At 39.2% G+C, this 288,358-nt stretch overlaps 12 protein-coding genes across 21 annotated transcripts; 8 read left to right on the top strand and 4 right to left on the bottom strand.

The window, feature by feature from the left end:
* Positions 1-771: 771 nt before the first annotated feature.
* LOC132117752 (L-rhamnose-binding lectin CSL3-like) lies at positions 772-2,221 on the top strand. The gene is made up of 5 exons (XM_059527064.1): positions 772-904; positions 1,404-1,427; positions 1,545-1,601; positions 1,770-1,905; positions 2,046-2,221. Exons 1-5 carry the CDS (start codon positions 874-876, stop codon positions 2,149-2,151), a joined length of 354 nt encoding a protein of 117 aa, XP_059383047.1. The 5' UTR covers positions 772-873; the 3' UTR covers positions 2,152-2,221.
* A 3,485-nt stretch (positions 2,222-5,706) lies between these two features.
* Positions 5,707-7,156, top strand: LOC132117751 (L-rhamnose-binding lectin CSL3-like). The gene is made up of 5 exons (XM_059527063.1): positions 5,707-5,839; positions 6,339-6,362; positions 6,480-6,536; positions 6,705-6,840; positions 6,981-7,156. The coding sequence occupies exons 1-5, from the start codon at positions 5,809-5,811 to the stop codon at positions 7,084-7,086; spliced, it is 354 nt and encodes a 117-aa protein (XP_059383046.1). The 5' UTR covers positions 5,707-5,808; the 3' UTR covers positions 7,087-7,156.
* A 40,021-nt stretch (positions 7,157-47,177) lies between these two features.
* On the top strand, positions 47,178-49,858 carry LOC132117750 (L-rhamnose-binding lectin CSL2-like). The gene is made up of 9 exons (XM_059527062.1): positions 47,178-47,324; positions 47,422-47,445; positions 47,569-47,643; positions 48,049-48,184; positions 48,294-48,403; positions 48,517-48,561; positions 49,126-49,246; positions 49,347-49,456; positions 49,688-49,858. Coding segments are annotated over exons 1-9 (669 nt in total). The 5' UTR covers positions 47,178-47,278; the 3' UTR covers positions 49,690-49,858.
* Positions 49,859-52,015: 2,157 nt separating this feature from the next.
* Positions 52,016-55,866, bottom strand: LOC132118373 (L-rhamnose-binding lectin CSL3-like). Its single transcript, XM_059528185.1, has 9 exons — positions 55,719-55,866; positions 55,606-55,629; positions 55,416-55,490; positions 55,212-55,347; positions 55,008-55,117; positions 54,850-54,894; positions 52,570-52,690; positions 52,373-52,483; positions 52,016-52,163 (listed from the first exon to the last, which is right to left on the bottom strand). The coding sequence occupies exons 1-8, from the start codon at positions 55,762-55,764 to the stop codon at positions 52,378-52,380; spliced, it is 663 nt and encodes a 220-aa protein (XP_059384168.1). The 5' UTR covers positions 55,765-55,866; the 3' UTR covers positions 52,016-52,163; positions 52,373-52,377.
* Positions 55,867-106,529: 50,663 nt separating this feature from the next.
* Positions 106,530-169,940, bottom strand: LOC132118371 (L-rhamnose-binding lectin CSL3-like). Of its 8 annotated transcripts, none has more exons than XM_059528184.1 (9): positions 169,902-169,940; positions 159,314-159,337; positions 123,750-123,824; positions 122,434-122,569; positions 107,687-107,796; positions 107,529-107,573; positions 107,070-107,190; positions 106,868-106,978; positions 106,530-106,672 (listed from the first exon to the last, which is right to left on the bottom strand). In XM_059528184.1, exons 1-8 carry the CDS (start codon positions 169,930-169,932, stop codon positions 106,873-106,875), a joined length of 648 nt encoding a protein of 215 aa, XP_059384167.1. In that variant the 5' UTR covers positions 169,933-169,940; the 3' UTR covers positions 106,530-106,672; positions 106,868-106,872. The 8 variants fall into 8 exon arrangements, with proteins under 8 accessions (XP_059384167.1, XP_059384163.1, XP_059384166.1 ...); XM_059528180.1 differs by lacking the exon at positions 169,902-169,940 and adding an exon at positions 159,426-159,486; XM_059528183.1 differs by lacking the exons at positions 122,434-122,569; positions 169,902-169,940 and adding exons at positions 107,892-108,027; positions 159,426-159,486.
* LOC132118370 (diacylglycerol kinase alpha-like) lies at positions 153,151-262,308 on the top strand. 2 transcript variants are annotated; one of them, XM_059528176.1, is made up of 24 exons: positions 153,151-153,166; positions 244,853-244,952; positions 249,273-249,349; positions 251,152-251,281; positions 251,914-251,988; positions 252,074-252,123; positions 252,248-252,322; positions 252,641-252,757; positions 255,379-255,496; positions 255,756-255,844; positions 256,231-256,350; positions 256,478-256,576; positions 256,860-256,946; positions 257,037-257,110; positions 257,232-257,306; positions 257,553-257,638; positions 257,753-257,842; positions 257,925-258,085; positions 258,263-258,327; positions 259,410-259,500; positions 259,883-260,060; positions 260,138-260,255; positions 260,597-260,657; positions 261,287-262,308. In XM_059528176.1, the coding sequence occupies exons 2-24, from the start codon at positions 244,877-244,879 to the stop codon at positions 261,362-261,364; spliced, it is 2,190 nt and encodes a 729-aa protein (XP_059384159.1). In that variant the 5' UTR covers positions 153,151-153,166; positions 244,853-244,876; the 3' UTR covers positions 261,365-262,308. The 2 variants fall into 2 exon arrangements, with proteins under 2 accessions (XP_059384159.1, XP_059384158.1); XM_059528175.1 differs by lacking the exon at positions 153,151-153,166 and adding an exon at positions 233,877-234,106 and having other exon boundaries at positions 244,854-244,952.
* LOC132118368 (protein pitchfork-like) lies at positions 174,845-176,708 on the top strand. The gene is made up of 6 exons (XM_059528172.1): positions 174,845-174,976; positions 175,055-175,191; positions 175,276-175,374; positions 175,455-175,585; positions 176,243-176,360; positions 176,511-176,708. The coding sequence occupies exons 1-6, from the start codon at positions 174,853-174,855 to the stop codon at positions 176,574-176,576; spliced, it is 675 nt and encodes a 224-aa protein (XP_059384155.1). The 5' UTR covers positions 174,845-174,852; the 3' UTR covers positions 176,577-176,708.
* Positions 176,760-182,285, bottom strand: LOC132118369 (transcription initiation factor TFIID subunit 8-like). Its single transcript, XM_059528173.1, has 8 exons — positions 182,084-182,285; positions 181,366-181,525; positions 179,014-179,112; positions 178,816-178,878; positions 178,602-178,726; positions 178,350-178,497; positions 178,117-178,259; positions 176,760-177,353 (listed from the first exon to the last, which is right to left on the bottom strand). The coding sequence occupies exons 1-8, from the start codon at positions 182,129-182,131 to the stop codon at positions 177,213-177,215; spliced, it is 927 nt and encodes a 308-aa protein (XP_059384156.1). The 5' UTR covers positions 182,132-182,285; the 3' UTR covers positions 176,760-177,212.
* Positions 183,108-206,159, top strand: LOC132118367 (serine/threonine-protein phosphatase 6 regulatory ankyrin repeat subunit C). Its single transcript, XM_059528171.1, has 28 exons — positions 183,108-183,305; positions 183,951-184,034; positions 184,242-184,320; positions 185,007-185,077; positions 185,180-185,380; positions 186,317-186,404; positions 186,545-186,687; positions 187,280-187,492; positions 187,636-187,714; positions 187,790-187,904; positions 189,145-189,227; positions 189,426-189,543; positions 189,715-189,783; positions 190,114-190,254; positions 190,358-190,420; positions 191,021-191,132; positions 191,235-191,306; positions 191,466-191,667; positions 191,753-191,840; positions 192,917-193,034; positions 193,114-193,333; positions 193,413-193,500; positions 197,454-197,540; positions 197,666-197,811; positions 197,925-198,007; positions 198,104-198,186; positions 198,409-198,500; positions 203,711-206,159. The coding sequence occupies exons 1-28, from the start codon at positions 183,279-183,281 to the stop codon at positions 203,959-203,961; spliced, it is 3,216 nt and encodes a 1,071-aa protein (XP_059384154.1). The 5' UTR covers positions 183,108-183,278; the 3' UTR covers positions 203,962-206,159.
* LOC132118365 (zinc transporter ZIP5-like) lies at positions 214,727-220,273 on the bottom strand. The gene is made up of 11 exons (XM_059528168.1): positions 220,079-220,273; positions 219,443-219,666; positions 219,062-219,206; positions 217,459-217,636; positions 217,190-217,359; positions 216,971-217,090; positions 216,811-216,868; positions 216,581-216,727; positions 215,636-215,716; positions 215,366-215,556; positions 214,727-215,239 (listed from the first exon to the last, which is right to left on the bottom strand). Exons 1-11 carry the CDS (start codon positions 220,241-220,243, stop codon positions 215,090-215,092), a joined length of 1,629 nt encoding a protein of 542 aa, XP_059384151.1. The 5' UTR covers positions 220,244-220,273; the 3' UTR covers positions 214,727-215,089.
* LOC132118366 (E3 ubiquitin-protein ligase NRDP1) lies at positions 222,509-231,017 on the top strand. 2 transcript variants are annotated; one of them, XM_059528169.1, is made up of 7 exons: positions 222,509-222,687; positions 224,758-224,857; positions 226,805-226,920; positions 227,782-228,053; positions 228,285-228,420; positions 228,548-228,651; positions 228,754-231,017. In XM_059528169.1, exons 3-7 carry the CDS (start codon positions 226,831-226,833, stop codon positions 229,106-229,108), a joined length of 957 nt encoding a protein of 318 aa, XP_059384152.1. In that variant the 5' UTR covers positions 222,509-222,687; positions 224,758-224,857; positions 226,805-226,830; the 3' UTR covers positions 229,109-231,017. The 2 variants fall into 2 exon arrangements, with proteins under 2 accessions (XP_059384152.1, XP_059384153.1); XM_059528170.1 differs by having other exon boundaries at positions 222,510-222,669.
* Positions 262,309-263,423: 1,115 nt separating the features above from the next.
* On the top strand, positions 263,424-277,225 carry LOC132118362 (general receptor for phosphoinositides 1-associated scaffold protein-like). Its single transcript, XM_059528163.1, has 8 exons — positions 263,424-263,828; positions 267,284-267,336; positions 268,213-268,267; positions 271,169-271,271; positions 273,020-273,113; positions 273,739-273,805; positions 275,341-275,407; positions 276,148-277,225. The coding sequence occupies exons 1-8, from the start codon at positions 263,616-263,618 to the stop codon at positions 276,657-276,659; spliced, it is 1,164 nt and encodes a 387-aa protein (XP_059384146.1). The 5' UTR covers positions 263,424-263,615; the 3' UTR covers positions 276,660-277,225.
* The last annotated feature ends 11,133 nt before the right edge of the window (positions 277,226-288,358 follow it).

The raw sequence follows: 288,358 nt of genomic DNA, 5'->3' as shown, positions 1-288,358 counted from the left end.
GATAAAACAGCCTGGAAGAGCAGAAGCAGCACATCATATTTACTTTAGCATGCTATTTCTGTCTCTATTTTCTTTAAAGCTGCTTTGGAACTGTTTTTGAAAAAAACTAAAAAAACTTTATATAATTTTTCAGTTGAAATTAAATCTGCCTTCCCTCCTTCACACACACTGATGTCTTGGAACAATCATATAACATGGCACAGCTTATTACAGTAGCATTTAATGGGTTGAAAAAAATCTATAAATAAATATATTATTGATTAGAACTATTTGAAACAGATGGCCAGTTATATGTTTTATAGGAAAAGAATATGTACAGTAAATAAAACACTAATAGAAGCTCATATTTTCTTCTCAGTTGTAATTTGGGCAGTTCATTGATCTTATCAGATGCAGGAGGCGTTTTTATCATTGTATTTCTAATCATGCCAAAATGGTAAAAGTCCAATGTATGGTCAAAGCATGCAGATAAATAACCAAGAATGCTCAGTGCTCAAGAACAGTATATAAATGCCATAGTATTTGAGATTTCCTGGTTAAAAAAACAAACACTTATGACCAACCAAAGATCACAAAATTTTATCTACTGATAAAAAGGCCCAGTATAAGGAAGTAACATTTATTATTACAACTTTCCTGGAAAATGTCTCTGTCTCAGTTGAGTCTTAAAGGTGACTAAACATATGATCAATAAACAGTAAAACTGGATAATATCGAATCATAAAACATTTGCAATGTACAATCAACCAAATCAACAAGATTTGTTATCTGTTATTTTCAGATGATAATGGATTTGTGTGTATTATAAATACAATGTGCACATGTGTTTTCTTATGAGAATACTATAGTTTTCCTTCTGTTCACACATTCAACATGTTGGTGCTAAAGCTAATCTGGATCATTTGTAAGTATTCGTTTAGAATTTAAAGATTGCTCCACTTACTGAATTAAAATTTCTTGATAATTTACTTACCAGCATGTCATTCAAGATATTCATGTTTTTCTTTTTCTTTTCAGTCACAAATAAAAAAAAATTCGTGGAAAACATTCCATGATTTTTTTCCATACAGTGGACTGCAATGGCACTTAATTGACTCAAAGTTAAAAATGCAGTTTCAATGCAGCTTCAAAAGGATTGTTTCATTAAATAAGAACCTTATTCCTCGCTGGAATCGTGTAGAGCCCTTTGAAGCGGCACTGAAACTCCATTTTTAACCTTCAGTCTGTTGAGCACCAAAGTCCACTATATGGACCAAAAAACTTAATTTCTTCTTTCATCTTGGATGAAAGTGAGTAAATTATCAGGAAATTTTCATTCTGGAAGTGGAGTAGTATTTTAACTTCAATGATTTCAAATGTTCAGTTCAGTGTTTCAATTGGTCTCTTGTGATTTTGACTTTCAGTGCTGCTCTTTCTGTGTCGGCAAGGTAAGAATGCTAGTTGACTATAGATATAGGGTACAAAGTCAGTAAATAAAAAAGATTTTCAAGTACAGAATAAAATTAAATAATTGTATTATCTTCTTGCATGTTTCCTCCCTGCAGGAGTAGAAGCAAAAAGAGTAGTGGTCTGTGAAGGAGGGTTTATGCACCTCCGCTGTCGTGAGTAATTCAGTCATTTCTAATTTATATTTTTGGCCTTTTGTGCCCAAATAGGACAGTTTGAGAGAGACAGGAAGCAATGGAAGATTTACCACAATTCTCATTATACTTTTAAATTAATAAATTAATTGATTATACATTTTTTGTTGTTGTTTTTACATGAGTCAGTTTCGGGAGTAATAAAGATCAATAAAGCCAACTATGGGCGGACTGATCGCACAACATGCGCTCGGGGGATATTAGATGTTCACACCTCAAATAGGAACTGCTTCCAAAGATCATCCCTCCGTATAATGTCCCATCGGTATGATTAACGAACAGCAGAGAAAAAATAGTTTGTTTGCAATTAAATTTTATGCATAATTTACAAGAGCAAGAAAAACATAATTCTTATGTCAATGGTATATTAAAGATATTCTGAAGTACTTGTTATTGTCTTTCCAGGTGTGATGCAAGAAAGAGATGTTCTGTTCATGCAGTGAACACAGTTTTCTCTGATCCTTGTGCTTGGACTTATAAATACCTGGATGTAGATTATAAATGTGTCTAAAAGGTACATTTTGCAGTTGATTATTAAAATTATTTAGCTTAAGACATGCTATGTAGATGATCACAACTAATAATGACTTATATATAATAATGATTTGACTTTTACCATTTGCTGCATTGCGAAGAAGCCAAATAAGTGCTACTGCCAACTCTGATCCTGGAAGTGATGTATTTGTATAATTTAGTGACTACACTTTCATATAAATGTAATACTCTTTATAAAAGGAAAACAGTCTTTATCATAGATAAAGATATAGATAAAGTTATAAAGGTATAGGTATAGATGTTGCTAATCTTGTTTCTGGTTTGAGAAATCTTGATTTACTCCTGAGTCTATGTAATATATATATATATATATATATATATATATATATATATATATATATATATATATATAATATGTTGCATACAAAAAATACAGAAAACTATATTTTTAAATTTAAGTTATCCTGAAATGGCTTCAAATTCTATGCTTGTAGTATAATTCATTTAATTTAAATTTTAGTTTTTGAGGTGATTTTTGTGAGATTCTCTGTTAGACTATCTGTCTCTCTGTTAGATAAATCTATCAGGCACACTTTTTTGTGTAAATGTATGTGACTATAATGCTGTTGAATATCAAACTGTCAAAAAATAAAAAATAAAAACATAAATAAAACACCATCTACTCTGTAAGAAATATCAGCACCAACAAGCCTCATTAATTGAGAACAATCAAGAGATCTGGAGAGAGAACAACTCAAATTCTTGTAGTAGAATACAAAACACAATAGTTCAATATTTCATTTTTTTATTTCTTTTAAAGCAATTTATTTTGTTACAATCTGTCTTGTAAAAGCAGAAATAAAAATAAGTTATGTACTAAAACAATTCTGTCTGACTTAAGTTTTATTGACAGCCTGGAATCCATTAGTCACAACAACTAATAGATTTCTGAACAAAAAAAATGCATGCACATTTACACCTTGGAGATCATGCTAAAATAAATAATGTTACAGGTTTGCCTGTGCTACACGGTTGGATTGGTTCCACTCATCTGGGCTGGTCATGTAGCTGACAGTCAAACACTCTGAAATCTAGTCTTATCATGTGATACAAATATAATATGCATGACTTTGGCATGGCTCTTAGACCATTTTCCTTTTAAGGCAGGGCTCCAGACATTTTAAAGCAGTGACACCACCGATGAGAAAACTTAAAAATAAAATGACTATTGTTTTCCTTTAATGAGTACATTACTAATAATATTAAATGTATCTTTCGGGATGCACATTTGACAAACACTGAGCTTGTAATGAGGGTTAAGAGGCACAGAGATCCATTTGAAGCTTTATTCAAGAGAAACAGAGATCAGGTTACAACAAAAACAGAAGTGTCAGAGACAAATGCAAAATCATGAAAAGGTTTACCAGGCAGAGGTCAGGGCAGGCAGCAAAGCATCCCAATATTAGTCCAAGGTGGTACACAGGGAATCAGGAGAGAAAACAAGAGGCAAAACAAGACTTTGTACTGACTAAGAGTTTGGATACTGCTTAAATAGGTCACTGAAATGGGAAACACCTGTGCAGGCTATCAGTCTCAGGTGCGGGGTGTATTGTGGGAAATGTAGTTTAAACAAATACTCAGGAGAAGGATCCCTCCAATGGTGTTCAGGAAGGGCCACAGAGACCAGTTCTCTTACGAGAGCTCTCTCGTACTGCGTGTTAGCTAAGACGCTACGGGAAAAGTCTCTTTTCACGAAATACTAAATCAAAAAATTATCCTTAATTTTGTATTTTTGTAAAGCGCATTTGCAGCAGTACAAAGCCATAGGCGAGACGGCTCTTTCACTCATTGGCTTGTTCTGTGGCAACTGCACAGCCTATCGAGCGCAGGCTGATGCAACATCAGACCAATAAGGGCGCTTCGCACCCTTCTTGCCACTTCCCGCCGAAACGGGTGCGGCCCAACCTATAAAAGGAGCTCGAAAAGGCTGACTCACCTGATTTTTCATCTCTTCAGCGAAGCTCACGCATCGCTGGATCACGAAGGAAGCAAGCGTCATCTGAGAAGCATATCAGCGGGACGAGCCATTCTGAAGCTGCTGGCCTTCGCCGCCTACCACTGCCGTTCCTGCTGCGCTGTCAGGCGCCTACATCCTTTCAATTCTGTTATATCCAACTGTTCTTTATGTGTGGGTCTGTGTTCGCCTTGCGACACACACTCGTAAAAGAGCTTGCGTCTTTTTTAAGATGCCTTCCTGCGGCTCGTCAGAGCCCCACTCAGCGAGGGGGTCCGGTACGTCATCTGTGTCTCCTGCCTGGGTGAAGATCATGCAGCGCTCGCGCTCGCTGACGGCGGATGCCCTCACTGCGAGCTGTTGCCATGGTGACTCTGAGCTCAACCGAGCTCGCCGGTTCGCCCTGCTTCACCGGCCTCCCCTGCATCGCTTCCCGATGGGCAGCGCCCGCTGTTTGCCGGCGCGTCGTCCGAGGAAGTCGATCTCAGGGCCGTGTCGGGGGAAGAGGACACGCGCTCTCTGCTAGCTTCGGGCAGTGAGGGCTGGGCGAGCTCCGAGGATCTCGCGCCTTCTGCTCAGAAGCCCAACAGACGAGCTGACATCGAGAAGGAGCCGGGGCGAGTGCTCAAGTTGATAACATATTTTCTCCAAGGGTTGGATTGATTTTCAACAGCTTAATAAAGTTTGTTAATTATATAATTTGGCTAGGAATCTCAATGAAATCTATAATGTTGCAATGTTTGATTTCTGTCTAAATGTCAAAGAGCATGATCTGCATCAGTCGGTGATAAAACAGCCTGGAAGAGCAGAAGCAGCACATCATATTTACTTTAGCATGCTATTTCTGTCTCTATTTTCTTTAAAGCTGCTTTGGAACTGTTTTTGAAAAAAACTAAAAAAACTTTATATAATTTTTCAGTTGAAATTAAATCTGCCTTCCCTCCTTCACACACACTGATGTCTTGGAACAATCATATAACATGGCACAGCTTATTACAGTAGCATTTAATGGGTTGAAAAAAATCTATAAATAAATATATTATTGATTAGAACTATTTGAAACAGATGGCCAGTTATATGTTTTATAGGAAAAGAATATGTACAGTAAATAAAACACTAATAGAAGCTCATATTTTCTTCTCAGTTGTAATTTGGGCAGTTCATTGATCTTATCAGATGCAGGAGGCGTTTTTATCATTGTATTTCTAATCATGCCAAAATGGTAAAAGTCCAATGTATGGTCAAAGCATGCAGATAAATAACCAAGAATGCTCAGTGCTCAAGAACAGTATATAAATGCCATAGTATTTGAGATTTCCTGGTTAAAAAAACAAACACTTATGACCAACCAAAGATCACAAAATTTTATCTACTGATAAAAAGGCCCAGTATAAGGAAGTAACATTTATTATTACAACTTTCCTGGAAAATGTCTCTGTCTCAGTTGAGTCTTAAAGGTGACTAAACATATGATCAATAAACAGTAAAACTGGATAATATCGAATCATAAAACATTTGCAATGTACAATCAACCAAATCAACAAGATTTGTTATCTGTTATTTTCAGATGATAATGGATTTGTGTGTATTATAAATACAATGTGCACATGTGTTTTCTTATGAGAATACTATAGTTTTCCTTCTGTTCACACATTCAACATGTTGGTGCTAAAGCTAATCTGGATCATTTGTAAGTATTCGTTTAGAATTTAAAGATTGCTCCACTTACTGAATTAAAATTTCTTGATAATTTACTTACCAGCATGTCATTCAAGATATTCATGTTTTTCTTTTTCTTTTCAGTCACAAATAAAAAAAAATTCGTGGAAAACATTCCATGATTTTTTTCCATACAGTGGACTGCAATGGCACTTAATTGACTCAAAGTTAAAAATGCAGTTTCAATGCAGCTTCAAAAGGATTGTTTCATTAAATAAGAACCTTATTCCTCGCTGGAATCGTGTAGAGCCCTTTGAAGCGGCACTGAAACTCCATTTTTAACCTTCAGTCTGTTGAGCACCAAAGTCCACTATATGGACCAAAAAACTTAATTTCTTCTTTCATCTTGGATGAAAGTGAGTAAATTATCAGGAAATTTTCATTCTGGAAGTGGAGTAGTATTTTAACTTCAATGATTTCAAATGTTCAGTTCAGTGTTTCAATTGGTCTCTTGTGATTTTGACTTTCAGTGCTGCTCTTTCTGTGTCGGCAAGGTAAGAATGCTAGTTGACTATAGATATAGGGTACAAAGTCAGTAAATAAAAAAGATTTTCAAGTACAGAATAAAATTAAATAATTGTATTATCTTCTTGCATGTTTCCTCCCTGCAGGAGTAGAAGCAAAAAGAGTAGTGGTCTGTGAAGGAGGGTTTATGCACCTCCGCTGTCGTGAGTAATTCAGTCATTTCTAATTTATATTTTTGGCCTTTTGTGCCCAAATAGGACAGTTTGAGAGAGACAGGAAGCAATGGAAGATTTACCACAATTCTCATTATACTTTTAAATTAATAAATTAATTGATTATACATTTTTTGTTGTTGTTTTTACATGAGTCAGTTTCGGGAGTAATAAAGATCAATAAAGCCAACTATGGGCGGACTGATCGCACAACATGCGCTCGGGGGATATTAGATGTTCACACCTCAAATAGGAACTGCTTCCAAAGATCATCCCTCCGTATAATGTCCCATCGGTATGATTAACGAACAGCAGAGAAAAAATAGTTTGTTTGCAATTAAATTTTATGCATAATTTACAAGAGCAAGAAAAACATAATTCTTATGTCAATGGTATATTAAAGATATTCTGAAGTACTTGTTATTGTCTTTCCAGGTGTGATGCAAGAAAGAGATGTTCTGTTCATGCAGTGAACACAGTTTTCTCTGATCCTTGTGCTTGGACTTATAAATACCTGGATGTAGATTATAAATGTGTCTAAAAGGTACATTTTGCAGTTGATTATTAAAATTATTTAGCTTAAGACATGCTATGTAGATGATCACAACTAATAATGACTTATATATAATAATGATTTGACTTTTACCATTTGCTGCATTGCGAAGAAGCCAAATAAGTGCTACTGCCAACTCTGATCCTGGAAGTGATGTATTTGTATAATTTAGTGACTACACTTTCATATAAATGTAATACTCTTTATAAAAGGAAAACAGTCTTTATCATAGATAAAGATATAGATAAAGTTATAAAGGTATAGGTATAGATGTTGCTAATCTTGTTTCTGGTTTGAGAAATCTTGATTTACTCCTGAGTCTATGTAAATATATATATATATATATATATATATATATATATATATATATATATATATATATATAATATGTTGCATACAAAAAATACAGAAAACTATATTTTTAAATTTAAGTTATCCTGAAATGGCTTCAAATTCTATGCTTGTAGTATAATTCATTTAATTTAAATTTTAGTTTTTGAGGTGATTTTTGTGAGATTCTCTGTTAGACTATCTGTCTCTCTGTTAGATAAATCTATCAGGCACACTTTTTTGTGTAAATGTATGTGACTATAATGCTGTTGAATATCAAACTGTCAAAAAATAAAAAATAAAAACATAAATAAAACACCATCTACTCTGTAAGAAATATCAGCACCAACAAGCCTCATTAATTGAGAACAATCAAGAGATCTGGAGAGAGAACAACTCAAATTCTTGTAGTAGAATACAAAACACAATAGTTCAATATTTCATTTTTTTATTTCTTTTAAAGCAATTTATTTTGTTACAATCTGTCTTGTAAAAGCAGAAATAAAAATAAGTTATGTACTAAAACAATTCTGTCTGACTTAAGTTTTATTGACAGCCTGGAATCCATTAGTCACAACAACTAATAGATTTCTGAACAAAAAAAATGCATGCACATTTACACCTTGGAGATCATGCTAAAATAAATAATGTTACAGGTTTGCCTGTGCTACACGGTTGGATTGGTTCCACTCATCTGGGCTGGTCATGTAGCTGACAGTCAAACACTCTGAAATCTAGTCTTATCATGTGATACAAATATAATATGCATGACTTTGGCATGGCTCTTAGACCATTTTCCTTTTAAGGCAGGGCTCCAGACATTTTAAAGCAGTGACACCACCGATGAGAAAACTTAAAAATAAAATGACTATTGTTTTCCTTTAATGAGTACATTACTAATAATATTAAATGTATCTTTCGGGATGCACATTTGACAAACACTGAGCTTGTAATGAGGGTTAAGAGGCACAGAGATCCATTTGAAGCTTTATTCAAGAGAAACAGAGATCAGGTTACAACAAAAACAGAAGTGTCAGAGACAAATGCAAAATCATGAAAAGGTTTACCAGGCAGAGGTCAGGGCAGGCAGCAAAGCATCCCAATATTAGTCCAAGGTGGTACACAGGGAATCAGGAGAGAAAACAAGAGGCAAAACAAGACTTTGCACTGACTAAGAGTTTGGATACTGCTTAAATAGGTCACTGAAATGGGAAACACCTGTGCAGGCTATCAGTCTCAGGTGCGGGGTGTATTGTGGGAAATGTAGTTTAAACAAATACTCAGGAGAAGGATCCCTCCAATGGTGTTCAGGAAGGGCCACAGAGACCAGTTCTCTTACGAGAGCTCTCTCGTACTGCGTGTTAGCTAAGACGCTACGGGAAAAGTCTCTTTTCACGAAATACTAAATCAAAAAATTATCCTTAATTTTGTATTTTTGTAAAGCGCATTTGCAGCAGTACAAAGCCATAGGCGAGACGGCTCTTTCACTCATTGGCTTGTTCTGTGGCAACTGCACAGCCTATCGAGCGCAGGCTGATGCAACATCAGACCAATAAGGGCGCTTCGCACCCTTCTTGCCACTTCCCGCCGAAACGGGTGCGGCCCAACCTATAAAAGGAGCTCGAAAAGGCTGACTCACCTGATTTTTCATCTCTTCAGCGAAGCTCACGCATCGCTGGATCACGAAGGAAGCAAGCGTCATCTGAGAAGCATATCAGCGGGACGAGCCATTCTGAAGCTGCTGGCCTTCGCCGCCTACCACTGCCGTTCCTGCTGCGCTGTCAGGCGCCTACATCCTTTCAATTCTGTTATATCCAACTGTTCTTTATGTGTGGGTCTGTGTTCGCCTTGCGACACACACTCGTAAAAGAGCTTGCGTCTTTTTTAAGATGCCTTCCTGCGGCTCGTCAGAGCCCCACTCAGCGAGGGGGTCCGGTACGTCATCTGTGTCTCCTGCCTGGGTGAAGATCATGCAGCGCTCGCGCTCGCTGACGGCGGATGCCCTCACTGCGAGCTGTTGCCATGGTGACTCTGAGCTCAACCGAGCTCGCCGGTTCGCCCTACTTCACCGGCCTCCCCTGCATCGCTTCCCGATGGGCAGCGCCCGCTGTTTGCCGGCGCGTCGTCCGAGGAAGTCGATCTCAGGGCCGTGTCGGGGGAAGAGGACACGCGCTCTCTGCTAGCTTCGGGCAGTGAGGGCTGGGCGAGCTCCGAGGATCTCGCGCCTTCTGCTCAGAAGCCCAACAGACGAGCTGACATCGAGAAGGAGCCGGGGCGAGTGCTCAAGTTGGCCTCGACGGGTCTCGGCCGCGATTGGTCTGCGCCAGCGCCCCCCCTCTCGTTCCCGGCTGGATGGTATTTTCCTTTTGGATGAGCGTACTTCTCAAAGCCCGCCTCATTTCTTCCTGAGCTTCACGAAGAGGTGGCGAAGGCTTGGAACGCTCCATATTCAGCGCGAACTCGTTCGTCTGTCTCACTAGCATTCTCCACACTGGATGATGCTAAAAACAGGAACTACTAGTCACTTCCGCCGGTGGAACAGGCGATAGCGACGCACCTTTGTCCGTCCTCTGCTGGACGGCGGCAAAAGCGGTGTTGCCATCTAAAGCCTGCTGTGTGATGCTGCGTCTGCACTACTCACGATGGCTGCTTCATCGAAGTGCAGGTGTACGAGTTCCGCTGTGGCCGGGCTCTCACCTAAGCGCGCCGCTGTTTCAGTTCCAGAGATTGTGACTGTTTCAGCGTCTTTTGCAATGCGCAAGCCTGCACAGTTTCCCGCTTGCCTGCACACAAAAACCGTTATCACGGCTACCCAGATATTTCCCGAAAAAGGGTGTAATTTCTGGTTTCCCGGCCACGGCGGATGGTGCTATAAATGTAGCGACGATGCCCACTGCTCAGTGCCCATCTCCACATATAAGCACAGCCCTTCACACAGGGCTCGCGCCTATAAAAGCGACTCAAGTTAATCACGCGCACTACATAGTAAACGTGCCCACTCCTCAGTGCCCACAATCACTATGTCACACGCGTCATGTGGTTTCTGTAAAAACGAAACCCGTGCACGTTCGTCCGGCCACGGCCGATGGTGCTATAAATGTAGTGACGATGCCCACTCCTCAGTGCCCATCTCCACATGTAAGCACAGCCCTGCACACAGGGCCCGCGCCCATAAAAGCGACTCAAGTCGATCACGCGCACTACATAGTAAACGTACCCACTCCTCAGTGCCCACAATCACTATGTCACACGCGTCATGTGGTTTCTGTAAAAACGAAACCCGTGCACGTTCGTCCGGCCACGGCCGATTGTGCTATAAAGGTAGTGACGATGCCCACTCCTCAGTGCCCATCTCCACATGTAAGCACAGCCCTGCACACAGGGCCCGCGCCCATAAAAGCGACTCAAGTCGATCACGCGCACTACATAGTAAACGTGCCCACTCCTCAGTGCCCACAATCACTATGTCACACGCGTCATGTGGTTTCTGTAAAAACGAAACCCGTGCACGTTCGTCCGGCCACGGCCGATGGTGCTATAAATGTAGTGACGATGCCCACTCCCAGGGCCCCATTAAGACTAGAAGGGGCCCCTGGGCTTTAAATCTTGAGGGGCCCTTCCAGGGCTCGACAAAAAGGACTGCCCGATTGCCCGAGGCTAGTGTTAATGACGCTCGGGACAGTAGATGGAACGGTCACTTGCCCGATCTGGCCAGTGCTGTACGGTGTGCGTTATATGTTGTCTATGATATCGTAATTGTTGACTTAACGATCTGACATTATCGAGTATGCATCTCACTTTACAAAAAACAAACAAAAACACACCCATTCTGTGTTAGACTTGTGCACGTGCTTTAGTCTTGATGTCTCAGAATTCAAATATGCCCCTGTATATATTTCCTATTTATATAATTTAATATCTATGTTAACCAATATTACACAAAGAGTGCCATTTTTCTCCAAATATTAGCATGATTACAAATGTGATGATTTTATTCAGAGTACAGTTTAATAAACAAGAACTTAATATCAAGTGACTTACATTTTAGACACCAAATCGTCTGTTTCGCTGTATTTCGCCAACGAAAATGGTTCCAAAGTCCACAGAATTGTTTTGTGTCTCTGAGCAACACTTCCTGAGTGAATCAGCCGCTTGAATGAATCGGTTGAATCTCAATGATTTGCTCATTAACAGTGATTCGCTGCCACCTACTGGCGGGTTTAATTTCAGGTTTAAAGTGGCTTCATTTTTTCAATAATTCCACAGTATTTAACGTTTTATATTTTCAACATTAAAAAATTTTTATGCATCTGTAACTTGCTCTTAATGCTGCACTAACAGCATTAAAAACTTTTTTAAATAAGTTGCTCAAAATTCACTTTCAGTCAGCAGCGAGTGTTGAAAATAACGCAATCCGATCCGATGTGGATTATAATCACATTACAATAAAAAATACAATAATGTTTTTGTTCGGGATATTTAATAAAAATAGAGATTATCATTCATTCTAAATATGTGACGTATAGGCTACTGCGGCTACAAATAAACAGAAACAGACTCGACTGAATAAGCAGGCTATTTTCATAAGCGTAAAAAAAAGAAATAAGTGTATTTCTGTGTGATTAATTTTGAGTCCTGATAAATTAAATCATTATGATCAATGTTGTTCCTAAGAGGCGTGTTAAAGGCGTGTTTTAGCGACGCGAAGCGGAGCTTCAGGCTTGACTGTGGAAACCCTGCGCTATTCTGGCCTCGTGCTACTGGCCCGAGGCTTAGGCTATTAGCCCCACCCGGCCTGTTTTACGCCCTGGCTCGCACTGGCCCGACAGTGGAAATGTGGATATTGAGTGAGAGGGTTTGACTGACACTTCTCGAGCAGGAATTGCAACGCCCGCAAGTGCATTCAAAGAAAAGCGATAAAGCGTAATTTTAAAGGGACAGCCAACGAATTATAAAATCCGATTACAATATTTTCCAGCATCATCGGGGCCCTCCCCCAGCCCGGGGCCCTGGTCTTAAGCCCAGGTAAGCCCGTGCATTAATGCGGCCCAGCCCACTCCTCTGTGCCCATCTCCACATGTAAGCACAGCCCTGCACACAGGGCTCGCGCACATAAGATCGACTCAGATCGGTCACGCGCGCCACATAGTAAACGTGCCCACTCCTCAGTGCCCACATACATTATGTCACACACGGCGCGTGGTTTCTATAAAAGCGAAACCCATGCACGTACGCTCTGCCCAGGCAGACAGCGAGTTCAAAGCCCAGCATCTCTGATGGTATGGGGGTGCATAAGTGCATATGGTATGGGCAGCTTGCATGTTTTGGAAGGCTCTGTGAATGCTGAAAGGTATATAAAGGTTTTAGAGCAACATATGCTTCCCTCCAAACAACGTCTATTTCAGGGAAGGCCTTGTTTATTTCAGCAGGACAATGCAAAACCACATACTGCAGCTATAACAACAGCATGGCTTCGTCGTAGAAGAGTCCGGGTGCTAACCTGGCCTGCCTGCAGTCCAGATCTTTCACCTATAGAGAACATTTGGCGCATCATTAAACGAAAAATACGTCAAAGACGACCACGAACTCTTCAGCAGCTGGAAATCTATATAAGGCAAGAATGGGACCAAATTCCAACAGCAAAACTCCAGCAACTCATAGCCTCAATGCCCAGACGTCTTCAAACTGTTTTGAAAAGAAAAGGAGATGCTACACCATGGCAAACATGCCCCGTCCCAACTATTTTGAGACCTGTAGCAGAAATCAAAATTGAAATGAGCTCATTTTGTGCATAAAATTGTAAACTTTCTCAGTTTAAACATTTGCTATGTTATCTATGTTCTATTGTGAATAAAATATTGGCTCATGTGATTTGAAAGTCTTTTAGTTTTCATTTTATTAAAATTAAAAAAAACGTCCCAACTTTTCCGGAATTCGGGTTGTACATACAAACATTAATTACATTAAAACAAGACACAAGAGAGTCAAACAACTAATCACTCACAGTTCTCAGACCTAATCAAATGCCAAAAGCTTGATTAAATTAATAAGTATTCCTTTTTAGTATTCCTAAATACATCTTCAATTCCTTTTTAAAAATATCCATGCCTGATGACGTTTTTATAGGGATAATGGCAACACATTCAAAAGTGCAGGAGCCGCAAGAGAAAAAGCGCGGTCTCCACTACACCTCAAGCGAGACCGTGGGATGGTTAGGAGCATATTCCAAAAGGAGTGAAGGTGACGTTGAGACTGCTAAGGAATTAACATATATTTTATGTACTCAGGAACTTGATCATGTAGTGCTTTAAAAACAAACATATAGCTAACTAATAGGTAGCCAGTGAAGTGATATCAATAAAGGTGTTATGTGATCCCGTTTTCTAGTATTTGTTATAAATCTCGCTGCAGCATTCTGGACACACTGAAGTCGAGTAACCAGTGATTCACTTATGCCCAGATAAAGAGCATTACAATAGTCCAGCCGGGTTGAAAAAGGCATGCACAACAATCTCCAAGTCCTTGTACGAAAGAATTGGTTTCAGTTTAAACAATTTTCTTAACTGAAAGAAAGATGATTTCACAACGCTGTTAACTTGACGATCAAAGCGTAAGTCAGAATCAAAAAATACTTCAAGGTTTTTTACATAACTTTGCATATTGTTGGACAGTAGTCTATTATTTCCAGCCAGAGCATTGCCAAGCTCCTTGTTCCCAAACATAATAAACTCAGTCTTATCCTCATTTAATTGTAAATAAATATTTGCTAGCCACCCCTTTACCTCAGTCAAGCACTTATAAAAATTAGTAAAAGATGCACAACAATCACACTCCAAAGGAAGGTACAACTGTAAATCATCAGCATACAAGTGATAGTTAATATTATGCTAACATATACAGAGAGAACAGAGTCAGACCAAGGATTGATCCCTGAGGAACCCCCCAAGAAATAGCAACGGATGCAGAGACATAATTTCCAAGTTTAACAGAACATGTCCTGTCATGCAAATAAGAGGAAAGCCACTTAAGGGCTACACCATTGATTCCTACATAATCTCTAAGGCGGTCTATTAAAATTGCATGATCTATAGCAGGGATAGGCAACTCTGGTCCTGGAGGGCCACTATCCTGCAGACTTTAGCTTCAGCCCTCATGAAAACTCACCTGCCTGTATCTATCTAGTAATCCCGAAATCACTGATTGCCTTGTTCAGGTGTGTTTAAATAGGGTTGGAGCTAAACTCTGCAGGACAAAGGCTGCACTTAAATCTAACATCATTAAGACAACACTTTTCCCGGAGTCAATACTTAACAAAATATAATTTGTAACCTTCAATAATGCTGATTATGGGCTATGTCTGGTCCTTAATCCAGACTGAAAAATATCCATTATGTTATTTACAATCAACAAATCTGTAAGTTGATTATGGACAACTTTCTCTAAAATCTTATTCATAAAAGGCAATTTCGAAATAGGTCTGAAATGTTTTAACTCATGTGAATCCAAATTATGTTTTTTTTTAAACGGCTCAATAATAGCATGCTTAAACCCTGAAAGGTACAGTTCCATGATATAAACTGTTGATAATCAATAGTATATTAGGACCAATAGTGTCTACAACCTCTATAAACAATCACGACGGGAGAACGTCATAAAGTGAGGTAGTCAGCTTTAAATGCATTATTATCTTTTCCAACTGAGCTAATGTAATAGATGCAAATTTACTTAAATAACAAAAAGGATTAATTATATCGGCTACAAAATTGCCTACAGGCACAATATTCGAGTGAATAAGAACAACCTTATCAATAAAATATTTTTAAAAAACTATCACACAGATCCTTAGACGGGGAAGGAAAATAATTGATAGATGGACTCAATACTTTATCTATAGTTGAAAATAGTACCTTCGGATTATTTGAATAATGTGATAAAGATAAAGATTCTCTAAGAAAATCATAAGATATCTGCAATTAATCTTTCAGCCACTTACGCTCTGCATGCCGACAAACCCGCCTAAAATTACGCGTTACATCATTTAACCACGGTCGTTTTTTTTACTTTTTGACATCTCATTTTAAAGGTGCAATATTATCCAAGATTTCAGAGCAAACATGATTGAAAGAGTCCACCAATTCATCAGGTCCCACAACTGACATTATGGTAGGCTCAATATGAAGGGCTAATTCAGTAAAAGCAGTTGTAGAAGTAGTGATAACCCTGGACAAGAATGATGGAGGCTAATGACAGTCATTTGTTGTAGAGGTAAAATTAAACCTAATAGGCATATGATCCGAGATGGCCATTTCTTCAACACAAATATTTTCTATCGTTATTCCCAAAGAAAAGACCAAGTCAAGTGTGTGGCCATGATCATGTGTTGGTCCGGAGACACATTGAAATAAGTTTAATGAATCAACCAAATTCAAGAATTTCTTGGTCAAGAATTCATAGGTTTACAAACATGAATATTCAAATCACCCTTAATCAAAATCCTGTCAGCAGATGGAACATCCACAGATAAAAACTCACAAAATTCATCAAGAAAATTCTTATTATAACCAGGAGGTCTATATATCAAGGCACAAATCACTGGCGATGGCAAGTCAATCTTCATTAATTGAACTTTAAAACTCTTTGAACTTTCAACAGGCAGTAACTTGCACTTCATCATGTTATTAAAAATAACAGCCAAGCCTCCACCTCGACGATTACTTCTCGAAGTACTTAAATAGCTACATCCCCTTGGTAAAAGCTCAGCAAGAGGACTCGTATCAGCGTCATTTAACCAAGTTTCAGTGATAAAAAGAAAGTCCAGCCCATACGTTACATAATAGTCATTCAGGATGAAAATTTTGTTGACAACTGAGCGTGCGTTTATCAAAGCCATAAGCACTGTGGTCGACTCAATGGGCTGATTAGAGGAAGAAACAGCACTTAGCTTCATTGCCCCAGATTGTCTCACGGAGCGCAAATTTGAATGCACCACGCCACGTCTCTCTCCATGTAGTCCAACGCAATGATGTTGATGTGGCAGTCAGAACATGTAACAAATAGGAAGGCCGCGACTCCGCTGTTGGTCTAGCTCCACTATTCAGGATCCTCAATTTTTTAAGTTTCACCAAGACTCCAGCCCGTATGCCTCGTCTCCTGCGGCATCTCCTCTTCCAGCACGCACATCCAGTTACCTGACAGACTTTAAAAGGTGGCTGGAACATGCATGGCCGTTCAGCAAACAATTTCAAGTTCAAATCACGGCTGCACATATTCAAGGCTGTAGATCGAAGACTTAGCAATGAAAGGCGATCATAAATCAACTGTGAGCAATCCAAATAATTGATAAAACATAAACTAAAACAAATAAAAATGAAACAGACATTTTATTACCCACCCTGTTTGAACCCCGAAAAAAGCACCATCTGCGTACCTGAAGTCAGCTACTTCGGACACAGACTGACACACGACGGCATCAAACCAGACCAAAAGAAAATTAAAGCCATAAAAGAAATGGAACCACCACATAACAAATCAGAGCTAGAAACCATACTGGGTATAATCAATTATCTGTCCCGATTCGCCCCAAGACTGGCAGAGTTAAACGCATTGTTGCGCCAGATGCTGAAACAAGTCAACGAGTTTACATGGGATGAAACACACAGCGCTGCCTTCCAACAGATCAAAGACTTGATCACTAGAGAGCCAGGGCCTGTACTGGCATACTACAACCCACTGGAGCACTTCAACTGCAGGTAGACACGTCTAAAAACAACTAGGGTGCAGTTCTTTTGCAAAAAGCACAAGCTTTCCAATGCAGTTTCCTTGGGACAGCACCGCCCACAAAAGCACCTGCCAAACACAGAAACAGACACGCAGCTACGTTTGCAACAACATTTTCACCGGAGTAAGAGATAAATGCTTAGAAACATCCATATAGCTAGCATGATGCCTTCTATTTCTAGATGACAAAGACAAAGTTTACCATCTCTACGACACTATGACAAAGGTTACTGGTACTTATCTGAACTAACGTCATGATCACTGCCACTAGATATAAAGAAAACGTTGATTTTTCACTCTGTGCTATTCAAAGGCAGTAAAAAATATATGTGTCGTTATTGTACACTGCTGCTCTTAGACTAGTTCCAGTGCTCATTGCTGCGATGCTAAATGATAGCTACTCACCAGGACACTTCACCAACTCTCCACTCATTCTCCTCGGACCATGCATTTAATTAGCTTTGATGGACATCAGTTCTTGGCAATTCCTCATTTGCCCTCTCACGTCTGGCAGGTTCGAAATTACACTGCTGCGGGCCATCATACATGTTGGCTCTTGCCACCTCTTCCTCATCCCAGTGAGTCGCTATAACGTTAGTTCTGATGCTGCGTTCCGGCAAGGTTTTTGAGCTCGTAATCACTATTTCATACCACGACTAACGACTTTGTACCGTTCCAGGCAAGTTACGCCAAACTTTCTGAGCACAAGGAATTGTAGCTAGATTATTCATTTTATTGCAACGTTACATTGACCTAAAATCATTTTTTCAACGTGTACCACTTGCATAAACATTGCATCCGTAGGCAGTATTATTCGTAGGGGCTGCCATCATTGTTTCACGTGCTGTGTGACCTCGGAACTCGGAGTACATCGATCTAGTACGAGTTCACGGGTGGGAAGTCATAGGTTTGACTGCTGTTCCAGTGCACTTTCACGGGTTTAAGGTTGGAAAAACACGGGTTACGGGTTGCCTGGAATGCAGCATCATACTAGTCTGAGGCTACCTTTCCTCCACTTCTCCCCAACGTGACGTCATCACAGAGTTGCTTAAAAAAAACATTAATACCAGACGTCTTTAAGACCATTTTTGAGACATTTTAAAAATGATATACATATCTTGAGTGATTTATGTACCCATTAATCGAAAGTGGTGGTTAACCTGCAACATGGCCTTTAAGACTGGTAATTCAAGCAGCATGGTCAGAGATGCGGAGAAGCTGCCCACTGCTGGTTATAAAATATTGGAATCACAGGGACGAGCTTTTGTTCGCCGATGGCATTTTGCCAAAAGGTGAAAAAATCTTTGTTCCACGCAGTCTGAAACCTAGCATGCTAGAAAAGATACACACAGGCCACATGGGTGTGGAAAAAAGTAAGCAACGAGCAAGGGATGTCATATTCTGGCCGGGCATGAGCAAACAAATAGAGGAAATTGTACAAAACTGCACCATTTGTCTTGTGCATCGTAACTCGAACCGATGATTGCGCACTAAACTCCAAAGCACCCATGGCAAGCGGTCGCTACCAACATCTTCGCATGGCAGGACAAGAATTACATCATTGCTGCTGACTATTACAGCCATTTCTTCGAGGTAGAAAAACTACATTCGACTTCCACCGCTGCTGTAATTCGAAAGCTCAAAGCAATGTTTGCTCGCCATGCAGTGCCAGAAAAAGTTGTGTCTAATAATGGCCCGCAATACAGTTCAAGGGAGTTTTATGTGTTTAGGAAACAGTGGGACTTTGTACACACAACAACAAGCCCATACTATGCCCAGAGTAATGGACTTGCTGAGAAAATGGGGCAAACAGCAAAGCGGATATTGGCAAAAGCACACGAAGAAGGAAAGGATACATATCTGAGTATCTTGGAGCACAGAAATCCACCCGTCAATGGTTTTAAATCACCAGCTCAGCTTCTCATGAGCAGACGGCTCCACTCAATTATCCCAGTTACGGACAAACTTCTACAACCTCAGACATGCAAACCCACTGCTGTACAACTCTAGAGAGAGCAGTGCCATCGCTGGAACCTCAAACACATAATGGATGTTAAGGGAACAAACATAACCGGGCCACCATCGCCTGTTCCTAACCGTGCCATAATGCAAGTGTGCTATTAGTATACTTCTTTTAAACTAAAAAATAAGAAAGTATACTTTTAGTTTACTTTTCATGTACTTCTCATAAATGCTCTTTATGTAATTTTCAGAAATATACTTAAAATTACGTTTAAGTATACTTGACTTATACTTACAAAAAGTCTAAATATATTTGAGCTATACTCCTAGAATCTGTGTTTTCATTGTTTTATGGTAGAGGGTGCTAGTATGCATCTTCTGTACAAAATCTTCAAAAATACACAAGTGAAGAAGAAAAAGAAACACCACCCAGCAGGCACAGTACATCAATGTGACGTCAGGAAGACGTTGGACTCCAACTAATCCAACGTCAGTCAGACGTCATTTTGGTTGAAAATTAAAGTCGGGTTGACATCTAAACCCAGCTTTGTTTGACGTCAAACTCCGACATCAGAAAGACGTAGAATTTTGGTTGGAATAAGCACCACATTGCAACAATGGGTAAAATGCATGGCAGCACATTAAATATCTCAAGATCTCAGCAGAGGAGGATTAAACAACTTCACAAACAGCATTACCAGCTTCACTTATTACTAACCAGACTGACTTTATTTCTGTCAGACGTCTACAAAAGCTCTTATTGAAAATTAACAGAGGTTTAACTCTAATGTGTTTTATTTCCATAACAGCATAACAGTTAAACACCATAACAGTGATTAGTGTTTCCATTAGTTGGGCTCTTAACACTTATTATATATTTTGGCTTTTGTGGCTGCTGTGACAGTTTGTTTGTCGAGCACATTTGCAGCATCAAAGAAAGCTAAAGTGACATGAGATCAGATGATGGCTGTTACCTGTTAATGGTTTTATAATCATCATGAAATAACCTGATTCACTGATGTTTTTTAATCTAACAACTATGTTGTTCCATTAGTACATTCATATTACAAACCCTGTGTTTCAGCCACATGAGATCCAGCGGTATTATAACAAACAGTTAAAATCTTTTAACAAACATGAGCTAAAAAAACGTAACCTACGCTGTCACACACAGACATCAACAATCAGCGTATGAATCTCAACAATGGTGACATGCTTCATGCAGCAATGCATGCTGGGAGCCATGCGTTTTATACTATCCCAGCATGCATTGCTGCATGAAGCATGTCAACATTGTTGAGATTCATATACTGATTATTGATGTCTATGTGTCTCGAACGCTTTTTCTCCCCAAAAAATTCAGAATGTCTGATCTAAGGGAAGAAAGTATTGTCTCTTGAATATTGTTCATTAATAATAAATAACCACTTTGGGTCAATGACGATAAAACTAATTTTCCTTCATGATGATGAAAACTATATCACCTTATCTTTGTTTATGGCTCCTTTTATAACAAATTATGTGTTTTGTGTTATGTGCCAAATTCAGCATCTGCCCAACGTTGGAGCTTGACGTCAACCCGATTTTCATTTTCAACCAAAATCCAAAGTTTAACCGCTATTATTATGTTTGAGATATCAATCACTGGTCGATGACCATAATGTTTGTATAAACTGTAGGTAACAACTGGTAAAATGTACATCTAGGTCATAAAAACCATAATAATACCTACACTTAAATATTTTCTTCTCAGCCATGTCATCAATTGCTATCAGTAAATCAAGTTCACTTTTATTATAATTGCAGTACAAACTACAAACATAGAGGTAAACTAGTTGTGTACTCAAAGTTTGCTACTGTTATACTTAAAGTATATTTAAAGTATATTTTATATACTAGAAAGGGGGCCGATTTAGTCCGAAGGAGTATTGAAACAGTACACTTACAAGTATACTACTAGAACACTAGAACACTTTGTATACTTGCTACATAAAGTATACTTAAAAGTATACTTGAACTTTACTTAAGTAAACTTAATAAAATAAACTTGAAGTATACTACTTTTTGCTAAAGGTTGGTATCACCGTTATATGTGAAACGTACTCCGTTACTAAACGTAACCTCGGTTCTCTCTAGAAGAGTGAACGAGTACTGCGTCTTAGCTAAGAAGCTACAGGAAAAGTCTCTTTTCACGAAATACTGAAGCAAAAAATTATCCTTAATTTTGTATTTTTGTAAAGCGCATTTGCTGCAGTACACAGCCATAGGCGAGACGTCTCGTTTGCTCATTGGCTTGTTCTGCGGCAACTGCACAGCCTATCGAGCGCAGGCTGATGCAACATCAGACCAATAAGGGTGCTTTGCGCCCTTCTTGCCACTTCCCGCTGAAACGGGTGTGGCCCAACCTATAAAAGGAGCATGAAAAGGCTGACTCACTTGATTTATTTAATCGCCGAAGCGAACCAGAGTGAATCGTACGCACGGCAGAGAACGCAGTACTCGTTCGCTCTTCTAGAGAGAACCGAGGTTACGTTTAGTAACCGAGTACGTTCTCTTACGAGAGCTCTCTCGTACTGCGTCTAGGTTAAAACGCTACGTGAACCCAATGTGAAATGTCGTGCGTGCAGGGATCACACACCAATAAACCTGAAGCAACGCCCAGGATTTACAGTGCACAGTCAAATGAGGGACTCACAGAGAGTCCAGGACAGGAAGGGGGGAAGCCCTCCGTCCCATATCTAGCAGCATCCGTAGATGCGGCAATATGACATCACACAGCCGAGGCAAGGCCTGACCAATGTGGCAATGCGGGTCTTACACAATACTGCCCATATAACAGTCGGCAGCGCATAACGCTCACGAACTCAGAGTTCCCTTCAGGGCCCTGATTCGACTATACCGACAGCAGCCTTGCTTGCAAGGCGGGAACCTCCAGGTTACAGAACCTGATAAATGTAGACGGCGAGGCCCAACCTGCCGTCATACATATATCCTGCAAGGAGATCCCAGTAGACCACGCCCACGACGAGGCGACACCCCTTGTGGAGTGTGCTCTGACGCCCAGTGGCTCTGAAGGCCCCTGGAAGCGTAAGCTAACGCTATAGCGTCAACTATCCATCTGGATAGAGTCTGTCTCGAAACAGCTGCTCAGTCTGTCGAAAGGCAGCAGAGCGAGACACATAAGCTCTTAAAACCCTGACAGGGCAAAGAAGACTCGAGTCTCCATCCTCTCCTGACACCGGCAGGGCAGACAGGGCACTAACCTGAGCCCGAAATGGCGTGTTGAGGGATTTCGGCACATAACCGTGCCTAGGTTCGAGTATGACCTTTGAGTCATTAGGCCCAAACTCCAAGCACAACTGGCTCACCCAGAGCGCGTGCAGATCACCCACACGCTTCACTGAAGTGAGAGCCAACACGAATACTGTCTTGAACGACAGACGCTGAAGGCTAATTGATTGGATAGGCTTAAAGGGGGAACCCTTCATGGCCTCCAAAACCGCCGCGAGGTCCCACATAGGGACTGACGGAGGTCTGGGAGGATTCAGCCTCCTAGCTCCTCTAAGGAAGCGGATGACCAAATCATTCCTTCCTATTGACTGACCAAGCGCTGTTTCAGAAAACGCTGCGATGGCCGCCACATAAACTTTGAGCGTGGATGGGGCTCTGCCCTTATCCAACAGCTCCTGTAGGAAGGAGAGAACCTCCGTCACCTCACAACTAAGGGGTGAACATCCTCGAGCTGTGCACCAGCTGGAGAACACCGACCACTTCGAGGCATACAGACGTCGTGTCGACGGAGCTCTAGCCTGAGTGATGGTATTTAGCACTCCCACTGCGAGATCAGCGGGTAACCGTTGAGCGCCCACACAGGGAGGGACTGCCACTCCGGTTGAGGCTGCCAAATCGAACTCCTGGCCTGCGAGAGGAGGTCCCTCCTCAACGGTACTGGCCACGGGGCGTCATCTGCTAACTGCATCAAATCTGGGAACCATGGTTGGTTCTTCCAAAGAGGTGCTACAAGCAGTATTGAACATCTCGTTTCTCTCACCCGTTCCATCACCTGCGGAAGGAGGGAGACGGGAGGGAAAGCATAAAGCGAGCAGCACGGCCATTTCCGTGACAGCGCGCTTTCGTTCTTGGAAAAGAACGCGGGGCAGTGAGCGTTTTCGTGGGACGCAAAGAGGTCCACCTCTGCCCTGCCAAATCTCTCCCACAACAGCCGGACTGTTTGCGAGTGTAGAGACCATTTGCCCGTAGGAACATTGCCTCTGGACAGCCTGTCTGGACCCAGATTCTGTAGCCTAGGCACATGCACTGCCCTCACCGAACGCAAGTTGCGCTGAGCCCAAACCAGGAGGCGTTCCGCCAGCCTGTACAGATTTCGGCGCCCGAGACCTCCCTGGCGATTTATGTAGGACACCACAGACATGTTGTCCGAACAGACTAAGACGTGGTGGTCCTTGATTTGGGGACAAAAGCGCATCAGCGCGTTCTCCACTGCAAGCATTTCCAGACAGTTGATATGATGGAGCTTTTCCCGTTCTGACCACAGGCCAAAGGACGGTCTGCCCTCGAGCAGCGCTCCCCATCCCGAAGTGGAGGCGTCCGTCGACACCATCTTCACATTCGGGGAAGTCCCCAGGCTTACACCTGATTGGTACCAGCCGTATGCTGTCCAGGGTTTCAGGGCTGTGACACAGCTCTGATTGACCTTGAGACACAGTCGGCCAGACACCCACGCTCTGTGCGGCACCCGCACCTTCAGCCAGAGCTGCAGGGGGCGCATGAGGAGCAGGCCCAGCTGCAGAACCGGAGATGCTGAGGCCATGAGGCCCAGCACCTTCTGACAGTGTTTGAGCGAAACGGTCGCGCCGCAGTGGAAAGAACTCGCTGCGCGCTGAATGCCCAACGCGCGCTGTGGTGACAGCCGCGCCGTCATGGAACACGAGTTCAGAACCATACCCAATAACAGAATCGTCTGACTGAGGTTCAGCGAACTCTTCGCCCAATTGACACTGAGACCGAATTTCTCGAGGTGATCGAGTAAAACGGCCCTGTGCTCCACGAGCTCCGCTCGTGATCGAGCCAGAATCAGCCAGTCGTCCAAATAATTCAGCACTCGCATGCCTCTGAGTCTAAGAGGAGCGAGCGCTGCATTCATGCACCTCGTAAACGTACGAGGAGCCCGGACAAGCCGAACAGCAGGACTGTAAACTGGAAAATACGCGTCCTTCAGATCTATTGACATGAACCAGTCCCCTCTGCGAATCTGCGCGAGGAGCTTCCTGGTCGTAAGCATTCTGAAACTGCGTTTCATCAATGCCTTGTTCAGCTGTCATCCCGGTGCTTAACCGATTGGGGGAGGGCTGAGCGGGTCCCGTGGGACTCGTGATGTCTGCGAGTAACTGTGGGCTGCCAGCGTGCAAATTTACCACTTTCGACTCGCTGTCTGCCTGGGCAGAGCGTACGTGCATGGGTTTCATTTTTACAGAAACCACGCGCCGTGTGTGACATAGTGTATGTGGGCACTGAGGAGTGGGCACGTTTACTATGTGGCGCGCGTGACCGATCTGAGCCGATCTTATGTGCGCGAGCCCTGTGTGCAGGGCTGTGCTTACATGTGGAGATGGGCACTGAGGAGTGGGCATCGTCACTACATTTATAGCACCATCGGCCGTGGCCGGACGAACGTGCACGGGTTTCGTTTTTACAGAAACCACATGACGCGTGTGACATAGTGATTGTGGGCACTGAGGAGTGGGCACGTTTACTATGTAGTGCGCGTGATCGACTTGAGTCGCTTTTATGGGCGCGAGCCCTGCGTGCAGGGCTGTGCTTACATGTGGAGATGGGCACTGAGGAGTGGGCATCGTCACTACATTTATAGTACCATCGGCCGTGGCCGGACGAACGTGCACGGGTTTAATTTTTACAGAAACCACATGACGCGTGTGACATAGTGATTGTGGGCACTGAGGAGTGGGCACGTTTACTATGTAGTGCGCGTGATCGACTTGAGTCGCTTTTATGGGCGCGATCCCTGTGTGAAGGGCTGTGCTTATATGTGGAGATGGGCACTGAGCAGTGGGCATCGTCACTACATTTATAGCACCATCGGCCGTGGCCGGGACACCAGAAATTACACCTTTTTCGGGAAATATCTGGGTAGCCGTGATAACGGTTTTTTGTGTGCAGGCAAGCGGGTAACCGTACAGGCTTGCGCATTGCAAAAGACGCTGAAACAGACACAATCCCTGGAACTGAAACAGCGGCGCGCTTAGGTGAGAGCCCGGCCACAGCGGAACTCGTACACCGGCGCTTCGATGAAGCAGCCATCGTGTGAAGTGCAGACGCAGCGTCATACAGCAGGCATAGATGGCTTTCCTAGGATGGCTTTGGGGCTCCCGGCCTCACCGTAATCCTCTGCCGCGGTCCCCGCGGCGCAGGGCGACGGCCGGTAGAGCTAGAACGGGGGTCTCGAGCTGCGTTGCTGAAGCTGTTGTGATAACTGCTTTTGTGTGCAGGCAAGTGGGCAACTGTGCAGGCTTGCGCGTTGCAGAAAACGCTGAGACAGTCACTATTCCTGGAACTGAAACAGCGGCGCGCTTGGGTGAGAGCTCGGCCACAGCGGAACTCGTACACCTGTAGTGCAGCCGCAGCGTCACACAGCAGGCTTTAGATGGCAACACCGCTTTTGCCGCAGTCCAGCAGAGGGCGGACAAAGGTGCTTTGCTATCGCCTGTTCCACCGGCGGAAGTGACTGGTAGTTCCTGTTTTTAGCATCATCCAGTGTGGAGAATGCTAGTGAGACAGATGAACGAGTTCGCGCTGAATATGCAGCGTTCCAAGCCTTCGCCACCTCTTCGGGAAGCTCAGGAAGAAATGAGGCGGGCTTTGAGAAGTACGCTCATCCGAAAGGAAAATACCATCCAGCCGGGAACGAGAGGGGGGGCGCTGGTGCAGACCACTCGCAGCCGAGACTCGTCGCGGCCAACGTGAGCACTCGCCCCGGCTCCTTCTCGATGTCAGCTCGTCTGCTGGGCTTCTGAGCAGAAGGCGCGAGATCCTCGGAGCTCGCCCAGGCCTCACTGCCCGAAGCTAGCAGAGAGCGCGTGTCCTCTTCCCCCGACGCGGCCCTGAGATCGACTTCCTCGGACGACGCGCCGGCAATCAGCGGGCGCTGCCCACCGGGAAGCGATGCAGGGGGGGCCGGTGAAGCAGGGCGAACCGGCGAGCTCGGTTGAGCTGAAGACGGTTCCGGAATCCGCTGGAAGCGGCGCTTTTACGGCGCCTCAGCGCAGCGGAGAATGCAGGCTCAGAGAAAAAGGCCAGGCGAGTCCTCAGAGTCACCATGGCAACAGCTCGCAGTGAGGGCATCCACCGTCAGCGAGCGCGAGCGCTGCATGATCTTCACCCAGGCAGGAGACACAGATGACGTACCGGTCTCCCTCGCTGAGTGGGGCTCTGACGAGCCGCAGGAAGGCATCTTAAAAAAGACGCGAGCTCTTTTAAGAGTGTGTGTTGCAAGGCGAACACACACACACATAAAAAACTGTTGGATATAACAGAATTGAAAGGATATAGGCGCCGGACAGCGCAGCAGGAACGGCAGTGGAAGGCGGCGAAGGCCAGCAGCTTCAGAATGGCTCGTCCCGCTGATATGGTTCTCAGACGGCGCTTGCTTCCTTCGTGATCCAGCGATGCTTGAGCTTCGCTGAAGAGATGAAAAATCAGGTGAGTCAGCCTTTTCGAGCTCCTTTTATAGGTTGGGCCACACCCGTTTCGGCGGGAAGTGGCAAGAAGGGCGCGGAGCGGACGTGTGGAGAATGTTAATAAAGAGTAAGCCCGCAATGGTTACACATACCGCATGGTGTCTCTGAATTGTGATTGATTTAATAATATTTCATGATAGAGTGAACAAAAAGCATTACAGTAATCTTCAGAATTAAAACAAACAAACAAACAAACAAACAAAAAAACTCTTGTAATATTTCAGTTTTTGTGCAATGATTCTTTAATATAAGAAAGTTAGCTTTTTTGAATTAAATTACAAAAAATAATCATACCCAGGGCTGGAATCTGTATTTGAAAGTCTAATAATTCTTGCAGTAATTATTGAATGGTGCTTTTCCAGGAGTACACAGTTTAGACCAAGTCCAGTCCTGCGGATATTTCTGTTGCTAAGGGTTGGCCATCTATTGAAACATGCGATACATAAAAAAAAGATATGTATATAAAATTTTATTTAAAAAAACTAAATGGTTTTTACTTAGAAATTCATACCTTAATTGGAGGCAGAAAGCGCGGTGCAGTGCACGCTCCTAACACATATCCCTTCTTACTCTCAGGTCTGTGTTGGAGCTCATATATAAGAGTGCCCACCTGGGAACTGCTAAGTTAGGTGAAAGGAATAACACATTCCATAACTCTTAAATTATCAATTGTTGTGCCGTCCTGCATACTCACCGTGACGTGTCGTAATATCCGGGTCCTAGTTCCTTGGAGCTGTAGAGTGCAAGCATTTCATTGCCCATGCGATCAGGTGCAAAAGTGTTGTCATTCCGTGTTGTCATTGCGTCCTGATGTTTACTGGTTACCATGGTATCCAGGTGCAAATGAATGCTGATGAATGCAAGAGCTGTTTAAAAAAAGCCTTGCAGTCACTGATCTGTAATCATCGAGATATATATAAATCAGTGATTGCAGTTCAAGCGAACAATGCATTTCATGAAACGTGAAAATCCATGTAAACGTGATCAATTAATGATTTTTGTTTGGTTTTTGATTTCACAAAAACATTGATACAGTAAGTAATTCATTACATTTTTCATTACAAGTATGCTATACTAAAGAAAATTAGTCCTCAAATATTGTGTTAGGAACAGAGACAGAAAAAGAACCAGTGAGGTAACTTGCCTGTAAGTTAATAATAGGGCCTATTTGCAGTATTTACAGTATTTTTTTATATTTAAAATCTCCAGAAATCATTTGGCAAGTCTGGCCTACAAATCCAAATACATGATCTGGACTCTAAAGATAGTCTTAAAGGGACATTGATCTGGTGTCAATGTGATTTAAATGGATGTCTAAAGTCAGTTTCACATAAGTGTACGCATATCTCAACATTAAATTTTGAATTTTTTTAGTTTTATAATTTAAAACCTAAAGCCTTTTGGGTGAAGTGTGAGTAGCCTATTTCAAACAAACTGCTACATGAAGAAACATCTGAGGTAAGATCTCACCCAGCTTTTAGATTAAGATGCCTGCCAATATTAAAACTTCACATGCACATGATGTAACATATTTTAACATTCACCAGAAGATGACACAACTGCCTTGCACAACCATATATCATGTCAGCACGTGAGAATATGCTGTTCTCCTGCGTGTGGGTTATGAGTAAAAACATTTTTTCTTAGTTTTGATTGACTAATTAGCACAGTAGTAATTATATAAAACACACACACTCACACAACTGTTCTGATACATTTTAACCACTATTTTCTCCAAGGGTTGGATTGATTTTCAACATCTTAATAAAGTTGGTTCATTGTTACGGAGCCCCGCACATGACATGCAAGAAAAAATTTAGTGCGCACGATTTAGCAAATCGAGGGAGCGCAATAGTAATCGCGTGCACGTTTTAGTACAGTGAGGGAACTAATTAATAAATCGTGCACACAATTTATTTATTTTTTCTTGCATTTCATTGGAGGCCTCCGTACATTGTGTACTTTAGCTCAGAATCTCAATAAAATCTATAATGCTGCAATGTTCTGCATGATCTGCATCAGTCGGTGAGGAAACATCCTTTTCTTTAGAACTGCTATTTCTGTTTCTTTTTTCTTTAAAGCTGCTTTGAAAAAACAAAACTAAAATCAACAGCTTTATAAAAATTTGCAGTTGAAATGAAATCTGCCTTCCCTCCTTCACACACACTGATGTAGAGCCCTGCACGGGCCTCAATTCTAGGCCCGAGCCCGGCCCTGGCCCGAGACGCTCAGGCCCTAGCCCGACCCGTGAAAATTGGCCCGAACAATCATATGCGAATATGAATATGTATAATACATACAGAAGTATATAAAACTGATAGAATCTTATATGTTCTTCTAAGTTATAATTCAGTCAGTTCATTGATTTTATCAGAATGCAGCAGGCGTTTTTTTCACTGTATTTTTGTCACGCTGTCTGGTCTCTGTTTCCCTGGGTGTCCACTAGTGGTCTCACTTCCCCATAGGCACCTCACCGTAGGCACTACAATTCCCACTAGCCTTGTCCCTTCATCACAGTAATTGCACTCCTGTTAATTGCACTCAGGTGTCTTCACTTGTTAGTCATTATCCTCCCTATATTAACCAGTCCTTTTCTGTTTGTCTGTATGGAGTCCTTAATTTCCGTAACCTAGTGTCCTCGTGTTCCTAGTCTTCGAGTTCCTGTTCCTGTTCTTGTTTGTTTGTTTGTTTGTTTGTTTCTTTCTGTTTTGGACTGATGATTGATTACGACCCCGGCTTGGTTTGACTCTGATTTTGGATAACCCTATTAAACCTACACTGCACTTGGATCTTCCGTCTCCTCTGTTCTCGTACGTGACAGAAGGACTCCATCATGCCAAGACCCAGCGGTGTGGGATTTCGTATACGTTCCCCAGCCACCATAGAGGAGCGGATGGGGAGACTTTCCAACCTAACCACTCGCCGTCAAAAGGGGATGGAGGTGGGGTGCTTGGCGCAAATGTTCTAATGTTTCTCATCAAAAAACCACAACTAGTTAATTAAAGACCAATCTCGAATCTCCCTTTTCTTTCCAAGATACTAGAAAAGGTGGTATCCTCACAATTATATTCCTTCTTAGAGAAAAATGGTATATGTGAGGATTTCCAGTCAGGATTTAGACCGTATCATAGTACTGAGACTGCTCTCCTTAGAGTTACAAATGATCTGCTCTTATCATCTGATCGTGGGTGTATCTCTCTATTAGTTTTATTGGATCTTAGTGCTGCGTTTGACACAACTGACCACAACATTCTTTTGCATACACTTGAACACTTTGTTGGCATCAGTGGAAGTGCGTTAGCATGGTTTAAATCGTACTTATATGACCGCCATCAGTTCATAGCAGTGAATGAAGATGTATCCTATCGATCACAAGTGCAGTATAGAGTACCTCAAGGCTCAGTACTAGGGCCGCTACTCTTCACGCTTTATATGTTACCCTTGGGAGATATCATCAGGAAACATGGTGTTAGCTTTCACTGTTATGCTGATGATACTCAGCTCTATATTTCTTTGCAGCCCGGTGAAACACACCAATTTGAAAAACTAATGGATTGCATAGTCGATATAAAAAACTGGATGACGAGTAATTTCTTACTGCTAAATTCTGAAAAAACAGAGGTGTTAATTATAGGACCTAAAAACTCCGCGTGTAATAACCTAGAACACTGTCTAAGACTTGATGGTTGCTCTGTCAATTCTTCGTCATCAGTTAGGAACCTAGGTGTGCTATTTGATTGCAATCTTTCCTTAGAAAGCCACGTTTCTAGCATTTGTAAAACTGCATTTTTTCATCTCAAAAATACATCTAAATTACGGCCTATGCTCTCAATGTCAAATGCAGAAATGTTAATCCATGCATTTAGGACCTCAAGGTTAGATTATTGTAATGCTTTATTGGGTGGTTGTTCTGCATGCTTAGTAAACAAACTACAGCTAGTCCAAAATGCAGCAGCAAGAGTTCTTACTAGAACCAGGAAGTATGACCATATTAGCCCGGTCCTGTCAACACTGCACTGCCTCCCTATCAAGCATCGTATAGATTTTAAAATATTGCTTATTACTTATAAAGCCCTGAATGGTTTAGCACCTCAGTATTTGAATGAGCTCCTTTTACATTATAATCCTCTACGTCCGCTACGTTCTCAAAACTCAGGCAATTTTTCATAATACCTAGAATATTAAAATCAACTGCGGGCGGCAGATCCTTTTCCTATTTGGCGCCTAAACTCTGGAATAACCTACCTAACATTGTTCGGGAGGCAGACACACTCTTTTAGTTTAAATCTAGATTAAAGACCCATCTCTTTAACCTGGCATACACATAACATACTAATATGCTTTTAATATCCAAATCCGTTAAAGGATTTTTAGGCTGCATTAATTAGGTAAACTGGAACCAGAAACACTTCCCATAACACCCTATGTACTTGCTACATTATTAGAAGAATGGAATCTACGCTAATATTTGTCTGTTTCTCTCTTGTTCCGAGGTCACCGTGGCCACCAGATCCAGTCTGTGTCACAATCTGACTTTGCTGCAGCCTGGAATTGAAATACTGGTTTCGTCTGGTCAGAGGAGAACTGGCCCCCCAACTGAGCCTGGTTTCTCCCAAGGTTTTTTTCTCCATTCTGTCACCGATGGAGTTTCAGTTACTCGCCACTGTCGCCTTTGGCTTGCTAAGTTGGGGACACTTCATCTACAGCGATATCGTTGACTTGATTGCAAATAAATGCACAGACACTATTGAACTGAACAGAGATGACATAACTGAATCCAATGATGAACTGCCTTTAACTATCATTTTTGCATTATTGACACTGTTTTCCTAATGAAAATGTTGTTCAGTTGCTTTGACGCAATGTGTTTTGTTTAAAGCGCTATATATATAAAGAAACTTTTCTTCCTGAATCCAGTCTAAACTCTGCAGAACTACCAGAGCGTCTCCACTTCTCTGCTGAACTACCAAAGCCTCTCCACGTCTCTGCTGAACTACCAGAGCATCTCCACGTCTCAGCAGAACTCTCTGAGCGCTCGACTGATCCTGTCGTGGCCACGGGGGCCACCCTTAAGTCAAAGTCAAAGTCACCTTTATTTATATAGCGCTTTAAACAAAATACATTGCGTCAAAGCAACGGAACAACATTCATTAGGAAAACAGTGTCAATAATGCAAAAATGATAGTTAAAGGCAGTTCATCATTGGATTCAGTTATGTCATCTCTGTTCAGTTAAATAGTGTCTGTGCATTTATTTGCAATCAAGTCAACATTATCGCTGGTGGGCTCCTGTCTCGACCGCACGGCTGTGGTTGTCTTCTGCGCCGCCCTGGTGGGCTTCTGTCTCGACCGCACGGATGTGGTGGTCCTCTGTGCCACCCTGGTGGGCTTCTGTCTCGACCGCACGGTTGCGGTTGTCTTCTGCGCCGCCCTGGTGGGTTTCTGTCTCGACCGCACGGATGTGGTGGTCTTCTGCGCCGCCCTGGTGGGCTTCTGTCTCGACCGCTCGGTGGTGGTGGTGGTCTTCTGTGCGGCCCTGGTGGGCTTCTGTCTCGACCGCACGGATGTGGTGGTCTTCTGCGACGCCCTGGTGGGCTTCTGTTTCGACCGCACAATTGTGGTGATCTTCTGCACCGCCCTGGTGGACTTCGGTTTCGACCGCACGGATGTGGTGGTCTTCTGCGCCGCCCTGGTGGGTTTCTGACTCAACCGAATGGCTCCAATTCCACCTTGCTCCACCCTAGATTCCTGCCCTGTTTTGTTGTTGTTTTGTTTTTTTGTTTTTTGTTTTTTTGGCCATTCCTGTATCTGTTACCATCTATCATCTCTGTTTCCCCATTTTACCTGGCCCTCCGTCCCTCCCCCTGGTCCTCCGCCGCTCCACCTCCCTCCTGGTCTCTGTATTCCTTGGTCTCTTCTTGGGTTCGGGTGGAGCATCTGGTAGCTGCTCCGTGGAGGAGGGGGTAATGTCACGCTGTCTGCTGTCTGTCACTAGTGGTCTCACTTCCCCATAGGCACCTCACCGTAGGCACTACAATTCCCACTAGCCTTGTCCCTTCATCACAATAATTGCACTACTGTTAATTACACTCAGGTGTCTTCACTTGTTAGTCATTATCCTCATATTAACCAGTCCTTTTCTGTTTGTCTGCATGGAGTCCTTACTTTCCGTCAATTAGTGTCCTCGCGTTCCTAGTCTTCGAGTTCCTGTTCCTGTTCTTGTTTGTTTTTTTGTTTGTTTGTTTCTGTTTTCGACTGATGTTTGATTACAACCCCGCCTTGTTTTGACTCTGATTTTGGATAACCCTATTAAACCTACACTGCACTTGGATCTTCCATCTCCTGTGTTCCCGTACGTGACAATTTTTAATCATGCCAAAATGGTAAGAGTACAATATATGGTCAAAGCATGCAGATATATAACCAAGAATACTTAGTACTCAAGATCAGTATATAAAGGCCATAGTATTTGAGATTTCCTTGTTCAAAAAACACTTTTATGACCAACCAAAGATCACAAAATGATATCTACTGCTAAAATGGCCCAGCATAAGGAAGTACCATTTATTATTACAGCTTTTCTGGTAATTGTCTGTCTCAGTTGTGTCTTAAAGGTGATTGAACATATGATCAATAAACAGTAAAATGGGATAATATCGAATCATAAAACGTTTGCAATTTACAATCAACCAAGTCAACAATCAACAAAATATTTGTTATCTGTTATTTCCAGATGATAATTGATCTGTGTGTATTTTAAATATCATGTGCACATGTGTCTAGAGTTTTTCTTCTGTTCACACATTCAACATGTTTTTGCAAAAGCTAAGCTGGATCATTTGTAAGTATTCGTTTAGAATTTAAAAGACTAATTCACTTCAAGAATAAAAAAATCCTGATAATTTACTCACCCACTGTAAAAAAATAAAGTTTCTGTAGTTTTTACAAAATAAGTTTGGCAGCTGTGGTTTCCAGAATAATTTTGTAAAACAATACATTAAGACTGCAAACACATGTCAGGACAGATAAGGACCCAAGAGTGGATGACGATGAAAATTATTTTTCCCAAAAAACAAAAATAAACACTACTTAGTTCAGAAAAAAATGTCTCAGTCTTTAACTTCCAACTGCATACCGTACAGGTAATGTGCTCAGCTTCCGTAAGCGCCAGGAGAGAAAGGGGATACCAATCCGAGACAGGAGAATAGTCAGTAGGAGAGTAGAAGCAGATGGGGGTCAAGCAATGTGCAGACAGGGCTGAGAATAGCGGGCAGCAACGGGGTCAAAAATAGGCCAGGTCAGAAGAACAGTCCGAGAAACTCTGAGCGCAAAACACACATTACACCAACTGGGCAGAGAAACGATCTAGCGCTCAGACCAGAGAGTGAAAGTGAAAGTGAAAGAAAGGGAAGTGACATTCAGCCAAGTATGGTGACCCATACTCAGAATTTGTGCTCTGCATTTAACCCGTCCGAAATGCACACACACAGAGCAGTGAACACACACACACACTGTGAGCACACACCCGGAGCAGTGGGCAGCCATTTATGCTGCGGCGCCCGGGGAGCAGTTGGGGGTTTGATGCCTTGCTCAAGGGCACCTAAGTCGTGGTATTGAAGGTGGAGAGAGAACTGTACATGCACTCCCCCCACCCACAATTCCTGCCAGCCCAGGACTCGAACTCACAACCTTTCGATTGGGAGTCCGACTCTCTAACCATTAGGCCACGACTTCCCCGGAACCGAACCAGTGTCAACCAGTGTCGGACGGAACCGAAGCTAAAAACACCAAAAATCACAGAACACACTGACAAAGAGTGCTGAAATCTAGCAGAATAAATAGGGTGAGTAATGAGATAGAGAGAACAGGTGCGTCAGACAAGCCACAGCATAGATTGCTAAACGGGATCAGCTAGCGCTAGTGCAAAGGGAAGGAAACCCGGAGAAAATAGATCAAAATAAATAAGAGAGAGAAAAACGGAAACAAAACAAATAAAAGGGTAAAAAATTTAGCTGAAACGAAAAAATAACAATAAACAAAAAGAAAAAAAGAAAGAGAAAAAAGGACAGATCATACCCAAGTCCTGACAGCACACTGTGAGAGAAAATGTTAAATTATTCTAAATTTTACAGTATAAAACTGTAATTTACAAACAAGAAAATTGGAATGTAAACCAGTAAATTGAAAAGAAAAGAAAGCCACATGAAGAATCAAAACTCATGACAAGTAGCTTTGTCACAAGCAGGAGTATATACTAACATGTAGAAGGTGACATATAGAGCCATTCATGCAAACACAAAACACCATCATGGTAACACACAATAATACTTAAATGTGCTGAGAGCTGAGAGCTCTAGTCTGCTGGCTCAACCATTTCTTTAATAAGGATGTTGTAACTTATATTTCCACTTAAAAAAAAAAAAAAAAAAAAAAAAAACATTTTTTTTTGGTGCTAATGATTTGTGGTGAAACAAGAAAGAACTAAAACTGCTTCAAGCCTCAACCCTATGAGCTTTGTGATTTCGCCCTTCCTCTTGTGTGAGTTGAAACGTGGCATTACAATGGGTGAAACAATTACTCCTCAAAATACTCTCTTAGGTAAAGTTTCAGCATTTCCAAGATAAGTTAAATATAATGAAACTAGCCAGAGACAAGAAGGACCTCCTTCAGTACAAAGTAAGGGCTGTGAATAAAGAGGGCTCCTTGAAAGAAGTTCGAGTCCATATTTACCCGGACTTCTCCGCTGGAGTAGTCCAGAGACGCCGAGAATTTAATACTGTGAAGAAAAAGTTCCGTGATCGGGACATTGAATATGGACTGATCTTTCCTTCCACGCTGAGAGTCACCCACGCTGGTAAGAAGCACTTCTTTCATACTCCTGGCGAAGCGGAGAAATTCCTTGATGTAATTTCTTCTATTAACTCCTCCATTGACTCTGATATGGCAGCAGACTGATGGCTGGTGACTTTTGGAACTCTTCTGTTATTCATATCATATGTTTAATCTTGTCGTTGATAGAATCACTGTGCTGGCGACTGCTGCCTTATTTTTGCTTTCTTTCCGGCAAAATTTGTTTATGTGTGATGGCAGCTGCCTTACTATTGTTTGCCGTATAGCATAACACAAGTGTCGTAAAATGGCTTAACAAAAAGATGGGTAATCGAAATTTTTTTGAGTCAATTTTCATACCCAGAGTAAACTGGGTATGATAGAAGCCAAGAAATAATTTGTTTAGAATAATTATTTAATTGCCTACTTTTGGGGTTATGAAGCTAATAAAATTATGAACCATATTATTAGCTTATTTTTGCTTGCTTGTTTTTGGATGACTTCATAAAGGTTCTTTTTTATTAAATTTTTTTATTTTATTTTTTTACTGTTATTAGGTTTGGACCTTTTATCTTGATATGCTCGCATTATGCTGAGCCATGCAGACTGAGTTGTGAATTTAGTTTTTTTTTTTTATTATTACTTATTTGGATAGAGCGGTATGTGCTGGTTCCTATGCCGTATGCACTTTCCTGTCTGGTCTATGTGTGAGTGCGTGTGTGTTTGTGTCTGTTGCTCTCCTTCTGCCTCTCTCTCCACCCATTTCACTTGTTATATACCACAATTTGCGATGATGCTCTGTGTGCATTTTCACTGCCTGATTATACACATAGGCCTACTTATTCAGTTATTTTTTGATGAATTGTGCTAAAGGGATGTATGTTATTCACTTGAACATTAGGAGTTTGCCACCGAAATTGGATTTATTGAGAGCCTGGCTTACCTATAATAAACCCCATGTAATTACTCTATCTGAAACATGGCTAAACAGCAATATTTCTGATGACGAAATCAAACTTGACAATTATGTTGTATTTAGGAACGATAGAGGTTCAAGAGGTGGGGGCCTCTTAACATATATATCATCTAATCTGACTGCAGAACTTGTTCTTCCGAATGAGAATCCCCGACATTTTGAAGGCCTTTTCGTTAAAATTATTTTTCATGAAAATAAACATTTAATCATTGGAAATATTTATAAACCTCCATCTGCACCAGCAGAAACTACTGATTGTATTTTGTCTACCATTAATTCTTTAGATGATAACTGTGAATTGATCATATTAGGTGACTTCAACTCTAATTGGCTTGACCGCTCCTCGCAAAAAGATCGTAATCTCTTTAACAGTATAAATCTAACTCAACTCATAACTGAACCTACTAGAGTCTGTCCTAGTTCCTCATCTTTGCTTGACTGGATTTTAGTCTCCCATCCTGACAGAATTTTACAATCTGGGGTTCTACCTGATTCTTTTAGTGACCACTCTATGGTTTTTTGTTTTTGGAAAATCAAAGTACCTCGTCTTCCTCCTAAATTGATTAAAGTAAGACAATTCAATAAAATTAATCCTGTACTTTTCATACAGGATATATTAAACATAAACTGGGAGAGATTTCAATTAATTCCATTTGTGGAAGATGCTTGGAGTTTTTTTTATTACGAGTTTTTCGAGATTATCAACAAGCATGCTCCTTGTATATCAATTAAGGTCAAGGGTCGACATTTACCTTGGATCAAGGGTGATCTCATATATTTATTCAAACAAAGGGACAAGGCCTGGAAACAATACCGCAACACAAAGGACTCTAATGATTGGAATGCATATAAGGAGTTGAGGAACAAATGTAAAACCAAGACAAGAAATGCTAAAGCAAATTACTAAGGATCACCTATTAACTGATTTTAAGAACCCGAAGAAATTTTGGAAGAGAATTAATGATATTACCAAAAAATCCACAAAAAGCTCTGCTATGCATATTAGAATAAATAATCAAACTGTGAGTGAACCCTTATTAATGGCAGAGGCATTCAGCCAGCACTTTTCTACAATTGGCAGCTCTCTGTCTGGCTACACGAGCGTTGGTCTTAAATCGACTCAGAATAGGTGTGGCGGCTCATTTTGTTTTAAAACGATCTTTCCAGTCGATGTTCAGCGGGTTATTGATAGTCTAAACTCTGGATGCAGTGCTGGTCCAGATGGTCTGGAACTTAAGTTCTTCAAACTTGCCTCTCATGTTTTGTCATTTCCATTGGCTGACTTATTTAATTTATCTTTCGCAACCTGTGAAACACCCAAATCACGGAAAAGTGCTAGACTAATCCCTCTTCATAAAGGAGGAGACACATCAGATACTAATAATTATAGACCAATTTCTATTATCAATAGTATAGCAAAAATATTCGAAAAACTAATATTTAATCAATTATCTACATATCTTATAGATCATAATATATTATCTCCACACCAATCAGGCTTTCGACCCTGCCATTCAACTACTACCGCTCTTTTAAAATTTACTAATGACATACTGTCCGCAGCTGACAGCAATATGCTTACGGGTGCTATTTTTATAGATCTTTCAAAAGCATTTGATATGGTTGATCACTATCTTCTTTTAGATAAAATGTATGCTATTGGTTTTTCCTCCAACTCTCTATTATTTTTTAACTCATTTTTTCATAATAGGAGTCAGTGTGTCTCCATCCTGGGAAGTCAATCAGATTTCAAGATCATTGATAAAGGTGTTCCTCAGGGCTCATCCTTAGGTCCGCTTTTGTTCTCAATCTTCATTAATGATCTTTCTCAAATCTGTTCTGACTGCCAAATTCATTTATATGCGGATGACACTGTATTATACTTTTCCAGTTCTGACATCTCACAAATTCAAAACTCTTTACAATTTGATTTCAATTTGGTTCAAAGATGGTTTTTGTCAAACAAGCTTCTCCTGAATAAGAGAAAATCATATAACATGTTGTTTTGCACTCGACCTGATCCTTCGTTGTTAACTAACTGGTCTATTACCCTTCTTGATGGAACAACTATAGACAAAATTGAAGAACTTAAATATCTAGGCCTCTGGCTTGATTCCCGGCTTTCCTTTAAATATCATATTAATACGATCACTAAGAAAATATCTGGTTGTCTGAAATCACTTTATCGTTCGGCTGATTGTTTTTCACAAGAAGTTCGGAAAAGAATTATAACACAACTAATATTCCCAATATTGGACTATGCTGACGTGATCTATGGTAACACCTCTGAAACTAATCTCAGTCCTCTTAACGTATTATATAATAGTCTATGTAGATTTGTGCTCAGGTGTCCTTATAGAACCCATCACTGTTTAATGTATGAGTCCTTGAACTGGCCTGTACCGAAGTACAGAAGGCAACTCCACTGGTTAACACTCATTTTCAAATGTTTCTATTTTAATTTCCCATCATATCTGAAAGACCATTTAATCCCTCTCAGCTCTCAATACAGCCTCAGGCACATGGGTCAACTGTTTCTAGTTACTCCTAGAATCAGTAAAGAAATTGGTCGTCGTGCTTTTAAATTCAAAGCTCCATCAGATTGGAATAATCTTCCTTCCTCTCTTAGGTCGATTACTTCTTTTCATATTTTCAAATCATCTTTAATTACCCATTTTCAAAAATCCTGTTCTTGTTTCTGAACTGTTTTAAGACTCATATTACTCACGGTCCAGTGTATTGTATATATGTGTGTATTTTTGTATAAATATGTATTGCATATTTTACCTGTGCATGCAAGCTGCTGTATTCATAAGGGGTGTATAGTATGCTTATGTGTACAATTGTCAATTTCTATTTTTCGCAGAGGGATTTATTTTATTTTATTTTGTGTTTTTGTATCTCAGTATTTTTATTATATTTTTTTATCATACCATATCTGTGCAAAGTTTGTGAAATACTGGCTGGGGGCTGGGAGGTGCTAGTTTCGGGGAGCATTGTTGGAGTGTGCGTGGGTATGTGAATGAGTGTGTGTCTTTGTGTTTATGAGTTTGGAATTATCTTTAATACTTACTCTTTATTATTATTTTGTATTGTTTATCATTATTGTTAGGACCCCCTCGAAAATGAGATGGCACATCTCAAGGGGCTATCCTTGAAATAAATAAAGAAAGAAAGAAAGAAATAATGCAAACTTTCATTAAACGACAGAAGATGTAACAAGTATTGCTATGGCTCAAGTGGAAATCTCCAACGTGTCCCGAGCCCTCGAGGCGGGATGATTGGTTTCTCGAGATGGCTCGTGCTTGTTTCCAGTGCCCTATCACGGTGCCTTTTGTCCTGGAAGTGCACGGATGAGCTCACCAGGTTGTGGACGGCACCTTTTACTGCCTCCCCGTGTCTTCACGAAAGTTGTGGAGACAGCTCTAGTTCCCCTCAGAGAGCAGTGTGTTAACATTCTGGACTATCTAGCTGATTGGCTGATACTAGCACAATCTCAGGATCGTGATTGTTATGAGACCGTTATGTGAGCACAGGGACCTGGAGCTCCGGCATGTCAGCCTTTTGGGCCTTGGGGTCAACTAGGAAAAGAGCGAACTCATGCCGACGCAGACGATCTCTTTTCTCGGTGTGGAGTTGGATTCGATCAAACAGACAGCGTGCCTCACACAGAAACTGGTTCCAAGTTACTCCGGCCTGTCGCCAAACCCTAGAACAGATCTCCAGGCATGCTGTGGTTTACACGGAAGCCTCTACCACCAGCTGGGGGACCACGTACAATGGGCATGCAGTCTCAGGGGTTTGGACAGGCCCGCAGCTGCATTGTCACATCAATTGCCTAGAGTTGTTAGCAGTATGACTTGCTCTGAACTGCCTCAAATGTTGCTTACGAGGCAAGCATGTGCTGCTCCGAACGGACAACACAGCGACCATTGCGTACATCAACCGACAAGGTGGTCTTGTCGCAACTCGCCTGCCACCAACTCCTTTGGAGTCGGAAGGTTCTGAGGTCACTTCGTGCTGTTCACATTCCAGGCCTGCACAACCCTACAGCCGACGAGCTGTCTCGAGCAATGCTCCTGGGAGAATGGCAATTCCATAACTGACGGTCCAGCTGATTTGGAGACAGTTTAGAGCCACTCAGATAGACCTGTTTGCTTCTCCAGAGACCTCTCACTGACAGTTGTTCTACTCCTTGACGCAGGGGACACTCGGCATGGACACACTGGCACACAGCTGGCAACAGGGCCTATGCAAATATGCGTTTCCCCTAGTGAGCATTCTTGCACAGACACTGTGCAAAGTCAAGGAAGATGAGGAGCAAGTCTTTCTAGTGGTGCCGTATTGGCCTACTCGGACCTGTTTCCCCCGAACTAGTGCTCCATGCGACAGCCCCTCCTTGGTCGATTCCTCTGAGGAAGGATCTACTGACTCAGAGACGGGGCAAGGTTTGGCACCCGCATCCAGACCTTTGGAAACTTCATGTCTGGTCTATGGACAGGAAGTGGAGGTTCTAGGTGACATACCCCAGGAGGTAGTGAACACCATCACTTCGGCAAGAACACTGTGTATGAGATACGCTTAGACCTTGAAGTGGAACCTGTTCATTGAGTGGTGTTCTTCTCGCCGGGAAGACCCCAGAAGATGCCAGATTGCGGTCGTGCTTTCCTTTCTGCAGCAAGGGCTGGAGCGAAAGCTGTGTCCCTCACCCTCAACGTCCAGGTTGCCGTTATTGCTGCGAACCATGACCCCATGAATGGAAAGTCTTTAGGTAAGCATGACCTCATCATCAAGTTCCTTAGCAGGACCAGGATGTTAAATCCTTCCTGGCCTCCCTCTATACTCTCTTGGGACCTGACTCTACTGCTAAAATCACTACAGCAGGGACCATTCAATCCTTTGCATTCAGTTGAGCTAAAGTTTCTTTCATTGAGAACTCTGCTCCAGCTTGCACTGGCCTCCATCAAGAGGGTGGGGGACCTGCATACATTTTCGGCTGACAATTTTTTGCCTAGTATTTGGGCCGGCTGACTCCCAGGTAATCCTGAGGCCCCGGCCCAGCAACGTGCCCAAGGTTCCCACTACACCCTTCAAAGACCAAGTGTGTACCTGCAAGCACTGCCCCTGGAGGAGGCAGACCCAGCCCTGAGACACGTAGACCGGACACGAAGCTTCAGGATTTCAGACCAGCTCTTTGTCTGTTATGGAGGCCAGCAGAAGGGGAATGGCATCTCTAAGAAGAGGATGGCCCACTGGATTATGGATGCCATAAGCCTGGCTTATCAGGCATAGGGTGAGCCCTGCCTGTTCAGGTTGTGAGCTCACTCAACTAGACCTGTTGCATCCTCCTGGGTGCTGGCTTGTGGCACCTTGCTGACAGATATTTGTAGAGTTGCAGGCTGGGCAACCCCTAACCCCTAACACGTTCGCTAGGTTCTATAGCCTTTGTGTAGAGCCGGTATCCTCCTGTGTTCTCGCCTCAAACGACTAGAAAATTGCTCCAGAATGTCCATACTGTAGACCCTGTTGAGATCCTCCATCACCCTAGGGAGCTGGATGCAGCAGAACATCCGGTGCCAGGGCTTCATGATGAATCCCTGAGAACCGTGGAAAGCTGGGTTCCATATTGAGACCTATGCGGCACTCGTATGTGTATAGTCCACGGTATAGCCTTAGAGCCGTGTTTCTCTGTCAGACTTCTGCCTTCCCAAGAGGGTTTTAATCACCTCAAATTTCTCCATACACACCTAAACGGATGCTATATGTGTATTTGCTTCCGAAAACTCCTTTTGAGAAGGTTTGGGCTTGCGCAGCGTCCCTGTTCCAAGAGAATCGAGTACATTTTCCCAGTGTTATCCAGTCTCACCCAGTGAGGTACTGCTTTGACCATGGTGAGTGGAACTACTTGTTCCGAGCCCCGGCCTACACCTAATAGGGGTGCAGGCAGCTTGCACAGGGCACTGAAAGGGGTATAACCCATGGCGCTTTGGTAGTGATCAGTGGCAGCTGGATGCAATAATTGCATGCCAATTTGCATTGGCTCATTTAGTTTACAGTCAAAGTAGATTGGTCTATCGAAGTGATATTACAATTAGTCGGTTAGCGACATGACATCTACATTACCTCCTTCAGGGAACGAGGGTTACCATACTTAACCAATACGTTATCTGTGGCGCTTTAAACTTTCCTAAACCTCTCTTGGAAGTTAAAAAGTGCTAAACTCTTAGCATTTATGTTCTGAAGGATGATATTACACAGGCTGTTCAACACAAGAACCCAAATGTGAAGGAAGTTTCTTTGACTGAAAATGTAATCTATAATGCATTTAACTACAGACTTGTAATGATCCTTCCATACTGCTCAATTGAAGGAATGCCTGCCTTCACCGAAATCATCCAGATGGTGGTTTTCAAAAAGGAGCTGGTCTTCATTGTTCGAAAACTTGGTTCTTGGTACATGGAACACTTCAGAACCTATTAACTTGAAACCTCACCTTCAAAGTAGATTGAAGTTGTGGAACCAAATTCGTTCAAAATGTGGATTCTTTCAGAAAATAAACATCACTGTGTTGCTCACAGAGGCACAACAATCCTGCTGTGGCTTTATAGGTTATATTTTTTGTTGGAAAAACTGAGAAAAATTGACAATACTGTTTAAAATACAATATTAACTTATTTACTGAACTGTTGTGTAAAATCACATTTGCACTCGAACAGCACTTGTGTGTTGCTCTCTCTGCTGGTGTGATATGTTTTATAATGTGATATAAATATGAGACAAAAACTCATACAGGAGCATTTATGAATTATTTGGAAAAATTTTAATCTTAGGGATTAACTGCATTTATGGATTTATGTCAAATGTAAGGTGACGTACAGGTCTGGGGGCAAGGACAGTTTGTAAAAATATTTTAATTGCATTATTTTTTCATAACTATTACTATTACATAAATAACGCATTAAACTGACAGCCCTAATATATATTCATATTCATTCAGGATTGTCAAAGTGTATTGGATTTGATTAATGATTCTTAAAAAAAATGTATCCCTCTAACATGAATTTTCATTTGTGTAATATAAAGCTATTATTTGTTCATAAGATCCAGTCATCATTCAACTATGAAAAATAATTACTTGGACATTTCTGTTTTCTTGCTCTCTTTTCCTTCTACGCAGAGGATCTCAAAGCATGGTGGGCATCACACGGCTCCTGGTTATTTTAGGAGAGGACAGACGCATCAAGTCGGACCTTCCAAATGGCATCCCATCCTCTGTTGACGAAGTAATCCAGGAAATAAACAACTAACAACTGAAATACGACTTCAATACAACAATGCTGATTTTGGCACTTGGGTTAACTTAACTTCAACCTCAGAACACAAGGACCTTTGCATTTATTATTGCAGTTATTCATGTAGAAACCTCTGTGACTTTATTCTTGGAGCCAGCTGACATGTCTGGATATGGCCAATTTTCTCAAGTATAAAAGTTTTTTTTTTTACTTTCCTGCTGACCTTAATGTCCACTGAAGTACTTAATAGTTTTTTTTTTATGCATAAAGAGTGGCTGATGAAAATTCAGCTTCGAATCACAGAAATAAATGATATTTTACAGTGTACAACCTGAATTTCAGAAATGTTGGGATGTTTTTTTAAATTTGAATTAAATGAAAACTAAAAGAATTTCAAATCACATGAGCCAATATTTTTTTCACAATAAAACGTAGATAATGCATATTTAAACTGAGAAACTTTACAATTTTATGAACAAAATGGGCTCATTTCAAATTTGATGTATGCTACAGATCTCAAAAAAAGTTGGGACGAGGGTATGTTTACCATGGTATAGCATCTCCTCTTCTTTTGAAGTTTGAAGATGTCTGGGCATTGAGGTTATGATTTTGCTAGAGTTTTAGTGTTGGAATTTGGTCCTATTCTTGCCTGATATAGGTTTCCAGCTGCCGAAGAGTTTGTGGTCATCTTTGACATATTTTTTTGGTTTAATGATGCGCCACATGTTCACTAGAGGTGAAAGATCTGGACACAAGGGGAAATTAGATCAAACAGGGAAGACTAACACTATGGGTGTTTTCACACCTACAGTAGTTTGTTTGAGCCCTGCAAACACTTCTTACTGGGAATGTTTTTGGCGACAGTGAAGTTAGTCGTTCACCAACAAGGAAGTTTGCAGGTGTCAGTGGCTGCGGCTCATCAGCCTCATTGTGGACAAAGGTAAGGGGTCTGGAATTCAATTTGGCTTTTACTTTTGTGAAGACTGTAGTCATTTTTTTTTTCAAAAGTGAGCGATGCTCTTCCTAGCACCTTTCTCAGGCATGTCTTTAAAGACCTCACTAGACTCTCCCAAAAATCTGCCCCACCAGGCCACTCGCTATACAATGATCTACAATAAATCTTTTGAAAACAGTACATTTTTACAGGATACTTTTTACAGGTTGTCTACCTCGCAAAATCCAGTGTCTATTTCTGATTTGTACAAGAGTGTTTCGTAGACCAGAATGCATGGTACCTTCATGTTTTAGAATATGCGAAATAATCCAACTGCAACAAAGGAGGTTTTTTTTACTTTACAGTAAAATGCCTTGAAAATGAAGACAGTGATAGTCAGGGTCACTCTGAATACATATCAATTGAAATAATGACCTAACCTATAAAGGGACACTTTGTATTAATGTTAGAAAATGGGACAGTGCAAGTGCTAGACACATTTTGTTATATATGGGGTGATTTTGCTTTTAGCTTTCTCCAAATCTATACATCAAAATGCCTTGAAAATGAATAAAGTGATAGTCAGGGTCACCCTGAATACATATGAATTGAAAGAATGAGCTAACCTATAAAAGGACACTTTTTATGAGTTTCGGAATATGTGGAAATAAGTGCAACAATGGAGTTCCACGTTTTCTCTAAATCTATACAGTAAAATACCTTTGAAAAATTATATAGTAATAGTCAGGATTACTCTGAATGCATATCAATTGCAAGATTGAGCTAATGTCACGTTCGGTTATACAAGAAACACGGAGAGATACAATTGCAGGTAAGATATTTATTAAGGGGCAATCCAAAAGGGTAAACACTCCAGGTAGGGTCAAAACCAGAGAATCCAAATAAACAAGAACAGACAAAACACAAGGCAGGATCAAGACTACGGAATGACAAGACATTAGACAAGGACTCCGTGACATACTCAGACAGACCGGGTATAAATACACAGAAGGTGATGAGGGGACTGGAGACAGGTGGGGAATAATCAATTAACTCAAACAAGGAAGAAGGTGACCAAATAAGGGAACAGACAGTTAATAAGGTGACAGACACCGTGGGAAAGGAAGACATCTAGTGGAAACCCAGGGACACAACCCAGACACTGTGATAGCTAACCTATAAAGGGACATGAGTGTTGGAATATTGGACACAGCGCAAGTGTCAGGACACATTTTGTTGTTTGGGGTGATTTTGATTTTAGTTTTCTCCAAAACTATACAGTAAAATGCCTTGAAAATGCATAGAGTGAAATTCTTTTTACAAGTGTTTGAATATACAGAAATAATCAAAGAGCAACAATGGAGTTTGATGTTTGGGGTGATTTTCCTTTTAGTTTTCTCCAAAACTATTCATTAAAATAGCTTAAAATGAATACAGTGATAGTCTGGGTCACTCTACTGTATCTATTGAAAGAATTGGCTAACCTATAAAGCAAGTAGTAGTAAGTAACAGATCCGCACACCGGAGCTTATTCGGTGTGCGGATCTGTTACTTACTACTACATGGATTATACTTGTGATCCAGCACCCGTAATGAAAATAAGATGTGCGTGATTTACTCCTGTGGATACTAACCTATAAAGCAACACACACACACACACACACATATATATATATATATATATATATATATATATATATATATATATATATATATATATATATATATATATATATATATATATATATTTTATGTAAACATTAAACATATTTGTTAACATTTAACATATATTATAACATTAAATTCAGAAAAATATATATGAATAGTTTTAAGTTTCATCCCAGGTTTAATATCTAATGCAATGATATTCATACATTTTATTCATACATTTAAGTGTTACAGTAGATTCATAAACCACCAATGATATAAATTTGTGCATTTATGTTTGTTTATGTTCTACACATAAAGAAAAATAAATAAATACTGCATAATGAGAACACAGTTTATACAGTTAAAGTGTGATCACTTATAAATAAAATTCAGATTAAGAAATGCTACAAGTTTTTGCCTGAAACAAACTGTTAGAAGAAGGAACATCTGTGGTCAAAGAATGAATGTGTATGATCTCAGCCAATCAGCCGTGGGAACACTTTTATGATAAGATTTAAATCAAGATTATGAAGTGTAACTTTAATTTCCTCTTTTGTTATCAATTGTCAACAGATGGTGATAGATCCGCTGGGTTTGTTATAAATACCATCTGCACATGAATGTAACTTTGAAGACCAGATTTTCTTTCTGTTCACATGTACCAATCTACCATGCTAGTGCAAAAGCTAAGCGGAGTCACTGGTATGTATTGTTTCTTTTTTTCTTTAGTTCAATTTGTTAGTTGTTTTTCTCTGTCTATTTTTTTTTTTTTTCAATTTATTTCTGTTTGATTTTACAGTGCTGCTGTTGCTGTGTCAACATGGTAAGATGCCCCATTAATGTAAAAAGCAGTTAAATCCAAAGAAGCCCCAATTATCAGTAAGGGACACAATTTCATGATTCATTTAAAGTAATTTTACTTTGCTATTTCTTCTCACCTAAACAGCATCTTTCCTCTCTGCAAGTGACATTGCAAAACAATCAGTGACCTGTGAAGGAGACTCTGCATCCCTCAGCTGTGGTGAGTAATTTCTCATATACCGTGTGTTTAAACTTTACAATGATTCTCATGGTCTTCTTATGTGAAGTGACATTCAGCCAAGTATGGTGACCCATACTCAGAATTTGTGCTCTGCATTTAACCCATCCGAAATGCACACACACAGAGCAGTGAACACACACACACACTGTGAGCACACACCCAGAGCAGTGGGCAGCCATTTATGCTGCGGCGCCCGGGGAGCAGTTGGGGGTTCGATGCCTTGCTCAAGGGCACCTAAGTCGTGGTATTGAAGGTGGAGAGAGAACTGTACATGCACTCCCCCCACCCACAATTCCTGCCGGCCCGGGACTCGAACTCACAACCTTTCGATTGGGAGCCCGACTCGAATAACCATTAGGCCACGACTCCCCTTATGTGTGTAAGAATCTGGATACATAAATGTCCTTGGTGCCAACTATGGACGGACTGATGGCAAAACATGTTCTGATGGGAAACCACCTGGGAAGCTCTCAAATTTTAAATGCTCCTCAAAAACAACCCTCAAAAAGATGACAGTTCGGTAAGTAATTAAATGATAGCAGATGTTATTACTTTTCAAGAGTGGGAACAACCGCGATACTTTTGTGTCTTTATTGTAAACTACTTTTGATTGTCTGTCCATGAATCAGGTGTAATGGAAGACAAAGCTGTTCTTTTTCTGCAGTGGACTCAGTTTTCTCTGATCCTTGTAAAGGGACTTATAAATACCTGCAAGTGTCTTATGAGTGTCTCCCAATTAGTAAGTCAATGGATCGATACACATTATTTCCTAATTTCATAATGTGGTAAATCCTTTTGTTGACCCTGATCATTACTGACCCTTGTTCCTATTTTCCACCTAAATAATTCTAGAGAAGCGCATAACTTGTGAAGGTAGCAAGAGTAACATTACCTGTGGTAAGAATAATCAAAAGTTGTTTTTAATTACTTTTTATTAATTGTATTTATACAAATGTTTAATCCTTATGGGTCGAGCTGTGAATGTGGGTGGTCACTCTCGTTAATAATAATAATTATATATATATATATATCCCAAAAGACATTTCACTGACTGTAAGTAACTTTGCAAGTATAAAAAGTAAACATTACTTAGTCAACAGGATATAGAAGGGGCCGTCAAAATAAAGCAAAACCATATGGTTTTGCTTTATTTTGACGGCCCCTTCTATATATTTTCTATTTATTTTCACTGCCACTGCGTTTCCCAAAGGTTATAGAATAATCAAAGCATGTTTTTTAATAAATTAATCTTTGGGAGCAGTAGTGGCAGTGTGCCAAGTCTCATTCATAACCAAACTGTTACAAAAAACAGCAAGTGACACATTTAATGAAATGTGAAACTTTGAAATAGACTGAAAATTATTTTTTTTTCTTTTCTTTTCTTTTTTTTGTACAGCATATTTTTCATGTGATAGTTAGTTACTTGTGAAATTATCATCAATGTCAGTTTTTTTGTTTCAGAGAAGGGTGTTATTTCTGTTCATTATGCCAATTATGGACGGCGGAATCTTGCAACCTGCCCTCATGAATTAGCAACTAACCCAGACTGTTACTTTGATCAGACTGCCCGTTTAAGTTCCAGGTACAGCCGAAACATTATTCAGACTAGAGTCACTTAAAAATCAAACAATGGACATTTTCAAAAAATTAAAGTGCAATAAGATTTTGTTTCTCTTTGTAAGGTGCAATGGAAAAAAGTCTTGTCTTCTAGAGGCTTCAAGTTTGATGTTATCTGATCCGTGTAAAGGCGTCTATAAGTACCTGGAAGTGACCTACTCCTGCAAAATCGCTTGTGAGTAAAAAAGTATTCTTATTATTGATGTTTATTTATTTTTCTATTTAAAAATATGAGTAGTGGGGAATACATTTAACAAACATCAGTTTTTGATTAGTTTTGAATGTTATTTTCTCTGAGGGTTAGATTGATTTTCAGCATCTTCATAAAGTTGGGTCATTGTATACATTGACTCAGAATCTCAATGAAAACTATAATGCTGCAATGCTTGATTTGTCTAAATGTTAGAGCATGATCTGCATCAGTCGGTGAGGAAACAGCCTGTAGGAGCAGAAGCAGCACATCCTTTTCTTTAGCACTGGCATTTCTGTTTCTCTTCTGATTCTCTTTTCTTTAAATCTGCTTTGAAACAGTTTATTTCAAAAAGCTTCATACAAATAAATTGCAGTTGAAATTAAATCTGCCTCCCCTCCTTCACACACACACACACACACACACACTGGTGTCCTTTGAACAATCATATGAGATGGCACAGGTTATCAGAGTAGAATTTATTAAACAAATGTTGCTATAACATATTATGGATTAGAATACGAAATAGATGGCCGGCTATATGTTTTATAGGAAAAGCATACCATGTAAAGAAAACTCTAAAAAAAGGATGGTTCTTTTTTTAATTTTTTTTTATTTATTTAGCACATTTAAACATAGCAAAGCTATCCAAAGAGCTGAACAATGTAAAATAAAATTAAAAGAGAAAAGAAAACTCAGAAAAGAAGCAAACAAGACAGACAATAATACAACAATGAAGTGAAATAAATATACTAAGGAGAAAATATATGTTTAGAGAAAATTGGTTCCTCACATGGGGGGCAGTGACTGAAACAGCTCTGTGACAGAGCTAAGTTTTCAAACGGGAATGAGGGATAGATAAAAGAGACCTGTCAGCGGATCTTAAAAGTCTGGTACATGGCAAAGGGATAATAAGATCTTTAATATAAACTGGAGCTTGATTGTTAATAGCTTTAAAAACAAACAACAGAATCTTAAGCTGAACTCTTAAATGGACCGGAAGTAAGTGAAGTGAAGCTAAAATTGTGTTAATAAAGAGTGACACTGTCATATTTCTTTGCCCCAGTCAGCAGCCTTGCAGCTGCATTTTGTATCAACTGGAGGTGAGAAAGCGATGACTGAGGAAGACGTGAGTACAGTGAATTACAGTAATCTAAACGTGAGGTAATAAAAGTATGAATAACCTTCTCCGAACATGTTTTAATGTCTGTAATAATATCACCACCACATCTGCCTTAATATTCTCTGAGTTTACATGTTCCCTTCCGAAAATTACCATAATTTTACTACGAGTAAAAAAAAACATGGTTCTTGTAGCAATGGTAACTACAAATTAACCATGGCTTTGATACTTCAAATGAAAAAGTGAAAAGTATTCATTTTGTGGTGATTGACATTACATAGGCTATTATTACAAATGCTTGCAAAGGGTGCAAAAGGCCTGGTAGTTGCTGTTGTAAAACTTACAGGATGATCAAATCCTTGTTTAATATTGACCAAACATTTAATTAAAATATCCACTTAATCTTTAGTTTTTGGCCACCTTTTTGCGATAGAAATGCAAGCCTCTATCATTTCTTCAACAAAAACGTGTGGACATCACAACTCTTACAAAAACTAATCCTTGTTTTTAATTGAAGTACATATATTTTTTGTATTAGTAAAATCATAGCCATAGGCATCTGTCTAGCTACAATTGTAATTTTTAAATTTAAAAAAAAATTTTTTTGCATTTGCTGAAATTTTCTTTTTGTCATCGTTTATTCACTCACATGTGGTCCCAAACCTACATTGTATAATTTTTTTGCTGTACACAAAATATTTTGACGAGTCTGGATAACCATACAGTTGCTGGTCCACCACACGGACTTTGAAAGGGGAAAAAATACTCTGGATGTCACTGTGGACCAGCAACTGTTTGGTTTTCAACCTTTCATAATAGGGTTTATATATTTAATATTTATATATAGTGTTCCTGTAGCTCAATTGGTAGAGCATTGCGTCGATTCCCCAGGAACACATGATAGGTAAAAATTGATAGCCTGACTGCACTGTAAGTCGCTTTGGACAAAAGCGTCTGCTGAATACATTTAAGTTTAATATTTAGAAAGAAACTCATTCAGGTTTAAAACTTTTGAGTGGGTACACTAAGGTATAAAAACCAAACAGTAACCCATTTTAATTTTTGGGTGAATTACTCCTTTAATTTTATTAAAACACAGAAGAAAAAAAAAAACTCAATACTCGACCTAAAAAAAAAAAAAAATAAAAAAAAAAGTTGCTTTAAATAACTCAACCCTTGGGTTAAGGCTGACCCAGGATCTGAGTAACACAAAAACTACCCAAACACCGGGTTGTTACATTTGACCCAGGAGCTGGGTAACACACCCTTTGGGTAACTACCCAAAACACTGAAAAAAAAAAAAAAAAAAAAGATTTTTTTTAGTGTAACATTTGTTTAATAAATGCTTCTGTAAGAAGCAGTGCCATGACATGATTTATTCAAAGGTCACCAGTGTTTGAGTGTGAAGGAGGGGAGGCAGATTTAATTTCAACAGCAATTTATTTGTATGAAGCTTTTTGAAAAACCATTTCAAAGCAGATTCGAGAGACACAGAAATAGTGTGCCAAAGAGGATGTGCCGCTTCTGCTCTTCCAGGCAGTTTCCTCACCTTCTGATGCGGATCATGCTCTGTAACATTTAGACAAATCATGCATTGCAGCATTAGTTTTCACTGAGATTCTGAGTCAAAGTATACAATGAACCAATTTTAAAAGGTGCTCAATAGCTTACCCTCGGAGATAGTAAAATAAGGAAACCCCACTAAAATCAAACTGCCATTTAATTTATTCCCCACTACTCTTACTTGAAAATAGGATCCTTTTTTTTTTTTTACTCACAAAACTCATACACAGGAATACGTCACTTCCAGGTACTTATAGACTCCTACACATGGATCGGAGAACTCCGAATTTGAAGCTAGTACATGACAAGACTTCTTTCCATTGCACCTAAAAAATAAAATAAACCCGCACAACTTTATAAATTTTCCATTGTTTGATTTTAAGTGACTTTAGTCTGATTGTTTCGGCTTTACCTGGAACGCATACGGTCAGTCCGATTAGAGTAACAGTGTGTTGTAGTTGCCAATTGATGAGGGCAGGTTTCAAGATTCCGCCGTCCATAATTGGCATAATGAACAGAAATAACACCCTCCTCTGAGAGAGGAGAAAAAAAAAAAAAAAAAAAAAAAAAAGGTTGAGGATTTCACAAGTGAAAGCCAACTAATCACATTGTGAAAAAAAAAGCCCACCATTCAGTCTTCGCATTTCAACGTTTCACATTTTATTAAATGGGTTACTTGCTGGGTTTTTCTTCCTTTGTGAAACTTACTAACCATTTCCAGAGGTGGAAAGTAACGAATTACATTTACTCGCGTTACTGTAATTGAGTAGCTTTTTTGTGTACTAATACTTTTTAAAGTAATTTTTTAAATCTGTAATTTTACTTTTACTTAAGTATATTTTGTTTAAAGTATTGTACTTCGCTACATTTTAAAACAAATTACTGAGAGAAAAAAAAAAAAAAAAAAAAAAGGTCCCTGGAAACTACGTCAGTAAATAATGGGCAGGAGAGCAAACTGGCGCTAAAATCACAAGAAGAAAGATGCAGACGGTCAAAACAGGCGTTAGTGGTGCAGACACCGCTGAAAACGAAACCCCGTCATATTCTGAAGTTGAACTCGAAGGAAATTAAGTGAACCCCTGGCCATGTGTATGCTCGATTATGCAGTGTAAGCTGTACTTGCCTAGGAAGACCAAACTAGCAGCTTATAAAATCTCGACAAGACATCAACCCTTCGCAAGAATGTAGAGGTAAGCTAAATAATTGCATCGTTGCATTGGTGGTTAAAATGAAACTTTGACATTTTAGCAAGAGGTTTTGCACAAATTAGCCAAACAGACAGTGGTGAGGAGTGTGCTATATATATCATCTGCGATAATATCATGTTTTTTGTTTTAATGATGTGCGCGCGCATTTATAGTGCGTTCTTTCACTGTGTGATTCAGTCTCCTAAAATGCATTTAGCATGATCACAAAATTGAAGATATAGGGGCAGAAAATTCACATATTTATATAATTTCATATATTAAATCAAAATCACACAAAGGCCGTCTTTTCCTCCAAAAATCATGAATATATACATGCATACATATATATATAACAGTTCAGTAAACAAGTTAATTAAGAGACTTGCGTTTTAGACATTATATTGCCTTTTTTAGCTCTATTTCTACAACAGAAAATAATTCCAAACACAGCCACCAAAGCACAGTTTTGCGTCTCTGAGCAACGTGACAGTGTTTCGTTCCTGAATGAATCAACCGTTTAAATGATTCGGTTCAATCGCAATGACTCACTTATTAACAGTGACTTGCTGACACATACTGGCCATTTTTATTTCACATTTAAAGTACGGTATCTTTTGATTATTTTTAAAATAATGAATTTCTTATCATTTCAAATGAGTATTCAACATTTTATGTCTTGTATATCAAAACATTATTCATGCATTTGTAACTGCAGGTTAACTGCATTCTTGTCCTGCACTACACAGTGTAATACATCTAAATGCCACTTCCAATGAATCTTCTGCATTTCCTCTGCATTAAAAGATGAGTTTGTTGACACTGATTTGCCTGGTAACAGCCCAAATGTTTTATTATTCTAAATAACTGATTCCTTTAATTAAAAACAACTAGTTTGAGATTAATAGGCCTATCCCAGGGGTGTCAAACTCAGTTCCTGGAGGGCCGTAGCCCTGCAGAGTTTAGTTTTAACCCTGCTCCAGCACACATATCATGTAGTTTTCAAATAAACCTAAATGATTAGATTAGCTGGATCAGGTGTGTTTAATTAGGGTTATATCTAAACTGTGCAGGACTGTGGCCCTCCAGGAACTGAGTTTGACACCCTTGGCCTGTCCCATTTTTGACTCCCTCCCACTGTTAAAATGTAACTAAGTAATTTTTACTCTGAGTAAATTTTAAATGAGCTACTTTTTACTTTTACTTGAGTTGATTTTTAGACTGGTACTTTTACTTAAGTAAAATTTCATTAATGTAATGGTACTTTTACTTGAGTAGAATATTTTTGTACTCTTTCCACCACTGCCCATTTCCAAGTGAAAGTGATCGGTTTTTGCCACTGCCACTCCAAAAGATTTATAAAAAACAAAAACCCACGACACCACATAGGCTACACATCTCTTACACTTGACAACATCCACAGCTCAACCCCTAAGGATTAAACATTTGTAGATTTAAAAAAAAAAAAAAAAAAAAAAAACCCAACCCACACAGCTAATAAATCTTACCACAGGTAATGTCACCTCTGAAACCTTCGCAAGTAATGTGCTGCTCTAGAATTTAGGTGGAAAATAGGAACAAGGGTCAATAATGGCAAAAAGCATTGAAATTATGAAGCATTGAAACACATGAAATTAAAAGATTTGGGATCAAGCCATTGACTTACTAGATTGGAGACACTCATAAGATACTTCCAGGTATTTATAAGTCCCAAAACAGGGATCATTGAAAACGGAGTTCACCGCTTGAACAGAACAGCTTTCTCTTCCATTACACCTGATGGACAGTCACAGTTACTTAAAATACAGACACAAGTATCACAGTTGTTCCCACTCTTGCAAAGTAATAAAATCTGCCATCAATTAATTACCGAGTAGCCATCGTTTGGAGGGATGTTTCTGAGGAGCAGTGCACATTTGAGAGCTGCCCAGGTGGTTTCCCAGCAGAGCAAGTTTCGCCATCAGTCCGTCCATAGTTGGCACAAAGGACATTTATGAATCCAGAGCCTTGCACACATAAGAAAACCATGAGAATCATTGTAAAGTTTAAACGCAGTATATGAGAAATTACTCACAACAACTGAGGGATGCAGAGTCTCCTTCACAGGTCACTGATTCTTTTTCATTGTCCCATGCAGAGAGAAAACATGCTGTTTGGGAGAGAAAAGAAAGAAATAGCCAAGTAAAATTACTTTAAACAAATCATGACATTTTGTCCGTTACTAGGAATTGGGACTTCTTTGTACATTAACGGGGGCATCTTACCATGTTGACACAGCAACAGCAGCACTGTAAAATCAAACAGAAACAATTTTAAAAAAAAAAAGAAAAAAAAAAATCAACAACTTGAATTAAAGAGAAATAAAAGAGAACAATACATGTGACTCCACTTAGCTTTTGCACCAGCATGGTAGATTGGAACATTCAAACAAAAACAAATCTGGACTTATAAGTTTCATTCATGCGCAGACATGCTGTGCGTTATTTAATGTGCATCTCGTCAAGAAGGCAGGTTCTGTAATCAGCGGTAAATCTCAATCACCTGGGCGTTTCACATGCTTGTCAGTGACATTGGCTCTGTGTGCAGCTCCATGTGAAAGTGCCCAGGTGATGGAGATTTACCTCTGATTACAGAAGCTAACTTTTTTACAAAATATGCTTTACAAAAAAGAAAACAAATACAGTTTCAGTCTTTGTCTTTGTATTTCAAAGTTTCACATTTCATTAACGTGTTACTTGCTGTTTCTTTTTTATTATTTGTGAACCTTACTATTGTGACTTTACCCATTTAATCCCAAAATTTTCAAATATCAAAATGATGTGTCATTAATGACCCCTGGAATTAATCAATAAATGTTTTTTATTAGTTTTTTGGGGGTTTTTTTATGGAAAAGTGTGTGTTTTATGGCTGGTCGCAATTGTGACCAGAGAGATAGTGTATACTGAAGTTAAATTATTTCTGAAGTTAAATTATTTCTATATATGTGTCCATGTGTCCACACTCAACAAAACAGAGTAATTTTGACTTTCATATATTAATACTAGACGCCTTAAAAATAATTTATATTTGTTATATATTTGTATATATTGTAATATATTTGTTAACATTAACTAGGCTTCTGTTTTGGAGCTTTGAATCAGCCATCATCTTCTCATGGTGCAAACAGAAAATTAACTGCTCTGGTCATGTGACAATTTGCAACAACCATTCCACGTTCAAAGTCAATTAAAGCCCCTTTCTTCTCCATTCTGATGCTTGGGTTGAACTTCAGCAAGTCGTCTTCACCACATCTAGATGCCTAAATGCATTGAGTTGTTGCCATGTGATTGGCTGATTAGCAATTTGTGTTACCAAGCAATTGAACAGGTTAAAGTGGCTGGTGTGTTTATACATTGGGTACGGAAATTATACAGACCCCCTTAAATTTTTCACTCTTTGTTATATTGCAGCCATTTGCTAAAATCATTTGTTCATTTTTTTTCCCCTCATCAATGTACACACAGAACCCCATATTGACAGAAAAACACAGAATTATTGACATTTTTGCACAATTATTAAAAAAGAAAAACTGAAATAATCACATGGTCCTAAGTAGGGGTGATGCCCAAATATAGCCTCTTCGATTCGAGGAGTCTGATTCTACTACCAATTTCACAGTCGAATATTCGCGCGCTGTTATGATTATGCCATGATTATGTGTGTGTGTGTGTGTGTGTGTGTGTGTGTGTGTGTGTGTGTGTGTGTGATATAATTCCTACTAGTCTAATTAGTAAATCAATAATAAGAATAAATGTTTTTACTCATAAACCCACATGCAGGACAACAGCATTTTCTCACGTGCTGACATGATATATGGATGTGAAAGGCAGTTTTGTCATCTTCTGGTGAATGTTAAAATATGATATAACATGTTTATGTGAAAATTTAAGATTGGCAGACATCTTAATCTGAAAACTGGGTGAGATCTTACCTCAGATGTTTCTTCACGTAGAGGTTTGTTTCAGATAAAGTTATTTCTATAAGTTTTAGTTTATACGTTTTTTTTAAATGATAAAACTTTTCATTTTTCAAAATTAAGTCAATTGACAAGATCATGTATTTGGATTTATAGGTATGTTGTTACTTAATGAAATTACTTTCATTCATTTGAAGAGTGACTTACCAAATGATTTCTGGAGATTGTAAATAAACTTAAGATACTTAATGAAATTACTTTCATTCATTTTATGAGTGACAAGTGACTTGCCAAATTATTTCTGGAGAGTGTAAATACAATAAATACTGTAAATACTGCAAATAGGCCCTATTATTACAGGCATGTTACCTTGTTGGTTCTTTTTCTGTCACTGTTCCTGACACACTATTTATGAGGCATCGTTTTCTTTACTATAGCCTAACGTACTAACTGTATTAATGTTTTAGTAAAAATTTAGGATAAACAAACAGAAAAATAAACATTAATTGATCACTTTTACTTTTGCTTGATCGAACCGAGATGCTTTTTACACAGCTCCTGCATACACTGGAATTCCATCTGATCCACATCATCAGCATTCGTTTGCTCCTGGATACCATGGTAACCAGTAAACATCAGGTTATCCATTACCAGGCAAACTGCATTGTTTTTTAGCATTTGTTTTATACATTTTCTAGCTCCACAGGTCGCGTTCGGTAGCTGCCAGAAACATCTGATGTTTCCTACACATTTTGCGCCTGATCACATGGGCAATGTTACGACAACCACATGGGACATTCTAAAACGCTTAACATGGTTTAATGTACTAATACATGTTTTTATAGACGGCCACCCCTTCACCACATAAATACCAGCAGGACTGGACTTGGTCTAAAGTGTGTCCTCCTGGAAAAGCACCATTCAATAGTACCACTGCAAGAATTAAAAATTCAAATACAGATTCCAGCCCTGGGTATGATTATTTTTAACATTTGACTATAAGTGTATCTGATAATAAATGTGTGTTCTGGGAATGAAAAGCAGCTATTCTAGTAGTTCTCAAACTTTTTGGCTTCAGGGACCGCACTAACAATAATGGAAGACTGGGCTCCTTGATTTTTGCAGTTTGTGTTACTGAACAAAGATGAGAGATTTTGGAGAATATTTCACTCTCATTTTCAACCTGATAAAATATTTTTACAGCTCGGAAAATGTATACTTGGAAAATGTATATTATAAAATGTCTATAAATGTTTTATATTTTATTCATTTGCATTCTCTGACCCCTTGGTTGAGTACAACTCATTTACTCATTTATTTTCCCACATTATTTTTCTAATTATATATTGCACAACTAAAGCAATAAAGAGGAAAAATTGGGTCCAAATTGCTTTTTTGTAATTGTTTTGCATTAAAAAAAAAAAATCATATTACCAGAATAACAATGAAAGCGTAAGCTGAACTGAAAAATCTGCATGAACTACAGAATGTCTAGGTATTTGGATTGTCCATCTTGAAAACACAAAATTGTGTAAAACCTGATGGTTTCACTTGTTAGCATTAGATTAGATTTTGAGAACTAAAACTTCAATTAAATGAATCCCAGATTTTTTACGTGTATCCCTTTTTTTAGTCCAGGGACATATGTTCATGATAACATCCAAAGGAAGAAGGTGTCGTGGCCTTTGAAATTCGGTTCTCCAGACTGGTCAAAAGTGCCATCGCTGGAGATATTCTAATTATATGACCAGCACCTGTATGGTTGTTCAGAGGTTATGTGTGTGTGTAGGAGGGGAGGCAGGTTTCATGTCAACAGCAGTTTATTTGTATGAGTCTTTTTGAAAGAAACCATTTCAAAGCAGATTTGAGAAACAGAAATAGTGTGCCAAAGAAAAAAAAAAGGATGCTGCTTCTGCTCTTCCAGGCCATTTCCACGACCTCCATGCTCTGTAACAGTCAAACAAGTCCTTCATGCTCTGTAACAGTCAAACAAATCCAGCATTATAGTTTTCACTGAGATTTTGAGTCCAAGTATACAATGAACAAACTTTTTTTAGAGGTGCTGAAAAGCTTACGCTCAGATGAAAAAATAAAAACACAAAAAAAAACACACCCTGCCATTTGTTGAATTTATTCCCAACTACTCTTATTTGAAAATAGGGTAAATCTCAAGAAGAATGTTTTACTCACAAACACGTATGCAGGAATACGTTACTTCCAGGTACTTATAGACACCTTCACATGGATCAGAGAACTCCAAATTTGAAGCTAGTACATGACAAGACTTATTTCCATTGCACCTTTAAAAAAAAAAAACTATTGTTTTCTTACTTCATGTAAAATATTAAATGGCTTGATTTAAGTGACCCTAGCCTGAATACATGTTCTGGCTGTACCTGGAACGCATACGGGAAGTCTGATCAGAGTTACAGTGTGTTGAAGTTGTGAATTTATGAGGGCAGGTTGCAAGATTCCGCCGTCCATAATTGGCATCATAAACAGAAATAACACCCTTCCCTGAAACTGAAAAACTGATGTTGATAACTTCAAGTGATAGCCAACCATCACATGGAGAAAAAAAAATTCAGCTTCATATTGCAACAACTTACATGTCATTAAATGGGTTACTTGCTGGGTTTTGTTTAATGAAACTTACTAGCTATTTCCAAGTGAAAATTATCAGTTGTGATTTTTTTTTTTTAAGTGTTCGGTTGCATTCATAACACACGGTTTGATTATTAATGGGAGTTTGCAGACTGCCACTACTGTTCCTAAAGATCAATTTATAAAAAATAAAGGGGGGGGGGTGATTCTTACCACAGGTAATGTCACCTCTGGAACCTTTGCAAGTTACATGCTGCTCTAGAATCATTTAGGTGGAAAATAGGAACAAAAGGTCAGTAATAACAGCAAAAAGCATTGACCAAATTATGAAATTAGAAAATTTTGTGTATCAGTCCATTGACTTACTAGGTTTGAGACATTCATAAGATACTTTCAGGTATTTATAAGTCCTTACACAGGGATCATTGAAAACCGCTTGAACAGAACAGCTTTTTCTTCCATTACACCTGATTCATGGACAGAGTCACAAATACAGACACAAGTATTACAGTTGTTCCCAGTGCCGCCGCTCCCTATACGCAGAGTACGCAGTGTGCGTAGGGCAACAACTCCCAGAGGGGGCACCATCCCAGTTTCTCAAAAAAAAAAAAAAAAAAACCTTGCGCCATTCTCCCATCCGCGCTCGCGACCGCTCGCACCTCATGTTTGCGGCAGAATGTTCATAACTGATGGATGAACATCTGTGCCCATGTTAAAATACATAATGTAGGCAAATACAAAATAAACATTTCATGTACATGTTATTACACATGCCTGCAAAGGGAGCCAAATGCCATGTAATTGCTGCTGTTACACTTACAGGAAATCCTTGTTTAGGCTACTGACCAAACATTTAATTCAAATATCCACTTAATCTTTCATTTTTGGCCACTTTTTTGCTATAGATGACACAGACGTTATAATTTCTTCAACAACAAAAAAAAAACATGCATGTCACAACCCTTACAAAAATAAACCATGCTTTTATCTTAGTAAAACTGCTAATTTTCTTTTGCATGATTTCTGAATGCTTGAGACTATAAAATAAATTAGTCATAATTAAGTTATGGCCATATATAAATGTCGAGAGCTACAATTGTAATTTGTAAATAATACAATTTATTCATTTACTTTTTTATTTGATTAAAGTTCTATTTTCACCACTATAGTAGTTTTTTTTTCCATCATCATATTTGAGGGAGGGGGGCACAACAATACAATCCTGCTTAGGGCACCCATTTGGCCAGGAGCGGCCCTGGTTGTTCCCACTCTTGCAAAGTAATAAAATCTGCCATCAATTAATTACTGAGTAGCCATCGTTTGGAGGGATGTTTCTGAGGAGCAGTGAACATTTGAGAGCTGCCCAGAAGGTTTCCCAGCAGAGCAAGTTTCTGCCATCAGTCCGTCCATATTTGACACAAATAACATTTATGAATCTAGAGCCTGGCACACATAAGAAAACCATGAGAATCATTGTAAAGTTTAAACACACGGTATATGAGAAATACTCACCACAGCTGAGGGGTGCGGAGTCTCCTTCACAGGTCACTGATCGTTTTGCATTGCCACCTGCAGAGAGGAAACATGCTGTTTGGAGGAGAAAAAAAAAAGTTACTTAAAATAGAAAATCACAACATTTTGTCCATTACTGGAAATTGGGGCTTCTTTGTACATTAACAGCACTTCTAAAAGAGTAGAAAAGTAATCGGATCTAGCAGTTTTTAATGCTTTTCTGTAGGATATGTTACTTTCCCGCCAAGCAATACGAAATACCTCTAGTTTTGTTTTCCTCCAGCTGCGCTCCATTTTTCGGGCTGCTCTCTTTAGGGTGCGAGTATGCTCATTATACCATGGTGTCAAATTGTTTTTCTTAACCCTCCTTAAGCGTAAAGGAGCAACTTTATTTAAAGTGCTAGAAAAGAGAGAGTCCATAGTTTCTGTTACATCATCAAGTTGTTCTGAGGTTTTGGATATGCCAAGGAATTTGGTTACATCAGGAAGATAACTTAAAAAGCAGTCTTTTGTGTTAGAAGTGATGGTTCTTCCATACTTGTAACAAGAATTAGGATTTACAATTTTGGCCATATGTAGTTTGCACAGAACTAAATAATGATCTGAGATATCATCACTTGGCTGAATAATTTGACATTGTCCTTGATTACTGCTTAACAGTGGGGAATAGATAATGGCAAGTTGTTGCAGGTTCATCATCATTATATTTATTGCTGTTTACTTAAAAAATCTAATAAATAATATATTATTTTTATTAATAAATCATTTCTTTATAATTTTGTCCATGTTTCATCGGATGGCCTCACAATGTCCTGTCAAAAGGTATAATAGCCATGATGTAAGAATAGAAAAGATTAATCTGTGAAAATAGTCAGATATAAATGTGACTCAGCTCAGTTTGTTGTCCATGATGAGGAGAATACATACATGTAGGTTTTACTGCCCTTCTACCCCCAGGGGCCCAGTAGCACCCCCCCGGAAGAGCCCAAAACTGTACATTTCAAATGGCTGTAAATCAGAGTAAAATTAACCTATCAAAGCGAAAATCAGCAGGATTACTACTTATACTATGCTGATAAAATAATGTTGGGCACAGTTCTCTTACGAGAGTTCTCTCGTACTGCGTCTTAGCTAAGACGCTATGGGAAAAGTCTCTTTTCACGAAATACTGAAGCAAAAAATTATCCTTAGTTTTGAATTATTGTAAAGCGAATTTGCAGCAGCACACAGCCATAGGCGAGAAGGATCGCTCGCTCATTGGCTGCTCTGTGGCAACTGCACAGCCTATCGAGCGCAGGCTGATGCAACATCAGACCAATAAGGGTGCTTCGCGCCCTTCATGCCACTTCCCGCCGAAACGGGTGTAGCCCAACCCTATAAAAGGAGCTTGAAAAGGCTGACTCACCTGATTTTTCATCTCTTCAGCAAAGCTCACGCATCGTTGGATCACGAAGGAAGCAAGCGCCGTCTGATAAGCATCTCAGCGGGACGAGCCACTTCTGAACTCTTGGCCTTCGTCGCCTTCCACTGCCGTTCCTGCTGCGCTCTCCGGCGCATATATCCTTTTATATCTTTATGTGTGTTCGCCCTGCAACGCACACTCGTAAAAGAGCTGCGTCTTTTTAAAGATGCCCTCGTGCGGCTTGTGCAGAGCCCCGCTCAGCGAAGGAGACCGTCAAGTCATCTGTGTCTCCTGCCTGGGTGAGGATCATGCAGCGCTCGCGCTCGCTGACGGCGGCTGCCCTCACTGCGAGCTGCTGCCGATGGTGACTCTGAGGACTCGCCTGGCATTCTTCTCCGAGCCTGCATCCTCCGCTGCGCCGCAGCGCCGTAAAAAGAGCCGCTCCCAGCGTTTACCGGAACCGCCTCCAGCTCAACCGAGTTCGCCGGTTCTCCTGTATCGCTTCCCGATGGTCAGCGCCCGCTGTCTGCTGCCGCGTCCTCCGAGGAAGTGGATCTCAGGGCCGCGTTGGAGGAAGAGGACACGTGCTCTATGCTAGCTTCGGGCAGTGAGGGTTGGGCGAGCTCTGGGGATCTCGCGCCTTCTGCTCAGAGGCCCAGCAGATGGGCTGATATCGAGAAAGTGCTGATGCGAGTGCTCACGCTGGTCGTGCCGAGCCTCTGCCTCGAGTGGTCTGCACCAGCGCCCCCCTCTGAGCTTGGAACGCTCCGTTCTCGGCGAGAACTCGTTTGTCTGTTTCGCCAGCATTCTCCACATTGGACGATGCTAAAAACAGAGGCTACCAGTCACTTCCGCCGGTGGAACAGGCTATAGCAATGCACCTTTGCCCGCCCTCTGCTAGACGGCGGACGAAAGCGGCGTTGCCATCGAGAGCCTGCCGCATGACGTCATCTCTGCTCATACGGATCTTCTCTGCTGCTGGGCAGGCTGCGTCTGCGCTACACACCATGGCCACGCTGCAGATTTTCTAGGGCGATCTCCTCCGCAAGCTGGATGAGATGGGACCTGAAGCGATCTGTCTCGCGGATCTGAGGAGTGCTTCGGATCTCTCCCTCCGTGCTACTAAGTCCGCTGCACAGGCCATGGGACGGGTTATGGCTTCCGCTACGGTGGCTGAGAGACATTTGTGGCTAACGCTTTCGGACGTGGCAGAGTCTGAGCGCGCTGCGTTCCTCGACGCCCCGCTGACTCCTGCTGGCCTCTTCGGATCGTCTGTCAATGAGTTTGTCAAGAGATTCGTCGAGGATCAGAAAGCATCACTAGTGTTTAAGCACTTCTTGCCAAAGCGCACCGGTTCTGCAGGGGGCCGCGCTAGACCGGAAGTCATCCTAGCACTTCTAGGAAAGCGACGGTGTAGGAGTTCCGCTGCGGCCAAGCTCTCACCCAAGCGCGCCGCTGTTGCAGTTCCAAGAATTGTGACTGTCTCAGCGTTTTCTGCAACGCGCAAGCCTGCACAAGTGCCCGCTTGCCTGCACACAAAAGCCGTTGTCACGGCTACCCAGATATTTCCCGAAAAGAATGTTATTTCTGGTGTTCCGGCCACGGCCGATGGTGCTATAAATGTAGTGACGATGCCCACTCCTCAGTGCCCATCTCCACATGTAAGCACAGCCCTGCACACAGGGCTCGCGCCCATAAAATCGATTCAGGTCGATCGCGAGCGCTACATAGTAAACGTGCCCACTCCTCAGTGCCCACAAACACTATGTCACACACGCCGCGTGGTTTCTGTAAAAACGAAACCCGTGCACGTATGCTCTGCCCAGGCAGACAGCAAGTCGAAAGCAGTAAATGTGCACGCTTGCAGCCCACAGTTACTCGCAGACATCACAAGTCCCACGGGACCCGCTCAGCCCTCCACCAATCGGTTAAGCACCGGGACGGGGTCGAGGAGGAGTGATCAAATGCCACAGGCGTAACGCCCATGGTGCAGCACATCGAAGCGCCGCCGTTGCCCAGTCAACAGAGCGCACTTCGCATCCAGCCCTTAGCCATTCATGCAGATGCATGGTCAGCGCTTCCAGGGGTTTCGGATTGGGTGCTAGGCATTATAAAGAGAGGCTACTTGCTACAGTTTTTTCAACGCCCTCTGTGCTTTTTAGCGCGCGTTGAAACTGCGGTCAAAACAGAAGTAGCACACATACTTCGGGCCGAAATATCAAAACTGTTGAGCAAAGGGGCTGTAGAGCCTGTATCTCAAGCTCAAAGCGATAGATACTTTCTAGTGCCCAAGAAAGACGGGGGCCTCAGGCCCATACTGGATCTAAGACAGCTGAACAAGGCATTGGTGAAACACAGTTTCAGAATGCTTACTACCAGGAAACTCCTCGCGCATATTTCGCAGAGGAGACTGGTTCATGTCAATAGATCTGAAGGACGCGTATTTTCAAATACAGATAGCGTCACGTCACAGGCGATATTTGAGATTCGCCTTCGAGGGCCAGACATACCAGTTTACAGTCCTGCCGTTCGGCTTGAGAGCGCGGGTACTGCGCGGAGCCTGGGTATCTGGTCGGCTGCGTCTCAGGGTCAATCAGAGCTGCGTTACAGCCCTGAAACCCTGGACAGCGAACGACTGGTACCAATCAGGTGTAAGCCTGGGGACTTCCTCGAAAGTGAAGATGGTGTCGACGGACGCCTCCACTTCGGGATGGGGAGCGCTGCTCGAGGGCAGACCGTCTTTTGGCCTGTGGTCAGAACGGGAAAAGCTCCAACATATCAACCTTCTGGAAATGCTGGCAGTGGAGAACGCGCTGACGCGCTTTTGTCCCCGAATCAAGGGCCACCACGTCTTAGTCCGTTCGGACAACATGTCTGTGGTGTTCTACATAAATCGCCAGGGCGGTCTCCGGTCCCGAAACCTGTACAGGTTGGCGGAACGCCTCCTGGTTTGGGCTCAGCGCAACTTGCACTCGCTGAGGGCAGTTCATGTTCCTGGGCTACAGAATCTGGGTCCAGACAGGCTGTCCAGAAACAACATTGTCTCTACACCCGCAAACAGTCCGGCTGTTGTGGGAGAGATTTGGCAGGGCGGAGGTGGACCTCTTCTCGTCCCACGAAAACGCTCACTGCCCCGCGTTCTTTTCCAAAAATGAAAGCCCGCTGTCACGGAGATGGCCGTGCTGCCCGCTTTATGCTTTCCCCCCCGTCTCCCTCCTTCCGCAGGTGATAGAACGGGTGAGAGAAACGAGATGTTCAATACTGCTTGTAGCACCATTTTGGAAGAACCAACCATGGTTCCCAGATTTGATGCAGTTAGCAGACACTGCCCCATGGCCAGTGCCGTTGAGGAGGGACCTCCTCTCGCAGGCCAGGGGTTCGATTTGGCACCCTCAACCGGAGTTGTGGTCCCTCCATGTGTGGGCGCTCAACAGTTACCCGCTGATCTCTCAGTGGGAGTGCTAAATACCATCACTCAGGCTAGAGCTCCGTCGACACGACGGCTGTATGCCTCGAAGTGGTCGGTGTTCTCCAGCTGGTGCACAGCTCGGGGATGTTCACCCCTTAATTGTGAGGTGACGGAGGTTCTCTCCTTCCTACAGGAGCTGTTGGATAAGGGCAGAGCCCCATCCACGCTCAAAGTTTATGTGGCGGCCATCGCAGCGTTTTCTGAGACAGCGCTCGGTCAGTCAATAGGAAGGAACGATTTGGTCATCCGCTTCCTTAGAGGAGCTAGGAGGCTGAATCCTCCCAGACCTCCGTCAGTCCCTGTTTGGGACCTCGCGACGGTTTTGGAGGCCATGAAGGGTTCCCCTTTTGAGCCTATCCAAGCGATTAGCCTCCAGCATCTGTCGTTCAAGACAGTGTTCTTGTTGGCTCTCGCTTCAGTGAAGCGTGTGGGTGACCTGCACGCGCTCTCAGTGAGCCAGTCGTGCTTGGAGTTTGGGCCAAATGACTCAAGGGTCATACTCAAACCTAGGCCGAATGTGCCGAAATCCCTCAACACGCCGTTTCGGGCTCAGGTTATTGCCCTGTCGGTGTCAGGAGAGGATGGAGACTCGAGTCTTCTTTGCCCTGTTAGGGCTTTAAGAGCTTATGTGACTCGCTCCACTGTCTTTAGACAGACTGAGCAGCTGTTTGTCTCATTCAGTGGACGTTCCAAGGGAATGGCTGTTTCGAGACAGACTCTATCCAGTTGGATAGTTAATGCCATAGCGTTAGCTTACATTTCCAGGGGCCTTCAGTGCCCACTGGGCGTCAGAGCACACTCCACAAGGGGCGTTGCCTCATCGTGGGCGTGGTCTACAGGGATCTCCTTGCAGGATATATGTATGGCGGCAGGTTGGGCCTCGCCGTCTACATTTATCAGGTTCTATAACCTGGAGGTTCCCGCCTTGCAAGCAAGGCTGCTGTCGGTATAGTCGAATCAGGGCCCTGATTGGAACTCTGAGGTCGCGAGCGTTATGCGCTGCCGACTGTTATATGGGCAGTATTGCGTAAGACCCGCATTGCCACATTGGTCAGGCCTTGCCTCGACTGTGTGATGTCATATTGCCGCATCTACGGATGCTACTAGATATGGGCCCCCCCCCCCCCCCCCCTCCTGTCCTGGACTCTCTGTGAATCCCTCGGGTGACTGTGCACTGTAAATCCTGGGCGTTGCTTCCAGGTTTATTGGTGTGTGATCCCTGCGCGCACGGCGCTTTACATGGGGTTCCCGCTGCGTCTTAGCTAAGACGCAGTACGAGAGAACTCTAGTAAGAGAATGTACTTGGTTACTAACGTAACCTCGGTTCTCTCTAGAAGAGGGAACGAGTACTGCGTTCTCTGCCGTGTGTACGATTCACTCTGGTTCTCTTCGGCGATGAAATAAATCAGGTGAGTCAGCCTTTTCGAGCTCCTTTTATAGGGTTGGGCCACACCCGTTTCGGCCGGAAGTGGCATGAAGGGCACGAAGCGCCCTTATTGGTCTGATGTTGCATTAGCCTGCGCTCGATAGGCTGTGCAGTTGCCGCAGAGCAGCCAATGAGCGAGCGAGCCGTCTCGCCTATGGCTGTGTGCTGCTGCAAATGCGCTTTACAATAATTCAAAATTAAGGATAATTTTTTGCTTCAGTATTTCGTGAAAAGAGACTTTTCCCGTAGCGTCTTAGCTAAGACGCAGTACTCGTTCCCTCTTCTAGAGAGAACCGAGGTTACGTTAGTAACCGAGTACGTTTTCAGAAATAAATGGAAAGGTGGCATAAAGGCATTTTAAATATTGCTCACTCTAAAATACAAAATTTCATCATGCCTCTCAAATATATCATAGATGTTTACACAGCGAACATATTTATGTGTCCAGTTTTCCATTAAATATATTATTCATTTCATTTCGTTAATAAAACGTTTTAAACTACATTACCCACAAGCCTCCGTCGTTCTATCTATGGAAAGGGAAAACCAGGCGCTGTTTTTTGTAGTTCATTTAAGTTATTCTTAGGGTTAGGGTTAGGGTTAGGATCTCACTAAAGAGGTGATTTTCTCAACATAGAAACACTTCATTGTTGACTTAATATATTTCTTATGTAATAATAGCAGCAAAACATTATTTTGTAACATGATGCGCTGTTTAATATGGGTTAAAAGATACTCCAGTTCATTTCAATTTAAAAGATAAGATTTTTTTCTGACCAAAGACAAGAGCATTTACTAATAAAAAGTAAAAAAGTTAAATTATTAAGTTATTAGATTATTCACTTTCTTGTTTCTGTGATTTGCCTTGCTTTACCAATTGATTTCTATAAAAACATAATGAAATAAAGCATAATGAAAGTACATAATTCTGTAAGAATTTTCCAGTATTTATTGATATGTCAAACTCATTTAAAGACAAAGTGCCCATATAACTGCACTTCATCCTCTGTCACCAAGCTTGTTTTTGAGGAATAAAACTATGAAGAATAAAAAGGCAGTTATGTTGTAAACGTTAACTATTTTCAGTATGCAAATACTTTTATTAAAAAACAAAACAGTATAAATACAGTATGTCTTTCAGAGAAAACTGGAAAAAGATACATTTTCTTAAAAAATTATATCGACCAAAAAGTAACACAATGTAAATGTTTCAAACTCACAAAATAACATCATGAAGACATGCATGTCAAGTGTGCAATATCATCTATAAAACTCTATCAGCACAGCATCAAATAAACACTGATTGTCTGATCAATGGGAGAATGATAAAGTTTTCACCTGCTACATAAAAATGCAGAAATATAACTTTGACAATAACATTATTCACTTCATGACTGGAACTAGGGGATGGCTGTGCATGAATATGTCCTTTACTAAAACTCCTGATGAGAACTGATGCTTTTTTATGATAAAAGCACCAGAAGTAAAGGTTACTGTATTAAGCTTGAAAAAGAGAACACAATGCTTTATCAATATGAAAATACTATTTTTAACTATTGTTGTCATCACTGGTTCTATATACAGTACAGTATATGGGTTGCTGGAAGGTCACAATGTATTCATTATAAGCTTAATTAAAACAAAGTTACATCTTCTGCAAAAATCAAACCACTGCAAAGTCTAAAGTCACTGATCCAGAAACCATTTCTGTGTGTGTGTGTGTGGGGGGGGGGGGGGTAAAGAGTTAGAGAGGTGAGTCCTTGTGCATGATCTGCAAGCAATCCTGTAAGACAGAAAGGAAGGAAATATTATTACATTACTGTGTTTTTTTTTAGACCATGAAAGCATCCTCTGCAAAGATGCTGTATGATTAAATGTTAAATGCATCCATTATTAAAAGCAAGTCATTAATAGCAGGCTATATTCATATGAGTTGGTTTAAAAATTAAATCATGATAATAGGACTGTTATCAGTAGTGTAATTGATCTGGTTCTGACAAATTAATCAAAGATTTAATATATATATCACGTGACACATTAAACTAGCATTTCTACTCGTGGAGATCACGTATAGGGGGAACGTGAACTGATGGGGCTTATTTGAAGTAATTTAATGAGAAGCCAATGAACAATATAAACTTTCTGACTGTGTGGGGCAACTGATTTTCCAATATTGTGATAATGTCAGATGAGATTGTCCAGGGTCTTGTACAATATCATAAAAGTGTTAAATTGAATTACTGAATTATTAAGACTTCGATGTGCGACTGTATTTAGGGATCATTTTAAAGACTTTTCCCCTTTTCAAATACCCACACTTGAGGTCTTAGTCACTTGAGAGTGTGTGTACGTGACAGTGCATGCACAAGACTGTCCCCGGTCTTAATAATTCCAAAGTACTCCTTAACACACACTAAACCTCTCCAATACTGCTCCGGAGCGCTATACAACGCTTAGTGTATCCCATCATGCATCATGTTTTGGAATTAATCGTGAGACTTTTTGCAGAGATCTCACAAGAGGTCACGCAAACCTTTCCAATGTAATTGAAATTTTAATAATAATAATTAGATACTGAGAATAATTTGGTAGTATAACAAAGTGTTGCACGTTTTCTTGGTGCACAGAAAAGTATATTAATTTTGTACATCATTTGCAACTGCTTTTTATCACTTAATTAGAAGCACCACAAATTAAATTGTCATCTTTAATAGGGACTATTGAAAAGACATTTAGAAGTTTATTTTAAAATGCAAAGTTGAAACTAACTTTGTCATGTTAAGATCGACACACACTTGTGATCTTCATGCTCACTTGGGCCAAATAAAGGAAATGTGCAAAGATGGCAAGTGTGGGTATTTGGACCGTACAACAGTTTAAGAAACAACAGATGCTGTGCAAATGATAACAGCAGGAATGTTTGATAAAAGGGACAAACTATCACAGTCACAGACCAACCTGCCTCTGCAACTTTCTGTCTTCTCCATTTCTGAAGGAATACCTCTCCACAAACATGACTGGGGTGACTGCTGCCTTTACGTCTTTTCAGCTAAAAAATAAATACAAGGGGAGAGAAAATAAAATAGAATTATATACAGAATGTTATCTGTGAGCAAAATATTTAAGATATAAACTAATATGAATGAACTGCAAGATGGGAAAAAGTTTTTTTTGGGATTTACATTAAAAAGGTTATTACAAGCATGGTACAGTAAATGTGATTACTGTGAAATATGTCATATAAAAGCACATTAAAACACTACCATTACAGTGGTACAACCATAGTTATTTTGGTGATTATTGTGCTATTACTATACCATAGTAAAACTAGTTACTGTGGTAAAAAAAAACATGGTAAATGTCCTGTTTACTGGGTTCCCTTTCATAGGTCACTTCGATGCTGCGGTGACGTCACCACGTATGGGAACACCTTCGATGTGACGAATGTCTGAAGCCCTATACCATCCCGCCAATCTTATTGGCCAAATAGCGCGTGGCACCGCCCAGCATGCGTAAGCATATATATACCTGGTGCCGCGCGCCATTTACCTCAGATTTCATTCCTTCAGTACGAAGCGAATCTTCTGTGCCCTATTATCTCGTGTTCTCAGCGATCATCTACGAGCAGTATACTCCTCTCCGCGGACGCGATGAGTCAACGAAAGGTAGGAGCCGTATGATGGGTTATCACGAGGAGGCACTTATGAGAGGTTCGTTGCAGCCTCTCTACAGGTTCTCTCCTTGATAGCCTATGGCTACAGTAAAATATGCATACACTTCCCCTGTGCACTAACGCCATTAGGAAGTATCCGCGCTCTGGAGTGTATTTCTTAAGTCGCCTCGCGTCTAACCCCCACCGTTTCGCTTCTGCGGTCGCCGAGGCCCCGCACGAGGTGTTGGTTAGGGGCGATATGTGCGGCTTGAATATGAATACAGTGATGCACTGGAGTTCCATGTGCTCGCTCTCCCCCACTCGAGCGCGTTAATCAACAGTTTTGCTCTTCAAATGGTGGATTACGGCTCACACAGCTGCCGCGTTTTCGCTAGCGGCTTGGCCCGATGTTATCTTGTTGGATTGAATCCTGCCGTGGATACGCTTCAGGATTATATACAACGAAACAGAGCGAGTTTGACGCACACGCTTTTCTTCATGTTAATATGCCAGGGACTATGCCCTTCACTGAGAGCGCTGTTAGACTGCTAATGCACATCTACCCTCTCACTGCAGTCCCCATACTCTAACTTTGACTGTCTCGCAGCAAGGGCACCTCGAGGGTCATTGAACTGAGCTATCATTCGCGCGCCCCCTCAGACACTCTGCACAATCCAGTCTTCAGAGTTTGAGGGACGGCGCGGAGGCTGGCAAAGATGGCCAGCGTATGACGGTTCACACAGCCGCCGCGTTCTCGCTAGCGGCGTGGCCCGATGTTTATCTTGTTGGATTAAATCCTGCCGTGGATACGCTTCAGGATTATACACAATGAAACGCAGCGAATGTGACGCATGCGTTTTTCCTTCATGTTTGCTTAGGACTGTGCCCGCCTCCAGAGAGCGCTGTTGGACTGCTAATGCACATCTAAGCCTCTCACTGCAGTTTCCACACTCTAACATTTGACTGTCTCGCAGGAAAGGCTCCTCGAGCGTCATTTAACTGAGCTATCATTCGCGCGCCCCCTCAGACACTCTGCACAATCCAGTCTTCAGAGTTTGAGGGACGGCGCTGAGGCTGGCAAAGATGGCCAGCGTATGACGGTTCACACAGCCGCCGCGTTCTCGCTAGCGGCGTGGCCCGATGTTTATCTTGTTGGATTAAATCCTGCCGTGGATACGCTTCAGGATTATACACAACGAAACGCAGCGAATGTGACGCATGCGTTTTTCCTTCATGTTTTCTTAGGACTGTGCCCTCCTCCAGAGAGCGCTGTTGGACTGCTAATGCACATCTAAGCCTCTCACTGCAGTTTCCACACTCTAACATTTGACTGTCTCGCAGCAAAGGCTCCTCGAGCGTCATTTAACTGAGCTATCATTCGCGCGCCCCCTCAGACACTCTGCACAATCCAGTCTTCAGAGTTTGAGGGACGGCGCGGAGGCTGGCAAAGATGGCCAGTGTATGACGGTTCACACAGCCGCCGCGTTCTCGCTAGCGGCGTGGCCCGATGTTCATCTTGTTGGATTAAATCCTGCCGTGGATACGCTTCAGGATTATACACAATGAAACGCAGCGAGTTTGATGCATGCGTTTCCTTCATGTTCTCTAACATTGACTGTCTCGCAGCAAAGGCACCTCGAGCGTCATTGAACGGAGCTATCATTCGCGCGCCCCCTCAGACACTCTGCACAATCCAGCCTTCAGAGTTTGAGGGACGGCGCGGAGGCTGGCAAAGATGGCCAGTGTATGACAGCTCGCACAGCTGCCGCGTTCTCGCTAGCAGCGTGGCCCAATGTTTATCTTGTTGGATTAAATCCTGCCGTGGATACGCTTCAGGATTATACACAACAAAACGCAGCGAGTTTGATGCATGCGTTTCCTTCATGTTCTCTAACATTGACTGTCTCGCAGCAAAGGCACCTCGAGCGTCATTGAACGGAGCTATCATTCGCGCGCCCCCTCAGACACTCTGCACAATCCAGCCTTCAGAGTTTGAGGGACGGCGCGGAGGCTGGCAAAGATGGCCAGTGTATGACGGCTCGCACAGCTGCCGCGTTCTCGCTAGCAGCGTGGCCCAATGTTTATCTTGTTGGATTAAATCCTGCCGTGGATACGCTTCAGGATTATACACAACGAAACGCAGCGAGTTTGATGCATGCGTTTTCCTTCATGTTCTCTAACATTGACTGTCTCGCAGCAAAGGCACCTCGAGCGTCATTGAACTGAGCTCTCATTCGCGCACCCCCTCAGACACTCTGCACAATCCAACCTTCAGAGTTTGAGGGACGGCGCGGAGGCTGGCAAAGATGGCCAGTGTATGACGGCTCACACAGCTGCCGTGTTCTCGCTAGCAGCGTGGCCCAATGTTTATCTTGTTGGATTAAATCCTGCCGTGGATACGCTTCAGGATTATACACAACGAAATGCAGTGAGTTTGACGCATGCGTTTTCCTTAATGCTTGCCAGGGACTGTGCCCTCCACCAGAGAGTGCTGTTGGATTGCTATGCACATCTAACCCTCTCACTGCAGTCCCCACATTCTACATTGTTTGCCTCGCAGCAAACGGTGCTTCGAGCAGCATTGGATTGAGCTGTAATGCCAAACGTTCCCTCAGACACTCTGCGCAATCCAGCTTTCAGAATTCGAGGGGCGATTCAAGGGTCCTGCACAGACGACCCATTTATGACGGCTCGCACAGCCGCCGTTTTTCGCTAGCGGCAAAGCCCGATGTTCAATCTGTTGGCCTAATTCTAGCCGTGGACACGTTTCAGGATTATACACAACGAGACGCAACGGCTCTTATACATACACTTCCCCTGTGCACGAACGCCACGAGCTTTTCGTGCCCGGATATTTAAACATGTATGACAGCGTTGCAGGAAGCGGAAATTTTGAGACCGCTAGTATGGTCTCGGCCGTGTGTGAACGCTTGCCCGACATTTCTCTATGGGTGTTACGCACGATTTGTCATGGATACACCATTCAGTTTCAATAAGGCCCGCCTCCTTTCCGCAGAATTCTTTCCACGGTGGCGAAGCCGATGGAAATAGCGGTGCTGCGACAGGAGATGTCAACTCTGCTGAGCAAAGGGGCTATAGAGGAAGTACACCCCTCTCAGATGGAGGCGGGGTTTTTTACAGCCGTCATTTTGTGGTAAAAAAAAAAAAAAAAAAAACACTGACGGATTACGACCCATTCTGGGTTTACACCATCTGAATCTTGCACTCAGGAAGTTCCTCAGATTCGCTTTAGAGAGCAAAGCGTATCAGTATTTCTCAAAATGCATGGATGGATCTCTGGCCCCGTTGCGGCACCAGGGCGTTCGTGTTTGAACTATTTTAGGCGATTAGCTGGTGTTTAGCGCAATCGCAGACTCAAGCACACTCTCATGGGGATCTTGTGCTGAATCATTTAACAGCCTGGGCTTACGTATGGAATGTTTCACCCCGTTGTCTCCGCATCGGACGATTCCGGTGACACGGCGATGTGTGATGTCGCTTAAAAATATGTATGTCAACCGAATTCTCCTGACTGAATTCTCCTGACCGGAGTCCGGCTGGGGATTTGCGCTTCCCGAGAGACTGTCACGACGGATGCGTCTTTGACCGACTGGGGAGCTGTTTGTCAAGGGAGTTGGCACATAAACAGGTTGAAATTACTGGCTGTTTTTCTGGCTCTCCAGTATTTCTCGAATCTGCTGATCGGCCGTCATGTACTGCTCAGATCAGACAACACAGCGGTTGTGTCATACCTGAATCATCAGAGAGGATTATTCTCTCGCCCCCTGTGCAGGCTGGCGAAACTTGTTCTTTGTTTTCAGAACTAAATTCTATCGATCCGAGCTGTTCATGTCCCCGGACGTTGGACTTTGGAGCGAATTTGCTATCCAGGCAGACTCTGGAGCAAGCGGAGTGGGGATTGCACCCCCAAACGGTGAGTCTCCTATGGCAGATTTTCGGGGAAGCGAAGTGGAATTGTTTGCGTCAAACACGACTGCGCATTACCCGCTTTGGTTCTCCCTATGCCCTCCAGCACCCCTGGGCTTGGATGCATTAGCCCACAACTGGCCCAGGACCAGTTTGTATGCGTTTTCCCCCAATCTGTACATTATGGCTGCGTTTTCACAGCATAAATTCATGTTTTTACAAGTTGGTCCCATGGACTTTTATTGTATTTTTCGATAGCTTCCGAGTGCCTGACAACTGTGAGGGGGGTGATTTTTTTTTCTAACTCATTAGTTTAGATCGTATTTTATAAAGGTAAATCAGTAGCAAATCTCGAGAGGTTGAAGATCTGAATGTGAGAACTTGTCATATTAATATTTGTATTTGTAAGTTAAAATTTACACTCATGGCTCTGATGTGAAGAGTTGAATCTTTCAATTTGCACACACAGACAATGATAAAAAACACCCGTGTTTTGAATTGGAAGTTGTAGATTAATAGTCACAAATGTGTAGAATGACATTCACACAAAGAAAATGACATATACACACGTTTACGACATATTTACTTTTGCACTTTACTTCAGTTTCGCTGCACAACGTCAAGTCGGCACTTACAACCTCTCAGATCTGGAAGTACAAGTTCAAATCCTAGCGCTCTGACTTTTGCTACTCTTTTTGCGGTATTCTGTTGCAAAACTCACTTGTGCACTTGTATATGCAGATGTGAGAGAGCAGAGCTGGGGGCGGGGCTTTGGTGCGAATGAGAACATTTTATTGGTCGATGCACGACCAATGAACAACGCCAATTGTTTTCACTGAATATCCTTAGCTTTGACAGGATTTTAAGACACTGCATTCATTTTGCCATTCAGGTATTATCTGGTAGACAAATAATGCAACATATTTTATATGTATATCCCACTGCATATCACTCTACTAGAGTTGCAATATAATGCTGTTTTTATTATTTTTATGTTTTGTAAAAATAATTTTAACATCTTCATTGGGTTAAATTCCTAATTTGCTTGTCAGTAATGCACCTTTTTAAATGCAACATTATTATTATTATTTTTTTTATAAAATCGAGTGTCTAAATGTACATTAAACAGCAAAACCTAAAAAATAAGCACTTATGACCAGAAATACTGTTTTGAGCAACTAGTAGAGCTAAATACATGTATTTATTAAACATCAACAAGGCCATCTAGTGTTTAAGCAATGGAATTGCATATGAATATTATCTTTCTGGCCACCAAATGCCTCTAATTTAAAGCGTGCCTCTTTGCACTGGAATTTAAACCTAAATACTACAGTTATTGTAGTTTAAATAATAACCATATTAGAAAATGTTATATTTCAAATGGTCATTCATGAATCATAATTATTGCGCATATTATTTAGTACCATGATCTCTTCAAATTAACTAAACATGACTGAGTTAACATTCAGTACAGTTATTTTATTGGTTAAAAGTTACACTTAATTGTTTAGTCACATTTAACTGCCAAGGAGGAGTATGAGAACATAATGCTGTTCCATTTTCCAGTATAAATTGCTATTATAACACATAGTCATTAGTCAACGCAGTTATCCATGCATAATCAATGCACTTTTTGTGTTACAAATTACTAGAATTCGCTGCAAATATAATAAAACTGCTGTCTGTCCCAATTAATACATTTCAAGCATATTGACAAAACGTTTTGTTTAGTACTATTGATAGCTCCATGAACCACGTGACCGCTGTCAGAAACCAATCAGCAGACTCTGCATCACGATCCACACAACGTTCAATCTCCCCAGAATTCTAATCACCCACACCTGTTCACAATCAGTAACCTCATCAACCAGCTCCATTAAACACTCACACTCACTGCAGTCTAGCGTCAATTTACAGATGCGTCTAAAAATATTGAAAATAGAGTAGGGGTAGCTTATGTAATCCCTGAGATGGGAATAGCAAAGGCAAAAAGGATAAATGATGACCTATCAGTGTATACTGCTGAACTGGTTGCCATATGGTTAGCACTCGTGTGGATAGAGTCTAACAATTGTCTGCAGGCAGTGATTGCCTCTGATTCAAGTTCAGCAATGTTTAGTGTTCAGAATTATCGGTCTGATTCAAGGGAAGATATTTTAATCGAAATTTTACAGCTGGCAAGTGGAATACAAGCATCAGGAAGGAGGGTGACATTCTTATGGGTTCCAGCCCATATAGGAGTAGAGGGTAACGAACTGGCCGATGAGCATGCAAAGAGAGCTACAGACAAAAGCAATATAGATGTAGATGTAAAGTACAGTAAAGCAGAAATAAAAAGTATAGTAAAGGCGAAAACGATTAAAAAGTGGCAGCATATTTGGGATAATGGGTACACAGGAAGACATCTTTATAGGATACAAGGGAAAGTGGGAAAAGACACACAAATAACCAGATCAAGACAGGAAGAAATTATACTAACAAGGATGAGGTTGGGTCATACAAAGTTGAATAGTACAATGTTCTTAATAAAAAAGCATGGAGATGGAAATTGTGAGTATTGCCAGAACAATATACCTGAAACAGTAGAGCATGTAATAATGCACTGTCATAAATACAATGAGGCAAGGCAGAGGCTTGTTAATGAGTTGAAAACAAAGAAAATGTCGTTAGAAATTAAAACACTATTGAAAAGAAGCTCAAGGGAAAATTTTGATTTATTACTTCTTTTTTTGAAAAGTACAGGCCTGTTAAAAAGGATATAAGTGTTTTTTTTTTTTTTATTATTATTATTATTATATTAGTTTAACGTGCTGGTATATTTAGTTTGGGAATAGTTAGTAACTCCCGTGCCTACTTCAGTCCAGTGGTGGCGGTAATGCACAAGAAATAGTTGAAAACCGCCAATCAAAAAGAAGAAGAAGAAGAAGTCTAGCGTCAAGCCTCCAACAGGAACTGACCGTATTTCCTCTGTCTCTGTCTATTAGAGAAAACCTGTTGAATACTCTGTTCACTGAAAATACTCACCTGTGTATCACTAACCTCTGACTCTGTCTGTAATCCTCAGAAGAGCTGCTGTTGATCACCGACGTCCTAGCTTCCAGCACTCATCCAAGGCTCATTGATACCTCGGTTTCTCCCGCTGAACCCTCTCCTTATCCTGTAAGAAGTAAGGCCAGTGTTATCATTCTGGGATTGGATTCACTGAATACATGATTTCAAGAATGTGCATTACCCTGTTGTGGATCCCGCATCTTATGTTCCCTTAAATCCTCTCGTCTGGAAAAGACAATTCACATTCACTGATCTGAAGAGGAATACTCACCCGTGGTGGATTCTGATACCCTTTGTTGAACTATTCTGAAAGATAATTTGAGTCCCTAACCCGTTGAGTGAAAAATTACCCGCTGTGGATCCCGAAATACTATGTTTTGTTGCTCCGGGTTTTTTTCCCCGAATCCCTTACACCTGCTATCCTAAAATTCAATAAAGTTGTGTTATTTAACATCACCTCGATCTCTGAGTCCATCGTATCCTGACAACCGCGTGGCGGTGAGATCAAAGCATGCTTTGGTACAGCGAGTTTACTCTGCAATATGCAGTGGGATATACATATAAAATATGTTGCATTATTTGTCTACTAGATAATACCTGAATGGCAAAATGAATGCAATGTCTTAAAATCCTGTCAAAGCTAAGGATATTCAGTGAAAACAATTGGCGTTGTTCATTGGTCGGGCATCGACCAATAAAATGTTCTCATTCGCACCAAAGCCCCGCCCCCAGCTCTGCTCTCTCACATCTGCATATACAAGTGCACAAGTGAGTTTTGCAACAGAATACCGCAAAAGTCAGAGCGCTAGGATTTGAACTTGTACTTCCAGATCTGAGAGGTTGTAAGTGCCGACTTGACGTTGTGCAGCGAAACTGAAGTAAAGTGCAAAAGTAAATGTCGTAAACATGTGTATATGTCATTTTCTTTGTGTGAATGTAATTCTACACATTTGTAACTATTAATCCACAACTTCCAATTCAAAACACGGGTGTTTTTATCATTGTCTGTGTGTGCAAATTGAAAGATTCAACTCTTCACATCAGAGCTGTGAGTGTAAATTTTAACTTACAAATACAAATATTAATATGACAAGTTCTCACATTCAGATCTTCAACCTCTCAAGTTTAGCTACTGATTTACCTCCATAGTATTTAGATATAAAATATATGACAATAAGGGTGTGGTTAACTTTGAGTGACAGCTTGATTGACAGCTGACAAGGCAGCGCCACGGAGAATGACAACAAGAAGCGCCATTTTTTAATACAGTTGACATATAATACTACTGTTTCTGTATCATGAAATGTAGTTTTAAGAGGTTTTCAGGCGAGAATGTAGTTGTTTAAAGTTTAAATCTGTGGTTTATTTAAAGATTTATGAAAATTTTATCCAGATGATCCAGCGATAACAGCGCTCGCGTTCATGTACCCCACCTGAAGCAGTCTTTCCTCGGCTAGACCTTCTAAAGTTTGCCGTCAATGCCGCGGACTCTGGCGTCTCTGTAGTGGTTAAACATGAGATATAATTCATCTTGTGTATATCTAATGGGCGATTTTTGGTCTCGTAAATCTATAACTTTTTCCCTGGGCAATCATTTTGGCTGAGGGGAAGTTTCATAACTTTATAAGCTATTTAACTTTACCGATGTATGGTTAGACTAGAGCGCTGACTTTGTATGTTTAACTGAATTGTTTGCTTTATTTGTATAGCTTCTTATACCTTTTACTTATACTTTTATAATGGCTAATATTGATAAAACTGAAATTTAACAAAAAGAGACTGGGTTGAGTTTTGTCATTTTAAATTTTAATACAACGGAGATGGTCTGTAATGTTGTTTACTGCTAAATCTGTTGTTTAATACAAATGCACATATTGCCTGGATCATAAAATGTTTAACATTTTTATATTATATTTAAAATGAAAGAGGCAGGTTTGTGTTTTATCATTTGTTTTTTCATAAATAGGCAAACGTTATGTGTTGTTGAATATAATCAATATGCGTTGCCTGAACCACATTTGTGTGGCTATAATGTTTAAGATTTCTTTTAATGAAAACGAAAATAGTTAGTTTGGTGTTTTATAACACATTTCGTTGCCTAAAATATACACAGAGATAACCGAATTTGCAGAGCGAGCTGAGTGAAGCGCGCTGCGTCAGAAGGTGGGCGGGGTTAGGATTTCCCAAGATTTTCCAAGATGGCGCAGCCCATACCCCCCATAAACGGCTTCAAACCCATTCTTCAGAAAGCCTATGGGTGACGTCACAGACGCTTTGTCCATATTTTTTACAGTCTGTGTCTGACATTTTAATGCTTTTATCTGGTCCACTACTTTCATTAACTTCATTACCTATATGTGTGGGTATCCATACAAAATAAATATTTGTTTTGCTTGTATTCTGAACAAACTCTGTAAAATGACTGACAAAATGTCTTGTCTAGTAGAAGCTTCACAACTCTTTTAAACTTGATAGTACTGAAAATGAGTCTGAACATATGACTACTTTAGGTATATTAATGTGTTCAAACCCACTGAAGAGCCATGAAATATGACAATCATTTCTGTAGTATAAACAGACGGATGATTAGATGTTTTTTCTGGTATTCTATACCTAACCCTTGGAGCATATATAGCTGCTGCTGCTGTATGGACTGTTTCAGGATCTTTAGATACATCTATGTATATGAGTTACTTTAAAACTAGGTTAGCCTATATGCTCTTTATTTTTAATCTTAACAAAAGACCTTGATGTTTTATTTTATTTTAATAACCCACTCACACTTACTTTAGTAGCCTTAATCATTGAATATGTCATTTATTTTGTTAATATTAACTTCTGGTACGAAATTCTAGATTCATAAATGTATGTTTTTCAATATTCCACCACGTTTAGTGGCGTTTAAAGAGGAATTTGTGATGTATTTGGAGACGTTAAAAGGAATGAAAAGACCCAAAGCAAGATTTTTGTATTCTTCATTAGAGGACTTTGGTTTCTTAATGTGAAAATCTGTTACTCCCCCCTACATTTTTTTTTATCATTATATTTTTATTTTTTCTTAAGCGTTGTTTTATTTATTTTACATTTATTTTGTTTTATGATGTACAGAGTGTGAACAAAAATTGAGTGTAATCTCAGACCGTATTTGTAAATCTACCAGTAATGTACGTCTTTATGTTTTTAATGTTTAAAGCATCGAATAAAAAATAAAAAACACACACTAACACGTCCCCCACCTCCCTAATGATGTTGGTTGCAAAGGTTTAAATGTATGTTAAAAGAATTAAACAAAGTAATGTTTTTAATAACAACACATCAGTTCTCATTTGATAAAAACATTCTACTTGGTTTTAATATTAGACTGATGTTTTTACTTTAAAATTAGGTTAACCTATACGATTTAATTTTTTCATTTCAACAAAAATTCCTTGTTGGAAAAGAAGTGTTGTTTTATTTAATTTTAATAAGTCTCTCACACATCCGATGTTTTTACTTTAAAATTAGGTTAACCTATACGATTTAATTTTTTCATTTCAACAAAAATTCCTTGTTGGGAAAAAAAGTGTTGTTTTATTTAATTTTAATAAGTCTCTCACACATACTTTAGTAGTCTAAATCCTTGAATACGTCTTTTATGTTGTCAATATTAACTTCTATCATTGCTATATCGTTGCTATATCAATTAAAACATGCGTTTAGGCAAACACAAATATTAAACGGGAATGAATGTGATATGTCAAGATTGGCTTTTCTTGCCAAAGAAACTTTTACAACATTACAGGAAAGGCTAAATATTTCATCTCTAGTAGTGCGTAGAAACGCATCTGGTGTCTTTGTGTTTACTTTTACGACCATGGCAGCGAAGATTGTAAAACATCTAAAGGCTTTTGGGGGTTTGCAACTCAACTGTAATCTAATTAGTTTTCCGGGGTTCTGGTGTTGTAAATGGTGTGCTGCAGGTCAGCTAAAGTAAAAAAAAAAAAATGTCTGTGTATTCAGTGATCAATGGGTGACAATTTCAACTTTATGGCTTAGACCTATATTAGGTCTAAGCCATAAAGTGATGCCTATATTAGATTGCAAATGAGTTGTCATAAGTTTTCTTTGAAACCAAAAGTGTTTGTTGCTACAAATGTCTCACAGAACTTTATACAATAGATTGGACGTACTTTCTCACTTTCCAAATGGTGTTGTTAACCATGATGTTTAAAATAGGTAAAAAAAAGTATTATTTTTTAGCTTTCGTGTAGGATTCATGTCAGTACTCAAATGTTTTTAGCAAGAGTCCAGAGACAGATGAAAATAGATGCGTGAAGAAAAAAATTTAAGAGTTTTTAATGACAGACTAAATGCTTTAGGTTGTTTAAAACAATTGAGTTTATGCATTTCTCTTTGTGTGTACGGTAACCGTTGCATACATGAAGCAGAAGAAATACATAAACGCATTGTGGTTGATGTTAAACAAAAAAAAAATATTATTTATATATCATAACTTACTTTCTTTTCAAAACACAATAAACATTCTTATGACTTTTTTAACTGCGAACAACCGGTTTGGTTGGAAAATAAAAAATAAATAAAAACATATTATGTTTCTTAGTTAGAATGCTTATAGTTTGTAGTAAAATCACATATATAAGCTAAAACATTTTTCTTTCAAGCCACACGGTTTTCACACACACACACACACCTCACAAAACTGCCAACAAGGACCTTAAGTTTTTGTTTTAACGTTTAGCTGTAGCTGTAGCTGAGACCTTGAGACCAGTTTTGGGGAGGTTACTATGAACTTTGTAATAGGTTATAGATCACAAATTACCCTATTTAAAATCTAAAAGGTTGTGCAACTATATCAATTTCTTTAAAAAGTAATGTAACTGATAACATTTTATTACGTGTTTTAAGACTTGTAATGTTTTCAACCGTTAATCTTTTGAAACATGTAAACAGGACAGGTTTAACATTAGAGCACTTGACAACTAATGACCGTCAGACTTTTCAAAATCCTTCATCACTTAAATTAGGATTGTGATCGTGATTTCATTTTAAAGCACAACCACCACGAAATCAGATTTGATTGGAGATTAAATACATATTTAAAAACACAACAAGAAAGTTTAACAGCTATGATACTGTTTTGAAATCAGGTTTTTCCACACCTATGAAGGGAAATGTCAGGAGAAAAAAGGCTGGATTCAGATGCGGGTAAACTCAAGGCTTTATTCACAAAGCGGAGACAGAGAAGATGAGTCACGATTCACAGGTTAACTCGCAGTGACAAGATGAGCAGCAGATGAGTCACGTTTCACATGTTTAACTCGCAGTGACAGGATGAACAGCAGATGAGTCACGTTTCACCGGTTTAACTCGCAGTGACAGGATGAACAGCAGATGAGTCACGTTTCACAGGCTTAACTCGCAGTGACATGATGACAGCTGGAAGCTACTAGGAGCTCTGGGCTTGTAAGAACTAGGGCAGAGAAATCAGCTAAACACACTGGAGCCTGAGGACAAGACACGACAGGGTGAGTACAAAGAGCTGCTAGATGATCGGAGCTATTGGTACGAATAACAACAGTCTGACAATAGACAGAGAAACACAGGGAATAATAAAGGGGAAAAATTATAAGGACATAGAGAACAGGTGGCGAGCAATTAAGGTTAACAACGGGGAAACAAGGGAGGCGGGGAAAACACAAACAGGCAGACCCGGTGAGCTGTCAAACCATCCCAACACCCACACACCCACACCAAAAAGACAGGTGATTAGCCCCGAGACCCGACAGTACCCCCCCTCCCAGGAGCGTCACCTGGCGCTCTCGGAAGGGGCCTACCTCGTTGCCGCTGGAAGTCCTCAATCAACAAGCGGTCCAAAATGTCCCGGGACGGCACCCAACACCTCTCCTCTGGACCATACCCCTCCCAGTCCACAAGATACTGAAACCCCCTGCCGCGGCGCCGCTCATCGAGTAATCTCTTAACCGTATAGATAGGAGATCCATCCACAAGACGAGGGGGTGGGGGGGTGGGTCGACTGCAAGCAGGATTAAGGGGGGAAGAGAACACAGGCTTGACCCTGGAAACATGAAACACCGGGTGAACCTGACCAAGAGTAGGAGGGAGCTTGAGCCTGATCGCCACCGGACTAACCACCTTGGTGATGCGGAATGGCCCAATGAATCTGGGTGCCAGCTTACGAGAAGGCGCCCGGAGAGGCAGATCCTTGGTGGAGAGCCAAACCCGTTGACCACACACATAGGCAGGGGGAGAGGACCGGCGACGATCAGCTGCAGCCTTGGTTCTGCCAGAGGTTTGGACCAAAATCCTCCTGACTTTCTCCCAGGTGCGACGGCAGCGCTGGACGAAAGCCAGGGCGGATGGAACCGCTGCGTCGGGTTCCTGTGATGGGAACAGAGGTGGATTATAACCAACAGCACACTCAAAATGGGACATACCTGACGCGGCCGCAGGAAGGGTGTTATGAGCGTATTCTGCCCAGGAGAGCTGTTGACACCAGGAACTCGGATTGTTGGATGCTAGACAGCGGAGCATTCTTCCTAGATCCTGGTTGGCCCGCTCACACTGCCCATTGGTCTGAGGATGAAAACCAGAAGACAGACCTCACAGGCCCCAATCTGTCTACAAAATTCCCTCCAGAACCGGGAGACGAACTGGGGACCCCTATCTGATACCACATCTACCGGTAACCCATGGAGACGGAAGAGGTGATCCACCACCAGTTGGGAGGTCTCCCGGGCAGAGGGCAGCTTGGGCAGCTTGGGCAGGGGAATAAAATCAACCGCTTTGGAAAAGCGATCCACCACCGTGAGAACTACAGTATTTCCCTTTGACGGAGGAAGCCCAGAGACGAAATCAAGGGCCATGTGTGACCAAGGACGGGAAGGGATAGGGAGAGGATGCAGAAGACCATCAGGAGGGCGATTGACAGGCTTACTCTGGGCACATGTGGGGCAGGCCAACACAAACTGTCTAACATCTGCGGCCATAGTAGGCCACCAAAAATGCTGTCGGATGGCAGACAACCTTCTCCGAATACCTGGATGGCAGACTAACCTGGATGAGTGACCCCACTCAAGGACCTCAGAGCGCAGCGCAGCCGGCACCAGCAACCTGCCCGCCGGGCACTCTCCCGGCACCTGCACCCCTCGACCGGCCTCCTCAACTCGCTGCTCGATACCCCACGAAAGAGCCCCGACCACCACCCCCTCGGGAAGGATGGCCTCGGCCGCAAACTCCCCCCTCGGAGCACCGAACAGGCGAGAGAGGGCATCGGGCTTGGTGTTCTTAGATCCCAGCCGGTACGAGAGGGTGAAGTTGAATCTGGCAAAGAAGAGCGCCCAGCGGGCCGACGCGAGCTCAGCCTCCTGGCCGAATGGATGTATTCTAGGTTCTTGTGATCTGTCCAGACCAAGAAGGGCTGTGCTGACCCCTCCAACCAATGACGCCACTCACCCAAGGCCAATCGCACCGCCAGCAGCTCTCTGTTGCCGATATCATAGTTACATTCTGCAGGGCTGAGACGACGAGAGAAGAATGCACAAGGATGAACCTTCCCATCATGGAGGGAATGCTGAGATAGAACTGCGCCAACCCCAACGTCCGAAGCATCAACCTCGACAATGAACTGGGCCTCCGGATCTGGAACCATCAGAACAGGTGCAGAGACAAAACGGGACTTTAAAATGTCAAAGGCTACCTGCGCTTCCCGGTTCCTCCTGAAGGACACCTTAGTGGAGGTTAAGGCTGTCAGCGGTGCAGCGATCTGACCAAAATTCCGGATGTATCGCCGGTAGAAGTTGGCAAAACCCAGGAAACGTTGCAGAGCCTTCCGGGAGTCAGGGACCGGCCACTGGGCAACAGCTTCAATCTTAGCGGGATCAGGCTTGATCCCCTCCGTAGAAATAATTTGGCCAAGGAACGTAACTGACTCAGCGTGGAATTCGCACTTCTCCGCCTTAACAAACAACTGGTTCTCTAGTAACCACTGGAGAACCCGTCTGACATGCTGGGTGTGTAATTGGAGAGAAGAGGAGAAAATCAAAATATCATCCAAATACACAAAGACAAATTGATTAATCATGTAACCCAACACGCTGTTGACGAGTCCCTGGAAAACGGCTTGAGCATTGGTTAGACCAAACGGAAGAACCAAGTACTCGTAGTGTCCCGAAGGGGTGTTAAATGCCGTATTCCACTCATCCCCCTACCAAATGCGCACCAAGTGGTAGGCGTTGCGCAGGTCTAACTTGGTGAAGACCCGAGCTCCCTGCAATAATTCAAAAGCAGAAGACATTAAAGGTAGGGGGTACCTGTTCTTGATAGTAATGTCATTCAAACCTCTGTAATCAATACAGGGGCGCAGGGAGCCGTCCTTCTTCTGAACAAAGAAAAACCCTGCACCAGCGGGAGAGGAGGAATGGCGGATGAGCCCAGCCTGAAGTGACTCACGTATGTACTTGTCCATGGCCTCTCTTTCAGGACCTGAAAGGGAATATAAACGACCCTTAGGCGGAGAAGAGCCCGGGAGGAGATCAATGGCACAGTCGTAGGGGCGATGCAGAGGTAGCGAGGTGGCCCGGGCCTTACTGAAGACCGCCCAAAGATCACGGTACTCCGCCGGAACACCGGTCAGGTCAGAGGGATCCTCCTGAGGAACACAAGACACAGAGACAGGACGAAAAACAGCACCCAAACATGACACGTGACAAGACTGACTCCAGGCTAAAACAGAATTACCGACCCAATCAATGTGGGGATTGTGCTTGTGCAACCATGGGTGTCCCAGAACTAAAGGAGCCATAGGGGAATCAATAATAAAAAGTTCAATCTGCTCATGATGGCTGCCAGCAATCTGAAGATCTATCTTGGGAGTGACGTGGGTGATTGTGGTAAGGGGACGGCCAGCTAATGACCATGCTGATACGGGACTAACCAAAGGAAGAAGTGGTATTCTCCAACGTTGAGCAGAGGCAGCATCAAGGAAGTTCCCCTCAGCCCCTGAGTCCACAAGGGCGAGTCCAGTGTGTGAATGACTCTGGAAGGAGAGTTGGAACGGCAGCTGAGTGTGTGTTGCAGGAGAGCTTGAGCTGAGAACCGTGCCCACCAGGACTCTCCGCCTCACTGGTGGACCCTGGCCCTTTAACGGGCACTGAAGGGCGAAGTGGCCTCCCTTGCCGCAGTATAGACACGCCCCCGACGACAGACGCTCCTGCTTCTGCCGTGGTGTAAGCCGTAGACAGCCCAACTGCATGGGCTCCTCCTCCGAGGGCTGTCGGCTGGCTGAACTGGCTGAAGAGGACTCTAGGTGGCGCCACGGGGCGGGTGTTTGCCGTTGTTTGCAGCGCCGGCTGAGACGACCCTCAATATGGAGCGCGAGATTAATGAGTTGATCCAATTCCCGCGGGAGCTCTATGGCCGCGAACTCATCAGAAATGGCAAAATCCAACCCTTCAAGAAAACGAGCGCGCAGCGCGCTCTCATTCCAGCCGCATGCTGGAAAAAGTTAAAGTCTGGAACTGGATGGCATAATCAGTGACGGAGCTCCTCCCCTGAGACAGTCGTGATAACTGGGCCGCCGCCTCGTCCCCCTGAGCAGAGCGATCAAACAATTTGGCCATCTCTTGACTGAAATCCGCGAAGGTGGCACAACAGGAAGCCCGCGATCTCCATACGGCGATTCCCCATTCGCGGGCACGGCCCGAGAGGAGTGTAAGGACGTAAGCCACCTTGGTCTCTTCATTTGCGTAACGCAGGGGCTGCAGAGAAAACACCAGCGAGCATTGGGAGAGAAACGCTTGACATGCATTAGGATCGCCATCGTAGACCGGCGGGTTGTTGGCATGGGGCTCTGACTCGTGTGACATACCGGTGTGAGGAACGGGCCCCGGCTCGTTGCCTCTCGCTGAAGATCGTCCACCCGTGTGAGGAGTTCGGAGACTCGGGCACTGAGAACCTCCACATCCAGCGCGGTGGTGTTGAGCTGGGTGGCATGCTGCCCTATCAACACTCCCTGTTAAACGAGAGCCGAGCGAAGTGGATCAGATCCCGCTGAATCCATAATCTGGTCAGACTGTTCTGTCGGGAGAAAACAGGCTGGATTCAGATGCGGGTAAACTCAAGGCTTTATTCACAAAGCGGAGACAGAGAAGATGAGTCACGATACACAGGTTAACTCGCAGTGACAAGATGAGCAGCAGATGAGTCACGTTTCACAGGTTTAACTCGCAGTGACAGGATGAACAGCAGATGAGTCACGTTTCACCGGTTTAACTCGCAGTGACAGGATGAACAGCAGATGAGTCACGTTTCACAGGCTTAACTCGCAGTGACAGGATGACAGCTGGAAGCTACTAGGAGCTTTGGGCTTGTAAGAACTAGGGCAGAGAAATCAGCTAAACACACTGGAGCCTGAGGACAAGACACGACAGGGTGAGTACAAAGAGCTGCTAGATGATCGGAGCTATTGGTATAGAATAACAACAGTCTGACAATAGACAGAGAAACACAGGGAATAATAAAGGGGAAAAATTAGAAGGACACAGAGAACAGGTGGCGAGCAATTAAGGTTAACAACGGGGAAACAAGGGAGGCGGGGAAAACACAAACAGGCAGACGCGGTGAGCTGTTAAACCATCCCAACACCCACACACCCACACCAAAAAGACAGGTGATTAGCCCCGAGACCCGACAGAAATGCCACGGCATCTAACAAGGGGGTTGGTAAAACACTACAATTTAACAAATATATATACATCAGCCAAATAGGAAATTAGCATAGGTCTTTAACTGCTGAAACATCTGACTCATATTTTAAAGTAGTTAAGGTAGTTTATGAAATATATCAATTAAATCTGGTTGTGTATGAAAAAATATTCAGATGTAACATTTTCATAATTAACAGCAATTTAATTATTTTTTTCTCACTGACTGAAACTGATTACATTTATTTTTGTAATCAAAGGATATAATTCAGCTATATGTAACTAGTTGATCCCCCTAACAATGATTAAGTGTTCTAACAATAATAGATGGTGAAAGAGTTCATTACCCTCTTTAACTTTAAAAATGCGGACAGTGTCGCTTAACACTAGTTTGGCAAACAAGGGTTTGCTCTTAAAACAACCCCGACTTGAAAGCACCGTAACAAGCCATTGCAGAAATTTATTATAGAGATTGCAGTAAGATAAACTCTGGATGCACGATTGACCAACTTATGACATGTTTACCATATTATTACAAGGCCCTGCTTACCTAGTTTCATGATGAAACATGTCTGTAAAAATAAACAAACATACACACAATCTCCAGAACGGAGTCTGATGATGGGGGTTCATCACTTCATGATGAAGACAGACTGGATATTCAGACCACAGCAGCAGGACACGATTGTCTTTTTCTAAAGATAAAGACAATTATTTGGTTTCAGGACACACGAATCCTAATGGCTCACAAGATAACATAACAACGGTTGCTCCATTGCTGCATAGCCAACCCTATTTTAGCCTGTTTTAGCACATGTACAGTATAACGTATTATTCTTGAATATAGTCGTTTAGTCTAAATATGTGTTAACAGTAATTTATTGTTATTATATGTATTATATTTTTTTGTTTTACAAAGGGGTTCAATTTAATACGTTTAGCTAATACCTCATTCAAGCTATGTAGATCTTCAGGTCAGGGAACTACAATACCCATCATACACCTTTGCAATGATTTCTACACTGTTTGTGAAGTATACGCTCCTTCCATGTTGTGATGTTACAAATCTCTTTTTTGTGATCTGTTTAAGTGATGCAAAGTCCGATTCACTTCTGAAAAATTATTCATTTGGACAGTTTGGTTCAATGAACCGATTCATAGGGCCCTTAAGTCATTTTCGCAGTTATGTCAGTACACATTTTATTTTCTTCTAACAACTCAAGAGTCATTTTATTTCCGTGAATCATCTAAATAAATGTATTGTGTGAACACATATTGGTGATCATTATCATCTGTTCATTTAAGTTAATGCTGAATCATCTAAATAAAGTTAACTGTGTGAACACATATTGGTGGTTATTGTCTTTTGTTCATTTAAGTTAGTGATGTTTGTGTTCGCAGTTTTAGGCACAGTTCCTCTGTCATTTGTTTAGCTTAAACATCAGTTTTTAGTCAGTTACAAAGGTGTCAGGCATTAAGTATTTGTATTTTTAACTAACCTAATTATGACAGACGTACAGGTTTCAGGTGTTTTTGGTGAGTGTAAGCGGTGAAAACTTAAATGTGACCGTAAATGTGACAGACGAGTGCATTAGCTACTCAAACCGTACACCTCGTCATCTTTTAATAAAATATTCCGGCGAAAAACACTAAGACAAATTGTGTAAGTGTTCATTAAGATGCCGAAATGAAAATAAGCCTACAAATATTCATAATGACAATAAGTACAATATACCGTAACAGCATGATAGAACTGCTAAGTACACCTAAAATTTGCTAGAGGTGAGATATAAACCGCAATGTTTTTCATAGCGTTATACTTTGAAACCAGAAAGAAATGTTTCCATTACTTTGTTAGCTCTTTCCTTATTGCAATGGTTTGGTCTTACGCTTAGGGCCTTATACGATTCCTTTTCTTAGTTTTTGCTCTCGTATTAGTGGGTGTCTTTGTTCATACAAAGCAATATTTCTGTGAATTTGGGTATTAAAATATTGCTTTAAACATCGTCTTCATTCGAGACGTTTACTTAACATCATTATATTATCCTTTATAGATATAAGATATGTTGCTTATTATTATTGAATTGTTAACAAACAAACCAAAACGTTTCTGAACTCAGAGAACAGAATAGCGAGTGAAGTGGATCAATCTTTTATTTCAACACTATATTGTTGAATATACATCGATGTAGTGAAGAAAATGATCAAATTGTCATTAAAAACAAATATGACATTACAGACAATCCCCCATCGTGTACATCATACAAGGGGTTGAGGGTGGGTCCGATCACTAAAACCAACAAAGACTACTACGCTACAGTTGCCTGCTGTGAACAATAAACAATACAATGAATCTATAAACCGGAAATTCATCGTGAATTAAAACACTACATTCGCATTCGACGACAAAGTTCTATATCGATTAGGGCCAAAGTTTATGCCTTGGAAAGAATCGAATTCTGAAAAAGTCGTCTGACGCTGCACAAAGATCCATGGATGAGGTCGAAAAACTGGAGTGCGCCGCGGGAAACAACTGTTTTGTAAAAGACATTATCGACCCTGTTTTTAAACTACAGTACAGAGGACAGATGATCGGTCTGATGCAAAAGATCATCACGGCGGAATGCGACCCAAATCACGATTGTACGGGCGATAGCAAGCGGGGAAAAAATCTCAGTAACCAAATGAAACTTGTAAGAAGACTGAAATATACATCGTATACAATATAAATTCTGGAAGTGATGTCTGAATGTGAAGATGAGATGGACGTTAATGACGTTCTCTATCTGTGTACATCTGTAATAGATCAATGTGTGCTGTTGGCTTCCAAAAATTATGATTCAATGACCTGAGAAATTGTTGCATCGTTGGTTGATTTTATATTGGAGCAAAACATGTTAATCTGCAGAGATTTTCTATTCTGGTTAGATTCCCAGTAATGTCATATTTGTTTTTAATGACAATTTGATTTTTTTCTTCACCACATCGATGTATATTCAACAATATAGTGTTGAAATAAAAGAAATAAAAACTTCACTCGCTATTCTGTTCTCTGAGTTCAGAAACTTTTTGGTTTGTTTGTTAACAATTCAATAATAATAAGCAACATATCTTATATCTATAAAGGATAATATAATGATGTTAAGTAAACGTCTCGAATGAAGACGATGTTTAAAGCAATATTTTAATACCCAAATTCACAGAAATATTGCTTTGTATGAACAAAGACACCCACTAATACGAGAGCAAAAACTAAGAAAAGGAATCGTATAAGGCCCTAAGCGTAAGACCAAACCATTGCAATAAGGAAAGAGCTAACAAAGTCATGGAAACATTTCTTTCTGGTTTCAAAGTATAATGCTATGAAAAACATTGCGGTTTATATCTCACCACTCTAGCAAATTTTAGGTGTACTTAGCAGTTCTATCATGCTGTTAGGGTATATTGTACTTATTGTCATTATGAATATTTGTAGGCTTATTTTCATTTCGGCATCTTAATGAACACTTACACAATTTGTCTTAGCGTTTTTTGCCGGAATATTTTATTAAAAGATGACGAGGTGTACGGTTTGAGTAGCTAATGCACTCGTCTGTCACATTTACGGTCACATTTAAGTTTTCACCGCTTACACTCACCAAAAACACCTGAAACCTGTACCTCTGTCATAATTAGGTTAGTTAAAAATACAAATACTTAATGCCTGACACCTTTGTAACTGACTAAAAACTGATGTTTAAGCTAAACAAATGACAGAGGCACTGTGCCTAAAACTGCGAACACAAACATCACTAACTTAAATGAACAAAAGACAATAACCACCAATATGTGTTCACACAGTTAACTTTATTTAGATGATTCAGTATTAACTTCTGGGCATTGAGGCTATGAGTTGCTGGAGTTTTGCTGTTGGAATTTGGTCCCATTCTTGCCTTATATAGATTTCCAGCTGCTGAAGAGTTCGTGGTCGTCTTTGACGTATTTTTCGTTTAATGATGCGCCAAATGTTCTCTATAGGTGAAAGATCTGGACTGCAGGCAGGCCAGGTTAGCACCCGGACTCTTCTACAACGAAGCCATGCTGTTGTTATAGCTGCAGTATGTGGTTTTGCATTGTCCTGCTGAAATAAACAAGGCCTTCCCTGAAATAGACGTTGTTTGGAGGGAAGCATATGTTGCTCTAAAACCTTTATATACCTTTCAGCATTCACAGAGCCTTCCAAAACATGCAAGCTGCCCATACCGTATGCACTTATGCACCCCCATACCATCAGAGATGCTGGCTTTTGAACTGAACGCTGATAACATGCTGGAAGGTCTCCCTCCTCTTTAGCCCGGAGGACACGGCGTCCGTGATTTCCAACAAGAATGTCATATTTGGACTCGTCTGACCATAAAACACTATTCCACTTTGAAATAGTCCATTTTAAATGAGCCTTGGCCCACAGGACACGACGGCGCTTCTGGACCATGTTCACATATGGCTTCCTTTTTGCATGATAGAGCTTTAGTTGGCATCTGCTGATGGCACGGCGGATTGTGTTTACCGACAGTGGTTTCTGAAAGTATTCCTGGGCCCATTTAGTAATGTCATTGACACAATCATGCCCCTGAGTGATGCAGTGTCGTCTGAGAGCCCGAAGACCACGGGCATCCAATAAAGGTCTCCGGCCTTGTCCCTTACGCACAGAGATTTCTCCAGTTTCTCTGAATCTTTTGATGATGTTATGCACTGTAGATGATGAGATTTGCAAAGCCTTTGCAATTTGACGTTGAGGAACATTGTTTTTAAAGTTTTCCACAATTTTTTTACGCAGTCTTTCACAGATTGGAGAGCCTCTGTCCATATTTACTTCTGAGAGACTCTGCTTCTCTAAGACAAAGCTTTTATAGCTAATCATGTTACAGACCTGATATCAATTAACTTAATCACTAGATGTTCTCCCAGCTGAATCTTTTCAAAACTGCTTGCTTTTTTAGCCATTTGTTGCCCCCGTGCCAACTTTTTTAAAACCTGTAGCAGGCATTAAATTTTAAATGAGCTAATTAAGTGGATAAAAGTGTAAAATTTCTCAGTTTAAACATTTGCTACGTTATCTATGTTCTATTGTGAATAAAATATTGGCTCATGTGATTTGAAATTCCTTTAGTTTTCATTTTATTAAAATTTAAAAAACGTCCCAACTTTTCCGGAATTTGGGTTGTACGTTATACTGTACATGTGCTAAAACAGGCTAAAATAGGGTTGGCTATGCTGTAATGGAGCAACCGTTGTTATGTTATCTTGTGAGCCATTAGGATTCGTGTGTCCTGAAACCAAATAATTGTCTTTATCTTTAGAAAAAGACAATCGTGTCCTGCTGCTGTGGTCTGAATATCCAGTCTGTCTTCATCATGAAGTGATGAACCCCCATCATCAGACTCCGTTCTGGAGATTGTGTGTATGTTTGTTTATTTTTACAGACATGTTTCATCATAAAACTAGGTAAGCAGGGCCTTGTAATAACATGGTAAACATGTCATAAGTCGGTCAATCGTGCATCCAGAGTTTATCTTACTGCATCTCTATAATACATTTCTGCAATGGCTATACTTGTTACGGTGCTTTCAAGTCGGGGTCTGGGGTTGTTTTAAGAGCAAAGACTTGTTTGCCAAACTAGTGTTAAGCGACACTGTCCGCATTTTTAAAGTTAAAGAGGGTAATGAACTCTTTCACCATCTATTATTGTTAGAAAACTTAATCATTGTTAGGGGGATCAACTAGTTACATATAGCTAAATTATATCCTTTGATTACAAAAAAAAAATGTAATCAGTTACAGTCAGTGAGAAAAAATAATTAAATTGCTGTTAATTATGAAAATGTTACATCTGAATATTCTTTTCATACACGACCAGATTTAATTGATATATTTCATAAACTACCTTAACTACTTTAAAATATGAGTCAGATGTTTCAGGAGTTAAAGACCTATGCTAATTTCCTATTTGGCTGATGTATATATATTTGTTAAATTGTAGTGTTTTACCAACCCCCTTGTTAGATGCCGTGGCATTTCCCTTCATAGGTGTGGAAAAACCTGATTTCAAAACAGTATCATAGCTGTTAAACTTTCTTGTTGTGTTTTTAAATATGTATTTAATCTCCAAGCAAATCTGATTTCGTGTTGTTTGTGCTTTAAAATGAAATCACGATCACAATCCTAATTTAAGTGATGAAGGATTTTGAAAAGTCTGACGGTCATTAGTTGTCGAGTGCTCTAATGTTAAACCTGTCCTGTTTACATGTTTCAAAAGATTAACGGTTGAAAACATTACAAGTCTTAAAACACGTAATAAAATGTTATCAGTTACAATACTTTTTTAAAGAAATTGATATAGTTGCACAACCTTTTAGATTTTAAATAGGGTAATTTGTGATCTATAACCTATTACAAAGTTCATAGTAACCTCCCCAAAACTGGTCTTAAGGTCTCAGCTACAGCTAAACGTTAAAACAAAAACTTAAGGTCCTTGTTGGCAGTTTTGTGAGGTGTGTGTGTGTGTGTGTGTGTGTGTGTGTGTGTGTGTGTGTGTGTGTGTGTGAAAACCGTGTGGCTTGAAAGAAAAATGTTTTAGCTTATATATGTGATTTTACTACAAACTATAAGCATTCTAACTAAGAAACATAATATGTTTTTATTTATTTTTTATTTTCCAACCAAACCGGTTGTTCGCAGTTAAAAAAGTCATAAGAATGTTTATTGTGTTTTGAAAAGAAAGTAAGTTATGATATATAAATAATATTTTTTTTTTGTTTAACATCAACCACAATGCGTTTATGTATTTCTTCTGCCTCATGTATGCAACGGTTACCGTACACACAAAGAGAAATGCATAAACTCAATTGTTTTAAACAACCTAAAGCATTTAGTCTCTCATTAAAAACTCTTACATTTTTTTCTTCACGCATCTATTTTCATCTGTCTCTGGACTCTTGCTAAAAACATTTGAGTACTGACATGAATCCTACACGAAAGCTAAAAAATAATACTTTTTTTAAACTATTTTAAACATCATGGTTAACAACACCATTTGGAAAGTGAGAAAGTACGTCTAATCTATTGTATAAAGTTCTGTGAGACATTTGTAGCAACAAACACTTTTGGTTTCAAAGAAAACTTATGACAACTCATTTGCAATCTAATATAGGCATTTTCGTGTTTGTGACCTATTTTTTTTTTTACTTTAGCTGACCTGCAGCACACCATTTACAACACCAGAACCCCGGAAAACTAATTAGATTACAGTTGAGTTGCAAACCCCCAAAAACCTTTAGATGTTTTACAATCTTCGCTGCCATGGTCGTAAAAGTAAACACAAAGACACCAGACACGTTTCTACACACTACTAGAGATGAAATATTTAGCCTTTCCTGTAATGTTGTAAAAGTTTCTTTGGCAAGAAAAGCCAATCTTGACATATCACATTCATTCCTGTTTAATATTTGTGTTTGCCTAAACGCATGTTTTAATTGATATAGCAAAGATATAGCAATGATAGAAGTTAATATTGACAACATAAAAGACGTATTCAAGGATTTAGACTACTAAAGTATGTGTGAGAGACTTATTAAAATTAAATAAAACAACACTTTTTTCCAACAAGGAATTTTTGTTGAGATGAAAAAATTTAATCGTATAGGTTAACCTAATTTTAAAGTAAAAACATCGGTCTAATATTAAAACCAGGTAGAATGTTTTTATCAAATGAGAACTGATGTGTTGTTATTAAAAACATTACTTTGTTTAATTATTTTAACATACATTTAAACCTTTGCGACCAACGTCATTAGGGAGGTGGGGGATGTGTTAGTGTGTGTTTTTTATTTTTTATTCGATGCTTTAAACATTAAAAACATAAAGACGTACATTACTGTTAGATTTACAAATACGGTCTGAGATTACACTCAATTTTTGTTCACACTCTGTACATCATAAAACAAAATAAATGTAAAATAAATGAAACAACGCTTAATAAAAAATAAAAATGTAATGATAAAAAAAAATGTAGGGGGGAGTAACAGATTTTCACATTAAGAAACCAAAGTCCTCTAATGAAGAATACAAAAATCTTGCTTTGGGTCTTTTCATTCCTTTTAACGTCTCCAAATATATCACAAATTCCTCTTTAAACGCCACTAAACGTGGTGGAATATTGAAAAACATACATTTATGAATCTAGAATTTCGTACCAGAAGTTAATATTAACAAAATAAATGACATATTCAATGATTAAGGCTACTAAAGTAAGTGTGAGTGGCTTATTAAAATAAAATAAAACATCAAGGACTTCTGTTTAGATTAAAAATAAAGAGCATATATATATATATATATATATATATATATATATATATATAGAAAATCTTGCTTTGGGCCTTTTCATTCCTTTTAACGTGTCCAAATACATCACAAATTCCTCTTTAAACGCCACTAAACGTGGTGGAATATTGAAAAACATACATTTATGAATCTAGAATTTCGTACCAGAAGTTAATCTTAACAAAATAAATGACATATTCAATGATTAAGGCTACTAAAGTAAGTGTGAGTGGGTTATTAAAATAAAATAAAACATCAAGGTCTTTTGTTTAGATTAAAAATAAAGAGCATATAGGCTAACCTAGTTTTAAAGTAACTCATATACATAGATGTATCTAAAGATCCTGAAACAGTCCATACAGCAGCAGCAGCTATATATGCTCCAAGGGTTAGGTATAGAATACCAGAAAAAACATCTAATCATCCATCTGTTTATACTACAGAAATGATTGTCATATTTTTGGCTCTTCAGTGGGTTTGAACACATTAATGTACCTAAAGTAGTCATATGTTCAGACTCATTTTCAGTACTATCAAGTTTAAAAGAGTTGTGAAGCTTCTACTAGACAAGACATTTTGTCAGTCATTTTACAGAGTTTGTTCAGAATACAAGCAAAACAAATATTTATTTTGTATGGATACCCACACATATAGGTAATGAAGTTAATGAAAGTAGTGGACCAGATAAAAGCATTAAAATGTCAGACATCGTATTTAATACTCCAATGAATAAATTAGAAATAAAAGGTCTAATTAAAAAATAAATAAAAAATAAAAATATACGTGTCAAATTAAATGGGTTGGTTAGAATAAAGGACGGCATTTATATAATATTCAAAGAACATTTGGAAATGAAAGGAGAATTTTTGGGAATAGAAGGGAAGATCTCGCCATAGAATTGGACACATTGCACTTAATCAGTCATTATTTATAAGAGGAAATACATGTGTCTGGACTTTGTGTTAAATGTGATCTTCTGAAACAATTGAACCTATTTTAATAAAATGTAAAAGATATGACAACGAAAGATTACAACTTACAGAAGCACTTAATATAGCAATAAATCAGATCTCAAAACACCCTCTGAAATTAGTTAGTTTCACAATCGAATTACAACCATTTCAAAACCCGTTAGATGTTTTTACAACCGCTTGATGTCTAACTGATATGCACGCGCCAGGAATCACACAGATGCCAGACGCCGGACACATTCGCGTTTCGGTGCTTGAGATGACGTCTGGTTTATTTACTAGATAACACGACACAAGCTTGACAGAAGGAAAGTGTGTTTGTGTGTGTGTGTGTTTATTGACATAGCTTGAGAAATTAAGCTTGACAAAAATAAAAGATCTATCGACGGAGATAGTCTAGATTTAGACTAGGCGTAGATTAAAGTAATTAACTTAATACATTAAAAACAAATAACACTTTTTTCAACTATGTTTTTTTTTTCTTCTTTTTTTTCTTTTCTTTTTTTTAAGACTAGCCTAAAAGTAAATAAAAATCATATAGGCCTACATCATTTAAAAAGTAAAAATTGACCATATGTTTAAACGGATATAAAGTTTTCACTAATTAAGGACTGATGTCTATTTATTAAAAACTACTTAGTTTAATTATTGTAACATTTAAATCTATTTGATGCTGCTATCACGCCTCCTGCCCGGCCCTCTCTAGCGCTGGAGGCGTGGTTTATTTCCGGAGCATTCCCAAGCCTCATTCTAACTGTTCATCGGTGCCGGGAGGTTGTTTTACGGAAGGCTTCGCAACTCTGCCGGAGGATCTTTTTATTTTCTTTCGTTTAACAGTCTAGATTTTAAAAATTGTAGTTAGTGTTAAAGTACAGCATAGTTTTGACAAGTATCTTGTGCTGGTGTTTTAAAGATGGGGTCCGATGTATTTTCTTTGAGATCAGCGTAAATGCCTAAGTTACCTTTTTTTCTTTTGTTTTAAGTTTTCACCCGATGTGACAAACGGATACTTTCTTGGTTTATAACATTGCTTTACATTAGCTTCTTTTTTTTTAGTTTGAGTCGATCTAATGTTACCGGAGACATCGTAACACTTTGCTATGAGATCTTTTTTTTCTTTTGTTTAACTCTTGTCAGTAAAATTTTAGTTAGTGGTAAAGTACAGCATAGTTTTGACAAGTATCTTGTCTGATGTATTTTCTTTGAGATCGGCGTAAATGTCTACCTCTTTTTCTTTTGTTTTAACTTTTCTCTAACATCGTGACAAAACTCCTACTTTTCTGGTTTGTATCGCTGCTTTACATTAGTTTCTTTTTTCAGTTTGAGGTAAGATACAAATGCTAAAACTCTATTACTTAGTTTTCTTTCTTTTCTAGCTGGTAACAAAACACCATTTTTAAATTGTAATGCTACAAGCTCTCACATCTTTTTCACGTATTGCTTAACGAAAACATATCTGATAGTTTCTGACTTGTTTGGTTGGTTGTTTTAGATAAATAACCAGTAACCTAGTTTTATTTCATTTGTAACAACTTTAACAACGTTTTTACCGTTTTCCAACAACGAAAGCGATCATTACATTGTTTCCATTACTGCTATGTGTTTATAACCTTTTTCTTGAAATGCACTGTGTATTTAAAACCTTAATAAAATCTTCCCTTACACCATTTTCATGATTTCGCCCTTTTCAGAGTTTAAAAAAAAGCACATAGCTTCCCAACACTTCTCCCTCCCACCGAAATTCCTTCTTGGGTTCATAAGTTCATATTAAGGTCACTGGCTGTACAGGGAGGGGAGGGGGGTGTACAAACAGGTGTCCAGAACAGATGGCTTTTATGACCCTCATCAATCAAATTTTTGGAGACAACCCGCACTAGATCCTCTCTAATATGTGTTTTTGTCACCAGCAATAGAGTATGTTCCTCAGTTTTGTTACAGTAAATTAAGCTCCGAAAAAAAAAGTTTTTGTGAGTTTCTTCTGTTGTCCTGTGGAAAAATAATAATAAATTAATTAATCAGAAAGTATCGTGCTGTTGTCACGGCCGGGATCCAATGAGGCACGGAGATAGAACCAATTGCGAGTAAGTCCTTTATTAAGGGGTAATCCAAAAAGCATAAACAGTCCAGGCTGGGGTCAATAGGAAACATCCATCCAAAACATAAATTAAACAAGAAGACAAGGCAAGGGCATGAACTGACGGACATGAATAAACAACAACTCCGTGACACATACTAAGACAGACCGGGTTATATACACAAAAGGATAATGGGGAAACAGGAGACAGGTGGGGAACAATCAATTAACTAAACAAGGAGGAAGGTGACCAAATAAGGAGACAGGAAGTGATAATATGATAAACACCGTGGGAACTGAGGACACCTAGTGGAAACCCAGGGAACACAACCCAGACACTGTGACAGTACCCCCCTTCTACGGAGCGGCTCCCAGATGCTCCGAGACAGACACAAAACAGAGACCAGGAGGGATGCGGACAGGTGGAGGCTCAGGGGGAGGGACGGAGGGCCAGACTAACATAAAGGAACAGGGACAGACATTAACACAAAAACAAAAGGAAAAAACAACATGAAGCCCCCCAGGGCGGAGCAGAAGACCACCACACCCTTGTGGTCATGGCCAGAGTCCTCCAGGGCAGAGCGGAAGACCACCACAACCGTGTAGTCAGGGCAAGCGCCCCCCCAGGGCGGAGCAGAAGACCACCATGTCCGTGTGGTAAGAGCGGAAGCCCCCCAGGGCGGAGCAGAAGACCACCATGTCCGTGTGGTTAGAGCGGAAGCCCCCAGGGCGGAGCAGAAGACCACCACAACCTTGTGGTCGAGGCCAGAGTTCCCCAGGGCGGAGCAGAAGACCACCACATCCTTGTGGTCGAGGCTGGTGTTCCCCAGGGCGGAGCAGAAGACCACCACCACCATGTGGTCAGGGCGGAAGGCCCCCAGGACGGAGCAGAAGACCACCACCCCCCTGTGGTCAAAGCGGAAGCCCTCCAGGGCGGAGCAGAAGACCACCACATCCCTGTGGTCGATGCACAAAGCCCCCAGGGCGGATCAGAAGCCCACCACTTCCGTGCGGCCGGATCAACGGGAGGACGAGACTCTGGTAATTCCATGGTGTCTCTACTGGACTCCAGAAGATCGGTGCTGGCCTGACACTGCTCATGAAGATCATTGGTGACTTGCATTTGCTCATGAAGATCAATGGTGACTTGCCCTTGTTCATGAAGATCAGAGGTGACTTGCCTTTGTTCATGAAGATCAGAGGTGACTTGCCTTTGTTCATGAAGATCAGAGGTGACTTGACTCAGTCCTTGAAGGTCAACGGTGAATTGACTCAGTCCTTGAAGGTCAACGGTGACTTGACTCAGTCCTTGAAGGTCAACGGTGACTTGACTCAGTCCTTGAAGGTCAACGGTGACTTGACTCAGTCCTTGAAGGTCAACGGTGACTAGCCCTGACTCTGGAGGGTCAACGGTGACTAACCCTGACTCTGGAGGGTCAACGGTGACTAGCCCTGCCTCTGGAGGGTCATCGGTGACTAGCCCTGCCTCTGGAGGGTCATCGGTGACTAGCCCTGACTCTGGAGAGTTCCCTGGCACCTGACTCGACTCTGGGGAGTTCCCTGGCACCTGACTCGACTCCGGGGAGTTCCCTGGCACCTGACTCGACTCCGGGGAGTTCCCTGGCACCTGACTCGACTCCGGGGAGTTCCCTGGCACCTGACTCGACTCCGGGGAGTTCCCTGGCACCTGACTCGACTCCGGGGAGTTCCCTGGCACCTGACTCGACTCCGGCGAGTTCCCTGGCACCTGACTCGACTCCGGGGAGTTCACAGGCACCTGACTCGACTCCGGGGAGTTCACAGGCACCTGGCTCGACTCCGGGGAGTTCACAGGCACCTGGCTCGACTCCGGGGAGTTCACAGGCACCTGGCTCGACTCCGGGGAGTTCACAGGCACCTGGCTCGACTCCGTGGAGTTCACAGGCACCTGGCTCGACTCCGTGGAGTTCACAGGCACCTGGCTCGACTCCGGGGAGTTCACAGGCACCTGGCTCGACTCCGGGGAGTTCACAGGCACCTGGCTCGACTCCGGGGAGTTCACAGGCACCTGGCTCGACTCCGGGGAGTTCACAGGCACCTGGCTCGACTCCGGGGAGTTCACAGGCACCTGACTCGACTCCGGGGAGTTCACAGGCACCTGACTCGACTCCGGGGAGTTCACAGGCACCTGACTCGACTCCGGGGAGTTCACAGGCACCTGACTCGACTCCGGGGAGTTCACAGGCACCTGACTCGACTCTGGACTCTGGACAGGCGGCCATCTTGTACTGTGGTGCTGCGCTGGCGGCCATCTGGGGTTGTGGCGCTGGACTGGCGGCCATCTTGTACTGTGGCGCTGGACCAGTGGCCAATTTGGGCATTGGCGCTTGGTTAGTGGCCATCTTGTACAGTGGCGCTGGACTGACGGCCATCTTGTGCTGTGGCGCTGGACTGACGGCCATCTTGTGCTGTGGCGCTGGACTGACGGCCATCTGGTGCTGTGGCGCTGGACTGACGGCCATCTGGTGCTGTGGCGCTGGACTGACGGCCATCTGGTGCTGTGGCGCTGGACTGACGGCCATCTGGTGCTGTGGCGCTGGACTGACGGCCATCTGGTGCTGTGGCGCTGAACCGGTGGCCAATTTGGGCATTGGCGCTGGGCTGGCGGCCATCTTGGGCTGTGGCGCTGGAACGGTGGCCAATTTGGGCATTGGCGCTGGGTTAGCGGCCATCTTGTGCCGTGGCGCTTGGCTGGTAGCCATCCTGGGCAGTGGTGCTGGACTGGCAGCCATCTTGGGTTGTGGTGCTTGGCTGGTTGCCATCCTGGGCAGTGGTGCTGGGCTGACGACCACCCCGCCGGAAGAGATAGAAGTGGCTGGGGCATCCCACCAAAGCCGATGCTGCAGGTAGCGCACGAATTCCCAGAATTCCAGTGTCTTTAACTGCGCCATCTCCTCCTGAGACACTGGATCATCCAGCCCGCCATTAAAATAGTCCTTGAGGGCCGCATCGTTGTAGCCCATGTCCTCGGACAGGGACCAGAACACCTGAGCCAGGGCACCCACTTCATTGCCCTCTTGGCGGAGGGCGATCAACCGAAGGTACTTGGTCCGCCGCTCCGCCATCTTGGCTGGGGAACGGAAAAATTACATACCGCTGGTTCCGAGTTCACAGGCACCTGACTCGACTCCGGGGAGTTCACAGGCACCTGACTCGACTCCGGGGAGTTCACAGGCACCTGACTCGACTCCGGGGAGTTCACAGGCACCTGACTCGACTCCGGGGAGTTCACAGGCACCTGACTCGACTCCGGGGAGTTCACAGGCACCTGATTCGACTCTGGACTCTGGACAGGCGGCCATCTTGTACTGTGGTGCTGCGCTGGCGGCCATCTGGGGTTGTGGCGCTGGACTGGCGGCCATCTGGGGTTGTGGCGCTGGACTGGCGGCCATCTTGTACTGTGGCGCTGGACCAGTGGCCAATTTGGGCATTGGCGCTTGGTTAGTGGCCATCTTGTGCAGTGGCGCTGGACTGACGGCCATCTTGTGCTGTGGCGCTGGACTGACGGCCATCTTGTGCTGTGGCGCTGGACTGACGGCCATCTGGTGCTGTGGCGCTGGACTGACGGCCATCTGGTGCTGTGGCGCTGGACTGACGGCCATCTGGTGCTGTGGCGCTGGACTGACGGCCATCTGGTGCTGTGGCGCTGGACTGACAGCCATCTGGTGCTGTGGCGCTGAACCGGTGGCCAATTTGGGCATTGGCGCTGGGCTGGCGGCCATCTTGGGCTGTGGCGCTGGAACGGTGGCCAATTTGGGCATTGGCGCTGGGTTAGCGGCCATCTTGTGCCGTGGCGCTTGGCTGGTAGCCATCCTGGGCAGTGGTGCTGGACTGGCAGCCATCTTGGGTTGTGGTGCTTGGCTGGTTGCCATCCTGGGCAGTGGTGCTGGGCTGACGACCACCCCGCCGGAAGAGATAGAAGTGGCTGGGGCATCCCACCAAAGCCGATGCTGCAGGTAGCGCACGAATTCCCAGAATTCCAGTGTCTTTAACTGCGCCATCTCCTCCTGAGACACTGGATCATCCAGCCCGCCATTAAAATAGTCCTTGAGGGCCGCATCGTTGTAGCCCATGTCCTCGGACAGGGACCAGAACACCTGAGCCAGGGCACCCACTTCATTGCCCTCTTGGCGGAGGGAGATCAACCGAAGGTACTTGGTCCGCCGCTCCGCCATCTTGGCTGGGGAACGGAAAAATTACATACCGCTGGTTCCTAGTGGGACGGAGTCGTTCTGTCACGGCCGGGATCCAATGAGGCACGGAGATAGAACCAATTGCGAGTAAGTCCTTTATTAAGGGGTAATCCAAAAAGCATAAACAGTCCAGGCAGGGGTCAATAGGAAACATCCATCCAAAACATAAATTAAACAAGAAGACAAGGCAAGGGCACGAACTGACGGACATGAATAAACAACGACTCCGTGACACATACTAAGACAGACCGGGTTATATACACAAAAGGATCATGGGGAAACAGGAGACAGGTGGGGAACAATCAATTAACTAAACAAGGAGGAAGGTGACCAAATAAGGAGACAGGAAGTGATAATATGATAAACACCGTGGGAACTGAGGACACCTAGTGGAAACCCAGGGAACACAACCCAGACACTGTGACAGCTGTTGCACGAAAGATGCATCCAATTGAAATGCATTAGTTAAAAAAAAACGTGCTGCAATCACGAAAATAACGAAATAAACGTGTCCCTGCCACTGAATCAATAGATTAAATTACGTGACCAAATCACAAACTGCCGTGAGACTGGGACACGCTAATTGAACGTGAAAAACAAATCATACGATATAGTACGATTTAACCAATACATTAAATTGTGCGAATTCGTACGAATTCGTCTTGATGGGCTTTTATTAAATGCAATGAACAAATTGTACGAATTCATACGACCCAGCTCGTACGATATCGTACGATTTAGCCACTTGGTTAATTTGTACGAATTAGTATCTACGAATCCGCCATGAGAAAGGGTTGGTAAAATCATAGGCATAGGCATCTGTCTAGCTACAATTGTAATCTGTAAATAATAAAATTTAGTTACAAGTTAGTTAGTTAGTTTTATATTTTATTAAAGTCCTATTTTGACCCCTATAATAGGCGTTTTGTTTTTTTAGTTTTTTTACTTCCATAAAATTTGGGGAGGGGTCACAACAATACAATTCTGCTTAGGGCACCCATTTGGCCAACAGCAGCCCTGCATACATTAACATCCCTAGTGTCCCTCTCATGGGACACCACACTTATTTACAAAAGTTTTTTTTTTTTTTTTTTTTTGCATTTGCTTAAATTTTATTTCTGTCATTGTTTATTCACTCACATGTGGTCCCAAACCTACATTATATAAATGTTTTTCTTGTGCTGTACACAAAAGATATTTTGACGAGTCTGGATAACCATGCAGTCCACACTGACTTTGAAAGGGGAAAAATACTCTGGATGTCACTGTGGACCAGCAACCGTTTGGTTTTCAACCTTCTTTCATAGAGTTTATATTTATATATAGTGTTCCTATAGCTCAATTGGTAGAGCATTGCGTCGATTCCCCGGGAACACACGATAGGTAAAAATTGATAGCCTGAATGCACTGTAAGTCGCTTTGGACAAAAGCGTCTGTGTAATACTTTGATTTAATATTTAGCAGAAGGAAACTTTTTCAAGTTTAAAACTTGAGTGGGTACACGAAGGTATAAAAACAAAACCCTAACAGATTTTAATTTTTGGGTAAATTCCTTTAATGTTATTAAAACACAGAGAAAAAAAAAACCTTTAAATAAGTTACTTTAACTCAACCATTGGGTTAAGGCTGACCCAGGATCTGAGTAACACAAACTACCCAAAACACTGAAGAAAAAAAAAAAAAAAAAAAAGGCTCAACCCAGCATGTGTTAAAAAACCCGGATTTTTTTTTATAACATTTGTTTAATAAATGCTTCTGTAATAAGCAGTGCCATGACATGATTTATTCAAAGGACACCAGTGTTTGTGTGTGAAGGAGGGGAGGCAGATTTCATTTCAACAGCAATTTATTTGTATGAAGCTCTTTGAAAAACGATTTCAAAAGCAGATTTGAGAGAGACAGAAATAGTGTGCCAAAGAGGATGTGCCGCTTCTGCTCTTCCAGGCCATTTCCTCACCTTCTGGTGCGGATCATGCTCTGTAACATTTAGACAAATGATTTTTAGGATTTAGATTCTAAGTCAAAGTATACAATGAACCAATTTTAAAAAGGTGCTCAATAGCTTACCCTCAGAGAGAAAGTAGTAAAATAAGGAAACCCCACTAAAATCAAACTGCCATTTAATTCCCCACTACTCAATTGAAAATAGGATCCAATTTTTTTTTACCTCACAAAACTCATACGCAGGAATACGTCACTTCCAGGTACTTATAGACTCCTACACATGGATCAGAGAACTCCGAATTTGAAGCTAGTACATGGCAAGACTTCTTTCCATTGCACCTATTAAAAAAAAAACCCGCACAACTTTGTTTAATAAATACATTTTCCATGGTTTGATTAAGTGACTCTAGTCTGATTGTTTCTGCTTTACCTGGAACGCATACGGTCAGTCCGATTAGAGTAACAGTGTGTTGTAGTTGCCAATTGATGAGGGCAGGTTGCAAGATTCCGCCGTCCATAATTGGCATAATGAACAGAAAGAACACCCTCCTCTGAAAAAAAAAAAAAAAAAAAACCATTCAGTCTTCGTATTTCAACGTCTCATTAAATGGGTTACTTCCGGGGGGGGGGGGGGGGGGGGTTTCCTCCTTTGTGAAACTTACTACCCATTTACAAGTGAAAGTGACCGTTTTTTTTTATAAAGTGTTCAGTTGCATTCACACACAGTTTGGTTGAGTCAGCACACTGCCACTCCCAAAGATTTAAAAAAAAAAAAAAAAAAAACTACACATCTCACACGTGACAACAACAACATTCACAGCTCAACCCCTAAGGATTAAACGTCTGTAGATTAAAAAAAAAACCCAACCCACAGCTAATAAAATCTTACCACAGGTAATGTCACCTCTGAAACCTTCGCAAGTTATGTGCTGCTCTAGAATTAAGGTGGAAAATAGGAACAAGGGTCAGTAATGGCAAAAAGCATTGAAATTATGAAGCATTGAAACACATGAAATTAAAAGATTTGGGATCAAGCCATTGACTTACTAGATTGGAGACACTCATAAGATACTTCCAGGTATTTATAAGTCCCAAAACAGGGATCATTGAAAACAGAGTTCACTGCTTGAACAGAACAGCTTTCTCTTCCATTACACCTGATGGACAGTCACAGTTACTTAAAATACAGACACAAGTATCACAGTTGTTCCCACTCTTGCAAAATAATAAAATCTGCCATCAATTAAATTACCGAGTAGCCATCGCTTGGAGGGATGTTTCTGAGGAGCAGTGCACATTTGAGAGCTGCCCAGGTGGTTTCCCAGCAGAGCAAGTTTCGCCATCAGTCCGTCCATAGTTGGCACAAAGGACATTTATGAATCCAGAGCCTTGCACACATAAGAAAACCATGAGAATCATTGTAAAGTTTAAACGCAGTATATGAGAAATTACTCACAACAACTGAGGGATGCAGAGTCTCCTTCACAGGTCACGGATTCTTTTGCATTGTCCCATGCAGAGAGAAAACATGCTGTTTGGGTGAGAAAAGAAAGAAATAGCCAAGTAAAATTACTTTAAACAAATCATGACATTTTGTCCGTTACTAGGAATTGGGACTTCTTTGTACATTAACGGGGGCATCTTACCATGTTGACACAGCAACAGCAGCACTGTAAAATCAAACAGAAACAATTTAAAAAAAGAAAAAAAAAATCAACAACTTGAATTAAAGAGAAATAAAAGAGAACAATACATGTGACTCCACTTAGCTTTTGCACCAGCATGGTAGATTGGAACATTCAAACAAAAACAAATCTGGACTTATAAGTTTCATTCATGCGCAGACATGATGTGCGATATTTAATGTGCATCTCGTCAAGAAGGCAGGTTCTGTAATCAGCGGTAAATCTCAATCACCTGGGCGTTTCACATGGAGCAGCATTTACTACACAGAGCCGTTGATCAATGCGCAACGTGCGCAAAATATGATAGTGGTTTTGCGCAGCTTGTCAGTGACATTGGCTCTGTGTGCAGCTCCATGTGAAAGTGCCCAGGTGATGGAGATTTACCTCTGATTACAGAAGCTAACTTTTTTACAAAATATGCTTTTCAAAAAAGAAAAAAATACAGTTTCAGTCTTTGTCTTTGTATTTCAAAGTTTCACATTTCATTAACGTGTTACTTGCTGTTTCTTTTTTATTATTTGTGAACCTTACTATTGTGACTTTACCCATTTAATCCCAAAATTTAAAATATCAAATATCAAAATGATGTGTCATTAATGACCCCTGGAATTAATCAATAAATGTTTTTATTAGTTTTTTGTTTTTTTTTTAATGGAAAAGTGTGTGTTTTATGGCTGGTCACAATTGTGACCGGAGAGATAGTGTATACTGAAGTTAAATTATTTCTGAAGTTAAATTATTTCTATATATGTGTCCATGTGTCCACACTCAACAAAACAGAGTAATTTTGACTTTCATATATTAATACTAGATGCCTTAAAAATAATTTGTACCAAAAACCTTTGTCATATATTTGTTAACATTAACTAGGCTTTTGTTTTGGAGCTTTGAATCAGCCATCATCTTCTCATGGTGCAAACAGAAAATTAACTGCTCTGGTCATGTGACAATTTGCAACAACCATTCCACGTTCAAAGTCAATTAAAGCCCCTTTCTTCTCCATTCTGATGCTTGGGTTGAACTTCAGCAAGTCGTCTTCACCACATCTAGATGCCTAAATGTATTGAGTTGTTGCCATGTGATTGGCTGATTAGCAATTTGTGTTACCAAGCAATTGAACAGGTTAAAGTGGCTGGTGTGTTTATACATTGGGTACGGAAATTATACAGACCCCCTTAAATTTTTCACATTTTGTTATATTGAGCCATTTGCTAAAATCATTTGTTCATTTTTTCCCCTCATCAATGTACACACAGAACCCCATATTGACAGAAAAACACCGAATTATTGACATTTTTGCACAATTATTAAAAAAGAAAAACTGAAATAATCACATGGTCCTAAGTAGGGGTGATTGTTTCAGATAAAGTTATTTCTATAAGTTTTAGTTTATACGTTTTTTTTAAATGATAAAACTTTTTTTTCAAATTTTTCAAAATTTAGTCAATTGACAAGATCATGTATTTGGATTTATAGGTATGTTGTTACTTAATGAAATTACTTTCATTCATTTGAAGAGTGACTTACCAAATGATTTCTGGAGATTGTAAATAAACTTAAGATACTTAATGAAATTACTTTCATTCATTTTAATAGTGACTTGCCAAATTATTTCTGGAGAGTGTAAATACTGTAAATACTGCAAATAGGCCCTATTATTACAGGCATGTTACCTTGTTGGTTCTTTTTCTGTCACTGTTCCTGACACACTATTTATGAGGCATCGTTTTCTTTACTATAGCCTAACGTACTAACTGTATTAATGTTTTAGTAAAAATTTAGGATAAACAAACAGAAAAATAAACATTAATTGATCACTTTTACTTTTGCTTGATCGAACCGAGATGCTTTTTACACAGCTCCTGCATACACTGGAATTCCATCTGATCCACATCATCAGCATTCGTTTGCACCTGGATACATGGCTGGACTGGCCATTGAGCATACCGGGCATTTGCCCGGTGGGCCGACGTGCTTTTTGGGCCGATATCTCATACTCATAATTTTTTTTTTTTTTTTTTTAAACGGCCCATAAAATTTGTACATCGGCGGCACATTCGTTTTGTTTTGCTTAATTGGCGGCGCTGGGTTTGTGCCGGTGTAATGCATTGGTCAAAGTCAGTGTTAGTTTTTTTTTCTGACAGACCAGCCCATGAAACACGTAGATCAGCGGCCCATTGGCTCTTTTCTTGATTGACACTGGGCTGGCCCAATCACAACTTTAAACGAGTGAGCGAGCGGCAGCAGTGTCAGTGTGTATCTGTAAAAAAAGATGGAGAAGAAACGCAAGGAATGTGCAGATAAATAGCATGAAAAAATAGAACCAGGCCCTTAAAGCAGACACTGTAAACTGTGTCAAAATATATGTTTTCTGACCTTCATCAGCTCCTGTGGCAGATGATGATAGTGAGGAAGGAGAGAGATGAGAAAGTGTAGAGCCTGCGGTAAGCATAACTACTTTCAAAACACTTAGGCCATGTCATGAGTGTAGATTATTTCCACATCTGCATAGTTGACGATTACCGCAATTCACTAGAAATTTAATAAGAGGCGTTTGTAAACCATGTTTTCCGCCAAAATAAAAGCTTGATGCAGTTTGCGTCAAAATAAAAGATCATGTGCTTATCTCTTTCAAGTATAGAAATTGGTACAACTAATTAAGAAAGTTTCCTTTATTTTTTTGTGCATTTGTTTTACAAAATACTTGAATTAATATTATAACTATTATTATGTATAGGTGTAATGTAAATAGACACTGTAACTAAAAGAGGTTTGAATTTTTCTTTGTTTAATTTGCACACTGAATATGGGTTGGAGCTTTTAATTTTGAGCTCTCAAAGTGCACCAGATTAATGAATTTAACATTAAAATGCACAAAATTTTCTCACGGGGGGCATGCCCCCGAACCCCCCTAGAAGAACCAAGGACACACCACCATAGTTTTAACAAACAAACTGTAAGAAACACTGCTATTGCTATGCCAGAGCCGCTTATAGCTTGTTTTAGGATTCACCGCTGTGGAGTATAGTTCGACTGTATTAATAAATATACAATTTTTACTTATTTCATCTGTTAACTCTCACTCGTTCCTATACTCACTCATTACATGGCATTAGTGGTTTTAATGAATAGGAGTTGGTATGCATATAATTAAGGGCGTCCAAAGATGGGTGTTGTTTATGATCATATAGTGGGCCGGTCTGGGCAAAAATGCCCGGGCCGATTTTTTGTCCCAGTCCAGCCCTACCTGGATACCATGGTAACCAGTAAACATCAGGTTATCCATTACCTGGCAAACTGCATTGTTTTTTTAGCATTTGTTTTATACATTTTCTAGCTCCACAGGTCGCGTTCGGTAGCTGCCAGAAACATCTGATGTTTCCTACACATTTTGCGCCTGATCACATGGGCAATGTTACGACAACCACATGGGACATTCTAAAACGCTTAACATGGTTTAATGTACTAATACATGTTTTTATAGACGGCCACCCCTTCACCACATAAATACCAGCAGGACTGGACTTGGTCTAAAGTATGTCCTCCTGGAAAAGCACCATTCAATAGTACCACTGCAAGAAATTAAAAATTCAAATACAGTTTCCAGCCCTGGGTATGATTATTTTTAACATTTGACTATAAGTGTATCTGATAATAAATGTGTGTTCTGGGAATGAAAAGCAGCTATTCTAGTAGTTCTCAAACTTTTTGGCTGCAGGGACCGCACTAACAATAATGGAAGACTGGGCCCCTTGACTTTTGCAGTTTGTGTTACTGAACAAAGATGAGAGATTTTGGAGAATATTTCACTCTCATTTTCAACCTGATAAAATATTTTTACAGCTCGGAAAATGTATACTTGGAAAATGTATATTATAAAATGTCTATAAATGTTTTATATTTTATTAATTTGCATTCTCTGACCCCTTGGTTGAGTACAACTCATTTACTCATTTATTTTCCCACATTATTTTTCTAATTATATATTGCACAACTAAAGCAATAAAGAGGAAAAAATGGGTCCAAATTGCTTTTTTGTAATTGTTTTGCATTAAAAAAAAAATCATATTTCCAGAATAACAATCAAAGCGTAAGCTGAACTGAAAAATCAGCATGAACTACAGAATGTCTAGGTATTTGGATTGTCCATCTTGAAAACACAAGCTTGTGTAAAACCTGATGGTTTCACTTGTTAGCATTAGATTAGATTTTGAGAACTAAAACTTCAATTAAATGAATCCCAGATTTTTTACGTGTATCCCTTTTTTTAGTCCAGGGACATATGTTCATGATAACATCCAAAGGAAGAAGTTGTCGTGGCCTTTGAAATTCGGTTCTCCAGACTGGTCAAAAGTGCCATCGCTGGAGATATTCTAATTATATGACCAGCACCTGTATGATTGTTCAGAGGTTATGTGTGTGTGTAGGAGGGGAGGCAGGTTTCATGTCAACAGCAGTTTATTTGTATGAGTCTTTTTGAAAGAAACCATTTCAAAGCAGATTTGAGAAACAGAAGTAGTGTGCCAAAGGAAAAAAAAAATGCTGCTTCTGCTCTTCCAGGCCATTTCCACCACCTTCATGCTCTGTAACAGTCAAACAAGTCCTTCATGCTCTGTAACAGTCAAACAAATCCAGCATTATAGTTTTCACTGAGATTTTGAGTCCAAGTATACAATGAACAAACTTTTTTTAGAGGTGCTGAAAAGCTTACGCTCAGATGAAAAAATAAAAATAAAACACACCCTGCCATTTGTTGAATTTATTCCCAACTACTCTTATTTGAAAATAGGGTAAATCTCAAGAAGAATGTTTTACTCACAAACACGTATGCAGGAATACGTTACTTCCAGGTACTTATAGACGCCTTCACATGGATCAGAGAACTCCGAATTTGAAGCTAGTACATGACAAGACTTATTTCCATTGCACCTTTAAAAAAAAAAACTATTGTTTTCTTACTTCATGTAAAATATTAAATGGCTTGATTTAAGTGACCCTAGCCTGAATACATGTTCTGGCTGTACCTGGAACGCATACGGGAAGTCTGATCAGAGTTACAGTGTGTTGAAGTTGTGAATTTATGATGGCAGGTTGCAAGATTCCGCCGTCCATAATTGGCATCATAAACAGAAATAACACCCTTCCCTGAAACAGAAAAACTGACGTTGATAACTTCAAGTGATAGCCAACCATCACATGGAGAAAAAAAAATTCAGCTTCATATTGCAACAACTTACATGTCATTAAATGGGTTACTTGCTGGGTTTTGTTTAATGAAACTTACTAGCTATTTCCAAGTGAAAATTATCAGTTGTGATTTTTTTTTTAAGTGTTCAGTTGCATTCACAACACACGGTTTGATTATTAATGGGAGTTTGCAGACTGCCACTACTGTTCCTAAAGATCAATTTATAAAAAATAAAGGGGGGGGGGGGGGTGATTCTTACCACAGGTAATGTCACCTCTGGAACCTTTGCAAGTTACATGCTGCTCTAGAATCATTTAGGTGGAAAATAGGAACAAAAGGTCAGTAATAACAGCAAAAAGCATTGACCAAATTATGAAATTAGAAAATTGTGTGTATCAGTCCATTGTCTTACTAGGTTTGAGACATTCAGTGTTGGGGAGTAACTAGTTACATGTAACGGCGTTACGTAATTGAATTACAAAATTATTGTAACTGTAATTAGTTACAGTTACTACGAAAAAATTAGTAATTAAATTACAGTTACTTATAAAATTTTTAACGATTACAAAGGGGATTTCATTTGAATATTTACACACATCTGGGATTGTAATACAGATTTAACTGATTTCTTTCCCAAATTGCATTGACTATTCTGAGACACACCTCCCAAATAATTTCCGGGATGCGGAAATACAGTCTGGTTCGTAAAATCCAGTCATAAAAACGGAATGCCTAACGCGGACGGAATATCCCACATTTTGGATGACTAAATCAAAAGTAGGTCAGTACACTTGAATCAAAACATGACATCGACTAGTGTCTGTGAATATAAAGCCCCAAAAATGCAATATATGACTTGCACATTCTGCGTGTCTGTGGAAATCAGGCGCGGACTGGACACCGGGAGAACCGGGACAATTCCCGGTGTCCTGGCAGCCGATTTTGCCCCACTATTTAATATCATTATTGTATAATTGCCTGCCTAATGTACTAAAGTGATCATTTGCGAATCCGCCATTTGATAATTAAATCTCTAATAAGTCATGAAGTGTTAGTTGTGACTCGCGCGCTCTCTGCGCCTCCGCCAAACGGTTTCGATCAGACTCAGAGTAATCAATGCGAGAGAGAGAGAGAGAGAGAGAGAGAGAGAGAGAGAATAGAGTGGACAGCTGGAGCAGAGAAGCAGAACTCCTGTTCAGGGTTTAGGTCAGTTTCATCTGTAAAGATGCTTTTTTGTCTTTGTTTTTTTATTTATTTAATCAAGCAGCAGCACGTTGCTCATCAGTCATCACTCAAAATACTATATAAAGGATATCATTATTATCTGTTTTAATGTTGCAGTAGAAATTCAGATTTTTTATAGGTTTAGGGGGAGCTACGACAGACAACAACACAACCCTTATGAAAATTAACATTTCAATATTTAACTATAAATCCAGAGAAAATGGTTACTATTGTTTAAATAACCAAAATGGTAACCAAAATGTAAAATTATTTTACAAATGTATTTATTCAAAAATAAATACAAATCCATTTGCAAAAAAACAAAAACAAAACAAGGTTATTTTACTTTTATATAGGCTAATAAAAGCAAGGTTAATTTTTGTAAGGGAAAAACATGACTCATGTACAGTATTAGGATTTTTCTATAAAGATATTGTAGTATTGTATTGTAAAGTATAGTTTTGTTCAATCTTGAGTATTAAAGTCATGAGAGAGATGGATAACAGGGCAAAATAAAGAGACTGAAGAGGAAGTGAAGGTGCAGTTCAGGAGAGAACTTTTATTTTGCATGTCCCCAAATTAAAGATTTAAACCTTTTTTTATGTCAGGTCCATACAAAAAAATAGTTTTGTCCATGAATTTGTTTGTATGAGTTAGAATTTTCCAGTCTGAATTTTTTTCCCAGTCCGCCCCTGCTGTAAATTAATGGCAAAGACATAGTTTCATTTACTACACATAGGCCTACTGAAGCTCGCAGTGTTTTCAACCCCTGCCGCCTCATTATAGGAATATACACGAGCACATAAACATAATTTCTAGAACTGCTCTGTGTCACTTCATGTGCATTTTACTTATTTTGAGAAAACTATCATATACAAAGAGACAGCAGTTAAAAAAAAAAAAACACCAATGTTTCAGGAGTTTATTACACAGAATACGTCACATGCTTATTAGATAACTGTATTTAAGTTGATGTATATGCTTTTATTTATTATTCTTTAATTTTCACAAATTTAGAAAAGTAATCAAAAAGTACTCAAAAGTAATTAGTTACATTACTTTAATAAAGTAATTGAAAAAGTTACACTACTATTACATTTTAAACAGGGTAACTTGTAATCTGTAACTGTCACGTAAAAGAACACAAAATCCAATTGCAAGTAAAACAGTTTATTTGCCACAACGCAAACAGCAGGGAACAAGAAAATAGAGCAGGTGAGCTGGTGAATCGGTGAGCTGGAGAGCTGTCCCTGTAACACGGAGACTATGAGGCACTGACCCGAACCAACCCAGAGAATTCTCCTAGGAACAGGCGTGGAAGCACACTGAGCTATCTCCTTGGCAGAGCGCAAGAAGAGTGATCGGAGGACAGAGAGCAAGACCAGCATCGACAAACACAAACAACGATCTGACAACATGCAGTAACAACCACAAGACAGATAAAGACAGGACAGAGCCAGCATCAGGTGCAGCCATGCTGATTAGCTCATCAGCCCAATGATTGCCGGAGCAATGCTGAATGAACAATCAGACAGAAACGAGAAAACAGACATGCAGAATGAACACACAGATCTATGAACCGTGACAGTACCCCTCCTCCTAGGAGCGCCTCCTGGCGCTTCCAGAGGAACCTACCTGGCGATTGTAATCATCAATAAGCGAATGATCCAATATGTCCCTAGCGGGAACCCAACTCCTCTCCTCCGGACCGTAACCCTCCCAGTCCACCAAGTACTGAAATCCGCGTCCCCTCCGCCTCGAGTCCAGAATACGCCTTACCGAATAAGTGAGTTCCCCATCTACGAGTCGCGGCGGTGGGGGAACTGGGACAGGCGGATTAATGGGGGCACGAAAAAAGGGCTTTAATTTGGAGACATGGAAGACGGGATGAATTCTCCAGTACGCAGGAGGAAGTTTGAGGCGGACTGCCACTGGACTAATAATCTTGGTGACAGTAAACAGGCCGATAAATTTGGGAGCAAGCTTCTTACAGACGGAACGGAGAGGAATATCTTTAGATGAAAGCCACACTTTTTGACCAACAACGTAGACGGGTGGCTCAGACCGGTGGCGATCGGCCTGGGCCTTGGTGCGCGCCCCCACCTGGAGGATGGCTTCTCTAGCCCTCCTCCAGGTGCGGTGGCACCTCTGGACAAAGGCGTGAGCAGAGGGGACCGCGACTTCGGATTCCATACTCTGAAAGATAGGTGGCTGGTAACCTATGCTACACTGAAACGGAGATAGGCCCGTGGATGACACTGGTAAAGAATTGTGTGCGTACTCCACCCATGAGAGTTGCTGACTCCAAGAGGATGGGTTTTGAGACACCAAACACCGCAATATCCGTTCCAAATCTTGGTTGGCCCTCTCCGTCTGACCATTACTCTGGGGATGAAACCCAGAAGAAAGACTAACAGTCACCCCTAACAAACGACAAAATTCTTTCCAAAATTTGGAAACAAACTGAGGCCCCCTGTCAGAGACCACGTCTGCCGGGAGGCCATGAATACGAAAGACGTGATCAATGACAGCAACCGCTGTTTCTCTGGCTGAGGGTAATTTGGGCAGAGGAACAAAATGAGTTGCCTTCGAGAACCGGTCCACCACGGTCAAAACTACCGTGTTACCCTGCGATGGCGGGAGTCCCGAAACAAAATCTAGCGAAATGTGGGACCAGGGTCTCGAAGGAACCGACAGCGGCTGAAGGAGTCCAGCAGGGGGTTGATTGGAAACCTTAGAAGTGGCACAGACAGAGCAAGCCAAAACAAAATGACGTATATCCCGGGCCATAGAGTGCCACCAGAACCGCTGTTTGACAAGAAATACTGTACGATTTACCCCTGGATGACAAGCTACTTTGGAACAATGGCCCCAACGGATGACCTCGGACCGTAATTCTGGCACAAATAAACTACTCGGTGGGCATCCAGGCGGAGGCGTTACCCCTTCTAAGGCCTTACGGACCGTCGACTCGATCTCCCAAGTCATACCAAATACCACGATGTCATGTGGCACTATAGACTCGGGAGACAACGGGCGTTCAGATTTATCAAAAATACGGGACAAGGCATCAGGTTTAACGTTCTTAGAACCTGGACGATAAGAAATTGAAAAACGAAACGACTGAAAAATAAGGCCCACCGAGCTTGCCTAGAATTTAACCTTTTAGCAGAACTGATGTATTCAAGGTTCTTATGGTCAGTCCAGACTATAAAGGGTTCCTCCGAACCCTCCAACCAATGTTGCCATTCTTCCAAAGCGAGCTTAACTGCCAGCAACTCTCTATTACCAATGTCATAATTACATTCGGCAGGAGAAAAACGATGAGAATAATATGCGCAAGGGTGAACCTTACCATCCGTGGAAGAACGCTGGGAAAGAACCGCACCAGCCCCGACCTCTGACGCATCGACCTCCACCACGAACTGACGGAAGGGGTCAGGGGCCACCAGAATGGGAGCTGAAACAAAGCAACTCTTTAATTTGCAGAACGTAGCTTCCGCCATGCTAGACCACCTGAACGTCATCTTGGCGGAGGTCAAGGCAGTCAAAGGGGCGGCTAGCTGGCTGTAATTGCGAATAAAACGGCGGTAAAAATTGGCAAAGCCCAGAAACCTCTGCAGGGCCTTGCGGGAATCTGGGGTTGGCCAATCTACCACAGCCTGGACTTTGTTGGGATCCATGCGTAATCCCTCGGATGATATGATGTACCCTAGAAAAGAAACAGATTGTGCGTGAAAAATGCATTTCTCCATGGCCTCCCTCTCCGGTACGGAAAGTGAGTATAACCTGCCTTTAGGCGGAGAAGTACCTGACAATAAATCTATTGCACAATCATAAGGACGATGCGGAAGAAGAGAAGCAGCCCGGGACTTACTGAACACTCCCTTCAGGTCAAGATACTCCGCGGGCACGTTTAACAGATCCACATGTTCATCCTGCAACACAGAAGAGCAAGCGGACAACAAACATGATGCATGACAATATTCACTCCAGGATGAGACTGTGCTTAGTTGCCAGTTTATATTGGGGTTGTGTAACACTAGCCAGGGGTGACCCAAAACCACAGGAGCCAAAGGGGAATCAGTCAAATAAAAAGAAATGGTCTCAGTGTGGTTGCCCGAAGTGATAAGACTCACCGACTCAGTGGCATGAGTGATGGGTGGAAGCGACTGACCACAGAGGGCACTGATTGAGATAGGTGGACTAAGTGGAACTGCACGAATACCCAGCTTAGATGCTGTCCCACAATCCAAAACATTACCCTCTGCACCAGAATCCACCAGTGCTTTACAAGAGAAAATGTCCCGGCCCCTCCATATTTGAACCGAGAGCAGAGTTACCGGGGAGGAGGACTTCTGAGTGGTGACTCCGCCTGTCAGTAGCCTCCTTACTGACGAGCTCTGGTTTTTACCGGGCACTGTGCAGCGATGTGACCTGCGGCACCACAGTATAGGCATAGCCCCAGGTTCCTACGCCTGTCCTTCTCCTCTCGAGAAAGGGGAGCCCTGCTCACCTGCATGGGTTCTGGATCAAAGCGGTGATCAGTTGTCTTCTCCGCCATGGCTGCAAACTGGTCACGCTGATGTAGTCTGGTGTCCACTCGGATGGCCAGATCGATCAATCCGTCGAGTGAAGTGGGTAATTCCAGGGTGTAAATCTCCTTAATGATCCGGTCGGCCAATCCATGCCTAAACATGTCCCACTGCGCTTCTTGGTTCCAGTTGCATTCTGCCGCCAATGTTCGAAACTCAATAGAATAATCCGTAACTGACCGATCTCCTTGGCGTAACTCCGCCAATTCCCTTGCCGTCTCCCTACCAGATGCAGCCCGATCAAAAACCTTCCTGAGCTCCTCAGAAAACAATTGGAATGAAGAACAGCAAGTGTGTCCTTGTTCCCACACCGTTGTTCCCCAGAGAGCCGCTCGTCCAGAAAGTAGAGTTATGATAAAAGCCACTTTGGACTCCTCTGTAGGAAAAGACGAAGGCTGGAGAGCAATGTGAAGAGAGCAAGTGGTCAAAAATGAACGACATAACAGGGGCTCACCGGAATAAACAGTTGGAGGCGGTAGACGAGGCTCAATGCGTCGGTTGGTGATATCCACAGGTGGAAACGTCGGAGGATTAAGCGCAGTGGGTTGTTGGGCAGATTCAGGTTTTAACTGTCTGACCTGAGTGGTGAGATCAGAGACCTGCGTGACGAGTGCCTGCACTGCACGACCAGTAGCCATGATTTGCTCCTCTTGCTGTGCAAAACGACTATTGCTACTGGTAAGAATGTCTCTCAGCTCTGCCATACTTGCTGGATCCATCTTGGTCAGATCGTTCTGTCACGTAAAAGAACACAAAATCCAATTGCAAGTAAAACAGTTTATTTGCCACAACGCAAACAGCAGGGAACAAGAAAATAGAGCAGGTGAATCGGTGAGCTGGAGAGCTGTCCCTGTAACACGGACACTATGAGGCACTGACCCGAACCAACCCAGAGAATTCTCCTAGGAACAGGCGTGGAAGCACACTGAGCTATCTCCTTGGCAGAGCGCAAGAAGAGTGATCTGAGGACAGAGAGCAAGACCAGCATCGACAAACACAAACAACGATCTGACAACATGCAGTAACAACCACAAGACAGATAAAGACAGGACAGAGCCAGCATCAGGTGCAGCCATGCTGATTAGCTCATCAGCCCAATGATTGCCGGAGCAATGCTGAATGAACAATCAGACAGAAACGAGAAAACAGACATGCAGAATGAACACACAGATCTATGAACCGTGACAGTAACCTATTACATTTCCAAAGTAACCTTCCCAACACTGGAGACATTCATAAGATACTTTCAGGTATTTATAAGTCCCAACACAGGGATCATTGAAATCTGAGTTCACCGCTTGAACAGAACAGCTTTTTCTTCCATTACACCTGATTGATGGACAGAGTCACAAATACAGACACAAGTATTACAGTTGTTCCCAGTGCCTCCGCTCCTTATACGCAGAGTATGCAGTGTGCGTAGGGCAACAACTCCCAGAGGGGGCACCATCCCAGTTTCTCAAAAAAAAAAAAAAACCTTGCGCCATTCTCCCATCCGCGCTCGCGACCGCTCGCACCTCATGTTTGCGGCAGAATGTTCATAACTGATGGATGAACATCTATGCCCAGGTAAAGGACATCAGCAAGCTGTAGCAGAGAAAAGAAAACTTAAGAAAGTAAAAAAAAACAACAACAACAACAACGACTTAAAGTTGGCTCGACGTTGGACGTTCGAGAGTCTCAAATTTAGGGATCGTCTCTAAAGTTACATGCGATATTGGTATACACTTATCTAACGTCAGTAGCATTTGAGGAGAATGACTTACAGTCATAAAAACAACTGTAAATGTTCATCTAAGTGTCAGCTATAATGCACAATTGAATTGAATGTTTGATATTTATAAAAACAACTGTAAAACATATGTAAATTATGCTACTTTTTCACATGGGCTCAAACTTAGCATTTGAGGAGAAAGACTTGCAGTCATAAAACAATTGTAATGTGTTCATTTAGGTGTGAGCTACAATGCACACCTTATACATTTTTATATATATATTAAAAATAATTATAAATCATTTAGGTAAAAACAAGGCCCATTTATCACTTTCAGGCACATTCCTGTGAATTATTATTATTATTAATTTCTTTTCAGGTTCCCTTACGAAAATTACCCATGGTTTTAACAATAACACCACAAATCATCGTTCTTGTAGCCATGGTAACTTCAAATTAACCATGGTTTTGTTACTTCAAATAATAATTTAAGATAATAGTGTTCCTGTAGCTCAATTGGTAGAGCATTGTGCTATTAAGCACAAGGTTGGGGGTTCGATTCCCCGGAAGCACATGATAGGTATAAATTGATAGCCTGAATGCACTGGAAGTCGCTTTGGATAAAAGCGTCTTCTAAATGCATAAATTTAATTTAATTCAATATACTGTAAAAAATGTTTGTTGCTATAAAAACAGACCTAAGCCATTAATAGCCTTTAAAAGGACTTAAAACGCATTATATATATAAAAAAAAAACAATGAGGCAATAATGATTGGTTAATAATAACACTGTTAAAATTCATAATGTAGGCAAATACAAAATAAACATTTTATGTACATGTTATTACATATGCCTGCAAAGGGAGCCAAATGCCATGTAATTGCTGCTGTTACACTTACAGGACAATCAAATCCTTGTTTAGGCTACTGACCAAACATTTAATTCAAACATCCACTTATTCTTTCATTTTTTGGCCACTTTTTTGCTATAGATGACACAGACGTTATAATTTCTTCAACAAAAAAAATATGCATATCACAACCCTTACAAAAATAAACCATGCTTTTATCATAGTAAAACTGCTAATTTTCTTTTGCATGATTTCTGAATGCTTGAGACTATAAAATAAATTAGTCATAATTAAGTTATAGCCATATATAAATGTCGAGAGCTACAATTGTAATTTGTAAATAATACAATTTATTCATTTACTTTTTTATTTGATTAAACTTCTATTTTCACTACTATAGTATTTTTTTTTTCCATCATCATATTTGAGGGAGGGGGGCACAACAATACAATCCTGCTTAGGGCACCCATTTGGCCAGCAGCGGCCCTGGTTGTTCCCACTCTTGCAAAGTAATAAAATCTGCCATCAATTAATTACTGAGTAGCCATCGTTTGGAGGGATGTTTCTGAGGAGCAGTGAACATTTGAGAGCTGCCCAGGAGGTTTCCCAGCAGAGCAAGTTCTGCCATCAGTCCGTCCATATTTGGCACAGATAACATTTATGAATCTAGAGCCTGGCACACCAGGGCCAGCCTGCGGCATAGGCGGTATAGGCAAATGCTAAGGGCGCCACTCATCCATAGGGGCACCAGAATGAGTGAATGAGTGAATGTTTTTTTTCATATTTTTTTTTTATAATCGGCTACTATTTAAAAACCATTCATTCGAAATACTACCAAATAAAGCAAAAAAATAAATAAAAAATGTCCGGCTCTTCAATCTTCCCGCGCCCATCGAGTGCTTGAAGTGCGTCAGAAACAGAGCGCGCGCGATCAGTTGTTGGTAATTTGTTGTGTAGCGTGCCCGACGCCGCATCCAATGTAGACAGCACTGCTTTTGTTAACACACAGCTCGTAGAAACGGGCCTGGCAGCTCGCGCCAGTTCTAGACACGGTAAAAGTTTCCTGATTGTGACGGAAGGCCGAATTTACATGACACATTATAAATTAGCATAGTCTGCGATAGATACAGTGCCAAAAAGAAGAGAAGAAAGAGGATAAAGACAGAGGTAAAGAGATGTAGTGAAAGAACAATTTATTGCATAGGAGTAAGATACTATAATTTCATGGCAGTTATTTTTACCTTAAACTTAATGTTAGCAGTTGTTGTGAGTTCTGAGTCCCCAGACTGTGATTTTGTACAATCATGTCAGTTTTAAGACGCATTTTTTATCATCACTTTTTTATTAATGTTTTACTCTACAGTTGTGCAGTTTTGGGGGGATACAGTACAGGCCAAAAGTTTGGAAACATTACTATTTTTAATGTTTTTGAAAGAAGTTTCTTCTGCTCATCAAGCCTGCATTTATTTGATCAATAATACAGAAAAAAAATGTAATATTGTGATATATTATTACAATTTAAAATAATTTGTTTTCAATTTATTATACTTTAAATTATCATTTATTTCTGTGATGCATGATCCTTTAGAAATCATTCTAATATGATGATTTATTATGAGTGTTGGAAACAGTTCTGCTGTAATGTGTGTGTATATATATATATATATATATATATATATATATATGCTAAATCATGAACACAATGACAGGGTGAAATGGGCTGTGATGCATGGGGCGCCAGGTAAAATCTTGCCTAGGGCAGAAAATTGGTCAGGGCCGGCCCTGTGGCACACATAAGAAAACCATGAGAATCATTGTAAAGTTTAAACACACGGTATATGAGAAATACTCACCACAGCTGAGGGATGCGGAGTCTCCTTCACAGGTCACTGATCGTTTTGCATTGCCACCTGCAGAGAGGAAACATGCTGTTTGGAGGAAAAAAAAAAAAAAAAGTTACTTAAAATAGAAAATCACAACATTTTGTCCATTACTGGAAATTGGGGCTTCTTTGTACATTAACAGCACACCTTACCATGTTGACACAACAACAGCAGTACTGTAAAATCAAACAGAAAAAAAAAAGTGACAAAAATGTAACATTGTATTAAAGAAGGAAAAAAATACATACAAGTGATTCCGCTTAGCTTTTGCCCCAGCATGGCAGATTGGAACATTTGAACAAAAACAAATCTGGACTTCTAGGATTCATTCATGTGCAGACATGCTGCACAGCGAATCTTATGCGATATTTAGGCCCCGTTTACACGATGGAAAAATCGCAGATATTTCCTGCGTTTTGGCCTGTCATTTACACGAAAACGCCGTTTTTATCCCTGAAAACAATTATTTCTAAAAACTCCGGCCAAAGTGGAGATTTCTGAAAACACCGGTTATGTGTTGCCGTGTCAACTGGGAGAAACGGGGTTTTAGGTTCTCAAACGTCACATTATGCGCCAGAAAATGCTTAACGTCATGTGAGCGCCCTATGTTTAGAGTTTGTTTGGGTAACGTTACTGTTTGATCGTGGATGCTGTTAAGGTGGTACTCATTTTTACGTTTATGCAAACGCTTTTGGTCTGTTTGCATTTGCAAACACAACTGCTGTATTATATCAAGGAGCAGAGGCGAAGGAGTACACATGTCTGTGTTGTTTTGAAAGGAACAGGAAGTTGCTCGATTTTGAGGATTCTGATTGGCTTGCATGGCTTTATCCTTCTCCCTACACTGCCGCCCATAGGTTTGGCATAGTTATGATGGCGCTCGACGGCGTATTTATGTGGGTTGATGTAAACGACAACTTTTTTGAAAACGATGTTGTGTGCACGATGTTATTTTTGAAAACGGTGGGGGGGAAATATCTGTTTATCTAAATACCCGGCTATGTGTAAATGTGGCCTTAATGTGCATCTCGTCAGTAATACCGGTTCTGTAATCAGCGGTGAATCTCAATCACCTGGGCATTTCACATGGAGCAGCATTTACTACACAGAGCCGTTGATCAATGTGCAAGGTGCGCCAAATATGATAGTGGTTTTGCGCAGCTTGTCAGTGAACAACGGCTCTGTGTGCCGCTCCATGTGAAAGTGCCCAGGTGATGGAGGTTTACCTCTGATTACAGAACCGACTTTACTGATGAGATGCACATGGGTGGATTATAATGTGGGAAACTTTTAGCCATTTTGACTTGTGCATCATATTTCCATATGAAGCCTAAATGATACATCAAAATGTTATATCATTATGAAATCCCCAAGATGTTCTCTATCTAAATCAGAAGACATTTTTTAGAAATTGTAATTAAAAGGTAAATGGCACATTAGTGCTCCTTGTGCCGAATCGTTTAAGAATTTGTGGACTTTCTAGTGTGGGACAGCTCATGCTCAAATCTGGGACACTATGTTTTGGCTTATAAATAGTAAAAAAAAATTTTTACAAAGTCAACTTCAGATTTTACACTCCTGGTTAAATGAGCATACCCATGTTTGCTTAATTAATTTAGTAGGCCTACAGTGTGTTTGTTGTCTTCAGAAGTCAAAAAAAAAAAGTAACCAATATGTTCATTTATGGAATGTTAATATAATGTTAATCTTATATAATTTAAAATAATTCATTATTTTATTATTTAACAATAATAATAGGTAACCATGTAATGAAGTCAGAAATGTAAAACTGAACTTAATAAAGCTAGCAAAATAATTTAATAAACAATTTTTGTAAAGATGTAAAATTTGCAACATCACACTAAAAAAATGTTGGGTTAAAAATAACCCAACCTGTAACCCAACTATGGGTTGGTATAGCACCTTTCCATCTGTGGGTTATTTCAACCCAACCCCTTGGGTTAAAATCCTTTTGGGTTAAAAGTTACCCAACAGTTTTTAATGACACTCCAGATGTCACAAAATTCACCCTCTGGGAAGCACTAAAGGCATTCATTAGAGGCCAGGTAATTTCATGGAAAAGCCTGAAAAACAAGCAACAAAGGGAAAAAGAAACTCAACTAAAAAAAGAAATAACAGAAACGGATAGACAACATTCATCTAGTCCCTCAATAACTCTACATAAGAAAAAGCTGGCTTTGCAGACAGAACTGGAATTAGTATACACTTCAAGAACAGTTAAAATGTTGACCAAAGCAAGGCATAGATATTATGAACAAGGGGAAAGAATGGGCAAGATTTTGGCTCAACAAATTAAAAAACAAACTGCATCAAGGATGATTACGGAAATCCGCACGGATTCAGGCCAAGTTACAAGAGACCTACAGGGGATAAATGATACATTTAAAGGTTTCTATAAAAAACTATATACTTCAGAATCCAAGAAAAACCCCACACTCATAGATATGTTTTTTGATAAAATGTCTATTCCAACAATTAGTTTAGAAAATCTAGAACAACTGGAAAAACCCATAACAAAGCAAGAAATTGAACAAGCTATAAATAGTATGCAAAATTCTAAAGCGCCTGGTCCAGACGGCTACACTTCAGAATTTTATAAAGCCTTTAAAGAGCAGATCTCGATATTGCTGTTAGATGTATTTAATGAAGCCTTACATAGGGGCTCTCTACCTCCAACATTTTACCATGCAAGCATTTCTCTTATTCACAAAAAAGACAAGGACCCCTTAGACCCCGCGTCTTATAGACCGGTGAGCTTACTCAACGTGGACAATAAAATACTTGCAAAAATTGTAGCTACACGACTGGAAACAATCTTACCGACAATCATTTCACAGGACCAAACTGGGTTCATCAAAAACAGACAGTTGTTTTTTAATATTAGAAGATTACTAAATATAATTCACACTCAGGATAAAAAAAATCTACACCCTGAAATTTTACTTTCCTTGGATGCGGAAAAAGCTTTTGACAGGGTCGAGTGGGATTATCTCTTTTCGACCCTGTCAAAGTTCGGATTTGGCCCAAAAATTATATCTTTGGTAAAATTATTATATGCCCAACCCCAAGCATCAGTGCGGACTAACAATATGCATTCAAGTTATTTCCCTCTCAGCCGCTCGACTAGACAGGGCTGCCCGCTCTCGCCATTACTTTTTGCATTAGCCATTGAACCCCTGGCTCTTTTATTACGTGCAACGGAGGAGTTCATTGGGATTAAAAGGGGAAAAATGGATCATAAGGTTTCTTTGTACGCGGACGATCTGTTACTATATATTTCAAACCCTGTTAAATCTGTTCCTGTGATAATGGAAATTTTGAAAGAATTTGGAGCAGTATCAGGTTATAAATTGAACTTATCAAAAAGTGTCTTATTTCCAATTAATTCTAAAGCCCGTATGAATACTAATGTGTTTAATATCTTTCCCTTTTCAATCTCAACTAAATTTAAATATCTTGGGATAAATATTACGCAGGAATATAACGGCCTCTTTAAGCACAACTTTTTGAAATTATATGATCAAACGAAAAAAGATATAGATTCATGGAAAAATCTACCACTTTCATTAGCTGGTCGAATAAATATTATTAGAATGAATGTTCTGCCTAAGTTTCTGTTCTTGTTCCAATGTATTCCTATTTGGATAGCCAAGGCATTTTTTAATAAATTAGATTCCCTCATGTCATATTTTATATGGAACGGAAAAACTCCAAGAATCAAGAAAATGTTCTTGCAAAGACCAACTTGCCAGGGAGGAATGGGATCACCCTGTTTCCGACGTTACTACTGGTCATGTAATATCCGCTCAATGTCGTGTTGGTTGTCCACTCAGGGGGCTGATTGGAGTAGGATGGAAAATGAAAGCTGTTATCCCACTTCGTTAAAAGCATTACTTTATTCGGCTTTGCCTATTTCAAAACAAAAACTTGAGAACCCAGTAGTTTCTCATTCAGTTAAAATCTGGTCCCAGATTAGGATGCATTACGGATGGAGGGGTGCGTCAGCTTTAAGTCAATTGATTAATAATCATACATTTCCTCCATCAGTCTTAAATATGACATTTCTTCAGTGGGAACATAAAGGTATTCAATGTTTAAAAGATTTATTTATTGAAAATACATTTCCCACATTCAAACAATTACAGAGCAAATACAGATTGGAAAGTAAGGATTTCTTTAAATACCTGCAGATCCGAAGTTTTGTTAAGGGCTTATTTCCGTCTTTCCCTAATCAGCCCCTAAACTCTGCAATGGAAACAGTGTTCTTGTCTAATCCATTTCAAAGAGGGCTAATTGCTAAAATCCACAATGTGCTATCACAGGAAGAAACAACACCTACATTGGACCATTTGAAAAGAGCCTGGCAAGATGACCTAGGGGTGTCTATTACAGACAATCAATGGTCAAAAGCCCAAAGAAATGTTCATTCTACCTCTGTTTGTATTAGACATGGTCTTTTGCAGTTCAAGGTGCTACACAGAGTGCATTTATCCAAATTAAAGTTGTCAAAGATGTTTCCTTCCATTAGTCCTTCTTGTGACAGATGTTCACAAGGGCCAGCTTCTCTTGCACATATGTTTTGGAATTGTCCTCACATTACGACCTACTGGAACACTATATTTCAAACCCTTTCCAAGATTTTGAAAAAACAGCTTAAGCCAGATCCAATTTGGGCTCTTTTTGGTGTGAAACCAGTCAATGTACAGCTTTCGGACACCCAAAACAGCATGGTTTGTTTTGTGACCTTGTTAGCACGGAGACTGATTCTCTTGTGTTGGAAACAAAAAATGCCCCCTGCTCACTCAGCCTTAATGAAAGACATAATGGGTCATTTGAAATTGGAGAAAATTAAATACTTGTTAAGGGGGAAGTCTGAAATATTTTATTCAATGTGGCAAACCTTCATGGATTACTTTGGTGAGAATGTTTAATTGATTGGCTTAGCATGGAAATAGAAATGATGCCCTCTGATGTATGTTGTTTGTTATTGTGTTTTTGTCTTTCTGTATTTAATATGTAAAAAACCTCAATAAAGAGAATTAAAAAAAAAAAAAAAAGTTACCCAACAGTTGAGTTAATTATTTATTTTTTATTTATTAATTAACATCAGTATTTTTATTAAAAATTACTTAATACAACCATAATTTGAAACTACTTTTGTTGTAAATTACAGATTTTATTTTAATATGCAAATAACACATTTACAAATATATTTTAAAATATTTTATTTAAATGTACAAGAATGTGTAAAAATACAACTGACATTTTCAAGATGTACAAATGTGTCAATTCATATTCATATCAAAACACACAAATGTGCAAATACAGTTCACAGCTGTGGCCTAATGGTTAGAGAGTTGGACCTGTAACCCGAAAGTCACAGGTTTAAGTCTCGGTGCTGGCAGGAGTTGTAGGTGGGAGGAAGTGAATGAACAGCGCTCTCTTCCACCCTCAATACCCATGGCTGAAGTGCCCGTGAGCAAGGCACTGAACACCCAGTTACTCTCTGGACGCTGGATCTATAACTTCCCACTGATCCGGGTGTGTGTGCACTTGGATGGGTTAAATGCAGAGCACCAATTCTGAGTATGGGTTACCACACTTGGCAAATGTTACGACTTTCAAATAAAATGAACATAATGTATAATAATAAAACTAAAAATAATCATAAAATCAATATACTAGCTGCTGGACCTATGATCAATAAAATAAAAAAGTTTTTTACTGATTACTAAATACAAAGTCAATCAATCAATCAATCAATCATTTATATAGCACATTTAAAATACAAACCAAGGTTGACCAAAGTGCTTCACAAGCAATCAAAGAAACACAGTAGAACAAATAAAACAGATACAGCATGCATATATAATACAAAAAAAGAACAAGCGAGCAGTAATAATATAGCTGAAAATAGCTATATAGTGTTAAAAGCCATGGAGAATAAATGAGTCTTTAGCTGAGTTTTAAAAATGTAGATAGACGGGGCATGCCTAATAAACATCGGAAGGCTATTCCATACCTTCGGGCCTGCGGCAGCAAAAGATCGATCGCCACGTTTTTTTAGTTTTACTTTAGGGACTGTTAGGAGGCCATGGTCACTGGATCTCAGGTTTCTAGATGGTGTATAAGGAACCAAAAGTTCAGTTAAATATTGCGGTGCCAGGTTATTCAAAGCTTTGTAAACAAATAATAAAATTTTAAACTCAATCCTGTACTTGACTGGTAGCCAGTGAAGGGACATTAAAACAGGTGTTATATGGTCAAACTTACGCTTCCCAGCAAGCAATCTAGCGGCTGCGTTCTGAACTAGCTGTAGGCGGGAGATAGATGCCTGAGTACTGCCATAGTACAATGAGTTGCAGTAATCAAGCCTACAGGTAATGAAGGCATGAATGGCTATTTCTAAGTTATTTCTTGAAAGAATGGATTTTACTTTACTGAGAAGGCGAAGTTGGTAAAAACATGACTTGACTACAGCAGAAATCTGTTTATCAAATAAGAAGCCCAAATTCCTAACACACTTTGAGTTATAAGGGGTGAGAGGGCCGAGGTCAAGGTCAAAATCGCAGTTTTCCTTGGGGCCGAACAGAATAAACTCAGTTTTGTTTTCATTTAAATGAAGAAAATTGAGGGAAAGCCATGCCTTAAGATCATTCAGGCAGTCTAACAGTGGCTGAAGAGAAGAATCATTATTGCATTGCAGGGGAAGGTAAAGTTGGGTGTCGTCAGCATATAAATGAAAGGAGACACCATATTTTTTAAAGATAGTGGCCAGAGGAAGTAAATATAGAGAGAATAACACCGGCCCAAGGATTGATCCCTGGGGGACACCACAATTAAGCGGTTTATTAGAGGATGAATATTGACCTAACTGAACAGTAAAACATCTATCTGACAGACAGAGGTGGAAAGTAACGAATTACATTTACTCGCGTTACTGTAATTGAGTAGCTTTTTTGTGTACTAATACTTTTTAAAGTAATTTTTAAAATCTGTAATTTTACTTTTACTTAAGTATATTTTGTTTAAAGTATTGTACTTCGCTAAATTTTAAAACACATTAATTACTGAGTAAAAAAAATAAAAAATAAAAAAAATAAATCGCTCCCTGGAAACTACTGCAGTAAATAATGGGCAGGAGGGCAAACTGGCGCTAAAATCACAAGAAAGATGCAGACGGACAAAACAGGCGTTAGTGGTGCAGACACCGCTGAAAACGAAACCCCGTCATATTCTGAAGTTGAACTCGAAGGAAATGAAGTGAACCCCTGGCCATATGTATGCTCTATTATGCAGTGTAAGCTGTACTTGCCTAGGAAGACCAAACTAGCAGCTTATAAAATCTCGACAAGACATCAACCCTTTGCAAGAATGTAGAGGTAAGCTAAATAATTGCATCGTTGCATTGGTGGTTAAAATGAAGCTTTGACATTTTAGCAAGAGTTTTGCACAAATTAGCCAAAAAGACAGTGGTGAGGAGTGTGCTATATATATCATCTGCGATAATATCATGTTATTTGTTTTAATGATGTGCGCGCGCATTTATAGTGCGTTCTTTCACTGTGTGATTCAGTCTCCTAAAGTGCATTTAGAATGATCACAAAGTTTAAGATATAGGGGCAGAAAATTCACATATTTATATAATTTCATATATTAAATCAAAATCACACAAAGAATGCCGTCTTTTCCACCAAAAATCATCATGAATATATACATACATATATATATAACAGTTCAGTAAACAAGTTAAATAAGTGACTTGCGTTCAGACACCATATTGCCTTTTTTTAGCTCTTTTTCTACAACAGAAAATAATTCCAAACACAGCCACCAAAGCACAGTTTTGCGTCTCTGAGCAACGTGACAGTGTTTCTTTCCTGAATGAATCAACCGTTTAAATGATTCGGTTCAATCGCAATGACTCACTTATTAACAGTGACTTGCTGACACATACTGGCCATTTTAATTTTACATTAAAAGTATCTTTTGATTTTTTTTAATAATTAATTTCTTATAATTTCAAATGAGTATTCAACATTTTATGTCTTGTATATCAAAACATTATTCATGCATTTGTAACTGCAGGTTAAATGATTTCTTGTCCTGCACTAAACAGTGTAATACATCTAAATGCCACTTCCAATGAATCTTCTGCATTTCCTCTGCATTAAAAGATGAGTTTGTTGATACTGATTTGCCTGGTAACAGCCCAAATTTTTCTTTTAATTAAAAACAACTAGTTTGAGATTAATAGACCTATACCAGGTGTGTCAAACTCAGTCCCTGGAGGGCCATAGCCCTGCAGAGTTTAGTTCTAACCCTGCTCCAGCACACATATCATGCGCTGAGTCCCAATTCTACTAGAATTAGAAACTAGAATTAGTACGTCCCAAATCGTAGTATGTTGAAAAGAGTATTCCAAAGATACCCGGATGGTCTACTATTTCCGGTTAGAATTCGATGTGCAGATCAATGCACACTCTAAGGGCTAATATTGCCCACAACCCATTGCGTGCGGGAGGGAGGAGCTTTGCGATGGCTTTGTTACACACACTGCACATGAACGTCAGAATCAGCTGCCTCACAAACGACCTGCGTTTGGTTCTACGACGACGACGCCCTGCTTCTTCACCCCTCAACTTGGTAGAAGAACACATTGTAAAATGTATTGTGAAAACAAAACGATGAGAAAAAAAGATGGGAATAGTAAATAACATTTTATTGGACATACAAGAATGAATGAAACAACAGTTGTGGTGTGCGTAACTAGGCAACCACGTTGTCGTTCACGTTGCATGACGTCATCGAAGTATGTCCCAGAACGTGCATACTCTTTTGCTACACACTCAAAAGTATGTACTTTTTCCTCACAAAAAAAGTACATACTTTTAGGTCGTAGTATAAGTAGGCGAATTGGGACTCAGCAATGTAGTTTTCAAATAAACCTAAATGATTAGATTAGCTGGATCAGGTGTGTTTAATTAGGGTTAAATCTAAACTGTGCAGGACTGTGGCCCTCCAGGAACTGAGTTTGACACCCTTGGCCTGTCCCATTTTTGACTCCCTCCCACTGTTAAAATGTAACTAAGTAATTTTTACTCTGAGTAAATTTTAAATGAGCTACTTTTTACTTTTACTTGAGTTGATTTTTAGACTGGTACTTTTACTTGTACTTAAGTAAAATTTCATTAATGTAATGGTACTTTTACTTGAGTATAATATTTTTGTACTCTTTCCACCTCTGCTGACAGATAAGAGCAAAACCACTGTAAGACAGAACCCCGAAGTCCTACACAAGACTCCAAGCGTGACAGAAGAATGCTGTGGTCTACTAAGTCAAAAGCGGCACTTAGGTCCAAGAGGATCAGAGCCAATGGTTTGCCAGAATCTGTGATAAAATATATGTCATTAAGAACTCTTAAAAGAGCAGACTCAGTGCTATGTAAACCTTTAAAACCAGATTGAAAAACTTCATTAATTGATTTATTTAACAGGAAAGTTTGTAATTGTACCAAAACTGCTTTCTCCATAATCTTTGAAATAAAAGGGAGATTTGAAATGGGTCGAAAACTGGAGAGAGATGATTGATCTAGATTAGGTTTTTTAATATAAGGAGTTATCACAGCCTGTTTGAGGCAGACAGGAACAGTGCCCGTATGTAAGCACTTGTTAATGACTGACAGCAGGCTTGAACCCATAGCACCCACATTTTGTTTTAGGAAATGTGATGGAACAATATCATGTAGGCATGATGTAGGCTTAAGACGATCCACAATTTCCTTACAGGCCTGAAAGCTGAGTGGCTCAAACACAGACCATGTGACGGAATATAGTGGAATCTCTGGCAAATCATGTCCTGTCTGAGACATCTTAGATCTAATAGCCAATACCTTATTAGTGAAAAAGTTTGCGAAACTTTCACAGAGCGAGACAGAAGGCTCAGGAAAAAGATTAACAGGTGGATTTAACACAGAGTCAATAGTGGAAAACAGCACACGCGGGTTATTTCTATTAAGCATAATTAAATCGGAGAAATATTTACTCTTAGCAGTTTTAGCTGCCCTCTGAAATGAGGAAAGAGAGTTTCGCATAATTTCGTATGAAACATGCAATTTGTCTTTTTTCCATCTGCGCTCGGCTTGCCGGCAAGCCTGCCTAAGAGAGCGCACTGAGTCATTAAACCATGGAATTGGCACTGATTTACGAAATTTAAGCTTTAAAGGTGCAATACTGTTCAGAATAGAAGCACAGGTGGAATTAAAATAAGGCCTAAAAAAAATTTGTTTGGTTCCGGTTTCCGACCGACCCTGTCAATTTATGTGCGACCCAAATTTATTTTATGAGACTGGGGAAGAACGGTCTTTCACACATCGTTAATTAAATTACAGTTTCCTTTAAATGCTGTTTTACACTTAAGTAATCCGTTAAAAACCATTAAGTATTGCATCAAAACCCTTTAACTGTCAATTCCTAAAGTGAGCTATAACTTAAGGTTTGGAAATCGTAACATTAAGAGAAACACGGGGGGAGGGGGGAGTCAACAATATATCGCGGAACAGAGAGGGCACTGACAACATGCTGACAGACAGGACATTAACATTACCAGCTTACTTTTAATATGAAACAAAGTCTCATTTGGTTATTTCACCTTTCAAATGTGGTCATTTTTTAAAGAAATGTAAACAATAAATACCGTTTTGTGGCTCTTGAATGTGTCGAACAGATCGCTGTAAGTTAGATCATCAGTTAAAGGAACACTCCGACTTTTTGGGACTTTAGCTTATTCACAGTATCCCCCAGAGTTAGATAAGTCCATACATACCTTTTTTCATTTCTGTATGTTCTGTAAGTGTTATTTGACGCACCCACCGCTAGCCTAGCTTAGCACAAAGACTGGATGTAAATGGATACTGGTAGCATAGTAATCCCAATAAGTGACAAAATAATGCAAACATTTTCCTATTTACATGTTGTGATCTGTATAGTCACAGCGTGTACAAATAACAAGGCTATATGAGACAGAGAGCATTTTTAATCGTATAAATACTGGGAACTATATTCTCACTAGGCGTAGGAGCACAGCTAATGTTACTTGGGTGGAGTGGTTACTTGGGCGGAGTGATTAGCGCAGCACCCGAGACGCGCCGTGGTGAGGAGAAGAGAGTTCGCTCAGAGTTGGAGTAATAGAGTCAGCAATTACTAGATAGTAGATTTATAGTGTACAATCATGGGTGTTCGCTGTATTGTAAATAACTGCGACAATAAACAGGGGAGACCAGGTATTACTATGATGTTTCATAGAATTCCAACCACAAACGCTGACCTGATGAATCGATGGCTACTTGCTCTGGAAATAGATCCAAACACACCTGTAAACACCATCACGAAGTATTTCGTTTGCTCTGAACATTTTACTGTAGACGACTATTTTGAAAAAATGCAAGTTGCCATACGGACCATGAAACGTGTGCTAAAGGATACAGCCATCCCATTGATAATAAAGACAGGACAAATTGGATCACCTGTTGCTGCGGTAAGTGTTCCGTTATGTTTTGAGATTACTAACATTAGCCATACTGTAACAGTGCCATGCTAATGTAATATAACCTTAGTAGTGACACTATTACGTGAATAGGGGCTCCGTGTATCCGTGTATCCCCTTTATTGTTATTATTGTGACACACTGTATGCAATGGCTATACTACAATTTCATTGAACTATGAATGATCATTATAACAAAATCACTTACTTGGTGGACAGCTGACCATTAGGTTCATTCGGCATGGGGCGTTTCTTCCAGTTGATCTTGTCACAATGGGAAAAAAAAGACAACTGCCGGGTGTATTAGGGCAGAGAAATCTTCCGTGGTAGTGACGCAAATATTTTGATTGTCATCAAGCCTTGACATTGATGGAAATACCCGGTCCCATTCATTACAACAAAGGCACTCGGTTTCTGTCGGCATAGGTTGGCATGTTCCACATTTACACCACCAGTCCGTGTTCGTTCTGATTCTCCCTTCGTCTTACAGCTTCCAAAGTTTGTAACTCCTCGTCTGTGTATTCTGGCTCAAAACTATATGGTTCTGGATCTTGGTTTGATACACAGTAAAATTCCTCTGAGTCTGACAATTCCTCAAAGTCAACCATGATCACGAGTCACGTTTGTTTTGTTTACGGTCTCGTGTGCTGCGCTAATCACTCCGCCCAAGTAGCCACTCCGCCCAAGTAACGTTAGCTGTGCTCCTACGCCTAGTGAGAATATAGTTCCCAGTATTTATACGATTAAAAATGCTCTCTGTCTCATATAGCCTTGTTATTTGTACACACTGTGACTATACAGATCACAACATGTAAATAGGAAAATGTTTGCATTATTTTGTCACTTATTGGGATTACTATGCTACCAGTATCCATTTACATCCAGTCTTTGTGCTAAGCTAGGCTAGCGGTGGGTGCGTCAAATAACACTTACAGAACGCACAGAAATGAAAAAGGTATGTATGGACTTATCTAACTCTGGGGGATACTGTGAATAAGCTAAAGTCCCAAAAAGTCGGAGTGTTCCTTTAAAACTAACTGATCGTCTCTTGCTTCTAGTTAATTTATAGCATCAAAATCAAATAAACCACATAAATGAACATAACAAAGAATGTTGTTTGACTACAAAAAGATGTCTGTACACTCCGTTTTTCAAGTTCAAATCCTCCATGTTAATCTACTATGAGATCGCCTGTCAAACTCCCGCGAAGGCTTTTTGTGTGTGTGTGTGTGTGCGTTTTGCGTGTCTATGGCAACAACAGACTTTAAACGGGAATACAGAATCACTGTCGTAAAGGTACCGGTACACACATTTAAAATCAGCGCGCGTGTGTGTGTGTGTGTAAAACTGCCACTGGAGAAAAAATAAAAAATAAAAAAAAATAATAAATCCCTACCGACCAATGACCTCAACTGACAACCAACCGGAACCAAACTTTTTTTTTTTTAGGCCTGACTGAGATGTTCATCCGCATCCAGGTTATGTAGAGTAGATTCAGTTTTAAAAGAAGTCCACACCTCATGAAATGCAGCAATGAACTCCTCACTGGAATGTGCACTGAGGGTACGAGACATACGCCCCATAGACTGAGTTTTTAGTGAATGACCAAAATATGGGACATCAAAAATTACAGGCATATGATCAGAGAAGGTTGCATTGCTAATTGTGATATCGGAGACAGATAGACCATGAGTTAAAATCAAGTCCAAAGTATGACCCTGTTGATGCGTGGGGCCAGAAACCCACTGAACAAAGTCAAAGGATTCAATAAGATTTAAAAACTCCATGGACAAGGTTATAGATGCACAGCAAACATGAATATTAAAATCACCAAGCAGCAGTATTTTATCATAAGCAGTGACAAGGTCTCCGACAAATGCAGCAAATTCATTAATAAATTCTGAGTTATATTTGGGAGGACGATATAACAATGCAATAGTGACAGGATTTGCTAGTAGTATTTGGAATAATTGCACCTCAAAACTGCCGTATGAAGATGCAGATAAAATTTGACAAGAAAACGTGTTTTTAAAAACAGTCACTAACCCCCCACCACGGCCAGAGCAGCGCGGGGTATTTAGAAAGTCACTGTCACGAGGGGGATTCAAGAAACACGGAGAGATCCAAATGCAGGTATGCGGTTTATTTAGGGGCAATCCAAAAAGCATAAACAGTCCAGGCAGGGTCAAAACCAGAATATCCAAACAACATGAAAACAGACAATAACACACGGCAAGGGCAAGACTACGGAAAGCATGAAACATACACAAGGACTCCGTGACACAGACTCAGACAGACCGGGTATAAATACACAAAAGGATGATGGGGAAACAGGAGACAGGTGGGGAACAATCAATTACCTAAACAAGGAGGAAGGTGGAAACCCAGGGACACAACCCAGACACTGTGACAGAACCCCCCCTCTACGGAGCGGCTCCCAGACGCTCCACGACAGACACAAAACAGACCAGGAGGGAGGCGGACAGGTGGAGGCTCAGGGGGAGGGATGGAGGGCCAGAAAAGAAAGACATTGGAAACAGGCACCAGAAAGTAACCACAAAACAGGAAGACCAGGAGGGAGGAGGACTGGAGGAGGTTCAGGGGGAGGGATGGAGGGCCAGACTACAGAGAGGAACAGGGACAGGAGTAAATACAAAAACAACAAACAAAAAACAACATGAAGCCCCCCAGGGCGGGGCAGAAGACCACCACGTCCTTGTGGTCGAGGCCAGAGTCCTCCAGGGCGGGGCAGAAGACCACCACAACCGTGTAGTCAGGGCAAGCGCCCCCCAGGGCGGAGCAGAAGACCACCATGTCCGTGTGGTCAGAGCAGACGCCCCCCAGGGCGGAGCAGAAGACCACCACGTCCTCGTGGTCAGAGCGGACGCCCCCCAGGGCGGAATGGAAGACCACCACGTCCGTGTGGTCAGAACGGAAGCCCCCCAGGGCGGAGCAGAGGACCACCATGTCCTCGTGGTCAGAGCGGAAGCCCCCCAGGGCGGAGCGGAGGACCACCACGTCCTCGTGGTCGACGCCAGAGTCCCCCAGGGCGGAGCGGATGACCACCACCCCCCTGTGGTCGATGCCGGAGTCCAACAGGCCCGAGCAGCAGCCCACCCAGTGACTTGACTTGACTCTGAACGTCCAACGGTGACCCGCCCTGACTCTGGAAGGTCATCAGTGACTGGCCCTGACTCTGGAGAGTCCCCTGGGACCTGACTCGACTCTGGACGGTCAACAGGAACTAGCCCTGACTCTAGACCGGTCTTGGGCACCGAATCGGGAACGGCATCGGGCACCGCCTCGGCCTCGGGAACGGCATCGGGCACCGCCTCGGCCTCCGGAACAGCATCGGGCACCGCCTCGCCCTCCGGAACCGCATCGCCCTCCGGAACAGCATCGGCCTCGGGCACCGCCTCGGCATCGGGCACCGCCTCGGCCTCCGGAACAGCATCGGCATCGGGCACCGCCTCGGCCTCCGGAACAGCATCGGGCACCGCCTCGGCCTCCGGAACAGCATCGGGCACCGCCTCGGCATCGGGCACCGCCTCGGCTTCCGGAACAGTATCGGGCACCGCCTCGGCATCGGGCACCGCCTCGGCCTCCGGAACAGTATCGGGCACCGCCTCGGCATCGGGCACCGCCTCGGCCTCCGGAACAGCATCGGGCACCGCCTCGGCATCGGGCACCGCCTTGGCCTCCGGAACAGCATCGGGCACCGCCTCGGCCTCCGGAACAGCATCGGGCACCGCCTCGGCCTCCGGAACAGCATCGGGCACCGCCTCGGCCTCCGGAACAGCATCGGGCACCGCCTCGGCTTCGGGCACCGCCTCGGCCTCCGGAACAGCATCGGGCACCGCCTCGGTCTCCGGAACAGCATCGGGCACCGCCTCGGCATCGGGCACGGCATCGGGCACCGCCTCGGCCTCCGGAACAGCATCGGGCACCGCCTCGGCATCGGGCACCGCCTCGGCCTCCGGAACAGCATCGGGCACCGCCTCGGCATCGGGCACCGCCTCGGCATCGGGCCCCGCCTCGGCCTCCGGAACAGCATCGGGCCCCGCCTCGGCCTCCGGAACAGTATCGGGCACCGCCTCGGTCTCCGGAACAGCATCGGGCACCGCCTCGGGAACGTTCTCTGGGCCTTGAGGAACGGTAGACGCCTGTCTCCTCCTCCTCCGCCCTCTATGTTGGCGAGCCGGTGACACCTTATCTGGAGACTCAGGCGTTGAGTCGGCCATCTTGTGCTGTGGCCCCAAGCTGGCGGCCACCTTGTGCTGTGGCGCTGGGCTGGCGGCCATCTTGTGCTGTGGCGCTGGGCTGGCGGCCATCTTGTGCTGTGGCGCTGGGCTGGCAGCCATCTTGTGCTGTGGCCCTGGATTGGCGGCCATCTTGAGCAGTGGTGCTGGGCTGGGGACCGCCCCACCGGAAGAGACCGGAGTGGCTGGGGCATTCCACAGAAGCCGATGCTGCACATAGTACACAAACTCCCAGTAGTCCAGTGTCGCTAAATGTACCATCTCCTCCTGAGACACTGGATCATCCAGCCCGCCGTTGAAGTAGTCCTTCAAGGCCGCATCGTTGTATCCCATACCCTCGGCCAGGGACCAGAACACCTGTGCCAGGGCACCCACCTCATTGCCCTCTTGGCGGAGAGCGATCAGCCGGAGATACTTAGCTCTCCGCTCCGCCATCTTGGCTGGGGAACGGGAAAAAGACATACCGCTGGATCTCAGTGAGACGGAGTCCTTCTGTCACGAGGGGGATTCAAGAAACACGGAGAGATCCAAATGCAGGTATGCGGTTTATTTAGGGGCAATCCAAAAAGCATAAACAGTCCAGGCAGGGTCAAAACCAGAATATCCAAACAACATGAAAACAGACAATAACACACGGCAAGGGCAAGACTACGGAAAGCATGAAACATACACAAGGACTCCGTGACACAGACTCAGACAGACCGGGTATAAATACACAAAAGGATGATGGGGAAACAGGAGACAGGTGGGGAACAATCAATTACCTAAACAAGGAGGAAGGTGACCAAATAAGGAGACAGGAAGTGATAAGGTGACAGACACCGTGAGAAAGGAGGACATCTAGTGGAAACCCAGGGACACAACCCAGACACTGTGACAGTCACAACCCTGCGGTAGTAATTCAACCAGCGAGCTGGAATCGCCAGGTTTAAGCCATGTCTCTGTGATACAGAGGAAGTCCAGCGCTTGTGCAGTAAAAAGTTCGTTTAGGATGAAAGATTTATTTATCAAGGATCGTGCATTGATGAGGGCCATCTTTAGTACAGATGAGTCACTATCCGACTGTGTTGTTGCACGACACAGAGGCCGGAGGTTACCTGAATTAACTCCGCCACGGTGAGGATGAAGAGACATCGCATGACGATGCGTGGAAATAATAACTGGGATGCTCGCACATGGCCGCTGGAACTGAGCCTCAGGAAAACACCTTCCTGTGCCACGTCCACAAGCCCGGGCTCCCAACTCGCAGGACGGGTGCTGCGCGGCGATCTCTCGAGCCAACGCAGTTCCCTTTCGAGAGTACTGTCGTACTGCGTAAGCTAGCTTACGCTATGGGAAAAGGTCCCCTTTTCTCGAGAATATGAAGCCAAAAATTATCCTTAATTTTTAAATAATGTAAAACGCAGTGCTGCAGCACAGCAGACCCAAGCGAAGCGGCTCGCGCGCTTATTGGCTGTGCTGCGGCAACTGCAGCAACCTACGGTGAGGCGGCGGAGAGGAACGAATCAATGGGGGCGCTTCGCGCCCATTGGACGTCAGAGCGCGCCAAAATAGGCGTGGCTGGAACTATATAAGCCACCGCTTCACCATAGGGATCAGATTTCATCTCCTTCAGCGATCTCACCTGCACTTCGCTGTCTTCTCCGGAGAAGCCTCTACACGCCGTCGAAAAGCCTCTCAGCGGGATAGCACTGCAACGCAGATCTGAGGACGCCGGCTCGTGCTTCATCTCGACGCCGCCTTCAGCACTCGCTTCCTGCTGCGCCATCCGGCGTGACTATATCCTTTACAAAGCTAGTGTGTTTGCCGCTGCATCACACTTTTTTCCTCCAGAATTCGAGGCGTTGTTTCAAATGCCTCGGGCCTGCGCTTCCTGCCGAGGCCCTCTGCCCAGCGAGGACCGCCACATCATCTGTGTCTCCTGCCTGGGCCGCGAGCATGCTGAGAGCGCACTCTCCAAGCCTTTCTCCAAGCCTTTCTCTCGCCGCGTCCAGTAGTGAGGAATGGTCGGGCTCCATTGCGGACCCCCCCCCCTCTACAGCACCCAGCTGCACCGGACAACGCGCTGATATCGACGCGGAGCTTACTCGCGTGCTTACAAGGGCTGTCAGCGACCTTCAGCTCGACTGGTCTCCTCCAGACGAGCCCGCTAAAAGCAGGCTGGATGAATGGTTCCTGCAGGGGCGCCCTTCGGCCCCTCCGCAAAGAAACGCCCCCTTCTTCCCGGAAGTTCACGATGAACTCACGAAGTCGTGGAAAGCCCCATTCTCCACACGCTTAAAGACTTCTGTCTCGTCAGCGCTCTCCTCTGTCGATGGCGCCCGAGACCACGGTTGCGAGAGCCTCCCCCCTCTCGAGGAGGCTATTGCTGCACACCTCTGCCCGCCCTCAGCCGCAGGATGGCGGTCGAAGCCTGTGCATCCATCCAAGCCGTGCCGCACCACCTCAGCTCTCGCTGGCCGAGCTTACACCTCCGCTGGTCAAGCTGCTTCGGCTCTACACACCATGGCTGTGCTGCAGGTTTTTCAGGCCAGACTTCTCCGTAACCTGGACGAGTCTGCCCCAGATACCTATGACTTTAAAGATCTCCGCAGCGCTACTGATCTAGCCCTGCGTGCGACAAAGACCACAGCACAAGCGATCGGCCGAAGCATGGCAAGCCTCGCTGTTTTAGAGCGACACCTCTGGCTCATGCTCACGGAGATGAAAGACGTCGACAAATCCGCCTTTCTTGACTCTCCTATCTCGCCTTCCGGCCTCTTTGGCCAGTCGGTTAAGGGTTTCGCTGAACGCTTCACTGAGGCTCAGAAAACGTCACAGGCAATGAGACACTTCCTGCCGAAACGCGCTAGCTCTGCTGCGGGACGCCGTAGAAATGCGCCGCCCCCTCAGACCTCGAAGCCATCGCAGCCAGACTTACAGTCTCGCCCAGCGACCAAAACCCAGCACCGCTCTCGCTCTACGAGCCGCAAACCGCCAGAGAGACGGGGACCTCGGCCCAGGATTGTGCTGAACCCCGAGCCTCCGAAGCCCTCCTGACCTTCGGGCGGAAAAGACCGTGGTTAAGTCCCGCTGCGGCCGGACCACCACACAAGAAACCTCACATGCTTCCTCCAATCCCCTCACTAAAGGCGGTTGGAGATGTCTATACTGCAGTAAACGAGCCTGTTACAATGCACGCACGCCTGCACACAAACGCCGTTTTCACGGCGACCTCAATAAAGCACAAAAAGAGCTTTTTCTATGTAGGCAGTGTGCCCACTACACAGTACGCACCCCTACATGTATACACACTCCCCCAAGTGTCACAAAGACACACTCGGGTCTCCTTTCATGCCCACCTTCCCGCTCGCGCCGGAGGTGCTCTAAATGTAGTGCGCGTGCCCACTTCTCAGTGCGCAACCCTACAAATAAGCGCTGTCACCACAGTGTCACAAGCACGGCATACTCGAGCTACTGGTCCCCTCATAACAGGCGGCCAGTGCCCGAAGCACATTCAACCCATAGCCGCACGAGCCGCTGCATGGCAGGCCATCCCCGGCATATCAAATTGGGTTTTGAATATAATAAAACGAGGTTACTCGCTCCAGTTCGCTCGCAGACCGCCGCGCTTTCGCGCCGTGGTCGAAACGAAAGTGAAAAGCGAAATGACACACGTCCTTCGCGCCGAACTGATAAACCTTCTTGCAAAAGGGGCGATAGAAACTGTCCCCCCTGCGCAGCGCGAGTCAGGCTTTTACAGCCGCTACTTCCTCGTACCAAAAAAGGATGGCGGTCTCAGACCCATCCTAGATCTCAGAGGTTTGAACAAAGCGCTTATGACGCGATCGTTCAAAATGTTAACTACCAAGCAAATACTCGCGCAAATTCGCCCGAGGGATTGGTTTTTCTCAGTGGATCTGAAAGACGCTTACTTTCACATTCAAATAGCACCCCATCACAGGCCATTCTTGAGATTCGCCTTCGAGGGGCAGACTTATCAGTACATGGTTCTTCCATTCGGCCTCTCCGTAGCGCCCCGTACGTTTACACGGTGCATGGATGCCGCTCTCGCACCCCTGAGAATGCGGGGAGTGCGAGTATTGAACTACCTCGACGACTGGCTAGTTTTAGCCCATTCCGAGGAACTACTGACGACACACAGATCCTGGATCCTCAGCCATTTAGAATGCCTGGGTCTCACGATCAACACTGTCAAGAGCGCTCTGTCTCCCAGCCAGAGGATTTCCTTTTTGGGGATAGACATAGACTCTGTGACATGTACAGCACGTCTGACGTCACAGCGCGCTCTCACTATTCAGCATCTAGCCGTGTCGTTCAAAGCCGGGTCTCTTTACCCGCTCAAACGATTTCAGGAAATGCTAGGTCTGATGGCATCAGCCTCTGCGGTTCTCAAACTGGGCCTGCTGCGCATGCGCCCACTACAGCGCTGGCTGAGAGACCGTGTTCCAGCGCGCGCCTGGATTTCCGGCCGCGCGCGCATCAGGGTGACCCACGGCTGCATCACAGCTCTGGCCCCTTGGAAAATAGCCAACTGGTATCAGTTAGGCGTAAGCACGGGCGCTGTCTCGAAATGGAAAGTAGTCTCGACAGATGCATCCAACCTCGGTTGGGGCGCCCTGTACGAGGGCAGGTCTGCCTCCGGCCTCTGGTCGAGCCCGGAGCGACTGTTACACATAAACTGTCTGGAGATGATAGCGGTCGAACTATCCCTGAAAGCTTTCCTCCCATTTTTAAAGGGCCACCACGTTCTGGTCAGATCAGACAGCATGTCAGTGGTGGCCTACATAAATCGCCAGGGTGGTGTCAGGTCAGAAACCTTGCACACCCTGACCGAACGTCTTCTGACATGGGCACATTGCAATCTGCGCTCGCTAAAGGCAGCGCATGTACCTGGCATCCTGAACCGGGGCCCGGACATGCTTTCCAGGGCGAATGTTCCCCCTGGGGAGTGGTCTCTTCACCCACAAACGGTTCAGTTGATGTGGAGCATCTTCGGCAGGGCAGAGGTCGACCTCTTCGCCTCAGAAGACAACGCTCATTGCCCAATATATTTTTCAAAGAGCAGGGACGCGCTGGCCCTCGATTGGCCCAGACGCCCGCTTTATGCCTTCCCACCGGTCGCGATGCTACCGCAGGTCATCGATCGGGTCAGGAAGAGCAGATGTGCTATGCTGCTAGTAGCCCCACTCTGGACGACCCAACCTTGGTTCTCCGAGCTGATGCAGCTGTCCAGTACAGCCCCATGGCCAATACCGCTGCGGAAAGATCTCCTCACGCAGCTGAAGGGCGCGCTCTGGCATCCCCACCCCGAACTTTGGGCCCTTCATGTATGGTCCCTCAACGGGTACCCGGGAACCTCCCTGAGGGAGTGTTAAAGACCATTACGGAAGCCAGAGCGCCCTCAACCAGGCACCTGTACGCGCAGAAATGGTCAGTGTTCTCCACCTGGTGCGGGACACGGAACCTAGACCCTCACTTATGTGACGTGACGGAGATACTCTCCTTCCTACAGGAGCGTTTAGATGCGGGCAGATCCCCGTCTACGCTCAAAGTGTATGTGGCAGCCATTGCAGCTTCTCATGCTCCGGTGGCCGGCCTATCACTGGGAAAAAACGAACTGGTCATTCGTTTCCTTAAGGGAGCTCGTCGGATGAACCCTCCCCGACCCCCTTCAATCCCTTCCTGGGACCTGTCTATGGTCCTAGAGGCCTTAAAGGGCCCCCCTTTTGAACCGCTTCAGTCTGTCGATATGAAGCTTCTTTCGTTCAAAACCGCTTTTCTACTGGCTCTGGCCTCAGTCAAGCGAGTGGGGGATTTACATGCGCTATCGGTAAGCGCTGACTGTCTCGAGTTTGGGCCAAATGACTCCAGAGTCATTCTCAGACCAAGACACGGCTATGTCCCCAAGGTGCTCTCAACACCGTTCAGAGCGCAGGTCATCTCGCTGTCAGCCCTTTCCTCGCAAAGCGACGAAAGCAACGCGAGCTTCATCTGCCCCGTCAGGGCTCTCAAAACCTATATTGCGCGCTCCGCCTTATTCAGGAGGTCGGACCAGCTCTTCATATGCTTTGGTGGGCGCACCCGAGGTCTCGCCACCACGAAGCAAAGCCTATCGCGATGGATAGTAGACACTATCTCGCTGGCTTACAAATCTAAAGGCCTTCACTGCCCGTTTGGCATCAGAGCCCATTCCACCCGAGGTATGGCCTCGTCATGGGCGTGGTCCTGCGGGATACCACTGGATGATATCTGTGCGGCGGCAGGCTGGGCCTCTCCGTCCACATTTATTAGATTCTATAATCTGCAAGTCCCTGCCCTGCAGGCCAGGGTACTTTCTATATAGACGTGCTAAGCCTTATCACGTCCCCCTTTTTTCGTTCCCTATATAAAGCTCACTAAGGTTGGCTGTTGGGACTGGGATTTCTCCTGCTATAAAGCCCCGGGCTCTCGCCTCGGGCTGTGACTGGTCGAAGTTCCCGAGCACGCACGGCGTTTTACATTGTGTTCCCATAGCGTAAGCTAGCTTACGCAGTACAAGAGTACTCTCGAAAGGGAACGTACTCGGTTACTAACGTAACCTCGGTTCCCTGAGATGAGGGAACGAGTACTGCGTAACCTGCCGTGCTATGTGCTCGGACCGGGTGATCGCTTCAGATCGCTTCAGGTGAAGCGGTGGCTTATATAGTTCCAGCCACGCCTATTTTGGCGCGCTCTGACGTCCAATGGGCGCGAAGCGCCCCCATTGGTTCGTTCCTCTCCGCCGCCTCACCATAGGTTGCTGCAGTTGCTGCAGCACAGCCAATAAGCGCGCGAGCCGCTTCGCTTGGGTCTGCTGTGCTGCAGCAGTGCGTTTTACATTATTTAAAAATTAAGGATAATTTTTGGCTTCATATTCTCGAGAAAAGGGGACCTTTTCCCATAGCGTAAGCTAGCTTACGCAGTACTCGTTCCCTTATCTCAGGGAACCGAGGTTACGTTAGTAACCGAGTACGTTTTCCGGCAAACAGCGACACCACCCCGTTTGCCGCGCCTCCACCGGTGCCTTCTTCTAGGTAAATCCATAGGACAACTGCACAGGTACATAGGGAGATGGATCGCAAAAGACGATTGGAATGCTCTATGTCCATTAACATCACCATAGGCAGAGTCCATGACCACATTACGAATGTGAAGCAATGTTAAGTGGTCATACACGAGGGTGGAATTGCAATTTGCGATCATAATGGAGATAAGAAAGAGAAAAACGCATGCCAACGGCAGCGACGAAGCGGACAGCAGACGGCCAGCCAACACAGACGCCATCTTCCAAAAGTCTTTAAGGTGGAGACAGTGTGCAGAAGAAACTATTAAAGACCCTGTGTTCCAAAAACTCAAATGGGAGCAGAGGGCTTTAGGTAGTAGATGTCATATACAAAGAAATGTTTGAAACACAGATCGACTGCTTGTAGTATCGTCTCCTGTTCCATCAGCTCCCCGTTTAAAATAATAAAAACTTGGGATTAGTGTTCCTTGTCACCAAGCACCAGGACATGTGGATTCTGGCTTGTCTCATGATTCAAGTACAGCACTATATCAGTGGCAACCTGTTAACCTGCACCAGAACGTCCTCGTCCTCAAAGCCCCCCCCCCACACGCACATGTCAGTGATTATGAATAGATTAAATGAAACAGGACAAATTTAATCTTGACAAACTATGTATCATTATAAAGATCTAAGCCTCAAACATCGACGACAGATCGCTGTTTTTCAATGGAAAGCTTATAAAGACTGTATTTGCTACATTTGTGTAAGCAGTTCACATAAAAAAATAAACATTGAAAACGCTGTACATACCAGATCCGTCGTAATAAGGGGTCATAAACACATCCACAGCTGTAAATCCCGGTTTAGTTAGGAAGGTAAGGGTCAACTGAACGTCATCTCATGAAGCACGTTTAGTCCAATGAAGCAATAACCTTGTAATATGGATCATAATTCCTTTATTTACATTTCATTTCTTCAACGACAGAATTGTTTGCATTTGTTATGGAATAACTCACGGTTGGAAACTGCGTCTTGGTAGTAAAAACACGGCACGGTTTTGCAGCGTACTGTGTGACAAACAGAATGAGGCTATCCACCGGAAAAAAGAATGAATGAAAAATAGGCGGAAAATAGTTTATTTGAATTTGGCGCTCTCTCCTCAGAGCTGGTGACGCGCTCTGACGCACCTGTCAGCTGATGGAGGCGGAACTTACAGCGATCGCAAATTCCTGTCTTTCTTTTAATTTTTTAAAGTTTTTTTTATATGTGAGAGTGTGTTTTATGTTGAATGTGAATGTATCTGCATGATTACCATCTGTTTGAGTGCAAATCAGCCCAAATCAGCTTGCTATTACTGAATGATCACGGCTATCAAAGTGAACGCGTCTATATGAATAGAGAGAGTGGATTATTTACTTTGGCACATTTGTGTTATTACCATCTGTATAAGTGGCCATCAGCACATCAGCACTTATTTGCATCGTAATTCATTGTAAAATATGCATCTCTAGCAATCTCAGGATGTTCTATATTGGCAAACAAAGTTAAATCTTTTTTTAATTTTTCTTATTATTCTTATTTTTCTTACTCAAATTATTCTTATTGTATTTTTCTAGTGCTCAAATAAATCATTTATATGATGTCTAAGTTTCTGTCTAGTGTTTTTAATTGAAAAAAACTATGCAGTGGTATGTTTACTGACTAAATAGTTTGTAGAAGCCTTCAATACTATTGGGAAATATATTTTCTTATATTTGGGGGGTGGGGGGGTGAGAAAAATCTCAGAAAAATATTTGCAGGAGTCTCATTTTTCATGATATTTTATTCAGATTTGAAATAAAAACTAATGAGACATGTGGCTTTCAACCCATTACTTTTCTAGATTGCTCCAGGACTCATTTCATGTATTTTTATATCAAATAAAAAAATATTTAAGAGTGGTAAAAAAAATTCAAGGCACTTCAGTGTCTATAACTTTTAATATTTTTGAGCATTATCAAATCTGGTTGATAAAAAGTGAAGCCCAAAGGGTCTTCTTTCTAAAGACACCACAATTATGTTTGTAACACACTGAAGTAGGAAACTATTACAATTATAAGTTAGTTAGAGCACTTTCAGCTGTGAGTCCCATAATGGGGGGTGCTGGCTAATAGGTTTTAAAAGAATAAAAAAAAAATAAAAAAAAGTTCAGTTAACATGCATTGTGCTGATATTTCATTGATACACTCACTTTACAAATTAGTGAATTTAAATGAGTTAAAAGCTATAGCGAATTTAAAGTGATAATTCACCCAAAAATGACAATTTTGTCTTTTTTTTTTTCAAAATATCTTCTTGGAACGATTTGTATTGTCTTATACAAAATAAATAAAGGTGACTTGAGTCTAGGAGTAACGTTATGTAAATTTGTGGCACTGGTATAAATTTCCACTGAAAGAGCGGATTGCCTCACGACTGCGATCTTTTCTTTCGTCTGGGTTTTGAACTTTTATAACAGAAAATTGCAGGTTCATTCAAACGATTCTCCCGGTGTCTGTTGTCTGTCGCATGACCGATGTGTGAGCTCAGCTCGCTTGAGCAGCTTCATTCACTGGTCCGATCCGATAAATGGTCCGTGCGGCTTTTCTAGCTTAATTCTAATGATTTCGTCAAACTTTCACATTTCACCAGACATTTTTATTAACTTTAAGTAATACTTGTCTGAAAAGTTTTGCAGCTAATCTTTTAATGTACACTGTAAAAAAAAGTCAGTAAAATATACAGCAAAACACCGTCAAATTCCAACGGTAATGGAGCGTAAAATCAAAAACTTCCTTTTACTTTATTAAATAGATTGAATAACCGTTAATTGTGAGACTGGATAAAACTTTGTTTTTTACTGTAATAAAATGTTGAAATTATAAATATTTTCTGTGAAAACAAATAAATATGCATACATTTTACAATTAAATATTGTAATGTTGAAAATGTCTGAAAACCGTAGATTTTACGGTATTATTTGAGTAAAACTATATCTTTTGGGGTTGTGCACATTGGAATTCACAGTATAAATCTGTAGATTTTTAAGCAAACAAAAACATCCATATTTACAGAAGCAAGATGTTAAAAAATAGGGTCCACCGTAATAATACCACCAGTAAATACCGTTTAAAAATAGCAAATATCAGCAATATCTTTCTTTGCCACAAAAACAGCATTTTAAAATACACTGTTACAGCAGCAAGAGAAACTAACACAAGAAGTAACTGGACCAAGATCCCAACTAAACCAAACACTTTCCACCACAATGGTGACTTCAAGTGAATCAAGTATCAAAATTTAAACCTCTGTTAATTCTCAATAAGAGCTTCTCTAGATGTCTGAAAGAAATAAAGTCACAGAACCTTGTAAGGAGGATCTGTGAACGTGTATATCGGACGTACACAAGACATAAAAAACATTAAAAAAAAGACATCATAAAAACATTCTGTCTCCTCAGTGGACATCTGCAAAGACGTAAATTGTGTGTGTGCATGATGGGTTAAATGTAGAGCATGAATTCTCAGTATAAGTCTCCATACTTGGCTGAATGTCACTTAGTCACTGTCACTAAGTTGCCTTATTTTTTTAAGTTGATGCAACTTTTTTTTTTTTACAGTGTATATATTATAACTTTTTTTTACTGCAAATATCCGTTAAAAGCTATGGAAAGTTGCATTTTTTACATAAAATTACTGTATAACTGACAAATATATTTGTTTTTTTCTACCATGATTTTGGTAAAAAAAATATGTTTTCTACTGTAAAATTTAGGGTTACAAAACCAGTATACCGTATTGTCTTTTACAGATTCCACATTTTTTTTTACGGTATATTCCTGGCAACCACAGCTGCCGGTATTTTACCGTAAATTTGACAGTTTTTTTTTTAACAGTGTATTAATGCTGGCGAACAAACAAGAATAGCATTCATTTACAATCGATCTGATTCTCTGGGGGAAACAAACGGACTAAAGGGAATTAAAACTTTTTAACGTATAAATAAATAATAATTAACGTATCAGACACATTACTTAATGTTATAACAGTTATATACATCATACGATTATATTAACAGTTACTTACCCTTCATAATCATGCTGTCAGGGTTCGGGGCTAATCACCTGCCTTTTGGGGTTGTGAATGTGTGTTTGGATCATAGACAGTAAAAGAAATGGACACAGCGACCCCATTGGAACTCAATTGAGACAAGTGAAGCCCGTTTTTAGCTATTTTTAGCACTTCCGTTTCTGACGCGCAGACTCAAACTAAGCTTGATGACGTCAGCAACCTGTCTGACAGATGTAAATCTTCTAGTAGCTGTGCGTGCAAACTGCCATCGTTAATCTTGCAGAGACGGCGAGCTTGAGCGGGGACTTCTTTGGCGTGAGTGAGCAGGAGTAAGTATTCTGATTAATTATTTTGTATAGTATTTTAAAATGTAACGCCAGTATGCCATATTAAGTTAATTGCCTGTGAGCTTCTCCTCCTGTCTGTACGGTAATGCGACAGAGAGTCGAGTGGTTATGACGCAATCGTTAGCCTATTTTTACAAAAACTGTTTCTACTGGGCCATAATGTAACATAGAAGGCAATGGAGCCCTTTATACATTGTCGTGTATCTTTAGAAATAAATAATGGACAAATGTAGTCTTTAAACACCTCAGATGTAAAGTTATTCGCTGTCAAAGTGACGCCAAAATGAATGGGAGGTCAATGGGATGCTAACGCAAGTGAAGTTCTGCTACAAGATGGCGGCACCCGGCCGACTTCAACTTCCGGTCGACTTCCTTGCCGCCTGGTTTGGATGGTTTGACAACTCACTGCGTCTGCCTGTTTGATTTGAGTTTTCCCCGCCCTCCTTGTTTCTCCGTTGTTAACTTTAATTGTTTGCCACCTGTTCTCAATGCTCTTCTAATTTTTTTCCCATTATAATTCCCTGTGTTTCTCTGTTTGTTGCCAGACTGTTGTAACTCTTACCAATAGCTCAAGCTGGTCTGTGTACTTGTCATGTCTTGTCTTTTGCTGTTTTGCTCTGCCTTTTGTTCTCACGAATGCAGTACTCCAAGAAGATTCCAGCTCTCATTTCTCTGGTATTCGGCTGTAGAACGAGCTAAACTGTGGAACGATACTCATCTGCCTTGTCTTATCTGCTTTTAATAAAGCTCAGTGTAACCCACAACTGAATCCAGCCTGTTTCTCCTGACACATGCAGGCTGCCGCTGATGTCCGCTAGTCTCTGACTGGACCGTTAAAATTTGAACTGAGTGAAGTGGGAAACATAGTTAACCCAACAGTTGGGATATAACTAAAAATAACCCAACGAAGAAAAAAAATGACCCAACATTTTAAGATAACCCAACACATTGACCCAATATGTGTAACCCAACGGTTAGGTAAAAAAAACAACCCAACTTTTTTACTGTGATGGAATGCCTTTAAAACTGTCATTAAACTTCTAATATTAAATTTCTTTTTTTTTTTTTCAAAAGCTTGTGTTCATCAAATTATAATGGTAAAAACACATCATAACAAAAATAAGCAGTCCTGGGCAGTCATGGACTCCCATTGTCCTCTATAGTCGCTAAATTGTAAATCTGGATCTTAAAACAAATAATATTGCTGCATTATAATCCCCAAAATTGACAAAATTACATGTATGGCATTTAACCTACTTAATGCGCATTCAGCTGTTCATTCAACTGCTCAGACTTTGATAGTTGGAACATCTTTTTTGTTAAACATACACTACCAGTCAAAAGTTTTTGAACAGCAAAATTTTTAATGTTTTTTTTTTTGTTTTGTTTTTATATTTCACATTTATTTGATCTAAAATACTAACTTTTTACTATTCTAATGTATTTTAAAATGTCATTTGTCCTGTGATTTCAAACAGGATTTTTTTTTAGCATCATTATTCTAATCACATGAATCATCATTCAGAAATCATTCTATTATTCTGATTGGCTGCTCAAAATGCATTATTTCTTTGATGAATGAAAGTTCAGAAAGACAGCATTTATCTGGAATAAAAATCTTTACAAATATTTTGTCTTTATCATTATTTTTGATCAATTTAAAGCATCCTTGTTAAATACAATTAGTGAGTGGTCATTGAAAATTTGTTCTGATAAATGTTCTTAACAGAAAATGAGCCAAGGCCAATGAGTCTGTAGATGTAAAGGTATTCGCTATCAAAGTGACGCCAAAATGAATGGGAGTCAATGGAATGCTAACAGCAGGTGGGGGTCCGCTAGCTAATGGCGTTGCCCAGGGGTGCTTAAAAAAAAAAAACCCTGCCCCCCTGAGTTATACCCACTTGGAACCACAGGCTGCAGTGAGCCCTACTTGTGGTCTTTTGGCATAAGGCTGAATGAAAATGCAAATTTATTCTTTGCCTCTAGGTGCTGGTGCCTGTAAAGTGACTTGTTCGGTTTACTTAGTTTTGTCGTGGCCACGAAATAATAACTCGTTGGAACGTGATAATATGTCGTGAGTCTCGTGACCACAAGATATTAATTTGTGGGAACGTCATATTATGTCGTGGCCATGAGATCATTTTGTCGAGGTATCGACATCCTTATGTCGTGGTCTCGAGATGCTATGTTGAGGGAACAACATCCATTTTTTGTGGATGAGTTTAATGCATAAACAAACCTGCGTGACCATAGCAACCCGGGATTATCAGAGATGGATTCATTAATATTTTATTTTTAATTAAGTAATTATTATATTAACCATATGATTTGGCTACTGGGCTGTATTACATACGGTCGTCAGTATTCAAATGACGTTTATCATAAATAAATATGATATAAAGAGCATAATAAAATATAGAAACTTTTTTTATCCATCCTACAGTCTTGTAAGTCCAATAACTGATAGTATTTCCCATGTAATATGTGTACATTATTATTAGCCTATTATTATTGGTTATATTTTATTATTTCGTTTATATTCATTTATTTTTTGCTTCAATTTCGCGGTCTTTACTTAAAATTCTTGTTACGGGCGCACGGACACCACCCTGAACATCAAGGAGAGACACACACAGATCAACTCGTGTCAAAGGTAGGGGTATGTTTGTTTAATAGAAAGGTTAACAAATGAAAGATATGGTAACACAAAAAAACAACTACAAAAGCGGAACGTTTTCTACAACTGGGTGGACACCAATCATTATAAAGTTAGACAGCACGGCAGTGCATCGGCTCTGTTCTCCGGCTCTCTATGTGTGCACTCAGGTGTGGTTATGGCAGCTCTTTATAGGGCTCTGCACAGGTGTGGATCATCTGTAATTAAGAAAAGGGGAAGAGACACTGCGTTCAAACACATGTATAGGATCAGACAGAGCTGGGGGACGTAACAATTCTGAATACTTTTGTAAATAATAGCACACTATAAATGCCCGACATTAACATAAAATGTCATAAATGCATAAAATGTCAATGCATAAATTTTATATGTATAAATAATATAATAATTTCTTAATTCAAAATAAAATAATGAATCTATCTCTGATAATCCCGGGTTGCTATGGTCACGCAGGTTTGTTTACGCATTAAACTCGTGGCCACGAGAAAAACATGTCGTTCCCTCAACATAAGAAGTCATGGCCACGAGAAATGGATGTTGTTCCCTCAACATAGCATCTCGAGGCCACGACATAAGGATGTCGTTACCTCGACAAAATGAACTCATGGCCATGACATATTATGACGTACCCACGAGTTAATATGATGTTCCCACAAATTAATATCTCGTGGCCACGACATATTATCACGTTCCCACAAGTTCTTTCGTGGCCACGACAAAACTAAGTAAACTGAACAAGTCACTTTACGGGCACCGTAAGATGCTGCTTTTGAAGCGGTAAAAATAGTGTTTTCCCCTGTAATGCTGAGCACAAAGCAGCACTGTCACAAAAGCTGCATTATCAGCAAAGACCCAAAAGTGTCACTCCTATAGTTTTGAATGGGGAAAATCATAGACTGTATAAAACATGGACGAAGTGTATGTGACGTCACCCTTAGGTTTCCGAAAAGCATTTTTTAAACCAAAAGTAGGCGGAGCCGTCCGTCCCAATCTTGGGAGCACTTCAACTTGCATCACTCCCGGGTAATCAAAAATGGGCAAAAAGGTGGGAGCTGTTTGCTGAAATCATGCCCACCTAGCTCTACAGCAGTGACAGCAGCAGCAATCCACTTGTCTGCTGCCAGAACTTTCTTCAGTTAAACAAGGAAAAAACTGAAGTCATTGCATTTGGAAACAAAGATGAAGTGTTCAAGGTGAATGCATACCTTAACTCTAGGGGTAAAACAATTAAAAATCTAGTCAGGAATCTTGGTGTGATTCTGGAGACAGACCTTAGTTTCAATAGTCATGTCAAAGCAGTAACTAAATCAGCATACTATCATTTAAAAAACATTGCAAGAATTAGATCTTTTGTTTCCAGCCAAGACTTGGAGAAACTTGTTCATGCCTTCATCACCAGCAGGGTGGACTATTGTAATGGGCTCCTCACCGGCCTTCCCAAAAAGACCATTAGACAGCTGCAGCTCATCCAGACGCTGCTGCCAGGATTCTGACTAGAACCAGAAAATCTGAGCATATCACACCAGTCCTCAGGTCCTTACACTGGCTTCCAGTTACATTTAGGATTGATTTTAAAGTACTTTTACTCGTATATAAGTCACTAAATGACCTAGGACCGAAATATATTTCAGATATGCTCACTGAATATAAACCTAACAGAGCACTCTGATCATTAGGATCGAGTCAGTTAGAAATACCAGGGTTCACACAAAACAAGGGGAGTCCTCCTTTAGTTACTATGCCACCCGCAGTTGGAATCAGCTTCCAGAAGAGATCAGATGTGCTAAAACACTAGTCACATTTAAATCTAGACTCAAAACTCATCTGTTTAGCTGTGTATTTATTGAATGAGCACTGTGCAATGTCCGAACTGATTGCAATATATATTTTTACCGTTTTTTTTATTTTATTTTATGTAAAATCATTTTCTAACTGTTTTAAATTAATTTTAAATAAATACAATAAATACAAGTTTTAAAATTGCTTGTTTTATTCTTGTTATTATTTTTCTTCATTATTATTTTACTTTCTTTTATGTAAAGCATTTTGAATTACCATTGTGTACGAAATGTGCTATATAAATAAACTTGCCTTTCCTTGCCTTGCCTTGTCACACTTGAAGGCTCACTGTTGTCATGAAGGGTAAAACTAGCTGTATAGACCAAATGCATTTTTTTTTTTTTTACCCCCCATAACCCCCCCCCCCCCACCCCCACCCCCACCAGTGTGTGTGCTCTTGATTTTGTGTCATATCAGGACACAACTCTATATAATGACATGGGGATGACACAGGTATTACAAGGAGAGGGTGACTTATGAGGACATAACCCATGTCCCCATTTTTCAAAACGCTTATAAATCATACAGTATGAGTTTTTTTGAGAAAGTAAAAATGCACAAAGTTTCCTGTTAGGGTTAGGGTTTGGTGTAGGGCCATAAAATATACAGTTTGTACAGTATTAAAACCATTACGCCTATGGAGAGTCCCCACTTTTCACAAAAACAAACAAGTATGTGTGTGTGTGTGTGTGTGTGTGTGTGTGTGTGTGTGTGTGTGTGTGTGTGTGTAAGGAGGGGAGGCAGATTTCATTTCAACTGCCATTTATTTGTCTGAAGCTTTTTGAAATAAACAGTTTCAAAGCAGATTTAGAGGAAAGAGAAACAGAAATAATACTGCTAAAGAAAAGGATGTGCTGCTTCTGCTCTTCCAGGCTGTTTCCTCACCGACTGATGCAGATCATGCTCTGTAACATTTAGACAAATCAAGCATTGCAGCATTATAGTTTTCACTGAGATTTTGAGTCAAAGCATACAATGAACCAACTTTATAAAGGTGCTGAAAATCAATCTAACCCTCAGAGAAAATAACATTCAAAACTAATAAAAAAAACTACCATCTGTTTAATTTATTCCCCACTACTCTTATTTGTAAATAGAAAAATAAGTAAACGTCATTAATAGGAAAAACATTTTTACTCACAAGCGATTTTGCAAGAGTACATCACTTCCAGGTACTTATGGACGTTTTTACATGGATCAACATGGAACTCCGAATTTGAAGCTTCAACATGACAAGACTTCTTTCCGTTGCACCTTACCAAGAAAAAAATTCTTATTACACTTTCATTTCCATTGTTTGATTTTTTAAGTGACTCTAGTCTGAATGTTTCGACTGTACCTGGAACGTATATGGGCAGTCTGATTAGAGTAACATTGTCTTGTAGTTGCTAATTTATGAGGGCAGGTTGCAAGATTCTGCCGTCCATAGTTGGCACGATAAACAGAAATAACACCCTTCTCTGAAACAGAAAAACTGACGTTGATGATAATTTCACAACACTGTAAAACCGAACAGTGAAATTAATCAAACGAAATTAGTTGATTACACTCAAATTATAATGAAAGTTCATTTGACTTAATTTAAATAAGTTATGTAAACTCAAAATTTTGTTGTAGTAAGGTGAACTTAAAATGATTGCGTTTTCTAGTTCCCAGCATGCTTTGCATCAAAAATCAAGGAAAATAAATGTAGAAATTAAGTGTTATTTTGTGTGTTTTTACACAAGATTAACATAGAGGGACATAAGTTAGTACTTAAATGTTGTGTTATATTAGAATTTACCAAGGTTTCTGTTATGTTGGTTTTGTAGTGTTACCGTTGTGGTGAAGAGTAGAGCCTGTGGTTAGGCTGAGGATGGACAGCAAAAGACTAAACCTTTGTGTATTTCCCACATTATAGGAGTTAAAAAGAAGGTCATATTTTGAGTGAATTACTCCCTCATTATAAGTTGAGAAATATCATTGTTTAAGATAACATTGAAATAATTTAAGGCAACTGGAAATTTTATTTTTAATTTTATGTAAACTTAAAACATTTTAAAAAATCACATGTTTTTATGTAATCTGTTATAAAATGTTTTTTGAGTTCTGTGAACTTATTAGGGTTTACAGGGAAGTGATGGCTAACCGTCATGGAAAATATGCTTTACAAAAAAACAACAAAAAAAAAAACCTTTTCAGTCTTTGTATTTCAAAGTTTCACATTTCATTAAACGTGTTACTTGCTGTTTTTTGTAATTATTTGTGAAAATTACTACAATGTATAAAAAAAAATCCCATAAAAAAAAACAGTAAAATTCCGTAAAATAACAGGTTTTTTTTACAGTGTAGCTATTTTCAAGTGAAAATTATCACTACGTTTTTTAGTGTGCTGTTACATTCACACACACAGTTTGGTTATTAATGAGAGTCGGCACACTGCCACTACTGCTCCCAAAGATTAATTTATTAAAAATAAACAAAAAACAATGCTTTGCTTATTTAAATAATCTTTGGGACACTAAGTGGCAATGCGTTGATTCTTGTGTAATTATAGTGAAGTGCTTCATTTGATTGAGCACCTAAAGTTTTTGGATGTGCGCATATATTTTTGGTACATTTTGAACATTGTTGATTAAATAACATTGCATCTACATGCCAACTCATATTAACTCTCTTTAGAGAGTTAGTAGACTGTCTGCATAATATCTGCTAACTCTATTTTGTGATAGTCTCCCGAAAGACATTCTACTTACTGTAAGTAACTTTGCAAGTATACATCAATGTAAACATTACTTAGTCAACAGGATGTTAACGGGGCCATTAAGGTAAAGCAAAATCATATATATATATTTTATATATATATATATATATATATATATATATATATATATTTTTTTTTTTTTTTTTTTTTTTTTTAAGAAAGTGACAACCACATTCACACCCCTAAAGATTCAACATTTGTATAAAGAAGATTTAAAACACACACATTAAAAAAAAAAAAACTTTGAGATGATTCTTACCACAGGTAATGTCACTCTTGCTACCTTCACAAGTTATGTGATTTTCTAGAATTATTTAGGTGGAAAATAACAACAAGGGTCAGTAATGATCAGGGTCAACAAAAGGATTTACCACATTATGAAATTAGGAAATTATGTGTATCGATCCATTGACTTACTAGGTGTGTGACACTCATAAGACACTTGCAGGTATTTATAAGTCCCTTTACAAGGATCAGAGAAAACTGAATTCACTGCAGAAACAGAACAGCTTTGTGTTCCCTGACACCTGATTCATGGACAGACAATCACAAGTAGTTTACAATAAAGACACAAAAGTATTGCTGTTGTTCCCACTCTTGCAAAGTATTAAAATCTGCTATCAATTAATTACCGAACGATCATCGATTTGAGGGATTTTTTTGAGTAGCATTCAACATTTGAGAGCTGCCCAGGTGGTTTCCCAGCAGAGCATGTTTTGCCATCAGTCCGTCCATAGTTGGCACCAAGGACATTTATGTATCCAGATTCTTACACACATAAGAAGACCATGAGAATCATTGTAAAGTTTAAACACACGGTATATGAGAAATTACTCACCACAGCTGAGGGATGCAGAGTCTCCTTCACAGGTCACTGATTGTTTTGCATTGCCACCTGCAGAGAGGAAACAGCAAAATAAAATAAATCATGACATTTTGTCCGTTACTGAAAATTGGGTCTTCTTTGTACATTAACAGGGGCATCTTACCATGTTGACACAGCAACAGCAGCACTGTAAAATCAAACAGAAACAAATTGAAAAAACTAGACAGAAAAAAAACTAACAAATTGAATTAAAGAAAGAAAAGAACAATACATACACGTGACTCCGCTTAGCTTTTGCACTAGCATGGTAGATTGGTACATGTGAACAAAAAGAAAATCTGTTCTTCAAAGATACATTCATGTGCAGGTATTTATAACAAACCCAGCGGATCTATCACCATCTGTTGACAACTGATAACAAAAGAGGAAATTAAAGTTACACTTCATAATCTTGATTTAAATGTTATCATAAAAGTGTTCCCACTTCTCTTTAAAGTACTTGAAAGTGTCTGAAGCTGGTGTTCAGAAAAGAGTGGTAACCAGTCATATGGTTCTACGATATTATGGAAAACAAACTTAACCCATTAACTGCATTACGAACACTACACGGTAAACATCCAGGTGAATAATATTCACTTGATAAACAGCTAATTCTCACATGATCTTACATAATATATGGTTGTGAAAGGCATGTTTCCCTGAGTCGTGTCATCTTTATCAAAATGATAAGCCAATGCCATGTGTAGACCTGTGTGAAATTTTAAGTTTGGCTGGCATCTTCCTCTGAAAGCTTGCTGAGATCATACGCATTCATACTTTGACCACAGATGTTTCTTCTTCTAGTGGTTTGTTTCAGACAAAGTTACTTCTAGCATTTCTTAATCTGAATTTTATGTCTAAGCGATCACACTTTAACTGTTCCAACTTTGCAGTATTTTTTTTTCTTTAGGTGTAGAACATAAACATAAACACACAAATTTGTATCATTGGTGGTTCATGCATCTACAGCCACACTTAAAAGATGTGTGAATATCATTGCATTAGATATTAAACCTGGAATTTAAAGAAATAGGCTATGGCACTTTATAAGCAAACGATTCACAAAAAAACATGTCTTTGTTAGATTTTAATTTATTTATAAAACTATTCATATATATTTTTCAGAATTTCATGTTAGGACATGTATACTTGTGAGGACTTTATACATCCACTAAAATCACCTTGACACCAGACCAAAGTCCCTTTAAGACTATATCTAAAGTCTTCTGACCTGATCATGTATTTGGATTTATATGTTGATATTTTATACAGTAACTTTCATTCATTTGAAGTGTGACTAAACCCATTTAATCCCAAATTTTTCTCAGACATGAAAACATCTAAATTATGTTTTATTAGTAACCCCTGGAAATAATCAATTATTTATTTATTTATTTATTTGTATTATTATTATTTTTTTTATTATTATTTATTTAATTTTTTTATGGAAAAGTGGCAGCCATTGTTTCTTCTGTTGGTATTTTCTTTTTGAATATGATGGGTTTTGTATTTTGATTTTATAATGTTTTTTTTTTTGTCATTTTGTTTTGAAAAGGTTATACATCTATACATTTGGAATGTATTATCATTCCTTATTCTTTTTTATATTTTATTTTTATATTTTTATTGGCAGTTTTTTATTGGTTATTTATTTTTATTATTATTTATTTATTTATTTTTAGTATTATTATTAATATTATTTAATTTTTATTTTTTGCAATATTACTTTGCTGTGATGTCTGTATTTGGAGTGTGAGTGTATTTGTCACAAGGGTTTATTTTGTGTGGTCTTTTATCACTTGGAAAAATATTAAAGATATGGTTAGTCCTAAATCTTTTCTTAGATTTATCAGTGATCTTGGTCTAATTAATTATATCAGTGGTTTCATATTTTAATATTCCAATTGCTATAAAAAATAAGTAGCCTATTGTAAAATGTGTACTCCGTCTTCAAGTTAATTATACAATCACTATTATAAAAAAACTAAATTCTTCAAGAAATCAAATTTTGTGAGTTTTGCACTTTTTTCTTGTATTGAGTAAAAAAAGTCATAAAATGCCTTGAAAAAAATGCAGACTTTTCTTTAATTTGCGACTGTATCACACAAGGCAGATAAAGAATGTTTATATTTTGCCTGGACACATCATCAATTGCAATCACCTGTCTCTCATCACCTCATCAGTCTCCCACTATAAGAATGGCATACACACACTACACACGTCGCCGGTTATTGAATGTTTCATAGTTTCCGTTCTTCTAGTTTCCCTAGTGGTGGGCAGAGTGAGTAGAGGTCTAGATGGTTTAAAAAATTCATACCCGAACCCGAAGAGACCCGTAATTGTGCTACACTGAACCAACCCGGACCCGTCTATTATTTGGAAGTTGGACCCGGCCTGTGCAGAACTGAGAAATATCAAAAATGTATTACCCAGAAACGACGCACACCGTCAGTTATTTGAAAGCTAGACCCGAACCCCGCTGGGAAAACACAAACCGGGTCATAGGTTTCTGCGGGAGACTTCTTGATCATCAGGCCCGACACGGCACTGCAAAGAATTTCCTGGATGTCCAGCCAGGTCACCCTGAGGGGCTTCCTGGTCACCTGGATAGCCCTTCTTGCAGACGCAACGAGAGGGAAGTAGAGGTGACATTTGCAAGAATCTTCTTGTATATGCTGTCTCAGTTAATGCTCCCCTTGACAGAGGTTTGTAAATTTAAACTTGCCTCAAAAACTGTTGTGTTTGTGTGTTTAACTATAATTCCTACTACTCTATTTAGTAAATCAATAATAAGAATAAATGTTTTTACTAATAAACCCACATGCAGGAGAACAGCATTTTCTCACATGCTAATATGATATATGGTTGTGAAAGGCAGTTGTGTCATCTTCTGGTGAATGTTAAAATATGAAATATCATGTGTATGTGAAATTTTAAGATTAGCAGACATCTTAATCTGAAATCTGGGTAAGATCTTACCTCAGATGTTTCTTCATGTAGCGGTTTGTTTCAGACAAAGTTACTTTTAGTTTAAGCAGTTGTCAGTCTGAATTTTATATCTAAGCAATCAGACTTTATTCACACTTTATTTATTCTTTATTTATGCGATCACAAACTCTATTCCCATTTTGCAATATTTTTATCACCGGTTGTTCATGTATCCACAGCTATATACTTAAAAATGTGTAAACCTCACTGCATTATATTAAACCAAGTAGAATTTATTTTAAAGAAACAGGCTAAACACACTTAAACATTTGCCCCCCAAATTATTTTATTTTGTTAGGTTTAAATTAGAAAACAATTAATATTTCAAAATATAATCTTTTGACAAGCTCATGTATTTGGATTTATAGGCCTATTGTTACTTAGTACAATGGCTTTCATTCATTTGAAGAGTGACTTACTAAATGATTTCTGGAGATTGTGAATACTATAAATATATATTTTTTTTTATTTGGAACTAAATAAATGCTTCATGAATTCTTACTAATTGAGACAACATTTTCTTTACTAGCTGTACAAAATTTTTTGTAAAATCAAAAACTAAAAAATTATCATTTATTGATCACTTTTACAATTTCAAGTGAAATGCATTGTTTGCTTGATTTAACCGTAATGCTTTCATCGGAATTTCATTTGATCCACATCATCAGCATTTGTTTATACCTGGATACCATGGTAACCAGTAAACATCAAGATGCAATGATGACACGGGACACAGGTAATTCATCCATAAATGGGCTAAACTGCATTGTTTGGCAAAAAACGTTCAGTCTCTGCCAGAAACTGCTGATATTTCCAATGCATTTTGCACCTGATCTTACAAATGAGCATAATGTTCTATCACCTTTAAGACCCAGCTGAGATTCCTTATAATACCCATAAGCTGTTCCTGTTGTGGGATTTTATTTTACACATTCAGTCTCCCAGAGCTTTCCCAGACCATGTTCTACCCAAGTAAAATGTGTTTCTGATCTGGTTTCTTGAGTTACACCAACACAATTCTGTCATGACAACAAAGAAATTGGCATTGTAATGGATAAGGCAATGGTGATGCATTTGGTCTTGGTAGAATATATCTGCAAGTAGAGACTTGCTACTGCCACTATAGATATAGACATGCTGTTTTCTGCACATGTGAAATGTTAAGATTGGCAGGCATCTTGTTCTGAAAGCTGGCTGAGATCTTCCCTCAGATGGTTTTTTATATAGTCGTTTGTTTCGGAAACTTCTAGTTTTAGCAGTTGTCAGTCAGAATTTAAGTAATCACACTTTAACTGTAGTACAGGCTACAGGCTAATCGCACTTAAACAATTCCCAAAAAATGCATTTGTTAGGTTTTAAATGATAAAACTATTTTTCAAAATTGAATGTTGAGACATGCATACACTGTGAAACTTAAGAAGAACTGCCTTTAAACATCCTTTACAATTACCTTTACACCAGATCAATGTCCCTTTAAGACTAAGTCTTTTGACCAGATCATGTATTTGGATTTATAGGCCTGTTGTTACTTAATACAATAACTTTCATTTGAAGAGTGACTTGGCAAATGATTTCTGGAGTGTAAATACTATAAATACTGCAAATAGGCCCTATTATTATAGGCATGTTACCTTGCTAGTACTTTTTCTGTCTCTATTTCCGTACACACTATGAGGCATCCTTTTCTTTACTATAGCCTACTTACTGTACCAATGTTTTTGTAAAATAAAAAAATAAAAACATTCATTAACAGATCACGTTTACATGGATTTTAAATAAAATGCATTGTTTGCTTGATTGAACCATAATGCTTTTTTACACAGCATCTGGTAGCTGCCAGCTTTTTTTTTTCAATGCATTTTGCACCTGATCCGATGGGCAATTTAAATGCTCACCCTCTACAGCTTCAAGGAACTAGGACCCGGATGTTACAACAACCACACCATGAGTATGCAGAAAGGCACAGCAGTTAATAAGTTATAGAACGTGTTATTCCCCAGGTGGGCACTACTTATTATTATTATTATTGTTATTATTATTATTTATGCATTGCCTGTTTTTATAGACTGCCACCCTTTCACCACAGAAATACCAGCAGGACTGGTCTTGGTCTGAAGTGTGTCCTCCTGGAAAAGCAGCATTTACCACTGCAAGAATTAGACATTCAAATACAGATTCCAGTTCTGGGTATGATTATTTTTAAGATTAGACTATACATGTATCTTGTAATAAATGTGTGTTCTAGTAATGAAAAGCAGCTACTCTAGTAGTTCTTCTTGGCTGCAGGGCCCGCACTAACAATAATTGAAGGCTGGGCCCCTTGACTTTTGCAGTTGTTTGTGTTACTGAATAAAAATTAGGGATAAGGATTTTGAATATTTTACTCATTTTCTACCTGATAAAATATTTTAGAGCTTGGTAAATGTATATTGATTAGAAAAATGTCTATAAAGATTTTATATTTTATTCATTTGCATATTGCTACCATATTTTTCAGATGTGCAGAACAGTCTGTCATTCTACATGACTCAAACATCAGTAACGTGATGGACCACTGTAGCTGTAACTTCAAGGGGCTCAATGTGATTATCACGTGCTAAAAAGTCATCATCCATCCTAATCATCTGATGTAGAAGTAGCCGAGTCAATTTTTCATTTTTTTGCTTCTCACTTTGGGCTTTTTTACTGGCCGAAGGTATGGGTGGGTTGTCAAACCGTATTTTCCTCATTGGCCTTCCCTGTAGGCACAACACCACCAGGCGGCAGCACTACATTCTCCTTATCTGCACTTCGGTCATCCTAAAAAAAAAATAAAAAAAACATTCTATCAAAATGGTCATTATTAAAATAAAATAAAGCACATACACACACATACCCCAACCTATTTCGACCAGTGTGATGACCACATCAGAGAGTGTAGGGGAGCTTCTAGCCGTGTGCTCACAGGTTGCCTTCGCACAACGTCCAACCTCAGTTATATCTATCAAAAGATAATCAAACTCTTGATATAGAAAACGCATACAATGAAACATGTTTGTTCTGTAATCAAAATAAAAACAATTACATAAATATCGCATTTATATAAACACACATACATATATAATAGTATATAACATCTTACAGGTGACTTGCATGAGTTAGGTGAAGGACTTACAGCTCTGCATCTTCTCAGTGAGTGTCTCCATCGCTGCTTTCTCAGCACTCTCGAAGCCACACTCTGTCAGCAGAGAGCTGACCACCACCTGCAGCGTGCGTCTCCGAGCCAGCTGATAGTTCTCTGTAGGACTTGTGCTGGTCTTACTGCTCCCTGAGCGCTGCAATTATTAATCAAAAGAACAGAGTATTAATCATCAGGATGTCCAATAGCAAATGTTTGACTTTCTCAAAACCAAGCTCTGGTTGCTGCTATTTATGGTTCTAATCAAAAGATAATACCAGCATAAATGTTTTGCTGGTCTTCAAGACTGGGAGACCAGTTTAAATCAGCTAAGACCTTTTTCAGGGATAGTGGGTGGCTAATAAGCATTTTTGAACATCGTAAGTGTGTTGCAGCAGCATGATTGGGCATATTATATTTAAAAAGACTCATAATGTTAGTTTTGTTTGGCTAAGCTAGCAGACTGTAGGTAACAGAAATGAAAGGAGATATTTACGATTCCGGAGTTTAAGATCCGCTCCCCATCACTACAGAGTTTGCCATTTTTTAACTCTAGTGCTTTTTGCTCTGGTGTTTAGCACTCACAAATAAACTCATTGTGTGTTCTGCATTGCCCAATAACTGTATTGGGTGATTTTATATTTGGTGAAAATGGAAATGAAAATTCAAGCACTTTTCAATGATTTTAAAGTATTTCACACTATTTTCAGAACTAAAAATTATCCAATGTAAATATTTATTTTAATGGGATGACCAAAATATGCATTGTGATAAATAAAAACTTATTTAAAATGAAAGAAAAAAAACAATAATCAAACTACCCCAGTAGATGGCAGCAGAAGAGCATTTGTTGGCTTATTAATCATAATTTTCACTTATCATGCTTTATATTACCGAGGCAAGAAAAAGGTAGTGGTCCCTTTAAGGGCTGGGCAAGGGATTTTGAAGTTTCCACAATATTGTATAATATAGCATTTGGTCTTGCCCTTTGAGAAGCATTTCAGGAGTTGGGAGAACTGCCTGCCTGTCCTGTATAAGCTGCCGTTTGATATTGTTCTGACAAGTTAAAAATATTGGAAGAACTATCTGCATTCTCAAACGTGCCTCTTAAATTGCCTACCCTTAACCAAAAGAAGCATTCTTCAGGTTTATTTATATTTTAAGTATACTTAAAGGTCAAGTATATTTTTAAGTATACTTTATGGAGTAAGTAAACAAATATCAGTGTACTAGTAGTATACATGTAAGTGCTCTTCAATACTCCTTGAGACTAAATTTGCCCACTTTCTAGTATATAAAAGTACACTTTTAAGTATACTTTATGTATAATGGTAGTAAACTTTGAGTACACAACTATTTTACCTCTATGTTTTTAGTTTGTACTGGAACTATAGTAAAAATGAACTTAAAGGTGTACTGTTAGTTTACTAATTAAAATGCCCCTATTATGGATTTTAAAAAATTACCCTTCATGCAGTGTGTAACACAGCTCTAAGTGAATGAAAACATCCTGCAAAGTTATAAATCTGAAAGTGCATGGTGTATAAAGTTATTCTCTCAAAATAAATATTTGACTCTGAATCATTGAAACGAGTTGTTTTTCACACACATGTTGACATCAACATGAAACATTAGCATATTTCCCGCCCATTTGTTGGTCTTTTGGCATTGGTCTGAATGAAAATGCAAATTCATTCTTCGCCTCTATGTGCCCCTTTTGGAGCAGTAAAAATAGCGGTTTCCCCGTTAACCCTGTACACAGAGCAGCACTGTGCTCATAAAAGCTGCTTTATCAGCAAAGACTATATAATACATCTCGGTTACGTACGTAACCAAGGTTCTCTGAATAGGGAACGAGGTGCTGTGGTGACATCACCGTATGGGAACACCTCTTGGTGTGACGAATGTCTGAAACTCTGTACTCAAACGGATATCCTGATATCCCTCATAACATAAAGGACCCTCAAGAAGTTGCATAAACCAAGAGACCAGGGATGACGGCCCACTGAGACGCCGTCTACATACGCGTGGTTAGCTGATACTTATAACATATACTTTAAGAGTGGCTGGTGTTACTCCCTTTGACACATCTGTCTCGACAGTCTCACAGCAAGAACAGATCATTAGTCGAACTCCTTTCCAAAGAAATTTGGCCGACATCCAGGTCTTTATCATCAGAATACACCTCCGTGTCACCGAAATCGTTCGATGTGGATAACAACTAGGTGAAATCTTTTGGCTTTTCGTCCACCACTGAAATGGACGCATGTGAAGTAAGCCTAGATGGATTACAGGGGACGCTGCTGCCATTAGACCCAAAAGTCTGAGGCACAAACTCACTGTGCAACCTGCTTTGAAATAGTGAAGGCATGACATGAAAGACTGAATGCGCTGGGGAGACAACTGTGTCCTCATCCCACGAGAGTCCAGATCTATCCCTAAAAAGGTTATCTGCTGGGAGGGGATGAAAACATTCTTTGGGGATTTGTTTAAACGCTTGAAAGTAATAAAATTAATAATTTAAAATTAATAAGGTCTAACCAACTCCAAGAAAGAGAACGAAGCTGAGCGCGTTACCCTTTCCATACAGGATTCCATTCAGAAAATGCGCAGAGTCTTGCATGCACACTTACCACTTAAGTGGTTTTTAGAAAGTATGCAAAGTGTTAGGGGCAAGGGCTAAATCGAAGGGAAGTACATGGAATTGATATGCTTTGCCCTCTAAAGTGAATCTGAGGTACTTCCTGTGTCTCTTGATGATCTGAATATGAAAGTATGCATCCTTCAGATCGATCGTGACAAACCAATAGTTTGGTTGAATCTGAGACAGAATAGATTTTACTGTAAACATCTTGAATTTGCCTGTCCTGCAAGATTTAAATGGCGTAAATCCAAACTGGGTCATGAGCCGCCATCTTTTTTTTTTTTTTTTGGCACAGCAAAATATCGGCTGTAAAAAACCTGTCTCCATCTGAGAGGGGTAAACTTCTTAGAGTTGACATTGTAAGTTTATTGATACGTTACATCCAGATATGCTACTCGTTTTTGCTGATCATGCTGATTTGTCCACAGTAAAGTCCAGCCGATGTCTATTCTTTTTATTTATTTGTTTTTGTCTAGTTAAATTTATTTTGGGCTGCCAAAACCTGAAGAATGCCTACCCGAAGGGTTACCAGGGATTTTGAAATTTTGTGAGCCCTGAGGTGTGTTTCCCAAAAGCATTGTTAATAACAACATTGCTTGCGACCATGGGAAACGAGCCCTGTCAATTTTGACTCAGCGATACTTTTGCAACTCTTTTTCACTTAAAGTTTGGTTCATTCATTAAACAAATCTCTTGTATAACTTGGACAACTGTGCCAGTTGTTTTGGCTACTTTTATTATGTGTTTGGTGTGTCTTGATTCGTTTTGAACCTTTGAAAGCAGCATGAAACAACACGGAATCCCATTAATTGTATTCAAATGTATTCAGTTTCAAAGCAGATTTAAAGAAAAGAGAAACAAAAATAATACTGTTTTCTCACCAACTGATGCAGATCATGCTCTGCAACATTTAGACAAATCAAGCATTGCAGCATTATAGTTTTCACTGAGATTCTGAGTCAAAGTATACAATGAACCAACTTTATAAAGGTGCTGAAAATCAATCCAACCCTCAGAGAAAGAAAAACTGTTAAAACTAATCAATGCCACGCCATTTTTTTATTTATTCCCCACTACTCTTATTTGAAAATAGAAAAATAAATAAACATCAGTAATAAGAATACTTTCTTACTCACAAGCGATTTTGCAAGAGTACGTCACTTCCAGGTACTTATAGACACCTACTCACGGATCAGAGAACTCCAAATTTGAAGCTAGTACGACAAGACTTCTTTCCGTTGCACCCTACAAAGAAAAAAAAATTGTTTTCCATTGTTTGATTTTGAAGTGACTGTAGTCTGAATATGTTTCTGCTGTACCTGGAATGCATACGGGCAGTCTGACTAGAGTAACAGTGTGTTGTAGTTGCTAATTTATGAGGGCAGGTTACATGATCCCCTGGCATGATGAACAGAAATAACACCCTTCTCTGAAACAGAAAAACTGACATTGATGATAATTTCACAATTGATAACTAACTAATATGCAAAATATGCTTTCCAAAAAAAAAAAATACAGTTTCAGTCAATGTATTTAAAAGTGTTACATTTCATTAACGTGTTACTTGCTGTTTTGTTTTTTTGTATTATTTGTGAAACTTACTAGCTATTTCAAAGTGAAAATGATCACTAAGTTTTTTAGTGTGCTGTTCAACACACACAGTTTGGTTATTAATGAGAGTCGGCACACTGCCACTACAGCTCCCAAAGATTAATTTATTTTAAAAAACGAGAAAAAAAAAACAATGCTTTGCTTATTTTAATAAATAACCTTTGGGAAACACATGTTTTTGGTAACACGTTTTGATGGATGTAAACATTACTTAGTCAACAGGATGTAGAAGCGGTCATCAAAATAAAGCAAAACCATATATATGGTTATGAAATAACAAACTGAATTAAAGAAAAAAAGAACAATACATACAATTGACTCCGGTTAGATTTTTCACCAGCATGGTAGATTGGAACAAAAAAAAATCTGGGCTTTAAAGTTACATTCAGGGCGGCAGTGGCTCAGTGGTTCATGTAGGTTGTCTACAAACCGGAAGGTTGGTGGTTCAATCCCTGGCTCCACCTGACCAAGTGTTGAGGTGTCCTTGAGCAAGACACCTAACCCCAGCTGCTCCAGATGAGCTGGATGGCGCCTTGAATGGCTGACACCGCTGATGGGTGAATGTGAGGCAAGTTCTTTGGAGGGCCATGGGATCTGTTGAAAGCGCTATATAAATGCAGTGCATTTACCATTCATGTATAGATGGTATTCATAACAAACCCAGCGGATCTATCACCCTCTGTTGACAACTGATTAGAAAAGAGGAAATTAAAGTTACACTTCATAATCTTGATTTAAATGTTATCATAAAAGGGTTCCCACTTCTCTTTAAAGTACTTGAAAGTGTCTGAAGCTGGTGTTCAGAAAAGAGTGGTAACCAGTCATATGGTTCTACGATATTATGGAAAATATTTAACCCTTTAACGGCATTACGAACACTACACGGTAAACATCCAGGTGAATTATATTCACTTGATAAACAGCTAATTCTCACATGATCTTACATAATATATGGTTGTGAAAGGCATGTTTCCCTGAGTCGTGTCATCTTTTGGTGAAGGTTAAAAAATGATAAGCCAATGCCATGTGTAGAAATTTTAAGTTTGGCTGGCATCTTCCTCTGAAAGCTTGCTGAGATCATACGCATTCATGCTTTGACCACAGATGTTTCTTCTTCTAGTGGTTTGTTTCAGACAAAGTTACTTCTAGCTTTCTTAATCTGAATTTTATGTCTAAGCGAGCACACTTTATTTAGTATTTATTTATTTTTTCTTTATGTTTAGAACACAAACACTTTTTGTAAAAATTTGTATCATTGGTGGTTCATGCATCTACAGCCACAATTAAAAGATGTGTGAATATCATTGCATTAGATATTAAACCTGGAATTTAAAGAAATATGCTATGGCACTTTATTAACAAATGATTTTCAAAAAAAAATTGCTGTTAGATTTTAATTTATTTATACAAATATTCATATATATTTTTCAGAATTTCATGTTAGGACATGTATACTTGTGAGGACTTTATACATCCACTAAAATCACCTTGACACCAGACCAAAGTCCCTTTAAGACTATATCTAAAGTCTTCTGACCTGATCATGTATTTGGATTTATATGTTGATATTTGATAAAATAACTTTCATTCACATGAAGTGTGACTTAACCCATTTAAACCCAAACCTTTGAAAACATAAAAATAATGTGTCATTAGTAACCCCTGGAATTAATCAATAGTTAATTTTTTTTTTTTTTTTTTTTATGGAAAAGTGTGTTTTATGGCTGGTCATAAGTGTATAGTGATAGTGTAGAGATAGTGAGAGAGATAGTGTATACTGAACTTAAATTATTTCTGCAGTCGTCAAAAATTCTTATATATAAAAGATACACACATATATACATATATATATATATATATATATATATATATATATAACACACACACACAGACACACACACACATTAAGATACAAAAAAAGTGTTATCCCACGTGTCTCTATTGTTGCCATCAACATGTTTACTTATTCTGTGTCCACACTCAACAAAACAGAATAATTGTGAATTAATATATTAATACTAGGCACCTTAAAAATAATATGTACCAAAAATCTTTGTCATATATTTATGTTAACATACATTACTATTCTTTTGTTTTGGAGCTTTGAAGCAGCCATCATCTTCTCATGGTGCAAACAGGAAATTAACTGCACGTGACAATTTGCAACAACCATTCCAAATTCAAAGTCACTTAAAGCCTCTTTCTTCTCTATTCTGATGCTTGGGTTGAACTTCAGTAAGTCATCTTCTTCTTCTACTACTAACTTTTTATGGCGGATGGCAAACCAACTTTTGGTGCATTTACCGCCACCGACTGGACTGGAGTGTGAAGCACTGACAGGCAGATGACAAAAAAAAAAAAATTAAATTAAATTCTATTAATTATTCCTATTTCTTTAATGTATTTTATAATAATACCATATATTCGTCTTTGTTCTGTGTTATCGTTCAAAAGTCTTATCATATTGAATGATTCAACACCCATGTTTTTAACTTCATTAATGAATTTTTACCTTTCTTTTCCATATTTTTTACATTTCATTAATACATGTTCTATAGTTTCGGGCTGATTACAATAAATACATTTACCTGATTCATTTATTTTTTCCTATTTTAAACAATGAATGATTTAATCTAGTATGCCCTATTCAGATGCGTGAAATAATTGTATCTTCTTTCCTGTTCTTAAAAACATTTCTTCCATTTCCATTTACTTTCTGTTGAATATTATACATAAACCTGCCCTTGTTATCACAGTTCTTTACCTCTTGCCATTTGTTATTCATGAATTCTTTTATTTTCCCTTTAACTTCATTTTTGCTCAGAGTCACTTGAATATCTATTTCTGTATGTTTAAGAGCTTGCTTAGCAAGCTTATCAACCACTTCATTAGCCTCCACTCCCACATGAACAGGAACACACAAAAATTTTATCAAGCTTACTTTACTTACTCTTAACAAACTTGCAAGAATCTCATATATAATGTCTTGCCTTGATGATTTTAATCCACTTGCAAGACTAGATAATGCTGCGTAAGAGTCAGAACAGATTACAACTAAGCTTGGTTTTACCTCCTCTACCCACTGAAGGGCTACCACCATAGCAATTAATTCAGTTGCATAGACGGATACATGATCAGTTATTCTTTTCCTAATGCTAATTTGAAATTGTGGAATGTATACTGCAGCAGCAGTTCTACCAGAGATAGGTTCTTTAGAACCATCAGTGTATATATTTAACCATGATGAATAAATCTGATCCAAATAATGCTGGACAATAATGTTCTTAGGGGTAGCTTTCTCATTCTTCATTTTTATTTGTATCTGAAAATCTACAATAGGCATAGGAAAAAAAACATGGTGAAATTCTGGATACTATCACAGTTGGACTAACATCACAATCAGCAATACCAACTTCTCCTGCTTCCCTTTCAGCAATCCACCCAAAGCTTTTAATATTTTTATTTCCATGCTCCCAGCATTCTTAAATCACCCCCTTTACTGGATGACATTCTTTATGTCCTTTTAAATTAATCCAATAATTCATTCTCATTGAATATCTACGAAGGTGTAAAGGAGCTTCCCCAACGTCTACCTGCATGGCTGCAATGGGAGATGTTTTAACGCACCGCAACATATTCTTAAAGCTTGACTCTGCATTGTTTCAATCTTTTTCAGAGTAGTTTCAGCTGAAAAACCAAAAATAATGCTTCCATAATCTAAACTTGGTCTGATTAATGTACAATAAATTCTTTTCAAAGACAATCTACAAGCTCCCCATTCTATCCCAGATAAACATTTTAAAATATTTACTCCTGTTTTACATTTATTGATCAGCTTTTTAGCATGCATTGCAAACGTCAATCTGGATTCCATCCATATACCGAGATATTTAACTACTGAGACTTGCTCCAGCTCCTGGTTATACAACTTTAACTTGACCTCTGGTACTTGTTTCCCTTTTATAAAACATATAACTTGGGTTTTAGCCACAGATAATCTAAAACTCCATTTGCCCATAGGCTACTTCCACTTTATCTACAGCTTTTTGGGACACACATGCAATATTACGTCCTCTTTTCCATATTGCCCCATCATCAGCAAAAAATGCCCTTCCAATATCACCCTTAAAATTACTAAAAATATCATTGATCATAATATTAAAAAATACTGGGCTACATACACTTCCTTGTGGAGTTCCATTATCTATCGTGTAAGTCTCAGAATACTCGACTTCTAAAAGGAAATCCATAATCCAGTTGTATAACTTTCCTCCAATTCCCATGCATTTAAGCTTAATTAAAAGTCCCTCTTTCCAAAGCATATCATATGCTTTCTCAATATCAAATAAAACCCCTACCAAAACTTCTTTATTTGCCTGAGCTTTCATCGCCTTCTAAACTTAAAACAGCGTCCATATTATTCCGACTTGCCTTAAATCCACTCTGATATGGTGATATTTATAAATGTTTTTACTCATAAACCCACATGCAGGAGAACAGCATTTTCTCACATGCTGACATGATATATGGATGTGAAAGCCAGTTGTGTCATCTTCTGGTGAATGTTAATATGTGATATATCATGTGTATGTGAAATTTTAAGATTGGCAGACATCTTAATCTGAAAGCTGAAAGCTACCTCAGATGTTTCTTCATGTAGTGGTTTGTTTCAGACAAAGTTATTTCTATAGTTTTAGCAGTTGTCAGTCTGAATTTTATATCATAGCAATCACACTTTAACTGTACAAAACTGTATTCCCATTTTGCAATATATATTTTATATCATTGGTTGTTCATGTATCTACTGTACAGCCATATACTTAAAAATGTGTGAACATTGAAAACCAAGTAGAATTTCTTTTAAAGAAATAGGCTCGTCACACAAACAATTAGCCTTCAAAAAATGTTTTTGTTAGGTTTAAATGATAAAACTATAAATTTTTCAAAATGTCATGTATTTTCAAATACAGATCATGTATTTGGATTTATAGTCCTGTTGTTACTTAATACAATGACTTTCATTCATTTGAAGAGTGACTTACCAAATGATTTTGGAGATTGTAAATATATTGTAAAACCCATAGGCCCTGCTATATAGGCATGTTACCTCGCTAACGTTAGTTATTTTTCTGTCTCTGTTCCCGACACATTATTTATGAGGCATCGTTTTCTTTACTAAACTTACTGTACCAATGTTTCGGTAAAATTAAAAACAAACATAATCATTAATTGATCACTTTTACATTGCATTGTTTGAACCGCGATGCTTCTTACACCGCTTCTGCACACATCGGAATTCCATTTGATCCACATCATCAGCATTCGTTTGCACCTGGATACCACGGTAACCAGTAAACATCAGGACGCAATGACGACACGGGGCGCAGGTAAATTATCCAGAACCGGGATAAACTGCATCGTTTGCCTGAAAATGAATTTTATAATTTGTTTTATCAAATTTCCAGCTCCACGGGTCGCGTTCGGTAGCTGCCGGAAACGTATGATGTTTCCAACACATTTTGCACCTGATCGCATGGGCAATGAAATGCTCGCGCTCTGCGGCTCCCAGGAACTAGGACCCGGTTGTTACGACAACCACACGGTGAGTATGCAGGAAGGCACAACAGTTAATAACTTAAAAGTTATGGAACGTGTTATTCCTTTCACCTAACTTATTAGTTCCCAGGTGGGCACTCTTGCATATGAGCTCCAACACAGACCTGAGAGTAAGAAGGGATATGTGTTAGGAGCGCGCACTGCACCGCGCTTTCTGCCTCCAATTAAGGTATGAATTTCTAAGTAACAACAATTTAGTTTGTTTTAATTAAATTGTATATTTTTTTTATGTATCGCATGTTTTTATAGACGGTCACCCCTTCACCACAGAAATACCAGCAGGACTGGACTTGGTCTAAAGTGTGTCCTCCTGGAAAAGCACCATTCAATAGTACCACTGCAAGAATTATTAGATATTCAAATACAGATTCCAGCCCTGGGTATGACTATTTTTAAGATTTGACTATAAGTGTATTTGATAATAAATGTGTGTTCTGGTAATGAAAAGCAGCTACTCTAGTAGTTCTCAAACAGTAATTGAAGGCTGGCCCCCTTGACTTTTGCAGTTGTTTGTGTTACTGAAGGGATTTTGAAGAATATTTCACTCTCATTTTCAACCTGATAAAATATTTTAGAGCTTGGTAAATGTATACTTGGAAAATGTATATTAATTATAAAAATAATTAATAAAATTATTAAGGTTTTATAAAACCTTTTTTATATTTTATTAATTTGCGTTCCCTGAGCCCTTGGTTGAGTACCACTCATCTAGAATTTATGTTCCCACATTATTTTTCTAATTATATACTGGGTTGAGGCAAAGCACAACTAAAGCAATAAAGAGAAATATGAGGTCCAACATGATTTTTTGTAATTGTTTTGCATTAAAAAAAATCATATTACCAGAATAACAATCAAAGTGTAAACTGAACTGAAAAATCAGCATGAATTTCAGAATGTCTAGGTATTTGGATTGTCCATCTTGAAAACACAAGATTGTGTAAAACCTGATGGTCTCACTTGTTAGCATGATTTGAGAACTAAAAAAAAGAAGCTTAAAAGAATTCCAGATTTTTAAAGTATATCCTTTTTTTTAGTCCAGGGGCATATGTTCATGATAACATCCAAAGCAGGAAGGTGTCATGGCCTATGAAATTCGGCTCTCCAGATTGGTCAAAAGTGCCATCGCTGGAGAGAAGAGCACTGCGTACAGAGGTACAGATATATCTTACATTCTTCTTCAGATTATAATTGAAAGAAACAAACAAAACAAAAAAGTATATACACATCAGCCTGTTTGTTGAGTGTGAATGAAATGTATTTTTTCCCCCCATTTTTAACTTGATGTGTTTTGTATCCATGCAGCTCTACCATGACAAAGAGTTTAGGAAACAGAAGAACAGGGTGGCATATCTAAGCTTGTTTTACTGAGGACACTAAAATGCTACCACTAAAATTTCAGTGTGATTGTCAATGCATACAAACATTAAAACTTTATAAAATAAGTTTTCCTATTTTATTACATGTCCAGTGTGAAACCTTATTTTTGAGGTTCATTACTTAACATTAAACTAATGCAGTACTCAGTAGAGTAACAGAACACTAGACACATGCTCATAATGGAGATGTTTCCACATTCTGGTTTAATTTTTAACTTCTCCTTTTAAAACGATGCCTTAAAATGAACAATGATAGACATTTATTACCATCACTCACAAATGAGTAACACAAATCAAAGTGCACACAAATCAAAAGAGAATGTTATGTTTCTGGTGTGTTGTTTAGAACTGTAAAAACTAAATGATATCTCAAGGGAAGGCTTATCAAAACAAACTACCAAAAAACAACTGTAAGCTCTGTTACACTTTAGAGAAGTTGCCTGCTTGAATTCCATCTAATATTTTTCAGATGTACAGAACAGTCTGTCCTTCTACATGAATCAAACATCAGTAACGTGATGGACCACTGTAACTATAACTTCAAGGGGCACAATGTGATTAGTGCGTTCTAAGTTATCATCCATCCTAATCAGCTGATGTAGAAGTAGCCGAGTCAATATACCAATTTTCATTTTTTCCTTCTCACTTTGGGCTTTTTGACTGGCCGAAGATATGGGTTGTCTATCATGTTTTCCTCATTGGCCTTCCCTGTAGGCACAACACCACCAGGCGGCAGCACTATGTTCTCCTTATCTGCACTTTGATCATCCTAGGAAAAAAAAAAGAAAGAAAGAAAAAAACTTAATTATGATTATTAAAATAATAATAATCATCATAATAAGTAATTATATTAAAAAGGTCATTATTAAAATAAAATAATTAAAACAAAATACAAAATGTAGTTACTGCACACAAACACACATACATATACATACATACATTATATATATAGAGAGAGAGAGAGAGAGAGAGAGAGAGTGTGGGGGGGCAGTATTTCAAATACATGCATTTGAAATACAAAATACTTTTTGAATTTAAATACATTAAATATTAGTATTTTTGTAGTTTCAAAAAACAATACTTTTTGCCCATCAACATTTTTATTAGACATAAATTTTAAGACATGCATATTTTCTGTATCAACATGTATACAAAAAAACTAAAAAATTACTAAGATTAAATGTATTTAAATACAAAATGCATTTGACTTTTTCCAAAGGTATTTAAATACAAAATAGCATTTCAAATACTTGAAATACTGTCCATCCCTGCAGGAAAATAGCAGTCTAATAAGGTAGTTGATACCTTATGAATTTAAAAAATACAAAAATACTCTGAAAAATGAAAAATACATTAGATTTTTTCAAAGGTATTGAAATACAAAATAGTATTTTGTACTTCAAATACATACACACACACACGTGTTAACCTACAGGAAAAAAATAATTGAAAAAACAACAGACATGTTTTTTGACAGACAGTTCATGTTTTTGCTTAAACATTTTGACAAGAAAAAAATGCTTCATGCTTGCCTGACTGACGTTACTGGAGTTGTTCTCAGTGTCTGTCTGGTCGTCCTGCTCGGATGAATCTGTCTCCTCCAGTGTCTGAAGCTCTAGTTCAGAGGGCAGCAGGGCACTCATGTAAGGGATGGCGCTCGGCTTAGCTGCGATCACTTGTTACACACAGACAGATGAAGAATAAACACCAGAAAGTCAAAGTATAATAGGACACTGGCGGTGGTCTCTGGGGCAGAAAATCTCACAAGGGAATGCACTGATGTCATCCTTAAAAAGGCTTTGCGTCTCTCCTGTCTTGGCCATGAAGCGTGTGAGTGCACGTTCCACATCTCTCCTCTGTGATGCCGCCTTCTCTCTCACCACCTGATAATCTGACACAGGCTCTCGAAAGGTCTAAAACACAGAAATGCAAGATATATTGAAGCAGAATGCATGTTCTTAAATTGGTTGTTAAGCTGAAAGTTACACAATGGCATCAGGTGAGCAGAATAACTCACTGGCGTTTTGATGTATGTATGAGGATCTGGGAATTCTGGGAAGTGGCTGGGGATGTATGTTGGATGAGTGCGCTTCTGTCCGGCTATGAGGGCTTTTGGGATGACTGGAGCATTTGTTATTGGAGCTGTTGAACACAGAAGAGTACATTTAAGAAGTTATACTAGATAAGGTATAAGGATAGACAGATGAACTGGTTAAAAGTGGTAAACCTACGTGCAGTTATGACCATCCTTTGGGATCTTTTGGCGTACACTGGAAGCGTATCCACATTAAAACCTACGATTGTAGAAAAAGTAAACCTTAAACCATTATTAGTTAAAATCTCATTTACAGATAAACGTGATTCAACCACATACAGAAGCGAAATTTGTATTACTTAAGATAAAATACACTGATAAAAAGGCAACCAACCCATTTCGACCAGTGTGATGACCACATCAGAGAGTGTAGGGGAGCTTCTAGCCGTGTGCTCACAGGTTGCCTTCGCACAACGTCCAACCTCAGTTATATCTATCAAAAGATAATCAGATTCTTGATATAGAAAACACATACAATGAAACATGTTTGTTCTGTAATCAAAATAAAAACAATTACATAAATATCGCATTTATATAAACACACACATGCAGTGGCGTGCACAGTGTTAACTCAGTGGTAGAGTTACGGTCACGGAACACAGCACTTATTCACAAAAGTAAATTTTTTTCATCAGCTTCAAAGCCTTGATTATTTAAAGGGGTCCTATTATGCTCTGTTACAATGTATTGAATTTGTGTTGCTTGATAATGCAATGCTCTACCAATTGAGCTACAGGAACACTATCATGAATATTATATATATATATATATATATATATATTATATTGTATAGTATCATGAATTGCAGTGAAACTGTTATACAGTTTAATTTATTTATACCATAGTTTCCCAGGCGGCATATGTTCCATGGTAATCGTTGTACACACAGCAATGTTCAGCTAAAAAAAAAAAAAACTGCAACAATGTTCAAATCAATCCCGGTGACCTACAACTTCAACTTTATTCTCGTAGTATTCCGACTTTATTCTCTAAACATTTAGACTTTATTCTCGTAATATTTAGACTTTATTCTCGAAGTATTTCAGCTTTAATCTCAGAATCTTAGATTTTTTTTTCCAACGTGGCACTAAAATGCCGTCGTACCATTTATTGTAATTCTTAAAAAAGAATTCAAACAAAATATCTCCCTTTGGATTGGACTTTGAGATTTGTAGGTTTGAAGATCTTTTTTTTATGCCCAAACATACACACTACACACTGACTAAAATTCCAAAAGTGAAAAAGCATAACAGGACCCCTTTAAATGTTTAATTTGTTTGCTGTTCTGATGTGCGGTTTTTCTGAGCACAAAGCGCAGCACACAAACAGCCCGTGATTACTGAACTAAGTTATGTTTTGTGTTATTACTGTCAAAACACACAAGGTTTATGTATAGCCTCACTTGGTTATGTCTAAAATGAAATTAACAACTGAAAGAAACAGATGCATGTCTGTTGTCAGATGCGTGCAGGTCTTAAAGGAACAGTGCTGAACATGCTGCCGACTGTAATTAAAGGGATAGTTCACCCTAAAATTATTATTTACTCACGTTGTCCCAAACCTACAGTTTATTAATTTCTCTCTTTTTTAAAAGAAGATATTTTGAAGAATCTGGATAACCAAACAGTTGCTGGTCCACATTGACTTTGATAGAGTGTGAGTGTGTGTGTGTGGGGGGGGGGGTACTATGGAAGTCACTGTGAACCAGCAACTGTTTGGTTTTCCATCTTCTTCAAAAAAGAGTTTATGTTTAACAGAACAAAACTCATTAAGGTTTAAAACTACTTTTGAGTGGGTACATGAACTTATAAAAAAAAAACACTGACCTATTTTAATTTTTGGGTTAATTATTCCTTTAAATGTTAATAAAACACCAAACACAAAGAGAAAAATCACTCAATACTCTTAACTGAAAAACTTTAATGCAGTTGCTTGAATAGAAATCTTTATATAGTGTTTTCTTTTCATTTGTTCATTCAATTTTTTGAATAAAGCACTGTTTATTTTATTTGTTTGTTATGTGTATTTGTAATGTGTATCTTTGTTCATATTTTCTTTTAATAACAAAGATAAAATAATGACCAAGATTTTTTTCTTCTCCTACTTTGGCCTGAATATGTGCCATAGTTTTTCATATTTTGTTATCCTTAATGTAACAAGCTTTGTCTTTATTATAGTGATATTAGTTTGGCTTTCAAACAGCTTGCAAAATAGAAAAAACAACATGACAAAGAATCGTGATAAAATCATGATATTACAAAAAGTATATATTTTATTTTACATTTTTGCCATATCACCCACCCAAACAAATCACTCCTAACCCTAGGGTTGTGGGTTCGAATCTCGGGCCGGCAATAACATGACTTAGGTGCCCTTGAGCAAGGCACTGAACCCCCAACTGCTTCCCGGGCGCTGCAGCATAAATGGCTGCCCACTGCTCTGGGTGTGTGTTCACTGCTCTGTGTGTGTGCACTTTGGATGGCTTAAAATGCAGAGCACGAATTCTGAGTATGGGTCACCATACTTGGCTGAATGTCATGTAACCCACCAAAGCCCCCCGTCCCCAAGATTGTGCCCTCCTCATAACGCCATTTCGCCCCTGCCTCTCCAGAGGTCTGTGTATACCACTGCATACATGTATATAATATCTTACAGGAGACTTGCATGAGTTAGGTGAAGGACTTACAGCTCTGCATCATCTCAGTGAGTGTCTCCATCACTGCTTTCTCAGCACTCTCGAAGCCACACTCTGTCAGCAGAGAGCTGACCACCACCTGCAGCGTGCGTCTCCGAGCCAGCTGATAGTTCTCTGTAGGACTTGTGCTGGTCTTACTGCTCCCTGAGCGCTGCAATTATTAATCAAAAGAAGAGAGTATTAAAACATCAGGATGTCCAATTGCAAATGTTTGACTTTCTCAAAACCAAGCTCTGGTTGCTGCTATTTAGAGATCAAATCAAAAAGATAATACCAGCATAAATGTTTTGCTGGTCTTCAAGACTGGGAGACCAGTTTAAGTCAGCTAAGACCTTTTTCAGGGATAGTGGGTGGCTAATAAGCATTTTTGCACATCATAAGTGTGTTCCAGCACCAGCACCATGACTGGGCATATGATAGCCAAAAAAATATGTTAATGTAGGCAAACCAAATTCATTTGAGATTTTATTCTGATAGACACTGAATTGTTTCTAGATAGATTCACTACATTTATTTAGTTCACTATTATATATTTACGCATTACATAACAAAAAAACTGATGTGTTTGCATATAAAACAGTGTCTATTTTTTAAATATATGGCAATTCTGCCCTTAAATGTGCCCATATATTTAAACAAACTCATAATGTTAGTGTTGTTTGGCTAAGCTAGCAGACTGTAGGTAACAGAAATGAAAGGAAATATTTACGCTTCCGGAGTTTAAAGATCCGCTCCCCATCACTACAGAATCTGCCATTTTTTAACTCTAGTGCTTTTTCCTCTGGTGTTTAGCACTCACAAATAAACTCATTGTGTGTTCTGCATTGCCCAATAACTGTATTGGGTGATTTTATATTTGGTGAAAATGGCAACCCTATCAAAATTTCCTACAGGGCCACCGGAAGATTGCTGTTTTCGGTGAGTTTTCAAAATAAAAGTAAAAGAAAACAACTTACAGATTTATGCAGTTAAAAAATATTGAAATACAAAAATATATCAGTTTGTTTGAATGAATGACCTTTGACCATATATGAGAAGCTTTTCTCCTCCATTCATGTCCTCCTGTTGGATAAAAAAATAAAAACAATTAAATCCTTCAACATCTACTATATAAACGCTTAGACTTTTACATGCATTATTTATTAAATACAATTTTGTTTAGTTATCATCAAGACCAACTTAAAAAAAAGTAGAAAAAAGTTAACATTTACATAATATTATATTATTTAGAGGGTCATTCTGCTTTGTAAAGACTAGAAATCATGATACCCTGTTTATATTACATTATGTTTTCAGAAATAGTTTTATCAGTATAAGTAACAGTTTTTCACAGTTAAGTTGCATTGAAAAAAGTATACATTGTAAAAAATACTTAACTTGCTCATTTTTCTTTACATGTTTATATATATTCTAAAAATTGCCAAATTTACACCACAAAAGGTGGCACAGAAGAGGTTCTTTAAACGCACTGTTTGATGCTCAGCATTGCATGCATGCATTTCCACTGCTATTTTAACTAGAAGCCTGTGTCAAAGCAGCCATCGTTTTTAGTACATTTTTATGTGGCATTATATTTTGAATTTTTAGCAGACCCAGAACATCCTTAACTCTTAACGCTGTACTCTAAATGTCTGTATAAAATTATAAAATTATATATATAGAGAGAGAGAGAGGCCACCTTAAAGGTTGAAAACCCTTTTTGCAGCGCAAGGTTTAGATCACGGGCATTTATTGTGAAAGTTGTTGCAGCAGGCGGCCATCACGCTAGTGTCGCTATTTTCAACTGCCTCACCAGCTAAAGACTCACTCATCACGTCTATAATCGAAACACAAGATTGTTGTCTTGGTTTCCCAGCCTCGATTCCTTACTGATGAGGGACTTTCGGCCCGACTGACGCAGGGAGATGGGGGTACACAATATTTCAGACCAGGTGAGGAGTACTAAAACCCCAAGAGTAGCGAAAACCAAGCAGTATGTCGTTCGCTCTCTGCGCTTGTATGCAGAGCCTGATATGTTAGCTTGCTCCCTGACGATGGATTATGGCATTTCCCTTATAGTTCTGGCATCAAAACTTGTGTTTTTGTCATGCAATTAGATGTAAACGTCACGTTTTTATTGTATATTAAGGGTAGAGCTACCCAAGATGCGATAAAAAATAAAAATAACCCTTTTATCACGCCCAGACGTTAGCCTGCCTGCTAGCCTAATGAGCTGGGTGTCAGCCAGCCGCATAGGAAAACATCTATTGTGTGTTTATGTTTTAAAAACGCATAGGTTTATTAATCTATTTAACAAACACTCTTGCATTTGTTAAGTAATCCCTTTTTTATAACAATATTGTATGCTAATGTTTCATATCTACGTAGCTACAATTGCAGCGTGTGTTGTTTTGTTGCAGCTTTCTTATGATACTCCGTGATCATGATATTTGATTTATAATCATACAGTTATGCGCCTCACAATTGACACTTAATGTTAAACACTGTAATCAGAAGTTGCTCAAACAAAAGGTTTGAATATGTTGTCATGTTACATAGCATTATTATAACATCCACCCTTTTTATCCCTCCTCCAGCCGCCTCTGGTCCAGGCCATATTTAACCGAAATGTGGATGAAGTGAAGTTATTTTTGCACAAGAAAGATGAAGTCAATGCACTGGTATGTTCCAAATGGCGTATTTTAGTGTGAGTGTGAATTATGTGTCTCATCTGCATGTGTGATGTAATGACTATGGACAGATTGTCCGGCTGACTGTACACATGGCCTGTGTGGGCCCTTTAATGAAACTTGCCAGTGTGGAAGGAAATAAAAAACCTGTTAACTGTTTTTTTTTTTTTTTTTTTACTTCCTACTTTCTTGTGTCAGGACCAAGAGCGCCGTACACCTCTTCATGCTGCTGCCTGGCTGGGAGACGTTCATATAATGGAGCTTGTCATCAATGCTGGTATGACCTTAAACAGCATTGCTGCCACCATATGCAGTAATGTTTTTATTCATAAAACAGTTAGTTCTGGTATCAAAAGCTGATTGGACGATTCAGCATTCTAGCCTTGCTAAACTGCATAAAATAGACAGATTTATGTCATGTCACACCCATTCATTTATTATTTTATGAAGAACTGCAAGTAAATATTTTCTATCTATTTGGCTGACCACTAAAGAACCAAATCCAATTCTCTTTAGTTTTAGAGGATAAGCAAGCAAATATGTAGTGACTAAAATGCTAAGTTCTCAGTAGAATGTCTGCTGGGGGAAAAAAATGAATGTGTAGAATTAAATGTCAATTTTGGCTCAAACATGAGCGTGAATATGTGACCTGTTTAGTAACAATCATTATTTTTACAATTTGCTGACACTTATGGCACAGAAATTACACGCTTCAGCTTAGATTAAAGTGTTTTAATAAAAAAAAGTGTCCGTAATGGTTTTATTATTAATTAACTGTCATATAAAAGCTTTTTGGTATGAGAAGCTCTGCTGCGTGACATGCCTTACAACGCCCTTTAGCCAGAAATTAATTCACAATGTAGAATGGCTTGTTTTACTTTATTACTTAAGTGTTAGTTAGTTGTTAACTTCATTCTTTAAATCTGTCATACTTCCTTTTTTTTGGTACACCTAACTGTATAGGTGCGAATGTCAATGCAAAGGACCATGTGTGGCTAACACCATTGCACAGAGCAGCAGCTTCCAGAAATGAGGTAAGCAGCCTGTGTGATTTATATGCCTGAGTGGAGCTTACTCATCCCATTGTTTAGCATTTTTAGCAATTTAATATTATTCATGCATTGTTTTTTACCCAGAGGGCTGTGGGGTTGCTGTTAAGGAAGGGAGCTGATGTTACCGCGCGGGATAAGTTCTGGCAGACACCACTGCACATTGCAGCGGCAAACCGAGCCACGCGTTGCGTAGAGGCCCTGCTGCCCCATGTGAGCAGCCTGAATATGGCTGACCGCACGGGCAGAGCGCCCCTGCATCATGCTGCTCAGAGTGGATTCCAGGAGGTAGGCTGGAATTACTCCTCTACTGCACTCGGGTGAATTAAACGACAGGGTGGGCCCTCAACATCTTTGTTTTAGCTCTCCGCAAGATTGTGAAAGTGCAAATTGCCATTAGAGTTAGTACAGCTACTTCCTTTTAATCTTTATTTGCAACTGTTTGTATAGTTGTCACAATATCAAATGTCAATAGTAGATGCCAGTACATTATAATTAAAATCTTAAAATAAAATAATTGAAATAGTTCATAATATCAGTGTATTTTCTTTTATAAGTAATATTAAATATTTGCGATAACTTTTTGTGCAGTCACAGTAATTAAATATTTGATGTTTGTATTTTTTTTATATATTAAATATTTAAGAAAACCAGATATTTTGTGCCCACTGTCATTTTAATTTTATATTATTTTTATATTTTATATAAGAAATATTTGAGATAACATTTTGTGCACAGTCACAAAATGTATTTTATATTATGTACATTTAGAATATTGAATATTATATTTTAATATGGAATATTATTGATATTTAATATTGAATAATATTGATATTTGAATATGGAATATATTCAACTTTAAATATAATTGTGAAGATTTACACAGGATTGAATATGAATAATTTATTTGTGTATTAAATTAGGCTACATTGTAGATAAAATAGTTATCCATAATTTTTTGTGATCCCAGGTTGATATTGCTTTAAGTGCTTTAATATGGCACAAAAAAAATATATTTTTACAAAAACAAAAAAAACAAGCAGTGAACTTGGTTGGTACTGAAATACCAGTCCTTTTAACATTCTTAGTGCCACTTTGATTTAACATGCCTGTATAGGTCAGAAATGTGACACTGCTATTTTTTGAAGTTCTCATGGGTGTCTCTAATGCACAGATGGTTTTAATAAATGTATAAAATGTAACTCTGCTTTTGCTGCCAACTAGATGGTTAAATTGCTGCTGAACAGGGGAGCCAATCTGAGTGCCAGTGACAAGAAGGACAGGCAGCCCATTCATTGGGCTGCTTACCTTGGTAAGTATATATTATCTTTCTGAAGTGTTGTAGGTGTTTTCTGTAGCTAATTAGCAACTGATTGGTTTCATCACCTTTAGCTACTTAGTAGTGATTCCTGGAAGTAGTAGTAATACTTACCTAATACTGGTTTCTTTCAGGACATCTGGAGGTGGTTAAGCTGCTGGTGTCTCAGGGCTCAGATAAGAGCTGTAAGGATAAGCGAGGATACACCCCTCTCCACGCTGCTGCTGCCAGTGGCCACGTCGATGTGGTCAAGTACCTGTTACGCAATGGAACCGAGGTCAGTGCCTCTTTTCTTTTCTTTTTTTCTTTTTTCTTCAAAGATTAAGTGTCTGGTTCCTAAATCATTTTAACAGTTTGTCTTTGATAGACCAAAAATATTGGCAATATGGCATAAGATATCAGAAATATGAAGCCGTATTCAAACATGATGCATTTGGATAACATGAAGTTTTCTTACACAGATAAATGTTTCTCAGTGGCTATTCGTCACTTGGCCATGGTTCAAAAATGATTGCAATGTTAAGTGAAATGTTTACACATGAATGGTTTAAAAGAACACATTTTAGCCCAATAAGTGAATTGGATGTTCCTGGATATGGTCTACTTGAATGATGATAATTTGGTTCTGAAACCCACCTCATGTGAATATTTGAAATATTGTCGTCATATCATTTTAATGCAGTTTTTTTGGGGCAGGTATTTGAATGACATGTCGATAAAAAAGAGGATCAGTATTAGTTACGTCATAGCCTTGACCCATGATTTTGTGCTAGCATGAGTCATCAGTAGTTTTGGTCTATTTTCCTGGCAAAGAAAGATAGTTGATCCTTGTTTTACGGATATATTATTCTATGCGGTCTGTTTCTCAGATTGATGAGCCTAATGCCTTTGGAAACACTGCTCTCCATGTGGCCTGCTACACGGGACAGGAGGCCGTAGCCAATGAGCTGGTCAACCGTGGGGCCAACGTCAACCAGCCCAACCACCGCGGCTACACACCCCTGCACCTGGCTGCCGTGTCCACTAACGGGGCTCTCTGCTTGGAGCTGCTGGTCAACAACGGTGCTGATGTCAATATGCAGGTCTGGATATGGAAACAGGACTGGTTTATTAAGACATTGCTCTGATTGGATGATCTAACTGTATTTGACTTGAATTTTTGTGTCCTTTCTCAATGTTTTTAAGCTTTAGCAAAGACATTCCTTTATTTTTTTCTTTTCCACAGAGTAAAGAAGGGAAAAGCCCTTTGCACATGGCAGCCATTCATGGACGTTTCACTCGCTCTCAGATCCTCATTCAAAATGGTTAGTTACTTTCCTTTTTCACTCAATTTCCAATTCCTTTTGTAGTATTTAACCCCCTGCTTGTTGTCTCCTCAGGTGGGGAGATAGATTGTGTGGACAGATATGGCAATACTCCTCTTCATGTTGCTGCTAAGTACGGCCACGAGCTGCTTATCAGCACCTTAATGACGAACGGTGCTGACACAGCCAGGTAAAACATGTTTGTTAAGTGAGACTTGGTTTAGGTGTTGTTTGCTTGTTATTTTTATTTTTTTTTGTAGTGAGTGGAGTAAAGTCATCTTTTACAATATAACAATTGCATAATATCTTTATCATACAATCTTAAGCAAATTCTGTGGCTTATGTTCATGAATTACATTTATGCAAAATGATATGTTAGGGTGAAGCGGTGTTATTTTAGTATTATAAATTACGTATTAGTATATTCAATTTTGTTTTCTTTAATTTATCTTATTTTAATTTAAGTTCTAGTAATTGTATGTGCTATTTTTTTTTTCCAATAATTCTTCAAAAAGTTTAGTGATCTTTAGAGAGTACTTTAACTTTTTCAGTTAGTTGCCAAGACTACATATTATTTTTTATAAATTTCAGTTTTTTATGTAATATTTATATTTTAGCTTTATTGTAAATACAAAATTGCACATTTTATCATATGATTTAGTTTTAGTTAATAACATCAACACTGGGCTAAAGTGTGTCACTGGCTCAATAAATAGCAAGAAAGAGCAAAACTAAAAAATAATCATTGCAAAATGATGAAGATTGATTGTTGTAACTCTGTTAAAGTAGTGGAATTCAATACCCACAAAGATTAGAAACTCAGGAAGTTTTGCAGTATTTAAAACCAGCCTCAAAATTTGGCTAAAGTCAGCACAAGAGTGTCACCACTAATGATTGCATTGTATTTTGGTGTATACTGTATATCAAACCATTTTTATCAATTTTGAATTGATGGATATGTATTTTTGTAAATTTATGTAGTGTATTTGTTGTTTAGTGGTTAGTTTTTTTGTTTTGTTTTGTCTACCTGCCCAGGGACAACAGATGCAAATTAGCTGCTAGCTAACTCTGGTGCAATTGTCTAAATTGTGCACTGTCCCTGTCAAATAAACAAAATAAATAAATAAAAATAAAAGTTGCATCACTACATTCATAAATTCTGAATTTCCTTGCTTGTTCATGAAAATGTGAGAAGATTTTAGTTAATAGCAGACACCCTCACGTATAATTAGGTGTATTTGTTTCATGTGCATCTCATTTCTTGTATTTCTGACAGTTTAGGTAAAAATGGCACAATCTACCCCTCTTCCTTGTAAATGCAAAACGAATTTCCATTTACAAGGAAACTGATTCTAATCTCCTCAGTTTGCATGTTATCTGCTTGTGGCATTTGTAATGAAATAATTTGCTTATTTGTCCTCTTTGTACAGACAAGGGATTCATGGGATGTTTCCTCTACACTTAGCTGTGCTCTACGGGTCCTCTGACTGTTGTCGTAAGCTACTTTCCTCAGGTATGCACAATTTCTCCCTATACAGTGACCAATTACAGCAAGGGTCAAATGAACATGGTTTTGTCACTAGACCATATTGTATATGCTGCTTCATTAGACTGAAGTCTAAAAGCAGTCCATTAACTGATTAATGACTGATTTCCTGCCAGCCAAAGTGACAGTGTTTTCCTCTAAATAACACTGCATTGACTTTTGCAGGTCAGCTCTACAGCATTGTGTTATCAATGAGTAAAGAACACGTGCTCTCGGCCGGATTTGACATCAACACCCCAGACAACTTTGGGAGGACATGTCTGCATGCTGCTGCCTCTGGAGGGTGAGACTGCAGCTCTACTTAGAATGGGCTGTTTAAAAAGCCACTGGCGTTTTATGCGCACAAATGCCAACCAATGTCGTTTTGCTGATTCTGACTCAACAGCCAGCATCTGAATGTAATTGAAAAAGATGTTTAAAATATTTATGCATATCCTTTATTCTCTTCATTCAGGAATGTTGAATGTCTCAACCTGCTCTTAAGCAGTGGAGCTGACATGAATAAGAAGGACAAGTTTGGAAGGTACAAATCTTCTTTCTTTGATAAAATGGGATTCTCACAATTTCTGTCATGATCATATCTGAAGTGTGCATTATGTAAATGTTCCTTATGCCAAGTAGTGATGCTCTGCAAAAATTTTTTTTATCACATTTAATAATCAACACTCAAATATACAGTTTTTTTTTAGTCAACTTTTACTTGCATAATATATTGTCTTTGGTTTCAATGCATTTTGTGTAATTTCTTCTTTTTAATATAGGAGTTTGGCATAAAGTATTCTGAACCCTTTTTTTTTTTTTTTTTGGAGATTTGCCAGTATGCTGAGGGTTTAAATTTGTGTGTCTCCACCAGGACTCCTTTGCACTATGCGGCTGCAAACGGGAGGTATCAGTGTGTGGTGGTTCTGGTAGGAGCGGGGGCAGAGGTCAACGAGCGTGACCGTTCTGGCTGTACACCTCTACACTATTCAGCTGCATCAACTGCGTTCTGCAGGTAAAATGCACTCACACACACACCCACACATCAGCTTGCATCTATTATACATATAATAGTAAATGGTGTACACAGCATTACTGATTTCTGGTGTCTTTCTCAGAACGGACCGACCCCATGCCAGCACCCATCAGAACCAAGAGGATGGGGAGAAGGAATCTTTCCTGTAAGTTTTCAGTTCTTTACCTAATCTTAGCAGCTCTTACTTGAAGTTTGTTTTTTTTCCACTTTAATTATTTAAATAATAACTACATTATATGTGCTTTAAACCTGCGTTACATATGAGTCACATGACCATCTGGAGTGGAATCATTGGTGCAGATAATGTCAGCTGTCTCTTTGAACACTGTTTAGTGCTAGGGGTGTGCAGTGCTCCATTAATGTACTGCACAGTGTTTTAAATGTCACCCAGAGGTCAGCACAATAGTTAAGAAAAAAACTGTAGAAAATATTTATGAAACAAACTATTTATTTAGCAAGGATGAATCTTCAACTATACTATATATTGTTACAAATGATTCTGTTCTGAAGTAATAAATATTTTAAAATGTATTAAAATAGAAAAAAGTTATTTTAAGTCGCAATTACACATTATTGGTTTAACTTTATTTTAACTAAATGAATGTTGCCTTGGTGATCACAAGAGACTACTTTTAAAAACATTTAAAAAAAATTTCATACTCCAAACTTTTGAATGTTAGTGTAACTATGAGGAAAGTTGTTTTGAGTTTTGGTATTTGAGTCCCATGCCTTTTGATACTTTCAGGTGTGTGGAGCATTTGTTGGATAATGGTGCTGATCCGTCTCTGTGCAACACTAAAGGATACAGTGCTGTGCATTATGCTGCGGCCCATGGCAACAAACAAAACCTGGAGCTGGTGAGATTGATCTTCACTTTAATATTGTCCACTGTGATTTTTAACATTTTCTTACAGGAAAACACTTGAAGCATGCTTCATATTTTGTTTTTGATTCTGTAGCTTTTGGAGATGTGCTTCAACACGCTAGTAGACAAGGAGAGCAACGGGTCTGTCAGCCCACTACACTTGGCGGTATGTACAAAATGTCAAGACAAAAATCGGCAGCATTATAGATCAACAGATATTATGTAATTCTGCCGAGAACTACCCCCGTTGGACCAAAAATAGATGTGTATGTATAATGAGATAATATTTAAAGAAATGACTTTTCCACTCTCCTTTTGCTGTCAGGTGGAGTCGGGTCACTGGGAATGTGTCGCTGTGTTAATTGAGTCTGGAGCGTTTGTGGATGCCTGTGACCCGGTGGGGCGCTCTGTGCTGTATGTGGCCTCTCAAAGAGGACATGCACGCTGTGTAGAACTGCTGCTCTGCCAATCAGCATCTTGCCTGCTCGCTGAGCAGCGCAGCAAATGGGGCCCTCTTCATGTTGCAGGTACAGAGAGCACTTGTGTAAATTGGCTTGTGGATCTTATCTTTCTGTAGGATTTTGACAAGTTGCTGTGTGTTTTTGTTGACAGCTGCCAACGGCCACTCAGAATGTCTGCGGATGCTGCTCTGTAGCGAGAGGGGATCCGATCTGGTTAATGTTACAGATGCAGAGGGACAGTATGTATGAGCTAATGGCTCTTATTGTTTTGCTCATGTTCACAGCATTCATTTTAAGTAAGCAAGGTAACACTTGACAGGTAATGCATCTTGCATAATCTGATTGAATTTAATGATTTACAATAAATTCACTCTAATAAAAAGAAAAAGATGGGTTAAAAACAACCCATGGCAACCCAGTGCTGGCTATATATTAGATGGAATAAATGCAGAGTTATTTCGACCAAGTGATTGGGTTAAAAAAAAACAAAAAAACAACAGCATTAAAAATGACCCAGCTGCTTAATTACAGAAACACTACCTTTACCAGACATTTGTTTAAAAAAAAAAACAACAAAAAAACACAGGATTTTTAGAGTGTTGGGATATCTTATAAAAAGTATAGTATTATGTAATTTTTTATATTTATAATAATTGAATTTACATTTTTATAATTTTATTTATAGTTATATTGTTAACATAAATCAATAATATTCAAATTATAATCAAATAATAGTTATAAAACTATTAAGTATTTTAACTCACAGGGTCTTCATGTGCAATGAAGTCTTGCGCTTGTTAATGAACCATACTGCAGTGAAATATTAATTATTATTGTATGCAAATATACTTATATTATTCCTAATAGTAATAACAATTATGATCTGTGACAAGACTGAAATACGCAGTTTGTCTGGGTTCCAAAAACATGAAATCAAAAGAGATATTTTAGCATTTAATAAATATTTTAGGTAAATGCTGTTCATGTCACAACCTGTGCAGTGTTATTTCTTTTTTCTATATACATTTCAGAGATGTAGACAAAAAAAGACAATTTGGTAATCTCAGTTATTGGTATGACAATTTAAGTGACTAAATGTGTAATTTACATAACAGTTCAAACACTAAAAAATAACTTTCAGATAAACAAAAATAAAACAAGCCATGCATAGCACTTCCATTTTTGATAAGAGATCTTCACACAAATTGTAAATATTAAAATGTTCCCAAACAATGCTGAAAAATAATCATAACTGTGTTCATTTTCAGCTCACAGTTATTGATGTCATTCTCACTGTTTCCCTCTCTCTTGATAGGACTCCACTAATGCTGGCAGTGCTGGGGGGACACACTGACTGTGTGCATCTTCTGCTGGAGAGAGGAGCTTGCCCTGATATGAGAGACAGGAGAGGAAGAACAGCCTTACACAGAGGGGTGAGATTCTGAAATCATTAGTAATGCTTTTGCTATAGTCCTCACAATGGGAGGTTTCTAACCAGGTCTTTCTTTGTAGGCGGTGATGGGTCGGGAGGACTGTATAACCGCCCTGCTGTCCCACAGTGTCTCAGTCCTCAGCAGAGATTTTCAGGGGCGAACCGCGGTCCATCTAGCTGCCTCTTGTGGCCATGCTGACATTCTCTCCAATCTTCTTTCTGCTGCTGACCACTCCCATCCCCACGACCCAATCACAGACCGCCACGGCTACACACCCGCTCACTGGGCAGCCTATCACGGTAAGAGCTCAGACCTTTTGAGCAGCATTGCTAAAACTGTCATAAGTGAAATAGGTGACTTGTGCTATTTGTGAAACAGGTCATGAAGACTGTTTGGATGTTTTACTTGAACTTAAACCATGTAGTATCCAGGAGGGAAACCCCTTCACCCCACTGCACTGTGCTCTGTGAGTATTGACTTTTTCTTTTTAGTTATTCCTTTTTTTTTCTTCTTTTTTTAAATTCCTTGTACAGCAGAAACTGAACTGAAAAGGTCAGGCAAATGAATTAAATGTCAAGAATTCATGGACATGTCTAGTAATTATCCACTCTTATTTTTTGTTCATCATCTTTGCAGTTTGTGCCCAGATTTCTTGAAATACAAATCAATATTAGTTGTAATGGTGTAAAAAAAAAAAAATCTTCCCTAATTTTAAATTGGTTCCACCCCAGTGTACACAACCATTCAAAAGTGTGGGGATTGTAAGATAAAAAAAAAAACTTGGGTAATATTGTATATGGTAAGGATGCATTAAAATTTGCAAAAAAAAATTTTTAAATGCAATTGAGCTTCCTGTTTATCAAAACAGTTTTCAACATTGATGATAATAAATGTTTCTTGAGCATTAAACATGAGAATTAGCATTTTAAAATATAGTAAAATAGAAAACTAAATTGCAATAATATTTCACAATATTTCGTTTTTTACAGTTTTGTTATCAAATAAATGCATACTTGGTGAGCATAAGAAACTTTTTTCAAAAGTCATTTAAAAATCTTACCAACCCCATACTTTTGGATAGCAGTGTACTTCCTTGTTGGAATAAATTTTTTACAGCCACCATAACTAGCCAGTGAAACCTTTCTGCATAGTAAACCCATATATTAAGTTTTTGATATGCAAAGAGTATTTAAATTAGGGCTGGGCGATATGGGGCAAAAAATATATCTCGATATATTTTGCTATATCTCGATATACGATATATATCTCGATATCTTTACAGGAAAAATAACCCCCCAAAAACTACTGCAAAAACAAATTATGCCAAATACAAGTCTTTTTTTATTAAAGTGCAAAGAGGTTCATGTAAGAACAAAGTGCTTCTGCAACATAAAAAAATAAATCTCTGCATACAAAATAATAATTTAACTGTAAAATAAAGGAAGAAATATAACTTATTGCCTTTTCATTCAAAAATATAACAACTAACTTGAGGTAGGCCGTGCATACAGGAATAAAGTGCAGGGATTTAAAAAAAATCCCTGGTAACATAAATAATAATAATTTAAATATAAAATAAAATAAATACATATTGCCTTTTCGTTCAAAAATAAAACAACTCAACCTCATCTTTGCATTAACTGTTGTAGCTATCAACAAATAGCCAAAAAACTAGTTTGTGTAACTCTTTTACATTTTAATATTTTGAGCAAGGAATACCAATCTGTCTACTGTGTCAGGATTCAGTGCAGCCCTTTGACAAGTAACTATATTTCCACTGCAGCTGAAGATCCTTTCAGACGGACTGCTAGTGGCAGGCACACAGAGGTACTTTTTTGCAAGGGTGCTCAGTGCTGGATAGGCAACCTCATGTTCCTGCCACCATTGTAGTGGATCTGCCTCACTCTCCAAACATGCAGACTGTAAATAGCTTGACAGCTCATTCTCAATGGACTCGCGAGGTGTGAATGAAGAGTAAGGGGTTGCATCTTGGACAAAGAAGCTGGCTAGTGTTTTTTTCTTTTTAGCAATGGGGGGCACAGGATCTGCTATGGCACTCACTTGTGCGGACTGAGGCACAGCTTTGTCAACACCTGCAGAGGCAGAGCTCTCCTGATCACCCAGCAAACTCTGTGCTTCGCAGATGACCCTCTCTTTCAATGCAACCAGTTTCCCACTGCTGACATATTTCCCCCGAAACCGTGGGTCTATAAAGGAAGCAATGTCCAGCAAGTCACTGGTAGAGGGCTCTGAATACTTCTCATTTAAGTAAGTCAGGATGGTGTGTTTGATGGACTTTGTTAGCTCACTGTCACCTTCCTCAGGAGCAAGGAGGCTGCTGTTAAAGAGCTGGAGCACAGGTCTTACATAGGAGAGTGTCACATACTCCTCGCCTGACAAAGCGTCAGTGAAGTCATGCAGGGGCTTCAGTGCTCTTTGGATGGCCTCTAGCACCTCTATGTCTTGCCAGGTAAGAACCAGAGGTCTTGTTTTCTTGTCAGCAGACAGGACTTTGGCAAGAGCCCTTTCCTGCTCAAGGACGCGTTCTATCATTTGTAGACGTGATCCCCACCGTGTGGTGGACTCCGTACTGAGCTGATGAGCTGGTAAATTCATCTGTGCCTGCACTTCGGCCAGCTCCCTCCGCTTTTTCCAGCTGTAGGAGAATGCGCTCACAGTTTTCTTGCAGAGAGAAATGGCCCGTGTGATACGAGGGTCTTGCATTCCATGACCTGTAACACAGTAAAAGCAAAAATGAAATATTGTTTTAAAATGTAGTTTAATAGCTCAAGACATGAATTATCTCTTAATTTTGTGACTGTATAAGTATAGTTTCTTTTTAATTTGTAATAAAGTTATTATTTTGACATTTACCTTTTTAATTATTTTGCAATACACTGTTTTTTTTAAAAAAGACCAGATTATTTGCCAGTCCCTTCAACCCAACCAAACATTTCACACCGAAAACACTGAAAAAAAATATTCATTGAATTTAATAAAAACATTATGGTAAGTGATTGCACACAATTGATTTTAGCTTAATTTAAACAAATGTTATAAGTTGAACTGTTAAACGTTAACGTAATGCATTTGTTAAAATGTAGCTTAAATCAATTGTGCAACCACTTACCATAAAGAAATTGATTACAAAAACATTTTCAGTGTACATGTGTACTGTGCGCGCGCACACACACACAGACACATGCACGCACGCACGCACGCACGCCCATGTAAGACCAGGTATATTCCACTCACCAATCGCCAAATGTAGTCTGTGACCAAAACATTGCATCCTCTGCCAGTTGTTGTTTTGGACTGCGCAGACGATATTCGCTCCGTTGTCAGTGGTGATGGCCACGGGTCCATTTGGATTTAACATCCAGGTTGTTGTTACGTCTCTGAGGGCCTCTGCGATATTTTCCCCTGTGTGATCTTGTGGGAAATATGTGGTTTGAAGGCATGCACTTTTAATCTTCCAGTCCAAAATATAATGTATGGTGACGCACATGTAAGGCTCGCATGTCCTGCTGCTCCACATGTCTGTAGTCAGGGCATAGTCAGTAACCTTCTCTAATTCGGAAGCAAGACGCTCTCTCTCCGTAGTGTACAGTCGTGGGAGTTCTTGTCTCGCAAAGTAATGCCGACTAGGTAAACTGTATCTCGGATCAAGTGTTTTTAGCATGCTTATAAAGCCACGTTGTTCAACGATGGAAATGGGTGCCATGTCCACCGCTATATGAAATGCCACGGACTTTGTGATGCTACACCACCTTGCGCTCTTTCTTTCATATTCTACACTCCGCGTTAGAGCATTGTGTAGTGTTATCTGTGTAGTGTGTGGAGTGTTGCCAGTGGGTTTAGTGGCCGGGATCCTTAATCTGTTGCACTCCTCGTAAGCGAGTTTGTGTCTTGTCTGCAGATGGTGGAACAGGTTTGTGGTGCTAGAAGCTTTGGTTGGAACCAACTTGCGGCATTCACGGCAGTATACCTCGGTTTGCTGTTCGTCCGACGCCTTAAACCCGAAGTATCTCCATATAATGGAGCCATTTGTCCTTTTTTTTGAGACGAATTCTGGATCTGTAGCCTGCGGGCTGATTGTGGGCGCCGCCATGTTAAATCAAATGAGACAACACGCGAGGGGAGGGGGAACAAAAGCAAGGGAGCGGGGGGCGAGCGGGAGCGAGCGAGCACAGCACAGAGAATGCAAACAAGCAAAGTGGCGTAATCAAAATTAAATATAAACAATATATCGATATATACGATATGTCAAAATCCATATCGAGTTAAAAAAATATCTCGATATATCGTAAATATCGAGATATCGCCCACCCCTAATTTAAATAAAATATATTGAATAAAAAAATATATGGTATAGGTTTCCTAATTGCCATGCTGCATGTTCTTGTCGTCTCATTGCAGCATTAATGGCCATAGTGGTTCTGCAGAGCTGCTGTTGGAATCCAGTGTTTGTAATTCGCTGGTAAACATCAGGGATGCCAAAGGAAGGTTGGTGCAAGTAGTTATTAAAATACAGTTATGCATAAATTAATAATAAAAAATAAGTGAAATTGAAAACCAGTTCACGAGTTCTCAACTATCTAAATGACTATGTTCTGATGTCTTGTACTCAGGACCCCGCTTCACGCGGCCGCAGTTGCCGAGGACGTGGCTGGGCTGCAGCTGGTTCTGCGGAACGGAGCTGACATCAACGCCGTAGACCACTCAGGCCGTTCTGCACTGATGGTGGCTGCCGACAATGGCCAAAGCGGTGCTGTGGGTAAGAGTTGCACCATGTGTGATTTAAATAATCCAAGACCCTCAGACAGTGTAAGTCTCATGTCTTTATAGAGAGCTTAGTAATTTCAGATTTTTTGTTATTGTCATATGCAGCCCTGCTGCTGCACAGAGCCAAAGCCGACCTGTCCCTCCTGGATGTGAACAAGAACACTGCCCTGCACCTGGCCTGCAGCAAGGTAACAAACTGCGTTCTATTTAAACTTAACACTAATTTTCTCTTGATCAGATGACTCAAATGTTGTGCATATTGTTAACCGTATTTGTGTTTGAAGGCTCATGAAATGTGTGCCATGCTGATCTTGAAGGAGATCCACAACCCTATCCTCATAAATGCAACCAACAGTATGCTTCAGATGTGAGTTTCTTTGTCCTAGTTTGCAAATACAAGAAGCAAGTAATTATTCATGGCTCTGTAGCAATATCATAAGATTGTTCTCTTTTTTGAGCATCCTGACTAGCTTTAAACATTTGCTTGATTTGTCTTTGTGGCACAGAAACTACACACTTGTAGCTCAGTCAGAATAAACTGGACAAACATTTTAAAATCATTCTCCACTTCAAATTCTTTATATTTCAGGCCCCTCCACATTGCCGCCAGGAATGGTTTGGCCACCGTGGTTCAGGCCTTGCTAAACCGTGGAGCCACAGTGCTGGCAGTGGATGAGGAAGGTAAGACAGGCCTTGCTGCGCTTCTTCTAGGTGAATTTGCAATACAATACAGACAAATTCATGTTTTGCATTTTTGGGAAGAGTCTGCATGAGCTGTTCACGGCAACATGATCTCTCTGCAAGGACTACTATTAGGGGTAAAAAGTATGTACAATTGTTTCCATGGAATAATTATTAGAAATGTTATATTAATACTGATGAAGTTAGCATACTAGTCATTTACTGTTCTGAACATGACAAATCTGTTAATTATACCCATTTTAGATGGGCCAGATTTGCTTGCTTATACATAATAAATATATTTGTATGTACACGCAAGTATTTTAAGGTAAAAATTTCACTGTTGAAAAAAAAAAAAAGTTGAATTGCAGTTTAAATCACATTTTATTACATTCAGAAAAAAAAGGTAAATAAAACAATTCCAAAACATTAGCACTATTCAATTAAATTTTATTTGTATAGCACTTTCACGATACATATCGTTGCAAAGCAGCTGTACAATATGTCTCTACAAATATATTTAGTAGTAGCTTATCAGTGGCAGAAATGTATGGTAAAATCAATTAAAGACGCAGTCAAACAGACGATGAACACCATTAACAGCACTTCTTATATGGTGCAATCAAACTTATAGCAAAATTTGGTAGTTCTGTGTGTTGTTTCAGGGTTGGCATCATCTCTTCTCAGGTGATCTGGATCCAGACTGAAGCTTGTGTAAATCCTAGTTGAACAGAAACGGAAAACAAATAGAGACATAATTAGCATAGCTGCTGTTCCAACCAAGGAAAATTTGTTTAATCCAAGCTAAAGAATAATAATATGCATTTGATCAGATATAAATGCAGTCCAAGATTATGAGAAGCATTATTTGAATGCTTGGCCAAAGAGATGTCTGTAATCTAGATTTAAACAGAGAGAGTGTGTCTGAACCCCGAAAGTTATCATGATGACTATTCCAGAGTTTGGGAGCCAAATGTGAAAAAGCTCTACCTCCTTTAGTGGACTTTGCTATCCTAGGTACTACCAAAAGTCCAGCGTTTTGTGACCTTAGGGAGCGTGATGGATTGTAGCGTGATAGAAGACTAGTTAAGGGCCTTATAGGAAAGTAATAATATTTTGTAACTGATACAGAACTTAATAGGTAGCCAGTGCAGAGACTGTAAAATTGGGGTAATATGATCATATTTTCTTGACCTGGTACTCCATTTTGGACTACCTGTAGCTTGTTTATTGAAGATGCAGGACAACCACCTAGAAATGCATTACAATAGACCAGTCTAGAGGTCATGAATGCATGAACTAGCTTCCTGCATCAGAAACAGCTTGCCAATGTTTCTAAGATGGAAAAATGCTGTTTTTGTAACATGGGAAATATGATTTTCAAAAACAAGTTGCTGTTTAATATAACACCCAGATTTTTGACTGTATAGGAAGTAACAGTACAGTCGTGGCCAAAAGTTTTGAGAATTACATAAATATTGGAATTTGGAAAAGTTGCTGCTTAAGTTTTTATAATAGCAATTTGCATATACTCCAGAATGCTATGAAGAGTGATCAGATGAATTGCATAGTCCTTTTTTGCCATGAAAATTAACTTAATCCCTGTGACGAGTGGGGCGGGGCCGAGGGACATGGGAGCGAGGCCGGTGGAGGGATTGGAGATGAGCTACACCTGTTCGACCCGCCGGTCTCGAGGCCCACGGAGGAGATGGAAGGATATAAAACTGGAGCGACGACAGTGAAGGACGAGAGAGGACCAGGCCTGGGCGTTATTTTAGGTTTTGGTTTTATTTTGTGCGCACCAGTCGTCCGTGAGGGGCTGGTGCGCTGTTTTGGTGTTTATTTTGAAATTAAATGTTATTTGATTGTCAAAAAAAAAAAAAAAAAATCCGGTTCCCAGACGCACCGCTGCTCGGCCCTCCACCAGCTGGGCGATCTCCTCCACGGTGCCTGGCGGTGGCACTGGGCGGCCCTCGGCGGACGGCACAACACTCCTCCGCCGCCCGGTGGACGGCGACGGCTCCTCCGGTTTTGGGCAGCCGGCAGGAGTCCCCCGTTCCGGCGGATGGCAGCAGGCTCCGGCCACCTGGCGAACGGCGCAGACTCCTCCACTCCCTCACGGACGGCAGCCGCCCCTCCCTATCGTGGGCGGCCGGTAGCGAGCTCGCCCGTCCCCGGCAACTCGCTCCAGCCCACCGCCTCGAGCGTCCATGGCGGCACACTCCTCGCCTGCTCGTTGGCACCGCGGATTCACCACAGCGGCGAGGGATCTTCAGCAGCGCGTCCCTCCTTCTCCCGGGCTTCGGCACCACTGTAATGATTAAACCTTTGTATTCATCCGGAAGAAGGAGGCGGGAACCGGCGGACAATCAAATAACATTTAATTTCAAAATAAACACCAAAACAGCGCACCAGCCCCTCACGGACGACTGGTGCGCACAAAATAAAACCAAAACCTAAAATAACGCCCAGGCCTGGTCCTCTCTCGTCCTTCACTGTCGTCGCTCCAGTTTTATATCCTTCCATCTCCTCCGTGGGCCTCGAGACCGGCGGGTCGAACAGGTGTAGCTCATCTCCAATCCCTCCACCGGCCTCGCTCCCATGTCCCTCTGCCCCGCCCCACTCGTCACAATCCCAAAAAAACCTTTCCACTGCATTTCATTGCTGTCATTAAAGGACCTGCTGAGATCATTTCAGTAATCGTCTTGTTAACTCAGGTGAGAATGTTGACGAGCACAAGGCTGGAGATCATTATGTCAGGCTGATTGGGTTAGAATGGCAGACTTGACATGTTAAAAGGAGGGTGATGCTTGAAATCATTGTTCTTCCATTGTTAACCATGGTGACCTGCAAAGAAACGCGTGCAGACATCATTGTGTTGCATAAAAATGGCTTCACAGGCAAGGATATTGTGGCTACTAAGATTGCACCTAAATCAGCAATTTATAGGATCATCAAGAACTTCAAGGAAAGAGGTTCAATTCTTGGCTTCAGGGCGTCCAAGAAAGTCCAGCAAGTGCCAGGATCGTCTCCTAAAGAGGATTCAGCTGCGGGATCGGAGTGTCACCAGTGCAGAGCTTGCTCAGGAATGGCAGCAGGCAGGTGTGAGCGCATCTGCACACACAGTGAGGCCAAGACTTCTGGAAGATGGCCTGGTGTCAAGAAGGGCAGCAAAGAAGCCATTTCTCTCCAAAAAAACATCAGGGACAGATTGATCTTCGGCAGAAAGTATAGTGAATGGACTGCTGAAGACTGGGGCAAAGTCATATTCTCAGATGAAGCCCCTTTCCGATTGTTTGGGGCATCTGGAAAAAGGCTTGTCCGGAGAATAAAAGGTGAGCGCTACCATCAGTCCTGTGTCATGCCAACAGTAAAGCATCCTGACACTATTCATGTGTGGGGTTGCTTCTCATCCAAGGGAGTTGGCTCACTCACAATTCTGCCCAAAAACACAGCCATGAATAAAGAATGGTACCAAAACACCCTCCAACAGCAACTTCTTCCAACAATCCAACAACAGTTTGGTGAAGAACAATGCATTTTCCAGCACGATGGAGCACCGTGCCATAAGGCAAAAGTGATAACTAAGTGGCTCGGGGACCAGAATGTTGAAATTTTGGGTCCATGGCCTGGAAACTCCCCAGATCTTAATCCCATTGAGAACTTGTGGTAAATCCTCAAGAGGCGGGTGGACAAACAAAAACCCACCAGTTCTGACAAACTCCAAGAAGTGATTATGAAAGAATGGGTTGCTATCAGTCAGGATTTGGCTCAGAAGTTGATTGAGAGCATGCCCAGTCGAATTGCAGAGGTCCTGAAAAAGAAGGGCCAACACTGCAAATACTCACTCTTTGCATAAATGTCATGTAATTGTCGATAAAAGCCTTTGAAACGTATGAAGTGCTTGTAATTATATTTCAGTACATCACAGAAACAACTGAAACAAAGATCTAAAAGCAGTTTAGCAGCAAACTTTTTGAAAACTAATATTTATGTAATTCTCAAAACTTTTGGCCACGACTGTACATCCGTATAGTTGCAAATCGTAATCCAAGAGATTCTGTGTTCTGTTTTGTGGTCCAATAAGTAATATCTCTGTCTTATCCGAATTTAATAGGATACAATTATTGGTCATCCAATCTTTTACATTTTTAACACACTCTGTTAGCTTAGATCATTTAGAAGTTTATACTGTACTATAGTTTATTTTAGTTCCCTTTACTCCACAGAACAATATTGAAATATTTATTATAAACAAAATTTATTAGAAACACCAAGCATAAACTAATTTAAAGTAATTCAGTTAAACTGATTTTCCAGCATTTGGGAAATAGAAAGCACCTCAAGTTTATCAGGCACAAATGGTGTTAGGGAGAGATTAAAAGAAACATGAAACCCAAGAAATAAAACATTTCTGTATAAATGCATAGACTCTTAATAATTTGACAAAAGCTAACAACAACTTACTGTCATTTACAGCAATACATTTCTGTATGAAAAGTAATTTCCCTGCAAAAAAAAAAAAAACATGAGAATTTGAACAGTGTAACTTTAGGTTGGTTGACTGCATTTTAGTTTGATGAATAGGCTGTAATGTCAAGTTAGCTATGTTAGAACTGATATGTTATGTGTGCTTGACGTTATTTTCATCACATTAAATAAATCGCAGCACATTTCAGATGTTAACAACAAAACGACTTTCTGGAAAATACGGTACATTAGCACAGTGCTCCATCTTAAAGGGACAGTCCACCCAAAATGAATATTCTTTCATGCATTACTCACCCTCATGTCTTTTCAAACCTGTAAGACCTTAAGAAATTAAGATATTTTTTATTACAGCAAGGATTCTTCCATGGTTAAGGCACGGAAACGTAGTAAGGACGTCATTAAAATGGTCCATGTGACATCAGTGGTTCAACTGTAATTTTAGGAAGCTGTGAGAACACATTTTGTGTGCAAAAAAAAAACAGTCATGCACCATTGATACTCTTGTTAATGGCGGCAGACTGTTCCAGAAGAGAAGTAATTAATAAAGTTATTTTAGTTTTCTTTGTGCAAAAAAAGGCCATGAGGGTGATTAATTAATGACAGAAATTTCATTTTTGGGTATTTTCCCTTGAACAACCGCTGCATAAATCATGTAACTGCTACATTTAAATGAGTTCCTCCTCGGCTAAGATGCCTTTTGTGTTTTTGTCCCGTCACAGGTCATACGCCAGCCCTGGCTTGTGCATCCAATAAAGCTGTTGCCGACTGCCTAGCTCTCATTCTGTCAACCATGAAGCCTTCCTCCTCCACGCCCTCCTCGTCCTCACCGTCGTCTCCCAGCCTCAACCTGCTCAAGCACTGTGGCATCACCGCCGCCTGTCCCCCTCTGCCCAATGGAGGCCTTCGCCATGGTTACGGCAAAGATCACCATGGTGCTACTATTGGCTTAGATGGCTACTTGACCGAGTAAGGCGTTCTTACTCGCTAAAAGAAAAAAAAGAAAGCGTGGCCACATGGTTTGGTCTTCTCTACACACCTAGATAAACCTATATGCAATTACAGCCACACATCCCTCCTGTGCCAGTATCAAAGCTTTTCTTCACATCTCAGTAGAGAGCGAACACGAGAGGACGAATTTAGCTATTTATTTCTATTTATTCCCCTGCTTTCATTTTCTGCCCACCCCCTGACTCCCATTTTAGATGCTGTCCATTCAGTACAAGTCTCAAATTTGAACCTAAGCCATCTATTCAAACCAGTATCCATCACTGGCGAGTCAGTCCTTTATTTCTTCTCCATTTGCAGTCGATTCGACTTGGTTCACGTTAGAATTATGCAGCTGTGTGTCTCCATGCTTACATTGATAATGGATGGGTTTCCATATCATGCCTCCTATTTGCGTGATGCTGTGGCCTTGCATAGGAATTTACAGCCTGCCCTGAGGAACAATTTAAACGGGTTTCACTAGGTTTGCATGAATTTGCGGGACCATGTATTTGATAGTGGTCTTAGTAGTGTGTGTGTGTGTGCACGTGTGTGTGACATCCACTTTTGCGCAACAGTCCAAGTTTTTCATCCCATACTTGATTATTACGTTTCAAGGTTTTTATGTGAGGTGCAATCTGATTTAGCACAGATCAGGAAAAACAAACAACCTAACAGAATCATATTGACAGAAGGGAAACCATACTACCTTAAGCCAAAAGACCAATGACCTCCTGAGAGAGAGGGGTCTGATATATAATGCGTGTTTACTTGTTAGAGAGAAAAGGGATAGTGTTTGGATGGTTTTGAGGTTGAAAATTAATATTAGGATGATTACAATGAAGGTATTAGGTAGTCCAGATCACTGTTTGTAGGTGGGCAGAAGAAAGAGGATTTAAAAGTGTCATGATTTTGGCCGTTTAAACAACATTTTAGAAAGTATAGAAAGCACAAACACCATTACAGATGCAAACGTCCTACACAGTACTTGCTCCTTGGGACCTTTGGTTTTATTTTATTTGCATGTTGGGCCTCATCAAATTTCTTCAATTAAATCAATTTAATTGCTATAATATTTAGTGTGGAGTTGCTTTCACAGTGCCTACTGAATTTAGTTTTGTCTACCTAGGGTCCAGTTAAACACACCATATTACTCCCTTAAAGTCGTCGAAATGGTGCTTCGACCAGTGAAACGAGTATTTCACTAAAAATCCGTTATGAATTGATCACCTGAATAGATGAACGTGTGATTCATATATCAGAACCCACTTGGGTTGTTTTAGACTTTGGGGAGTGTATATGTTGAGTGTATACGCTGACTGGACCTTTTTAACATTTGTTTATGGTGTTGAGGAGCAGTTGTGGGTATGACCAAAGTCGAGCAATTTCTAATTACTATTTTAATAGAAACTAATAGATATCCAAAAAGGCATTATCTTTTCAATTGAAGTACTTAACATTCACCCCTGCTCTTTTTAAAATGCTTCCTTATTGCCAAAGGTAGATTAATTAACAAAGTTAAGATTGTGCTTCCTTTAGGTTTTTTGCACCTGAACACAAAATAAGAACATTGTGAATGAGTGTTTAAAACATATGTTGTTTTTTTTTGTTTTGTTTTTTCACCACAAACAGGCAATATATGCTCAGTCAGTAATGAGACAATCAGTTGAAAGGGCTTTTAATTTTGCCATAGATTTCTTTTTTCATAAACACCCAAAAGCATACATTTGTATTTTTTTCCAATTAAGAAGAGCTATACAAATCTATATCTCTTAATTCAAGAATTCGTGCATGCTTTCAGGCGTGAAATGTGGACTTGTTCTCAATTATACCAATACTATTGCTTTCATTACAGTACATCAGGATTTTAGTGATTTAGATAGAGTAGCTTTGAAGTATTGTAACATTAACTGATATTTTATGGGTGAATGAAAGTGTGTAGACAAAGGAAACTAATGTTAGATGTTTAAAGGCTGTGTGGAGAACATATTTATACTGATTCACGAAATGACCTCTTCGTCTTTGTAATGACAGATTTTGGCTGCTTAAACAAGTTTCTCCACTCCACGCAGACCTGATAGAAAGCACTTGCTTATTCAGTAACAAAGGATGAAAAAATACACTTTTGCCTCTGTCACAAGCTGTAAATGGGCAAATATCTGACCTCTACTTGCAAGAGTACAGATTAGTCAAGTTATATCACAGTGTTTTGCCTGGGAATTTTTTTTGAGTGTGTTACATGACTTAGAGGAAGTCCCTCGTGGGAGCTTATTTACCTGTAATTGAGCTTGACTTTATCATGTACAATAACTTTTGCTGCAGTTTGGTGGAGGGAATCAGTGCGTGTGTAGACAGCACAAGGTACGATAATGAAGTGCAAGTTGATGAGCTTGAAGTAATTTGCACTGCCAGTTATACTGCTTGTAGTTGTACAAAAAAAAAATGTAAAAAAAATATTTATAAATTTAGTCTAGCTAGTCGTACCACATGTAGTTGAGTTCGAAGAACAAGTGCCCGTGGAGCCTGTGATTAGTTAAACATTTCATTTTGTTGCAAGAAAAAGTGATGCTTTCGATTGTATCTTGGAGCTAATTTTTTTTTTGAGGGGATCTTTGTAAATTTATTAACGAAAATTATTCTTATCCAGCCAAAACAAACTAAAACGTACTTGTTTTAATTCCTCCAATTTCTAATTGTCGTATTGGCATTGCACTTAAATCTTTTAATTCTTTTGTCGAATTTATGCCATGATGGTAGCAGCTTGCTTCGATGTTGGTGAAAAACTTGTATGCAGTAGTTAGCGATTAAATAATTAGCTTGACAACAGGAACTTTTGAACTGAACCCTTTCAGAACTTTTAATAGACTGAGTTGGTGCATTAGATGTCCTGTGTACGAACAATAAGGGAACCGGTCACAAAGTGGCAAGACTTTTTTTTTTTGTAGGGTAAAGTACTCATAAGGGGAGGTTTCGTCCCTAAATCATTTAGTGCCATAACTTTTATTTTTCCTTTCTCATTTTGATACGTTTGTAAAAATGTGAATGAATGGTTCCTTGGGTTCAGTTTTTGAGTGTGCGTCAAGACCATTACCAAAAAAAAAAAAAACCCAACAAAGTCCAAGCTAACATAAGCTACTGTGCCCATTATATATTTTTTGAAGATCCACATAGTGCGTTATTTATTGTAAAATGCCAGTACGTTCACAATCAGACTGTCTAAAAATGCCAGTATATTCGTAACTGAGCTATACTGATGGGCTGGATAACCTTTGGTGGAGATCACCTCCATCTGAAAGCTTTCATGGCTAAGTATAACTTAGCATTTTCCCATATAAATTGAGTAGCCGGATTTGAGTCATTCAGTCAATGGCTCCTTCAGAAATTATATTTTATAAATTTTCCATAAAAATCGATAGTTCCCACAAACCATTGATAATTTGAGGTTTATTTTTAAGCAATGTAATTATGAAATGCCTTAATTTCATTATAAACCGAAGGGCAAATTTGACATTTCCATAGCTTTTCTTGTTTTATTCTTGATCAGCAAATTTTGAGCTTGTTGTTTTTTTTTTTTGTTTTTTTTTTTTTTTTTTACGCAACTTTGCTATGAAGGGCCAGCTTTCATTTCCTGTTGACCAAGTTATAATGGTTGCAATTACATGTAGGCAGCTGGAGACTATAGTAGTCTAATAATTGTAACCATTCTGTTGGAAAGCAGATTTATTGTAGCTAACTTAATGTACTTATTGTATGTCCATCCTCGCGTTTTTGTATCAGTATCTTTTTTTTTTTTTTTTTTCCAAAGGTATTAATGGCTGATAGAATGTCTGTTTTACCTCAGTGGACCTCAACGTCCCTACTACTTGAAGACACCTCCATTTAAGGCAATACTCAAAACACCCGTTTCATTTAACCTACGTCTATCTCTCAACTTTTTGCCTTAAGAGGAAACGGATAGTTCAGCAGTTGTAGGACTTGAGAGATTTTGATTTTGTTAACCTGGGATCTCGTTTCGATGAGATTCATAAGAAGCACACTGTTCTATAGGTTGTTTTGCTGAAAGATGTACCATAATGGCTTCTGGCCTCAAAATAATAATTTTCATGGAATTTATTAGAAGTTTTTGCACTAGAACAGAATACATTTGTTTCAAATCTTTAGCTGTAAAATGTATTTGGAACAGCTAATGTTTGACCAACTTTACTCATTAAGCAAAAATCTGCTAGTGTTTGTTTAGGTTCTCCTAGATGAAGCATTTAAAGTACTGATTTATAAAAACACCAATTTGCAAAAATCAGTATGGGAACACGGGTAGTGAATGGTAAACGATCTGGGAATACATCTAAGAATGTATTATCCAATGCTAAATTAGTTTATACAAGAACGAGTAGATACATTTTCTCCCCATTATTCTGTCTTAGTTGAAACATTTAGGTAGTGAATACTTGTGTGCTGTTATAAATGCAAATATTTCTAACAAGGTAAATAACAAGAGCACAAGAAGATGTGCTGTACATAATTCCTCAAGAAGTGTGGTCAGAATTGCCTTGACGTGGCAATCTTACCTCAAACTTGCTGTCCTTAAAATCTATCATGCTATATATATATATACATACATACACTGGTACATGAAATTTGGGTGGGCTTTTAGCTACGCATGCTTCGTTCAACTGGAATCCTAAGGTCACGTTCTGAGGCCTTGAATTGGAAAACATTGGCGTTCTCAAGGGGTGCTCTTGAACTTGATGATGTCCTTCACCCTGGCTTAGTGTTACTTCATGTTTCTACTCCGTAAGCGCTAATAGTTCAAATTGTAAAACTGCAAGCGAATGATCTAATCTCGAATAGCTGCTTTTTGTTGTTCTCGCCAGCAGCAAGTTTTCATAAGGCTAGTTAGAAGACCAGCGGAGCCTGACTGAATGGCTGATCTGACAGGGCACGTAGGGATCCCTTTAAAAAACATTTTCATATTTAAAAAAAAAAAAAGCTATGCAGGAATACTTCCTTTTATCTTGCAGAGTTGCATAGTTCATTGACCGATTACAGATCTTCAGACGTTCATCTGTAAATCTAACACTGACCTTACATGCTTGTTGGCTTCGGTTGAGAAAATGACTGCTTTGCGTGGCATGCTGCTATTTCTTGTGAGTCTGTAAGCATCTTCATCATCTCTTTAAAGTACTACACTTTGTGATGAGTATGTGGGATTGTGCCTTTTGTTATCAAGTACATGCCACAGGGTATGGTCTTCCATTAACACCTTTAGTGAGCCTTATGAATGAACAACAAGTTTCAAAAATAGCCACCATCCACGTGGTTGCGTTTTGAGCCATCAAAACTCGCGATAAAATTTGTCACGACACCGCAGATGAATAATTAACTTTTGTAAACTGAATGAAACCATAACGACAAAACATTTGATCGGTTCTAGCTAGTGACCTGTTCAAACTGTATGGAAAAATCATGTTTAGTTTAACAATGTGTGAACTCTAGTGAAGTAGACGTGCCGTGTCGTTTTTGTGTGGTAATGCATTGGAGATTAGTTGTAACCCAGTGTATTGTAGAATGTTGGCATGACTCCTGTTCTCTATGTTGTATCGACGTCAAAGTAACCACCTGAAATGGACTGAAGTGCAATAACTTTTTTTGTGCGCCATAGTATCCTTAATGGAGGAAAATGCCCTCTCTTTTTTTTAAGCAGGGTATTTTATTTCACTTATTTATTTTTTTGGATTGTACAAATTTGAACTCCTTCCTGCTTTGCCTCCATAAGTGGCACTTTCTTGTGGAATGTACAATGGACTTGGTGGAAACTGTGATGGGTGTCAAAGCCTTATCAATACTTCTTGCTTATTGGAAAGATGGCATTTCTGTTTGCTCATCGGTTGATAGGTCAGAGAGTGCCGTTTTCCACGTACCTTCTCCAGTGCCACTTAAAGTCAGTGTCTGCTTTCGTGGCATGTTAAGCATTTGTGTGTGTGTGTGTGTGTGTGTGTTGGTGTGTGTTAAGACTTGTTCATTTACCTCTAATCAATTGATTTGATACCAAAATCAAAGCGCATTGCCTAGAATTACAGTTCTTTTTTTTGGATTAGAGATGTGATGGTTCTATTTGGAAATGGTACCTTGAATGTTGTTGTTGTTGTTGTCAGCAGTGAAATATGCAGGGTTTTATTTCTCCCCACACAACATTTGAACTTTGGGCCATATGTTTTGCGGTACCAAAGAACGTTTCGTTGCTTATCTTTGGATCTTTTTTTTTTTTTCTTTTTTGGTCTGACATCAAGATCCCAATATTTGTCTTTAAATGTCTTCGGAAGTTTTAAAAAAAATAATCCTGTGTCATAAAGAAACATTCCTTTTTGAATTTCATTGTACAAAACAGAAGTACTGTTGACAACCAATACCAGAAGTCAAATAATTATCTTCAGAAAATCTGAATGACCAACAAGGTCCTTCATTTTGGCTTCAAACAATAAATGCTTTCGTATTTCATATCACAGGGAGCACACTGAATAAAGTAATCTAGTATTTCACAACATAGGACCAATGTATGTCTCTGTAGAGATGGCCACTTGATTTCATTCAAGAACAAGCAATACAAGTATCAAGAGACAATTGTATATTTCTAAAGATTTGTTGGCTCTGGCTGCTTTTGGCCTGGCTATGTAATCTGCGGCACCTTAGGTTAACACCCTCTTCTTGTAACTGAATCCAACATAAGAGATTTCAGTGCTGAGAGAGCCTTATTTCACTCAAACTGAATGTGAATTGGATGCGTGCAGGATTTGGCCATTTTGAAGCGACTGGCTTTAATCGAGCGGATCTCCTGCATCCCGTGTTTGAATCCAGTTTCACTAGGACCCACCGTCTTTAAGACTTTCCAAAAGATTGCTGTTATGAAAAAAAAAAAGCTAAAGTGCTACACTGTGGCTCTGTTTCCATTGCCGAAATGCAGAATCAATCGGTTGAGATGGATTCCCGCTAAAAAAGGGTTACTGTCACTGCTTCCAAGCTCTGCTTGAACATGCCAAGTTTTTGAAAAGCATTACGACATGAAGGAAATGTGACCCTGACTTTAAAAAAAAAAAACACACACAACTGCACTATATACTGGAGTATATATATACTCCAAGCCGTTATCTGCTAATTGTTTCGACAATGGAAACATAGCAAGCAATCGTGTAGGGCAGCACCCAGTGTGTATGTGTTGTGTGTGTGAGTGCAACAAACAGGGGTCATATCAACCCTGTATACCTCATCGACATATCTGCAAATATTCTTATCCTGTCTTTAAGTTGAACGTGTAGGAGATACCATCACCAGCAGAAGCCTGGGACCATTGCAGGGTCTACGACATCACACTGATTCCGTGTCAACCAATAAGATCACCACTTGCTTGCGTAAAACACCTGCCGCTCTGCTTCAAGCCTGACCCATCGCCGATACAATGGTTTAGAATTAGCGAAACGTGAGGCATTTTTAAGTAGCATTATCCTACCTCTGTGTTACAGCTTGATGCATTGAAAACTCCACCAATTGTTGATGACAAATGGAAATCTATATGTATATGAACAGATATATAACTTATAACCAACAAAAGGTGATATAAGATGACAGTTAGCATACTTGACTGTGTGTCTGTCTATGTGTAACATGATATTTGTGTGATACACATAAGTGTATACACAACAGAGTACCACTGGAATGTGAAGCCAGACTGTATTATGATTTTTTTTTTTTCTTTGAATCCAGCTTTTTCCCGATTATATTTCAAATGATGTCATATGTGTCTTGCCTCCGCCACTCCTTCTTTGCTTTATTTTGACAAAACAGGGAAAATATCAGCCTATACTAGCTGGCATTTACATTAGTGTTCATTTTTCCTTCCGTTTTTTGTCTCTTTCACTTTCTCTCACTTCTAAATGTTCACTGTGAGCGCTCTGAACTCAAGTTTACAGCTCTTCATGGTATGTACGTGTATCTGGTCGAGTTCAGTAGAATGCGTGGATGGTTGTATGACTTTGGTACTGAAGCAACAACTCAATTTTCTACTGGTGTTGGGGGTTTGAAAGGGGGTTGGTTGGTTTGAGTTATGAACATTCATTCTGTACTAAAATATGGGGTATGTGGAGTTCCCTAGCCTTACGCCCTTCCAAAAACACTACTCCGGTCACTGACTAATCCGCATTAGCTATATGCCACCCTGCCAACTTTGTACCTCTGTACATATCCATTTTGGACCTGGGGGAGCGGGGCGATTTCGGTGAATTCTGCCTGAATCTGTCAGGACGGTCACGTGACCCCCTCCTTGACCTGAGGAAGGCGAACCCTCACCCTTTCAACCCCACAAAAAGACCTCAAGCCATTCATTTCCTTATGTGACAATGCAATCCTGAAAGCACTTTGCCTTGTTAATTCATACTATGAGCTTGTGAATGGTGACTTGTTACTAACAGATGTTAAACTCTGTACATGTATTTAAGTAAGAAAGAACATAATCATTTTTAATTTAAGCTTATTAAAAATTAATTGGTCTCTGACTTGAAAGACAAAAATATCCCATATGTTTTTGTTAGTCGGGTTCATGAACTGCTGCAGCCAGTAGATCTTGTCATTCAGTATCGTGGCTTAGAATTGGTAATGTTGAAATAAAATGCTATTGCTACATATAAGTTGTTGTGGTGTGTCTCTCTTTTGTGGCTCTGAACACTACAAAATGTTACCATGTTGAAACAGACTAAATTTAGGACTTTTTTTTTTTTTTTTTTTTTTTCTGTTGGCCAGTAGTTCAGATTGATGCGTGCCCTGCTAATATTTTAATTGGTGTTTTTCTTTTCTCTTTAGTTTATTTCTAGAATAAAAAAAAATGGAAAAGGTAATTGTCACTGACAATTCTAACTTTCTTGCAATTCTGTGTTTGGGAATTTATATAATAATAATTTTAACAACTATTATTTAGTATAGCACCTTTTAAAAGAGTACTTTCTCAAAGCACTTTACAACACAAGCAAACAAAACAATCCAAAGTAATACATAAAAATACAGAATAACAATCAGTTAAAAGTAAGATAAATTTAAGTAGTTTTTTTTTTTTTTTTTATGCTTCCCTGATGTCAGCCAGGAGAGAATTCCACAATTTAGGGGCTTAAGATGAAAATGTCTGATCATCCCCAGAACACAGCCATGTTTTAGGAAAAATTAAAAGACCTCTAGAAGTAGATCGCAAATTGCGATTAGGTGTATAGGGAATTAAAAGCTCAGCCAAGTACTGAGGAGCCAGATGATGCATGTTAACATGAGAACTTTAAAATCGATATGGAATCTAACCAGGAGTCCAAAACAGGAGTTATATAATCAACAACCTTGGCCCTGAAAGAATGCTTGCTGTTGAATTTTGTAAATGCTCATGTTTCTTAATACAAGATTTTATAATAGTCTAGACAAGAAAAGACAAATTAATGAATTAACCTTTCAGCAATATGATATGACATATGATGTAAATCTGCGTCAGCATAAAAATGGTAGTTAAATTTGAGAGATTTTAACAGTTTCCCAAGAGGAAAAATATAAATGCTGAAAAGCAAGGGGACCAAGTAATGAGTCCTGAGGGACACCAGTACTAACAGGACCAGCATCTGATCTGTGACCATCCATAAAAACAAAATGACTATGATCAGTAAATTAGGATTTGAACCAATCCAGAGCAATCTCTGTCATCCCAAAGAGAAGTTCAAGTCGACTAGGTAATATCTTTATCAAGTATCAAAAGCTGCAATTAAGTCCAGAAGGATAAGGATTGACACAGATCCAGTGTCAGATACTAATAAGTCATTAGTTACCTTGACCAAGCTTATCTCAGTACTGTGAAGTTTCCGAATCCCAGACTGGTATGGCTCAAAAAGGTTGTTAACAGTCAAGTGATTGTGTAATTGAGAAGCAACAACACCCTCTAAAATTTTTGCCAAAAATGGAAGAAAATTGTTTAAATTATTCAAATTGTTGACAATTAATCATTTATGATTGAAAGAAAAGTAGAACACAAAACCTCAAAACAAGATTTAAATTAACTAGTTGGCAGGGGATCAAGTATGCAAGTGGTATCTTTCATACTAGATACCTGCACACAGAGTGTTTCTGGATGAACTGAAGAAAATCTGGACAGAAAAGTACCAGAAAAACATAAATTGACTGCCAACGTCTGTGAACCAGAAAAACAAGATGCATGTTCATGGACACAAGCAGTTTTAGCACTTAAATGAGTGAGAAAATCATTACACAACTGAACTGAAGCAGCCTGAGAATTAGCACCGTCAACGTTAAGAAGACCGTTAGTAGTGTGAAAGAGCTGCCTGGGATTATTTTGGTTATTTACAATAATCTGAGAAAAGTAGGGCGATCTTGCTTTTTCAAGTGCTACTTTATATTAAATTGACCCAGACATGCTTTCCAAGCCTGATGAAAAACTCTCAAGCCAGAGCAACGCCATTTACGCTCCAGTTTGAGGCAATCACACTTCTTTGAGTGCAGGTGGTTTTTGCTATGTTACTTTGCAATAATTTTTAGAAATGATTCAGTTTAAAATTATGAAATTGTAACTAAAATTATAACTAATAGCCATAACTTCATTATGGTTATAATTTCATAAATGCTCTTTTTCTGTAAACAATGACATTATAGTTGTTATAAAGATAATACATAATTTTTTTTAAAGCATAGTTTAAAGTTGCAAGAATAGAAACAGAGAAACATTTATATGATAAATGAAAAAAGTCCTGACGACACAGCATTGAATTCATTCAGGCCTGAAAAACTCTCATCAGACCATTCTTATAGATAAGCCCTAGAATTTTCTGTAGATGTCATCATTCAGTTAGAAGATTTTCTTAAATAAAATTCAGCTTAGGTTGAAAAGAAGTTGCCCAAGGATGCATATATACGAGTTCCTCCCACTATATCTTCATAGCAATCCATCCAGTGCACTTTCTTCAGAATATCCACACATTAGCGACACAGTAGTTAATTTTGGGATGAGGTAAATACATAATACCACTGCCTGGATGGAAATTCTGTAGTGACATCCTGAGGATTTCATTTAGAAAGTATTCATATCCTTAGACTTCTCCCAGGCTAAAAGCAATATGGTCCTCAAAAAGGGCGATGCAAAGCATGATGGCGCCCCCTACAAGCAGCCCCAGACTCTGCAGGAGGAAGCGCTTCAAAGGGCTCAGAGATCCAGCATCTCCATGGAGCATTTCAGGCATCTAGAGAGAAACAGAAACTTTAAATTATATAAAGACACTGTATTGAGTGTGATTACTATGGATATAGTAGCTTTTCAAACTCATAGATAAATTAACATTACTGTATTTTGCCTACAAGATTATTACCATGTCAGCAAGAGCAACATAAAGGAAGACTCCAGTGGTGATGGTGAGAATCCAAGGTGAGTGTGTCGCCCACTGGTTTCCCAGTGCAGTTCCTGTGAAAACACCAACAAAACCCAGCAGAGCAGAGATTACGCTAAACACAGCCAGTCTGCGTACAGGCCAGCCTGCAGCCAACAACACCGCCAAATCACCTGCAGACACAAGCAAAGAAATCTATGTATGCAGTACTCATAATTCATAATGAACAGAATAGAAATGAGTCAGTCATACCTAGCTCATGAGGAAGCTCATGGCAGAACACAGCGATTGTAGTGCTGAGTCCTCCTGTCAGACTCTGAGAAAATGCAACACCTGGAGGAGAACAAGAACATGCATAAGTTAAATTTATTAAGATTAAAGTGTCAGATTTGTTTAAAAATACATATATATTTATTCCTAAATGAAAGCAACCGTACGTAGTTTTGTGTATTTTTGTGACTTTGTTGCCCCCTACAGTTAAGTGAGTGAAATTCACTGTTGTAAATATGGGGGGGGATTTGGGGGGGAGTGATGTGACATACAGCCAAGTTTGGTGACCCATACTCACAATTCATGCTCTGTAATTTAACCCATCCAAAGTGCACACACACACCATGAACACACACCCGGAGCAGTGGGAAGCCATTTATGCTGTGGTGCCCGGGGAGCAGCTGAGGGTTCAGTGCCTTGCTCAAAGGCACCTCAGTCGTGGTACTGTACATTCACTCCCCCCACCACCCACCATGCCAACTGCTAGCCCAAGACTCAAACTCACAACTTTTGGATTACGAGTCAAAATCTCTAACCATTAGGCCATGACTTACTGTCATAATTACAGTCTATGGCTGTACACGTGCATTTGATGCTGCCATAAAGCAATTCGCCTTTTCGAGGGATTTGGTACTGCTCACCAAATTTAAATATTTCCAGAACAGAGGATTGTGGAATGAAGGAAAATGATTTTGGTACTGGCATTTCAAGATAAAAACTTACATACAGGTGCACTAATTAACAGTTATATTTCATTGGTTTTTATATCAGTGTTTCTCAGATGGTTTTGCTTATGGGCCTAACCTTCTACTACCAATAGGCTACTACTAGTATTATTTAGCTTAATGTGTGTACATAATTTTAAACCATTTTAAAATGATTACTTATTACTTAATACACCTTTAATGTCTGATAATATTTCTGTACCAATGGCTAGTCCATCTGTAAGGTTATGTATCCCATCTCCCATGACCACCATCCATGCCATGCTTCTGATGCTCTTCTTCCCTGATCCAGTCTGCACATGAGAATGGCCATGCCCTGAACTCTCATTCTGATTGGCTGATGAGGTACCTATAACAGAGTTCAAATGAATTCAGATGTTTCATAATTATAAATGAATTAATTATCTTTCTCTTGTCTGAAAATAAACATACCTTGCAGTGCATCCAGCACCCTTCCAGACTCAGCATCATGTTTCCTTTTCTTTAAATTCTGTTTGAAGAAAGGGGGAAAAAATCAATTATTGGGGAAACATTTTCAGATCTCTATTATTTCCTATAAATAATAATTTAAGTCCCACTAGATGAAAGTTACCTTGAAATGCTGTTTAAGTCCCAGAAGGCTTTCAAAGACAAACAGAAAGTAAAGTCCTCCCAACACGCTCAGACCCTTGAAAACAGCATCCTGATGTTCAGTGTGCTGACTGAAGATTGCCTAAAATCCCAAATAATATACATTTGTAGTACTTGAAGTATTATAGAATAATTATATAGTTTCTTGAAATTATGCTTAATTCTGTATTTTGCTTCTTACATGGGGCAGGAGGTGCAGGAGGGCATCTCCGCATAACGTGCCCACTGCCATGCCAGCCATCGGGCAGAGGAATATTTGAAGGACGGAAGGTTGAAGCAGGGGTGCCAGTCCCAGAGCAACCAGGGAAGGCAAACTGATAACAAAGAGTGCCAAGGAGGCCCATCCTAGTGCTAAGATACAATGACTTTGTTTAACCAGCTCTATCATGAAAACAAACACAAAATTGAATCTGATATCACACTTGACAGAAACCGTGTACACACACACACCTCTCAAGAAACCCTCGCTGGTTTTGCTTCCCTGGGACTGCTCCTCTGTGTGCTGCAGACACACTCCGCTGTCAATCTGGTACAGGAGGGCAGGACACAAGAAGGTGAAATGGGCAGGAGTGATATGGGACGCTTGACCCAACCCGAAGTTCCACAGGAGCTGGGTAACATTTAGACACTGCAATAAGGAAAAAAGAATATGAGATGAGAATCAGATTCAACATTATTACACATCCCTGTGAAATACTCCACTATGATTGGTCATTCAAAGCTTGTGCTACTTCCATATCTCTCGTATCAGATGCAGACTCATCTCTATCTCTTGTTTTCTACAAACACAACTGATGCCATGTTGTGTATCAGTTATCAGCCATAGTAAAAATTACCTCAGAGGACTTAAAGTACTAATATTATTGTAACGTTGCAATGGTCATGTCACTTTTGTGCATTGTAATGGACTGTTTATTTCCTTATTTAACATTTTCAATAATATACAGGCAAAATTATACTTGAGATTTATTTTGCTGTAACGAGGCCTGACTTTACTGTATTACTACAAAAGTTGAAATCATGAGGTAAAAAGTTACTATTTTGTTGTACTCTATCATAATTACGTGATTAAAATGTCAAAATTATTACAAAAAAGTCATTATACGGCAAAATTATCATGCAGTCATAATTATGACTTTTCATCATAAAAGTTAGAACTTTGTCATAATTTTTATTTCATGATTTCAAACTTGTCAAACTAGTTTTCTCATAATTTTGACTTGTTGTCACAATTCCAGATATTTCTGTTGTATTTCTGACTATATTTTATACATATTTATACATATATGTATATTTTAATTCATAATTTTTATGTTTTAAAGCATTACTTTTTGATGTAATTTTGACTTTTAGATTATAATAATAGAACGATTACTTGGATTTTAACTCATACTTTTGATTTTATCGCATAACTGTGCTATGTAATAATTATGGTTCTTTAGTCCGTAATTATAACATTTTTACCATAATTTGAATGTTTTATACAAATTTTGACTTTTTATGTTACAATTATGACTATTACCTGATATTAATAACTTTTTGAATTATGACTAGATGTTTTATAAATTAGATTTTTATCTCATAATTACAATTTATTATCTCATAATTTCAAAGAATTGGCTTCCATACTTGCATGCATCGCATATATTGTGATGTAGATGCTAATCCACAGTTGTGTGCTGGTATAGTCCAAGAAGGCTTCTTGAGTAGTTTAACCAGGATAATCTGATCACCCAGCATCACCAGAGGATTTATCATGGTCAGCTAACTTTGCAAGCCTTTTCCAGAGTTTTGCAGATATACAGAATTATATCATATTCTGGCCCTATGTCTAGACCAGCACTAACCAGCTTAAACCAGTCCTCTCAGCAGTGACCTCTTACATGATTATCTCTCTCCAAAATAGTTGGTGTACCTTACACAGAACAGGAACAATGAATTGAATTTTACTGTCTGCACTACTCAAGATATCAACAGACCTTTGGTCATGTGATAGTGGTAGACTTTGTCCATTTGTAACACTCTAACAGGAAGTTTAGGAGTAAATACTCACATTTCCATGAAGGTGTTTCTCCGTCGGATGGTCTGACAGCGTTGACACACTTTCTTCCAGTTTGTGTCTTAGACCAGGGTGTGGAAAATAATCTGACTGACCCCATTCTGCAGGAGATCCACTGAGCACTGACTTAATGTGAGGACTAGGATAGAATATTTTAATGGAATAGTCATTGGAATGAGCATTTGAATTATATAAACAATAACCAGATCAAATAAAAGGAATTTAACTATGGTTTTGTGGGAATAATAAAAGGTTACATTTTAAAAAGAGGACTTTATAATCAATAACCATCAGTAAGTGTATATATATATATATATATAAAGATTGTAAATTGAAAGAGTAGAGAATATTACAATAATGCTTTAGCCATATTACTTTTCTTTGAGTGGAGGTGAGTTTGTGGTCCTTTGATAATGGTGATCGTCGTCATGTAAGTGGGAATGGGATTGGGGTTGAGAAGAATGCTTCACTCCACCATGTCGGATCTCCAGGACACTGACCTCCCCAAGACCTAAACTGCCAAGCAACTCCTGCAGACCCTCATAGGTCAAAGTCCCATTGTCCCCATACTGAAGAAACAGGCGTTGCAAGTAGTAGCCCTTGGAAGAAGATTAAATTTGACTATTTTACCAACAGACATCATTTTCAGGATTCATACATGTAAATTTCTTTATGATAGTGCTTTGGTGTCATGAACTTAGTCTGCAACCGTAACTCCAGTCCATGAATTTCAACATACGTACTAGAACCACAACTCTAACCTAGTTAAATTTGAGTGATTGCATCAGTCATTGTTGATAAGATTTTTTGCACTCAGTGTTAACACTCAAGCAAAAAACACTTGATCTCTTAATGTTTTGAAAAATCCCTCAAGGAATGTGGTTGATCTACTTCACAATACATGTAGGGACAAGTAAATCTCATAAATCACTGTCAATTCTCAAAGACAAGCAACAAAAACAATCATTGCTTACTTAAAAATCATGATTTGACATAATCATGCAAACGTACCTGCTCTTCAAAAGCTTCCTCTAAGTGTTCCTGTGTAGATTTGACTTGTGTGCTTTCATTTGACTTTCTGAGCTTGTCGACCTGATATGTTGCCAGTACAAGTACGGCTGGTATCATCACAGAAATCAAACAGTGGTAGAGCAGAAGATAGAAGCTCAGAGTCATCCTAAGGGAAAGTAACAATAAATATGAATTATTTTAGCACGTGGGCCTCAGCATTCAGTATAACACAATTTTAATTAAACAAGCATAATTCAATAGGCATTTATAAATAAATCCATATTACAGTTGGTAAAAATAAATTACAATCCATAAATCTCTCATGTTCTTTCTAGATGGAATGAGGTTTAAGGGAGACAAAATTGAGGCTTTTACTCAAGTTTCCTGCTTCTCAGCTTATTCCTTTGAGAAAATAATCATAATACTCTTATGTGTTTCTCCTGCAGTTTAAAATAAATCTCAACAAAGCTTCCAAGATCTGCATTGAAAAGGAGGCATATCTAACAGTGTATTGCACTGTATTTCAGAAACATATAACAAACATTCAGAGCTATAAAAGAGCAACATTTGATCAATATATAGCGATAAAATTTTAGATAAAGACTCTTAAATCGAAAGCGTACAGAAAGCACATTACAAAGTCAAGCAAAGTATTTAAAGACTCCAAAATGCCATTTTAAAGAATTCATGCTTTAACTCTGATTAACTCTTTACCAGACTGTCTGTCCGCCCATGATTTTTTGCAGTCTCGTAATCCCGTTACATGATCTCCAGTCTCCTCTCAGTATTAGTGTTTAAGCATGAGGCATGACGCATTGTTTTATGAAGAGGAGGTTAATGTTTCACCATCAGGCAGCTTTAAGCCTATCGCAGATCACACGACGGGAAGGCATTGATCAGCTTGGTTTACCTCATGACTATGTGATGTAAATTCAACACATTCTCACTCTCATCTTGTCAACTACATTAAAGTATAGCCCCACTGCAGCCCTACTTTGACATGTCAAGGTAACTTTCAAGTAACTTCATGATAGATGAAGTAGTACATGTAGTACAGTCGTGGCCAAAAGTTTTGAGAATTACATAAATATTGGAAATTGGAAAAGTTGCTACTTAAGTTTTTATAATAGCAATTTGCATATACTCCAGAATGTTATGAAGAGTGATCAGATGGATTGCATAGTCCTTCTTTGCCATGAAAATTAACTTAATCCCAAAAAAACCTTTCCACTGCATTTCATTGCTGTCATTAAAGGACCTGCTGAGATCATTTCAGTAATCGTCTTGTTAACTCAGGTGAGAATGTTGACGAGCACAAGGCTGGAGATCATTATGTCAGGCTGATTGGGTTAGAATGGCAGACTTGACATGTTAAAAGGAGGGTGATGTTTGAAATCATTGTTCTTCCATTGTTAACCATGGTGACCTGCAGAGAAACGCGTGCAGCCATCATTGTGTGGCATAAAAATGGCTTCACAGGCAAGGATATTGTGGCTACTAAGATTGCACCTATCAACAATTTATAGGATCATCAAGAACTTCAAGGAAAGAGGTTCAGTTCATGTAAAGAAGACTTCAGGGCGTCCAAGAAAGTCCAGCAAGCGCCAGGATCGTCTCCTAAAGAGGATTCAGCTGCGGGATCGGAGTGTCACCAGTGCAGAGCTTGCTCAGGAATGGCAGCAGGCAGGTGTGAGCGCATCTGCACGCACAGTGAGGCCAAGACTTCTAGAAGATGGCCTGGTGTCAAGAAGGGCAGCAAAGAAGCCACTTCTCTCCAAAAAAGACATCAGGGACATATTGATCTTCTGCAGAAAGTATAGTGAATGGACTGCTGAAGACTGGGGCAAAGTCATATTCTCCGATGAAGCCCCTTTCCGATTGTTTGGGGCATCTGGAAAAAGGCTTGTCCGGAGAAGAAAAGGTGAGCGCTACCATCAGTCCTGTGTCATGCCAACAGTAAAGCATCCTGACACCATTCATGTGTGGGGTTGCTTCTAATCCAAGGGAGTGGGCTCACTCACAATTCTGCCCAAAAACACAGCCATGAATCCTCAAGAGGCGGGTGGACAAACAAAAACCCACTAATTCTGACAAACTCCAAGAAGTGATTATGAAAGAATGGTTTGCTATCAGTCAGGATTTGGCTCAGAAGTTGATTGAGAGCATGCCCAGTCGAATTGCAGAGGTCCTGAAAAAGAAGGGCCAACACTGCAAATACTGACTCTTTGCATAAATGTCATGTAATTGTCGATAAAAGTCTTTGAAACGTATGAAGTGCTTGTAATTATATTTCAGTACATCACAGAAACAACTGAAACAAAGATCTAAAAGCAGTTTAGCAGCAAACTTTTTGAAAACTAATATTCATGTAATTCTCAAAACTTTGGCCACGACTGTATAAGAGTAAATCAGGTATAATTGCTCCTCCGCACACACTCTGTCCTGTAGGCGCAGCAGTAGATTCAGTCAGACTTCATCCGCTCGGCTCAGGAAGAGAAATCGGCCATATCTCAGATCACTGCAAATATCAAAGGCTCTAAATCCAGAAATCACATTAAGCCTGGGAGCAATACCGCGATCTACGGGAACAGGTATTCCAGTGCTGCTGAGTGAGTTTCACCGCTTTATTTATGTCGAGTTGTAAAATTACCGGATAATAGCTCAAACTGGAGACAATACAGTGACGAAACAGGAACACAACAATACGTTATTTGATCAGAACAGTATTTAAATGACATTTGCAGGGGTTCTAGTAGTGGCTAGAATGGTAATGTGTCATTTAAGGTCGTGTGGTGTAATGTTAGACCAAAACTGCTCGTTCTGCGTGTGTCAGCCTACTTTAGTTGGATTTCTTGCTAGATCGCCAAGCTAGCTCCCTAGCATCAACGCATACACTTTAAATGCAATTTTACGGTGAAAAAATTCTTTTTAAGACATTAATTCCCTTTTATACGGAAAAAAACAATAACACAACAAGGAAGGCCCGTGGTTGTGATGATAATGTTCGTTGTTTTTGTACAGCACCGTTAGCGAGCTGGCTAATGCTAAGCGCCTAACATTTATTAACGTACTCTCTCAAACACATCAGCAGACGTGTGGCACTAGGTTAGTTAGTTATTTATTTTTTATATACATGGCCAGGAGGTTTAACAGCTGTACATATGTTTGCATCTGTCCTGTCGTGTCTGGTTCATTGCTGTATGTATGTATTTTGGCAGAAGTACAGTTAACCTGTCTGTCTGAATCCATCATGCCATTGTATTCATATTCATGGCTGTCTGTAAATATGCATATCAATATGCATCTTGTTTAAATGGCTGCATCTGTACAGTATCCACTTTTTTTATGCTGAGATACAGGACTGTCATGTGTATGGATTTTTGATGCAGAAACTTACCACCATTTTGCATCATCAAAACATCATAATTTACTCTCCTCTCATAGTTGAATTTAGGGGTTTGTCAGACCTATCATCCAATACATAATCCAAAATTTCAGGCAGTTTACAATTATTTGATAAAAAAAAACACTTAACAATGGCAAATGTGTTCCAGTGTAGCTGTGCACTCCCAAATGTGCTCTTAGTGATCATGCATCCATGCCACTAAACCAGATCTTTACTGAATAAAAGCGAGGAACGCCATTGCTGAAATGGGGGTTAAGGGGAGAGCGTGCCAAACCACCCACACTGTCTGCTTAGACAAGCTAAAATTAGGTCACCACCAGCCTACCGGGACACAACACCACCCCTCCCAGAACTGTTATGAATCTGAAAAGATGCTGTGTCTACATAACGCAGCCTCTTTATTTCCTTTGGATTCGTTTTACCAAGTTAAGAGAATGGATATGTGTCCTAAAACCAGCATTTTGCTTCTTGTTTAACAACTTCTTCCAAAGGAAGAATGCTGTGCTCCTGGATAAGTGCTTTACATCACATGTCTAATCCTTGCTGACTACATTTGTTTTGTTTCAGTACGCTGTTCGAAAGCGACGGGCGTCTAAATCATGTTGGCACACACCAACCTAAAAACACAAGCTATTGTGAAAAATGCTAGGGTGTGATAAATTGTAACCAGGGTGTTGCTTTGTGTTTGCTGGAGTGTTCTGAGTGATTACTTACTTCCAGCCCAGCCATAAGCATCTATGATGATTTGGTCCCTATATATGGCTCAATGTAAGTCTATGGGAATTTTTTTTGGCCTGCCAGGCAAATTCTAATAGGATGAGCCACATTTAAATCATGGTTTTTTTTTAATTGCTTTAGAAGCTCTGCCTACTGATGGCTATATATATATATATATGTTACAGAAATATATTTCATTACACGTCATACCATCCAGCCCTGTGATTGCATGCATGTGTAGCTTTTACCTATACATCATTAGCCTGTAGAATGAGTTAGCACTTAATTTGATTGCGATGCATCAAGACATTAATTGTTTTGGATTTCCACTTAAGAGACAAAGAGGGAGGAAAATGCATCCATAAGCTTAAATGATCTTAGTATACAAAACATATTAAAATAGGAATGGACTAATTGACCGTAAATACGCCAAACTTGTCTGAAGAGTCCAGGAAATGTTTCAAACAGGCTTTTAAAATCTTTATTAAATTGCATTGAAATAAATAGCAGTATATTGATTGCATCATAATGGATGTCTTGTTTTCTCTTTCTTAAGGGGGATGTTCAGTCTTTCGCCGTAAGGAAGATCGCCTTGCCCACCTGACACATGAGGACCACTCATTGTACAGGGATCATGAGGGCTAAGCTTTCGTGAGGTATGAATGTACATTTCTTTTAAATATTTCACACGATATAGTTGCAAAGAAAATTTAATCCTTTAATGCTACTGTGTGTTATATAATCTCTTGGATCATGCATATTTAATCAGAAATGCATTTTAGTACAGTTTATATCTTTTGTGCTCTGTGGTACTAAAAGGTCTGCTTTCTGTAATTCTATATGGGCTTTAATAACTTGATGATTTCCGCCATAAAATCTGGTACACTTTGGCACTCTGACTAAGAACTGTTCTTATATGTTTATCCTAAATATTTAGCTAATATTTAGCTGGTACCAAAATAGTAAATTGGCACTGAAAAACTAGGGCTGCAAAACGTTTGTTTTAGTGCTGTCAAACAATAAATCATGATTAATCGATTAATTTTACATAATATTATGTGTAATTGTGTATATATAAATACACATACACACATGCATATATTTAAGAAAAATAAGATGTTTATATATTAAATATATTTATATATATAATATAAAATAAAAATATGGATATGAATATAAATGTATAAACGTAAATATTTTCATATAAACGTACATATTTGTATATGTGTGTGTATTTATATATACATAATAAATATACACAGTACTCTTGTAATGTTAACAATTTTTTTATTTTGGATGCGATTATTCACGATTAATCGTTTGGCAGCACTATTATGTTTACATACTGTGTGTACTGTTTAGTATTTTTATATATATATATATATATATATATATATATATATATATATATATATATACATACACACACACACACACTCACATACATGTATATGTTAAGGAATATATTTTTTTTATAATGTGTGTGTGTGTGTGTGTCAAATCAAAATTATACAAGTATAAGTTTGGACACCTTCTCATTCAAATAGTCACACACACACACATAGGATGTAAACATAAACTTATTTTATTTTTACCTACTGAAAACATTCAAATCTATTCAAAATAGTGCAGCAGTCTCTTTAAATGGAATGATTGGCAAGAATGTGTGTAGATTTTGTTTATGTAGTGATTATCGTGAATATCTGCTTCTCTTCTCTGTTTACTTGCTACAAAGTGCCAAGTGATACAGTCACAAGCAATCATGGTGTATTTAATGTTAAATATACAGCTAAATGGAAGCTGATTTTGTAGCAGTAACATTTCATTATAGAAAAATAGAAATCGACTGACAAAATGTCTTATTGCTTGTCACAGCTGAATAGGAAAAAAAATAATTTTAGGTAAAGTTTTTTGTTACTTGTCATTTTAATTGTCACACCTGCTTCTGGACACTAACTGATTAATGTTCGCCTTCCATTATCAGTTTCTCAAAATGAAGTCAGTAAAGAGGTGAAATTGGTAATATTAATGCAATCTCTAGGCCACTCAAAATGGTTTCCCATTATCCTGGGTTACTAAGTGGGCCGTCACACTTTACAGTGGATTTTTTTTTTTTTTGACAGCACATTAGTAATCTCATACCATCATACACACAAACACACAGACGTTGCATTTTTCACTTAAGAGAGCTGTGTAGGCCTAGTGGCTCTACAAAGAACAAAAAGAAGGTCACCTTTTGTACATGGGATCACGTTACGTCTGTATTATAGCAGGACATTGAGTGCCTCCATGTTCAGCTCAAAATGCCACGTTCAGTAAACCTCTATCAGTTTACTTTAAGTGCGTCTAATGAGTTTTTTTTTATATTTAATCTGAAATCTACATTTTAAAGCAAGTGAATGAGGCCTGCTTTTAAAGTTCTTCTGTTGTTGTGCTGCTTTTAGTGTTCAAGTTAAAAAAAAGCCAACAGAGGCTATAAGTTTTTAGTTTCATCCTGATGTACTTCCATTTCTTCTCATGCATCTGTCTCAGAGGTAATTAGCTACAGCTGAGTGTACCGGCTGAGTTCTCACAACACTCTCTTCCTGCCTGCTTCATTTCAGATATCAAAGGATTCTGGTAATGTGCCATGGGGTACGACGTCACCAGGTTCCAAGGAGAGGTGGACGAGGATCTGTTATGTCCCATCTGCAGCGGGGTGCTGGAGGAGCCAGTGCAGGTCCATATTTATTTTCATTCAACCGCAAAATCCTAGAACACCTTGAGAAAGGGACAGAGACAACGAGTTTGTGGTTATTAGATTTCCAAGATCATTGTGTGAATGTGTTTCACAAGGTTCAAAATGATCAATCAATCAAAATCAATGACAATAGTAATAAAATAATAAAATAACAACATTAATACTTTATTATTCAATTAGTTATTTTATTAATTAATAAAAATAGCAGAATTGTTTATTAATATTATTATATTGAATCAGTTATTTGATTAATTATTAATAACATTATTAGTGTTATTGATAATAACTAGTGCTTTCGCATAAATTAGTCGCATACATTTTTGTTTTTGTTTACATAATATATGTATGTGTGCTTTGTATATATATTATATACACACACATGCATGTATACATCTCAGAAAAATGTTATGCTTAATAAATATATTTATTTAGAATATAAAGTATATGAATATAGATGCAAATAAATGTAAATATTTTGAAAATATATACTGTATGTGTATTTATTGAAATATACATAATAAATATACAGAGAACACGCACATATTTTGCAAACTTTTATTTTGTATGCAATTTAATTGCAATTAATCATTTGACAGCACTAATAATAACATTAATAATAGTCAAATGACAACAATAAAAAAATACTAGTTACTAATACTAGTAAAAGTTAGTTATTTTATTATTTTTTATATATATAAATATAAATTACTGTATTTGCCTTTTAAAAAAAACAAAAAAAACAAATACACCGTGCAAAATGTCTGAAAAATGCACTTCAGCAAGAAAGTCAGTAGACACTGAGTTCAGGTTCCACCCTGATCAATCTGTCTGTTCTCTCAGGCCCCGCATTGTGAGCATGCTTTCTGTAACGCCTGCATCACACAGTGGTTTGCACAGCAGCAGATCTGCCCTGTGGACCGCACCGTGGTGACTCTTGCCCATCTTCGACCCGTTCCCCGAATCATGCGTAACATGCTTTCCAAGCTGCAGATCACCTGTGATAACGCTGGCTTCGGCTGCACGGCCACCCTTCGGCTCGACCAGCTGCAATCACATCTCAAGGACTGTGAGCACAACCCTAAACGACCCGTCACGTGTGAAGAAGGCTGCGGGTATCTACCTTATTTATCTAGTTCTCACTTAACCCCCTCATGTGCTGTGTGGATGCGTTTGACTGTAGTTCCATGGTATACTGGTTTCTCAGTGTCTTTTTTTAGCTCTGCATCACACAGTTTTTTTTTATGCAAGAATAAATCCTGTGAACACACAGCTTGTTTTCAGTGTTTTTGACATGTTAATCACAATTGCTTTTTTTTTTATTTTTTTTTTAAAACACTTTTTAGGCTAGAAATGCCCAAAGATGAGATGCCCAATCACAACTGTATTAAGCACCTACGCAGTGTGGTGCAGCAACAGCAGACCAAGATCGCAGATCTAGAGAAGACCGCAGCTGAGCACAAGCACCAGCTTGCAGAACAGGTCTGACCTGAGTATTTTATGTTTTATCATGTCACGTGAATTTATTGGAATTTAACATCATGGATTCTCCTCTCTGATCAGCACACACTACACTGCTTTTAATATTCTCATGATTTCTGTTATTCAGAAACGTGACATCCAGCTCCTGAAAGCTTACATGCGAGCGATACGAAGCGCTAACCCTAACTTACAGAACCTGGAGGAGAGCATAGAGTACAATGAGATCCTAGAGTGAGTGAAATGTTCTTCTTGTATATATTTATAAATTTAAGTAAATAATGATGAAATGCTAATGTGACGACTCTCAAACTAACCACTCTCGTTTGGCCACAGGTGGGTGAACTCTCTCCAGCCCGCACGCGTGACCCGCTGGGGAGGAATGATCTCCACACCCGACGCCGTCCTCCAAGCCGTCATCAAACGATCACTCATAGACAGTGGATGCCCATTGTCGATCGTTAATGACCTAATCGAGAACGCCCACGAGCGTAACTGGCCCCAAGGCTTGGCCACGCTGGAGACACGGCAGATGAACCGCCGATATTACGAAAACTATGTGGCCAAGCGCATTCCGGGTAAGCAGGCCGTGGTGGTGATGGCCTGTGAGAATCAGCACATGGGCGAAGATATGATTCTGGAGCCGGGGTTGGTTATGATCTTCGCTCATGGCGTTGAGGAGATCTTATAGTCTTTACATAGGTGGGTGCCAATGATGAAAAGCAGAAAGGGGTTTACAGAGACTGAATTGATTCCCCGCTCTAAAAAATTCATCCCACTTAAAATATCAAGACCTCTTCAGCAGTCGTTACCTCAAATTTTATGGAAGGACACAGGCAGAGAAAGCTCTCCGCATGTGGACCTCCAATATTCCCTGTTCTCTTTGCCTTAAACAGACATTTTTCAAAAAGTGGACCCCAATGACAAAAACCTTGAAACATGATCAGGGATGATGGTACACGTATGTTTTAACATTAACAATTAAATCAAAAGGATTTGAAGTGATGTCTAATTTCCCCTTTAACATTTATTTCCCTCTTGAGAGCAAATATGTGTTACTCGCAGCTTGAGACAATTTAAGATTCTTGTAAATACAGATGATAAAGAAATATAGATGACATATGCTATCTGTTCTTGTTCTAATGGAGTAGTGGACACTTTTGTCTTCATCTCAGTTTGCTATTTAGAGTAGAGTGTTTTAAATACCATGGATCTCAATCTTTCTTTTTTTTCTCAATAGCGCTATGATTAAAGTATGCTAGATAAAGAAACTCTGCTTGGTGTTTGCACTGTGTGGTGATTGGAAAAACAAGATGTCATGAATCTTGTTTTGTAAAGATGTTTTTTGAAAAGAGTGATGAGAGGATATATATATGACGGAAATCAACAGCAGATTTGATAACTTTTAATCCACTCTTTATTAAATTTTCTACTGGCATTACTGGCTATTACACTATTATAAATCAGAACCAGTTTTTTTCTTCTTTAAGATGGTCTTAGGACATCAGGGTTTTTAGTCTAGTAGTTAAACCATATGCGAACCCATAAATGATGGATGAAAAGCTTATGAATCAATATGAAGTATAAAAACATTGTGAAAAATGACCAACTAGCCGCTGATGTAAAACATGATGTCTGTGGGATCTCCTGCAGATGCTCAACCCTATCTGGACCTTTTTACCGTAATGGTTTACATCAGAACCGTTTTTTATTTTTTTTAATCCATCATTTGCCACAGCACCTCTTAATGAATTTCACATAATAAAGAGAGATGGAACGGTTGAATGTTTGTGTGTATTGTGCAGTTGACTCCTGGAAAAGTGGATAAGAATTTATTTTGCGTATTTTATGTACCTACGTTGTATATAGTCGATTTAAGAATCAGTTTTATTTGTGCTGTACGATAGTTGTCTCTGCAACCAAAGTGTTTTATTGTGTTGTATGCACATCGTGCTTGCTTTTTTGTTGTTGTTGTCATTGCGCAGACACCAGATTCTGAAATGTATCTTCAGATCTACTGTGTGTCATCTGCTTCAGTGTTACATAGACTGAATGCTCACTGTGTTGTTTACAGTAGCTTTTTTTGCAAATATTGTTCAATGAGCTGAAAACTAAGGACCGAGAATGTTTTACTCTGCAATATTCAGCCAGGTCTGTGTGTGAATAAGGAAGAAATGTCTGTGAACTTTGCCTTATCACATTTCATTCGATGCTTCACTGCATGATCGCTGTGTAATGTGTCACATGGCTTCCCTGCACATCGACTCACAATCGCACCCTGAAGCTGGAGAGATGAAACATGGCCCAGTGTGTTTCACTTCTTGGTTCTGATGGATCCGATCACCTTCCGTATCATTCATAAAGATATAAGGTCACATTTTTGCGTTCGATTTGTCATCTCTTACTGGACATGCAAGACTTTGTTGACTCTCAGGTTTTATCATCTGATAACAGGGATGAAACGTTCGGAGAGCTCGTGTTTCCTGCTGCAGCTTCGTCCGTGGATGTGGCATTCTTCTGTTTGTTTGTTTTTTATTCTTGCTTTTGTGCTGTGGGTTACTGACAGAATATGAATAAATATCAATGATTTTGCAATACGACACTGGTGTCTTTGTTTTTAGTATTAACGTGGTAGCAGGAACATCTTGTTGGTCATGTTTACATCAGCTGTTTTAAACAGCAAAAGCATGCAATGCTAACCAGAATAAAGAGCTTACTTCCTCATGTTTTTGCTGTTTTTCCTCTTTTCTACCACAGAATGTCACTAAAGTGCAATTTAACTTGCAGTCCAAATGAGCAGTCATTTGAGTTTTAAAGTATTTCTGTTGCCATATACCATCATTTTGAGCTGAATTAACTGTTTTATTGCTATTTGATGACTATGCAGTCACTTCTATCTGCTGATCTCTGTTCAGTGAATGTTTTGAGGCCAAACAGCATACATATTCACATGCACGCAGGAATAATCCTCCTGTTGTTGGTATTTTCTTTCACCAGCCTCTAGCCACTAATGCAGACAATGTAGTCATTTTAATCCAACCCATTATAGTACCAGTGAGGATAGGAATGTCACATTGTTTTTCCAGAAGCTCTCATTACCAGCCCCTGCTCCACACGAAATACACTAACTGCTCACCCTGTTGGTAATGATATTTTATTATGGTTAGTGTATTGCTCATACAGTAAGTAGAGGCAGGTCTGGAGGTATTCGGATACTGACTTGAGTTTTCCACTACAATGGATTTGAAGTAAAACAATCAAGATGTAATCAAAGTGCAGACTTTTAGCTTTATTTTAAGAGGTTCCACAAAGATGACCTTTACCATTAAGGATTTTACAGCCATTTTAGGCAAAGCACCTTCATTTTCAGGGAGTCAGTATTTGGACAAAGTGACAATTGTAAATGTAAGCACAATTCTAATACTTGGATGAAAATCCTTTGCAGTCAGTGACTGTCTGCCTGTAGTCTGGAGCACATGGACATCACCAAATTTGAAATTTCCTCCTTGGAGATGCTTTGCTAGGTCTTCACTGCAGCCACCTTGAGTTGCTGCTTGTTTGTGGGTCTTTCGGTCTTCAGTCTTGTCTTTAGTAACTAAAAAGCAAGCTCTATTCCAGTGGTTGCCATGTCCTGCACATTTTGTATATCTTCCTAATCAGACACACCCAATTTAGTTCTTGCTGTCTCTACTAAGGAGCTGATGAGTGGAATCAGGTGTGTTAGATAAGGGAGACATACAAAAGGTGCAGGGCAGGGGGGCCTCCAGGACAGGTTTGGGAAACTCTATTGCTCTATTCGCAGTGGTTTTCAAACCGGTCCTGCGAGTACCCCCAGAACTGCACATTTTCTGTATCTCCCTTATCTATCACACCTGATTCAACTCATCAGCACATTAATAGAAACCGCAAGACCTGAAATGGGTGTGTCTGATTAAGGAGACATACAAAATATGAGGTGCTTGTAGAACTGGTTTGAAGACCATTGCCCTGTTGGATTGAGATCAGGCAACTGACTTGGCCATTGAAGAATATTTAATTTCTTTGTCTTCAAATAGTCTTGAGCTCCTTTCACAGTATGTAGGGTCATTATCCATCTGCACTGTGAAGCTGTGTCCTATCAGTTTTTTAGCATTTGGCTGAATGTGAGCAGAGAGAGTATAGCCTTAAAGACCTCAGAATTCATTCTGCTACTTCTGTTAGCAGTTACATCATCTATAAACACCAGTGAGCCCGTTCCACTGGCAGCCATACATGCATACCCAATGGTGTGCTTTGGATCATGAGCTGTTCTTTTCTTTCACCATACCTTTCACTTCCCATCAGTTTGGTACAAGTTAATCTTGGATTAATTCTCAATCTTGGCCTCCTTCAGTTTCATCGATATCTCCTTGGACTTCACATTGACTCCAAATCTTTTATCAGCTGAATTTGTCTTGAAGTAATGAGGAATGGACAGCATCTGGTCAATTAACCTCTTCTTAAGTCACACTTAACACTTAACACTCACTTAATCAACTGTCCAAATACTATTGATCCCCTGAAAATGGAGGAACTTTGCTTAAAATGGCAGTTACTCTTAAATGGTAAATGTCATAATTTTGTGGAACCTCTGAGCACTTCAACCACATCTTGATTGTTTTATTTAAAATTCATTGTAGTGGCGTATAAAAGAAAAAGCTCAAAAACTCAGTCAGTGTTTGAATAGTTCCAGACCTGTCTGTATATCTATCCATATCTATTTTCTCATCATTCTTTCTTTTTATCTATCTATCTATCTATCTATCTATCTATCTATCTATCTATCTATCTATCTATCTATCTATCTATCTATCTATCTATCCACCCATCCATCCATCTAGTTAGGATTTCATTCTGATAAAAACCAGTTAAACAGTTTTGTTTCATGTCTCCCTAATAAAGGAAATGGTCCTTAATCCCTTTCAAAAAAGTAAGGATTTGATTGGACCTTTTACAATCTGGTACCACAAATTCCTGTATCAGTTAATCAGGCATTTGGCAATCAAATATATTGCAGTTTAATTATGTGATAACTTTTGCTCAATCTAAAATTACAGATATAAATACAATCACTCAGATGCCAAACATCATACTGAAAATGATGGCATCTGATAATTTTAATAGTTTATATGACACACCACCCTATTGATTGTCCATGTGTAACTAAAATGTAATAAGTGCATATAGGCTACTATCTATCTATCTATCTATCTATCTATTATCTATCTGTCTGTCTGTCTGTCTGTCTGTCTGTCTGTCTGTCTGTATGTCTATCTGTCTGTCTCTCTGTCTATCTATCCCTAGAGTTAGTGCTCGATGAGAAGCAGTTCATACACACACACACACACACACACACACACACACACACACACAGCATCTGATCAAAGTGCATCACTCAGCTCAGACACATGAGTGCGGGCGGTGCTGTGACTCTATGGGAGTGTCACTCACAGTTAGGCGTGTTCACTTCACTGTCAGTTCTCCACCGGACAAACACAGCTGAACGCTTTCTCACAGACGAAGCTGGTCCTGCCCCGTCGCGATTTATTCATCTTCTAAGTGCTGAAGCAGTTTTCGAAGTGCATCTGACACTGTCGATTTTGCTCTTGGCGTCTGTTTTAAAGATAAGACAGAATCACTAACCGGGTGCTGCAGACCACGAGATATTAAGGTACGTTAAGTTAACGTCAACGCTTAAAACAGTAACAGTGATTTTGTACTGTCGCATGTAGTTTTTATGCACGACCTCTTACGGTAGAGACACATAAGGTTGTTTCTCAAAACATCTGACTGTCCAAAAATCGTGTTCGAACGTTTGTATCGATGCCCAGAATGTATTCTAGTTAACGATGGGAATCGTTTGAAATGTAATGATTCTAAATGCGATTCATCTTCACGAGTTCGGTTCCATAACGGTTCCAATTTGAATTCCTTTCTTTTTTAGTACTTCGACGAAGAAATGTCTTTTTAAAGATCCTTATTAGAGTCACTGCCCTCAACAATTGTTAGGAAATGATAAGATGATCACAGGTTTCTGTGTGTTTAATAAATTTAATAAAATATTATCGTGAAAGGTAGCCTATTGTTTACGTTGACTTTTAATGGCTTCTTTTTCACAGACTTATCCAGAGCCAGCACAAATGTAGTCTGATAACTGGTTCTAAATATTAAATACAAATACTAAACAAACAAAATGTGATGATAACATATTTCAATGAGTTCTTAATTTGTATGAAATAAATTCAATATGTGTATCTCAAATTCAGTTGTCATAACAGTCAATAAATCGTGATGTTAACACATGATGATGAAATTATTTAGTTGCGGTTCAGTAAATGTACTACACAATGCTCCTGATTCGTAAGTGCTTTTGATTTACTAAAAGTATCGGTTCAGATGATTCATTCTTTTGACAGGCAGTCTGGATTAATCGCGCTGTATGTTTTTGATTCATTAAAAAGAACCGACTCACATGAGTCATTTGTTAGGGAATCGGACTACTGTTTGCTGTTTGTTTCGGACTGTTAAATCAGTACTAGTATCGCGGTGAATAGTAGTAGTAGTGCAGTAGAGTTGTTTTTAGCATTCTGTTACAAATAAATGCTTGTTAACTCATCCGAATTGTACCAGTTAACTGCATTAACTGCATGGTTCTGCTCTTTATTTCGAAGTTGTTGACTCGGTTTGTTGTCAAATGTTTTGTTATTCTCTTTCACTGAACTGTTTGCATAGACTGTGGATCGTGCGTTAAAAGACGCTTGAAAATAAGTAAATTTTGTTTTTCGAAAGTTTTTTACCGTTTGAAAATACAAAGGCTTGGTTCTCCAATGTACTTCATAGAATGCCATGCTGAAAAAAACAGTTTAAGGTGTTTTGCTGGTCTTAGGTGGTTTAGGGTGGTCTAACTGGTCTCCCAGTTTGAGTAGTCTAATCTGGGTTAAGGTGGTCTCCCAGGTTGACCTGTCAAAAGGTTCCCCATATCACCTCATAACTGTCAAAGAAACCTGGTTTAAGATGTTTTATTCAGCAGTGTACCATGACACTGAATATTTCTACATTTTTTGCTTCTTATGTATCATTGTGCTATTTGACACATTATCACATCTGATTAAGTACTTGTCGCATTCTTTGGATTCTTTCTCTTGAATTGTTTATTTTACTGTTATCTCTTCTCTAGGTTTCTGACTGTCTAAACGCCTGCATTGATCTAGACTGTTTTAGTAAAACAGAGTTTACGTAAATATTTATTTCAGCGTCCCTCTGTTTACTGTGAGCTGATTATGTAATTTAAGTTCATCCTGTTTCATCACCAGGAGATTTCAACTCTTCCAGTTCGACAGACATCATATTTATAACAGACTGGAAGCATTTTGTCACATAGTTCGGGTCATGACATGGGCCAAGACAGTTGAAGCAAAGGGTTTTCAAGTGTTCTTTCAGTTCCCCTGCAATTACACCTTTTTGCCATATTACTTATATAGTCGTTCTTGTTTTTCCACTCTTGTTATGAACAAAACGTATCCATCTCAGTGCAACATGCTTATATTTTAGTTTGCCGGTTTTGTAACTATGACTCATTTGAAAGCCTATACTAAATTTGTGGATGTCCCTGAAGAAATTAAATGTTCTAATTTAGTTCCACATTCTCTCTGGAGCTCTTGGCTTAGCTTACCTGATAATGGTAACTCATTCTCTGAGGAATCTCTAGCCTCATGGGCTTGGCTAGAAAATCACAGGGTTGGTTTACTGTCTTCCCAGTAATCTGCTTTTATAACTGCAGTGAAAACTGGACTCAAGAAAAGCCCATATTTCCCAAAGCTCAATCATGATCTAACCATGTTTATGCAAAAGAAACAGATGAAGGTCTAGCTTTGTGAATGGAATGTGGGTCAATATTCACTTCACCACAGATTTCCTCACTTTTAACAAGGCAAATAGTAAGGACTTATTAATCTTTAAAAAGTGAGAGAACATAAACTGGACATTGCTGATCCAAACAGCTTGTGTATTCTCATATTTCAATTCAGTGGTCAGTGAAACACAACTATCTTCTTTGGCTTTTACAGAAAAGTTATCAGAAGTGTACAGATGTATAAGAATATACGTGCTCCAGACAAAAAATGAGGACATGAAACAGCCAAAACAAATCAAGTCTCACAAATGTACTAATAAAAAAAGCACATCACAGTTTTGGTTCCTAGTTCTTAATGAAAAATCACTTTTGTTTTACAATAACAAAAAGTGATTAATTGTTCAGTCAATTAGTCATTTAATGAATTAATAATTTAAAATGATTCACTGAGTGAGTGTTGTTTCGCGAATCTTTCAGCAGACATTGTCACTGGCACTGCCAAATAAGACTATATATGATGAAATGTCAAATTTAGTAACTTTTTTTTTCATGTTTAAAGCAAAAACTGCCCATAAATGTTTGTATTGTAATTTTTCAGTTGGACTTTAAAGGCGTCATTTGATGTGTTTTCAAGTTTTCTTTCTCTTTGAGGTGTTACAAGATGTTCATGCATATATAAGATCCTTAAAGTTAAAAAGACTAAAGTCTCAAACCTACAGAGATATTCTTTATAAAAGTTAAGACTCATCCACAACTTCCTAAAACACCACATTTGAACACGCCCCCACATATTTACGTCACTGTGTGGGAAGATTTGCATAACACAGCCCAAATGTTTACGCAAAGAAAGGTGTAACTTCTATTCTGCTTTAGTAATGTTTCTGCCGCCGCTGCCATGTCAAGAAGATCCTGTGAGTTTCATGTAACATTTCCTTAACACGTTTGAGGTATTCGGCCAATCACAACTCACTGGAAAATCAGAGCACACCACGCTTTTCAGAATGATGTGGTTTGTAAAAATCGATGTGTTTCAGAAAGGCAGGGCAAAGAGGAGCAACAATAATGTGGGGTTTTTTTAACATTAAAACGAGTAAACACATTGCAACAAAATAATGTTAGTTTTAGCATCCTCATATGATCCCTTACCAATACAATTATTTTATTATAATTTATCTTAAATACATTTACTGTAAGTGTAATATTTGAATACTAATATTATACAATCTAAAAAATGCTGGCTTAAAAACAACTCAACTTAGGTTATTTGTTAACACAGTGCTGGGTAAATATTGGACAGAACACATGCTGGGTTATTTTGACCCAGCTGTTTGGGTTAATGTTTTTACCCAACATGCTGGGCTGTTTTATTTAAATCAACTATTGTTTAAAAATTATTATATTGCTGCATTAAAATGGGCTGGAAATTAAAAACCACACGCTGAATTACTATAGGCAAGGCAACAGCAATAATCAAAAAGTAAACATTTAGCATTAAGCAAGAAAACATGGACAAAATAAAAGACAAACTTGATTTATTTTGGGGGAATACAGCATAGTTTACAATATTGCATAGGCCTACATTTAAACTCATTTAACAAGCATTTTAGAAATAAAAACAAATGTAACATTAAAAAGTATTCATTTAAAAAACTTTTACATTTAAAAGTTTAAGTGTATTCAACCATTCTCTGTAATCACTTTTTATCGAAATAGCACCAATTCTCGTGCTGGTGTGTCGCCGGAATCTGAGCCGGAGAAGGGCTGCTGTTCGTCGGGGGAACTGTGAACTTCAGACCGTAGAGTCATGTTTCACTCGTAGCTGAATGATGCCATGAGCGACTCCATAACCTGTCTAACAAACAGTACTGAGATTAGAGAACTTATTTTAACATCAAATTGAATTAAACTCAGTATTATAATAGATAAAATCTATATGTTTTGCAAGGCAAAAGGCATTGTGTGAAAGGACTGCTGCTGCCCAACTCACTGACATCTAGTCCTTATGTTGCAAACCTTTATTTCACTGAAGAAGTTCACGAAGGTCAGAAACTCTCTCTCTCAGAAAGACTGCGCACTGACTTTAACTCAAAAGCTGGGTTATTTAGTTGGAGACAGGCTCAACCCAGTGGCTGTATAGAAAAAATAACCCAGCATTAAAAATGACCTAGCATTAGCAACTTACAGAAATACTACCTAGCTACCTAAAAAACCCCCACATTTTTAGTGTACTTATTTTGAATAATATTTGAACATATTATTTAATAATAATAACAATTGTTACTGTTGTTATTATGATCATTAAATAAAATATTAAAATAAAATGTGTAATTTATAATCATATTTGATGTCATAATTTCAACATTTCTTGCCACACCTGGAGTTTTTTTTTTAATGCATTTTAAATAGCTATTTTTATCAGGGGAAAAGAATCAAATCTCAGCCCTGAACATGTTCATTGTACAGTGAATCTTGTGGAGATAATAGTTTTCTAGTGGTTGTTTTTTGTGAAGTGTTTCGGTGTAGTTTAGGCTGCATAAATGTAATAATTATATCCATAAATGATATAATTACATGTCCATTTCAGCTGCAGACTGTCTATGATTTCTCATGCCCTCTGATGTACACGGTAATGAAATCTAAATGGCTTAGTCCGTGACTTCGACTCTTGATATTGCTCTGTGTAGGAAGGAGACTAGTGCAACAGTGGCTGTGAGTCTACTGTCTGTACTGCTCTCTCCGAGTGGGTGTAAGTACGTTTCTAACATGTGTCTCCTCAAGCGTGTGCCTTTGCACAGACCGCGCAGCAGGCTGGAGGAGGACGACGTGCACGGCTGCTGTGCAAGCTCAGGCATGCCTGCGGGTAGTGAGTGACTTTGAAAGGGTTTCCTGCGCGCCACTGAGGGCCCTTTGCTTTCACAAAAAAAAACTTATCCTGCCACAACTTACATAGTGATGTTTTTTTTTTCATTGAAATGCAACTTGTAGAACACAAGAAAGGAGCTGAGCGACACGAAGCCCCAGCTGTTCTCAGATGAGGTGTGACTCGTACTGCTTTACAATTTGCGGCCTGTTTAATGGAATGTCTTGAACTTTCCCTGCCATTTGTTTTGCAATGTTTAAAGCTAAGTCTTTTTGTCATTTAGTGCACAAAAATGATCTTGAGCCACTCGGGTGGGGCGGGAATCCATTATTTCCAATTTTCCAGTTGTTGCTTACAGTATATCATGCTTGAGATGTATGAGTTGGATAAATGCATGCTACTCCTCCCCAAAAAGACAAAAATCATCTGCTTTTGTTTAGGTGAATGATTGAACCTTACATCAGCAGGTGGAATGCAAAGCAGTCTGTTTGAAGGTTGTGTGTACTGAGAAGCATGCGTGGGTGGAGCGGGCCAGCAGGGGAAGACCCGCGACTGCTGCCTGGGTTTCCTCCACCTCATCTGTCTCTCCCCTCCTCCCTTCCTCATTCTAGTCCTGTCAGTTACCCTTGGCAACGGTCTGAGGCAGCACAGCTGATGGGGAAACTCTTTCCAGAGCCACCAGGATTGACAATCCTTCTTACTGACCAGATGTACATTGTGTTTCCTTAGAAAAGCTGAAATTATTTGATTTGATTTGACTTAATCTAATAAAGGGCAGCTCATAACCAGCAAAACATTTTACATCAGAGCCAGAAGGGGAACCCATGATGGAAAAAATATAAATATATTTTTTGGTCACAACCAATACTGATGTCAGTTTATATATTTATATGTGTGTGTGTGTGTGTGTGTGTGTGTATGTATGTATATATATATATTATATATATATTGACAATAATATCTAAATCATTGAACTACAACAATTCAAATTATTATAAATACAATAATAATAATAATATTTATTTTATGCCATCTTATTTTGCAATCTAATGACTTGCAAATTTATTTTTCAAACTTCTCAGTATGTCTAAAATCGATATTTTATTTAATATTTTTTTTTACATTTATTAATATAATATTTGTATTTATATTAATATAAGCTAATATATATCAAAAAATATATATATAATATATATATATATATATATATATATATATATATATATAGGAAAACTACAAGGAAAGGTCTTTATTGGGTATTTCGAGTTAGCAAACTTTGAGCAGTCAGATATTCTTCTGGAAAAGGAAGAGGAAAACACTTAAATATATAAACTCTTGCAGATAAAAAGCGGCAGTTTGACTTGACACAAGGTGACAGCTTGTACAAACAGCACAAAGTTTTAGAAAAATTATTGTTCCTAAAAATAGTTTTAAAAGGTAAAGGCAAACAATTTGTGAATAGCTAATATTAGATCACTAGAACAGGCTTGTAACCTCAGTTTTTTATCTTGCATGAAAATTACTCACCGCACCTCTTATCTACTCAATGTTGTGTTCTAAGTCCAGCTTTTCAAGTAAAGTGGGTTGGAAATGCAACTTAATAGGTGAGAGTGATAAAGGCTGGGTGATTACTGCAGTAATTGAGTTTGTTGGCCTTATGTAACAGTCATGTTGCATGTTTTTTTTAGTAGTTACTTTACCTGTAAACGGAGATTGCAGCGCTAATTTATACAACATTCTTTAAATTCTAAAAGGAGTGTACATGGAATAATTGAACACTGTCACACTGCAGGACTATTTAAGTGCACTGCCAGCTAACAAGTTACAAATACAGGTAGAGAGAAGCATGCCACAATGCACAATACAGTGGAATCTCTCAGTAACATGAAACTAACTACTACAAACACCCACTACTTCCTTAATGTTACTGGCATTTCTGTAATTCTGCTGACATTTTTACCTGCATGGGTTAGGATGACAAAAATTACCATCTAAAGATACACATGACTCTCATGCACTTGTCGAGACTGTTAAGTTTAATGTTGGAATAGTAGAGCAAACAGTAATATACAGCTTCACATATATATTTTTTGTGATAAGGAGCAGCTGACTGTACATTATACAGCATGTTATACTGCTAAATAAAGGACATCATTTGAGTTTATTAATATACATTTATTAAATATTGGTTGTCTGGGCATTCATTATAAAAAATAACCTGAGAAATGTGTAATTAATAATGATATCCATTTGAATCCTCATCTATAATGGAAAAAAACAAAAACAAATGATCCACCTGAATGAATGTGCATCTTTATTGTAGAAATGACAGGAAGCTGTGATGTTATGGTTTGCATCTTGTTTTTGTGGGTGGTCTCAAAAACGGTGTACTTTGAGCTGAGCCACAAAGAGCCCTTAGCTCTGTGTTTTACTGGACTAAGTGTTTGGTGAAGCAGAGATTTGTCTCCCTCCATAAAACAGAGAGCTGTGCATGCAAATAAGTGATGAGGAAGCCCAGAATCAAATTACCACGCTTCTGTGCTCAACCCAAACACTCAGTTTCAGAAAGACAGAGACAGAAAGGGGGAGAGAGACCAAGACCTGCAGTCAGCAGCAACTGACTGTGAAAAATGGTGTGAAGCAAGACTGCAGTATCAAATATGACCATCCTGTTCGTTTAATGCTTATGGTCACTTGGTTGAACATCATGAAAAACTGTCAGAATTGATGCCAAACATGTAAGACTAAACAAAAACACGATAAATAAGAAGTGTTAAAAAAGACAAATAGTGTTCTGCTTAATTTCATGACAAAAACAGTGTGATTAATCCAGATTAATTTTTTAAATCTATTTACAGCCCTACAAAAAATACATATTATATTTATATATTATAGTACATATTATAGTTATATTTCATATAAAGAAACGATGCCTGGTCAACTAAGAGATTTTGCATTGTGACATTATTTTCATGACAATTAAACTAATCTCCTTATTGTCTATAGCATATTGAAATATAATTATATAAGTAGTGTTCGTCACAAAAATACATTGGTAGAGAATTTAATTCATACTGATTTTACTAAATGGTTTTCTTATCAGAAATATTTTTTTTTTGTACTACAGTAATTAGAACGATATTTTTCCAAAAAATTTTAATGAGAAAAAGAATTTTGGTGTGTGTGTGGGGGGGGGGGGGTGTACTTATATCATCTAATTTACACTAATTATTATATATGTATATTTTTTTCAGGTCAGTATATTACTGATCATGGCATTTCTCTATGAGATATATCAATTTTAATATAAATCTGCAAAAATCTGATTTAAAGAATGTGTAGTTTCATTTCACATGTGACTCAATGGTCGTTCAATTTGAAAACATGCAATTCAGATGATAATTTGTTTGAGAACCTCAAATTTTCCCTTGACCTGATTTAAAAGTGCATAAGTGAGACATTTAAAGCATATGTTTCTTCTATCATTTCAAAATGATTGATATGATTGCAGTGTGTTTAAAATCGTCTGTCATGCAGTCATGTCATAGCTTCCGCTGTTGACAGAAAAGTATTGCTTCGGTTTTCCCAACTTTCTCTCTCTCTTTCTCACACACACACACACAAACACCCACACACATATACACAGAATAATAGGCCACACAAACAAAGTTCCTAGGCAACGACACTAACCTTTTGAGGGAATTAACTGAGAACGGTGTGACCCTTTGTCAGCTCACATCACATGAGAGGAGTGGGTGTACGGACTTCATTCTCACTGCCTTTTCCATCGCATCAGAGTTTCTGAGCTCTATCATTCAAGGAAGAACATAAACTACCTTTAAAGTGGATTGTACCATAGTTCTCATGCTAACAAACTTTCATAAGAGGTTAGGTTATTGTACTCCTCCTGTTGTTCAGATTAGAGATTTGCATATGTTTGTTTGTTGGTTTTAAATATGTGGCTAGTTTTCTGTGTTCACGGACACAGGCAGAGTCACTGCTATGAAACTTTTACTTCTACTACTATTATAAGTTGCTTAAAAAATAGATCTCTAGACGACTTAGACTTGCTTTAAATAGGTCACCCATTTATTCTTCATCAAAGCTGTGTTAGAAAGTTTGAAGATACCTTAAAGAATGTGCACAGGAACAAAAACTTTAGCCTGGGACAAGCATACTGATCTCCCTAGACTGCCTTTTTCTTAATGAGAGTGCTGATCCATTTTCCAATACAGATGAGACCCAGAAACATGAAGATTTTATATAATACACACACATATACTCAATCTTGTCAGCTGACAGTGAAGATGTTTTTTAATGTTGTGCATAGTTGTATTCTTTTAGCAAATAAAATAGAAATATGTGAATATCGGATATGTCTCTAATGTCTCATACACAGAACACAAGATGATTCTTTTCAATGGAAACCCAACCTTTTTGTTAGTCATGTGACCTATGGGCAGAGTTGGGGTTTCTGCTCACATAGTTTTGGTTTCTTCAGTAAGTTGCAGTGGCGTCAGTGATGTAAATGGATGATTGATGATGTGACATGCTGTTTTCATAGCAAGATTGGCATACATTATAGTGTCTTAACCAGTGTTTGTATTTTTAATACAGAAATGAGAACGTTTACATTGTAAATAAATTATTATATTTAAAAAAACAACAAAAGATGTTTAAAGTTTTTGAAAGAAATCTCTTATGCTCACCCAGGCTGCATTTGTTTTGGTCAAAAATACGGTAAAACAGTAATGTTGTGTAATATTATTTAAATTTATAATAACTGTTTTCTATTTGAATATATTTTAGAATGTAATTTATTCCTGTTATGCGAAGCTGAATTTCGAGCATCATTAGTGTCACTTGATCCTTCAGAAATGCTAATATGCTGATTCGATGCTCAGGAAACATTCCTTGTTATTACAATATAGTAACCATGATACATCTTTTTCATATTTCTTTGTTGAATAGAAAGTGCAACATTTATTTGAAACTGATTCTATTATTAATATTATGTAACAACAGTAATGTAATGCAAATGTAAATCTTACAGACTCTAAACTGTGTGTGTGTGTGTGTGTGTGTGTGTGTGTGTGTGTGTGTGTGTGTGTGTGTGTGTGTGTGTGTGTGTGTGTGTGTGTGTGTGATTATTTTTTTTTTTTTTTACAACAGTAGTGTATAGAAATATATGCTGTAATTTCAATCCGTGCAGCATCCAGAATTTGTAATTCTTTTTTTATATATATGCAGAATTCTTGTATGGTGTGTGACTACACTGGGCATATTTTTCTGTTCATGCATGAATAGCAAATTATTCCGACACATTGTCCTTGCTCAGCCTGAAAGAATAAACAACATTTTGTACATGAGAAAGGGAAAAAAATAACTTGTTTCTTTTATAAAACGGTTCTCCGTGGACTGTTTTATTATCACATAGTATTAGAATATTCACACAGAAATGCAACAGTGATTAATTTTTTCTGTTATTTAAAAGCATTTACGAGAATGACAACAATGTACATGCTTTGTATTTGCATAATTGGGTCTAGGCCTAAAGCTTTTCTCTCATCATCAGTATCTTAATGGCATTTGGTTATATTAGGGGTTTTCCTTTCACTTTAAGTGCATGGAAACATCTTAATGCATGAAAAGTGAAGATGGATGTGGCTTTCATTTGTGTGTTTTCCTCTCACCAACCTCTTTCAGTGTTATTCAGAGGCTCTGGCGTGATGTCAGGCCCGGGCGAGTCGGATGACAGAGAGCTGAGGCCGGTAGACTTCATCCAGCTTCAGCAGTACATTGACTGTAAGTCTGTGATGCCCACACATCCCTCCCACTCTCACTAAACACTCGGCCTCATTACAAACCATGACTCACTCTCAGTCCTTAAGTGCAAAATGACACTTTATTCTCAGGGTCTCAAAAACATGCCAGTCGTGTGCATGATCCAAGACATCTGTGAGCCCAGTTTACTTAGTTTTACATGCATGCATTTGTTTAAGTATTTTATACAAGGGCAGCTAGTGTTGGGAAAGACTGACTGATTGATTTAATTTAGATTTTGATAATGTCACTAAAATGATGTTATTATGAGAGTGATTATGAAAATTTATTTTTCTGGTTACACTTTATTTTAAGGTGTTATTGTGTAATTGTACAATAAAGTACTGACTAATATTAATTAACAACATGTACTTAATATAGGTTTAGGGGTAGGAATAGGGTTTGGTTTAAGGTTGTTTGCATATAATTATGCTTAATTTACTGTAATTACTATAATATAAGTACATGTAGCGTGTAATAAGGACACCATGTTATCACTCTTCTCACTAGCATCTCTAACTTAATGGACCCTGAAAAGTGTCATTGTCATGTATTGATGTTGTAGAATAATTTGGCGTTATTATTCAGTAGTATTCCTAATAATGCACAATGATTATTATTACTACACTGTAAGAAAGGATTTGATGTAAATAAATAAAAAAATATTGGAGAGCATCTTACAAGAATGTTCCGGTTGTTTTTCTACTAGTTGCATTTCTTTCTAAATGTTTGATATAAATGTTTAAAATTTTACAATTACAAATATTTGCATAATATTAAGCGACATTACAAGCTTTTAGAATGATAAACTAGCACTTTTTTAGAAATAAGTGTTTCTGTGCTTCATTTGATCATGGGTTCAGTTCCAAGAGAAAACACAAATTGTCAAAAAAGAAAACCATGTACAGAGTGTGTATATATATATATATATATATATATATATATATATATATATATATATACATCTTAGGCAAACATGCTTTAAGGATTTGTATAAAAGCATTATCTGGTAAATACTTAAGTGTAAATGTAAATAAAATATTCCAGGTGTTTCTTCATGGATATTGATCCATTTCATTCTTTAAAATCACTTCAGAATGAATTGTGCACTGGTAAAGTGTATACTATAATATATTTAGGATTTAAATTAAGCATTAAAATAAAAAATACACATTTTATTTGCAATTAAAACAATGTTTGTCAAAATACATAGGGCCATCATAAATCCATGTGCTGGCTGGGATTTGTAAATTGCTTAAAATGTCATTCTTCCTGAAGACAATAACTGAAAAGCAGTTTGACCAACATCATGCAGCCATTTTTCATAACTGGCCAATCATGGCAAGAAGGTTGGATTTACAGAAAACAGTCAAAGCAATGCAAAACTGCATTCATATACAGACCCAATTCCAAAAAAGTTGGGACACTGAGAAAAAGTTTAAACTGAGAAGATTTATGATTTTAAGGGAAAAATAAGTTGATTTAAAATTTTCATGGCATCAACACATCTCAAAAAAGTTGGGACAAGGCCCTATTTACCACTGTGTGGCATCCCTCTTCTTTTTATAACCGTCTGCAAACGTCAAGGGACTGAGGAGACAAGTTGCTCAAGTTTAGGAATAGGAATGTTGTCCCATTCTTGTCTAATAAAGGCTTCTAGTTGTTCAACAGTCTTAGATCTTCTTTGTCGCATCTTCCTCTTTATGATGCGGCAAATGTTTTCTATGGGTGAAAGATCTGGACTGCAAGCTGGTCATTTCAGATCCCAGATCCTCTTCCTACGCAGCCATGATGTTGTAATTGATGCAGTATGTGGTCTGGCATTGTCATGTTGGAAAATGCAAGGTCTTCCCTGAAAGAGACGACATTTGGATGGGAGCATATGTTGTTCTAGAACTTGGCCTTTCCAGATGTGTAAGCTGCACATGCCACACGCTCTCATGCAGGCTTCTGAACTGAGCACTGATAACAACTTGGGTTGTGCTCGTCCTCTTTAGTCCGGATGACATGGTGTACCAGTTTTCCAAAAAGAACTTCAAATTTTGATTAGTCTGACTACAGAACAGTTTTCCACTTTGCCTCAGTCCATTTCAAATTAGCCTTGGCCCAGAGAAAACGCCTGCGCTTCTGGATCATGTTTAGATATGGCTTCTTTTCTGACCGATAGAGTTTTAGCCGGCAACAGCCAATGGCACGGTGGATTGTGTTCACCGAAACAATGTTTTCTGGAAGTATTCCTGAGCCCATGTTGTTATTTCCATTACAGTAGCATTCCTGTATGTGATGCAGTACCGTCTAAGGGCCCGAAGATCACGGCCATTCAGTATGGTTTTCCGGCCTTGACCCTTATGCACAGAGATTGTTCCAGATTATCTGAATCTTTGCATGATATTATGCACTGTAGATGATGATAACATCAAACTCTGATGTTATTTTTTTCTCTGAGAAACTCCTTTCTGATATTGCTCCACTATTTTTCGACACAGCATTGGGGGAATTGGTGATCCTCTGCCCATCTTGACTTCTGAGAGACACTGCCACCCTGAGAGGCTCTTTTTATACCCGATCATGTTGCCAAGTGACCTAACAAGTTGCAAAATTGTCCTCCAGCTGTTCCTTATATGAACATTTAACTTTTCTGGCCTCTTATTGCTACCTGTCCCAACTTTTTGGGAATCTATAGCTCTCGTGAAATCCAAAATGAGCCAATATTTGGCATGACATTTTAAAACGTCTCACTTTCAACATTTGTTATATGTTATGTACCTCGGTTTTAAAGTCACGGTTCGGTTCATTTTCGGTACAGTAAGGGAAAGAAATGCAAACATTAAACTGCAGGTTGTTTATTACTATAAACTTTTTTTAACAATTTGTTTACACTTTTTTAATAAAATATATATAAAATAAAAAAAGAATAAGAAATAAAATACTGCTGCAAAGTTCTCCACTAAATAAAATACTCTCAGTCTCAAACCAATATCATATAATAAAATATAATGAAAAATATAAATAAGTAACTATGATTACAGTGCAGCATTACCAATCCCAGCTTGTAGGCCTGCTCAGATTTCTCAGCGTTGGACCGATCAGAATAAAGAGCAAAGGTCTGTTTAAAAGCCAACGGGAGCTGCGTTTGAATTACAATCGTTTTTTCCTAGTTGTTGTGATGTTCACACTCGCGTGATGCCTTTTGAAAACCTTAGGCCGGTTACACACTGGCATATTGCACCTGTCAAACATAGTCTATTTTGCCGTCAAAACTGTTGACAGTGTCCTTTATCAGTAGGCTTTATATTTATGCTCAACATGAAGTATAGGTATTGTTGTAGTGAAGACAAGATCCTGGTCTGTTGGCGGCCTCCCTCTATGTCACCTACAGTAGCAGCAGCGCGCCAGCGCCACGTCAGGCACGATTCTGGTGTGTAAGACACAGAAAACGCGAAGCAGCTGACACGCAGCAGAAACGCCATGCTCATGCCACGCAGCCAGTGTGTCACCGGCCTTAGAATCAGCTGCAGAGCGGGATTTAAGCTGAACGCGGAGACTTCCACCACTTAATATGTTCATTTGGAAACACGAAAATGTACCTAACATTCCTCACACAAAATATTGCATTCGGTCATTCGGTACACACGTGCACCGTACCGAAAGCCCTGTACCGAAACGGTCCAGTACGAATACACGTACCGTTACACCCCTATTATCTATATTCTATTGTTAATAAAATATAAGTTTATGAGATTAGTAAATTATTCCATTCCTTTTTTACTCACAATTTGTACAGTGTGCCAACTTTTTTGGAATCGGGTTTGTAACATATGAGGACTGGAGAGAGCACCTCTCCAGTCCTCATATCTGGACATGTCCTCATATCTGGACATATCTGGACATGTCCTGGCTGGAAATCCCAGCCAGGACATGTCCACAAATAAGAGTATAAATGGTCCCCTTATTTTGAATGGCCGTCAATGGAGAAAGACATTTTTCTCTTCCTGTAATTGCAGTATCTGACCAGCAGGGGCTTACAGGGTCATGCTAAGCATCCAAACCTTGACCCTTTGGTTGCTCCATCCATGTGTCTTATTCATGATTGTTGGATGTTTATACAGTAAGGTATTGTAGATGCTTGCCCTAAGTGTGTACTGAGTTCTTGCCAAGTCTGTTTTTTATGCAGAGTTGATGCAGATGCATACAGTTCATTAAAAGGTGTTATGGCTGTGGTTCTTTGTGCCAAAATGTCATCTTGTCTTTTTTTCTCTCTTTCTTTGCTTCCTCCCACTCGCCCTGTCTATCTCTTTACAGACTGCAGTCTAAAAGTAAAAGATGTGTTAAAGGAATTCAATGCAGATGGCAGGTTAGCCAAGTACAGACACGGAGAGGTGAGTGAACAGACTGCCAGGGGCCAACTGTCAGCACTTTGCTTTTACAGCATCTTAGTCCAATTACCCATGAACAAATCCATCCATCTCTGTAATGTGAATCACTTCACGTCTGGTTAAGCATATCTGAGCTCATTCGCTGGACGATTCATGTAACGTGTACCTGCTTAGTCAGTGAGTGCCGTGTGTACCGATTTTAGCAGTGTGTCCCACACAAAACTTGTCTAAGAGCACATTTCTTCAGCAAGCTGCATGATTTAACCATATAAAGTCTACTGTATCAAATTGGAGATATGAATTTCTAAGGCCTATAAAATTATCAAAACTTTGCTAAAAAGATGATGTGTCCAATCGTCTACATGCCTTCCGTATGATATTTTATATTTTGGTCAAACTTTATTTAAGGTCTAATTCTCCACCAAATCATTAACTATGACTTTTGCATCAATACACTCCTAATTTGCTGCTTATTCTAATTTATGCTATTAATAGTTAGTAAGGTAGTTGTTATTGGGAAGATTAGGGATGTAGAATATGGTAATGCAGAATATGTGCTTTTTAAGTACTAATAAAAAGCCAATTTGTAATTAATAGAAATGATAATAAGCAACCAGTTAATAGTAAGAATTGGTCCCTATGCTGTGTTACTTATATTTTATATTTCAGCACAATATTTCATATTTTATTAAAAAGTAAAAGGCCTGTCCACATGATGTGGTTTTTATAAGGTTAATAAAATATCAAAATAGCAGTATTTATTTATTATTTTTTAATTCATGTTAAAATGTAAATATAGAAATAATACAACAGGCTTTTGAAGAATGTTTATTTGTACATAAATAAGCTCATATGCATTGCAAATGTTTTGGTCTCCCCAACTGATGTTTATGCAGTAGTCTGTTATACTGTTTAAAGATCTGATCGGTTTACATCACAAGCTATCAGAATTTGATCACAAAAGCCTGATGTATTAAATATGATGCAAAACATAAAATACTTATACAACTGACATGTATATTATATTAGATTTCAGTAAGTTTTGATAAACTGTTCCATTAAAAAAACAATTGTAATAGTCAAACAACAGGGAGTTCAGTGTAAAATGAAAAGAGATTGCTCTGAAGTCGTGGGATTGAAGCTCTTAAAAGATTTGCTATTCAGACATGCTCATGTTGCAAAGATTTAGTCCGTATACCTGATCTGTGCACTAGTTTTTCAGCTGACTGTGTGCTGACTTGGCTCTCAAACACTGTAAATCAATGCTTCAAGAGTTGTATTCCAGACATTTTTGTGTTTATCTCACTCTATGCTTTATATTTTGCTTGTGTTGGGTGAATAAAGCAAAATAAACTACAAATGATGTCATGGAAGTCTTATGGATGTTAGTATGGGAGGAGTATCTGACTGTAACATCTCTTATATCTCGGTTTTCCTCTTTTTACTCCAGATAGAACAGCAGTATCCTGAGGCTTTTGAAGTTTGAATACAACTTGCTGGGCTTTTTTTCTCTTATTAACTCTTTTAAAAACTAGGACAGGAACAGCAGGCACTGTTAGTAGAACTAGGATTAGGTTTATAGTGCAGAATCTAATTGGATCTCTGTTACGTCCCCTTGAGAAGGTTCCGGATAATTTTATGACTTTATTAGTTTCCAGTAATGTGTGCTTTCTGAATGATCACCAAAATAGATGTTATTAAAAAGCCCAATGATATATTCCATATGTTTGTTTGTGTGTGTATTTTGTGTTCCTTAAATGAGTAGCAGTCTTTAAAGCACCACACTCAAAATGATTTGTCTTTAGTGCATTGATGAGGAAGGTTTCCGCCTCTTCCTGAAGACATATTTGGAGGTGGAGGACTTCCCAACGGTTCTGTGCAAGCGGCTGTTCAGATCCTTCCAGAACTCAGAGTCAGCAAAATCAGATGAAAACAGTGGGTCATGTATATGCTTGTATATGTGTATACACATACTTATATGCACTACCATGCAAAAGTTTTTTTAAAGTAATTATAGAATTATTTAGACATTTATAATCCAAGTCTTACTGTATGTCAAATAAATGCTGTTGTTTTAAACTTTCTGTTCATGAAAGAATCCTGTCGTTAAGTGTAATGGTTTACGCAACATTCATTTTAAAAATAGTTATTTTAGATTGTAATAATGTTTCCTTTTTTGCTGTATTTTTTAACAATAAATGTAGCTTTGGACAAGAGACTGCTTTCAGAAATATCTAAACATATTACTGACTCCAAAATTTTTAATGATAGCGTACATGTATAGGTCCAATGTATAAGCAAATCTGTAAATAAATCAACAAATTTAGTTACATTACTGTCAATCATATGTATTTATTTGAACCCTTTAATTAATATTTAATTTTTATTTTTTAAAGGTAATTTTTGAGTTCAATAAAAGTTATCTAAAAACAACAACAACAAAAACCCTGCAAAGTTAGGATTTATTCTTTTGCTCTATAAAATAATTATTTAAAAAAAACTTTTTTACGCAATGTTTCAAACAATGAAACTAATGGATTTCTTAAATTCTTTGTTTTCTTTCTAAGGGGAAGTCTTTCTGAAGGATGTGTCTTGTTATTTCTCTCTTCTGGAAGACGGGCAGCCCAGGGACAAACTTGAATGTAAATCTCAATTTCTTGCCACTTCAAATATCTGTAATGATTGTTGCCATCTTTGCAGTATGTCTCCATGTTTTTCCCTTCACAGTTGCGTTCAGGCTCTATGACAGAGATGGCAATGGTGTCCTGGACAGTTCGGTGGGTGGTCTTAGCCTGAAATATAATCTACTTCCAATTCCTAATTATGTAACAAAACTAAATCATCATACTCAAATTACATCTTTCGGTAATATCTATAACCATTAATGTTTCGGAGAAACAGGAAGTGGACCGCATTATTGCCCAGATGATGCACGCAGCAGATTACCTCGGTTGGGATGTGTCCGAACTGAGGCCTGTGAGTTGTGTTTTGTTTGTGTGTGTGTGTGTGTGTGTAATATTTGCAGGTTATTTTCCGTCTTAAGTCAAGTTATTTTCCGTCTTAACCACACCTTTCTGAAAAGACATTTCTCATCATTTAGCATGAATTAACTTGCCATGGGATAAAATAAGAAAAGGAAAAAATTAATCTGACAAGTTTGTTTGCGTAATGTTGATCCTCCTGATTCAAATGAAGTGATTATTTAATTACATTAATACATTATGTACAGGTTACAACAGAAACACATTAATACAAAGCATATAATTTCTCATGTCACTATGTGCTTGTTCTCAGGTGCTGAAGGATATGATGACAGCGATTGACGCAGATAGCAGTGGAACGGTGTCATTACAGGAATGGGTGGAAGGGGGGATGAACAACGTCCCGCTGCTGGTTTTACTGGGACTTAAGGTAGGAAAACACAAGCATAGATTCTCAGTTTCAGATGCAATGTCATTTTTGGAGCGTACAAGACTGTACCTCAGATTACACTGCTCAGAAGCAAAAAGAAAACTTTACAATTTAGTAGATGTATGTATTTTTGCACTCTGTCCTCTGGCTCAACCTCGATATAGCATACCAAAAGCCTGCTGACTCTGCAATAGCACAAGCAACAGTGACACTTCTAACACACACTTGCACGCACACACATCCTTATAAGTACAACCAAAATTATAGTACTATTTTGTTTAATCAATTAATATATATATATATATATATATATATATATATATATATATATATATTTTTTTTTTTTTTTTTTTTTTTTTTTCGTATTGTATTATTTAAATTTTACGTTGGATGCATTTTACAATTGTATTTTATCATCATATAAAAAGGATTTCACATTATTATTTTATTTGATTATATGTATATATAATTATTCTTTATGTACATTTTTATTTATTTAATTTTCATTTTATTTTAGTATTATTTTACATTTTTATTTTTAAAAAGCACACATGGATGTGGTGCTCAAGTGTCCACACACTTTTGCGGGTATAGTCATGATAGATGAACCAGATTCAAAACTTTGAGAATTTTTTTAGTGGTAAACCCAAATAGATATTCGATAACTGTAAAGTTTGTGTCTGTTGTGGTTCACAACCAGGAGGCATGTATATACCAGCAGTAAGATGCAAATAGACTTGTGAATTTTTGCAAACCATATATCCCTTGCATCTCATTAGCATGTCATGCATAAGATCTACTTTACATGACATCTCATTAAAATAAGCATGCATCTGAAGAAGGTATGTGTTCTGAATATCCCTGACATGCATCTATTCACACAAGCCACTTGGCAGCTTCCTCAAGCTAGCATCCTGCAAGTAACACTAGAGCAGTAGCTGGGTTCACACTCCTCCAGAGAGGGAACATAAGCTATCTAAACTCCTAAAACTCTTGTGTCTGTCCATACTGTGCTAGTGCATGACCTGGAGACAAGCCACAGAGTTAACAGCAACTTTTTTCCATGACTAATTACAGCTACATATAATGAAAAGCAAAGTACAACCTTTAAATGCTAAGCCAGTGCCACTTTCACACAAGAAATGTACATTTAGCACTATTCGGCATGGTTCACAGTTAAACCACATAGGCAAAGTCAGTGCAGAATTTACAACTACAAGACGTTTGTTGTTTCGACCAGCGGTCACAGTCTATTACAGCAAATGTAGTTTGTGTCATCATGTAGATTATTTTAATCACATGAGTTCAGTGAGCCTAAACTTACATTCCTGTCTTGCATTTGTGAGTCAGAGTTTTGTATCATGGTTATGCTTAACCATGTATCAAAGCCAGGGACTTCCCTGTGTGCTATTTCCACCTGCCCAACTGGCACGAGGGGGCTATGCTGAGCCATCAGACCCAGTTACAGCATGGCTGTGTGGGCTACAGTTTCTGACCTCCTGTTCGGCCCCCTGAAGTTCCAGCCTGAGTCATCCAAACCAATAATATTCTGAATTATTACTAATTCTCTGATGTGACTGCGTGAGTCACTGTCCTCACCCCACCCTAACCACCTCCAGCCGGCCATTGAATTCATAAAGAATGGCCAGTAGGTGTAAGATAAGGAAGCAATGTGAAATAACCAAGAAAACGACACTCTTGTGAGTCACTAAGAGGGGTTCAAAAACACTTTCTACTGATTAGTATTTTATTTACGCTGGTGTCGTCATCTGTTTCTTTTAATTTCATCTTACATATTAAAGGTGTTTGTCCAAAACTAAAAATTATGTCAGAATTTATAACCCTAATGTTGTTCCAAACCCGTTTGCTGTTATTAGTTGTGTGCAGCACAGGAGGAGAATTTCCATTGAATCTTCATGCATGTTTTTCCCTATTACAACAGAGGCCAAAGAATTTTTTAAAGATTCAAAAATGGCAAAAAAAAACACCCAAAAGTTCAAGTGATTCCGCTGATATATTTGAAGTCATACGATATCATTGTGTGATGATTCACTGCTAAACTTTCCCTCCATTAAACTGTAACTGAGTCAGTGAGTTGAAGTTATCAACCAAAACTGTGAATGAATGAGCCAATCTTTTAATTGAACCAATTGATCCAGTTCAAAAATCATACTGATTTGTTCATGAATCACACATCATTCATGAATTGTGGTGCAGTCACATTAGCAGAATTTATTGTGTAAATAGTTGATCATATAGTGATATACGAAGCACAGCACGGACAGAAGTCACTTACAAACCAAGGAGATTTCTTTGTAAATGCAGCAAATATTTACACTGATAACCTGAACCCCTTGTTGTGTGGGAATAAATTGTTCCTGGCATGAGAGTGAATTATGAACTTTAAGACAATAATCTGAATTTGTGTTCCTTTGTTATGAGGCTATATATCTGTTTTTTTACCTTTTTTACTACATGTAACACTCTGGTTAGAGGCAGATTAAAGGGATGTGATTCTTGGCTTCATTGGAACATATATTGAATGATGTTACATTTTACAGAATCAGATTATAAAGAAAAAAAGATGTTTTCTAACATGATGTTTTTACTGCTTTCCCAAGATGACCCAAAGAGACGGCCAGCACCTGTGGAGGATGAAACATTTCAACAAGCCTGTGTACTGCAACGTCTGTCAGAATATGCTTCTGGGGCTGCGCAAACAGGGTCTCTGCTGCACTTGTGAGTGGAATTCTGGGTAATTTACAAGAGAGGAACACAGATTGCGTTGCAAATGTAATCAGAATTTCCAGACTGCCAATGAAATGTTTCATTTTAGCCATTAAGATGCTAAACTTTTCAAGATATATTCCAGAAATCCAGAATGCTAACATATATTGTGGTTTACCTACCTAGCTATATGGGTATGCATAACCTTGCAAACCCATATGTTTAGTTCTGATTCAGTTCAGGTGTCACGATCATTTGCTATTATACACAGGCTGTAAATACACAGTCCACGGCCGGTGTGCAAATAAAAACCCGGCTCCGTGCACCCGCACATATGTGAAGTCAAAGAAAGAGACAGGGGTAAGAAAACCTTTATTTTAATTTTTTATTAATTAAATTTAAAACCGATACAAATAAATCCCATCCCAGAATTGCATGACATAATAAGTGTAATAATGTAAAAAGTAATGCTATTAAATGCTACCTCTATATGTTTATATTATTTATAAAATTGTATTTTAAAAAGTAAATACCTTCACAGGATAAGAATTAAAGAAAAAAGGAACAAAATAATCTACTCATCTTCTTTAAATAGTCTACATGTATTTAAAAATATCAATATTCTATTGTATATCTGACTTATTGGGCCCAGGGCAGACAGAGCCCACTTTAAGCATCTTCTATAAGCTTTTTTCTTTAGTACCACCATCAAGTGGACACTGGAAATCTTATTTGTTTGCATGCAGATTGCAGCCCATGACTGGGTGAGTGGAAACTGTGATTCTGGGAAGTGTGACCGGTGTCAGAAGAAGATAAAGAGCTTGCATGGCCTCACTGGGAAACGATGTGTCTGGTGTCACACCATGGTGAGACTGAGACTTTCTGAAAAGCTACAATTTACAGCTGTTGAAAATCTTTATTAAAAAAAAAAAAAAAAAAGGAGCAGGTCAGTTTGTCATTTTCATTACATGATTTTTTACTGTCATATTTTAGAGACATGATGAGTGTGCAACCCAGGAACCCTTTGAATGTGACTGTGGTCCTTTCAGAGATCATATCTTACCACCGTGGGCCATTTATCCCGTCATCAAGGTAATGCAAATTAAAGTCCCTTTGGAAGACCTATTTAATTCCATTTATTCAAGTCTCAGGATTTGCATCTGTAGTATAAAGCAGAATACACTCAAATATAAGCTTACATGTACACTTTTATTATTTTATATTTAATAATTATAAGATGTTTATTAGATGGATTAAAAGAAACTAAGAACAACTTGATTAGATGGTTTAAATGGTTGAAAGATTAGAGGTCTGTTTATATAGAAGACAAAAGAACAGATGAATTATATCTTCTGTTCTTTGCTTCCTCACTTAGGAGAGGCCGAACTGCATAAAGAATGGCTGCTCATTTGCAAGTGACGACAGTGACCACAACACTACACCCGATGGACAGGTACTACAGGTAAGACACAGCCTGGACTCTTTCAGCTTTCTCAGGCAGAGATGAGAGATACTGAATGAAACTGACACACAACTTTCTGTACCCAAACAGATAAACCCAATCCCTGACACTCATCCTCTTTTGGTGTTTGTGAATCCTAAAAGTGGCGGTAAACAAGGGGAAAGGTGTGAACACTTCCTTCAATCCATTCATCCATCCATCCATCAGCTTTTGTCTAATTGCCTGTGTCTTAGATATGACTATTTTAAATCATAATTTTTACTCACAAAATGTGCGTTCTTACAGAATCCTTCGGAAATTCCAGTACTTGTTGAATCCTCGGCAGGTTTATAACCTTTCCAACGGTGGACCAGGACCAGGGTAAGGATTTCACCACCATTTCAGCATCTGGATGTCTTTATTCATGCCCTGGATCCACTTGACGGAACTTGTGGACAACAGTTCTATTAAAAATGGATTAAGATTAAAAAAACGCATGGTGTATGATCCAAATTTTGCATTTCATAGATGTGGGTAGTGATATATTGGGTTTAATACTTTAACAGAAGCTTGTAAAAAAATAAATAATGTGGTTGTTATATATATGGCCTTTTATTTCCAAACCAGGTTGTGTTTCTTCAGAGATCTGCCGGACTATAGAATATTAGTTTGTGGAGGTGACGGCACAGTTGGCTGGATCCTTGACGCTATAGGTAGGAAACTAAATCAAACATACATTGTGTTATGCTCGAAGCAAAACCGAAGAGTATATGTATGTTTAGCTCTTATTTCACTTTCACAAATGTTCTTTCCAATTCCTCATAAAGATAAAGCCAATCTGCCAGTGCGCCCCCCGGTGGCCGTGCTTCCTCTTGGCACAGGAAATGATCTTGCACGCTGTCTTCGATGGGGAGGAGGTGAGGGCAAAAGCTGAACTTGAAACTTGAACATGTGCTTTTATGTATATATCCAGTGTTTTACACTGTTATAATGTTATAGGTTATGATGGAATGGATCTGGGCCGGATCCTGAAGGACATTGAGAGCAGTTCTGTGGTTCCGATGGATCGCTGGAGCATACAGGTGACCCTGGAGGACAGTAAGGAGAGAGGTGACCCTGTGCCCTACGAAATCATCAACAACTACTTCTCCATTGGAGTGGTATGACACATTAAGTACTGCATTCATCTGAAACATTACCTCGATTATATTCACTTTGATGTAGTTTCAGTCCTCTCATTTTCAGTTTCTCTGCCAATATAATGTTATTTGAAAAACTTTGTTATTTAACTCCTAGTATATTTATCATTCTCACTGTATTGATTGTTTGTGGAACAGGACGCCTCCATTGCTCACCGCTTCCACACCATGAGAGAGAAACACCCTCAGAAGTTTAACAGCAGGTGGGCATGTTACAAACTAAGATCCCACTAGAGTCCACAGATATACTCATCAATATGTATTTATTTAAAATACAAGAAAATTAATTAATTAAATAAATAATTCAATATTATATATGTTTTAGAATTATGTGATGTTTATAAACTGGGTGTATGTCTAATGTTCATTACAATGCACAGCAGAACAGTGGATTTGATGTCAATTATTTGTAGGAAACATTAAATAAATTTTCATTTATGCATTACAATTATTTTTAAACTTAAATGAAAACCATTGTAAATGTAGGTTCTTTGTTTGAATGAAATCGAGTGCTTTTCTTAAATAAAATAATAATTATAAGGTTAAATTATAACTGAAATAAAGATAATTATAACTGCAAACATAATATTACTATTATTATTATTTGTATTTATTTTAATCGAATTATTTTTTTATTTAATTAATTCAGCATTAAAATTTATTGAAAGTGGAGCAGAAAATTTTACATTGTTTCAAAAGATATCTCAATCAAACAAATGCTGTTTTTTGATCTTTCTATTTATCAAGAATCTTGCAAAAAAAAAAAAAAAAAGTATCACAGTTTCCACAAAAGTATAAAGCAGCACAAATGTTTTTTAACATAGATAATAAAAAGAAATGCTATTAGAGGATCAAATCAGCATATCAGAATGATTTTCTGAAGGATCATGTGATAATCAAGACTGGAGTAATGGCTGCAGAAAATTCAGCTTTGCATCAAAGGAATTCATTATATTTTAAAACGTGTACAAATTGAAAATGGTTATTTAAAATTGTAATGATATTCCACAACTTTACTGTTTTCACTGTATTTTTGATTAAATATGTGCAGCCTTAGTGAGCTTAAGAGACTTCTTTCAAAAACGTTATTTTTTTAAATCACACTGACTTCAAACTATAATGTATGTATGTAATCGTTTTGTTGTTGTTGTTGTTGTTGTTGTTGAAAAGCAGTTCGCCTAACATTCAGTTTAATTATCAAAAACATAAATCATAAGCACCATCAAGAAAATTATCTGCAAGCAGGTTTCTGGCTTCGTTTTCATGCATGCATACTTTCTTACAGAATGAAGAACAAACTGTGGTATTTTGAATTTGCCACGTCCGAGACGATCTCAGCATCTTGTAAAAAACTCAAGGAGTGTCTAACCATTGAGGTAAGAAAAAACACCTTACAACAAAGGATCACACTCCCATCTAAGTTCAAAGAGGTTATTGGTCATTCCAGCTACCCTTGCTCCTTCTTTCCTCGTGTTGAAAGCCCATCAAAAGGCATCAGCTTAAAAGCATGAGCACAGTGAGGGCATTAGAGTGCTAACACCTGTTATTAACCTGCTTCTGGTATTAGTCGTCTGTAAGAGCTCAAGCCAGGAACATTTCAATCTACCAGATCAGGGGCATTCATTCAGAATATGAAGCAAATGCAATTCATTACTTAAAAATCTGCCTACGCACGTTAGAAGCATTCAGCTAGAAATCATTTCGAATATGAAAAACATAACAGAACTGACCCCAGAGCCTCTGTCTGGCCTTATCCAGTGTTGCGGGACCCAGTTGGATCTCAGTAATCTTTCTCTGGAAGGCATCGCCGTCCTCAACATTCCCAGCATGCACGGCGGCTCTAACCTGTGGGGCGAAGCCAAAAAAAGTGACAGAGCGGAGCAGGACTTGCCTGAAGTGATAGTAGACCCCGAAGTCTTAAAAGTGAGCCCACAAGGTACGTTTCCTTCAATGCAAGGAGAAACTTTTAATATGAAGATTATCTGAAACACTCAACAGACTGTCTCTAAACAGACATGAGTGACAAACGAGTGGAGCTGGTGGGATTGGAAGGAGCCATTGAGATGGGACAGATATACACAGGGCTGAAGAGCGCAGTCCGACTGGCCAAAACATCTCAGATTACCATCAGGTGAGACAAACCTTTATGTTCTTAAACAAGTTCGTACAGACACAAACCTGTCATGACATGCTCAGACATGTTCAGCTGTCTAGTATACATGCATTTGCATACTCTTCTGTTTCTCTTTTTCAAACATAAAATATTTAAATTACATCTCATTAATTCTTTTGTCGTTAAAAGGGGATGTTCAATTTATTCTGAAACACTCTGTCAACCACTATTGAGTAAAATAATGTGAATGTGTGCTTAGTCAGTCACCCAAGCAATTGCCCATTATATGATTGACTGGTTATTTTTGTTCCTAAAAATGTACCTAATTGTTTTATTCAAAAACATACACTCATTTACAGGACAAAGAAGCCTTTGCCCATGCAGATTGATGGAGAACCGTGGATGCAGCCACCTTGTACTGTAAGTGTCCACCATAACGCATTTCACTTTGATTCATCCAGGTAAATCTTTTGAATCTATTTACTAAAAAGATTTAGATTTATACACTGATTTGTTTAGTTACACTTTCTGCTGGTTACACAGTAGTAGTAATAAGCCAAAATCTTTCTGTGTGTTGTGAGTGAATCAATTGACCAAGTCAAGTCTTAATACACTTTGTGTTTACAAATCTACTTATAAACTCCATAAACAGTGTTTAGATATCATAAGTGTTGTTTCTAAAAAATAAATAAAAAAGAACCCATTTAATCGCCTAATTTTTAGTGAATGATAAGGATTTGTTAAAAAAAAAATGTTCAAAAATGAATTCAACTATAAAATGTCATCCAATATGTAGATTTAGTTTGTTCATCGGAACAGATTTGGGGAAATTTTGCATTACTGGTGTGAATGGATGCCATCAGAATGAGAGTCTGATAAAAACAATTCTAAATTATTCCAAAACACATCTACAGTTTTCATGTACACTTCTTTTTTAGTGAACAATTCCTTTTATTTCAGTGTTAACTAATAGAAACAGGTCTGCATTAAATAAGATTTAACTTAATGTGGTGTTTTATCTCTTTGTTTTTTTTATTATTCTTTCTCAGATTCACATTACGCACAAAAACCAAGCCAGTATGCTGATGGGCCCTCAAATCAAATCTGGCTTTTTCAACCTGAAATAGAGTTTACCTACGCTTGAGGATGATTCAGTTCGCTTCGAAACTCTGTGTGCATTAACAAGGACTCTGAAGCTAATGACAATGTAAAGTGTATGTTAATTTTGCAGCAAATGCTTAATAAGGTTTTATCTCTTATTTAAATCCTTGTGTGTTTTTAGGAGATTATCCTTACATGAGGTACAAACTCTGCGCTAGACCATCTTAACATCAAATATGCTCTCTTTAAAGACATGTAGTGCTCTTAAACAGTAGCTCATGCATTTTTGCTGTGAGACACATATCATGTGCACAGGTCATTCCAAGTAAACAGGTTGGATATTTGTTTTAAGGTTATGTAGATAAACATAATAATATGCATCACTCCAAAGCATCCAGTTTATGAATCAAGTTTTGATGCGCAGTGACTTTGCTGTATAGGTGGTTTAAATATTAGAGATAGATGTTCGCTAAATCTCCATACTGCTTTTAGTTATTCCTTTAGATTTTTTCTCAGCTACTTTACTAATCATGAATGTCATATTACTCCAGGCTAAACAGGTTGCCACTGTGATCTTTACCAGAACAATGACTAGCTTTAGCAAATTAAAATCTGAAGAGCTTTATGAGATATCTAATTTATTTGCTGTTAAAATGTAAACACCTAAAATAGTAGGTGTAATGTTTAGATAAAATATCGAAATGAAACCAACAGTATGTTAACTATTTTTCGTAGGTTATTTTCATTGTATTAAGAATTTATTGAGTCAGTTGTGTTAAACTGATTTTGCAACATTTCATACATTTACTCAACTATTGTATTTCCATTTAACTCAATGAGCAAAATCCTAAAGGTTTTAGATTGCACATTTATGGCACTCTGGCAGGCTTATAAATTTACGTTGCTCCTGAGAATGTAGATGATCTCTTAATTTTGTGAATTGGTCTGAATAAACATTTCAATGTTAAATGATTTGCAGTGTATCTCTTTGATTTTCGTAAAAGTTTCTTAATGCCATAATTTGCATCAAAACTCATAAGGCGTGTACAGCATAAAAGCACTAGAGGGCGCTATCATTTTGACTAATTTTACACGAGCCTGCTCAGGCGTAGGGTTCAAGATTAATTTTCTCATGCCATTTCTTGGTTACTGAAATTATTTTAATAGTATATAGTAACTCATTTTTATATACTTTCTTCCAAACTCGTATGTGATAACCCAAATATTAGTCATTAATAATACATATCCATTTTAAAATTGGCTCAATTGTTTTACATAAAATGTTGCAACAGTTACATCAGTATATGAGAATAGTGTCCTAATCCTTTATTATGTCTGATTTAATCTCAAGATTCGGTATATTTTCACCATGACATGCGCTAACGTTGTCAGATTCTGAATCGTTGATGAATTGTTCTTTAGAATCGTTTTAAAGAGTCGGTTCACAAAACGACAACATGTTGATTCATTGAGTCAGCGAACCGCTAAATGGTTTGACAATATAGCCAAACACTAGAAATATAGCGAATGTACCTGAAATATGTTTTATCAGCTCACATACAAAACCTATAAGTTGGCATTTTATTTAATGTTCAACAATCCACAATACAGAAACTAAATAAAGTTCAGGATTGACTAATATTAGTGGCAATTAAAATTATTTTAAATACTACTACTAACAACAACGACAACAACAATAATAATAATAATAATAATAAATGTTTAAAAGTCATAAATCTTTTTTACGTGTTAAGTCTATGGTTAATAATTTATTTTCGAAGCCGTTGTTGTTTTGAAGAACCGATTCGCCGAAATGAGTCAATCTTACACTCACTGGTACAAACTTTGTTGACCATGGCAGTCGAACACATACAACTATAGGCTTAGTGCTTTTGTAATTAAACCCTGATAATACTTTAAATAATGCTACTTATGATCGTATAACATTGTATTTATAACAGCAAAACAGTTTCAGTTTTCTTCAACGTTGGTTCCTGCCAAAACATCGCTTCTGTGCATGACGACCAATCGCATCACGCCAATTGTGTGGCCCCGCCCTCTTTTAAAGTATTTCCTTCACATGTGCGTTTCTAACGCGACGAGTCTGTCCGCAGACGCTGCTGCTGCTGAAACTGAGCTAGAGCTGGGAATTATTGTTCAAGTCAGAGTGCTGGCTGGTGGCGAGTGGGTGACTTTTCACCCACACTCAGTACTTTTCATCTCTCGCTCTTCTTTCTTTCATATACTGTTGCTTTCATATTGAGTGACACGAGGACTATGAAAAACATGACTTTCCGACGCGTAAAGAAGCTGAACTCAAACGAACCGGACAGCGGGTCGCTGTGTCATGACAGTGGCGAGATCTACTTTACGTCCTCCAAATCGGACAGCTGTGGGACTGTGGATCGTGGACCCTCAAACTCCACTGAGGTTTATAGTTATAAGACCCTCGCTTACTCTGGAGGGACCCTACCAAGGAACTTCAAAAAGGTTAGGTTCATTTCATTTGAAACCCGAGATTCATGACTGTTTACATGTACCATGGCGAAATATTAATAAACACATTTAGTTATACACTTTCAGAACATGCGAGTATATTTATCTACTTCTGATTCCCTTCTGTAGAAAAAATAATAATTGAGTCCAGCCTAAGATGATTTACTGGTCTTCGTCAACCAATCCATGATCAAAAGGGTGTTTGGGATAGTTTTAAATGCACTTTTCAGATAGTCAGGTTGGGAGACCATCTCAAACAAAGATAAGACAAACAAACCATCTTAGACTGGTATAGGCTGTTTTTAGAGCAATATTGGCAAATTATCACAATGGCAAGATGTTAAGTGCACATACTCGTTAAGAAAATCCTGAATAATCGTATACCATCTTAAAACGCTGGTTTCACAAACCATGGGAGACCGGCTAAGACCAGCAACCATTTGTTTTTGTTTGATTGAGATTGAGCTGTAATTTCCTCAGCGTGTTACAGAGTTAAAATTAAACTCGCACTTCATCACTCTAATATCAGCTACTGGAGTCAAAGCTTTAAAAGATATATTACACTTTTACCTCCTTTATATCTGCCCTCTGTGCATCAACATCTTGAATATATTGTTTTGTGTGGTCTGGTCTTAATTAAGCACAGAAATAACAGTCCTGTGATGAGTTTGCTTTGATTAGAACCAGCAGTTGCATGCAACACTCAGGTTTGATTAGTTTGAAGGCACACAAGTTGAGCTCTCTTATTAACTTTTATATGCCACCATTATTGGATGTAACTTTATTGGACAGTGTTTCTCAAACCTGGTCTTGGAGTAGCCTTGAACTGGATATTTTGGATGTTTCTCTTATTAACACACCTGATCCATATCATCAGCTCATTGTTTGATGCTCTGAACCGGGTATGAGACATTCCAAATGTGCAATACTCCAGGATTAACAACCACTGTTGCATGGTACTTGTTTAAGGTAGCTAGACTCAGTTAGGTAGTCAATTAGACTATGATGTTCCTGATTGAATGGCTCAAGCAGTTGTCTCACTTTGCTTGGCATGTAAGGAATTTCTTGACCTGCACTTATTCACACCTGTCCATCAGTGTGCATCTGTGACCATCAGCATGTGACGATTCCTCTGAAGAAGCTCATTTGAATGTATATGTGTGAGCAGTCATGCAGAAATTTAGAAGTGGCTACACTTGTTCATGTATGCATGACTCTGAATCATTATTTTCCATGCAACACAGGCGATAATTAATAGCATGCCACAAAAAGTAGAGATTGACCCATTTTTTACAAATTTTGCTACTGTTCAGTGGTAAAATAATTAATTATATTAATTGTTTACATTTTCACAAGGTCAAAGGTTGTATGCTCAACTTTTTTTTTCTTTTTCTTTTTTTTTAATAAGTAGCAAGTTAGCAACCATTAATTATCAGAAGAGACATTTTGAACATTTATAACATTATGAACTTTATAAAAACATTATTATTATTATATTAACACATTTATTTATTTATTAACTTAATTAATTAAGCTCTTAATAATAGTAATAATAATAATGAAAAAGTATTATTTACGTATCTAAAAAAAGTTTTTTTATTTATTTTAGATGGATAGATGCAGACATGGATAGTATAGACAGTGTAGTCCAAAGTTACTTCTAAGATTTTCCAAATCCAAAGAAAGGCATTAATATGCTGGTCAACTCTAAAATGTACTGTACTCCACTTTGGCAAAAGCAGTGTCTCTTGGGTTTTGACTGTACAGATGTGAGCCTGCTTGGTTCTGGCCCTTGGGTTTAGACACACTGAAGTGTGTTTCATGGTCACTCATGGTGTAAATTGTTTCCTGTTGTCTTTGGACCACCCACACACAGGTCTGACTCCATCGACTCGGAGTAACTAAACCGCTCATATGTGTCCCTACTGAATCCTGGGCCTGCTCTTTTCCAGTCCACCTCCTGTGTGGCCAGCCTAGTTGTTTTATGGATCCTGACCAAGTGTCCGGGGCAGCAAAGCACCCTCCAGATTGTCTATCTATAACTTTTGTGGTGCAAAACTGAATTTACTACAGTCAGTTCAGTTGTGTAATGAAATGGCTTTTGAAATTCAAATAGGTCTGATATGATATAATTTCCCAGTATTTCCCGGTAACTGTCTGGTGGCAATCAATACTACATCTAAAATCTAAGATGTGTTATGACTCTGATATTCTTAAAGTGATAGCTCACCCAGAAATGACAATACTGTAATTTATTTACTCTTCTTCTCTCTCATTTTGTTTTAGTGTGTTCTCATTTAGTTTTAATGTTTAGTTTTAGTATTTAGTTTTAGCTTTGTAGAAGTTTCAGGTTTCTGTATTTGTTTAATGTTGCATTGAAAGTCAATAAAATCCCTTTTTTTTTTTTTTTTTTTTTTTCACTGATAGTAGGCTAAATGACAATTTTCGTTTTTGGGTGGACTGTCCCTTTAAGACAATGTTGCTGTGTACAAATCGTGGGGAAATGGTGGGGAAAATATTACAACTATTTGAATTGGGGCAGAATGACTGCCATTTTTGCCATTTTAAGGTCAAACACAATGGCTCCATGACAGCTGGTTTACGCAAAGCTACCCTGCAGCATTTAGATGTTGTATTTTAATTTGCAGAAATTAGTCATAAACAAAGCTTACTGGCAGTGGAGTACTACACGGCAGGCTTTTGGATTGTAGGGCAGGGTAGGTTTATGAACAGCTCTCTGTATCTGGACTCCTACACTTTGCGTGAATGCCAGGCCACAACAGGGTATTGTGTGTCCAAGAACTTTGCTACCCCATCCAACTGGCCCCGAGGGACCCTCTAGTTACATGGGAATAAATGAAGTCATTGAGGGAGACCCTACGACAATTCTCAAAGTGTATGAAAATAAAGAAAGGCAACGTTTTACTAGCTTTGGAGGGTTCGTGCATAAAGTGCACTTTGTGGGAAGCTGAAGTTGTTGGGGTTGAGGTACAGCCCAATTGAATGGGCGTCTGTAAGTGCGGGTGTAATATGAATGAACTCTTATGTTTGGATTGGATTTGCAATGTTATCAGCCAGATCATCAGCGCTGTTGTAGCACGACAGAACTTGTATTTCTCCAACCTGGCTGCATCTTAGATCTCCTTCTGGTAATTTCAGAGATAAGTATACCTAGTCTAGAGATAAAATAAGATCAGAATCCAAACCAGAGAAAACTGTGATAGAAAATGTTAAGTGAAACCGGCAGGCTGACATGCATTTCAGCTGTTAAAATCATGAAATGAACACGTTGCACAGCTTACAACTCAGACTTTGGAAAAAGACCTGTTGATCAGGAGGGGATTTCTAAGTGCACAAGAGCAGATATTCCAAAGGTCTCAGACACTCATTTTCTTCTTCTCTTGTTGTCTTTCTATTTTCCCTTCATCTCTCTCAATCTTGCTAAACAGAATGGTGGGCTGCAAAAGTGGAAGCCCCTTTCACACACTCCAGAACCACAAAGGTAAGATTGCCACCGCTTGTTCTCCGCCTACACTGATTTGATTGGTGTTTGCATGCGTCATTGTTACTTCCTTAAAAAACACATCTATTTATTGTGGCAGTTATGAAAACGTCAGACCCTAGTCATTCACGCTTTTTCCAAGGTGTCATAGAATAAAAATATCCACCCTTAAACAACCGCAATTATAGATTCATATAGAATGGCCTTTTTGGAGGACAGAATGATTGCTGTGAGGCCTCAATGAGTCTGTGAATAAAAAGGCGATTAGGATCAGCCAGATGGTCAGATGCGATCTTTCTTCACTGTATGCATCTTTTTATTCTTTTAAGCGTATGCATAATTCATGATTGCCTAATGATGTGTGAGTGCTTTCAGAAACACAGGACTCTTGTCATGTCATGGTATTCATAATGGACATGTTTGAATCCTGAGATTGCTCCATTGACTACTGTAGACAACTAGTACTGTAATCCCAACAGAAGTCATCTCCAGTTGCACCTATGTGATCGTCATTCATGCCCTGAGCTGTTGTAATTGAGAACTGTAAAAACACAAACTGTATAACTGTATGAAACCGAAAGTTCACTGAAAATATCGTTTGAAAATGAGCTGTTCAGATCTCAGAATCTTTTCTATTTTTTGTTCTTTTTCAAACATTTTCCATTACGCCACACAGGCGTATCCTCCAAACAGCAGTATCATGCGGTTGATTATGCGTTTCCTCTGTGTGTCTTTCATCATCCATGTTCCTGTAAGGTTTGAACATCAGTCAAGGTCATAGATTGAGACCAAACCATTCAGAACGACACTTTACTAAGACGTCTCTGTGCAAAAGCATATTAACAGAATTCCTTCTGTTTTGGTTTTTCCTTTCAGGAAAACGGTGATCCTGATGAAAAAAGAGGAGGAGGCCTTTGGCTTTGAGATCCAGGTAAGAGGGATTTAAAACTCTTTGAAGTCATTCAAGGTTTTTGAAGTGGTGGTAACTAATGTAAAATCTTTCTGAGGTGGCTTGTACATGTGGGTGGGCCGCTCGTAATTAAATCCAAGTAAGGCTTTGGATGAAGGATCCAGTCATGGTTAAATCGCTGTTATGTTTAGTCGATGACACCAGTGTTTATTTGACCTCATTTTGACAGAATCAATTATTAGCTACGATTTATCCATGTGTAATCCAGTTGTAGTTGTGACCGAATCAAAAATCCCTCTTAGTATGAGAACCTGCTCATTTTCTTTGTAGATTGTTCTTCACGGTGTACACTTTATCAAAGTCTGGTTCCTCAATGTTGAAGCGATTATGAACTCTGCATTTGTAATTATTTATCCCTGTTCAAAGCAGTATTTCATTTGTTTTGACACATGTTCCAGATAGCTAGTTTACATTTAGTAATGTATAATAGTTCCGATGCAGGATGGAGACCCCTCCTTTCCTGCCTTGTCCTCTAGTACAGTACATGACATCAAGTTTCTGTCGCATGAGAGGCAACATATCAAGAAACAAATCGTTTACTAGGATGGCGTGCTGTAGACAACATTGTTTTCGGAGTCTCTTAGCAGCGGGGATACGGTTGGCCGTATCTACTATGTAAATATGTCTGTACTTTGCATCTCCTGAGGTGCTCAGTGTCTGAGAAGCGGTTGGAGTGTGTGGGAAGAGGAAGGAAGATGATTCCAAAACTGTTTTCCAAATATTCACGTTTCAGAGATGTTTGTAAATTTGTTTGCTTTTTGAGTGTTTATTGGGAGCTCAGGCCATAGAATAATGCAATGGGTATTTAACACTATATATATATATATATATATATATATATATATATATATATATATATATATATGAGGTTTTTCTTAAAGGGACAAATTTTCTCACCCTCCTAATATTTGAAACCATATGACTTTCTCTTTTTAGTATAATTTAAAGAGAATGTCCGAGCTGCTATTTTCCATACAATGAAAGTGAATGGCGACTCACTGTCAAGGAAGATTTTTAATTGAATATCCACTGAAATTGTTGTATGACAGCCCAAGTCCCTATTCACTTTCATTGTAATGTTAAAGAGCAGCGTGATCGTTCTTTGAAACATCTCTTTTTGCACTCTACTGAATGATGTCAGTCATTGAGGTTTGTAACAACACAAGGGGGTAGATGATGACAGAACAGTCATTTTTGAGTAAACGATTCCTTTAAGACCACATTTATGAAGAGTCATCCAAAGTTTCGTCAGATTCACCTTTTCTATTTGACAGAATGAGGTTTAACAGTATCCTCGGCTCACGAAGCTGTTAACCTCAACAACAGCTTTGGGTCTCTGTATGGGAAGTGAGCAGAAACATCAGCCACACTCAAAGCTATTGAAATAAGATGTTCCTACACATGTAACACTCATGAAATTGTCATTCATTGTGAAAGTGAACATCGTGAGAGCATCTTGGAGCCACAGCATGTTTCTGTGGTGACTGATGAAAACATTGTGCACCATAGCAAACATTTAAGCTCCACGCACGTCAGGAAACTAACAGCAAAGTCAGATGCTCATTTGAATCTGCACACATCCATGAACCAAAGTACCACTGATAAGGCACCAACATGCAAATGACTTTAGTATATCATCAGCATGTGCGTTTCGACATGAGCTACTGATTACATTTAGAATGGAAACTGAAGCTGATGTTTGCATATCGACTGTCTCACGAAGTCTCTTCCTGTTCTGTTTTAAACTACTCTTGCTGTGTAGAATTGCATGGTGTTTTTAACTCATAGAATTTACTGTCTGAAATCTCTCAAACCACTATGATTCGTTCTAGCTTCTTTATATCCATAGCAGTTTACACAGAAATCCATTTGCTAGTCTTTCAGCTGACCTAGGTTGTTTTATTGTGAAGTGGAGAAACTGCACAGGATTTTACTGACGTGGCTTAGCTTTTATTGCTACTATTAAAATTACTTTTCATTTACCTAATTGACTATTTAAATGTAATATTATCCACTCATATTGCAAACTGCTTGTATAGAGTAGCTGATATTTTGTATTAATCTTCATTGTATTATACAACATACCATCCTCCATGATTCAATGGTTATAATATAATAGATTACATTACCTATCCATTTTGCAAACCGCTTGTCCCGTGTAGAGTTACTGATACTGTATGATATTATCCATCCATCCATCCAGCTTGTATAAAATAATACATTAAAAGTAAGTGTAATCTGCTTCTGGCAAACATAATATTTTGACTAAATTGAATAACTGAATTGTATTTATTTGAAACCACCACATTACAGAAGTCAAATTGGTTTTGACACCAAGTAAACTGGCTGTAGCTGTTGCTAGCACTCCGAAATGGTGCGAAAATGTAAACTGCTGAATAGCCACACATTTTCGCATGCCTCATCCAGATGGCTGTGTGTGGTTTAGTGGTGATGAACTGCATTTACAGTTCAAACGTCGAAACGACAACAAAAATGGCCCAGTTTTGGTGTGGCTTGTTTATCAAGGATGTTTGCATGTGAGTAAAGCACCTGGAGCCATCCCTCACGTTAAGCATCCTTTAAGCCATTGAGTCTGTCAGTCAGTCTTTGTGAAGTCAACATTCTAGTCATTGAGCACATTATGGTGTTAATCCACTGTGGAAACACTTTCAGACCCAATTTAGCAATGCTACGTCGAACAATAAGCCACAGCTTACAAGAAAAGGGCACACCTTGTGAGCGTATGACTCATTTTGTTTACTTTAGTATAATCTGGTGACAGATCTATAAATAATGTAAGCCTTGCAGACGAGACATCTTTGTTTACAGTCCGTTTTTTTTTGTGTGTGTGTTTGTCTACAGACATATGGGCTGCATCACCAGAGTGAGAACTCAGTGGAGATGTGCACCTTTATTTGCAAAGTCCACGAAGACAGTGCTGCCCAACTTGCAGGCCTTAAAGTCGGTAAGTGTGCTCACATTAACACCACCCTTTATGTTTGCTCAGTAATTCCGGCATTTGACACAGAGGCTAGAATATTCAGAGTGGTCCTTAGGGTCACAGGGAGTGTGTTACTGCATTTTAAAACATAGAGATCAGTTTCCTTCATCTAGCTCTTGAATATTATGTTTTGTATTAAAATGACTCTGTGTGAAAAGGAGTAATATTTCAGAAGGCTTGCTTTCTCACTTGGATATCTCATCAATCTGTCAGCACAATGACAGATGAGTGGCAGCCCTGCTGTTTAAGCAAGAGCAAATATCACAGAGCAGCACCCACGTAGACTGTACATGGATTTTTACTCTTTCAAACTGTAAAACCGGATACTGTCAAGTCACACTGTGGCTTTTTTTTTGTGGGCTGCATATTTATACACAGTGGGGGTTTTTTTCTGAACATTGTTTCCTTTTTGTTTTAGCAAATTCTTGCTGTACTTGACACAATTATTTTACTTGGTATAAATGAAAAGGAGCTGTTACATTTTTAAGATTTAAAAATCTAGAAGATAATTTTGAGCCATGGGTTCCCTTGTGAATATCTAAAAAAAAAGTAATAATAATAATTTGAAAGAAGTTACCTCACCAAGGCTGCATTTATTTGATCAAAATACAGTAAAAATTTTGATTTTATAAAATTACATTTTAAAATAACTATTTTCTGTTTTAATATATTTTAAAATCTGTTTGTTCTCTTTAATTTTGACAATTGTTGTTCATTTTAATACATCTTTGCTCAGAACTAACTTACTTACCAAACTTACTGACCACAAATTTTGAATTTGCATTTTCTAGTAGTTTTTGTCCTTGTAGAAACTTGTAGAACAAGTAGAACAAATGCTTTCCTAAAAATACATCTGTCATTGTCCTATAATGCCCTATTCAGGCTTATATGAATTCTTACCACTTGGCATATTTTTTATATGCAGAATCTGCATTCTTTTCTACAATTTCAAAAAGAATAGACAGTTCTGCATCTAAAATACCAGTTTCTCTGCTCTGAGATCAGTTGATCTTCTCCAAAGTCCAGAATATAACAACTACAGCTCCTAGATAAACTGATGTCAGATCAGCGGTAAAGAGGAATTCCTACTTTGAGTTGGTTTCACTTCCTGCATTCCCTGCATGCTTTGCACTATTGTCGTCTTTGGCCTATCTCTCAAAAACACATGACTTCATCGTTTTTAGACAAGAAAACCCAAATCTCTCCAAGGAGAAAAGGAATTGTTTCATTACATATTGATGTGCGCAGTCCAGCCCCTCTCCAACAGAAGTGTCCCAAAACACTTTAGTGAAATGTCTTCCGAAAATCATCCATGTTGAGTTTTATAATGAAGAGAAAAAGTTGTTCCATCACTTTTTATGTTCATTCATGGTTAAACCTGTATAACATGTCTTCAGTGGAACATGTTTAGCAGAATGTTCACGCTGCTCTTTTCTGTACAGTGAAAGTGGATAGTGGATGACAAGCTCAAAAAAGGTCCAAACAAGCACCATAAAAATAGTCAATGCAATTAGTGCATCATATTTCAAATGTTCGGAAGCTGTTTAAAAGGTTTCTGTGAGGAACAGAATGAAATTGAATGTGATCTGATTGAATGTGACTGAAAAAGTTTCTTTTGTGCTGCTTGGAAGAAAATGGGTCCGGTTTCAAAATACAGTAAACGTCCAGTCAGATCTATTCTCAGTTTAACACTCTTTTTCTTGGATTTGTAGGAGACACGATTGCCAGCGTGAATGACACTTCTGTGGAAGGCTTTCGCCATAAAGAAATCGTCCAGCTCATTAAATCATCAGGCAACAGCATTAGGTATGTAGATACTTGGTGTTCTACCATGTCTGATTTTCTAAATAAGCCAAATTGTCACTCTTTCCTCAAAGTAGAATATAAGCTTTAAAAGTTTAAATTAAAACTAAATTGTTCCAAGTGTACATGTGGTCTTTATTTTTGATTAGCATGAAAAATTTGATCTGCTATCACTTGATTGGAACCACACTCTCCTTCCCCCTTTTATTTCCTGTTTAATTAAAGATAAAAGGCCAGTGAAAATGAACCTCCATTTATAAAGTGTTGAGACTGGTGATGTGAACCACATGAATGCAAAGAAGTTCATGCCTTCAAACTCCACGGCTTTTAACCCAGTAATTTCCACTTTTAAGCGTGGGTTTATGCTGTAAATGAGAACGTTTACAGCAGCCCATTAAAAAGAGGTCCCCACCTCATATCCATATCACCAATGACTGTCTTGAAATGATATACATTTGGGGGAAGGGGAGTTTTGTATTACCACTAAGCTCCTATTCAGACACGTTATGGTCTTAAGTCTGTTTTAAAGAGCTCTTTGACTTTGTTAAATTGCTGTGTTTAATAGATTGAGGCTTTGAATCGTAATAACGCACAATATGAAGTGACTTTGTTTTGTTCCTGTGTCTAGGCTAGAAACCGTCTATAGTGACTCGATACGAAAAGCAGAATTGGAAGCCCGACTGCAGTATCTAAAGGTAAATTTCTCGGACTACATGTACACCAACATGCTCGAATCAAGCATACTGAAACATTTACATGCGTTGTAATGTTAGCCCAGCTTGAACATGAGCACTAGCGCCGAACACAACGGTTTCCTCTCACAAACCCACCTGTTCAGGCCAGTCTTAATCCTCACATACCACATACAGATGACATAGCGCCATCCGAAACGAAGAAAGGCACATTTTTACCTTCCTTATGACATTCTCATATGTGAAAGAAGATGCCTAGGCCATAAAGTTAAAAGTTTCTTTTTGGTTGTCACTTCTGTGGTATTTGAGAGATACGTTTTGGCACAAAGGCTTTTGTCGGGGTTAAAAGAAAATAAGTTATTTAAATACAAACTAAAACTGATCTAAAAATCAAATATAGATGTCAGATAATGTTAGTTGTTACAGCTACATACGATTTTTATTCATTTGAAATATTTAAATTACTAAAACTGAAAAAAAGCTGAATTTTAAAAAAGCATTTACAATTTACAAAAGCACAAAACAAAAGTTGTATAACAAACTAAAATTCAAATGAAAACAGTAAAACAGTTCTTAATAAAAACTATTGTATTATACAAATAATACTTAAATATCCCTGGCTCACTGTAAGTAAGGGTCATCTGAAAGCGAGATAAATAATAAGATTTCCATTGTATGGTTTGTTAGGAACGGACAATATTTGGCTGAGATACAACTATGTGAAAATCTGGAATCTGAGGGTGCAAAAAAAATTGCCTTTAAAAGTTGTCTGAATGAAGTTCTTAGAAATGCATATTACTTATCAAACTTATATATTTACAGTAGTAAATTTACTAAATGTCTTCGTGAAATATAACGAAAATATTGGCATAAAAGAACAATTTATCATTTTAACCCATACGGTGCATTGTTGGCTATTGCTACAAATATACCTGTGCTACTTATGACTGGTTTTGTGGTCCAAGGTCACATATTTAAAAAAAACACTAATAATTGAATAACACTGCCAAATTAAATTATTTGCAAACCTTAAAATTAATATCCTTTTTTCATAATGTACATTATAATGCTGTGATGCCTAAACTTCATTGTAGAATTTAAAACAATATATTTTAGTTTGTTTTATTTTTCATTTTAGACGAAATGGTATAAAATGTTAATACTGTCAATTTAGCAGTTGTCTGCCATAAAATAAAAATAAAAAATCCCTTTTTATTGTGCGATTCAATAAAATAGATAATAACAGAAGATACCAGAATAGATACAAAAATTGTTTATTAGTATCATGACCAAACAACTTTTTGTTCTTTTCATCATACTAGGTTGATTAAATTAATAAAAAAAATTGTACCCACACAATAAAGGACACTGCAATGAGTTTGATACGCGAAGTGGCAATAGAGAACTTGAGAACTGTCTGACCTCCCTGACCACACACTTCCCTCTTCTCTGATGATGATGATGGGGAAAAAGTAGATGAACCGATTAGTAGAATGACATGTGAAATGAGTCTTACTGTGTCTTTTTTGTCTCTCCAGCAAACCTTGCATGAGAAATGGGATGAATATAGATCTCTAATGGTGCAGGAGCAGCGGCTTGTGCATGGTGAGTTTTTAGCACATGATAGCGATCTTTACTACACCAGGCCTTTGAATGAGCTTGTTTCAGAAACGTTCAAAAGTTGGCAGCCTGACATTTGCACACTTCTGCATTTATTTTTGTCACACAAAACACTTCCTGTTAGCACAAAGTTGTAATAGACGACTTCAAGAGTGGTAAACGAAGAAAAGAATATGTGACCTTGGACTGTGAAACAAGTCATAAGGGTCATCTGAAAGCTGAATAAATAAGTTTTCCATTGATGTATTGTTTGCTAGGAAAGGACAATATTTGGCCAAGATATATAGCCGAACTAATTGAAAATCTGTAAACCGAGAGTGCAAAAAAATCTAAATATTGGGGAAAATTATTTTTTTTTAATATATATATATTATATTATTATATTTTTATATATATATATTACCATAGGAAATTGACAAAATATCTTCATGGAACATGATCTTTACTTAATATCCTAATGATTTTTGGCATAAAAGAAAAATCTATAATTTTGACCCATACAATGTATTTTTGGCTATTGCTACAAATGTACTCGTTATTTATGGCTGGTTTTGTCGTCCAGGGTCACATATTTAGAAGCACATGTTAGTGTGAGTAAAGATCAAACTAAATTACTTTGCATACCAACATAATACTTTCCTTAAAGACTCATTTTAAAATGGGGAGTAATTTTCCTTTAAAACCTTTCCAGAGGTTAATTTAGCTATCTATTTTCAATCCCACAGGCATCGTCATGAGTGATGTGGCTGTGTACGAGTCTCTGGAGTCAACTGGTTTATACGGTAGTCTGGGAGCTCCGAGCCCCGCGGCCATGCGTGCGTTATGTGGCACCGGGAGCACAAGCAGCAGCGTCAGCCATCTAAGTGCCGCCACAACTGAGGACGACCCACTCTACCAAACCTGCATCTTCCAGGGGGAGTGTTCCAAGAACGCCAGCAACGACGAGCTCGACTCAAACCAAGAGAAGACTCCAAGCAGCCGTCCACGCCTCATCCGACCCGCCAGCGAGCTCTTCGCTACTGCCAAGACCACCTTGACCCGCAGCGCTAGCACACGCAGTTACATGAGGGCCCCACCGTCGTCATCCTCGGTGCCTAACGGAGAGAAACAGCAGTGCGGAGGGTTCAGCACACTGCAGCGCAAGCCCAAACCCAAACAGAAGAGCTTTAGGCGGAGTCTGTTGAAATTCATTCCCGGACTAAACCGACCCCTGGAAGAGGAGGAAAGCAAACTGTGAGAAACAAAAGCGAACTGAGAATTCAAAGACTCCCTGTTTAAAAGGAGCGAAAAGGAAACTGAAGACCAAAAGTGGATGCCAAGATAAACCAAAGAATCCAGTGATGATAAAACAGTGTTTTCATATTGTTTTCTGAGAAAAAATTTAAAGCCTGTTTGGTCAAGTTGGTAATTATTTGAAGTGTGCCAAAAGAATCTGAATACAAATCATTAGCTAAAGATTGGTTGGGCGACTTTAAATATTAGTTTTAGCCTTTAAATATTAGTTTTAGACTTGAAGTATTCAGATTCATCTAAAATGCTGAGAAGTAGCTGTGGATTTCTGTTGATCGCTGGAATATTGTTGAAAATTCCGTAACGAATAATATAACCATTAACAAGACCCAAAAATGTGGACCAGTGTGTCTTAATCACTTTGTCAACTCCTTTAACTAGTTTATTAACTTTGTCTAACTTTATGTCCTGGTGCACATTTTGCACCTAAATGAGGAAGCAAATGTTTGTACATATTTTGTTAATGTTTAAGTTATTTATTTAATGTTTATTTTCTGTGATTGTTTTTTTTTTTTCATTTTTGTAATTTTGTTAATTGAAGATGTACAAAATGAAGGATTATTTTTATTATTATTTGATAATATTTGAAGGTCATAACTGAAAATACTTTGGTCCTGAAGGATATTTAATATGTACCTTTTTGGCATGTATGTGTAAATAACTTTTTTTTTTTTTTTTTGATGAAAATGTCGATTGAAAATAAAAGGATGGTATTTTTCCCTCATAATTTCTTTTTTTTTTCTATGCTGAATACATACACTTATTTTTCCCTAAAGTCCACTTACTAAACTAAACTCCCTGCCATTTGAGCACAAGTGCTTTTATTGTGCAGATGTCTTTTGATTTCTTTCCAAAATATTTTTCTTTGCACTTATACTTATGCTTATTTCTTATGCTCATACAAAAGACTACACCCTAATGTGCTTTCCTAACCTCAAAAACAACATCGTCATATGGGGCAGAGACTGTGTGTATTGTAGTATGAAGGGACTGGTTGTATTCTTCTAATGCTGGACTCTGAGAGACCTTCAGTGATGTCAAACAAATTCATTGTAGGGAATGTGCGGATTGCTGTTAGGAATATGCATCGGAATGTGCATCTAAAGAGTGACCCCAGGATTCCAGGCCACAAGCTTCGATTCTCTTCCTTTAGGTCAGAGCTGAACCCTTGCCCTCTGCCTGCACACACAAATACATTCCCCCATGGTGCTTTGACAAGACACAAACCGCATCATCACCCCAGTGTACAGCCTGACCTTCCAGGTCACCAAGTACTCCCCCCTCTATTTTCTCTTGCTCTCTTTTACGTCGTTTCCCTTTTGTCTGCCTTCACAGCTGGTGCCCGTTACGTCAGAAACTCTTTGGATGGTCGCTGGTGTCAGTACTGCATGGTTCCCTGTGTCTTGATTAGCTATTGTTTTGTCTTCGGTTACGGAGACGGGTGTGTGGGTAACTTGTCAGCTGAAGACATAATTGGGTTTTGTAGCAGTTTTCTAAGACTGAAGTCGTTTCATGCCATGACGATAGTTTGAAAAGAAAGAAGTCTGAATGCGTAATTAGTTAGGAGACAAGAGGAACCAAAGAAAAAACATGAATGGGCCTTTTAATGCTTGGGCAAAACAATGGGCCAACAGTGGAATTAGTGCAATTAGCATGGCAGGAGAGATGGGAGCTTGGTAGAGATGGGGCACTCAAGTTTGTTAATATGCATATTTATATTCTATTAATGATGTTTGCTAAAGTAAGCATTACTACCCTTACCAAAATTAACCATGGTTTTATTATAATAAAAGTGTAGTAACCATGGTTTTTTGTGTATTGATTACCATTTGTATTGCCAGTTTTACCACAAATACCATGGTTCAACTACAATTAGTGTAGCAAAAACATGGTTAATTTGTGGTTGCCATAGTTTAACTAAAGCAGCCATGGTTTCTTGGTTTTATTTGTAGGAAAACCATGGTTAATTTTCTGAAGGGTATAATTATTGCTCTTAAGGTGCAGTCAGTGTTGGGGAAAGTTACTTTTAAAAGTAATGCATTACAATATTGTGTTACTCCCTAAAAAAAAAAAAAGTAACAAATTATGTTGAGTTACTTTATATGGAAAGTAATGCGTTACGTTACTTTTGTGTTACTTTAGCGTTACTTTCACGTTACTTTTTAAATATGAGCAGGGCTTAATTGTTTTTAATATTAGAAGTTCTATTTATAGCAAATGTAAAAGCCCTTTCACACCAAAAAGTGTGATGAATAAACCTCAGGCTGAAGGAAAGTAAATTCACGTCTGTACTGAACACAGGAGAAGAAGGTGTGAAAAGAACACTTCAGCAATTAAAAAAAACAATGAAGCACAATTGTTAGTTTATCTAAAGTCATTTTTGCTTATTAGTATGGTTGAACTGGATAATCAAAGGTCAGCAGTAAAGACATTAGTTAATAAAATGGGATTAGATCCATTTGTGTTATTCAACATATTTAATTATTGAAGGTTTGGTTGAATTTTGATGAATACTAAACCTTTTTTTGTGAGTGGCATGAATTTAATGCACATGCATTTGGTCTAGAACATCATGTTCATACAGTGCACACAATGCCTCTGTAACTTTTTTGAAGAAGTAACCCAGATATTTTTTTTTTTTGTAAATTAGAAAGTCATGCATTACTTTACTAGTTACTTGTTTGAGCTACACTACACTAAACTTAGCATGCAATTGCTTGATTTCTAAAAATGACTGATACTTCGAATGCATGGAGTATTTGCATCAAAGAGGCAACATTAAGATGTCAATGCCAGAATATCAATGTCAAAGACTTGAGAGCTGACTCCTTTTCTTGGGCCACTAAGCAACCCCTCAGCAAAAGCAAAAGGACATGCTGAAAACCATTTATAGCACTCTAACAACCACATTATTTAGCAATGCTGAACCAACCACCCACAATCTAGCATATCATGACGCTGTTTTCATCCACCCAGGGCCAGCGCCACAGGGGAGTCGCCCCCTCACCAAAGATGAGTGTGAAAGTAGATTTTAATTATAAAATATAATGGTTTATTTAAAAATATATAGTTGGCAAATGCATAGGCTTTCTAGCATTAATATGATGCTACTATAGCAAGGATAGGACACACTGGACAAACACGTGAATGGACAGCAAACGGTTTTTAGTTTTTGTTGTTGTTTGTTTGTTTGTTTGTTTTTTACACTTTTACTTAGTCCTATGTCATTGCCCTTCATCCTCTCAGCCGTACCCTCATCAGTTCTGCGCATGCGCCAGTGTTCTGCATCCACCACCTATTTTTAAGAAGCTGAATGGAAACACCAAGATGCGCATAAAAACGTATGTGCTTAACTGACTATAGGTTAAATTTCTTATCCAAAAAGGAAACATGCATGAACTGGAAACACTTTTACCGAATACATTTTGCTCATCAAAAAAGACGTGATTTTGTGATGGGACAGCATAGGCCTACCTGGACCATGACCTGGACCAACCAACGGACAGATCTCATTGCACAGCATCTGAAATGCTAGTTTTGTCATTCTAAAATGCTTGAGCAAATTAGCACACAGTAGCGCTCAAACAGCAGACTCCGAAAATAAGATAACGTGACCGCGTTTCGTCTGTATTTTATTGTATTCAAAATTATTATATAGGCTACCGGTAGCCTACAGTGCCTTCTCCTGCTGAAGCAAATTATTTTTTTTCTTCACGATATTTTGTCCTCTTAAACTTAATAGATGGAAATAGTGCATAAGTTTAATTCGTAATTTTGGATGGAAACATAAATGGGTTTTGCGTTTGAATGTAGGCTATCGGGCGTACGCACGTATTTGCGAAAAATTTGTGAGCGAACGTTTTTATAATTCAGATTCGGGTTTAAAAATATCCTTTAAAACACATTTAGAAATGAACTTAATTTAACGTGAGCGAAAACAAGCCTGAGCGTGGCCGACTGAGTTGTGCGGAAAGCCCTTAAGGAGATGTTTGGGCGTGTTCTATGCAAAATCCTACCTGCAGGCACGCGCCCCCTCATTTAGAGCTCACCATCAACATTGGACGATCGAGGGCAGGAGCAAATGTGTGTGCGTAGGCACCTGTTGTGATTCCGGTGGAAATTGTGCACGAAAACAAAAGTCTGTGCACATATGCAAATTATATGTCATTAATAAATGAGGCCACATGTCTGCAGAAAATCTATTTTATGCTGCAGAGCAGTGTTTGCAGGGTTTGTGGTTGCTAACATGGGAAAACGGAGTCAGTAAACAGTGCCAAACGTCATCTTGGCTTAGGCCTGCACCGACAGCAATGACAACATATATTTAACTTAACAAGTAGAGAAAATCAGTTCAGATCATGCACAAGGCTTTTGTCCCCAGACTTTACAACTGACATGCAAAACTCAAGAGACTGCGCCAATGCTATATTCCTGTTTTCTGAGCTCTGACTGCATCCCTAATTCTGTGTTTCCAAGCCTCACACAAAACAGTCTCTGTGCTTGTTTTTCATTAGAGTTTGTTATATAATAACTTGAGGAAGAAGAAGAGGCCGAAATGAGTCGAGCTTCCTCTATGTATTATATTATTCTGGTGAAACTAACTTACATTTGTATGTCACTGGGGTATTAATAAATAGTTTCGGTGCATGTTGCTAAGGAAGTTGAATGGAATGATGTATGTGGCATCTTGGCATGATCACGGAGTCTGAGCATGGTTGTGAGAGAGTGCAGAGACAAGTCACACGTGTAGACAGGATGTGGTAGAGAGATTGGGCAGGAAATGCATCACAATGCAATGCTGTCTGGTGAAAAAAAAAGACTGTACAACTCTTTCCAGAGAAAGAAAAGTTTTTGTGTAATCTTTTAGTCCCATTTGAAGGGGATTCACCGGACATTATTTACATGTTTCGAGATTGAAATCAAAGTAAAATCCCTGTTTCATCTGAAAAGTTCCCTGAATGAAACTATACATGTTAATGCATCACTCAATTCTTTTTCTTATTCTACCACAATAATTACCAACAATACCATTGGAATTTCTTTTAACCTTAACCTAAGATGATCCATTAGTTGGATCCTTTGCTTTTAAATCTATAGTGGAATGCAATCTAATTTAATGCAGTTTAATAAATGATTTTACAATACAAACAATACATATCATGGGGGCCGTTTTGGAAAAGGCAAGTGTCACTTGCGTTACATTTTATTTAAATTATGTAAAAATGTATTGTTATTATACTAAACAATGCATTATCAGTCTGAAAAAGTGAGCATGTGTTTGTCTGTGAAATGCATTGAGCTTATTAATCTCTAAAGGAATTGATGTTGAAGGTCTCTAACGTGCTTGACAGATTTAGAAACAACATAAAGTGCTTTCCTAACCACTATCCAAGTTCTGAACCGATTCACTATTTCCATTCACACACACTGAGGTAGTAGTACTTCCAGTTTATTGCCTGGTTGAGACAATATTCCTTCTGTTTACAGGGTTTAATATGACGTTGCCTGCCATGGCAGGTGAGTAAATAATGGCCTCATATCAAGTGCACACACTGGAAACAAGCATCCGTGTGGCTTTGTTTTTTTATGCCAATAAAGAATACACCATTTGTTGACTAATTAATAGATAATGATGTTGCGTTTTTCAGATTTTAGGTGATGTACTTTATTTAATGATTGACAATAATTCTCATACACTTAGCAAGCATTCAGTTTCCAACATATACAGTACACATGCATTTCAGTGCCTCAGGCTGTAACAGGTGCATTAATGTTCGTTAATAAACATTACTCCTTCCCTCCATCTCTCCAGACTTTCCTTCCTTATGGAATAGTTAAACAAAAGAGTCAGCCAAACTATAACGTGTCTGTTGATAGCAGAGATTAAGAACTGGAGTAGTATAGACAGCTGCGTTTCAGCTGATCTCAGTGGGGTGAGTTAAGAGCGACCTGCTAACAAAATGGGAAACTCTTCAATTCATATTAAACGATGTGGCTGTGAGCCAGTACACTTATTAGGATTGTGTGAGTGTGTGTGTGTGTGTGTGTGTGGGCAGGTGGAATATCTGAAACCAGGATATGGAGGCCGTTGTGAGGCATTTAAACAGAAGACTATCTTAATTACACTCCATCCTGTTTTTCGGCCACAGAGATAGTTCCACATTTTCAACAGTTTTATGATGACAGAACCTTTGATAGTGGTTTTCAGAATAGACGTCAGTTCTCAAGTGGACACCATCTGCCTGCCATTACAACCGTTTTACCTCTCATCTTACAACAAATGTTTGTCTGAAGCTGGTAAATCAGTGTGCACCTGGTTAAAAGATTACATTGATTGCCAATGTAATTTTAAGGTCAATTTCCATGAAAGCCTTCGAGACAGGAAAGCCATCTCTGACCAGTAGTTGTATAATAATTATCTGGCCAATTATGTGGAAAATATGTGTATCAATACTTGGGTACATAGATTGAAAAAGGGAATTTTGCTACAATTCCTAAAGCTTTTTATAGAAAGTCCCAAAAGAAACGGGCAGGAAGAGAAAGCAGGTTGTTGCAGGAAGCTGGTGAGGCTATTTGCCATAACCAGCACTGATAAGTTCATTTTTATAAAATGACTAAACATTTCCTCAACGAATGCACAAAAGTACATGTTGCTGATGTTTTTGTTTTGGAGCTAGAGGTCAGTTCACAAACTTAAAGGAACTGCAAATTTAGTAACTTTCAGTGTAAACAGGTTGCAGTTTTTGGGGCTATCCTGAGAAGGCTGATTTTCAGATTTTCAAACAACATTTCAGTAATTTTAAAAACGAAATTAAATACCATAGAAAGGCCTCAAAAGTCATAACATACAGTACTGGTAGGCTTTGCACATGAGCAGGGTTTATTTTGGTGACTCTGTTGTGTCCCGTTTTTTTTTTTTTTCAGAGAGATCAGATCAGAGAGATCAAAGACGCATATCACCCCACTGAGATCAAAGAGAAGATACTGTGTATATGTGCACGTCTGTTTCTGCAAAATGAATAGTAGTGTCTCTAATTACTTATTAAAAGAAATATGCAAACGCATTAGTAAAAGCTTTCCATCTTAACACTAAAAGGAAATGTGTGTGCCAAAACTAAGGTACACTGTAAAACATAAGAAAGGATATTTAAATAATGGCCTTGCCTTGCACAAATGGATTTTAGAACTATACACTGAGAGATTTTTATGCTTTGTTGTCACTACTACCATTGAACGAAAAACATTGGAGCACAAGTGGAACACATTTTCCAGCCAGGTCTCAGTAACTGAATGTTGCTGTTGTTGTTGTGTTTGTGTGTGTGTTTGAACAGCTTGCCTGGTGAGCATGTTTATCAGAAGGTGCGGATGTTGATTCATCAGTGTTTTCCAAGAGACCCAGCCATCCTTGCGTCCCAAGACCGAGAGGAAGAGAGCACGGAACTTGGAGATACTGTACATCGTTCCTGTCTGTTTTCCAGTGTAAATTCCAGATGAAGTAGGTCATCTTGACCAGCTGCTGCTAATCACACTGCTCTCTCTCTTTCTGACTGAACTCTCACTGTCAGCCAGTCTTAATGAACAGATACTTCAATCAGTAACATAAGAGAAATCCGAAATTAATATCCAAAAAACTTCAAATGTTTGTTGACTGCTTTTTGAATGTTCGTGTTAAGGGATTTCACATTTTTTATCTGCAGTTGACAAGCAGTTGAATACTTGCCCCAACTTTATTATTTAGAAAGTTTCAGCATTGACTACAGCGGGTGTGCAGTAGACTAGCATAGAAGCTTCTTTGGCCTAATCAATAATGACAGAGAAGCAAGCTTTTGGAGATTTATGCGAAAATTATTGCTACTTTTATTTAGCATGAACACATTCAAATGTGACAGTAAAGACATTTATAATATTCCAAAATACCTCAAATTAATATAAATGCTAGTGTTTTAAATTTTTCAGTATTTTTTATAGTAAGAAATGTTACCTGAGCACCAAATCAGCTTATTAGAATGATTTCTGAGGGATCATGTGACACTGAAGACTGGAGAAATGGCTGCTGAAAATTCAGCTTTGCGCTCAAAGAATTAATTTAGATTTTAAAATATAATAAAGTTCCCCTATTATGGATTTTTGAAAATAACCTTTCATGCAGTCAGTAACACCTCTAAATGAATGAAAACATCCTGCAAAGTTTTACATCTGAAAGTGCACTGTTTATAAGGTTATTGTTACGGTGTCTGAGAGAGGACATGGTCGGTTCACTTAGTTTTGATCATGGCCACGACATAATAACTCTTGGGAACAACATCCTTACGTCGTGGCCTCGAGATGCTATGTTGAGGGAATTACAACCATTTCGCATTTGATTCGTAAACAAACCACCATGACCATAGCAACCCAGGATAATCAGAGATGTAGGCTATTCATTAATATTTTATTTTGAATTATGAAATTATTATTTATTATAGAAAATATTTCATTATTGAATTATTATATTAACCATATGCCTTGACTACTGGACTTTATTTTGTGTGATAGTGAGCATTCAAATGAAGTTTATCATGAATAAATGTTACATAAAATGCATAATATAAAATAGGCCTACAAGAAAACATTTTTATCCACCCTACAGCTTTGTCCATTAACTGATTGTCTTTCTCTAAAGACAGAGTCGACTTCGATCATTGAAAGGAGTCTTTTTAAAACGAATCCCAAGCCGTTTCGTGTTGACATCAATATCAAACATTTGCATATTGGCCGCCCACTTGTTGGTCTTTTCCATAGACTGTATAGGTCTTTTCGCATTGGTCTGAATGAAAATGCAAATTCATTGTTTGCCACTAGGTGCAGCTTTTGGGACAGCTTTTTGCTCTATCAGGCATGACAGGCATGATGAAATGAAAATAAGACCAATTACCCCAGATTAGCATCACACAAAGGAGGGGTTTGGAAAAATGAATCGTTGAGCGAATTATTTTGGAGTCGTTGAGCAAGGAAGGTAAAAATGAATATTATAAGACAATGAAAGTGATTTTTGACCTCGCATGCATGTCAACTGCTGTTGGGGACTCCCAAAACCAAAATATTAAACTTTCATTACCTATAATAGGGGTACTTTAAAATAGATATCAGTTATTATAAATGTTATAAATGTTTCCCAATATTATTGTTTTAACAGTATTTTGATCAAATAAATGCAGCCTGTATGATCATATGAGACTTATAAAAAAAAACAAAATTAAAAAAAAAACATGTGGGTTATACATTATTAATAAGAGACAAATATGCATAAGTGACTTCTGAGTCAGGATATATATATATATATATATATATATATATATATATATATACAGTATAAATCGAAAGAGCATAAGGTCATATAAGGTAAAAAAAGATGTTTACTAATATCAGAAATTAGACATTAGACAACACTAAATACGTTCCTTTGTAATTGACAAAGTGAAAAATCTCCAAAAAATCCCCTGTTCCTGCCATTGGTGATGTATTAGTGACAATGTTATTAGTCAAAGTGTGAGATGTGAAAAACATGAGAGATGATGGTGAATTAAAAAAGTAATAATGACGACAGTGAAAGAGGCAGATGGACGGATGTGAATGGCAGCCGTCACACTGGAACCATGTAGGCGTTAGGTACTCTGGAGCGAGAAGGAAGTTCTGTGGTTTGTGATTGGCTGCCACATGTTTTTCCGTTTGCATGAAGATCTCCATGATCTCTGCAGCCATTCTGATTTAGACATGGAGTGGTTTGTCACCTCTACATTGGTAAGTTACATCAGAATGAGCAGTACATGATGTTTCATTTCAAGACATCTGATGTCTTGATGCCTGGGGGAGTGCTTCTGGGTGTATTTAAGGCTAAAACATTTTGGCATTCAGTGTGACTTTAATTATCCATGAAAATAAAAGTCCCATATGAAACACAAAGAGGTTAAATAAGTTCCCCATCCCTCCCTCATTTCTTCTTCCGCTATTAAAGAGGTCATATGATGCAATTAAATTTTCCTTTCTCCTTGGAGTGTTAAAAGCTCTTGGTGCATAAAGATGATCTGTAAAGTTGCAAAGACTAAAGGCTCAAATCCAAAGAGATATTCTTTATCAAAGTTTAGAGTCAACCACTCCTTCCTAAACTGCCTCGTTCTAACACGCCCCCCACATATCTATGTCACGATGAATGAAGATTTGCATAACCAAATGTTCAGACAAAGAAAGAAGGTGCAACTTTGATTCTCACTGTAGTATTGTTGCTGCCGCCGCCATGTTGTGGAGACTCCACACTGTTGTGTGTTTCATTGTGAAAGCTAAACTACTTTGTTTGAAAAGAGGACACAACTAGAATTCAGTGGATAAGTTGTATTTACAACACTATTCCAGAACAGTTCAACCCAAATATTCAGATGCATTCAGGTTCCTTGCTAATGCCTCTACCTCCCATGCTGGAAACACGGGTTCGAGGCCCACTATGAGGTGTTGCGATGAGGACCTGGGAGAGAGGTTTACACATGCAGTGCATTTTATGGAGTACGGGGACTGTTTCCTGAACCAGTAGCCTACAATGTTACAAATACAGTGCACAAAGGCTGTTTCTATAAAGTGAGGCAATTCCAACTTTGCAAGGACAGTCTGGTGCTTCTGACTCACAGCCTGTAAGTACGTTTACATATTTAAAGAATTTGCCACTGATCATTCAAACACGAGTTTTGAGCAGTGTAAGAGTAGCCCTTGTTGTTTGTTGTTTCTCCGATCACAAATGCAGACATGGTTTTATGTTAACATGGAGCGATACGCAACGCAATGTGTAAAAAGACAGTGTAAGTCATTCTAAAATTAGTAATCATGTCCCCACTGAATGCAACAACTGCCTCGTTTAGGTTTACTGGATCACAGTGTGGTGAGGAGAGTAGCATTTCTGTTACACGCTTGAGACATTCAGCCAATCACAACGTACTAGATGGCTGGCCAATCAGCATACACCTCGCTTTTCAGAACGTAGAGCTTTGTAAAAATCGATGCGTTTCAGAAAGGACGGGGCATAGAGGAGCAACAATAATGTTGTTGTTGTTTTTTTTTACTTTAAACTGCCTAAACAGATTTCATTACACCAAATACACAAAATAATGTTCTTTTTAGCAACGTTATATGATCCCTTTAAAATCATCTTGGCGACAGCAATCCTGAGTGAATCAATGAAACTCTGAGACAGTATTACTGTTGTGCTGTCTATGAGCTGTACCTTGGAACAGCAACATGAGTTTTGGACGATGCAAGAAAAAAACAAAGAGGAATTAAAAAGGGCTGCTTGAATCTACATGCATGAGTCATATATGGCATTGGGCCTGGCTTTGGAGTGGAATCAGATGCAATGGTGGAGGTGTTGGCTGAGGCAGCGTCCTTCTTAGCACTTGCCGCCTCTCCTTTTCCTGGCTGAACCCTTAGCTTGAGCCTCAGCACAGCTTCCTGACTGTTTTCCTGTTCAACTCTGGGAATGCAAACAACATGCACCCCCACCCTTTACTGCCTCCGCTCATTTAGAAGTCCATAGTGACATCCAGTGTCCTATATTGAAAGTCAACCCTATAAAGCCTCCTGTATCACATTTGATAAACAAATAAGAATTATCAGCTTAATCAA

The sequence above is a fragment of the Carassius carassius genome, chromosome 37, assembly GCF_963082965.1.
Source record: "Carassius carassius chromosome 37, fCarCar2.1, whole genome shotgun sequence".
Lineage (NCBI taxonomy): Eukaryota > Metazoa > Chordata > Actinopteri > Cypriniformes > Cyprinidae > Carassius > Carassius carassius.
This window is presented reverse-complemented; position numbering and strand designations above follow the sequence as displayed.

What these genes read in the sequence shown, in the direction of transcription:
- LOC132118369 (XM_059528173.1), bottom strand. Translation starts at nt 182,131, where the DNA reads ATGGCAGATTCTGTAGTGATGGGGAGCGGATCTTTAAACTCCGGAAGC. An exon ending in AAGGATGGTCATAACTGCAC is followed by an intron (nt 178,727 to 178,815) that starts GTAGGTTTACCA and finishes TGTGTTCAACAG; the next exon opens with CTCCAATAACAAATGCTCCA. An exon ending in TGACATCAGTGCATTCCCTT is followed by an intron (nt 178,260 to 178,349) that starts GTGAGATTTTCT and finishes GTGTGTAACAAG; the next exon opens with TGATCGCAGCTAAGCCGAGC.
- LOC132117752 (XM_059527064.1), top strand. Translation starts at nt 874, where the DNA reads ATGTTGGTGCTAAAGCTAATCTGGATCATTT. An exon ending in AAAGCTAATCTGGATCATTT is followed by an intron (nt 905 to 1,403) that starts GTAAGTATTCGT and finishes TTTGACTTTCAG; the next exon opens with TGCTGCTCTTTCTGTGTCGG. An exon ending in GCTCTTTCTGTGTCGGCAAG is followed by an intron (nt 1,428 to 1,544) that starts GTAAGAATGCTA and finishes TCCTCCCTGCAG; the next exon opens with GAGTAGAAGCAAAAAGAGTA.
- LOC132118367 (XM_059528171.1), top strand. Translation starts at nt 183,279, where the DNA reads ATGGGGGTACACAATATTTCAGACCAG. An exon ending in TCGTAAGCTACTTTCCTCAG is followed by an intron (nt 189,228 to 189,425) that starts GTATGCACAATT and finishes TGACTTTTGCAG; the next exon opens with GTCAGCTCTACAGCATTGTG. An exon ending in TGCACCTGGCCTGCAGCAAG is followed by an intron (nt 198,008 to 198,103) that starts GTAACAAACTGC and finishes TTGTGTTTGAAG; the next exon opens with GCTCATGAAATGTGTGCCAT.
- LOC132117751 (XM_059527063.1), top strand. Translation starts at nt 5,809, where the DNA reads ATGTTGGTGCTAAAGCTAATCTGGATCATTT. An exon ending in GCTCTTTCTGTGTCGGCAAG is followed by an intron (nt 6,363 to 6,479) that starts GTAAGAATGCTA and finishes TCCTCCCTGCAG; the next exon opens with GAGTAGAAGCAAAAAGAGTA. An exon ending in CTCCGTATAATGTCCCATCG is followed by an intron (nt 6,841 to 6,980) that starts GTATGATTAACG and finishes TTGTCTTTCCAG; the next exon opens with GTGTGATGCAAGAAAGAGAT.
- LOC132118370 (XM_059528176.1), top strand. Translation starts at nt 244,877, where the DNA reads ATGTCAGGCCCGGGCGAGTCGGATGACAGAGAGCTGAGGCCGGTAGAC. An exon ending in ATGGTGTCCTGGACAGTTCG is followed by an intron (nt 252,124 to 252,247) that starts GTGGGTGGTCTT and finishes TCGGAGAAACAG; the next exon opens with GAAGTGGACCGCATTATTGC. An exon ending in TGGTTTTACTGGGACTTAAG is followed by an intron (nt 252,758 to 255,378) that starts GTAGGAAAACAC and finishes TGCTTTCCCAAG; the next exon opens with ATGACCCAAAGAGACGGCCA.
- LOC132118368 (XM_059528172.1), top strand. Translation starts at nt 174,853, where the DNA reads ATGCTTCTTACACCGCTTCTGCACACATCGGAATTCCATTTGATCCAC. An exon ending in GCTTTCTGCCTCCAATTAAG is followed by an intron (nt 175,375 to 175,454) that starts GTATGAATTTCT and finishes ATGTTTTTATAG; the next exon opens with ACGGTCACCCCTTCACCACA. An exon ending in AATACAGATTCCAGCCCTGG is followed by an intron (nt 175,586 to 176,242) that starts GTATGACTATTT and finishes CCTTTTTTTTAG; the next exon opens with TCCAGGGGCATATGTTCATG.
- LOC132118366 (XM_059528169.1), top strand. Translation starts at nt 226,831, where the DNA reads ATGGGGTACGACGTCACCAGGTTCCAAGGAGAGGTGGACGAGGATCTG. An exon ending in TGCTGGAGGAGCCAGTGCAG is followed by an intron (nt 226,921 to 227,781) that starts GTCCATATTTAT and finishes CTGTTCTCTCAG; the next exon opens with GCCCCGCATTGTGAGCATGC. An exon ending in GAGTACAATGAGATCCTAGA is followed by an intron (nt 228,652 to 228,753) that starts GTGAGTGAAATG and finishes GTTTGGCCACAG; the next exon opens with GTGGGTGAACTCTCTCCAGC.
- LOC132118365 (XM_059528168.1), bottom strand. Translation starts at nt 220,243, where the DNA reads ATGACTCTGAGCTTCTATCTTCTGCTCTACCACTGTTTGATTTCTGTG. An exon ending in TCCTGCACCTCCTGCCCCAT is followed by an intron (nt 217,091 to 217,189) that starts GTAAGAAGCAAA and finishes TTGGGATTTTAG; the next exon opens with GCAATCTTCAGTCAGCACAC. An exon ending in ATGTTGCTCTTGCTGACATG is followed by an intron (nt 215,240 to 215,365) that starts GTAATAATCTTG and finishes GTTTCTCTCTAG; the next exon opens with ATGCCTGAAATGCTCCATGG.
- LOC132118373 (XM_059528185.1), bottom strand. Translation starts at nt 55,764, where the DNA reads ATGTTCCAATCTACCATGCTGGTGCAAAAGCTAAGTGGAGTCACAT. An exon ending in GCTGTTGCTGTGTCAACATG is followed by an intron (nt 55,491 to 55,605) that starts GTAAGATGCCCC and finishes TCTCCCAAACAG; the next exon opens with CATGTTTTCTCTCTGCATGG. An exon ending in ACTGACCGTATGCGTTCCAG is followed by an intron (nt 52,484 to 52,569) that starts GTAAAGCCGAAA and finishes TTTATTTTTTAG; the next exon opens with GTGCAATGGAAAGAAGTCTT.
- LOC132118371 (XM_059528177.1), bottom strand. Translation starts at nt 124,025, where the DNA reads ATGTATTTTTTTCCTTCTTTAATACAATGTTACATTTTTGTCACTTTT. An exon ending in GCTGTTGTTGTGTCAACATG is followed by an intron (nt 123,825 to 123,931) that starts GTAAGGTGTGCT and finishes TCCTCCAAACAG; the next exon opens with CATGTTTCCTCTCTGCAGGT. An exon ending in CTCCGCATCCCTCAGCTGTG is followed by an intron (nt 122,570 to 123,749) that starts GTGAGTATTTCT and finishes CTGGTGTGCCAG; the next exon opens with GCTCTAGATTCATAAATGTT.
- LOC132117750 (XM_059527062.1), top strand. Translation starts at nt 47,279, where the DNA reads ATGTACCAATCTACCATGCTAGTGCAAAAGCTAAGCGGAGTCACTG. An exon ending in CTCAAAAAGATGACAGTTCG is followed by an intron (nt 48,185 to 48,293) that starts GTAAGTAATTAA and finishes TCCATGAATCAG; the next exon opens with GTGTAATGGAAGACAAAGCT. An exon ending in CAAGAGTAACATTACCTGTG is followed by an intron (nt 48,562 to 49,125) that starts GTAAGAATAATC and finishes TTTTTGTTTCAG; the next exon opens with AGAAGGGTGTTATTTCTGTT.
- LOC132118362 (XM_059528163.1), top strand. Translation starts at nt 263,616, where the DNA reads ATGAAAAACATGACTTTCCGACGCGTAAAGAAGCTGAACTCAAACGAA. An exon ending in CCTTTGGCTTTGAGATCCAG is followed by an intron (nt 268,268 to 271,168) that starts GTAAGAGGGATT and finishes GTTTGTCTACAG; the next exon opens with ACATATGGGCTGCATCACCA. An exon ending in ACTTGCAGGCCTTAAAGTCG is followed by an intron (nt 271,272 to 273,019) that starts GTAAGTGTGCTC and finishes TTGGATTTGTAG; the next exon opens with GAGACACGATTGCCAGCGTG.